The following is a 277561-nucleotide window of genomic DNA, read 5'->3' as shown; positions in this document are numbered from 1 at the left end:
TAACTCCAAAATACAGTACCAGCGGTGAGAGAAGCGGACGGGTGATGGTGCTCGGGAAGGCAGTGTGGTTGCAGACTCAAATGTGCACTTTGAAGTCAGACTCAGGTTCGCCTCCAGGTTTTCCCCACCAGGACCGGCCCTCTGGTCCTGCAGCTCTGGAGCAGCGAGCATATAGTAATCCCCGTCTTACAGATGGGAGAACCCGAGGTTCGCATGGGCACAGCCCCGTGGTCCAGCTGAGAACCGGCTCGCAGGTGTGCCTGGGCGTCAGCCTGAGCCACGGTGGTCACACACAAGCGAGGTTCTCCCTCCTTCCCCCACTTGCCCTCCACAGCTCCCGCTGCCTCTTTCCCGCTCCTCCCTCTGGTTTCCTGGGCCCAACAGCCCTCATCCCCCCCGTCCAGCGATCCACTCATTATCTGTCCACTCGTGTCCCTGTCTGCCTCCTTCCAGGCTAAGCCCATGGCCCGTCACACCAGGATCCAGCCCCCAGTCTCTGTGTCAAACCTACCTGGTCGGCCTCCAGCCCTGGCCCCCTGCATGTGGCTATCTGAGCCTGGCTGGTGAGAAACAGCTGTTGTCTGCTTCCTACTAAGGCTTGCTCCTGTGACCTAGGCCGCCGCAAGGCCTTCCTCGCTGCCTTCCACCCCATGCTTTCCTCGGCGACTCTGCTTTCTGCGCTTCATCGTCCTCTCCAGCCTCCACACCTCCTTGCCCCCTCGTCCTGCTCCTGACCTGGCTCCCTTTTTGTCTGAGAAAGTAGAAGCAAATAGTGAGGAACCTCGCCTGCACCTACCAGCCTCTCTGGTCCACGTCTGTAGATTGCACCCCCATGTAAAGCTGCAACCCTCCACACACACACCCCATTCCCAACTTGCCAGCTTTGTTTTTCTCATCAGGACTTAACCACTGCCTGACCTATAGATTTTTGTTATCGTGTCTGGATGTGAACTCCCTGGATTTTTGTCTCTTGTTCACTCCTTTATCCCCTGAGCCCAGCACAGGGCCTGGCACTTGCTGATGCTCAGCAGATACTTGTCAAAAGAAAGTTCGTGGGCAGCCCGGTGGCTCAGCAGCTTAGCCCCGCCTTCAGCCCAGGGCGTGATCCTGGAGACCCGGGATCAAGTCCCACGTCAGGCTCCCTGCATGGAGCCTGCTTCTCCCTCTGCCTGTGTCTCTGCCTTTCTCTCTCTCTCTCCTCTCTGTGTATTCTCATGAATAAATAAATAAAATCTTCAAAAAAAAAGTTCTTGAAATATCACTAAATATCATTTAGTCAAATATTGGACCTCCTGGATTGATCCTCTGATTTTCTTTTCTCTCTAGAACCCTGTTCCATCAGACAACCCTTGTTCCCAGTACTCCAAGGCAAGTGGTGTCCAGGTCCCCATTGCTAACCCAGGGGTCCCCATCTCGGTTGACTCCTGGGCAGTACTGACAGTCCAGCAGTGAATTGATGCCTCCTTCCTCTGTGAGACAAGAATCAGGACATGTCCCAGAGAGTCGATCCCTCTAGATTCCCATCAACTCACTGGCTGCTCCATCTCAGACCCCTTCTCCCCTCTCATCAGTCCACACTTGGAAATTGGGGTGGCTTGGAGCACAGGCCCAACCCCTCCCTGTCCTTGCTGCCTCCCTAGGGCCCCTCCTCAGGTCCGAGTTGTGGTTCGGTGCTATTTGTTCATGACTCCCAAACTCCTGTCCTCCAGAGCCTCCCCAGGACTGCCCATCATCCTCGTCTGAATATCCAACAGACCACTCAGACTGAAAACTTTCCAAACTCAGCTCTGCATTCTTGCCCCTACTCTTACTGACTTTATTAAATGACAGGCTCATTCCCATTGCTCAGACTAAAAACCCTAAGAGTTTCCCCATGTCCATCGAGAAACATTAATGGAGCACCTCCTGTATGCTAGGTACTGGGTTTGCTTGTCTGAGGCTCAGAATAAGACCTGGTGAGGCTGAGGGGGCTCCCTTTGCATAAATCTGCTGGACAAAGACAGGAATTTGTTCTTGTAGAATAAAACTCCAGGGAAAAATTAATTCCAAGGCTCTTTTAATCCATAGTTCCTGTCTCTTCCGTTTCTCCCCTTATCACTCTGCCCCAAAGCCTGAACCGAAATAAAGAAAAACGTGTAAGGGGTGAAAAGGCTTGGAAGTGTGTGAATGTGTGCTTGGACAGCAAATTATCTGACAGGGACAGGCCTTGATGTTGTGGGGTGCACCTAGCCTGGGCCACCCACAGCAAGAATAAGCGTCCTCCCCTCTCTGGACATCAGTGTCCTGACTACTACAGCATGAGTAGCTCCAGCTTTAGTGCTTTACGATTCTCTGAAAACAGCCTGCCCGGGGTGAGGACTGCCTTTCGTATTACAAAATTGGGGAGCAGAGGTCAAGATATTGGGCTGGTCTCCAGAGGAACCCAGCATCTTAGAATGTGTGAGCTGGAAGGGACCTTAGAAATTATGGGTCTCAACTTCCTGTGAGCTCAGCTTGGAAGGTTTCCCCTGTGACATCTACTGACGGTGCAGATTTGGAACTTTTAGGCAAGGCCTAGGAATCTGCCTTTCAGCAAGTTTCCCAGATGGCTCTGAGGCAGGTGCTGGAAGGACAAGACTCACAGAAACCCTGATCTTGTCCAGATCCCTCGCTGGATTGATGCACTGAGATGGGAGGTGGTTCGCCCGGGTATGGCAGCGAAGATGCACTGTGCTTACCACGCGCCAGGCAGGACAGTACGTGCTTTACAGGAGTCGGCTTGTGCAAACTCCATAACAAAACCTGTGAGGTCAGTCCTGTGATCCCTCCGTTTACGGATGAGGAAAGTAGCCCCCTGAGGCGTCGGGTCCCAGGGTCCCAGGGTGACTTGGCGGCAGGGCCCAAAGCCAAGATCAGACCCAGCCTGGCATGCAGGGCTCACCTGCCAGGTGATTGATGGGCTTGGAGAGAACACAGCTTGCTGCCATGATATTCATGAAAGTCAGAGCTCATCTCTCCGTGGGAGCTTATGCACCCTTCCTCTGTTTTAATTTCTTCTTTTTTTTCTGAGTAGCATGGGCAGCAGAGAAAACTCAGAAAATACGTACAAGTAAAAGGGAAAAATAATTCCATCAGCCAGGGATGATGAGGATGAGGATGAGGATGAAGAACCTGATCCTGCCCTGACAACAGCAGCTAACACCTGCTGAGATCTCTCTCAGGCGCGGCCTGGCTCAGTACCCCTTCAACGTTCTGTGTTGACACCTTGGCTTGTTCCCTCCAGCCGTCTCCCTTGGCGCTCAGATACAAATAAATCTAGCTACTTACGCATTCTCTTAAGTGGCTCATACCATGTGCACTCCTTTGCCTTTTCACATCGCAAATGGTCACAAACCTCTTCCCTTGTCACAAAAATGTGCGTTGCCGTCAGCGCCCTGAACCCGTGCCCTGTATTCCCATCACACTTGCCCTGAGCTTGAGGACGTTTGCGAAGGTCCAAGCACGGCCCTAGGGGCCTAGGCAAGCCCGGTCCCCTTGAATGTAGGTACAAGCAAGTGGGTGGGCCCTCCTGGGCTGCTGCTGTCGGGTTCCCTTCCAGCCACCAGATGGCGCTATAGCCCCTCACAAAGCGGAGACCCGGGTGGGGTGACCTCAGCCCTCCAGGGGCCTGGGCTGCTGGGCATTCCTGCAGCACCCGGCAGGTGGCAAAGTGCATTCACCCTCCTGAGCCCCCTGGAGCCCCCCAAGCGGCTGCTGGCAAGGCAGCGTCCTCTCTCCCCAGTCTGGAGGGATGCGTCCTATGAAGGGAAGTCACCGGCTCATGGGTCTCTTGTCCTTGCTGAGTGCCCTTCCGTGTCCCAGACTCCAGTATTCACGCAGATGCCCCCCGGGGTCGGGGGGGAAGGGGGCACCCTCACAGCTCTAAGAGGAGACCCCACTCAGCAGCCTCGTGAACTCGGTTCCCTGGGTTCTCCGTGTCTCTGTACAATTGAGCTTTAAAAATAGCTTTACCTGGTGGGTAACCCTTGCGAACATGGTGCTAAGTGAAGGAAGCCAGACCCAAAGGGCATGTGTGGGGTGATTCCATTTACATGGAATGTCTAGAATAAATAGGCAAATCCATGGAGAAAGAAAGAAGGAAAGAAGGAAGGAAGGAAGGAAGGAAGGAAGGAAGGAAGGAAGGAAGGAAGGAAGAAAGAAAGAAAGAAAGAAAGAAAGAAAGAAAGAAAGAAAGAAAGAAAGAAGAAAGAAGAAAGAGAAGAAAGAAAGAAAGAAAGAAAGAAGGAAGAAAGAGAGAAAGAAAGAAAGAAAGAAGAAAGAAAGAAAAAGAAAGAAAGAAAGAAAGAAAGAAAGAAAGAAAGAAAGAAAGAAGGAAAGAAAGAAAGAAGAAAAGAAAAGAAAGAAAAGAAAAGAAAAAAAAAAAGAAAAGAGCAGATGTCCGCAGCTGGGGGACGGGGTTATGGGAAGTGGCTGCTCACAAGTTTGAGATTTCCACTTGAGATGATGAAGTTCTGGAATGAAAAGAAAGTGCTTGCTGTGGACTGAATTGTGCGTCCCCCCTCCCCACTAAAATGAGATCTTAAGGCTGGGGTCCCATCCCCAAACTGGCATCCTTTTGAAAAGAAGAGACCCTGGGGCAAATCGGGGAGTAGGGGCCAGGCTTCCCCTCCGCTCCCACGCAGTGGCACCTGCAGGGTGCATGGATGTCCAATCTCCCCATATCTCTGGGACAAAAACCTCCTGCTTGCCTCGCCACCTCCTGAGGACCCTCCAAACCAGCGGGGCCAGGCCTGCAACAGGCTGACAAGTGGGAGAAAGGAGTTTTGAAAACCCTGTCTCTCTAACAAAACCCTGGCTCTTAGAACGGATCATCTTAAGTCCCTTGGCCTTTGTCTTTGCTCCTTCCCTAATATTCCTAACCTCACTCCTATCCCCACCCAAGGCAGTTGGAGGCTTCAGATCATCTTGGAGGATGGTCGTGTTCTCAGGAGCGAAAGAATAAAATTAGTAATTTTCAAAAGAGCACCCTTACGGTTAAACATAAGTAGTGTAAAAGCATAAACCCAACTCAGCCTGGGGCCACTGGGAGTACAAAATAATTCTTGTTGGGCCACCGGTGGCTCAGTGATTGAGCATCTGCCTTTGACTCGGGTCATGATCCCGGGGTCCTGGGATCGAGTCCCACATTGGGCTCCCCGCGGGGAGCCTGCTCCTCCCTCTGCCTATGTCTCTGCCTCTCTCTCTCTCTGTGTGTGTCTCATGAATAAATAAATAACATCTTTTAAAAATAATAATAATTCTCTTCTGAGGACATGCAGACCCTGTCCTCGCCCGCGGGCCTCAGTGGGCTGCTCTCTCTGCCGCGACGAGCCAGCCCTCCCTCCACGTCATTCCCTCCAGTGTTCCTGATCTGACAAATGCATCTGTTCTTTGGATTCTCTTTTGAACCAGTGAGAACATCTGCCTGGTTCGCTCCCTGATTCATGAGTTAAATAAAATCTTTAATGCATATGCATAGTCCCATCTGTATGAGAAGCAGGATTTTACCTTTCTTTGAAAATTATTTTTAACGGTCTTCTGAAAGGGTCTAGATGTAGACAAAAATGTTCCTGTTTACTATCGATGCCTGTGTTTGGTAGATTCCCAGGCACAGGCTGTATTAGCTTGCTAGGGCTGCCGTGACGAAACACCACAGACGAGGAGGTCTAAACAGCAGATGTTTATCCTCCCAACATTCTGGAGGCCGGTGGTCAGAGATCAGGGTGTGGGCAGGGTTGATGCCTCCTCGCCTCACCTCGCCTCGCCCTGTAGACAGCCAGCTTCTCCCTGTGCCCTCGTATGGTCGTCCCTCTGTGTCTGTGTCCTGGTCTCCTCTTTTGTAAGGACGCCAGTTATACTGGATCAGGGCCCCCCGAGGTGACCTCATTTTCCCTGAATCACCTCTTTCAAGGCCCTGTCTCCAAGTACAGTCATATTCGGAGGTGCTGGGGATTAGGACTCACACCTGAATTTGGCGGGGACACAGGTCAGCCCGTGACATAGAGCAAGAGACAGGGTGGGCCGGGGGCCGGGGCACGGAGAGGTGGCCGGGAGCCCTGCTGGCTGAGCAGCCGAGGCAGCCGCCCTCACACCCCCAGGGCCTGGCACCAATACTGCGCTGGGTGACCCAGTTCATCAGTCTGCCTGTGATTCCCAAACCGGAGACGGAATGAGTGCAAGACTGGGGACACACAAGTCCAACTGCTAAAGGGACCATTACACTCTTGGTCTCCCCAGTTCTCAAATGGCCAAGAGATTTTCTCAGGGCCCTCGGCTGTCAACTGCCCGACCCTTCGACTGTAGGAAGGAAGGCAGAGAGAATGGACTCTGGGCTCTGAGGACAGACGCCTCCTCCTGCTGCTGGCTGACCTCCTGGTGCTGCTTTGGCCGCAGGGTTTTCCAAACAATCGTGGCCACGGAACCGTTAATCCATAACAGGCCACGTGGAAGCCCAACCCACAGAGCAGAAGGATCTAGACGCTCCAGCTCAGGGAGCCTGGGGGCCAGAGCCCTGAGTGCAAGGCCCCTCGCCACTGTCCCCACAGCTGTGGGCCCCCCGAGGGGGCTCGTTGAGACCCTGGGGGACTCCAAGGACAATAGTGGGGAACCCACCGGTCTGAGCGACAGAAGAGACTGTCTGGCACTGCGTTTCCTGCCTTTTGGGCTCCTCTACGTGAACACAGGACAGTTCCATCATTTCGTTGTTCGTTATCAAGACCTGCCTTGCTCCCCAAAAACTAGAAGTACAAATAAATTTTTGTACTTCTGAAATATATACAAGGAGAAATAGAGGCAGGGGATAAGGTGAAACCAGGGGTGTGGTGGTTCTATAGAAACGTAGGACTTTATGTTTGTGTCTGCCCCAAAGTCATATGGTAAAGCCCTGACCCCAGTGAGGCTGTGTTTGAAGATGGGGCCTCTACCGACGTGACTGAGCTTTATTTTTTTTTTAATTTTTTTATTGGAGTTCAATTTGCCAACACATAGCATAACACCCAGTGCTCATCCCATCAAGTGCCCCCCTCAGTGCCCGTCACCCAGTCACCCCCACCCCCCCGCCCACCTCCCTTTCCACCACCCCTTGTTCGTTTCCCAGAGTTAGGAGTCTCTCATGTTCTGCATGACTGAGCTTTAAAGGGTCATAAGGGAGGGCCCCTGATCTGCTAGGACTAGTGTCCTTGTAAGAAGACACACCAGAGAGCCCCGCTCCCCGCCCCGACGCGCACCAAGGAAGGGCTGCGCACATAGCAGGCAGGAAGGCAGCTCGTCCCACGAAAAATTACGTAGAAGTCCTAACCCTCAGCACCTCAGTCTCTGATTTATTTTTTTAGATTTTTATGTATTATTTGAGAGAGAGAGAGAGAGAGCACAAGCAGGGGGAGGGACAGAGGGAGAAGCAGACTCCCTGCTGAGCAGGGAGCCCGATGCGGGACTCGATCCCAGGACCCCGAGATCATGACGTGAGCCGAAGGCAGATGCTTCACCGGCTGAGCCACCCAGGCGCCTCTCTCTGATCTTATTTGGAAATAGGGCTGTTCAGATACAAGAAGTCAAGTCAGGATAAGGCCATAGTGGAGTCGGGTAGGCCCGACCCACAGCCAGCATGCCCCGCATCGCCGTGAAACGGAGAAGTTTGGACACAGACACACACAGGGAGGACACCGTGTGAAGACTGGGGTTGTGCTGCCACAAACCAGGACGGGGCCAGAGGCTGGGAGGGAAGCGTGGAACACATGCTTCTCCGCACCTTCAGAGAGGGCACAGCCCTGCGCCGCCCGGATCTAGCGCTTCTGGCTCCTGGCCTCCAGGACTGCGGAGACGGTCCATTTCTGCTGTTTAAGCCCGTCCATTTCTGGTACTTTGTTCTGGCGGGCTGAGGAGTACCCGCATGGTCCTGCCACTTAACCACGAGCCTCACCTTCAGCCATGAGATTCCTGGCGGCCAAAGCAAAGAAGGAATCTGTTACTGGAATCTGAGTGTTTCTTGTGCGCAAAGCGGGCCGCCTCAGTGGAAGTGCTAGGTCCGGGGCGCTCAGAGCAGTGCCTGGCACCCAGGAGGTGCCTAAAAATAAATGCTCCCTGACATCTTTCGTATTTTTCATTTCTCTTATTTTTCATTTTTTTTCCCTCAAATATCATCACTTTGGAAAATGGTAGACCAGAAGCTGACGAAGTTCCCCTCCAGCCCTGTGGTTTTAGATTTTATAACTGTCTTCCAGCGGCTAATGTCGTTTTCACTCCAGAGAAATAGCTGATAGGGGATCCATACGGGCTGTGGGCCCAGGCCAAGTCACAGGGCCGGGCATAGCCAGGCTTCCCAGGCACGTGTGACGTGACGGTCCCTGGGGTTTGAGGTTGTGGCCGGCCAGGTCAGCCACAGGGAGAGGGTCGGGAGGCACCCACGTCTTCTCACTTGGCTGACGGAAGGGTCCTCAAGTAATTTGTGTTCCCTCCGCTTCCTGCTGTGCCACCTCGGGAAAAGTGCACGCTCTCTCTGGGCCGTGTTTCTTCCTTTTTTTAAAAAAAATTTTTTTATTTATTTTATGATAGTCACACAGAGAGAGAGAGAGAGAAAGAGGCAGAGACACAGGCAGAGGGAGAAGCAGGCTCCATGCACCGGGAGCCCGACGTGGGATTCGATCCCGGGTCTCCAGGATCGCGCCCTGGGCCAAAGGCAGGCGCCAAACCGCTGCGCCACCCAGGGATCCCCCGTGTTTCTTCCTTTATGAAGTGATGGGGTTGGAGCATCAGAGGTGTCCAGGGTATCCCGTGCTCGCCCAGCCCCACCTGCCCATTGATCGACCCCTGGGTTCACGCTGGCTCCAGGATCCTTCTCAACACCCGGCTCCAAACAACGCCAACCAGTCCAGCCACAAGAGGAAGGTCTTTGATAACCCAGAGGAAATAATCCCCCAAAGCCCCTTCAGGGCGTGCATGCTCTCAAATTTCCTCATTTCTGTTGGGGCCCCCCCAGGCCCTGGCTCTTCTTAGCCTCTGTGCTTTTGTTCTCACAGTCTGGAGGGTCTCGGAGGTGGTCCCTGGGGTCGGGTGTCCATCTCTCGCTGGGTTGTGCCTCCGCCGAGCAGACGTGTGTGGGGGCGCCTCTCTGCAGGGCACAGACCCAGATGGGCCGTCTTGATGAGGAAACAGAACCACGCTCACCCTCTGGTCCCTCCACCCACGCCACGTACGCGCACTGGCGCTGGCAGCATAGTAAGAGCCCAGAAATAGTTGCCGATACTGTCACACGAACGGACCCGGGCTCGTAGCCATTAGGATGGCTACTCTCAGAAAAAATGAAATGACCAACAGTGCTGAGGTTGCAAAGGAATCAGAGCCCCGTGCACTGTGGGGGGGTCCCCACCGGGGACCACGGCATGGCGGCTCTTCAACAAACTTAAAAATCAAAATTATCACCTAATGTCTGAAAAAACTACAAATGTATCTGGTGAACCCACTCCCAGGGATGCGTCCGAAAGAGCTGAAGTTTGGGTCTCGAGAGAGTTGCACGCCCGTGTTCAAAGCAGCGCTATTCAGGATGGGCCACCAGGTGGAAACAACCCAAGTGTCTGTCCACGGATGGGAGACGCGACGCCTGGCACGTCCACTCGGGGGGATGTTGTTTGGCCTGAAACTAAGGAAGGAAATCTTGTGGACGCCACCACGTGGGTGAGCCCTGCGTATGACTCCACTTAGCTGAGGTGCCTGGAGGAGGGCCGGAAAGCAGAGTGGTGGGCCCCAGGGCTGGGGGGCGCGGTGAGGTGGGGACAGTCGTTGTAATGGGGACGGAGTTGCAGTTTTGCAAGAGGAAAAAGTTCTGGAGGTGCAAAGTGATGACGGTGGCACCACCACACCTAGCAGTGGTTAAAGACAATAAAGTGTACGTTATGTATTTTTACCATAGTTCTAAAAAAAAAGAGAGAGAGAAGCACACAAAAAAACGGGGCACCTGAGTGGCTCAGTCAGTGGCTCAATCTGACTCCTGACTTCGGCTCAGGTCATGATCTCAGGATTGAGGCGACATGGAGCCCCAGCTCGGGCTGCGCGCTCAGTACCGAGTCGGCTGAGATACTCTCTGTCTCTCTCTCTCTGTCTCGCTCTCTCTCTCCCCTTCCACCCCCTAAAAAACTAAAGAGAAAAGCACTTATGAAAAATGAATAGTTCTGGACTTTAGACAAGGTCTTTGTGGGAACGGGGTGATTGGCCTGGGGAAAGGGCTCGGCCCCCGAGCCTGGCAAGCACCCCGAGGCCGGGCAGAGAAGGGCTTTCTTCTACAGGCTGGAAAGGAGCAGTGTGGGGTGTGATGGTCGTGGCGGTGGAGGAAGGGCCCGTAGGTCGGAGGCCGTGGTTCCGGGCACCTACCGTCCGCCAGGCTTTCTCAGGAGGCCGCCGCCCGGCCCCGCACACCGGGCCAGGCTGAGAGCGAGCCTGCCGAGAGGAGAGAGGCTTTGTCCCCGTCTGGTCCGGTCAGATTAGGGGACACGCTTGGACCTTAAGGGACAGACTGGCCGGTGGGGACAAACCGTTCCGCTAACCTTTCATGCACAAAGAGTGGGAATTGGTTGGTTTGTCACTGGCCTTGTCACAGTAAACAAGGGGACGTCTGTGAGTCAGACCTGAGTCACACGGGAAGGCTGGTGCTTTGCAGCAAGCTGTTTTTCCAGAACACAAAACGGTGGGAGGATTTCTAAATCCTTGCTATTTTCTGGGAGCACAGGGCTCAGGTGAAATGCAACAGCGCAGATTGGAATAGGATGGAACCGGGACGTGCTGTGGAGACGTGCTGCCCTAGGTGTCTGTCCGCGGCGCGGAGCGGACCCTCGGTAACAGTCGCCGCGTGGCAGGATGCAGGCGTGGGCTGGTGGCAGGCGATGAGAGCGTCGGAGGGGCCTGAGGAGGTGGGGTCCGAGGTGCTGCGCTGGGGGCCCGAGGCGCGGGTGGCCCTCGTACGCCTCACAACAGCAAAACAGTTACGAGGGGAGGGAGGGCCGGAGAGCCGGGGTTCGTTGGGTGCACATGATGTGCGGGGTGCTCTGGACAGTCCCACGGGGAAGGCAGAAAGCTCTAGTTATCCCGAGCAGAGGAGGCTCGGGACAAGGACAGAACTGCTCCCAAAACTGCTGAAAGGTGGCAAAGACGGGATGCCGGGCCCTGCTCTGGCACCGCCTCTCCTGGGACCCCCTCCACTCTGTGCTGCCCTCCCCCCTGCTGGTGCCCGCGCTGATGCCAGGCTCCGGCAGCCGCAGGCTAGCACCCCCGGGGCGGCCTCGTGTGCCCTGCAACGGCCCCGGCAAGCCGCCTGGCATCTCCTGGAAACACCCCAGAGGATGCGAGTGCGGCATCCGAGCTCTCCAAACAGACCTCCCACCCGTACAGACAAAATGCTGGCAGGCCGGGCTCCCACCCAGCTGCACCCCGATCAGAGACGGGCTCCACGCATCAGCCTGGCTCCCCGCGGGCTCAGGCCGAGAAGCAGGACGAGGCCTGGGGTGGTGGCTGAGACGCTGACCCTTCCCGGAGCCCTGGCCTGTCACCCGGCGGAGAGGGACAGTTCTTCCAGGCCCATCTGGGACCTGCTTTAGGATACCTGCCCCGGTGCCGTCATCACTCACCGCTCCCTGCACCTCCTTGCTCCCTGGTTCGGGGGGACACCGGAGAGCGGGGTCTGCACGCTGCCCACTGTGACCCCCACCTCCCTGGCTCCTGCCCGGCGCCCTGGGGTCCTGTTCACGGTGATAGATACGAATGTGCTAGAACAAAGGGCTCCGGAACCAGTCAGGCGAAGGTGCAGGCAGAGGTTCCCGAGGGAGCCAGTCTCTGCCCCACAGGCATGTGGGTGTCATGCAGCCACACTGAACACACGAGCGAGTGTTCAAGCCGCGTGAAAAGGACGGTGGGCTGGGAAGACCCCCCGCGGAGGCCCACGGCCCAGGCCCTCGTCCACAATGCCCAGAGCAGTTCCAAAAACAGACACGATGGCCCGTGAGCTCCTGCTGCTTGGGAAGCAGGTTCATACAGGGAGACCCTCTTGTATAAGGGGTCATCGCCATACACTTGCCTCACCGCTGTTGCTCATTAAACTCGATTTTTGAGATACGGCTTCCTCGTGGTGGGAGCCCAAGGACAACCCCCCGCGGCAAGGAAGGCTCCTCAGACAGCTTCCTCTCCCACGGGCGGGCCAGTGGGGCTACCGGGTTTTTGTTTTTGTTTTTGTTTTAAGATTTTCTTTATTTATTCATGAGAGACACAGAGACACAGAGAGAGGCAGAGACACAGGCAGAGGGAGAAGCAGGCTCCCCGCAGGGAGCCCGATGTGGGACTCAATCCCAGGACCTGGGATCATGCCCTGAGCCCAAGGCAGATGCTCAGCTGCTGAGCCACCCAGGTGCACCAAGAATCAGAGTTTTATTTATTTATTTTTAAAGATTTCTTATTTATTTATTCATAAGACACAGAGAAAGAGAGGCAGAGACACAGGCAGAGGGAGAAAGCAGGCTCCCTGCAGGGAGCCTGATGTGGGACTCGATCCCAGGACCAAGGATCACGCCCTGGGCCAAAGGGCTCAACCACTGAGCCACCCAGCGGTCCCTCTACCAGGTGTTCTTAAAGTGAGCCCTGCCCCAGGCCCCCAGGAGGGGGTGCGGGCACCGCAGGCGTGTTGCACGAGCAGCCACGGCCAGGGCCAGTACAAGCAAGTTTCTGCCCCGTCCAAGCTCAAGTTCACCCTCAGCCATGAAATGCCCCCCGCATGGCTGACACCCATGTCCTCTGTGGGCACTTGTGTGGGTTCCTGGGGGGACCCGCCTCATCCCCACCACCCTAGTCCCCGGAGCCCATGGCTGCGGGCAACACCGGTTCGGGCCCTAGCCCCCAACAGGCCACCCTGCACAGATGCTGTCTGCGAGAGCCCCATGGCCAGCTGCACGGGGTCCCCGACAAGTCCAGGCCCTCACCCCCAGAGACTGTAAATACCACCGTGTAGAGCAGAAGGGACTTTGCAGATGTGATGAAATTAAGGATCTTGAGGTGCAGAGGCTGTCGGGGATTACATGGCTGGGCCCTATCTGTCATCACAGGGATCTTTACAAGAGGGGGGCAGAGGCTGCTGCAGGCCCGGTTCTGGGGTCGTGAGGCTGCTCTTGGGGAAGTTCCGGATTTGTGGGAAGAGCCAAGTGGCAAACAAGGAGCAAGGTATTTTCAGAGAAGGACAGGGTGGCACAGTCAGCTCAGAGACAGCTGGTGTGGGGATGAGGTAGGAGGTCAGGGTGCCAGGTCCTGAGCCCCGTGCGTGTGCGTGAGGACACGTGTGCACACATGCATAAGGTACTCACCTACGCATTAGCTCAAATCAAGTATGACAGGCAGGCGGGATCACACGCAGGCTTTGGCTGCACAGATACCCTTCCCACAAGGGACTGGAACACTCTTGCAAGAATCCGGGGTGTTTCTCTGCCTTCCCCAGGGGGCTGTTGCCATTTGTTCATTTATTGTCAGTCAATAAATAGCTCTAAACACTCTCTACTCTGATTTTGCCGTCAGTCACCTCATTTGAGCTCTGTAACCCTCCCCCTCCCAGGCCACGATGCCCACCAACTGGCAGGACTCCCCCGCAGGACAGCCTCGCCTGCTCAGGAGGGAGCCACCCCATTGCAAGGGAGGTCTCCTTGCTAGGCATCCCCTGACGCCCCAGGGGAGAAGGATCACCTGGCAGTTGGCAGGTGCCACCCCCAAGAGTCAGAATCACCTGGTCCAGGAGGGGGCCCTGGGAGTGTGTGGCCACAGCCTGTTTCCTGGTGATTCTCAGAGTTTCGGAGACGCTGCATTCCCGTCGAGCTCCTGCGCACGCAGCTACCTGGGGTGGGTTAGACGCAGAGTGGAATCCAGCAGCTCAGGGTGGGCCGCAGTCGGCATTCCCAGCCAGCTCCCGGGTGGCACTGCCGGTGCAGAGAGCGTGCCCGAGCAGCGAGGCGCCACAGGACTGGCCTCCCTCGCCACCTCGGATGCCCCCTGCGCCCAGTGACAACTGCTTCCCGCTGCGCCCTTCCTGGGAGCAGGGAACATCCGAAGGGCTTCACGCACAATGTCTTGTTCAATGAATAGTAGCCTCCTTTTACAAATGGGGAAACTGAGGCATGGAACGTTAGGGACTTGCCAAGGGGTAGTTGGGGCTCAGACCGTGCAGAGTGGGAGTGTGAACCCTGGCAGTCTGACGCTGGAGCCCACGCTCAGAACAGCAACGCGGGAAAGGACTAACATTTTCTGGGTGACTACCGTGTGTCGGAGGGGTGTCCTGTCCTGTAATCCGCATCGCAGCGCCACGGTGCACCTGTTAGTGACCTCAGTTGACAGAAGAGGGCACTGAGGCACGGGAACTTACCAACTGGCCCCAAGTCGTCAGTCAGCTCCAGGAGGCAGGGCTGGGCTCAACGTCTTCGTGACGTCTCTGCAGCCCCCTGCACGTGGTGCCCCATGGAGGCCGGAGGTCTGAGATCAGTCAAGGCGCGCGGGGCTGCGCGCTGGCTCACGGCTCCAGGGGGGGAGCCTTCCTGGCCTCGTCCAGCGTCTGGTGGCTCTGGCTGCACCACTCCGATCCCTCCATTGGCACATGGTCTTCTGCCCTGTGTCTGTCTTTTCTCCTCTTCTTACAAGGTCCATATTGGGTTAGGGCCACGTCCCTGCGTGACCTCATCTTAACCGATGATGTCTGCAAAGACCCTGTTTCCAAATGGCGCCAGGTTCTGAGGATCCCGGTGGATGGAAGTTTCGGGGGGGACGCTATTCCGCCCAGTGCAAGCCGTCCATCTGGTCTTGACCCCAGGCTCTAGCACAACAGGAGAAGACAGGAGAGGCTGCGGGAGCCACCAGCAGTCCCCGCAGCGCCCAGAGTGCAGTCATGTGTGGGGCCAGCTGGGCAATTCTGTCCCGACAAAACAGGGACACTGCCTCTCGGTGACTTCACTGACCTTTCTCCAATCCCCTCCACGCTTTTCTCCCTCATCTCTGGTCGGAGACTCCTAGGCTGTTGCTCATAAGAAGTCAGAAGCAGGGCAGCCCAGGTGGCTCAGCGGTTTAGCGTTGCCTTTAGTCCAGGGCGTGATCCTGGAGTCCCGGGATCGAGTCCCACGTTGGGCTCCCTGCATGGAGCCTGCTTCTCCCTCTGCCTGTGTCTCTGCCTCTCTCTATATATGTGTCTCTCATGAATAAATAAATAAAATCTTAAAAAAAAAAAAAAAGGAAGTCAGAAGCAAAGGGTAGCCAGTGGCTCCAAGGCAGGAAATGTTGCTAGTTAACAAGCCTGGAAGTGTGTCCATCGCCCTGGTGGCCAAACAAATATGATGATACTGGATGTCATTTCTTGCCTTTCAAATTACTTAAAGTTTTGCCTTTCTTTCTTTCTTTCTTTTCTTTCTTTCTTTCTTTCTTTCTTTCTTTCTTTCTTTCCTTTCTTTCTTCTTTCTTTCTTTTCTTCTTTCTTTCTCTTCTCTCTCTTTCTTTCTTTCTTCTCTTCTCTCTTTCTTTCTTTCTTTCTTTCTTCTCTCTCTCTCTCTCTCTCTCTCTCTCTTTTTCTTTCTATGGTAATCGCCAGTCCTGGCAAGGATATGTTGAAACAGTGACTTTCATGGGATGCTCATGGCCCCCTTTAGGAAGTAACTTGATAACATTTCCCAAGAACTGCCAGGAGAGTTGTTCCATTTCAATTCAGTGACTCCGCTTCTAAAATTCTCTCCTAAGGACATAATCAGAGATGTGGTCAAATTTTCCATACGAAGATGTTATTACAGCATTTAGAAAACCGTGGTAAAGAATAAATTGGGACTAGCTTCAATGACTAACCAGAAGAGACTGATCAAGTAAACAACAGCCTGTCAGCCTGGTAGAAAATGTTTACAGAGAGTCTGTACTAACGTAGAAGAGCGCCGAGGTGGGTGAAACGAGATATGTGAGTGCTGTCCGGCAGGACCACGACTGTGTACAAAGATGCCCACAAGGCAAGGACTTGGGAGGCTAGTGACAGTGAACATCCACATCTCTCTAGAAGAGGAAAAACCCTAGTATGACAGGGGGACTGTCTCTGGGACCAAGGGGTCCCCAGCAGGGCGGGAGGTAGCAGCCTAGAAATTATCCCCAAGGACCAGGAACACTCGAGGGCCACCCCGGTCCCCACACCTCCCCTCTGAGGTTCTGACCCCCTCCCTCCTTCCATCCTCCACGCTGCAGGCAGAGCCATCTTTCCAAAATGCAATCCAGTCATCCCTCCCATCTGTCATGCCACAAACCCTTCCGTACATAGCTCCTCACAGGATAAATCCAAACCTAGATGGGAAGGCCAGGTTCTTTGCAGTCCGCTAACCTGTGTTCGCAGCCTCCTCCTTCCCCGCCAGCCACAGGCCATGCGCTTGCATTGCTCTGCACCTTTGCCGATGCCCTTCCCTCGGCCCCCAATCCACTGCTTGCTTATTTACTCCTAGGAAACTCCTACACATCTGCCAAAACCCAGATCCGTTCCCATCACCTTTCTCTGACTCTCCCCAGGTGAGTTGGATTTCCCCCCCTTGCTTCTGCAACCTTCTGTACCACCCCCATCCCAGCCATCACCGGCTTCCACCGTAAGGATTCATTTGGCGTCCTTTCTCCTCCAGGCTGAGCACCTGAAGCACAGGGACCCTCACTTCTTCACCAGGGCCCAGCATGGAGCCAGCCCGTACTAAAGACCCACTAAACGTTTGTTGAATGGCGATTACATAGCTTGGCTGACCAAGTTCCAGATCAATTTACTCATTGGAATGACTATCACAAGTAGGAAGACGGACCCTCATTTAATCCCCTGGGAAGCCAAGACTGGCAGGGTTTAAGAATCTGGGGAAGACAGCGGAATCCGAGGAGGGCAGAGCTGTGTCATCTGAACCCAAGGAGCTCGAGCTATTTATCCAATACCTGTATCTGCTTCCCGGGGCCACCAAAACGAAGTGCCACAAACCAGGGGGCTGGAAACAACAGAAAGTTGTCCTCCCACAGTTCTGGAGGCCACAGGTCCGAAATCCAGGGGTTTTCCAGGGCTGAGCTTTCTCCAAAGGCCCTTGACGAGAATCCTTTTGTCTCTTCCAGCTCCTGGTGGCTCCCGGTGGCTCCCGGTGATCCTTGGCTCGTGGCCACATCTCTCCCGTCTCTGCCTCCACTTTGCGTGCCTCATCTGTCCTTCCTCTGAGCGTCTCAGATAAGGACGCCGACCGTGGATTGAGAGCCATCCCAGGTCATTCCACCTGCAAAGCCTCTTTTTTCCAAATAAGATCTCATTTCCAGGTTCTGAGAGGTTAGGATGTGGGCGGCTTTTGGGGAGCCACCTTGCAATTGGTGACATATACCCACAGCCACTGTGTTTATGATTTGTTTTAATTCATTTCTTTTCTGTGCAATAGATTTCATTTTAACCCAATCCAGTTTTATCAGCATTGACATACCTGCGGCGGACCAGGCCTGATAGAGCCCCAGAGAGGAGCCATGTGGGCCCCTCCCTATGAAGGGTCCCCCCTCCTACAAAAGGGGCTGCAGGCAGGGGCAGCTGACCCTCCCCGTGGGCCTGGGATTGGGGTGGGGTTGCCAGAAGAGGTGACCCTTGAGCCCAGTCGGGTAGATGAGAAGAAGCAGCCAGGGGACCAGCTTGTCCGGGCACTGTGCTGTGAAGAACCCAGGTGGCGCGCCCTAGCAGAGTCCCCACCAGACTCCTGGAGGAAGTGCAGGCGCCCCGGTCACGGAGGGCCCCCCGGAGGCTGGGAGCTGGGCTCCATGAAGTGGACCGAGTAGCCCCAGGGGCTCGAGGGGCCCTCCTCCCTTCCCACCCGCGCCCACCACGGGCTCCCCAGGACGCAGCACAGGCTCAGCTCCCTTCCTCTGGTCCTAACGGAAGCCCTCGGGCTGTGGCTGCTTGGTGGTGCCCTTGGGGCCTCCCCAGGACGGGGACGCTGGCGCTCCTTACAATGAAGAAAAGTGGACCCCCAGCACGCAGCGGTGCCCACCGCCTGCTCCCACTGGCCGTCCTGCATATGTGAGCTATTTTAAAGGTCTTCTCATTTCTTCCCTCCTTCCCTATGCTCCCCCCGGGGCCTCTGTGATCTAGAAAAGACCATCCAATGAGACGAAGGGTGAACACGTAACTGTGTCCCTGCCTTTGGGTGAATCCCATCCCTGAGATCCTATTCCCTCAGCATTAATGTGGCTCTTCCCAAGAGCGCCAAGTTCACGGGGACCCCCTGCACCCCCTCCACCCTGAGCTCCTGGGCTCCAGATCCCGGAGGGTCCTCTGTGAGTTGCTGGAAGGTAGAACCACGTCCCCACGCACACTGGATTCACTGTCCCTCCACACTGGCCCCAGCCTCCAGCCTGCCCTGCTTCGGGCTCCCACATCAGGCGCCCCCTCATTCCCGGACCTGCGGAGATCTTTCTCACCCCGACAGGTGTGCTCCTCGGGGCTCTGTGCTCGGCTCTCCTGCTTCCTTCTGTGCCTCCCCTGGCTCACCTGTGAAATGGGGATAATGATCACCTTTACTTCATTGGGCTTTTTAAAAAAAATTTAAAATAACATCAAATTTACCATTCCAACCATTTTTAAGTGTGCAATTCAGTGGCATGAAGCACATTCACACTGGTGTGCAACCATCACCACCATCTCCAGAACTTTCTCATCTTCCGACACTGAAACTCTGTCCTCATTAAATTGTTCACTCCACGAGCCCCTGCACCCACCGCCTCCCCTCCGTGTCTATGAATTCGACTGCTCTGGGGCCCTCACGTAAGTGGAACCGTCCGGTATTTATCCTTAAGTGATCGGCTCATTTCGTTTAGCATCATCGATGTTGTAGCAAGTGTTAGAACTTCCTTTTTGAGGCTGAGCCACACTCATTGTCCAGAGAGACCACAATTCATATTATCTGTTCACCTGTCGATGAACACTTGGGCCTTTTCCCCCTCTTGGCTCGCGGAAAGAGGGCTGCTATGAACGTTCATGTGCAAATATCTACTTGATCCTTTTCTTTTTTTCTTTATCAATTCTTTTGAGTAGAGAGACCCAGAAGTAGAATGAATGTATATCCAGGGGTAGGATTGCTGGGTCAAATGATAACTCTAACTTTTTGAGGAACCACCAGACTTTCCCACAGCGCCTGCCCCATTTTTCCTTATGCTCCGAGGGTTTTAGGTGAGAAGTGAAGTGGCAGGCAGAGCAGCCCTTAGCAAGGATGCAAGATCAACCAGTGTTGGCTCATTTCAGTGTCACCTGCCTGTTGCCTCCTGGGGCTCCCCACCCCCCCGGTGGAGCCGAGCTCCTTCACCTGCATCCAAGGCGCCCTCAGCCTGGCATCTCCAGCCGCCCCAGCACCTCCATCTGCCCTGGCTCCCCCTGAACTCTGGCTCTGTTGGGTGCCCCTGACTGGCACTTCTTCGAGGCACCTTGAGTCTTGATTTGTGCCCACTCCGCTGGCCAACCCACCTGCTTTGCTCATCAATATTGTTATGTGCCTTCTCCTATAGGGAGGTTGTCCAGACTCACTAAGTGTCCTCCTGGCCTTTTAGTGAATCCCTGAGGGTCTGAGAAGAATAGGAAGGAGGAAAAGGCCTCAGACCCTGAGGCTGGGAGCCTGGATATTTTATCCATCTCTTGACTCTGCCAAAGCCTCCCTCAGGATATGCTGCACCTGGTCCTTCTGTCCCAAAGCCCTCCATCAGGTGTGAAGTCAGGTATGAGTTCAGTGAATGAGTGAGTGAGCAAATACCTGTGTAGCCATCGGCATGCACTCTAGTCAAAGGCCCCCTCCCCTGTGTGTAGGGGTGCAGGGTGCTGGGGAGGCTCATAGCATGAAGCTGCCCTGTGGCCTCAGAAAGCTGAACTGCATTCTCCAGGGCTCACCTGGTGCCTGCTGAGATCTTGTGAGCATCAGAGGTCATGGGTGTGACCTTCTCTCTGGATGGCCCCCCTCGGATGGGCTAGTGAGGGGGACTCTTCCCCATCCTGGGATTGTCCCCCCGGAGCTTACAAAGGGGCACACAGCCCCAGCAGGCCCGCTGTCTACAGGCCCCAGGAGGGTAAGGCCAGGTGTCCCTTGAGCACACGCACCTACACACAGATGCAGAGGAGCACCTCACTCACCCAGAGAACTCCCCCTACATGGGACAGGCTACAAACCAGACTTGCCAAAAAAGAAAGAATGAGAAAGATTCTGGGTTTGAGCTTCCCAGACGGATACTGCAGTCTGGTTGACATTGCTTGTGGCCTCCCAGCTCCTCATAAAAAACCCTTACACTCTTGATATATAAGGGTTCACATCCCATGAACGTGGCCCAGTCTGGGCTCCCAGTCTTCAGCAGCTGCAGAGGGGTGATGGTGACCACGTCTGGAGTTTTCATTACCCGCAGGCGGGACCCTGAGCCATCAGTTCATTCCCATTCGTCCCTCCCACGGCCTCAGGAAGTGCAGAATTTGAGAGATGAGGAAACTGAAGCTCAGAGAGGTTAATTAACTTGCTCAAGATCACATAGCTAATAAATAGCAGCACTGAGATTTAAGCCCAGGCAGCTGGCTCCAGAGCCTACACTTTGACCTCCAGGCAACGGTGCCATCGAGGCTGAGGGGGCTGGTCTGAGAGCAGCAAGACCTGCTAGGGAAACTGAGGAACGGAAAAGCTATAAAGAGGAGATGAGGGCTGAAAAGGCTGGCGGTGTGGGGCTGTTTAGTGGAAGGACTATAGGCATGGGGGGTGCCTTCCTTCTTCTCTGCCCCCTCCCGCCCGGGTGTCCTGAGCCTCCCGTCCCGCCTAGGTCCCTGCAGCAGAGGGGAGCATCTTCCCTTCAGCCAAGCAGCCAGGGACAGTCTCTGGTGCTCCTGTGGTCCAGGCGTGCTGTGGCCTGGAGGGTGGGCTCCCCGCAGCGGCAGGTCAGCTGGCATCCTGGCCTCATCAGCAGGCCAGGCTCCGGGGCCTCCATGTCCCGTTAGAGACGCCAGGGGAGGCGCACCTAGCAGGGCAGCGGGTTGGTGCTTGCTGGGTGGATATGGCCTAGTTGCTGGACTCCTCGGTAGGAGTGTCTCAACTGAGAGGCCTGCTGTTGTGCAGCTGACGGCTCTCCAGCCCTGCAGCCTGTGGGCCTGGAGGCTTTGCCAAATACGGTCGGCCTCCCTGGTTTGCGGCGAGGTGGACCATTGGCCTCTTCTTCCTCGTGTAGGGTCGCCGTGAAACCTGCCTACTAGGCATCTGCAAAACGCCTTACCAACGTCTAGGGCAATAATCATTCTGAGCCAGAGTGCTGCCTGTCTGTGTCCCAAAGCCACCCTGAAGTTGACAGACACACTGAGAGACTGCCAGGGTGCCTGTAGGGTTTGGAAGCTCCCTGGAAGGTGGGCCATGGGGCCTATCAGACACGCCGCTATCCTGCGAGGGGTCGTGCGGGAGCCTCCCTGGTCTCACAGGGTAGGATCCGAGCTCTGGAAGAGAGCTGGGGCAGCCTCTGGAGCTGTGCCCTCTCTGATCTCAATATCCCCACATCCCTGAACGCCCAGGGGCTCCGGCCCCACACCACCCCTGAGGCCGCTCCAGAGGGTCATCCCTCCACCTCCCTCAGCTTCAGGCCACTCTTCCTCCTCCCCCTGGATGCCCTCCAGTCCTCCACCCTGAGGTGCCTGCCAAATCTGCAAGGCCCACCACATACCCTTGCTCTCTGAAATCTCCCCTGACTCAGGCATTCACGGTTCATGGTCCCCTCTGATGACACGCCCCTGAAATGTGCTCCCCCAGACACTGAGGGCCTGGAACACAGGGCTCATCTCTAGCCACACGACCCAGAAACTACGCCTGGAGCACAGCAGGCCCTCACGAAGTGCTGGACAAGTGTGTGCGTGAAGACGTGGGGTCATAAGCAACCAGGAGACTTTGCAGCCCCCTGGGGCCAGCGGGGTAATCCCAGCTCTGCCCTTCACTAGCGAAGGGGACACAGTCCCGGGACTTCACCTCTGCAAGCCTCTGTCTCTCCGGCTGAGAAGGGGGCACAGAGACTCTCTCCTGGGGTTGGTGGAGGGTGAAATGAAGGAGGCCTAAAGCATGCTGCGCAGAGCAGAGCCCAGGGCGGGCTCCCCTTCCAGGCAGGGTTGAGGCGTTTTGTCACCTGAGGTGGAAAAGTCACCTAATGAAGAGGTTTAGCCAAGGTTAAGAGCAGGGACTCTGCAGCCAGGCTGCCTGGGTCCCTGTGCTGCCACTTGCTCGCCGGCCAGTCACAGGTAGATAACTTCTGGGAGCCTCGGTGCTTCTCAGTAAAAGAGAGTTGACGACGGGTCCTTCCTGTTGGGTGTCAGAGAATCACACGGGCTCGTCTTAAATTAGGGGTTGAATGAAAGATTGAATCAGGGGTGCCTGGGGGCTCAGTCGGTGAAGCGTCTGCCTCTGGCTCAGGTCATGATCCTGGGGTCCTGGGATCGAGTCCTGCGTCCTCGTCCTCTCGTAGGGCTCCCTGCTCAGTGGGGAGCCTGCTGCTCCCTCTGCCTCTTCCCCCGCCCCACGTGTGCTCTCTCTCTCTCTCAAATAAATAAAATCTTAAAAAAAAAAGTTTAAATCATCTAGATTTTGTGAAGCACACAGAACAGCACCCAGTTGGAAGGCATGCCACCCGAGCGCTGCTGAACACATCCCCTGCAGGAGGGCTGTCCCCCGGGATGACCCCCATGCCATCTTTGTCGTCCTGGGGTGGGACTCCTCCACCGGCTCTGCCGGCCCCCCGGGGAGGGAAGACCTGCATCTCTGTATGGGGGACTTTGCTGCGCAGCTCACAGAAGTGGGCTGAGCCCCTTGCTCAGGCTGGAGTCCAAACGCCAGGTTTATGGTTTATGGGCCCTATTTTTTTAAAAAACTTTTATTTATTTATTCATGAGAGACACACAGAGAGAGAGAGCACTCGAGAGGCAGAGACACAGGCAGAGGGAGAAGCAGGCTCCATGCAGGGAGCCCGATGCGGGACTCGATCCTGGGACACCAGGATCATGCCCTGGGCTGAAGGCAGGCACTAAACCGCCGAGCCACCCAGGGATCCCTTATGGGCCCTATTTATCGTCCGTGAGGGAACAGCTCAGGGATGCCACCCAGGGCAGAGGCAGGGTGAGTGGGAGCCACGGGACCTCAGCCTTGGCCCGCAGATGCGTGTGCAGGAAGGAGGATGCTGAACGGCGAAGGGGGAGATTTTGACAGGGGCTGCTCCCCCACCCACACACCCCGCGCGCCGCGAACCTTCCAGCTCTCTTCTCCTGTCCCATTTCCATGACAGTTTTCCCAGATCCTGCCCACTCCCCGGAGCATAAAGCAAAACGTCAAAGGGATGTGAATTCAAAACCCACTTTCACTTGCATGCTGCTGTGTGACCTTGGCCAAGTCACTTACCCTCTCTGGACAGCTTCCTCTTCAGAGCAGGGGGGGATGATGACACTTCCCAAAAAGGAGCACTGAGGGGATTCGGTGGGTCGGGGGGACACGGTGATGGTGCCCTCTCAGAAGCGGTTTGCCTCCTCAGACCTCCCGGCCTCTTCACCCACGTGGGCCACCTCCGCCTCAGACCAGGCTGACATGCGCAGGCCAGGTCCTCATGTCAGGATCCCGCCCACCTTGTTGCATTCCCCGCAGCACCCTGCTGTGCCCAGCAAGTGCTTGGGATCGTCGCACCTGTCAGCGTGGGCTCCCCACAACGGGGCTTTTGGAATTCTTTGACCAGAAGCAGTGAATGTCTGTAGACATGCTGAGGGGCCCCCGGCGGGAGGTGTGGGGGAGGCTGGGATCATGGGGGCCGGGCCGGGGGTGCAGCCAGCCCCCCAGTGGTGGGGCAGCTGTCAGGTTAACACAGGTGGGGGAGAGCAGGTGCTCACCAGGCACCGGCGACACAGCTGTGCGCAGGGCCAGCGCCCCGCCCACTTAGGCCATTGGGCTGAACCCCTGCATCCTCGGGATGCTGCCTTATTTGGCAGAAAGGTCTTTGCAGATGGGATTAAGGTAAGGGTTTCCAGGCGAGATAATCTCGGATAATCCAGGTGGATTCTAAATCCAGGAACCACTGTCCTCACCGCAAGGAGATGACAGGGAGAGGGAGGCAGAGCCTGAGTGCCCCTGCCCTGGAGCTTTCGGAGGAAGCACAGCCCCACTGACACCCCGACTCGGGGCCCTGGGCCCTCAGACTGGGAGAGAGCAGGTCCCTGTCCTTGTAAGCATCCCCACCTTGCGGCATTTGTCATCACAGCCTCAGGAAGCCAATGCCCGCGCTTTGTGATGCTGCACGAACCCCTAACTCTTACGTGTTTCAGCTTCCTCCCTTACACAATCATCTCAAGGATTAACCAAAGTATTTAGGCTGAATCATATTAAATTGCCATTTTTACAAGTCAGAAATAATTGGATGTTGGTGGCTTCATTTCAGTCAACCTACTGATCCGTGCAAAGCACCTAGAACAGCATCTGGCAAGAAGCGAGTGCTCAGCAAACATGGGGACACACCCTCAGGGCAAGAAGAGATTACGTGTCAACTGAGGCTGGCAGGGCCCATGTCTTGGGGTGGAGCGGCATTCATGCTGGGCTCCGAGGGACAGCTAGGAGCTAAGATGAAAATGGGGCTGCTTGGGGAACCCACCCCCCTCCCGGGAGGTGGGGCAGGGAGAGAGACTGGCTCTGGCAGGTGCCAGTAGAGGACACAGGCAGCTCACCTGGGCAGAGGGGTGCAGGGGTGATGTGGCTTAAAATCACAGAAATTAATTTTCTTACAATTCTGGAGGTCAGAAATCCAAACCCAGTGTCAATGGGCCAAACTCGAGGTGTCAGCAGGGCTGTGCTCCATCTGGAGGCTCCAGGGGAGTCAGCTGCCAGAGCCACATGCCTCACAGTCCTTGGCTGGTGGCCCCTTCCTCCTTTTGCAAAAGTGGAAACTCACCGCCTTCTGTGTCAGATCGCCTGCAGCCTCCCTCTTCAAAGGACACCTGTGGTTATATGTGGAGTCTGCTCACATAACCCGGATAATCTTCCCATCTCGAGAGCCCCGGTGTAATCAGAACCACGTATGGTGACATGCACCAGTTCCAGGGATCAGGACCTGATGGGGGGAGCCATTATTAAACTGACCACAGCTCCCATTCTAGGTTCCTCCTGCCCACCTCTGCAGCTTGAGCTCCTCAACTTCCCACATGCTCCACCATGCCCTGCCAGTGGCCTTTTTCTTCTGGAATGCTCTTCTGCCTTCTACAGGGTTCCTCCTTCTGGAGACCCCAGGGGTAACCTCCCCAGTGGCATTTCCCTGGCTGTGCCTCCCTGGTGCCCCCAGAACAGTGCATCTGCACCCCTCACTCATAGCATCCAAACTCCCCCAAGTCTTTCCAGACCATCATGAGAAGGACACATCATAAACAAGCATGTGACCTTGAAGGTAGAAGGTTAGAAAGAAAAGGACAGGTCAGGTGAGAACAGTTGGAGGTGCTGAGAATGTCCAGGACAGACACAGGTCGGGGCAGAAGAAATGCACTTTCTGATGGTTGATATGGAAATTTGGAGCTAGCAGCAACTGAGGTCTCAGTATGTCCCAGCCACATGATGGCTCAAGTGTAGCCCTTGCAAGTTCCCTAAGAGGGAGAAACTGTCATCAGGTCCACTCTGTAGATGAGGACACTGAAACACAGAGAGTTCCAGTAATTTCCACAAGGTCATACAGCTAGCGACCTAGGGCAGTCTGGCTCCGGCAACAAGCATTGTCTGGCACGATGTCATAGAAAAGAGGACATGTGGGTGAGCCTGGAGCTCCAGAGCACAGACCCAGGCAGAAGCCAGAGCTCTGCAGAGGGGAGTGCCCAGGGAAATGGCTGCTAGAGTGACAGATGTGGGATCTCCCCAGGCTAGCCACGTGATCACTGTTGGTACACAGTAGCTATTATTGCCCATGACAAGCACAGTTGCCAACAGTAGGAAAATATGACATGATGGGTGAGCTGGGTGCCCAGTAAGATCCATACTCAAGAAACTGGGGTCATCTCCTAGGAAGGAGCACAACCAGAGGTCATCCTTCCAACTTGAGGATCCCCAACTTTATAGGACATACACAGACACCAGCAAGCACTGATCTCAGGGGAGCATTACTGTGCTTTAAGAGGGGAAGGAAGGTCTGGCAGCTGGAGCATTATTGGTTGGGGGAGAGAGAAAGAAGGTTCTAGCCAGACTGACCAAGAAAAAGGAGAGAAGACATATTATCAATGTGCAGAATGAAAGACAGCATGTCATACAATCTGACAGACATTAATAGGTAAAACAAATAACTCTGATCTCATAAATTCACCAATGTTTGATAAATTCTCATCCATTCACAGATGAAATGGACCAACATTTGAGATCTACAAACTACCAATTCATTCACAAAGAACCAAATCACCTGAAAGTCTTATATTTATCATAGATTTTCAATGTTTAAAATGTGGAACAAAGAAAATCCCAGGCCCAGATGGCTTCATTGGCTTATTTTACTAAACACATAAGGATGAAACAATTGTTCTTCAAGAAAACTGAAAAAGGAAAATACTTACCAACTCACTTTATAGGATCAGCATTACCTAATACAAATACTAGACAACATTACAAGTTAAAAACAGAAAACAAAAAGGTACAGACCAAGATCATTCATAGACATAGATGTGAATGTCAGCAAAACATTAGTAAGTCAGTTCCAGCAATATATAAAATGAATAATACTATATCATGACCAAGTCGGGTTTATCTGGGGAGTTCAAGGCTGGCTCAGCATTTGATAACCAATCACTATAACTCACCATGTTAAAGACTAAAAAGAAAAGCTACAAGATCACATCAACAGATGGTGAAAAATTTTTTTTACAAAAATCAATATCCATTCATGATTTTTTTAAAAAAAAACCCCAAACTGAAAACTGTTAGCAAACTAGGATAGAATAGAACTTCCTTAATTGGGAAAAGTGGTATCTCTAAAAATTCTATAGCTAACTCACACCTAATGGTAGAAAAATGAATGTTTTCCATGCTCAGAATGTGAAAAAGGCAAAGATATATACACTCACCATTTCTATTCAGCATCATAATGGAAGTCCTAGATAGTGCAATAAGATGAGAGAAAGAAACAAAAGGGCATATAGATTGGGAAGGAAGAAATAAAACTATCACTATTTACAGATGACATGTTTGTAGAAAAAGCCTCTAGAAAAAACAAGTAAACTTAGCAAGGCCACAGGATACAAGGTCAGTAATGAAAACTCAATCGTATTTCTGTGTTCTAAAAATAAACTATTTGAAACTAAAATGTAAAAAAAAAAGTACTATTTATAATTACTGTTCCCCAAAATAAATAATTAGGTAGTAACCAAGCAAAATATGTGCATGATCTGTATGTTAAAACTGTAAAAATACTAGTGAAAGAAGCCAAAGACTAAATAAATGGAAAGATATACTATACTCATGGATTAAAAGGGTCAATACTGCTCAGATGCCAATTTCCTCCAAATTGATACATAATTCATCCCAATCATAAACTGGGCAGGAGTTTTTGGTAGTTATTAACAAGCTGATTTAAAAGTCATACGGAAAAAGTTTATATGGAAAAGCAAAGTAACTAAAAACAGCCCAAACAACTTTGAAATAGAAGAATAAAGAATAAAGCTGGAGGCTGATGCTACCTGATTTAAGGACTGAAAACAATCAAAATATTGTAGTATTGGCTAAAGGACAGGCACATAGATCAGTGGAACAGAATAGAGTTCAGAAGTAGGTCCACAAATATATGGTCCCGTGATTTTTGTTTCTGGTAAATGCCTTATTGAGATATAATTCCTATACCATACAATTTACCCATTTAATTTTTTGAAAAGATTTATTTTTTTAAGATTTTATTTATTTATTCATGAGAGCCACACAGAGAGTGGCAGAGGCATAGGCAGAGGGAGAAGCAGGCTCCCCATAGGGAGCCCAATGCAGGACTCGATCCCAGGACCCTGGGATCATGACCTGAGTGAAAGGCAGATGCTCAACCACTGAGCAACCCAGGTGCCCCAAAAAGATTTCTTTATTTATTTTAGAGAGAGAGAACATAGACAGGAGGGGCAGAGGGGGAAGGAGAGAGAATCTCAAGCAGACTCCACTAAGCACGGAGAGTACAGAGGGCTTGATCCAAGGACTGTGAGATCACAACCCAGGCCAAAACCAAGAGTCAGACACTCAACCCACTGCACCTTCCAGGCACCCCCAATTTACCCATCTTGAAGCATGGTACAATTCAATGTTTTTCAGTATATTCTCAGAGTTGTGCAACCATTACCATAATCAGTTTTAAAACATTTTCATCACCCTCAAAAGAAACTCTGTACTCTCTGGCCAAGATCGTATCTCCCCGCTAACCCACACCTCAGGCAACCACTAATCTACAAATCTCTATAGATTTGCCTACTCTGGAAATTTCATGTAAATGGAATCATACAACAGGTGGTCTTCCAAGAACAGCCGCCTTCACTTAGCATAATGGTTTCAAGGTTCCTCCATATTGTAGCATGTAACCTTTGTTCCTTTTTATTGGTGAAGAATATTCTGTTGTGTGGATATACTGTATTTTATTTATCGATTCATCAGTTGATGAGCATTTGAGATGTTTATGCTTTTTATCTATTAAGAACAGTGCTGCTGCGTGCATTCATGTGCAAGTTTTTGTGTGGCCATGTGCTGCTATCCTCTTGGGTCTATACCAACGAGTACAATTGTTGGGTTGTATGGTAACTCAGTTCAACGTTTTAAGGAACCGCCAGACTGTTTTCCATGGAGGTGGTACCATTTCCCATTCCTACCAGCAGAGTGTGAGAGTCCAACTTCCCCACATTTGGGCCAACACTAGTCATTGTCTTTTTAATTATAACCATCCTCGTGGGTATACAGTGGTACCTCACTGTGGTTTTAATTTGCATTTCCCTGATGACTAGTGATGTTGAGCATCTTTTCATGTGCTTTTTGGCCATTTGTATATCTTCTTTGGAGAAATATCAATTCAGATCTTTTCTTCGCTTTTAATTGGGTTGTCTTTTATAATTGAGTTGTGAGAGTTCTTTATATATTCTAAATACAAGTCCCTTATCAGATATATAATTGATTTTGACAAAAGTACAAAGGCAATTCAATAGAGAAAAAATAATCTTTTCAGCATATTGTTGGAATAATTGGGCATCCTTATGCAAAAAAAACAAACCTCAACCTACACCTCACATCTTATACAAAAAAATTAACTCAAAATGGATTGTAGGCCCAAATGTAAAATGTAAAAAACCATCAAATGTTTAGAGAAATGCATAGGAGAAAATCTCTGTGGTGTCAGTTCAACAATGAATTATTAGGTAGCAACTCACAATAAGAAAAAAACATTGATAATTTATCTGTATCACAATTAGAAACTTTTGCTCTTTGAAAGACATGTCTAAGAAAATGAAAAGAAAAGCCACAGACTGGGAGAAAATATTTGCGAATCACACATCTAACAAAGGATTTTGTATCCAGAATACTAAAGAATTCTCAAAAGTTAACAATGAAAAAATAAGCAACCTAACTTTTAAAATGAGCAAAAATTTGAATGGACACTCCACCAAGGAAAATATATGAATAGCAAACACATGAGAAGATCCTCGACATAATTAGTCATTAAAGAAAGGCAAATTAAAACCATGATGAGATACCAATAAAAACCCATTTGAATGGCTGAAACACACGCCACACACACACACACACACACACACACACACACACACACACACACGGCAGTACCAGTGCTGGTGAGGATGCAGAGCAAACGGAACCCGGGTATGTTGCTGGTGAGAATGGCACACCTTGGAAAATAGCTTGTTTCTTACGAAGTTAAACACATTTATCACGTATCACAGAAATCCCACTCTTGGACATGAATCCCAGAAAACTATGAAAACTAATGTTCCCACAGAAACCTGTACGGCAAGGTTTGTAGCAGCTCTATTCACAATAGCCAGAAACTCGAAACCACCTGAATGTCCCTCAGCGGGTGAGTGGGTAACACTGAGGTGTCCACACGATGAAATGCTACTCAGCAAAACCGCTGGGCTTCAGGGACGCACAACAACACGAGCATGTCTAAAATCGACCGTGCTAAGGGAAAGGAGCCAGACCCCAAGCTACATACTCCCTGTTGTGGACTGAGTTCTGTCCTCCCCAAACTTGTATGTTGAAGCCCTCACCCCAATGTGACTGCATTTGAAGGTAGGGTCTTTAGGGGGTGACCAAGGTGAGATGAAGTCATGTGGGTGGGGCCCGGACCCAGTGGATTAGTGTCCTTACAAGAAGAGACACCAGGAAGCTTGTTCTCTGCCTCCATTATGTGAGGGCACAGAAAGTGGCCACCTGATGGCCAGGAAGAGGGCTCTCACTGGAAACTCAAGAAGCCATGTCTTACAGTTTGAGCTGCTCTAACCAAATGCCATCGACTGGGTGGCTTATAAACTACAGACATGGATTTCTCCCATTTCTGGAGGCCAGAAAGTCCAAGATGAGGGTGCTGCTGGAAGATTGTGTCTGGTGAAGGCCTGCTTCCTGCTTGACAGATGGCACCTTCTGGCTGTAGCCTCACAGGGTGGGAGGACACGGAGCTTTCCTGGGTCACATTTATAAGGGCACTGAACCCTCATGACTAACCGCCTTCTCCCAAAGTCCCCACCCCCTGATGCCATCGCACTGGGGATTAGGTTTCAACCCATGAATCTTAAGGAGACACAAATATCCAGTCCATAGCAGGCTGGCACCCGGATCCTGGGCACCGGCCTTCAGGACTGTGAGAAGATTCACTTAGGATGCCTAAGCTCCCCAGTGTGTGGTATTTTTGTTAGGGCTGTGTCTGTTCTCTATGATTTCATTTATACGGCCTTCTGAAAAAGATAAAGCTGCGGGGATGGAGAACAGACCAGTGGTTGCCAGGGGGCTAGAGACAAAAGGATTGAGCTACAAAGGGAATGTTGTAAAAGGAATTTGGGGGCGGGTGCGTGGAACTGTTCTCTGTATTCTGATAGTGATGGTGGTTGCACAGCTCAGAACTGGACCCCTTCAAAAAGTGAATTTTGCTGTATGTAAATTTTAGAAAGAAACAAAAATGTGCTACCTATCACAGGAAAAAAAGACCCCCTCTGGCTGTTGTCTGGAGAGAGGACTACACAGGGAAGGGTAGAAGCAGGGAGTGCACCACACATCCAGGAGGCGAAGATGATGAAGGTGAGGCCAGATGCCATGGAGAGGCGGGGGTCAGACTGGGACTGTGTTTGGAGGTGGAAGTGACAAGATTCGCTGATGGGCCAAATGGGGATGCGGTGAGACAAGGAGAGGAATTGGCAGTGACATCTGGGTGTTGGTTGAGCATCTCCCAGTTGGAGAAGACCAGGAATGTGGGGGGACACGATGTTCAGTCCATACGAGTGTGGACTCCAAATAATTCTCTGTCTTCATCCCTGGAAGCTGTGAATGTCGCCTTCTAGGAGAAAAAGGACAATGCAGATGAGATCAGGCTGAGGTTGGCATGGGCCTCATCCTGGATTGTCCAGATGGCCTCACGTAATCACCAGGGTCCTGTGCAAGGGGCAGGAGGAGTCGGGGGCACAGGAGAGGTCGGGGTGACAGTAGCAGAGATCAGAGGCTGCTCTTTGAGGGTGGAAGGAGGGCCCCTCGACTGAGGAATGCAGGAGGCCCCTGGAAGGTAGAAAGGCAAAGAGACAGGTTCTCCCCCAGGAGGAACCAGCTGTGCAGACACCTCGACTTTAGCCCAGTGAAGCTGACCTTGGGCTTCTGACCTCCAGAACTGTCGGAGAATAAATGTGTATTGGTGTAAAGCAGTGAGTTTGTGGCAATTTGTTGCAGCAACTGCTGGAAACTAATACAAAATCCTCACCCCCTGATGCCATCGCACTGGGGATTTTGCTTGACTATGACGGATGATTGCACAGAACAGCGACTCAACAATGAGAGCTGGAGGCAAAGTCTGGAGGTTAACGGGCCGGGGCTGTGGGAGCCTCTGCTCCATGAGGTCCTTGGGGCCCCAGCCATTTCTAGCCCCCAGCTGCACCACCCAGCTGGGGCCCTTGCCTTCATGGTCCAGGGTCAGAGAGGACAGAGGTGAGGAGTGGGCACCCAGTGTCCCTCACAGATGGCAACCAGGAGCCGCCGTGCAACACTTCTCTTTCCAGAATGCATGGGTGGGGCACACCTCGTTGCAAGGGAGGTAAAACCATGGCACTTTAAAAATCTGAGCAGATGTGTTCTTTTATAAAAGGAAAAAAAAAAGAAGAAGAAGGGGAGAAAGGGTGTTAGGGAATAATGCACATTTCTGGTATACCTAATGAACCTGTGTGAGCCTGTGTCAGTTAGAAATTGCTCAGCCTCAAGGAAGAGAAATCCTACTCAACAGGGCCTGAGGAAATAGGGCTTTTGTTTTCTCCGAGAACAAGAAGTGTTTGCTTGCTGATGCCATGTGGCCACTTGGGAGGTGACTGCACTTTGAGGGGTGGTTTCCATCCTCACACTTGAACCTTCATGGACAGTAAAAGGCTGCTGTGGCTCCAAACATCATTTTTGCACTCAAGCCAGTAAGAAGGATGAAGAGTCCCACCAGCCTGTATGTCCCTTGTCAACAGGAAAACAAAAACTTTCCTATTGAAGCTCCCAGAAGACACGCGGGTCATGCTTGTTGGCCAGAACCGAGTGTCACAGCCTCTTCAGCTGGAAGTCTGGAAAACCAAGTATTTCGCTTTCTGGCCTTCTATTAGGTAGTAGATCAAAAATATCAATGGCCTTTGACCACTAATTTCACTTCTGGGAATTTCAACAGAGTCGTGCGCAGAGAATGGCACAGGCCTGGAGACGCCTATTACGGGGAGGCTTCTGACTGTGGAAAGTCGGAACCATCCTGCGTGTTCAACGTGTGTTGTTTGGGGCCCAACCAACGCGCCAGTCGTTCAGTGTCCAGCCCAGCACCTCTGCTACTTCACCTGGAAAATAGAAGAAAGTACGATTTACCTTTTAGGGTCACGATGAAGACCAGAGATAAGACGCAGAGCGGTCCGGCCCACGGCTGGCGCTTTGTCAACGGTGATGCATCGGAACCTACAGCCCTCCCACCAGTCGTCCCATCTTTTGCCAACCAAGGCAACGTAGAACTAACCTCTGTCAATGTTGCCAGGAGTTTGTCTTTTAGGTCTCAGGAGAGCGAAACTCTCTGTTCCAGTTCTCTAAACTCAGGAGGGGGACGCCTGGGTGGCTCAGTAGTTGAGCATCTGCCTTTGGCTCAGGTCGTGATCACAGGGTCCCAGGATCGAGGCCCGCATTGGTCTCCCCGCAGGGGGCCTGCTTCTCCTTCTGCCTGTGTCTCTGTCTCTCTGTGTGTGTCTCTCATGAGTAAATAAATACAATCTTTAAAATCAATCAATCAACTCAGGAGGGAGGGTTGCCCTGGGACCAGTGCGGGCAGCACCAGCTTTGGGGCAGGCTGTCCCTGGGTCACATGGGTGTTAGATGACTTCCCACTCTCCCGTCCTGTGGGGGCGACCCTCGGCCCCTCTCCCATACAAGGGGCTGTCGTATCTGTGCCCCGGCCCGGTATCTGTGACCCAGCAAACCCCAAACAGATGCGGGTTCCCTTGCTCCTGACAACAGATGTTAGAGGAAGCGCACTCCCCTGACCTGGGGGGACCCGACATCAGCCGCGAGAACACCAACACCGTAACATGCTAAGGGGTTCTGTTCTGGCTGGAAGATTCCCTGGCCTGAGCCAGCCAGTGCTCCTGGCTCAAAGGTGACCCAATTATTAATGAACGCTGCAGAGATGAAGCTAAGACATAATCCACCCCTGAATGGATTCGGAAGGAGCAGATAATGGGACGATAAAATTAATCTTGTAGAAAAACACAATTAGCTGTATCATTTATAAATCTCCTCTCCTTCCCCGCGGGGTGAAGCGGGGAGCAGCTTAGCCTGAGCCGTCGGCATCCTGGCCTCCATTGCACACGGATGGATGTGTCTTTTGCTGGGAAAATATTTTCATTGCGTCTTCAAGGGGCATTGTCAGAGGCTTGAACACAAGCTCCGGCAGCTCAGATGACCCAGAGACCAGAAGGACCGCCGTGGCCATCGGCCGGCCTAGCCAGATTCCTGGCCTAGCTCAAGTCACTTCCGTGCACCATGTCCCATGGTGGGCCTGGAGGGCCCTGGGCAGGTCCCCGACTGTGCCCTCCCGGGGTCACCGGCCAGAGGGGAAGCTGGGCCCAACCCCAGCTGTGCGACCCTGAGCAAGCACTTCACCTTGGTAAGCCTCAGTTTCCCCCTGTGGAGCCTGTAAGGGTACCTCCCTCATTCCCGGGGCTGGAGGTGGGGTAGATGAAAGTCTGCAGAGCACCCCTGTCCCCAGCCCGGGGTAGGAAGCAGAAGCTGGGGTGACTCCACGGCGGGGGCGCATGCTGCGCACCGGGTCCCGTTAGCTGCAGAAGACAGGAGGGCTTCCCCGGGGCTCCGCGGTGACCCTCACTCCTCAGGCGGGCACTGGGGCTCGCAGAAGGCAGGTGACTCCCCGTCGGGGCTGGAAGGTGACGGGATCCAGGTCTGACCCCGGCCTGGCCCGTGTGGCTTGGAAGCCTGCCACGCAGGGGCCAGAAGGTGTCAGCAGCCGGTCCTCTCGTGCCTCGGAGTCACGCTGCCCCGTCCCCAGCTGCTCATGCTCCAGCCATTTTATGACCTGACCGGGTTTTTGTGGGTTTTTTTTTTTTTTTTGAGACCAAATTCACATGCCGTGAAATTTACCATTCACTGGTTTTTAGTATATTCATGGAGCAACACAGCCTGCACCCCTGTCTCATTCTAGAACATCATCATCCCTGCGGAAAGAAGCCCCAGGCCTGCTGGGGGGCACCCCCACCTCCCATCCCCCCACAACCAACATGTCCTTTATTGTCTGCAGGCCCTTGCCTCCCCGGCCGCCGCACACTGGGGGGGGGGGGTGCGTACAGCGCGGGGTCTTCCGGGGCCCATCCACGCTGCCACGCGGCCGGCTCCCACTCCTGTCCGAGGCTGAGCCACGCTCCGTGGGACGGCGGCCCATGTGTCCCGTGTCCCTCGTCGGTTGGTGGGCATCGGGTGGTTCTGCCCTCTGGCTTTTGCGATCGATGCTGTTATAAGTGCTGTGCGCCCCTGTCTGTGTGAACGTGTGCGGGGTGCGTGCCTAGGGGTGCAACTGCTGGATCCAGCGATGAATCTGTGTTGAATCTTTCCGGGGAGACGCCACGCTGCTTTCCACGGTGGCTGCACTGTGCGACGCTCCCATCGGCCACGTGTGAGCCTTCCGAGTTCCTCACATCCCCGCCAACACCTGTCACCGCTGCCCTGGGCCCGTGTCCTGTGTCACCCTCTCCCTCTCCGCCACCTCGGCCCTCCACCCCACCCCACCCCTTCTTCAAGGCCCGTGGTGCCACCAAGGGTTGCTGATGGCAGGGCTCACTCCTCGGGACTGCACCGGCCCCCATGAGCTCGTGTGTTTGCCTCAAGTACGGCAAAGGCTTCACAGCGTGGCATGGGCCAGGCACCTGTTCATCCCCTCTGTCTGTCCCTTGGACTCCCCTCCTGTAAAACGAGGTATCGGATCAGATTAGGGTCTCAAACTCAAGTGCCTGCAGGTGCCAAGCAGGTTAGGTGACCCAGGGGAGTGAAGAACAAGCTCATCGAAGGCAGAGGTGAGGCAGATACGGTGGGGGGGGAGGCAGCCAGGATCATTTTGCAGCTGGTTTTTGCCATATGGGAATGCTTGTGTTATTAGATCACTCAGTTTTTCAAAAGAAAGTAGGAAATCTGGCTGTTCTGTGAAATCTCCCTGCTTTCCAATATTTCCAATAAAAGTGATTTTTTAAAAAAGATTTTATTTTTAAGAGAGCACAAGCAGAGGGAGGGGCAGAGGGAGAGGGAGAAGCAGGCTTCCCCCTGAATACGGAGCCCAACTCGGGGCTCGATCGCAGGACCCTGAGATCATGACATGAGCTGAAGCCAGATGCTTCACAGACTGAGCCACCCAGGCGCCCCCCAAAAGCAGCAGTTTTTAAAAATGCAAACAAGCAAGACACATCTGTGTGTCTAGTATACCCCACCCTGCAGGACTCCGGATTGCAAGCCTGGGACCAATGAGCCTGAGACCTGAGTGTGCCAGGACCACCTGGAAGCTTGCTAAGCCAGCGCTTCTGATCCAGCAGGCCCGAGACGGGGCTGAGAGTTTGCACGGCTAACAAGTCCTCAGGGGAGGCGGGTACCGCTGGTCTGGGGACCCCACTATGGAAACCGCAGCCCTGGACCAGTGCTCCGTGTATTCCTATCCAGCTCGGAGATGCAGGTTGGGGATTCTAAAACCCAAATGCAGGTGCTCGACTCAAGGGGAAGAGGTGTCCTGGACAGGGTGTGGACGAGGAGTTAGCAAGCTCCCGTGACGACCACCCAGCAGAGACCAGCAGCATCGGGTGGGTACCACGTACCCTCACTCTACAGAGCTTTAATCATGGAGATCCACACCCGGGAAGGGCTCTGAAACTCTAAGGGGTTATTTTAAAAATTGCATCTGATGTCAACATAGTAGATTAAGACATAAAGCCTAAAAGCCTTAGGTCAGCTCTTCGGGCTGTGGAGTTTCTGCGTTCGTTTCCTAGGGCTGTGGTAATAATTGAGCGCTGCGGGGAAGGAGGACTTCCCCTCCTACCCTTCGAGGCCCACCAGCCGGGCTAAGCGTGAAGCTGAAAAGCAACATTTAATTACATGTGCGCAGAGGCCCAAGAGTAAAATGGAGACCCAAAGAAATGACCGAGCAGGAAGTTTTTTATCCTTTTTAGGCAAAGAGACAATACATCTGTGAGGATTTGACCGGACACAGAAAACTCATGTTCCAGAGCTTCAGTTAGTGAGGAATTCTAAACGGAATTTGGGCCGGGGTAGTAAGTTTATAAAAAATGATCAGGTTTGTTTCTACAGCTTTCCCGGCTCTAAATGCCCCATCTCCGGTGGTTAGGATGTCTCTTCACCTCTTGGGGCAGAGAGGGTACCTTTCATGGGGAGATTTATTCCTGCTTTCAGAGGACAGAGGGGGTCTGAGTGTCCTTGCGCTCACTGTCTCTTAAGTAACTTTCATGTAAAATAACCAATGCCGGGACATTTGGCTGGTTTGCATGTTGAGTGGCCAACTCTTGATCTCAGCTCAGGTCTTGATCTTAGGGTTGTGAGTTCAAATCCTGCATTGGGCTCTATGCTAGGCATGGAGCCTACTTAAAAATAATAATAATAATAATCCATGTCGATGTGGTATATTTTGGGGTGGCCTGACTTTGGCCCTTGTACCACATATGGGGGGGAGGTGGCATAAAACAATGGAAACCTATTCTCTCCCAGCTCTGGAGGCCAGAGGTCCAAAATCAAGGTTTTCAGTTAGGGCTGTGTTTCCCCGATAGCTCTAGGGCAGGATATGTGGCTTGACTGTCTCCCAGTTTCCAGGGGCTGGTGGCACTGCTCGGTGTTCCGTGGCTTGTAACACATCACCTGGCCTTCTCCTCTGCGTCTCCCCGCGTCCTCTCCTCGCCTTAGAAGGATGCCAGGCATTGGATCTCGGGCCCACCCTCAACCAGGGGCAATGTCATCCCAAGATCCTCAACTAATTTTATCTGCAAAGACCCTATTTCCAAAGGAGGTCACATTCTGAGATGCCAGGTGGACACGAAGTTTTAGGTGACACTATCAACCCACAGTGGCCTCCTTGCTCTTTTTTCTTTCTCTTTTTTTAAAGTCATTCTAGTAAATGTGGCAATTTGGGTTTTCTGCTCATAGCAAATACTGAGGAAGGGGTGAGCATGGGGACGGACACAGGCAGTCCCCTGGCAGGGCTGGAGGTTGCAGAGCTCCCAACTGCGGAATCGGTGCTGAGCAAGCCCAGGAGCCTGGGGACACGGTGCGCGACGCATGAGGGCTCCCAGCTCCTGGCAGAAAGCTGACCCGGTTCTTCAAGAAGAGATACGATTCTTTACAAGGTCCTCTGCTTCAGAAGGCAGGGCCACGTGCCTTGCATTTTTAGAATAACTGGTCCAAGATGAGGGAAATTGGACCTCGTGAGGTACAATGTCAATCTTTTGGAAAATCCACTTACAAGGAACCCCCGCCCAGCTCTCCATCTGGACGGGAGAAACCGGGAACCTGCCCGACAGAGAAAGGGTTATAAATTATAGATGTTAAAAAAAAAAAAGCATGCCACAGCCGGAGGCCCTGGGTCGCTCAGAGTGCGTGGCCGGGCCAGGAGCTGATCCCAGCGGCGGGCGGCGGGCGGGGACAGCGCAGCCGGAAAAGCCCCATGAGGTCACCGCCAAGCGCCCGCAATGCAGCTCAGCCTGGCTGAGCGTCTCCAGGTCTCCAGCGCACTCCACTCCGGGGAGCCTGTGAATTCTAGACACTCTCTCAGGGACCCTGGCTCCACAGAGCGTGGGATGAATTGCACTCATCCATCTGTGGGCTTTTAAAAAATTCAATAATTAATTCAAGCGTACGCTGGTGGTGTTATTAGAATTTGGCCTTTCTGTGGTTCTTTACTTTGGCAGAGTGCTGTTATAATCCTTCACTGGCTAAATAATTTAATCCGAGTTATTGCTACTCGCTGGAAACCTGATGCAGAAGCTGGTGCTGGTGATCGTGGAATGCTCCGGAACCCGGCAAGGGCCAGATGAAGTGACGGGGCCTGTCATTCCCCAGGTCACGCACGTGCAAGGCCTTGACCTCCACCTGTCCTCGATAATCCTGACTCTGATTTGTCCCCGGGACATCCTTTTCATGGTGACTGTGACCCATGAGAGAGGGACTTCTAAACTGGAGGAGGAGTAGGTTATCATTCTAGCCCAATCCCCTTATTTTGTAGAAAGGGAAACTGAGGCCCAGGAGGGGCACCCCCGACCCCTGCTCTGCCCAAGGCCACACCACTAGCATGACTTGCTTGCCAATGATTAAGGGAGTGACAGCAGCATGAATGCAGGCCCCTGGGGGTAATATTCAGACTCAGGGAATTCCACCCCCATCCCTCCACCCCCTACTATCACTATCACTATCCCTCCATCCCCTTATCACCTACCCATCCCCATCACTCATCCCCATCACCCCATCCCTCCACCCCATCCCTCCACCCCCTACCATCCCCATCCCTCCACCTCCCTGCCACCCTCATCCCTCCACCCCCCTATCACCCCATCCCTCCACTCCCCTACTACCCCATCCCTCCACCTCCCTACCACCCTCATCCCTCCACCTCCCTACCATCCCCCATCCTCCATCCTCCCTACCATCCCCTATCCCTCTACCACCTCATTCCCCTGTTTTGGGGCCTCAGTGGAACGTGGACCTGAGAAGAGGGAACCAGATACATAGCCGGGTCTTCCAGGCCTGCGGCGCCAGCGTGGGGCAGGGCTGGGCTTGGGCAGAGTCCACTGTCTGGACTGTCGGGCTGTCCGGAGTCACACCTGAGTTCTTGAAGCTTGTGGTTTTCTCCTGCCAAAGAGTCTTCCAAGCATCTCCTTGACAATCATGTCACCTAAGCCTCTGTGGCCTGGTCTGAGAGACAGATGAAGAGCAGAACCTGCCCCCAAGGTGGTTTGAGGGCATCGAGAAAGCACCTGTCAGGACTCCCTGAATCTGTGATTGCTAATACAGTCATTTCCACCAATAACGGTGGTTCGTTGAGCTGGAAGATGGGAAGGACCACACCTGCCCCTTCTACCTCAGAGTTTTTGTGAAGCTCAGAAGAGAAAGAAGATGGCAGAGCCAAGTCCTTCCTGCTCATCACGTAATTGTCACCCCAGAGGAGGCTCAGGGTGAGCTGGCTTCTTCACGGTGATACCTGTCAAGGCCCCAGGGGTCACTGGCGGGGGCTAAGGGGATCAGCTGAGGGGGATTTAGGTTAGAGGGACTGTTTGCCGAGGGGTGGCCAGGCATGGGGAACGGCCGAGTGATATACACGAAACAACAAACAAAACTCAAAGACTCCCAAATCCAACACACACGCACACACACACAGTTCTCTTTACACACATAGTGAGTCACCAGATGACTATGAGCCCCATGATGCTACTTACTCAGTTTCTCTAAGGACAAAGACACAAAATGTTGTCCATTCACTTCTTAACACATACTAAGTACTCAGGACATGGGTAAGTGCCAGGGATGGAGCACAAAGGTAAATCAAACCCTAAAGCCACTCGGAACTGGATTTATGATTTTGTCTATATCTTATGTATCTTTAAATAAGGTTTAGAGTTTTCCAGAAATGATCGTTTGCAGCAAGGTTAAATCTAAGAGGGAGAATGTTGTGGCAATGTCATGGGCACCCCTGCCTTTGACTTGAATCAGACCACGAATGTTCTTACTACACACTCGAGCTTGGCTTTACAAACCTGACATTTAAATGTCTGAATCTACTGTGTGTGTAAAATGAACAGATGCCTATTCAGTTTAGTGCACGGCGCCTGCGTCCTCGGTGTACGCCAGGCTCTGTTCTAGTCTCAGGGGACGGCGATATGAAAGATTACATTGCCCTGTCAGGATTTGCTCAGGTTCAGGAAAAGGTATAAATACCTGAGCCCAGCAGGAGAGAAGCATAGAGAAGGGCCCGGTGGGGCTCAAAGACGAGGTGACTCGGGATCTGGGCTTAAAGGAGGAGGTGAGTTTGCGAAACAGACCGGGGATGGGGGACACGTTCCAGGCCAAGGAGACAGCCTTGGCCCAGGCCGGAGGCGAGTGGTCTGGGATCGGGGTGGCAGGGTCTGGAGTGTAGGGGTCAAGGAAAGACTAGGGGTCAAGGAAAGACAGGGAGGACTGCCCAAGTGAGCCGATGCTCCCCATCCGTGGAAAGATCCAGAAGCCTCATTTCTCTCCCTTGTCCACACCAGTGTCCCGACCCGCTCAGAATGAAGGATGGGCCAGACAAACGTGAAACCGTCAGAACGGAGATGTGTGCAGAATAGGCAAGTCCAGAGAAAGTGATTAGGCAAGTCTTCAATTTCTCACAACCATAAAAAAAAAAAGGTGGTAGACGTGTTAGCTAACTCTGTGGTAGAAATAACTTCACGATCTATGTGTGCACGGAATCATCAGGTTGTGCACCTTAAACGGACACACGGCTGTGTCGGTAGGTAAAGCTGGGGAGAGTTTTAAATAGAAAGGGTGGGGGACAGGGGGAGGGGCAGGGAGACGGGGGTGGCCGACCACGGGGACAGGGCTTCGTTTTGGGGTGATGCACATGTTCTGGAATTAACGGTGATGTAGCACAGCCCTGTGAATGTGCTGAAACCCAAACAAAGCATGCACTTTATTTTTTTTATTTTTTTATTATTATTTTTATTTATGATAGGCACACAGTGAGAGAGAGAGGCGGAGACATAGGCAGAGGGAGAAGCAAGCTCCATGCACTGGGAGCCCAACATGGGATTCGATCCCGGGTCCCCAGGATCGCGCCCTGGGCCAAAGGCAGGCGTCAAACCGCTGCGCCACCCAGGGATCCCAAAGCATGCACTTTAAAAGGGTGACATTGTGGTGTGCAAATTCTCAGTTCAAAAAAATTAAAACAAGACGTGGGTGAAGCAGGCCTGGAATCCACACGGTCAGGCCTTGGAACGACACGCAGGACCCTCCTCCGTCCTCCCTGCAGCCACTGCAGCGGTTGGGGCAGCTGCGGGGCGAGCCTCCCCCCTGCGCCGGCTCCGCTGTGCCGGGAGCTCCACGGCCTGGGCCCCGCATTTCCTTCTCCGAGCTGCGGGGAGGCTCGCCAGGCTCTGGGCGCTAGTCTGATGCCCACAACACGCGCCTGGCCCCTCACCCTGGTCCCACAAAAACCACCAGGGGTGGAGATGAAGGGGGGCCGAGGCAACAGCCAAAGTAGGCGCCGCTGCTTCAAAACATGCAAGGGCTCACTTAATGCCCACAGCACCACTGAGGCACGGAGAAGTTAAGCAACTTGTCGGAAGGCACACAGCAAGGGGGTGGGAGAGGCAGGACTGGCGATCAGACTGTCACACGGCCCCGACCCCTCACCCCCTGCAGTCTGGACTTCAACCTGTGGGCAAGGGCATCACTGAGAGGCCTGACCTTGGAAGTGGCAGGGAGGGGACAGCAGCCGGCTGCCTACCTGCAGGGGAGGAAGGTGGACGGGGCAGGGACGGCTGCCCTTGTCCAAGAGGGGTAGTCTGTGTCCCAAGTCAGTAACCCTGAAGTGTCCTTCAGAGTCATTTACAAAGACTTGTCAGAAGTCCTGCAAGGGGGCCTCCGGGGAGAGCAGGCCCTGCTGGTCTCACCGTGTGTGTGCCTGAGGACCTTAAATCTGTCCCCGAGCCCGCCCCACTGCTGTGGCTCCGGCCCCTCCAAGCTAATCTCTTGCCCGGACCCTGCCCCCTGCATCCCCATAGCCTCTGGGGGGTTCTGAGTGCCCTGAACCGCTGCCACATGCAGGCTCTGTGCCCAGGGTGGACCCGATGGTGGCCCCTAGAGTCCATGCGCCACCCCGGGACCTGTGAATGTGTCCTTGGGGAATGAGATGAAGGACTTGGAGAGGAGAACCTCCTGCTGGGTCGAGCGGGGTGGGGGTGGGGTGGGGGGGTGGGGGTGGGAACCCAAATCCATTACCCAGTGCCCTCATGGGAGACACAGAAGGGAGGCAGCATGACCACGGGGGCAGAGAGCCTAGATGGGCCACAAGCCCAGGAACGTTGTCCCCCCAGACCCAGCAGGGAGTGTGGCCCTGCTGACACCTGGGCTTCGGGCCTCTGGCCTCCAGAGCCCTGAGACTCCACATCTCTGTTGTTTTCCGCTCCCAGTGTGTGGGTCAGTTAGGGCAGCGACAGAAATGACATGATCCTGTGCCTGGCACGTCACTCCCTCCCCACTGCCTGGTGCTTCATCCACAGCCTCCTGCCCCGTCTGTCCATCCGTCCGTCCTGGCAGTGAAGGGGCCACTCTGGTGGGTCCTCTGCTCCACCTAAACACTTGCCATGTCATCTCCCTGGTCCCTAAGCTCTGGTGGGCGGGCCGTGGGTTTGCACATCTGCATTCTCCGCGTCCTTCACGGGCCAGGCGTGATTTGGACACCCCCGCACCCCAACCGAATCCACAAAGTCCCGGTGAAAACCCAGGACAGCACAGGCAAACAAGCAAGCAGCACCGATTGTCCCCTGCTGTCTCTGTCGAACCATGGGTCCTTCTCGTCCTTGTCCTCAGTTGACAGTCTTTCAAGGAAGGAGGGGTACACATGGAGTCCAGGACTGCCAGGCCTGCAGCTCCCTGGAATTCCAAGCACAGCGTGCGTGTGGCCTGGGTTGGGGTCTGTAAAATGCTGGCACCCGAGATGGGGACAAAGCCACTTCCTCCCCGAAGCACACATGGTTTCTCCTGCCCGGTGAGCTCAGACCAGGTACTGACCTAGGCTGGCACCTGAGCGGATTCTAACTACTGTTCCTCACCTGCTGCAGGAAGCGTCCAAGCGTCAGCAGGGAAGCTCCACACAAGGCGTTGGGGTTCCACACAAGAAACCCCACACACAGACACGCAGTGGCACCGCATCAGTGCTGTGGTATAAAGGCCTTTGCCAGGAAGATGCCGCAGCCGCACTGGCCGAGGGGGCCAGGCTGGGGCACCTGCCTCCCCCAGGCTGCCAGGGGTACTGTCAGCAGCCCTGCTGCGGAGCTAGGGCGCGGGTGGGAATCCAATGACCTCTTGAATGGAAGAGGTGGGGCCCTCCTGGGGACTCGGAATTCAGGGTGCCCAGGGCCAGGTTCCTGGCCTGGGCTGCGAGGCTGGCTCAGAGCATTCCCTGCGGTCCTGGAGAGGAGAGGCAGGCGGCTGAGGGAAAAGGCTGGGGTGTGGAAGTGGGACTTTGGGGACACCTACTCTGGGCCCCAGCACGGCCGAGACAGACAGGAGCCTGCAAAGGCCCAATTCCCCGGCCGCGGCCGCCTCCAGCTCCTGCCTGGCCCCCGCGCCCCGCTTTCCTCATCTGGGGGTCCTGCAGCCAGGGCTGGCCCCGCGTCCGCAAAGTGACGCCCTGACCGGGGCCGCTCCTCTGCGACCGACCCGGACGCTCCAGGCAGCGGCTGCAGGGAGGGGACCCGCTTCCTCGGGCGAACAGAAAGGAACCGCGGCCCCCTCCCTCCAGCGCCGCGCAGCGCGCCCCGAGCCCCCTCCGCCCTGACCCCTCCCCTCCCCCTGCGGCTGCCCCGGGGCCCCCACGCCCCGGAGCCTCCCGCTGCGCTCCCGTCCGCGCCCCCTTCCCGCAGGGCCGCGCTCACGCGGGGGCCCCTCCCCAGCCCCGCCGCCCCCACCCCGGGGGTCGCTCCATCCCCGCCCCCGCCGCCCCGCCCCCACCCCCGGGTCCCCGCCTCCCCCGCCGCCCCCACCCCGGGGGTCGCTCCATCCCTGCCCCCGCCGCCCCGCCCCCGCCCCCCGGGTCCCCGCCTCCCCCGCCGCCCCCACCCCGGGGGTCGCTCCATCCCCGCCCCCGCCGCCCCGCCCCCACCCCCGGGTCCCCGCCTCCTCCGCCGCCCCCACCCCGGGGGTCGCTCCATCCCCGCCCCCCCCCCAGCCCGGCGCCCCGGCGCGCCCCCCGCAGTCCGGGCGGGCGCGGGTCCCCGGGGGCGCCCCTTTGTGCGGCCCCGCGCGCTGCGTCAGGGCGGAGTTGCAGCGGCCGCCGCCACAGGCGCGCACTCAGCGCACGGGCGGCCCCGGGGGCGGCGGGAAGGGAGGCGGCGAGCGGGAGGAGGGAGCGGCCGCGAGCCCAATCGCTCGGCTCCCCCGCCCGGCCCCGCGCGGCGCCGCCTCCGCCATTGCTGCGCGCGGGAGCGGCCGACGCGGACCTCGCTGCGCGCTCCGAGCCAGACGTGCGAGCCGGCGGGGGTGAGTAGCCCGGGCGGGGTCCGCGGCCGCCCCGAGCCCCGCGCCCCCCGCGCGTCCGGGGGGCGGGCCGGGGCCTCCGCCGGGCCCCTCCGCCGCCGCGGGGCGCCCCTGAGCGCGGGTCCGCGGGTCCCCGGGGGGTGGGGGGTGGGGGGTAGGGGCTGGGACCCCTGGGACCCCTCCCCTCCCCTCCCCTCCACTCCCTCCCCTCCTCCCGCCGCGTCCCCCGACCCCTCCTGCCCCGAGGCCAGGCGGGGGCCGGGAGCCCGGAGCCCGCGGTGACCCCCCCCCCCCGCAGGCGGCAGCCTCGGCTCTCCCGGAACCATGGTGAAGTTGGGGAACAATTTCGCCGAGAAGGGCACCAAGCAGCCGCTGCTGGAGGACGGCTTCGACACCATCCCCCTGATGACGCCCCTCGATGTCAATCAGCTGCAGTTCCCGCCCCCGGACAAGGTGAGAGCCCCCCACGCCGGCACCCCGCGCTGCCGGGGCGCACCCCGAGGCCCGGGCGGCGGCCGTGCGCTGGGGCCGTGCGCTGGGGCCGTGCGCTGGGGCCGTGCGCTGGGGCGGGCGGGCCCCGGACGGAGACCTGGGCCCCCTGCCGCGGGCCACAGCCCTGTCCCGGCAGGGGAGCGCGGTCCGCGACGGTCGCTTCCCGATTTTCTTGGGAGTCCCGTCAGAGAGGGTGCCCCTGCCCCGGGCAGCAGGGGCTGAGGGTCTGGGGCGGGCCTGGGGGCGGCCGCCCGGCTTGCCCCCTCGCGGAGGGGAGCCCCCCAGGCCGGACCCCGCGCGGCTGGCTGCGATCCTCAGCCCCCGCCCCCCCAGGCCGGCCCTAGGTGCTGCAGGGTGTCTGCTCTTCCCCGGGCTTCCTTCCTCTCTTTGTTCCTTTGTGAAATCTTCAAGTAAGCGCCCTGCGCGCTGGGTGTGAGTGGCGCGGGGGCCAACCATTCAGCATCCTTTCCCCAAAGTGGGGTTTTCTCTTCTGGTTTAAAGAGTCCCTTCTTTTCTCGAGTACAGCATCCGATCAAGTGGTTTTTGCCCATTAAGGATATTTTCAAGAGTTAGCGTTTACAAAGGTAAATGCAATGATTGAAAGTCTGGAAAATGGTATTGTAGAACTCAAACCTAAAATAATAAACGCGGTGGCCGCTCTGACCACCTCGCTGCTGCTGCTGAAAAACCACCCTGGCCACGATTGAGCTCCTTCTATTCCCTGAAGCGCATTTACATTTATTGCCTCGTTTAGCCCTGGTGAGGAGGTTCTGACTCAGGTCTTTGTCTTTTATTCCGGCATGCTGGCGGGCTGACCACCGGAGGGGGATAGGGGAATATCTCCACCACGGTGCGGCCTTTCCTTCTGGAAGATTCCTTTATTCCCATGTGCACCCTTTGACTTAGTCCTCTGGAGTGGTTCCCATCCCTCCAACTCTATTGTCTCCGTTTTGGGTAGGGGGCGCGGGGGCAGCAGGTGTTCCAGTTCAGCAAGAGGCCCCGAGGAGCACACTTGTGCACCCGGCCACGTGGGGCCACTCTGGGGCCACTCTGGGGCACTGATGGTCCAAAGGAGGCTGGGGGAGGCTGGGGGAAGGGCTGGGGCAGGGCTGCCTCCCCCTGTGCAGCCCCTTTCCCTGCTGAGCCGGCTCAGCCAGCTCCACTGCCCCCACCTTCCCCTCCCACCTCAGCCCCAGCCCCAGAGTGGTGGCGGCCTGTGCCAGGAACGCTGTGTCCAGAGGCAGCACCTCTATCAGGTGACTCCCTCCGCTCAGCCTGAGCCTCCTCTTTTGCTCTCAGTCTGTTCCATTCCTGAATTGTCTGGCTTATACCAGGGAGGGGGCTTTCAGGCAGGTGTGAAATCCTGGCCAACCAATCGGATCACTGAGAAGTAGCCTAGGTAGGTCTGAAAGGTAATGAGTCTCCCGTCCCTGGGAGTGTTCAAACCAAAGGAGGGAACTGGCGGGGATGCTCCAGACACAGGAACCAGTGGTTGGGCTAGAAGATTTCTGAGGTCACAGATGAGGAGACAGAGTCTCAGAGAGTTCACAGGATGTGCCCAAGGTCACACGGCTGAAGGCCACAATCCTTACAAACACAGAAGCTTCTGGCAGGGCCTCATGGTCCCTCCTCTTTGGGACAAGACCTCTCTCTCACACAAGACCTCACTTAACCCGAACAACAGTACTGTGTTGCTCACCCAGGGTCAGGGAGGCGATGTCACCTGTCCCAGGTGATGGGGCTTGTGGGATCAGGTCACACAGTCAGGGTCATAAGTGGAGTCTGTCCTGAGAATGTGCACTGAGGGCTGAGGTGCTGCAGTGACAGGGGTCAGGAGCTGGCAGCAGCGTCAGGGCCAGTCTCACCTGACGTTTGTTGAATGCTTGCAACGTGCCAGGCATTTTGTTCATGTGCTTAAATTTCTTTACCGTTATTGCCTCCGATTTACGGATGTGGAAATTGAGGGTCTTGTCCAAGGTCACCTGGCGTGTTAGTGGCAGATGCAGACCAACGCAGGCGGCTGGAATATTGAGCGGGTTCCCACGGTGCCGAGGGTCGTGTGGATTCCCGTCTGCTCTCTGCAGCCGGGCGAGATCAGCCTTGCTCCCATTTCACAAGCCAGGAGTCTGAGGCTCTGAGTGGCAGGGTGTGTGCTCCATGTCACACAGCTAGTAGGGGACAGTAGGGACTAGAGGACAACAGGGTGATGCACAGAGGCTGCTCCAGAGCCCGGCCGGTACCCAGACTGTCACGCTAGGCGTGCCCCCCCTCGGCGTCGGGAGAGCTGCACACACATCAGGGAATGAAGACGGCAGGTGTGTGATTATGGGTTTTGTGGCCCTTGGACCACTTTTTGGTGGCAGCCAGCATGGGCTGCTTTCTCTCCTGACTCCGACCTCCTCCGGCTGGCTCCAGGGTCACAGCTCCGTCTGAGAGCCCCTCCCGTGGCCAGCGTGGGGCCGACCATCCTGACTTGCCGGGTGCTGCTAGGTCTGCTCTGGGTGCCCCCGTCACGGAGAGCGGCTGTCTCCCCTGCACCGCGTCCCACCCTCTCTCTCCAGGAGGAGGAGGAGGAGCGTGGTGGCGGCTGGCCTCTGCAGTCCGGCAGCCGCTCGTGGCTCCTGGCACTGCAGTGGAGAGTGGGGACTAGAGAGGTGTGACCCCTTGATGCCTCCCGTGCCGTGGAGACAGAAGAGTAAACCACCCCTGGCCACAGGCGTGAGCCTGTGAGCCTCTGAAGCGGGAGGCTGGAGGGTGGGCCAGGGTTCATCGGGAGCCGGTGGGGGGTGCAGGGAAGAGTTAGCCCTGCCGCCTATTAGCTGGGTGGCCTCCGGCCTATGAGCTTCACTTCTCTGGCCCCGAGTTAACCTCATTTTCCTCTGGGGGCTGCTGTCACGGTTACGCATGTGCAGTTTCTCAAAATCCTGGCAGGGAGATGTCCACACGACAGCTGTCCTCATCCTTTTTTGTGAAATGCGTGCTGGCGAAACGGTGCCTCGGCCACGGGGGTTCGTCCAGCCGTCCTCTCTGGGCAGGTGTGTGTGCATGCACCTGGCCGCACCCCTGATGCCTCTGCTTCTCTGTTTCCCGTACAAGGTGGTTGTGAAAACAAAGACCGAGTACGAGCCTGACCGCAAGAAGGGCAAAGCACGTCCTCCCAAGATCGCTGAATTCACCGTCAGCATCACGGAGGGGGTCACCGAGAGGTTTAAGGTGAGTGATCCCGGAGGGGGGCAGCGTTGCTTTCATGTCCAGGATGGGAAGGCCAGGCTGGCCCCTCGGGTGATGGGAGCGGGATAAGACACCGTTTATCTGGCCCAAGAGCCAACCCTGTGGCTTTTAAAATGTCTTCTTTATTTCCTTTGTCTTCCAACATGACCACGTATAACCTTGTGGAGAGTTTTTTTTTTTTTAACTTTTTTTTTTTTTTAAATTGTGGCACGATTAACATATAGTGTTACATTAGTTTCCGGTGTACAGTGTAGCAGTTGAACGATTCTGTCCCTGACCCAGCGCTTGTCGGGGTAAGTGTGCTCTTCACCCCATTCAAGACTTCACCACCCTCCGCCCCTCCCCTCTAGCAGCCACCAGTTTGTTCTCCAGGGTTAAGAGTCTCACCTGGTTGTAGAAACAGAGAAAACCCACTCCTAAACTATTTTTTAGACCATGGTTACAGACACATGAAAAATCGCTTCCCAAACTCGGCGATCCCTACCTCACGGGTCCAGGAGGGAAGCAGGCTAACACAGAGGTAAGGCGGCCTACTTACGACCTGCAAGACCCGGGGCCGGGCCCCTGCCTCCTGCCCGCTGAGCTAAGCGAGCCTCCCCACAGGTCAGGACCATCAGGATAACCCATCGTGCAGATGGGAAAGTTGAGGTGCAGAGCGGTCACCGCTACCCATGGCAGTGCCAGGGGAGGAGACCCAGCTCCAGAGCCCTGTGCTCCGCCTCCGTCCTCACCACTCCTGGCACGATGGGGAGGTGTGGGGCTCGACTGGCCCGTGTGGGCTGTACACTCACTTGTGTAGGAGGATGCTTTGCTCTGGACAGTTTTCTAGGGAGGAACAGCCGCTGGAAGGGGCAGGGTTCCAGCCAGGCGGCGGTAGGGCTTGGGGGGAGCCTTCCCCAACTGTCCCTGTGGTCTCTGAGGATAGAAATAGCTGCACTGGTTGAGGAGCGAGTTACAGTGTTGATCTTCTGGAAGCTTGTTCTTTGAGAGACATGAGAGACTAAAACCGTGGCCCTCATCCAGATTCAAAGGGGTGATTTCAGAGACACCAGTGGGTCGTCCAGACCTTGCAGAGTGGCCGTGTGAGCAGTCTGCTGGTGTCTGGGTGCACGGATGCTTGCACACCCACACGCCCTGCAATTCCTGTTCTGTCTCACGAAAACCCTGTGCACTGGTTCTGCATGTGAAGCCTGCAGAGCTGAGGTGGCTCCGCGGGGTGAGCAGGGAAGCCAGGGTGTGATGTGACTTCAAACCCCTCCTTCCCGTGCTCCAGGCTGCCTCATGGGCTGGAGAAACGCTGTGTAGAGCCTGCCTGGCCAGCAGACCTGTCCGAGTCGCAATCTTTTGTGTTTGTGGGGTGTTCACCTGTGTCACTTATCTGCCCTGAGAGCTGGGTCCTACTAGCAGAACCGACTTTCCAGCGGCAGCATTGAGGTGCAGAGCCCCGCATCTGTGGTTCCTGCTGGGGGTTTATAGGAATGATGTGTGGGCTGAGATGCTCTTCGGGTGGCTCCTGGCTTGGTGGTTTATATGTGTCACAGAGTTCATGGCCGGGGCTGGGTTGGATTGACCCAAGGTCAACATCTTTTCTTCCGCTCTGACCAGCCGGCTTAGCGTGTCCTCATCTGCAGCTAGTCGAACGACCTGCACCATCCAGGCTTTGGTGATCACCTCTTGGCTGAGGCAGAGGTGACCTCAATTTCAAGGTCATCAAATCTCATTCTGATGGCTGATACCATCTGGATATCTGAGCGTGTCTGGGTTTCTCATCCCTGATTTGACCTTCGCCCTTCTCAGCCCTGGCAGCAAGGCACTTGAACAGCTATCCTTCATCTGTTGAGGCTGTCGTGTACCAGCCCCCCCCCCCCCGCCCCCAGTATGAGTTCTTCTCTCTGAGGGCCTGATATTCTAGGCTCCAGGGACACCTTATTTTTGTGGCAGGTATTCCTCATGGGCCCTTTAGAAAAGGCATCCCTCTCCACAGTCTGTCCCCAACCAACAGCCTCCCCCAGCTCCGGTGTTTGTGTGTCTCCCCCACACACTCACCTGATACAGGTCCCCAGGGCCCCTGTTCCAGGCATGGGTGACGCATATTGGCCACCAGGGTGCTCGGCAGCCACAGCTGAGCACCTGTGTGGTTACCTGGCTCCAGGTGCTCAGAAGATCTGAGCCTGTCCCTGTGGACCGGGCTCTGGTGGCAGCATCCTGCCGTATCTCTGCTCCCACCTCCCAGGGGAGGGCCAAGAAGATGATGCATACAGTAGGTGCTCAGTAGGGCGTTGCGTTGCAGTGCGCTCATTCTCCAGGCTTACACAGAAACCGTCCAGGCATGTTCACAAGCTTAGCATCTGTGGCCTCCTTAGGGTTCACCACCACGCTGAAGGGGGCGGTGCTCCCGCTTTTACAGATGAGACTTTGGAGTCTTAGGTAGTCCCTAGGGCTGGGGTCCTTCAGCCTAGTCCGTGCCTCCTCCGAGGCCAGTGCCTTTTCACCACACAGCCTGCCATACACCTTCCAGCTCCTTCAGTGTGGTGCCAGCTCTGCCATGAAGCCTCCGGGGATTACCCTCACCCTCCTGGGGTTCCCACTGTCCTTTGTTAGGAGCAGTAACAGGATGTAAACAGGGAGTGCTCCCTTGAGCCAGACTCGGGGTCAGGCTTGTCAGGTTTCTCATCTCACTTGATCTCGGTAAAAACCTCAGGAAGTGTGCCCCATTGTCTCCATTTCACAGTGGAGGGGAAACCGAGGCAGAGAGCGTGACCCTGGGCAGCCTGCACTTGGCAAGGACACTCGAGGCGATGTGGCTGCCCCTGGAGCACATGTTTATATGGGGAGCTCTCCGCTCCGGGCAGCCCATTGTGCTGTTGCCCTCTTGTGTTGCTTTTTCCATTAAAAAAAAGTATTTTATTTATTTTAGAGAGGAGAGTGAGTGCAGAGGGAGAGAGAGAATCCCAAGCAGACTCTGAAGTGAATGCAGAGCCCAGCATGGGGCTCGATCTTACCACCCTGAGATCATGACCTGAGCCAAAATCAAGAGTCGGCCGCCCAACCGACTGAGCCACCCAGGTGCCCCTTGTGCTTCTAAGAATCCTTTGCCTTTGTTGATTTGAAACCTCTCCTGGTGACCACTTCCTAGGATCCTGCATCTGCCCCTTGAGCCACACAGAACACAAGTCACCCTCCTTCCCAGCAGCCTTGGGATAGGTGGCAGGCCACACACTTGAGTCTTTTGCAGTGTGAGCCTCATATTCTGGTGTCTTCCTTCCATGTCACGGAGTCCAGGCTCCCCTCTGAGGGGCTGTTCTTGGCTGTGCTTCTCTTCAGGTGTGACCAGGTGTCCTGGTGAGGTCCAGCGGGGTGGCATAGGTCACCGGGTGACTAGCCATGCTGCTGGCCCAGAGTGCGCGGGGACCTGGTGAGATTTCCAGGGTCGGCCTGTGGGACCCTCACTTCTTGAGTAAGGCAGCTCCCTATGGAGCCCTCGCTCTAGGCCATATGTGGATGTAAGCCCTTTCCAGGTGTTAACTCACCACTTCCTACCCGGTTGGGCAGACGACCCCCAGGGTCACAGTCAGTAGCAGAGTGTGACCTGAACCGGGTGGCCAGGCCAACCTGACCAGGAGGCCTGCAGGCGTTATGCAGCTGAACACCCTGTGTTCTGTAGACACATCAGGTTTTTGCTCCAACACCCTTCTGAACAGGGAAGATTTACCTGGTTCCCCATGCACCTGCCGTGGGGCCTGGCCGTGAGAGGTGGCCTCCAGGGCACTGTTGCTCTAAGTGTGCTCTGGGACCACCTGCATTGGAATCACCTGAAGTTTGATTGTTAACGGAGGGACCTTGGGAATGTGCACTGTGATGAGCCCTCCAGGTCATACACTAAGTATGTGGCCCTTTGTGGATGGAGACACATTCTAGCCCAGGGGCAGGGCAGGCTCACGAGGGCTGGCACCTTTTGGAAATGCTAAGGGCGTTCACCCTTCTGGAATGTTCTCCCAGCCTTTCATTGCCCAATTATGTGTCTGGCATCTTTGAACGGAGCACACAATAGGGCACGCTTCTCCTGTGAGGCGGCCGCTGGCCGAGGGTTGGGGAGCGTGTGGGGAAAGGTGGTGTCTGAGATGAACCTGTGACAAGAGGTGGGGAGAAAGGATCTGCCTCCACCCGGCGCCACGCTCGGGGCTCCGTCACAGCTTTGGTCTGGTCAGAGCCTCTTCCTCACCCTGCCAGTGACCGGGCCGCTTCCGCTTCCGCGCCCAGCCCAGCCGTTCCTCTGTCCTTTTCATTTCCATGTGTGAATTGCAAGGGTAAAATCACGTCTTTTCGGCTGTTGAAGCAACAAGTAAATAACGTGTCCCTCTTTGTCTCTAATTTGTGCACTTCAGGAGCAAGAAGCCGGCTGCTCTGCGCCTCCTCTTTATATACCTTTGGATGGCATCCTTGAGACGAGATGTCTTTTTGGATGTTACTTTATGGTTATCACTGGGGATGAATCTCTTGGCTCCGAGGTTGCTAGGCTGGTTGCTAGGTAACCAGTGATGGGGAGAGGGTTCTGTAAGACGCTGCTGCACTGGGATTGCTGGATGAATCACCCAGCAGCGGCCAAAAGCCTAGGCTTCTGAAGAGGTTAGTGTCAACGAGGCAGAGTGCTCGTTTAATTAATTGGAGGTGTATTTATGCTGAGAATAAACACAGGCTGAGATGTTTCTCAAATTAAGTAAACCTAAACATTTTGCCAGTTGCATGTTCCCACTCTCCAGTGCAGAGCCGTGTGTCGGGGTGTGGCTGGGGTTGCTGCTGAACGCTCTCCCCCTATCTCAGAAGCTGGAGGGGCCATAGTTAGGCAGATTCAGAGAAGGTTCCAGCCCGGCTCTCCCGAGCCCTTTGTGCTTTGTGGCTGCCCTGATGGAGAGCTGCTGAAGTTTCCGAGATTCACACACCTCCTCTTTGTGAGTTAAGGGTTTGGGTGAGCAAACTGCACCCCCTCCACCGGGTAGCAGGTTGCCCTCAGGGCCCTGGGAGGGTCTGGGGTGGGCCTGGCACGTGAACAAGTCTTTCGTGGCCCCCGCAGAACAGGGAGGATATCCCTGAAGGAGAGACCAAGTTTGTCTGAATGGCCCCCAGCGTCGGCAGTCGCTGCTGCAGCGGGGGTGTCCCTCTGCATCCTGTCACAAGTGATTCTGTGGGTGGCTTGTATCTTTTTCTCACATCCTTAATGACCTTGAGCTTCCTCTGCGCCCGTCTGTTTTCCACACTCTCCAGTAATCCCCCGGTGTGTTTCAAGATGCGTCCCTTAAATATTTATGAACGGCAACACCACTTCCTTGGCATCGGCAGCGGGGGCGGTCTTCATGCGGTGGCGGTGGCGCTGGGGATCTGAGAATTGCGGGCGGAATGCAGACCCCCCTGTCACCGTCAGTGGGGCACCCTGCAGGCTTCAGCCCCACGGTTGGCTGGCCCAGCTGTGGAGTGGGGGCTTCATCCAGAATCCAATAATAAGAGGGTTGAGTCATCTTGGAGTGTCTGTGCATTGACTTTGTGGGTTACCTAAAATATTTAGTGTTGCACACACTGGAAGATGTCAGAATTTATACTGTTTTTCCAAGATTTTTTTTTTTTTTTTTTTTTTACTGCATTACTCAGCAGAAAACACATTTCCTTTCCCCTCCCCCTGACGGGGGGGAAGGCCGAGGGAGTTGGAGGAGGAATAACCTAGCTGCCATCGACCCAGGGCCTGCTCAGGCTCTGAGCTTCGTGAGCATTATTCCTTTTCGGTTAGTGACAATCTTGAAGGCTGGTCTTGCTGGCTTGACTCTGTAGGTGGAGAATTAAGGTCAGAGAGGTTAAGGTCAGCCAGCTAACCGGGGGTGAAAGTACAGTTCAGACCCACATCCACTTGACACCCCAGAGCCCACACCAGCAGCTCTTCCACACCAGCAGCTGCGCAGGACCCATGGGATGGCCCTTTCCTGCTTCAGACATCCTGGATCCATCCCAGCTGGGCAGTGACACCGCCCCAACCCCCACAGAGGCCCCCAGCAGGAGAAGCCCCAGGGCCAGGAAGAGTGGATGGCCCCAAGCAGACTCAAATGCCGCTGGAGCCCCTCATCTATAAAATGGGGTGTGTGTGTGTAGAGAACTAGTGTGTGGACCAGGGCCTTGGAAGTTGAGTGACTTTGTCATTTATGGCCCAGACTAGGACACTCTGGAGAGGGACAGTGGACACTGTGCATTGGGGATGCAGGGCAGTAACCATCAGCCAGGACTGTCCTAATAAGCACCGAGGAGATACAGCCCCCTCCTTGTAACCTCCTTCTGTAGCTCACCCCGAGGCCCCTGTCCTACTTGGTATCCATCCATTCCTGGCTGTTCTTTCCAGAAAACGTCCCTCTTGCCTCTGGGGCAGGACTGCTGGCGCTTGGACTCTCCCCATCTCGCCAGGGCCCCTGCCAAAGCCTGTGCCTGCTGTGCCTCACCTGTCCGCTCTCCCTTCACCCATTTGTCCTTAGTGTGCTCAAATATGCATTATATAAATTTCCTTATTTTAAAGCATTTAACTCAGTGCCATTTAGTAGTTTTGCGGTGTTGTCCACCCATCACCGCTTTCTGGAGCAGTTCATTGCCCCAGGAGGAGACCCCTCACCCATTAGCAGTCGCTCCCTGTTTCCTCTTCCCATCGACCCCAGGCAACCACTGAGGTACTTTGTCTCTGGATGTCCCAGGTGACTGCTGCTTTCACTGAGTGTGTTTCCAGGGGTCATCTGTGCTGTAGCATGGGTCAGTGCTTGTTCCTTTCTCTGGCGGAGTCGTACGCAGTTGAATGGCTAGACCCTCTTTTGTTTATCCCTTCATCCATCCATGGACACTTGGGCTGTTTCTGCCTCTGGACTAGTGTGAATAGCACCACCATGAACATTCATGTGCAACTTTTTGTTGGAACCCGTTTTCAGTTCTTCTGGGTAGGTACCCCGGAGTGGAATCGCTGGTTCATGTGGTCATTTTATGTCAGATATAGCGAGGAGCTGCTGTTTCCCGCAGCAGCTGTACCTTCACCCATGCCCACCAGCAATGTCTGAGGCTTCCAGCATCTGCACACACCACCACCACTTGTCACTCTCTGTCTCTCTAATGATGGCCATCCTAGTGGGTGCAAAGCGGTGTCTCATTGTGGTTTTGACGTGCATTTCCCTAATGGCTATTGACGTTGAGCATCTGTCCCTATGCCCTGTTGCCCGTTTGTGTATCTTTGGAGAGAGATGTATCCAAGTCCTTTCCCATTTTTAATTGGGTTGTTTTTGTGTTGTTTGGTTGTATTCTGGATACTTCATCCTTGTCTGATATATCATTTGTAGATATTTGCTGCCATTCTATAGGGTGCCTTTTCAGTTGTCTGCTCATGTTCTTTGCACAAAATTTTTAAAATTTGAGGTAGAATTTATTTTTTCTTTTGCTGCTTGTATGTTTGGTGTCCTATCTAAGACACCATCGTCAAGTCTGAGGTCATGAAGATTCACCTCTTTGTTTTGTCCTAAGAATTTAATGGCTTTTGCTTTTATATTTAGGTCTTTATTCCATTTTGAGTTAATTTTCATCTACGGTGTGAGGGAAGTGTCAAGCTTCTTTTGTGCGTAGATAGCCAGTTGTCTCAACACCATTTGTTGAAGAGACTTCTTGGCCCATTGAATAGTCTTGGCGACTTGATTAAAAAAACCAGTTGATCATGAACATCAGGCTCTATTTCTGGACTCTGTTCTATTCCATATATATGGTGATTCATATGCCAGTACCATACTGTTTTAATTATCGTAGCTTTGTAATAAGTGTTGAAATTGGGAAAGATGAGTCCTTTGACTTATTCTTTGTTGTCAAGATTGCTTTGACTATTCGGGATCCCTTGCAATTTCCACTTCTGCAAAAAAGGCTTTTGGGATTCTGATGGGGATTGCACTGAATCTGCAGATCAGTCTGGAAGTATTCTTGTCTTCACAGTATCAGGTCTTGCAGTCTGTGAACACAGGATGCCTTTCCACTTATTTGGGTCTTCTCTAATTTCCTTTAGCAATCTTTTCTGGTTTGCTGTGTTCAAGTCCCTTCCCTTTTTTACCGGAGGCAGTAAAATATAGCAGTATCAGCACTACCTGTGACTGTCACCAGTGTGGATCACACTCGTGTTTTTTTTTTTTAATTTTTTTTTTTTATTTATGATAGTCACACAGAGAGAGAGAGACAGAGGCAGAGACACAGGCAGAGGGAGAAGCAGGCTCCATGCACTGGGAGCCCGACGTGGGATTCGATCCCGGGTCTCCAGGATCGCGCCCTGGGCCAAAGGCAGGCGCTAAACTGCTGCGCCACCCAGGGATCCCACACTGGTGTTTTTGTATCATGCTGCAGCTGGTGCCAGGATCTTGGGAAATGTGTATTCTCCTCCTTCCTTTGAAATCACAACATTTCTAAGGTCCCGTTGTTTGATGTGTTAATAAAGAAATATTACATATTTTATACATATGTAGACAGAGAAGCAATATGTGTATAATACCACAAGTGTGATATATACATCATATCACAAATTTATGTTTTTGCAATATTTTGATAACAGTATTTCAGAATAATTGGTTTCCTGGGCAATCCTATGTATACATAGTGTCCTGTGCACATCAGGTGCAATTCTGAGAGGGCTTTATAGGCTTTTCTGGCTTCCAGAGAGTCAGTGGCACCGACATGGTGGAAACCCTGCTCTGGTCTCTCCCCTGACCCCTGCTGTTCTGGACCCACACTATCCCTTAAAGGTCACTGCCCACAGCAGTGGGGTCTGGGCCCCAAGGGCCGTCGTGAAGCCCATGCCGGAGGACAGGGCAGTGTGTACAACTCCTGCATAGCAGCTGTAATTTCTTCCCACTGTCCCCTGCTTCAAAGCTTTTATTGACAGCTGCACAAAAGTGATACAAATTTTTGGATTATGTAGAATCTGCTTTCTCTCCTCTCTCTCTCACACATACACACAGATCGATGGCAAACATGTGTCCTTCAGCCAACTGGCAACACCTCCCTGTGTGGCGAGAAATGGGAATTTGTCACCAAGGGGCAGCTGCCTCCTGGAATCCTGCAGTGCCCAGGAACTGTCTGGGTTCCTATTTCTTGATGTGGCAGACAGGGACCTGTGGCACCTGGCTTGTGTCACCTCCTGCAGGACGTGTGATGCCCCAGCCACGCTGGCTGAAGGCATGCTTAGGGGCTTTGGCGCAGCCTTCTTCCTCTGAGAACACCCCTTCTGCCCTTACTGCTCTGATGAGCTCCTCCTTCTCTAAGACCCAGACATCCCGCCTCCAAGTCTTGCTAGCACAGGAGGGGGTCTTCAACTCCCCACCAACCACCACGGAGGAGTTGTGAGGAGTTAACACCTTGCAGCACAGACCAGGGCTGATGCTGTGGGGCCAAGGACACGCCAAGGTGGCCACTGTCTTGTCTTGAGAATGTCCATGGGCCACTGGGGATTCCATTGATGGAAGAAGGCAGGGCCCTGGGCTCTGGGACATTTTTTGCTTTTTGCCCTTATGGGCCCCTTCCTCCTAAAAAGAAAAAAAAAATTAAAAAGTGAAAGAAAAAAAGACGTTATCTCAGGATTGCCTTGGCCTAAAGAAGAATATAATCCAGACTGGATTCATTATTATATAATTATTTCTGGCTTTCCAACAAAATTAAAAACCATTTTTGTGGGTTGCTGAAAGCATGATAGGCCCCACCTCTGGGCCTCATGTGCCCAGTAGGGACAGTGGCTCTGAAAGAATGGCTCTGCTTCTAAGGAGGTGCCCTTCTCCAACCCAGGGGGCTCCCTGGCCTCGGGGCTCACAGCCCCCCTGAGAGCACAGATGGGGGCAGGCACCCGCTGTCAACCCAGGCGCTCCAGGCCCCCGGGAGCCCATGGGGGAGCAGCAGGCCCGGGTCCCGCCTCCTTCCTGTGTCTGATCCTTTGCTTAATAAAACCCAGACAGACTGGCACCTCTGCAAACTGAATTTATGTTCCATTTGAGGAGGAGACGCTCTGAGTTGGCTTCAGGTACCCGAGGGCTGCTCTGTAAGTGCTCACTGAGAAGATGGAGATGGGCTGCCTGCCAACTGGATCCATTCACTTCCTCACTCCTGCAGTGGGCCCTGGGGAGGTGGGCTCAAGAGGAGGCCAGTTAGCTCCCCAGGGCATCTGTAACTAAGTATCCCCGCCTGAGTGGCTCAGAACAACACACATTTATTCTGTGTCAGTTCTGGGGGTTCAGAAGCCCTGAATCAGTGTCACTGGGCTACACTGAGGTGTTGGCAGGTGCTCCTCTGAGGGCTCCAGGGAAGGATCAGTTTCCTGGCCTCCTTGAGCTTCTCATGGTCTCCACATTCCTTGGCTCGTGGCCCCTTCCTCCATCTGTAGCCCAGTGTCCTCCAGTCTCTGCTCCATCTCCTCTGTCTTCCTCTTTTTTTTTTTTTTTTAAAGATTTTATTTTATAGAGTAGGGGGAGAAGCAGAGGGAGAGGGACAAGCAGACTCCACCCTGAATGCAGAGCCCAATGTAGGGCTTGATCCCACGACCCTGAGATGATGACCTGAGCCGAAGTCAGGAGTCAGACACTTAACTGGGCCTGAGTACCCCAGGCACCCCTTCGGCCTCCCTCTTGTAAGGCCCCCTGGGAAATCACTTGGGCCCACTTGGATAATCTAGGAGGCCTTCCCATCTCTAGACTTTGATTTTATTCCATCTGCAGAGTCACTTTTTGCACATTAGGCAAAGGACTTGGATGTCAGGACCTGGATGTCTTTAGGAGACACTACTCAGCTAATCCAGCCTCAGGTTGGTCACCTACGTGGCTGAGCCTCAGTGTCCCCAAGTGTAAAATGCAGTCAGTAGTATTGCCTTTGGATGCTGTCGTGAGTACACAATTGTATTTAAACTGCCAGTCACAGCAAAGAGCATGGTGGAAGTCTCCGGAGCTACTCATAATAGGGTATTTTGGCATAAGGTTGCCAAGGTTGGGGTGGGAGCTCAGTAGCTCCCAGCCTCCAGGAGTTCCATGCAGAAAGGGATCCTCCTTTTACCCCATGGTCCTCAGCTTAGGTTGTATAAGGAAGTATCTGGAAAGTTTTAAATAATAGCAAGGCCTGGATGTTGCTCCCAGTCTTCTGCTGCCAGTGCTGCAGGTGGGGCCCCCTTGTTGGGATCCCAGGACCTCCTGGGTTTCTAACACACAGCCCCTTGTTGGTGGAGCCCCTTAATTGTGCCGAGGCTGCGTCACCGCACATGACTGCTGCTTCTCTTCTTGCGCGTGCCCTGGGGCTCCTAGCACCACTGCGTGTCTTGTTGGCTCAGCTTGAAGGTGTGGTCTTCTCAGTGCCAGGGCCTCCGTCATATAAAGGTGCCAGATGTGGTGCCCTCCGAGGACCCTCCATGCCCCAGGGTTACAACATTGTTTGGGAATGGGCTTCACATTGTGTAGCAAAGGCTTACCCTGCACCCCTGGGTGCAGCATGCATCTCCTGGGCTCCTCACTGTACACCTGGGTGCTGGGCTGGTGTGCCCATTTCCTGGTAGAGAGAGAACCAGAGGTCAGGGAGTGGATGCCCTTCCCAGGGTCACTGTTGTATGTGGGCCAAGCAGGCCTGGAACCTAGGGCTCTTGACACTCACTTGGGCAGTGAGTGGCTGATTTGTCTTCTAGTCAGCATATTCTGGGATTGGTTGAGAGATGGGGCCGTGGGTGGTTGGGGCTGTCCAGGATGCTTCTAGTCAGGGTCTATCAACATAGAGAAAGTCTGAAGAATGCTCCCAGTAAAGAGGTATGTTTGGCTAGGTAATTTCACACTTTTTTCTGGAATATTCCTAGTTGTCTCATGGGAGATGGGAAGGCTGTGAAACTCTTCAAGATGGGACACGCTTTTATTTCACTTCAATTGAACTGGGAAATAATAAATGCTGGGCTATGTGGTAATTGCATGTACTCTTGGCATTGGAGAGGCTGGGATGTTCCAGAGCCTTCCTGGAGGCAGTGGGCCTGGCCAGGGCTCTGAACGGCAGGGCAGAAAGGTGGTGCAGTCTGGCCTTCTGGGAAAGGACAAGGATGACAGTAGATGGAGAACACCTGTAGGGGAGGCAAGCCAGCCCTGAGCCCTCCTGAAAGAGCTCTGGCATTTGGGGCTGTGGGAGCTCACTCAGGGCTGCTGTAACACTGTCAGGGCCTTGACCAGGAGAAAGTGATGTTCTCACAGTTCCAAAGATCAGAAGCCCAGTTTCAGGCCAGCAGGCTGTGCTCCCTTTAAAGCCTGGAGGGAAGTCCTTCCTCACCTCTTCCTGGTTTCTGGTGGCAGCTGGTGACTCTGGCATTCCTTGCCTTGCAGATGCATCCCTCAACCCTCCATCTTCACAAGGTTCTCCATGTGTGGGCCTCTGTGTCCAAATTTCTCCTTTGTATGAGGACACAGTCAGATTAGGACCCACCCTAATTACCTCAATTTAAACACATCTGCAAAGACCCTATTTCCAAATATGGTCACATTCAAAGGTATAGGGCTTCCATATTTTGGGGAGGGGGAGAAACAGTATAACCCATAACGGGCCTAGTGCATGAGGCTGACATCTCTTCAAACCTTCTAACCCTAGTCATTCTCCTGATGAACATGTAAGAGCATGAGGCTTTATGTTCCTCTCTAGAGAGGAGATATGCAGGTGATCTGCTTAGGTACACAGTTGGCAGATGGCAGAGATGGGGCCCAATTCTGAGCCAGCTGGGGATCTTTCTGGAAAGGCCCACAGCTATCTCCTCAGGCCATGATAACCACAGGGGTGCACTATGCCACACGGTGAATAGGAGACCCACATTTCTCTTCCCACCACAGGGCATTTTCCAGGTCTGAGCAGACTCTGGGGCTCAGGAGAGGCTTAGGGTTTGCAGAGGTGTGTGTGGGGGAAGAGTGGGGCCAGCCTGCAGGGGAAGGGCTTTGCCACACCAGATACCCTCTCCTAACTGTCCGTGGATTTCTTTCTTTGCTTCCCTCCCCTGACTGACTATTCCAGGAACTGTCATGTTCTCTTTTCTTGGTTCTGTGAGCTCCTCTGTCATCAGGCCCGGGAATCCTGGATGAAAGGCCCAGGCCAGGTTCCAGGAGGAGAGCCCCAGAGGAAGTGGTTCCCACAACCCTGCCGAGAGACGGGGCTTATTTTTAAACCTAAACAGATGGGATGCGGTGAACCAAACAGGCGTGGTTTCCGTATTCAAGGGAGAGTTTTAAGAATGCCCTAGGATATGAGATGGGGGTGTGTGTGTGTGCATGTGTGTGTATTGAGAATTGTTTGACATCTACCATTATGGTAATTTCAGCTTTGTAACACTAAGACTCAATATAAAAATTGGATTGTTTGGGTTTTTGCTATTGAGTTGTAGGACTTCTTCATGTATTTTGGGTTTTAAGCCCTTTTCAGATCCTCAGGGGTTGTAAATACTTTCTCCCACTCAGGAGGTAGGCTTTTCCCTTCGTTGATGGTTTCCTTTGTGGTCTCCTTTTTAGTTTGATGTCCCACATGTCAATTTTTGCTTGTGTTCCTTTGCTTTTGGTGTCAGATTAAAGAAATCATTGCTAAGACCGATGTCAGGGGGCTTAACTACCTGTTTTCTTCTAGGAGTTTTATGATTTCAGGTCCTTTGTTTAAGTCTTTCTTTAATTGCATTTGAGTTAGTTTTTGTACATTGTGTGAGAAAGTGGTCCAGTTTCACTCTTGGGCGTGTGGCTGTCCACTTTTCCCAGTACCAGTTATTGAAGAGACTGTCCTTTCCCCATTCTTGGCTCCTTTGTCATAAATTAATTGACCATATATGTGTGGGTTTATTTCTGGATTCTCTAATCTCATTTTATGTCAGTAATGTACTGTTTTGATTGTTATAGCTTTGTAACACAGTTTGAAATCAGGGAGCACTAGGCCTCCAGATTTGTTGTTCTTTCTCAGGATTGCTCTGGCTGTTTGGGGTCTTTTTATGGTTCCATACAAATTTGAAGGCTGTTCTAGTTCTGGGAAAAATGCCATTGGAATTCTGATAGGGTTTGCACTGAATCTGTAGATTGCTTTGGGCAGAATGGATATGTGAACGGTGTTCTTCTAATCTATGAACACAGAATATCTTTCCATTATTTGTGTCTTCTTCAAGTTCTCTCATCAATGTCTTTTTTTTTAAAGATTTTATTTATTTATTTATTTATGAGAGAGAGAGAGAGAGAGAGAGAGAGACACGCAGGCAGAGACACAGGCAGAGGGAGAAGCAGGCTCCATGCAGGGAGCCCGACGTGGGACTCGATCCTGGGTTTCCAGGATCACACACTGGGCTGCAGGCAGTGCTAAACCACTGTGCCACCGGGGCCGCCCCTCTCGTCAATGCCTTAACAGTTTTCAGCATGCAGGTCTTCCAGCTTCCCTGGTTAAATCTATTTATAGAATTTCTTTTAGATGCAATTATAGATGGGATTGTTTTCTCTTTTTGATAGTTTGCTGTTCTTGTATAGAAACCCTGCACATTTTTGCCTACTGATTTTTGTGTCCTACAACGATCAAATTTGTTGAATAGTTCTGAGAGTCATTTGGCGCAGTCTTTAGGGTTTTCTATACGTAATACCGTCCCATAATGCAAATAGGGACAGTTTTACTTCTTCCTTTCCAATGTGGATGCCTTTTATTTTTTGTAATGCTCTGGCTCAGACTTCCAGTCCGATGGTGAACAGAAGTGGCTAGTGGGCATCCTTGTCTTATTCCCGAACTTAGAAAGCTTTCAGCTTTTCACCATTATGCTGTTAAGCTGTGGGCTTGTCCTAAATGGCCTTTATTATATTGACACATTTCCTCTGTACCCATTTTGTTTTTATCATAAATGGATGTTGAATTTTGTCAAATGCTTTTTCAGCATCTCTTGAAGTTGATCACCTGTTTTTATCCTTCGTTTTATTCATGTAACATATCATTGATTTGCCAGTGTTGAACCAACCTTGCATCCCTGGAATGAATCTCATTTTATTATGGTGTATGATCCTTTTAATGTATGACTGAATTCAGTTTGCTAATATTTTCTTGAGATACTCTAATAGGGCTTCTTAACCTGTTGTGTGCCATGGGCCTCTTTTTGGAATAACGTTTTCAAATGTCTAAAATAAAATACAAAGGGTTATGGGGCACCTTGCTGGCTGAGTCAGTTAAGCATCCTACTCTTGGTATCAGCATGGGGAGATCAAGCCCCATGTTGGGCTTCATGCTGGGCATGGAGCCTACTTAAAAAACATACAAAGGGTTATGAAGGAAACCAGTTAAGTTAAAGATAGCTCTTCCCAAAGACCACTCTGGGAAAGACAGCCCTGCTGCTCCGGACTGTTCAGAGAGCCCCTGAAGTTGCCCTTGCTGCCCCAGGGCCTGCTAGCAGTAGCTGGGTCCTAGGCAGGGCAGATTTGGGTAAGCAGTAGCCCGGGTGAGTGTGGGGAGGTGGCTTGGGTAGGACAGGGCAGTAGGTGTGAGGGAGGCTGCATGGCCTGGGCTGGGAGCCCAGCTCTGCATTTGCTAGCTGTGTGACCTGAGTGAGGGTAGGAGTGACAGTGTAACAGTTACAGCAACAAGAGCAAATACTTCCTTCCTCAGTGTGTACTGCGCCCAGGTGCTGTCCTCAGGAGGATCCCATTGAGTCTTTGGCCCTTCTACTCACCCTGGGAGCTGAGTCCTTCTGTTGCCACTGGCAGGCAGGAGCCTGACCCAGAGGAGCTGAGCGACTTGCCCAGAGCCTGCCTGCCCATCCCCAGTATCGGCACCAGCAAGGCTGCCACTCTTGTTGAAAGCCTGAGGGTTCCAGCTGCTGCCTCTGCTGCCATATGGCCCTGGGGCTGCGGCCCCCTCTCCTTCCTCATAGATTTGACCTCTGCAGTCTCCCTGGGCCGTCTGGGGTTGTGTTCTTGCCGTGTACCATAGCTGCCACCAGAATCCAGTGGTGCCTTTCCTCTGGGCACTTGGGGCCCCAAAGCATCTGTGACTTCATCTGTGTCCCTGTGTCAGGCGTGGGCTCCATATGCAGTATAGGCTGTCCAGGCAGACTGGAGTCTCTCTGGCCCTTAGCGTGACAGCCCTGACAGTCCAGGTTGTGTCACAAGGTCACAGAATATAGGGACGGGGAGGAAGAGCCTCATGGGACGTGATTCAGAGACTTCTTGCCTGCCTGGGGCCTCAAGGGGCATCCCTGGGCAAGGGGAACAGGGGATATGTCACCTGGCTGCAGTGAGCATTAGCTGGGGAGTAATGGGGAGGCAGGTGGCCAGGGTGGGCGTGAGAGATAGGGGAGAGTCTTGGTGTTCGTGGGCCCCAGGGTGCACGGGTCACCGGGAGTGTGTCAAGTGCCAGCATGGTGTCAGGAAAGGAGGGTGCTCCAGGTGGGGCCAGCCCCAGCATGGCAGGCTGTGTGCTTCACTTCTAAGGCCCCACAGTGCCCTGGGCCAGTGCTCCCAGCTGCCACGATGCAGGCCTGGCCTCTGGGGAGGGGACACAACTGAGCATGCAGGAGACGTGAGGGCAGACAGAGGTGATGGGGACCCAGGAGACATCTGGGCTGATGCATCACCTCTGTGATCCCACACCTGTGACTCCATCATGTTTCCAAGTGTCCATGATACCCAATTGTGTCTGTAGCCCCAGGTCCCCACGCAGGGCCCGGAACACTAAAAATAGGCCATTTACCACAAAGGTAGCAAGTGCCTGTGGTGAGAAAGAAAAGCAATACAAAAAGTTGCCCAGTGACAAGTGATCTGCTCTGCCGTCCCTGGCAGCCGCCTGGGGCTCTTGTGCAGGTCTCTCTCCAGAGACAGCCTCTGTGTGCACCAGTGCACGTCCATGTGTCCGTCTGGCTGCCCCCACACGGGGTCTCAGCAGCCACCCTGATGGGCCCCGCCTCTGCCCACAGGTCTCCGTGCTGGTGCTCTTTGCCCTGGCCTTCCTCACCTGTGTCGTCTTCCTGGTCGTCTACAAGGTGTACAAGTATGACCGTGCCTGCCCGGATGGGTTCGTCCTCAAGGTAAGTAAAGCTCTGCCTCCCTCAGGTCGCCAGATGCCCCCACAGAGGGACAGGCACTAGAGCAGCAGGGACTCTGTGCAAGGGTGCAGGGAAGGGAGGCAAGGAATTGAACTGACCTCAACCCAGGGGGGTGGGGGGGTGGAGCACCAAGGAGGAGGGCTTGTGGGGGGTTGGGGGGAACTGACCGCAGGGCTGGGCACACACCCCACACTCCTGCCTGCGTGTCCCTTGGCCCTCGGCCCCCGCTCTGTCCGGCACCCACTTGGCTGGGCTCTCCATGCACGTGGAAATGCTTGCTTTGCTGTGATGCTTCGCCTTCCAGAAAGCCTGCAAGTGGCACATAAGCATACACAGGGAACAAGAGGACTGAGTGACAACAAAGGGCGAGAAGAAGGGAGAAGAGGTGAAGCAGGAGCTAGTAAAACGGATTTGCACCCATTTCCCACACACTCAGCACCTGGGCCCCACATCGGGTTCTGAGCTCTCCAGAGCCAGTGTGAAGAGGGAAAGGGATCGTTTCCAGGATCTGGTGTTGCCGAAGTGAACGCAGGAGAAGCCCACGCCGAGAACACGCAAGGACGGGCGCGGCTTGTCAGCTGTCACCGGGTGGCTTTGCTTTGGTTTTTGCTGATGGGCGGGATGCAGAGCCCTGGCTTGAGTGGGCAGGCAGAGCCAGAAGTCACGTTTCCTGGCACACTGCACTGTACGTAACGCTTCTGAGCCTCCAGCCCTCCTCTGCTTGGCAAGCACGGTGCCTGCCGAGTGCCAGTCGCGGCCGCTGCTCCTCCAGGTGCTGGAAGCCAGCCAGGACCCAGTCAGGTGAAGATCCCCACCTTTGGGAAGCTCCCTGCTGGTCTCCAAAGAAACGTGAAGTTGGTCGTATACTGCGTTTGGTTACAAGCAGTGGAAAACAGAAGAGGAAAGCAGGGCTGGGGACTGCAGCTGCTAACAGGGTGGTCAAGTTTGAGCAAAGCTCATAGGAGGCCAGTGAGGACCTGTGTGTGTGTGGGGGGGGGGGACCTGGGGAACCTCCCCCTTTTCCACAAATCCATTCAATCCCCCCTGGACAGGCTTGCAGAGGATATGCTCTGCGAGCTCAGGAGGCACCACAGTTTAAAGGCCAACCCCAAGGGCTTGGGGGCTTTGAGGCCAGGGTGAGGCTGGGGAGGGAAGAGTTGGCCTTGACGGAGCAAGCCCAATAGCAGACACTGGAGACTGGCAGGTTCAAACCAGGCCGGCTGGGGGAGTGGCAGTGCACACAAGTGATAGCAGGACAGTGCCTGTATGGTCGGCCTGGAGGACTGGGAGCTGTGGGAAGTGAGCCAGCTATGGCCGAATGGTGCCACACTTCATGTGCCAGGCAAAGGGACATGATGGGACGGCCGCTCAGTGGCCTGGGGAGGCTGGAAGTTTGGTGACATGGCCCAGGAGGCTGCTGCAGGGAGCCTGAGGAGAGACCAGGGTCCAGTCTGGTCAGGGTGCTGGGGATGGAGACTGGGTGGGGGACACAGGAGGGGAGGACCTGGTCCAGAACCTGGTGACACAGAGGGGCTGACGTCATAGAGAGGAAGCAAAGCAGACGCAGGAGCGGTGCCCTGATGGGAACCGGGTGTGCAGAGGACAGCTTCCTGGGGACTGGACAGACTGCTCACAAACAACTGGGGCCAGCAGCTCCTGGTCATCAGGGGGGCAGGGTTTGCGTCTGGGCTTTCTCTCTGGGCCAGGACAAGCTGGCTGCATGGAGGGGAGAGGGGTAGGCCAAAACCACCTGGCCTGGCCTGCAAGACCTATTGTGCTAGAAAACCAGGTCCAGGCAAGTGGAGTCCGATAGAGGAAGCCCTGGTTCTCGGAGTCCTTGCAGGGAAGGGGGCAGGTATCTGCGTGTGCAGAAGGCTCTGTGGGTGAGCCTGCTGCCCAGGCAGCCTTGGGAATGGAGTCCAGTGATTGTTCTGTAGCTGTGTCTCCTGGGACTTTGGCATTTTCCACTGGCCTTTCCGTGAAATCGGGGGCAGGTGTCCTTCCTGGAAAACATAGCTGGAACGACTAGGGAGCTGCCAGCCTGTACCTAAGTGCGCTCGGCTAAAGCTGGGGGGGAGGAGGTGTGTGTGCCAGAGTCCCCCCTCCCCCACGTTTGTGCACGTGCAGGTCACACCAGACCCCGACAGTTTACGGTTTACACACGCTCCCAGAAACCTCACAGGCATATACCATTAGCCCCCCACTGTACCAGTGGGAGGGACGCAGTACAGACTCGATGGTCATTGTGTCCAAGGTCACACCCTGTGGCTCATTCATATATATTTAGCACGTGTTTATGAAGTGCCTCCTGTGTGTGCCCAGCCGGACAGGAGTCCAGGCCCTACCCCTGCCTGTATTCTAGTGGAGGAGACAAGGGGCAAGCAGACACCAGGGTGATGTGTGCTGGGGGTCACCTCTTTTGGGTCACTTCGGGTGCAAACTGAATGAGGAGTCCGTTTAGCCACTGGTTGGTCTGGGCCAGGCTTGGACTGAGGACACAGGCTGGGCTGGGTTCTGCTGACCCCAAAGCCAGAAGGGGCCCCGTGGGCAGGGAGGATGGGCACAGGGACCACAGAGGTCCTGGCATGAAGCTGAGGACAGGCACCCGTGCCCACGCTCTGGGTGTGAGGAGGCGTGTGACAAGGGGATTTAGGAAGGCAGATCCGGGCTGGGGAGGATGCTAGGTTTCCGTCTTTTCCCTGAAACCATGGATTTATTATAGGAGTATTAGGGAAAGGTTTTAAAAGTGTTGGAAACCGCTGAAACCCCACATGTTGACATCTGGGTATCCCTGGTAGACTGTTAGCAGACACACGTACTCACGGTGGAACTCATGCGCGAGGAACACTTACTGCGCTGGCCAAGTGCCACGGCTGTTCGGAACATGCTTTCGAGCATGACCTCACTGGTCCGATTATCATTTTGTCCTGCTCTGAGGGATAAGGCTCCTCACACTCATCCACAGAGGGACAGAGGGGCACATGGCCGGGACTTCTGGCCTGATTGGGGCCGGGTCAGAGCTTCCAGGGAGGCCCTGGCCCCATGCTCCCTCTGGAACTGGGGTTCTCGCCTACCACCAGCCCCCAGGGCACCTCCCCGGCATGTTCTTCCTGCCGCGGTGTGGGCAGCGGCAGAACTGTGCGTCCTCCCCCGTTCTCTTACGTCTGGAGGCCCGGCTCTGGCCTGGGGTAGAGTCTCGCGGCTGCCCAGCCTGTACCGGCTGCCTCAGGACGTCTAGCAGGACCCTGTGCTGGCGGGTGGCAGGAGGAGAGGAGAGCAAAGGGCAGGTGGCAGTGCCGGCTGGGGCGGGGGTGGCCGCCTGCCTTGCTGCACGGGGGCTGCTGCTTCCTGACACCCAGACGTGGCTGGAGTCAAGCTGCTGCTGAGACACAGGTGTCCCCTTGGTGGTGGCCCTGCGGCTTTCCATCTTTCCTGTCCACTGTGTGAGCGTGGACATGTGGCTTCTCACTGAGTGGCCCATCACTGCAGTCCTCACGGCCACGCAGGAGGTGGGACTCCCCAGCCCCATGGTGTAGCTGGGGGAGCCGAGGTTGAGAGGAAGGAACTGCCGTGGCCGTGGCCGTGGTGTGGGCTGGCCTCCGAGGCCAAGCTCCTTCTGCAGCACGGCTGCTGCTGCCTCACCCACTGACGTGCTGGACGGGCACTCCTTTGTCCTCTCCTGGTGCTCTGTGCTCCGGGGGGTCGGCAGGGGGTTCTGATCCTGGTATCTCGGGCATCAGGGAGCGAGGAGGATGGGGACCATTCTCTACGGGTGGACAGTACTGGGCTGAGGGGGAAGCCCACGTTGAACACATTGCCTTTCTGTTGCCACTCGGCCAGTGGCAGTGAGCCCCTCAGAGCCACCCGTGGCACTCACCCGGGTCATGGGTTCTGGCCTGGGGAATAGAGGCGTGTGGATGCGCTGTAAACCCCCCAAGAACACAGGGTTTTCTACACGTCCCTTTACCCCAGACTGTCCTGTCCTTCACCTCCTCGCTGTCCTCCAGACCCGTCAGTGACGGAATGGTAGTTTGGGGGCCAGGTGCCAGACCAGGTGTGACACCACTCCATCTGTCAACAGCCATGCCAAGTAGGCACTGACCTCGTTCTGCTGAGGCCAGGCGGGCCACTTCCTGGTGTTTGAGTCACGGAGCTGGGGATTCCTGGGTGAGGGCCATGGGGTGGGACAAGGCCAGCAGGGTTGGCTTCAGAGGGCCCATGGCCTGGGCAATGCCATGTTGTTTTTGGTACAGGCCTGGCACGAGTGGCTTCTGAACATGGTGGGCAGCCCCCCTGTGGGAGAGCCAGTCCCCAGGCACACCTCCTCACTTCACGATGACCCTCCTGTGGCCCATATCCCAGGAGAACCATCTGGGGGGAGAGGGACCTCGACTGATCATGAGAGGCCTCCAAGTCTGAGCACACGGGGGCTTTTCTGTGACTGGGGAGTCCTCCCTTCTGTGTCTCCACAATCACGTGCTCAGCCCTGTCGGCATCCCTGCTTCTGACAATGACGGCGGCCAGGCTCCGTGGGCCCGTGTGCTGGGGAGTTCTCTGGGGTTGGAGGACGTTACAGGCTGTTGTCCGAGAGGATGTCACGTAGGCCGTGGTGCTCACCTGGCTCGGGTCACGGCAGCCATCCTGGCAGGCCTCTCAGCCTCCCTGAGCGCTGCCAGGGGAGCCCCAGCCCGGCCTGCAAGGGTGCTGGAGGCTGAGCTGGTAACGCAGGCCCGGCGCGGAACCCGGCGAGTGCTGGGGCCGAACCACCAGATGTAGATGTAAGACTGCCGCTGCTCTGGAAAAAGTGGTTCTGCCCCTGCGCCAGGGCTTACTGCTGCTGCCCCTCACAGTGCCTGTGTCGGAGCTGAGTGGGTCGTCTGTTGGCAGCTTCGCACGGGGACACTGTGTGGGGTTCTGGGCACTCTGACTGGGAGGCCAGGCTGGAGAGTGACTTCCCCTCTGTGGGCCTCCTTCGCCCCATCTGTCACAGCGGACTAAATGGAATTCACCTCACAGCGAGAGAGGGTGCGTGGAAAGCACTTGTCAAGCTGTCAGGTGCAAAGACAAGGTCAGGAGGAGGAGAACATCAGCGTGGGAGGCAAAACCCCAGTCCCATTTTCTTTGCTGCCAAGGAAGTGGCAGGTGGGCCGCAAATCTACGGGAAGACCTCAAGGTCAAGGAGCAGCTTTCAGACATTAAGGACAACCTGGGCCCAGGCTGGGGCGAGACTCCTGGAGGAGGTTCCCCCACTGCGTGCTGGGCTGGCCCTGTGTTCCCCCGGCGCTGTCTGTGGTGCAGCAGCTGTGGCCAGCCATCCTAGCAATGGCCTGAGGTGCCCAGAGATGTGGTCATCAAGGTCCCGTCACATTCTCCACACACAGCTTGCTCGGGGGAGGTGGAGGGACACCTTGGCTAAGCTTAGCACTTCTTGCTAAGCCACGGGAGTCAGTCAGAGTGCTGTAGGTGGTGCTTGGCTTCGGACCCTGGCTGTGCACTTGCCAGCAGGGTGGCCGTGGCCAAGATAGACGGCACTCGGTGTGCCAAGCCTCAGAATCATCTGGGATGTTTAAAAATACAGATGGCTCCAGAACAGATGTGCTGAGTCAGACCCTTTGGGGTGGGTGGAGAATCTGGGTTGTGAAACTCTTCCTGGTGGCTGTGCAGGTGGCCGAGGCCAGGGACCTGTCTTAGCCGCAGTCTCCCTTCACTGTCTGGTAAGGAGGCTGTGGCATTTGTGTTTTGCTTTGGTTGCTTAGACACACAGGTGACGTGGCTTCCACAAGATGGAAGGCTCCTGCTGGAAGGCAGTGGGGCTCTGGGAGGCCATCCTGAAGCCCCGATTCTGTCCCATGCTGCCCTGCCAGCCCCCAGAGTATTATCCTTCTCTGGGCGAAGCCAGCGGAGAAAGGGCCACTGGAGAGCAAGTGGACAGATACCCACTCCTGTCCCACTGGCCAGAGTTAGTCCTGTGGCCTCCCCTGGCTGCCAGGAGAGCTGTGGGATGTGTAGTTGCTAGCTGGGTGCCAAGTGCCTGCTTCACTGTGGGAGAACAGGTGGTGGGAGACGACCCACAGCCCCACACACCGCTCTTACGGGCTTGCCGAGCTCATCTATGGTGTGGGCTGGCCACAGCAGCAGCGGTGGGGCAGTGGCTCAGGCTGGTTCTGGGACTGGTAAGGAAAGGCAGCTTGTGGTATGGGATCTTAACTTTTTGGGGTTCTAGACCTTTTACCAGATCCTGACCTCTCAGGGTTCCATGCCTGTAGAGACAGAGCCTCTTCCTTCATGGACAGCTGTGGGGCCAGTCTCCTCTGCCTCCCTCCCCCTCCCCGGATGAGGCCTACAAAAAACCTGGCTCCCAGAAGGCCTTGCTGACTTCCCTTCCTTCCCTATTTGAGTATATTTTCGGGAGATGTAAAATAAATGACAAGTTTAAGATCTCTAGTGAAGCAGGCAGGCTCACTGTCCTGGTACATGCCCCTGGAACCCAAGCACTGTGGTATCATGGCCTACCTTAGAGAGGTAGAGAGGCCTACCCTGTCACGATGTACATCTGTCGGGTGGTCACTGAGCTGTGCCAATGGTAGGACCCGTGCCTGCTTTTGCTTATCATTGTATTTCTCCCCTCAGCCCAGAGAAGGTGCTCCGTAAACATCCGTGGGGTGTCCCTCCAGCCTCGATGCATGTGTCTCAGTAGTGGCCTCTTCTCTTTCAGAACACCCAGTGCATTCCAGAAGGCTTGGAGAGCTACTACGCAGAGCAAGACTCCAGTGCCCGGGAGAAATTTTACACAGTTATCAACCACTACAACCTGGCCAAGCAGAGTATCACTCGTTCTGTCTCACCCTGGATGTCCGTTCTGTCAGAAGAGAAGCTGTCCGAGCAGGAGACTGAAGCCGCCGAGAAGTCAGCTCAGTGAGGTGGGCAGGTTCCTCACAATGAGTCACTTGAAGGTAAAAAGGGACTTGGAGGGACGTTTCATTAAATATAATTACCAATAATTTAGAGGTTACTCATTTATGGTGCAACTGCTTCTGTTTGCTGATGCTGCTTTGCAAATAAAACTTGCTGCCGGCCACTCATGGGCATAAAACCAAGTGCATATCAGCGTTGCTTAAAGAGCTCTGACACCACTTTTCACGTTAAGGAGTCTTAATTTAGCTACTTTACTGGGACTTATTGGATGCTATCAAAAAATAAATTTACACTGGATATGCAAGGGGTTTGGATTCAGATAAATAATGCATTTTGTGGAATTTTTTTTACGCCCCCTCCCCTTGCTGTTTGAGATCCTACTCCACAGCTGTATTGAGAGTGACCCCCACTTTGCTAAGAGCAAGCTGTACTTAAGATTTCTTCCAACCTTCAGTCAGGCGGCAACAGAGCCACCACCAAGCCGCATGGTGGTGAGGTGCGCAGAGAAGGAAGGAAATAGGCCTTCTGAGAGCAAACAGACCCTCTTTCCTTCCCTGTGCTCATTCCTAAGTGCGCAGGTGTCCTGTGGCCAGACACACTCGGGTGGCTGTAACCCCCCCACCCCCCCCAACCACCGGAGTTGGCATCTTGGTGCAGAGCGCACCATGTTTTGCTCCAGTGCATGCAGACCGTGTCCCAGCATGTGAGGTGAGGGGCTGGAGGAAGAGCGGCCCCCGGGCCGCAGGACTCTGTCCCCCTGTAGGTAGTCCGTCTGCTCTGTGATGTGTTAAATAGGAACGAAACCCCTTTGGCCTTTTTGTTCTCTTCTGTTATGAATAATATTCACATCAACAGCCCTGTTAGCAAGTTAGTTTTTAAAAACTTATTTGTGTTGGAAAAGTGAAAATGTAATTGCTGGGAAGCCAAGATCAATTTTTATTTTGTGAACTAGAACTCCTTTGATGTATGAAGCAGGCAGGAAAGGCTGGGAGGGGCTCATGTGGCAACTTGCAAATCCAATGATGACATTTCAATTCACAATCTTTGTAAGAAAATTACGTCTCAACCTGAATCTTGACATTAAAGTATATGTTTACAAAATTGCCAGTTAGATAAGCTAAGTGTGTAAGACGATTAAATAGAAAAAAAAAAAAAAAGACATTCGCAGACATTTTCTTCCATGTTATTTGAATGTGTTGTTTCTGGTGGACATGTCAAAAGTTTCACTGTTTTTTAGTAGATCAAAAATAAATGACAACTAGTGCAAGATCTGTTGCAAACAAGCATGGTGGTCATGGCCGACTCCATTACTGCTTCCTGAAATGTGCTTCCCAAACCATATTTTATCATCAAGGGTGTTCTGACCATGACCGTGGCCTCGGAGCCAGGGATGAGTGGGACAAGGCCGCATGCATCCAGAGAGAGCAAGAACCACACTACGCACCTTTCCTGCACAGACACACCAGGAAACACACTAAGGCAACACACCCTTGTACTTTCTAGTAGACATTTTATTGACTGTAAATTCACATGTTAACTTTTGACATTTTCACTCTGTGCCAATAAGGAACACAGGACCCCTCCCTGTGGCTGCGTGACAGACTGTACCACACACAGTTCTGCAGGGAGCAACGCAGAGCTGTCCGCACCCACACCGGGGGGTGGGGGTGGGCATGAACACCAGCTTGTTTCCTGCACAGACGTGGTTCCAGAAGACTTGTGCTTCCCACTGCCAACAGGTGGTCAGTCCTGTTCATGTTTCCTAGAGGGTCAGGTGCATAGGCCAGGTTCCTGCTCCGGCTAAAAGCTCCCAGGGGCGCAGTGGCCCCTTGCTGAATGCCCAGAGTCTATCCCTGCACTTCTTCTGCAGCCAGCAGGCCGGCGTCCACTGAACTACACTCGGACCCGCCGACAGGACATGAAGCAGCTATAGTTGCATTTATTAGGTCAACAGGGCACAGGTGTGTTTTCTATAACATAGTGATTCTGTCACATGGCCCAGGCAGACGAGAAGTCACAGGAAACAAAGAAATGATCATCTGTTGTGAGAAGTTATTAACCAGTGCTTCTCCCGAAGCCACCAGAAGGGCAGGGCTGGAGCCTCCCAGAGCCCGGCCTCTGGTCAGCCCTTCCACATTGGTCTCCAATTTAGGTGCAGGCAGTAACAATCCCCACCCCCCACCAACTCACCCACCTTGCATCAGGATTGCTACACAGGTCACTTTCAGTTTGTGTTCATTATTTTCTTTCTCAGCTACTAAATGGGCTTAAAACCACAGGTCTGGGTGTCCCTTTTGTGAGAGTATACATCTGTCACAGCCCCCTCCCCCCAAATGGCTCTGTGATAAATCGGCTCACAGCCCTGCTCTGATGCCGGAGCCCACAACAGCGCGCCGCCTGCCGGGAACAGCCAGAGTGGACTAGCTGTCATACCAGTCCAGGAAGAGCAAGGAGAAGGAGCACATCACCAGGAAGAAGAGGACCCACACTCGGAAGCCAGCGTTGTTTTTAATGGCCTGGGGGGGGGGGGGGAGGGCATTAGCACAGGAATTTGCATCACACAGGATTTTGGCTTCAAAAGCCCTCAAATGCTCCACCTGTCTGCGGGCACTCGCCCTGCACTGGGCTTTAACAGGGTATTGCTAGAGTCAGTGCTACGGGAATTATTAGACAAAACCACACGGTGGGTTTAGAATCCATCAGAAAACAAACAGGTATTTATTTCCCTTACTGGCTGGCCCTTAGTCATACTTCCTGCATATTTCTCCCAGGAAACACCCAGCAACTGCCCATGTGCATCCTGGGGTTAAAAACACACACGCCGACCTCGAGTACCATAGCTGGCCCAGCTGCGGGCTCCCCACAGTACGTGGCAGTAGTGGCCTCCCATCAACCCAAACCCGGGGACTGCACTCAGAAGACAGAGGACACTCAAGAGTCCGCTGTGGTGGCCCCAATAAACCAAGGCCCTGGCCCTTAGGGTTGGGGCAGGGGGTGTTCACAAGCTTCTCCAGTGGCGCCCATCCACGGATTTAGGGAGCTGGTGCAGCCCTTGCCAAGAGTAACCTCACATGTCTCAGATGGCTCCTTTGGAGGGCAGTGAGTCACATCTCTTGGTAACAGCGGGTGCCCAGGGTTTGGTGGGGACAGAACAGGACTGTCCAGCACAGTCAGGAGGTGAGCCCTGGGGATTGGGCCCCAGCATGGCTCTCCTGCAGCCCTGCCAGCAAGACCACCCCTACTGCCTGGACTCATTGCCACATAGCCACGGCCTGGGGGGCCCGAGAGTACTCACCTCTCTGATGTCTTCATTACCTTCCTTGATATTCTCAGTTGCCCCTACAACTAACTGGTGAATGCTGTCGATCTCGGCCTCCTGTGTAAGGAGAGTAACAGGTGGACCCAACCACTATCTCCTTTCCCCAAGCACACAGATCTCAGAAGCTAGCAGCTGCCCGTTACAAAGGGCCAGGACTTTATAAACATGAGCCCATGAGTCCTTACAGTGCCCTGAGGGGTAGGCCGCATCCTCATTTTGCAAAAGGGAAATAGGGCTCAGAGACTTCACCCCGAAGTTACACAGCAACCACGTGGCAGGACTAGGACTGGAACCCAGTACCTGTGCCGCTGCCACCCCAGGTGTCACCTTCTGTGCCACTTGCTGGACAGGAAGGGACGAGCACAAGAGCTGCCCATTGCATAGTAGCCGCCACAGGCCAGGGCCCTTCCCTCTGGTCTCTCCTGTATTAAGTTCGAGAGGTAAGCTTTTAAATGCGTGTGCTTTAAAACATACCCTAGCTTCAGAAAAGTGCTTTGTGTTTCACCATTTTATGTGTAACCTAAGAAAGTAAAGGGCTAAAATGTATAAACATGACCTCCCATGTACTGAGAGCCTGCCATGAGCCAGGAGTGTGTCCAGTACCTCTTCCACCAGCAATGACGGCAAGGCAGGGGACACCCGCCCCATTCTGTGAAGGGCGGCAGGGCTCAGGGCACCCCAGGTCACAGGACACACGTAGGAAGTCTGGATCAGAGCCATGAGCTCCCCTCCTGTGCCGTGCTGCCTCCAGAAACAAGTCTGCTTGCTCTAACAGACAGCTGACGTGGCTGTTTGAGGTGTCAGGAGGGGGATGTGAAGGCTCAGCACATACCTGCCTAGTTCCTTCAGTGCGCAATTAAAGAGGGACAATTCTTATGAACCTGAACTTCCACACTGTGAGGTTTCATGTACCTGACGTACGATTCAACCCTGGCTGTGAGCCTTAGGACAGGTTTTGTGAGGGGGGTATCTTAAGTCAACTAGCCCAGTTTAACACGATGGAGCAAAATGATTTTGTCTTTGAAACCCTTCCATGGTCTGTGGATTCTAAAAACAAAAGGACAAATTGATCGGTCTCTAAAAGTTTTGCCAGTAGCTGACTGGAAGAATTTTAGATGTGGAGGCAAGTATGAGTAACGTGAAAATCCACTTGTGAGAACAATCCTGTTTCCTGTGTGGACATGACACCCGAGGTGGGACGGACCTGGCTTTCAGAGAGAGGGCCAGCTGAGTCTGGGCTACTATCCTGCAGGCATTGTGTTGGGTGCTCCCTGTGGGTTATCTCTGAGCCTTAAAACAGCCCTGCAAGGGCCACTCCATTTTATAGACAGGCAAACCATAGCTCAGAGGCTACCCTGGTGACCTGAGGGCCTCCAGAACAGAGATCCACCTGACTCCCCGCCTCTGAGCGCTCCACTGCACACCTGGGGTGGCCACGCCATCCGGCTGCAGAGTGCTTGCCAACACAGAGGCAAGAGGCTCTCGCCTGAGGAGCCGTGTGAGTGTGCACTGGCCCAAAGCACACAGCTCTGCATGCACGGGCGCAGAGATAGGCAGCCTCAGAAGTATCTGGACTTCACAGTATATTTTTTTAAGCTAAAACTTTCAACAGTGATTTTTTTCTTTCTTACCTGCTGTAAAACCTTCTCTGTGAATATCTCTTGGAGCCTGGAAATTTCAACCACTCTCCCTTCGATTTGCCTTCATTAAAAAAAAAAAAAAAAAAAAAAAAAGGTTACATACAACCATTAGTACTCGGTAGTCCTAACAAGAACGTTAACATTTCTAAAGGGATCAACTAAGCGAGAAAGCCTCTGGAGGAGAGAGGGACATCATGTCATCCAAGAGAGAGGGAGGAGGCACCACGTCTGGCTCAGGGAAGGAGGAGACAAGCATTTTACTTTCCAGCTCTCCTTCAAAGTCTCTCAGATTACGGGGGTGTACGGCGGTGTAGAAGTCTGCTCTCCCCTGTAAGCTGACCTGAGTGCCCCTGCCTTGGGAGTCAGTGCCCTTGGTGACAAAAGAGAGTCTTCTAGAAGGCCTATACCAGCCTCGTAACCATAGTAACGAGGTGGGGATTCCAAAGAAAACACCAGAATGTGCTGACAACTCAACTTTGTTACTGCTCAGTAGGCTGAGGGAGAGCATAATTGCCATTCTAACCAACTTCCTGTGGAAAGGAAAAACTCCTCTGGCTAGATCCGTCTGCAAAATATATCTATCTGGGTTCAGCAACCAAGTGTCTGAGCTTCTCCCTGTTTCAGGGGCAGCCAGGGGCCCCCAGTGGTGGTCTGGGGGCTGGAGTAGGGCCCTAGAGATGGAGGCTGCAGGGGCTGAGCTCGAGGAGGTCCACAGTGTAAGGGCAGGAGGCTGCCATTTCCCCCAGGGCTTCTAGGCCTGAGGAGGGAAGAGTGAGGCAGTGGGGGCAAGGACTAGGAGGCCTCCAGAAGAGTACAGGTGCTGTCAGAGAGAAGTATCTGCACTCGGAGTCCTTGGGACTGTGTGGGTACAGCGCCAGGATGTGCTTGCTTTTGGGATGAGCCCACAATGCAGCAGTTTCAGTGCCCTGCAAAAGCCTGGGCCTTCTGTGCAGATGCCCCAGACGTTCTCAGGAAACAGGCCCCAAGTCCGTCCCCAATAGGACCAGCTGGTGATGGTTCAAATGGGTGAGCATAGCCACTAGCCTTTGGTGCTGCCAACCTTTTGCTGAGGGAGCAGGCTGACTCCGGCAGAGCCAAGTGCAGGAGGCTGCCCCTGGCTAGTCATTCTTCAAAAGGCCCCCCCCCCCCCATCTCACCTGGGAGTGATGAAGTGCAAGCAGCCCCCACCTGGTGATGCTCAGTACCTGGTGCAATTTGTAGTCACTGGGAGCCTGGCAGCAGTACATAGATGGGGACTACCCACAAGTTAAGGGGAGTCAGTAGGGCTTGCAGCTCCCTTGACCCCCAAATGGCTCCAGGGAGGCATGCATGTGGCCAGGGCCACAAGGGTATATTGGGGCACCAAAGTAAATTAATAAAGTTCTCAGTTTCTGGAAAAGCTATAACATAGGCCATCAAGCCTAGAGAAACCACATACCTACCTTACTTCATCAAACAGGCTGTTCATTTCGCCAATTAGGCGCTGGTTTTCTTGTTCAAACTGTGAGGAAACAAACATGTTCACAAACATAAGGGTGATGGCATACTCAAACCAACACAGCCAAAGGCAAGTGTCTAGGCAAGGCATCTGCACAGAAATCTTTGATCTGCCCTCTGAGAATCACTAGAGTCCCTCCTTCCAGCGTCAGCATGACATCCCCATGGCTGGATTTCTCCCTGTCTGCAAGTCAACATGATGCCTGCGAAGGTGAGCCGAGGAGGTGCAAGGTTACCTGTCATCCCCCCGCCCCCCCTGCTCTCCTCTGGCGCCCACAGGCCTGTGCTGTCTACCACTGGGACCATCTGTTTTAAGTGGAACTGTGAGGTCCAGCAGCTAAGGTGAGAGCAGGGCAGTGTGATTTCAGAGCCATGCTCTAGCCAATGCACTGTGAGAGAAACACAGGCCCAGAAGCCAGAGGAGCCCCATTCCCAGTGCTCAGGCTACGGGACTCCATGTGGGTAAGGATACCACCCTGACACCCGGGAGCTCATCAGAGCCAAGTTGACTGTGGAGCAGACAGCTGCTGTTCCCACCATTCCTGCCAATTTGACTCTGGCCAAAAAAAGGATGGTGTGTCTGAAGCTTTGCCTTGGTATGGGGCCAGAAGATCTCCTCCCCCTCACCTTAAGGACCAAGCACTCAGCCTTCACATGCCCACTCAACTCCCTGAATGCACAATCAGCCTCTGGGCAGGGTCCTCTAGCTCCTCAGCCACATCCCACAGACCTGGTTCAAATATCTTCTCCACAATGTATCCCGGGTCCCCAAGCTTGATGCTGTTTCTCATTTTTCTAACCTTGGCCTAGCGCCTTCTGAACATCACTTAGGCTGTGAGCCATTTTAGGCCTGGTAATAAGCTGTGCATGTCCCAAACTCTCTGGGTGACTATGAGCTGCCCAAGGGTGGGAACCAAGTCAAACTCGACTCTGAAAAGGCACCAACCACACTCTTCCTTTCTCATTTGTTAGAGCTGCAGCCATGGCCACAGATACATTCGAGGCACCGTCTGTGCCAGGTGCTGTGTGAGGAACAAATGGAAGCAAGCTTTGGCTCTCTGGAGGCTTTGCCATTCGACTGAAGCTCTGGCGACCACTTGCTTGGTAAAACAGAGGGAAGAGATAATGTTTATGGAAGTCACAAAGGTCACCGAGGCCGTGCTCAGCATGTCACACGCAGGGACCCTCAGTCTCCCTGCTGCCCTGTCTGGCTCCCACTTCGTGGGGAGTGAAAGAGCTGTGCTCACTCAGCTCTGCACCTGCCCAAGCTTCTCCCTGTGCTTCTCTGTCCTCCCCTTGTGCCTTGCTCACTTCCACTCACTGGAAACACAAGGAGGGTCACTTTCTCTGGGCAGGGCCTCTTAATGGTCCTCCGTTCATGTCCCTCCAGCCCCTCCATGTGGGTGCCCTCTGTCCTGTCCACCAGTTCCCCTGCACCCTTGCTGCACCCATTCCTTCCCTGGCACCTACGCTCTGCCCTCATAATCCTGCAGTCTTCTCCAGTCTGTCCTCCATGCCTCAGTCACAGTATCTAAGATGCCAGTCATGTCACATCGCACCACACCAGCCCTGCCCCATGGCCTGCAGATCAGCACAGAGGGGTGGCCCCTTCCTGTGGCCTGCCACCCTACCTCTGCAGAGGCTGAGAACTGAGGGAGTCCCCCAGCTGGTAACCTCAAAACCTGGCCTATGGACCTTCCTAGTGACCAGACATATCATGCAGATTTAATCACCTCCCATCATCTCCTCTCTTTAAAAAGCTCCTCTGTACTTGGGGTTTGCTACATTTCTTGCTCCTGTTTATGCATCTTCCCTCCTGGGGCGGGGCTTTTTTCTCTGGCCTCCCAGCATAGGGCAGGGCCTGACACACTACAGGGTACCAGTTCCCTGCCCTAATGCTTGTCCAAACACACAGATGCCTCCACTCCACCCCAGATACACTGGGCCAGAAAATGGGCGGGCTGGCACATCTTCCAGAAGGGCAGAAGTGCTGGGGAAGTGCTCTGCAGGGCCGCCTCAATCCCTGGCGGTGGGCTGCCTTGCTGGCTGCTGACAGTACTCTTCTAGAAGGTCCTTCTCATGCATGCAACAGGCTATTTAAGGAAATAAAAACTTCACTTTTAAGTTTGAAACTATCAGCTCTGTTAACTGTCAACAGTTACTTGAGTCCAGTATTTAAGGAGAAATACAATTACATCAGTGTGTAGGTGCTAATTTACTTTCACTAATTCTCCCAGGTACTATTCAGGATTAAAATTTTTTTTTTTGCAGGGGGCATTTTCTTATTTTTGTAATGACAAAATTTGGCCCTGTCCTTTTAAATCCTCAGCTCTTTTATGCTTTTTAAACTGTTCCTAAGCAAGATTAACTAGGGATTTGAGGTGGTTTATTACTGGAATGTCCCCTGGGAACAAAGCTCTCTTTGTTTCCTCCCCAACTCTGGGGCATGTGGCACCTGCCTTTTAGGCCTCTGTGTAACTGCTACTTCTGAAGGACTCCTGAGAGCAGTAGTCAGAAGTGTGATCAGATTCTGGCTCTGATTTCCTTTCAACCCCTGAGTTCTTAGGGCCACCTGAGAAGTACCCAGCCCCTGGAGGAAATGAGAAAAACAAATGCCTTGAGGGATCAAGCAGCAATAGGGTTGAGGAGGGAGGTTTGCCATGGCCAGGACCTTCGTGGAAAGCAGCCTCCATCTGGGGGTGGGAGTTCAACAAAACTTGTTTCCTACAGTCAAGTGTAAGGCAGTTATTTAATGAGACCTGGCAGGACTCAGGGTGATTAGGTAGTGTCCAGGCTGCTGACAACATTCACTTACACCAGATTTCAGGATGGTTTCCGATGCTGTCTTGGTGGCCAAACCTGTCTTGGTGGCCTCACCTCTCATCTGCTGAGTAAGACAGGGAGCAGCAAATGTTGGCGGGCAGGGGCAGGTGATGAACATGCCTGGGACTTCAGTGAGCCAGCCCCTGTGGCCTTGTGGCAACTCCTTGGGTGGCCCTGGACCAGAAACTGGCTTCTGTCTAGCCTGTTATGTGACAGGGCCTGTTTGTGAACAGAGGTGGTAATGCCGTCCTTTCCTGCCTGAAGCCCAGGGGAGGGATGGCTCCTTTACTTTCTAAGCTGTATGCCCTTGGGCAGATGACTGGTCTGTGCTTCTGTCTTCATTATTAAAATGGGATGATAATAATACTTAATTAGCAGTTGTTAAGAGGAAGATATGCTAATACATGTAAGTTGCCTTCAATGTGCATGGGAAACAGGAAGCCCTCTAATTATTATTATTTAGTCTCTCTGGAAGTGAGATTCCAGATATGTAAAATGAATTATGAAATGCTCTGGAGGCCCCTTCCACTTCTCTGTTTTCAAATTTTAGGGGGCTGCTGTGACTTGAGGTCCTTGCTCTCTCTCTCTCAAGAGAAACGCTCACATTCACTGAGGCTCACAGGCAGCTGCTGGCATCTATCCCCACAGGGACGGGGACTTCACATGGTGCAGCAGCCAACGAGGCCTGGTCAGCGCCGTTGGTCAGCACCAAGGACAGGGCCTGAGAAGGCAAATTCGGCTAGTCCAAGATACATATCACCCATATTCACAGAGATGGATGGAAAGGGGGATATGAGGACTGCATGATAGGTAAGGTGGGCAAGCAGGGCCCAAGAGGCATCGCAGCAGCCAGACTGTCTTTGTGGGCCTCCTGCCATGACCCCCTCCACTCCACACTGGTTGCTCTCAGCACAGACCTGATGTCCCCAGCAACCTCCCCCTGACCTCTCAACTACAGTGGCAGACACCACATTTAAAGGTCTAAGACTTGGGAATGCTCCATAAAATGGGGCCTGCAACAGCTCCTACCACATAGGTTGGCATATGTTAATAAATGCTGAAGTGCTCAGAGCAGTACTTGGCATGTGGTGTGTGTTACATGCGTGTTAGGCAATACTACTTACTGCTTTATTCCATTCAGAAGTCAGTTAGACTTCTAAATAGGGGGCCCCAAAAGGGTTTATAATCTGGTTTAAAGGATACAAATCCACACTGTGAGTACATTGTTACAGAAATCCCTTTCTAATCTAATCCTCTTTACTATAGTTTTAAAAAGAAAATCACTCGTACAAAGGCCTTTGAGTATAAAATGAGGCCAAAAGAAGTTATTTGCATTGCCAAGGGGCAAGAGCAGCTAACTGAACTAAAGCCCATGAACCCACAGGGGCTGGAACCCATAGGGGCTCAGCCAAAAAAGCAGGCCCAGGACCTCTCTGGGCATTTCCAGATGTGATTTATCTGTGTCAAACAAGCTTTATGCTCATGGCTCTGTGACCCTCATCTCCGTTCCTACCTCTAACTCTGTGAACCTGGAAACTTCAGCTCTCACCTGTGTGGTGCCCAGATTCTACCAATTCTTACCGTGAGCTTGGCCACAGATCACAAGCCCTGCCATCCAGCCACCTGTAGCTTCCAGGGGGCTACCACAAGAGACATTGGCTAGGGACACCCTTCATACACATTTAAGAACAGAAGTCATGTGCACTCAGGACAGGACAATTAAGGAATACATCAATACATGCAGGTGGTTTCACTTGAGGCAAGTAAAATGAATACAGGCTTAGAAATAGAGGTACTTTCTCCATGTAACATCAGAAAACAATTTTGTTTCACTCAGCCTGACCACAAAACATCTGCTTATATTAACTCCAACGTTAATATACCTGCATCATGGGTTATAAATGGAAATTTACTGTGCAAATCATATAACACTCTGCAACCATTTTGGAACATGTAACAACTGCTCCTATGGGCGAAATAATGAATTAAATTGATATTAAAGGGCTTAATTCATGATTTTACCCCGAGGAAAAATTCCAAAACAGTGATTATGAATTATGACCACAATTTGCTACAACACTTTCCAATTTAAAACCAATAGTGCTATACTTCTTTCATGTTCAGGGTTGAGCCTGTTAAGTAAGATTTAGGCTAGCCAGACTGTAAGATATGGAACTTAGCTATCATTCCCAATTAAGAGAGAGGTTACCTGAACATTACATAGGTGGCCATCAAAGTTCTGAACATCACATTCTGCCCAATCCACTTGCAGGAACAGGATACAAATCAGGGAGGTCTTGCTGGTTTTGATTATTTTAGTCCCTGACACTGGGACACTGAAATAACTAGCATTACTGGGAATGGTCAGTAGCATATTTTTCGACAGTGACTCAGGACAGGACAATGAAGTGGAAGCATGTCATTATGCACTAAAAAGCCTAATGATGTGAACCTCATGTTCTAGAGAGGTACATTGAGTGCAGATGTGCACGGTGACAGCAACAGCTCTTCGCATGGGTGCCAACACTGGCTGAGCAGCTACCATGTGCCCTGCACATGCATTGTGTTCCCAACAATTCCATAGGGTGGTGATTCCTGCCAATACTCAAGTTCAGTGAGGCTAATTTTCTTGCCCCAAATTACAGATAGTAAGTGGTGTAAAGAAAATCTGTAACTGACTCTGTCAAGTCCCCAGGCCCACACTCTGCCATCATCTCTCACTGGGACATAGCATCAGTTGATTACAGACATCCTTGCTGCCAACCTTCCTCTGGGCCTCTCCACTATGTGTCCAAAGGCTTCTACAGGTCATGCATCAGCAAGGGTTAACAAACTTCTGTGCTCACCACTACCTACAGGAGGAAGACAAACTTCTCTGGCAAACAACTGACTCTTATTCTAGCTACTTCATTTATGAAGTGTACGAAAGAAAAAGAAAAGCCTTAACCAGAAGGTAAATTGTGCATACATGTGAATTATCTAAGAGACAGCTACACATATTTTTTTCTTTAACAAAATGCAGTCCTGTTCCATTATTTGAGGGAACATGAAATCACTGTTCTAATAAAATTCTGTACAAATTGAAGAAAAACATGAGATTTTAAGAAACTCATCATCTGGCTCTAAGAAAAGCCTGATGATGTGAACCTCATGTTCCTCATGTTGCCATCACGAACTATCATTTGGCTCTAAGAAGGGAGCGTGACCTAACTGTCCTTCACTTTCACTGGTGGCTCCTCTGCCTCGGCCTGCCTCCCTGTGGAGCCTCTCCAGGGCGAGGTCCCTGGCTGCACCCCTCTCTCCTCAGTATGTACTGCATCGGCAGTGGAACGTCTCCCACATTCATGTCTCTAGCCTGAGCCTCAAATCCTACCGCCCACCAGACACTTCCCAGGGATGTCCCAGAGGTGCCTCACACTTGTCTCAAATGAAATTGAGCATCCCCTGCTCTGCCCAGCCCGCTCTCCCTCTGATTGCCAGCACTGTCTTCCCAAGTCACAAAGCTCCAGGATCCTCCTTCAAGCCCAGCCCCAGCCCATCCACTTCCCCACACCTCTCTCATCTTTGCCTCCACAGCCACACCCTGATCAAACCCTCATCACCTCCTGACTGGAATCCACACTGCAGTCTTTTCCTAGGCACCCTACACATTTGAGGCTTCCGGCTGCCGTGTCTGCTGGGCCTGAGGAGCAATGAGCTACTCAAAGTCAGAGAGTGCATTTTGGAACCAGGGAGAACCTGGAGGCAGGCAGGGACCTGGCAAACCACTTGAAATTGTTTGACTTAGTCACTTAACCTCAGAATTATTTTTGCCTGTAAAGAAGAAAGATAGCTCTGCTTACTCTTCCAAAGAGACTACCACAGGCTCCGAGGAAACACCCAAAGCAAGTCCTAGGAGAGTCATGGCTAACGGTACTATCTCTGCAATCAGTTTTGTGCTTCTAAGGTGATGATTTTCCAGAGGAAATCACTCGTCCGGGGGGGGGGGGGTAAATGCTTGTGAAACCATGTTGTTTATGAAAGATGCATGAAACTCCTTGAGCTCCAGCTGCCGCCTGCATGGCCCCTGATGCTGCTGAGTGTGGCACACACACCGGCGTCCTCTCTGCACACACATGTGGCTGTGACCTGGGAGCCTGAGCGCTGCCTAGTCTCTTCTACCCTGTGCAGTGGACCGCTGTCCTGCCTCTCTGCACTACCTGCCACTTTGAAGAGGAAAGGCTGAGGGAACTTGTGAGCTCTTGTTGTGTGCCTGGCACCATGATGCGTGACCCTCCTGGTCAGCTCACTCAGTCATTAGCCCCACCAGGGAGTGGCCACAGGTGGGTCAGTCCTTTATTCAGGCTTAGAGAAGAAATAGGAAGTCTGGAGAGCAAGAAGATTCTGAGTCAGTGCTCTGCCCCTGGCAGCCAATGTTCAAGAGAGCAGAAGCATGCATCTGGCCACCCTCGGGGCCCAGCCTGCAGACTTGCCCGTGTAACAATGCTCAGGGGGGTCCTGGGAGGATGCCTCCTCTCCCAGGCTGCTTGTGTTAATTTGCCACACAGGCTACACTCCCTTAGACCACAGATCCCACCAGGGATACCTGTGAACTGTGATACAGGAAGGAGTGCAGGGTTTGGAGCCAGGGTGCAAGGCATTGGACACAGCTTGGCTGCTCTACTGGCCCTGTGACCTTGGACAGCTTTAGAGGCTTTGTGCCTTATTTTTTCAAATATACAAAGGTATAGTCCTCCTTCACTGGACTGTTACAAAAATTATATAAGACAACATATGTAAAAGGTTTGGAATATAGGGAGTGCTCGTGAGTATACATAATAACAATAATTAACTTAAAGTTAGAATGTTCTAGTAGTGCTTACTGATGATCCTGTCCACAGTTTCTATACTACACTCATCAAAGGCACTCATCCATCTAAACACCATTCTAGGCTCCAGGAATATGGTAATAAAAGCAGACAAGTTCCTGCTCTCGTCACACTTGCATTCTAGTGGAGGGATGAAGGAATAAAGTGGGGTGTAGGGACAGAGTGGCTGGGGGCCACTGCAGGTTGGGTGGTCGGGAAGGACTCTCTGAGGACATAACATTTGAGACCTGCAAGGTATGAGAAGAAGAGTTAAGAGAAAGAACCTCGGGATCCCTGGGTGGCGCAGCGGTTTAGCGCCTGCCTTTGGCCCAGGGCGCGATCCTGGAGACCCGGGATCAAATCCCACATCGGGCTCCCGGTGCATGGAGCCTGCTTCTCCCTCTGCCTATGTCTCTGCCTCTCTCTCTCTCTCTCTCTCTCTCTCTGTGACTATCATAAATAAATAAAAAAATTTTAAAAAAAAGGAATAAAAAAAAAAAGAGAGAGAGAAAGAACCTCGTCCAAGAGGCTCAAGGCTGGGATGAGACTGAATCCCTTTCTTATTTGACAGAGCTCTGGCTCAAAACTCCCTACTTCTAGAAGAGGAGACTTAGGTGAGAAATCTGTGAACTGATGATTAATAAGCTCTATCACTTATTAACTTGAGGACCATGGGCCAGACACCTTACTGCTTTTTGCCAAAGTTAAAAGGAGATGGTGATGCCCCACCACCTCTGAGAGTGACCATCCAGAGTATCACAGAGAATATGAGTACCAGCAAAGTTCTGTCCACTAACTGCTGCACAAATTAAGGTGCTGTCATCTATCAGAGCCACTGAAAGTATATGCCACGTGGGAGCAGTTTCCCAGCTCCTTAGGCAGAGGACAGTGTCGCACCAGGGCAGTGCTAGGAGGCACCTGCTCCCCACCACAGGAAGACATATTCCATTTGGCTTGGTCACACCAACCTCCGAAAGAACTGTACACAGACACTGCTGTAAACGAGTTGGCAGGGGCTCTTGCCAGACCTATCAGTTTCCTTTTGAAACTCACCCAGGGAGGACAGCCTACAACTGGCAACTCAACCTTAGCAGTTAACGTGTTACTCTTCATTTTTCAGTCTTTACTTATGCTTTCTCCACATTAGCATAACACCAGCAATTCAAACAATTAAAAAGCACCACAGTAGTAATTATAAAAGCCCCATTTAGTCTGGAGGACTATTTTGCTGCAGCTGAAAAGAATCTAATATTAGTAAAATTATTCCAAGGCAATTTCTTCTTTAATTATGCTACTGCAAATTTAAAACTTATGAAAAGCATATTAAGAATTAGGAAATCAAGTGGAAAAGTTGTATCTAAAATATTATTTTGAGAACTCAGTATAATAATCAGGGCAAGGGAATTTAGGATGACCTCCTAACTAACACCAGTTAGCAACACCCGACTGGGCAGAGAACAGCCTTACCATTTGTATTTCTTCTGGGGATAATTCATCATCACCTTTGCCATCTCCCCAGGTACCTAATTCAGGTTGTGATTCTGCCGGAATCTTTTCTGTTAAAAAAAAAAAAAAAAAAGAAGAAGAAGAAGAAGAAAAGCAGAAGGCAAAAGAATTCATTTTAGAAGAGGATGGCTTCGGATGCAGGCATGTTACGAACATGAGACAGTGATAGTTTTGTCCACATCCGGTTAACTCAGGCACGCCTCCACAGTTCGCCTACCATGCTTAGATGTGTGCATGTGTGTGCATACGTATATGTGTGTGTGCAGGGGAAGAAGGCGCCTCACGCACAGCATTTCAGTGCTATGGTGATCTCAGCAATGGTTGCAAACCAAACCAAAGGGACAGTCTTCAGAACCAGTCTTCAAGTGTATTTTACTTCAAAACACAACCCACACACTCATGCACTCCCTCTACTTTTTAAATACTGCCAAATAGATCAGTATTTTTGTTTTAAAAAAAAATGCAGGAAGTGACATGCCACTCCCTAATCCTATTCCTGTCTCAGAAGTAACCACTGCCAGTACTTTGATGTAGCCTCACAGACCTGACACAGCCTATACACATACATGCAGATATCGAACTCCCTGCCTTCCCTACTTCCATCTAGAAATACGTAGTTTTGTGTGTAGTGCTTTCTTTTTAGCACACTATTCTAAAACTTCCCATATCTCAGAGATTATCTTTATATCAGTCACAAAGATCTGTATCATTCTCTTAAATTGATGCATAATATTCCATTGTAGGGAATGTTCCTTGTGTAGCTGTACCCCAACTGATAAACCTTTGGTTATCTGGATTTCTCACAGGTATACTGGTACCATGGGCCAGTCCATCCTTAGAGCACTCTTCGGTGTGCTCCAGGATGGATATCTGAGCACAAACTGCTAACTAGAGGTGTATGAGCCTTCTACAGAACTTTTGGACCGCAACCACACAAACAGGTGATGGTCACTTGATGAAGTAAACCAACAGCTCAGGCTCGTAGAAAGGGCTGTGCCACCCAGAAGGACCATGTTAGACAGGCCTGCCTGGCTCAAAGGGAGTGTGTGTAGGGAACAGGGGAGTGGATGGAAAGGATCTGTCCCTGGTGGACACTGTAACGGGGTTTTTAAAGGTGACTTAGGTTCTGGTGTCTCAGCGGGGCTCTAGGCTTGTCAGTAGGTTGCTAAATACTGCTGCTTTTTCTTCCTCACCCTCAGTAAATTTCCCATAGCTGATCTCAGCCCCACAAAATAGGCAAAAGTCCAGAGTTTTTGTTTTGAGACTGATCAGGGAAAAGAACATATCATAGCACCAATTTAGAGAAAACAGTTTAGGCAGACCCTGTACACAAGGTACTATTATTTCAGATGCATCATCGCAAAAAAACCTCCATGTCGTCCAGAACATTGTGGAAGTTTAAAATAAATGGCTATTTTTGCTAGAATATTTGTAAAAGACTTATATATATATGATTTATACATAATATACACATAAATATAATAAACATATAAATATTAATATATAATATACATATACATATAATAAACATATTTATTATAAATATTAATAATATAATATACATATAATAAACATATTTATTATAATAAATATAATAAACATATATAATTTATATATAAAAGAGAGGGAGAAAGCACCTTTAGAAACTGGTAAGGTGTTTTTCTGAGAGGACATCTTCGGGTAGGAACCTCTGCACTTTTACCTCACCACACGTCCACCCCTAGAGCCCTCTGTTTCCTACTTAACCTCATCATGGTCTCCATGTCAAGCTTTTACTTTGACGTTAAGGATAAGAATGTCAAAATTAAAAACACAGAAACACCATTAACATCAGCACCAAGAATAAATGCTCTAAGCTGGAATGTAAAATTTGCTAAGAGGATGCGTGCTCTACAACCTGCCCCCCCTTGGTCACTGCCGGGTGCCACTCTGATCTGCTACCCAAGAATCAGCCTGAAGCACAGCATTCTTCAAACTATCCTCTGCACAGACCTCCAGGGACCCCGGCGCCAGGAACCATGTGCAGGCTCCTTGGTGGCTTAACAGGCCCTCTGCGTGGCCGGGCCCCACCCACCTTGCCAGCCTGAGTCCCTGCACTCCTCCTCTTTCCATGTGCCGTACTGAATATGTCCCATACCACTCCATGCTTTCTGGCCTCTGTGCTCATGCTCTTCCTCTATATCTAAAAAAGTTTCCATTTTAGGTCTGGACTCATTTCTCAGGGCATTTCCTCCTGAAGTCCCCTCTGAGTGAATTCTGTTCTTCCCACCTGTGCTCTCTCCTAGGGCACTACTCACTTTCTCAGGGGCTGGAATCTTGTCCTTCCCATCAATTGTGAGCTCCCTGAGGGCAGGAACCATGGCTCATTCAAAAAGTGTAGAAGTATTCACAAATAACCATATCCATCTTAATGCTAGGGAAAACCAGGGTAACAATTATAGACAGGTACATGAAGGGGGGCATCTGGGTGGCTCAGTTGGTTGAGCGCATGACTCTTGATTTCAGCTCAGGTCATGATCTCAAGGTCTTGAGATCAAGCCCTGTGCTGGGCTCTGTGCTCAGCAGGGAGTCTGCTTCAGATTCTCTCTCCCTCTGCTCTTCCCCTACTCCCTGCTAGTTCGCTCCCTCAAACATACATATGTACCTAAAATCTTTAAAAACAACAGGTCCATGCAGACCTCTCGTGCTGGCCCAGTAAGAATATGGAAGAAGGCCAAAACATACGATGAAGACAAGGGCTGCATGACCACAGATCTGCTTGATACTGCTAAATGAAAAGTAACCAAACCAATGGCTTTAAAAAACAACAACAACAAAAACCAGGAGTGTGGCAACCAAGAAACCATCCTCTACCTAGAACTATGCCACTTAGTCCTATTCTGAAGTGTTTTTTTGTCTAAGTTACAGCTCGTGTTTCAACAGAGAAATGAAAAACTGAATAGTTAGGCCAAAGGATTCCACATAGCCCAGGCTGACAAAGTCCTTCTGCTCATTGTAGACATTCTAATTTATTAGCGCAATGTCCAGGAGCAGATGTGCAACCCCTCACAGGGAGCAGCTGGGGCTGGGGGAACACTGACCCGCTAGCATGGAGGCCGGTCGGGACAGATGAAATGTCAAAGGCCCCCAGAAAACAGGGCAGCAGCACAGAGGTGGGCGGCTGCCTCTGCCCTCCCACACTCGCTCACCTGCAGGCAGGCCTGGGGCTCCGCAGGGCCTCTCCCCACAGCTCCCAAGTGTCTCCAGTCCTGAGGCCCTCCCTGAGCTCTCTGCTCACTGCTACAACCAGCTCAGTTTCCAGCTGAAAATCCTCCAGGTGTCTTGGACCTAGCCTGCATAGACAAGAATTCTGGTGTTACCCCCATCCCCTCTCCCAGCTTTGCTGCCAGATTCCTCTTCCTCCTGCCTTCTCCTCACAGTCCAATGGGCCACTCACGCCCAAGCCTTGGTGCTCTGTCCCTCTGTCCCTCACATCTCCTATCCCACCTATGAGTTCATCTGCAGCTCCAAACTACTATGGCTGGAGATGGGGCGCTTCTCTGGACCACCATCTCCATCTCCACCACTGCCCTGACATGTAACGCTGGCACTTGGCATCCGGACTATGGTAGATCCTATCCTACGACCTTGATAAACTCATTTACTGAGATTTTTTAAATTTTGGATTCCTTAAAATGTTCTGTATACAACACCAGGTAGTTTATGCATAGAGAAAACTTCCTTTCTAAGCTAGATTTTAACTTCTTTTGCTAGCTATGCCAACCTACTGACTTCCAATACTACATTTGAAGGAGGATACTGCCCAGTTCTTGGTATCAAGCAATGGATCTCTCCACAGCCAGCTCTACAAACTATAGCATAAGACGGGATTTGTGGAATACCTCCTGCCCATGCCACATGCCAGATGCTGCTAGCTTCATATGCCCCCTCACGTGATGTTCACGATAAACCACGGCCATGTGATACCACAAGAAAGCACAGACTCAGAGTCTCAGGACAGAGGCCAGACTGTGAAACCAGGTTAGGCTGACCGAGTCCCTTCCATGACTCCGGGCTGCAGCCATATTTCTTCTATTCCCTTATAGACCCACAAGCAGGAAACAGATAAAGGTGAGACATGGCAATGGTAATTGCTTTCTTTGGGGTAAAAAACAACAAAATGAAGTATTTAACAATTTGTTACATATGCAGGAATTTGTACGTAGAGTAAGTCGTGTACATTTTTAGTAAGTGCTGATTCAGATTTTACTAGTCTTTGGGATTCCTGTAACTAAGGAAGAGAGGGCTACATAACAAGCGTCACCAAATGACCTTGAAAGGCAAGGGTGGTTTGTGGAGTTGAGGGGGACAGGGAGGCCGAGCCAGAAGAAGCAGGCAGGTGCCAGGGTGCAGGGGAAAAGACAGGAGAGGACAGGCCACAAGGCATCTCAGAGACATCTGAGGACCAAGACAGACCAAGGTGGGGCAGTGTCTCAAGATGCAAGGAGAGCAGGAAGTAAAGGCAACACTCATGACAACCCACACCCTCTGCCCCATACCCCTGGAAGGTAGGTCTCATCACCCTCATTTTAAAAATGAGGGAACTGGTGCTCACAGGTGCCAGGTGGTGCTAGAGTTGGGATCATGATGGCCTCAAAAGAGATTCTCTTCATACCGTCCTGTCTCCTACACAGGAATTAGGAGCTGAACTGGAGAGTTCGCTTTCAATATCTGGTGGGCTGGCTTCGTCAGGAGATAACCTCATGATTATAAAACAGCAAACACTGACTTTAAAATAAAAAATTTAAACTGTGAGGAAAAGGGTTCTTTCACTCTGGTGGCATATTTCCTATTGACACAGAGGCATTAGGTTCCTTTTATATCAGGAAACACTTCCACGGCAAGTGAAGGCAATGTTCCAGGTCACCTCCCTGCCTCCCTCCTCTCCTCCTTCCTTTCACTGTTTTCAGTGATTTACTGAGCACCTCCTATGTGTCAAGCATTGTCTGGGTGTCAGTGTTACAGTAGTGAACAAAACACAGAAATTCCTGTCCTCACGGGACCTCCATTTTAGTAGGGGAGACAGATTACAAAGGACAGACCCGAGTAAAACAAACAGAAGGATAGTGGCACATGCCAGGAAGAAGGAAAAAGCAGGGAAGACAGAAAGTAACTGGGAGCCTCAGGCCTTCATCCTCCCTTTATTCACCCTCATTCCTCACTCGGGGAAAGGGGAAGGGGGGAGGGACCCCAGCCTGTCTCAGGGGATCGATGCTGCCTACAGACCTGCCCCCTGACCTCCAGACTTGTAAACCCCATTCCCTGCTCAACATCTCTACGAGGCACCTCAAAATTAATATGCCTGGCACTGGGTCCCTGGTCAAACCAATCTCCTGCACCACAGTGAAGGACAGCAAACTTCTCCCTTGTCAAAAACACCACAGCCTTCCCTGGCCCTTCCCTCCTGCCTGTCCCGCATTCAGGAAGCAAATGCTGTGGCTCTACTTTAAAATGTAACCAGAATTCCAGCACTCTCCCTCCACTGCCCTGCTACCAGGCATGTCATGCTCCACCATTTTCTTGTTTCTGGGTGACTTGAGCAGCCTCTTGTCTCTACTTCTCTTCTCCAAGAGAGCAACCAAAGGGGCTCTGCTCAAACACAGCTGGCTGTGAAGTGCTCTGTGCAACCCCCCCCCCCCATGGCTTCCCACGTCCTTCAGAATAAAAGCCACAGTCCTCAAGCATCCTGGTACCTTGGTGTTTCCTTACTTGGTATCCCTCTGCCCTCTCCCCTTGCTCTCTAGCCTCCAGGCTGCTCATCCACCAGGCCAGGCAGGCTCTCTTCTTGGGGCTTCTGCACTTCTGATTTCCTCTGCCTCTGACTCTTCCCCCAGAGAGACATAGGGTTCACTCCTCACTGCCCTTGGGTCTCTACTGAAACACCAAGCTCTCCGACCTCTCTGACAGGCCAAATCTCTCCTACAACCAGGACCCTCTATTGTATGGCACATACAATGATTGTATACATCTGTGTGATTATTCTATTAGCATCTGCTGGACTATGAGCAGAGGGGTCTTATTTTCTACTCCCTACTGTCGCTAGCACCTAGCACAATGCCTAGCACAGCAACACTCAGTATGGGCTCAGGGCTCAGCAAGGGGAGAGTTCTTCACAGGGAATCTACCCTCAGCTGGGCCTTGAAAAATCTGTACTGGCTTCTCTCCATTCTCATCAGCCCTAACAGTATTTCTGGAATGAGTGAGTGGACGAATATGCTGTGTCTGCCATGAGTAAATTTGGGAGTAAATGAGGGAGATAGGATAGCCCTATGTGTTATCTTATGCAAAGCTGGGCTCCCTTAGGTCATGAGTGATGTCTGTGCCAGTCCTCTGGCCCATGGGGTCAAAGTAGCCAGCAGAAAGGATAGGCTCAGGCCCCAAAAAAGTACCCTAGGTACTGCCCCTTTCTTGGTTTTGATTTTGAACAGGTTATATAATCTCTTCCAAGCTCAATTTCCTCACATGTAAAATGACGATAGCACCACCTCAAAAGACCCAATGAGACCCAATCTGCTGCTGAAGCCCCTGCATGAGCCCAGCACACTGCAGGGCTTGCTCGAGCCTGGTCTCCCCACTGACACTGTTCCCAACCGTGGAGAGGGCCCCTGGCATCTTTCAGGTGCTCATTCCTACACTGTGTTCTGAATCAGATGGAGAGGCAGTACAGATCTGCATATAAATCCGAGTCTGAAATTCATGAGTTTTTAAGTTTCCCAGCCTCTCAAAGCCTTTCAGAAGGCTCATCAAAAACAGGACCACAATACCCATCCCAAAGGGCTGCTCTAAGGATGGTGGTGGTGGTGTCTGTAAAGATTCAAGGCAGTGCCTGGCATCTGGGAGATGCACAGTAAATGACAGCCATTGTGGTAACATGGACAAAGGGGACTGAGGAAGACACCAGCCCCTGAGGCCTCAGCATACTGTCATCCTGGGATGTACGCAAAGCAAAATCCTGTGCCTGTTACACCTGAGACACAGCAAAGTAGGCATGTGCAGGCCACACAGGGTGGAACACAGGTTGGTGCTAACAGGATGCTGAGATCACGGGATAGGGCACCACGTGGGGGCTGGGGAGGCAGTGCCCTACCTTTCCTGAGACCAGCAGGCAAGATTCCCTGAGCACAAAGCTCTTACACTGCTCCTGGTTCTGAGTCCCCAGCCCCCACCCTAGTGGTACACAGCAACTCAGGCCCTCTCCCTGGACTCTGCTGTTCTTGGGTGACTGGAGGAATCCTCTTGCTCTGTCCCAACAGTTATTAGCTCCAACTGGGGTAGAAAAAAGGTTTCCCCTTCTGTGTTTCCTTTGCTTTATGAAAGTGCAAACATAAGATGTCTAGGACTGTGTTCCTTTTTCTGCTTTGTATTTTTGCCAATACGTCATAAGCAAGAGATGGAAGGCAAGATTTTTATTTCAGTTCATACCTGGACATTCTTCAGTGACAGGTTTTTCTTCAGACTCTTGTGAAGGGTTCTGTGAAACTTTCTCAGAAGACGTGGATTCTCTTGTCTTTGTATGTGGTTCTGGTTCCAACTTAGATCTAGACAAATAATTAGCAATCATATACTTTGCTGACACAAGATTCTTTTCTGACAACAGAGGGAGTCACATGTGACCCCTGCACATGTGTCCTGTGCCCTCTGCCAAAGAGCAGAGTTGCTAACCAGCAGCCATCCCAACACACCTCCAGTGGGGCACTTATTAGAAGGAACCAGTGTCACCACCTGCAGGGAGTAGGGGAAGGGAGGAGAATGCAGCCAGTAGGTGCTGAAGGAAAGAATGCACACACCTGCCCCACATACTGATGCCGCACTTAACAGGTGTGAGACGAAGGCTGACTGTTGAACAAGTCCAGGAAGCTGGTTGTTTCACACCAGTGCAAAGTGTTGCTAAATACACACACACACACACACACACATATTATGTAGTATATATAAGTAATATCTTAAATAAGTTAACTACGAAAGTACAAGTCTTTAAATAGCCACCAGATGGAAGCAACTTGTCTCAGGAACCAAGGCCTCTGCCCTTGGCATCTGCCTCAGGGGTCCTCCTTTGGCTATACTAGTTTCTACTTTCAGGTCTACGCTCAATCTCACCTATTCAAAGAGGCCTACCCTGACTTTCCGATCTCAAACAGGCTCCCCTACATCACACTGTGCCGTAGCCCTTATCTTCTTCATAGCTATGAAGAGTCACCAGAGTCTCAGATGACTTGCTAGTTCACTTGTTTATTGCCTGCCTTGCTCTACTGGAGGGCACACTTGCAGAGCAGGGTCCTGGGCTATGGGCCATGGTCACTGCACAGCCCTGGGTCCTAGATGAGTGTCTGGCATTCAGTGTTTAATAAATACAGGTTGAATGAATGGATACCTTGTAACGGTCAGTAACTAGTAAGAGAAAGAACTTGTTGATAATGAAACAATAAACTTTATAATAATAGCTTTCCTGGAATCCATATAGCACTACAAAAATTATGGGCAGACTGCGAAAATGATCTATGATGCATTCCATATTACTAGTCAGGAAGCCTATAAATGAAAAAGAATAATGTAAATACTTATTAGGATGACCCTGTTGATGCCAACTAACATTTACTGTGGGCGTATCATGTATTGGGCATTTTTCTAAGCACACTATATGGATAAACTTATTTAATGCCATACATCCCTATAAAGTAGGTAATGGTATTAAAGACCTTCTTATAGAGGAGGAAACGGAGCTATATGGAAATTAGTATCCTGGGAGGAAACTCCCCCCAGGTTACACAGTCAGTACCTGGCTGGGCTGGCCGTGACTTAGGGAACCTACCTCAGAGGCATGCCCTTAACGGCTGCTCCATGGAAAGTAGATTCTACCCATCGTGTTCCATGAAAAGGGGCTTCTGGTCAAATGACTCTGAGAAAAGTGGAGTCCAAGCTAGGATGGGTATTTTACTCTACAACTTTTTAGAGCCTTTCAAGATGCTAATAATATATTTTTAATTCCCCAGATGGATGTCTTTCCCAAATAATCTGACTGCAGAAACAATTTTCATGGGGCTTTTGGGAGAAGACTAATGTATTATGAAAGGCTGTTTAGGAATGTTTTTCTACAACATTCATAAAAGAATTTTCAAAAGTAACTATAATATCAGCCTTCCTAAGTGTCCAGTGACTATGACTGGGAAACAAATCACTCTTAAGCTTAGTGCCTTGAAACGATAATCATTTTACCATCCACCAGTGTTTCTGGGGCCAGAAATTTGGGAGTGGCTTGGTGGGACAGTTCGGACTCCAGGTCCTTTGTAAGGGTGCAGTCGGGTGGCAGTTGGGATTGCATCACCCAAAGGCATGCCATAGGAGGATTCCCCTTCAAGGAGACTCATTCACATGGCTGCCAAGGAGGTGACAGATGGGAGCCTTGTTCCTTCTTCAGGGGCCCAAAGCAAGCAGTCTCTGAGGCAGAAGCATCACTGCCTTTTATAACTGCCCAGAAGTCACACACTGCCATTTCTGCCCTACACCATGACAAGGCAGTTATAATGGTCCATTGAGGCTCAAGGGAAGGGAATACAGATGTCACATTTTCCTCTCAATGGAGCAGTAACAAAATTGATTTTCAAAATTGATTTTAATAAGACCATGTGGGATGGGATATGTCTGGATGCAACCATTTTTGGAAAATACATCTGCTCTCCTAAGTATCACAAATACACCAAGATATTATTATAAGGATATTCATCACAGCACTGCTTATAATAACAAAACAATGACTTAAAGGTTCAGCAAAAGTGCCAGGTTTACAGTGAGAAGATTCAGGGAAAGAGAAGACCCCATTTATAACAGCCAAAACAAAAGATAAAAAACTAACAACCACAACAAATGTTGCAGCATAAACTTAACAAGGAAACCCCAAAACCCATGTATGAAAAACTAAAAGACACTCCTAAAAGATACAAAAATGTCCTATGACAAATAGAAACAGATATCATGTTCTTAGATGGGAAAAAGAGCTATCATAAGGATGTCAGTTCTCGTGGAATTAAAGAAACAAAACAGATAAACATGGGGGGGTGGGAAAGAGAGGTGAAGCATAGAATAGAGTCTTAGCCACAAGAAACAAACTGAGAGTTGCTGGAGGGGAAGTGGGCAGGGGATGGACTAAATGGGTGATGGGTGTTGAGGACACGTGTGATGAGCACCAGGTGCTGTATGTAAGTGATGAATCACTCAATTCTACTCCTTAAAGTCCAGGACAAACCTAGATACAAGCTTCTAGTTGTCTTGTCCCAATGAATACTACAGACAGTACCTAATTCTCCAGCAACGAGAACCTGTTCACATACAGAGTACTGTCAACCTGGGAAGCTCACTGGAACCTTGGCATCCAGGGTTTTCATCGGAAGTCAGTCATGTAGCATGGAGCACCCAAGTGGTTGACCTTAGCTCAGTCTCCAGTTACCCCACAGGTCAAATCAAATGGTTTGGTCTAGGGCCCCCATCATAATCACACTGTTGGCATAAACTTGCCAGTGTGGCCCAGGATTCCAGTTCTACAAAAAACACTCTTTGTCAAGCAGGATATTCCCAGAGCTTGGAAGTTATCTCCAGGAACTGGCCCAGAGCCAGTTTCTTTGTAATGTGCAGAGTTGGGACATCCCACACGTGCTGGGTGAACCTTCTCCTGCACACCTTCTGGTCCTAGTCTGCTGAAAGTTTTTACTATGAAGGCTTCACGATAATTTTTGGGCGCGCTCTTATAAAGAAGCAACATTCTGCCAAGCATGCAAGGGCAGGAAGGGCATGGCAGGCACTGGGAAGCTGGGTGTGCGACCGCTGGGTTATAGGATGGTCCCTGTATGCTGGAGAATTATTTGCCTATTTTAATAAAGAATTATTTTATATTTCCACAAGTTGTGGATGAGAGTTCCAGCGGTGGCACACCCCCTTGACCCCAAACATCTGTTAGTTATCTTAGCCATTCTAATAAATGTGAGATGGTACCCTGTGTTTTTATTCATTTTGTTGTGAAACAATCACATGCGAAAAAATCTTAAGTACAATACAAAGAGCCCTTTCTCCTGAACCATCAGAAAGTAAGTTGCCAACCCAATGCCCTTTCACCTCTTGAGTATTTTAGGATTTCCTGAAAACAAGAGCATTCTTTGACACAACCAGAACACAACCATCAAAATCATGTTGATATACTACTTCCGGACTTTCCCTGGATCCCATTCTAATTGGACTAGTTGTCTCAATGACACCCTTTATAACAAAAAAATCCAGTTCAGAATCACATGGCACCTAGTTGTCATCTGTCTTCAGGCTCCTTTGGCTTAAACAGGTCTACAGTCTTTCCCTGAGTTTCATGACCTTGATACAGAATTGATATGCCAGTTATCCTATAAGATAGCCCCCAATTTGAGTTTTTGGGTTTGTCTGACCTCCCTTGAGGCTGGATGCAGGTTATGTATCTTCAGTATAAAAAGGGGATATTCTACTTACAGTCTTCTCTGTGCATCCTGTCAGGTTGTCCCTAATTTCACTTTGATCACTTGACTAAGGTGGTAGCTGCCAGGCTTCCTGATTGCAAAGTTACTTTCCTCTTTGTAATTATTAAGTTACGGTGGAGGGAGTGCTTTGATCTATGGAATTATCAATTTCAAACCTTCAATGACTCACTTCTACATTCCTCCATAGATGGACTCATGATTCCTATTTAGTGGATCATCATCTGCCACTATCATTTATTTGATGCTCAAATTGTCTCTAACCTGGCCAGTAGAAGCCCCTTCAAAGTGGCTTGTGTCCTTTTCCTATCATCCTCTGAGTTCTTCCTTGCTGTCTGCTCTGACAAAATGTTCCAGGCTCATTTTATACTTTCTGTGTCCCAACCCCAGACTTAGCTGTTTCCACAAGGAGCTCTGGTTCCCAGAAGCTGAAACCGCTATGGAGAAGCCAAGATCTGAATGCAAAGTAGGCTTATTGCTACTGGGGTATCACCGCTTCCAGGTCCATTTGCACACCTATACATACTACTCATTTCCAACTGTATTTATTTCTCTACCTATGCAAACTGCAACCCATGAGTTCACACCAGTATCTCTCCTTTGCAATCCAACACCACAGGGTTCATTCTAGCTTTTTCCTTTTCACTTCCCTGACGACTGTGAATCTTGGTTTGCATCATCCTTATATGTTTACTTATTTGACCAGTACCCCTATATAACCAACCTATCAACTCCACTGTCACTCTGACCCCCACATGGGTGTGCCCCTCTCCTTACTCAGGCTCTGACCTGCTCAGGGAAACGTTGGCCCCCCACAGCACTCATCCACCCTACTCTGCCCTACTCCAGGGCTGCAATACTCAATTGTTCAGGAAGAAGGGCTTAATTGACTTTTAAATAAAGGGCTCCTGTAATGTCTGTAATCCTTTGTGTCGAGAGTATGCTAATGTGCCAGTTTTCAATTTAAAATGAATAAAAGACTGCAATGCAGTAGACAGACGAAGTTGAGTTTTTTTTTTTTTAAGCGATAAAAACAGATCTCATTATACACAGAATGTCTATTGCAATCCTCAGGGAAATTACAAATTAACTAGTTGAAGGCACTTTGGAAAAAAGTAATTTTTAAAAACTCATCAGAAAGATCAGTTTATGCCCCATGATTTATTTAAATTGATTTTTCTAACTGAAGGCTGAGCATTTCACAGTTGCAATCAACACAGTTTCCACCTGGCCAACATCTGTTTCCAGGTCCCTCATTTGGAAACCTTGGGATTCGATTTAAAATTTAAGAAGAGTAGAAAGAGACAGAAAGAGGGAGGGAATCAAACTTTTCAGTTCTGAAACAAAAAAATGTATGAAAGAAATTCTTAGCATTACACAAAAGTTAAGAGGAAAGTGATTAATATTCCAGAGTCAAGTATGGCTCTTTCACTTCTTTTGCCCCCAAAAAAGGCTCTTGGTAGAAAGAAGTATTTTTTCGGTATACATTATTATAGTAACATCATTTCAAAAGTGGCTTTCAGACTAAGGTATCCACTCTGGCACAGGTACTGTGCATTCCACAGAACAGGAAATGCCTTATACTATCGTGAGTAAGCCATCTTCACACCCACACAGATATCTACTGGGCATCGAGCCTCTGCTGCACAAAGTGAGGTCCATACATTGGTACGAGACTGAGCTGTTTGTTACTGGTCTGCTGTGAGAGAAGTATAAAACCCGAGAATAAGCAAACATGTAGAGCCATCTGATATTGCCACAGAATCAGAAACATGTCCTGCTGACCAGCGTATAGGGTTCAGTTCAGATAGAGCTCTGGTGGCGGGGTCACTAGTGGCAGGAGCTGTGAACCTGACTTGCACAGTGGAATACACATCTGTCACAATAGGTTGCAAACACCAAACACAAACAAGCTGTCCTTTGCCTCTCAGAAAGCCTGTTGTGAGCCTGGGGGTCACATCCAGAGGGCCAGATGGTAAGTATTTTAAGCTTTGTAGAACATATATGATCTCCATCTTGTATTCTTTTTTCATTCTTTTTGTTTTGCAAACCTTCAAAAATGTAACAACCATGTGCAGCTCGAGGGCTGTACAAAAACAAGCAAAGGCTAGACTTGGCCCACAGGCCACAGTGTGCTGATCCCCTGTTCTAGACAGTTGAGTACTACAAAATCATGGGTGGGGAAACAAGGAGAGGTTGGTAAAAGGGCACAAACTGTCAGCTCTAAATTAAAGAAGATCTGAGTATTTAATGAATAACATCTTGACTACAGTTGATGTCACTGTACTGTAAAACTGAAACTTGCTGAGAGAGTAGGAATGAAACAGTCTCACCAAAGGAGGAGGAGGAGGAGGAAGAGGAGGAGGAGGAGGAGATGACGACGACGACAGGTATAGGAGGTGATGGGTGTGTTACTGAACTAGATGAGCAGAAGCCCTTCCATAGTGATCCCATGTATCAAATTACCACAATGCACACTTTCAATATTTTCCAGTGCTACATCAATTATACGTACATAACTCTGAAATTTTTAAAAGGGACAAAATCACTGCTATGGACCTCGTATCATATCATAGGACTTTGTGTTTTCCTTCATTTTTGTTATCATCGTTATCCTCCCCCATCATCAGCAAAATTTCTTGAGCTCTTACTATATGCAGGGTACTGGGTTAGAGCCTGGATATATAAAGGCAAAAGGCACAATGCTGCCCTCATCAAGCTTCCAGTCTAGCTGGGATGAAGGAATCTAACTGTGAACAATATTATGAGTATACTCTGCAAGTACCAAGTAAGTATGCTGAGAGTATGTGTTGCAAGAGTACCAGTGCCTTTCTTTTTAAGCGGAGGAGGAAAAATGAAATGTAGTGAAATTTTGATCTTTTGTACCAATTTAAGGGAATAAATAATAAACTCAAGGCCATGTACCCAGCCATGGGATTAGGGAGTATTTTCAGAAGGGTATTGGCCTGTGTTTCAGGAGTGAATGGCTCCACAGTGAGCAGGGCTGAGGAAAATGTAATCGAGGCACAAGGCAACGCAGGGACCTGGAAAACTCTTTACCCTAAGTGTTCCTCAGGCTTGTTTGACCATGGAAACTGTTTTGAGAGGAACATTTACTTAGGTCACCAGGATCTCCTCAGATACCTTAGGGAATTCTCACTTATATTATTCTTCATTAGAATTTTAACAGCAGATGTGCTAATATTCTGGAAATTAACTTGGAGCTACACTGATAATGCAGAAAGTGCTATAGAGGTGCCTAGTCCTTTCTCCGTAATGTTTCATCTCCCCCAACGTGAGAAAAAACCACCATCTCTCAGATGTTTGAACCTTCTCAACTCTCCCTTGAGACAGGAGAAAATAGCCCAAAGTTCCCACTCTAAGAACATCCTCGTACTACTGAAAGTAATGTGTTCAAATATGGGCCCAAACCAGCAAACTTTAAAGTGAGGTCACAATGGGCAGACACAGGACCAGATGCCACCCCCCTGCCCCGGATAAGCAAGAAATAGTGCTTTAAAAAGACAGGTCTTATATTTTAAAGTTTGAATGTGTTCCAGGACTCCTATAGAGTTTATTGTGCCTCCACAGACAATCCTCTGAACTCACAGGAAAGAGTTATCAGAGGTTTGTACTGATTTCTAGACTGCCACCTTAAACCTCTTCCCCAAGAACAAGCCAGTAATACAGAACCTGATTACTTTCTGAAAAGGAGAGATGTTTCTGATTAATTCAGATGGTTTTAGAGGATATTCCTGGGAGGGCATGTGATAGTTCAATTATAACCAAAATATTAGTGCTTTAAGGTAGTTGGGAGGATAATGGGGATATTTCAAACTCTTCTGGGATGACAAGGCCACTTGTGCCAGTGTTGTGTCCAATGGTGGCCCACAACCTTTCCAACTTACAAACTCACTGTGTAGATCTGAGAAGCCAGGAATGAGTGACCATGTCTCATTTCTTCCTTCATTCAAGAACCATTAATTGAGCACCTGCCCTGCAACAGGCTCTGATCAAGGTGCTGGGACCACAGAGATGGAAGACACAGTGTTCCTGCCTCCAAAGGACTCACAGTTTTCTAGCAGGAGAAAGAAGAGATATGTGACCCCAATAAAAGTTATCACCCTCATGTCCAGTTTAAGACAACTAGCAGCAGGTGCCACTGTCAACTCAAGATAGTACAGTTACTAGGGGAAGGAGAGAAAAGTCATCTTTAACAACGGCACTACCCTTCTAAGTAAACACAGTCATAAAGAAAGGAGTAGCTGAGACTACTGCTGGCTTAATAAGCAAAACATTTCACCCGTTTTGGAATAAGCACCCTTTGCTATGAGAGATCAGTGTATTGTCACCATTGTAAGAAAATGAACACCAACAGAGAGAATCTTTTTTCCTACATTATGAAAAATTCAGAATAAACCATCAGTTCTTCACTAACACATATGCTTTACTTCAGTCAAGAACAAAAGAAACAGGACAGTAGCAACTCTGCCATAAAACATGAGCAGTTGGGTTTCTCAAATCTATTTTGTGAGAATGATTTTTATCAGTAACTATCACCAATCAAAACAGAATAATCCAAAAACAACCTACAAATCCAACTTGACAATAAAAACTCTGAGAGTCAACTTATCTTCAGGCAACCAGTCATTTATTTAACTCAACAGCCCTCAGTGATGGCTTCCCCAGCCCAGGACGTGTATCATCTGCGTGGCAGGCTCGGGTGGTACAATGGCAGCTCTCCAAGAGCACGTGTGTTACCCCAACACAGTTGGGCATGTGATAGTTCAATGAAAGCCACACAGATGGAGCAGTAACTAGCATGGCCTGCAGGAGCCAGGAAGTCTTTACAGAGCAAGCAACATCTTAATCGGGCCTGGGAGGACAAATAGGAGTTTGCTTGCCAAAGGAACAGTGGGAAAGGGGCAGAAAATATGGAGATACAGGAGGGGCATTCTGGGTAGAGACATCAGCAAGGATTAAGGCATGAGGGCTTCAGAGAATAAGGCCTCTTTCGAACACAAAGTCACATATAGTCAGAGCGGGGATCTGCAGGGACTGATCAAGAAGCAGAGGCTGCTGTCCGGTCATTGCAGGCCTTGGCTGCCATGCTGTGAAGTTCAGCCTCTGTGAGATGTGGGAAGCAAGGGAGTGGCAAAATTCTATGTGTGTTTTAGGCCAATGTCTTCTGGGACAGGTGAGGAAAGAACTAAGGGGAGGCTGGACTACATTGTGAGGGTCACATAGTTATTTCCCCCAAGGTCTCTTGCTCAAAGTAATTGGCACAGGGCAGCTATTCAGCAGGAGACGAGCCTGTACTTGACTGTCAAAATGAGAACAACTCCCATCTGACTGATTTTAATTTGTCAAAACCTCTGCTGAGAATGAGGAAATGAAGAGGCAGCAGCCAAAGCCTCTTCCCACTTTTACCTGGGGTACCTGCTAGGTCTCAAGTGTCAGGGTCTGTTTGGGTGAGGAAGCAGAAACGGGCACCTCTCCCACTGGTGGTGCAGGTGACCTCTACCCTGTGTGGATAGTAAGTTACTGGAAGCCAGAGCCTGCCTTTCTCCTTCAGGATGGACCCTGGGCACCCCTCTACCTGCACTCCTCCCGGAGAGGGGACAGCATTCTTCCCTGTCATCCCTGTCCCAGATTCTCCTCTTTCTGTGTCCAACACAAAGGCCACTGTTTGAGAAGTCTGCCATGTTACCCTGCCATTCAAACCTTGGTTCAGCTGTGTGAGGCTGGGCCAGTAACCCAGATTCTCTGGGCCTCGATGCCCTCTATCAAACCAGATACTAGTATGTATTATTAGCAGAGTAGCTGGGAGGATCAAATGAAACTACCACACTGGCAAACACAGGATGAATGCTTAACTGTAGATAACCATCCAAACTAACATGTTAACATTCACCACAAGCACTGTATCTATACCAGTGCATTTTTTTTTAAAGATTTTATTTATTCATGAAAGACACACAGAGAGAAAGAGACATAGGGAGAGGGAGAAGCAGGCTCCATGCAGGGAGCCCGATGTGGGACTCGATCCCAGGACTCTGGGATCATGCCCTAAGCCAAAGGCAGATGTTCAACCACTGAGCCACCCAGGCATCCCTATACCAGTGCATTTTGTTCTCAGGACCCAACAAGATAGGTATTTTAAATTTTTCCATTTTACAAGGGAGAAAACTAGAGTATAGAGAAACCGCCAAAAGTCACACAGCTTGTAAGTGGCAGAGGCAGGTCTCGAACACTGGCTTTCTAGCCACGGAGTGTGAGCTCTGAGGCATGATGAGATGCTTCTCCGTCGCACCATTTCCCCTCCCGAACTTGCTCATGGGCTAACTGTGACAAATCTTAAGTTGGCTTATTTCTCATGTTTCCACAGCAACCCAGATTGACTCTAAGCTCCTTGAGGGCAGCAACTTTATCTCTTTATCTATCTATCCTCATCGTCTTGTGTAATAAATAATTATTTGCTGACAGATGATGTGACTCATCTGCTTACTATCCCCCACAAATGCTTCTACTTGTTGGCATTACAGTTTCAAATCTGTCTCACTAGTGCACACAAGAGTTAATACAGCAGGCCTAAGACTGCCCTCCCGGGGAAGGGCCTGTGTGCAGGCTCAGCCCTGTGCTGGCGTCTGGGAACTGGGACTTCAGGAGGGTAATGTGGTTTATGCGGAACACCTGCCTTCCTTCTGTGAAGTCTGGAATTTGTGCATGTGCCAACTAGAAGATGACCCTGTGACCAGCCTCTGGCTGGTAAGTTTCCAAAGAGCTTTCCCAGTGGGCATTTCACACAAGTTGTCACAAGTAACCATCCTGTGTGACTCCACTGGAGGAGACTCTTGGAAGCCCACTCCTGGTTTCCTTTGTACATCCCCATTCCCCTTTGTTGTTTGCTCTGCACCTTTTCACTGTAACAAATCTCAGCCGTGAATCCCGCAAGTCCTCCAAGCACACCATCTGCCCCTAGGGTGGTGCTGGGGATCTCAATAGTAAGAATTAAGAAAATTGGTCCCCAGGTAGTATGTTCTGTTACCTACTGAAAGGATGCCCTAAAATCTTTCCAAGGCCAGTTTAAAAGCGGTCAAGAGTTGAAGCCTGGACCCAGCATTCCCCGCTCATTTAAGAATCCTATCTCAGGCTGGCTGACCAGCCGCAAGGGAAGTAGTTTTGAGTCCCTGTGTTCTAGAAGCTGGCATGCACCCCCCCAAGGGGAGGATGGGTCAGGAACAGACACATGCACCGGCAGATCCTGAAGTCTCGCTCTGTTGCTTTTTGATTATGGGGGCCTTGTGCAAGTCACTTAACCTCCTGGGATTTTAATGTCCTCACCTGCAAAAGGGGATTGACAACAGCACGTGGCATCGAGTGAATGCTCTGTTAGAAAGGAGGCACATGACGAAGATGACCCAAGGAATGCCTCCCAGGGGAGCACTGGCTGCTGTGCCCCAGCTTTTGCCTCAGGAAAACACTTGAAGAGGGAACAAGGAGAGGCAGCAGGGGCAAAGAGAAAGACATAAGATGGCTAAAACTGCCAGCCACCCAGCATTATTAACAGGAGATGGGCTGGAGCACAGATTCTGAAATAACAAGCAACCTGGGCCCCAAGTGCAGCTCCGTCACCTCCAGACTATGGGACCTTGAGTGAGTTACCCAGCTTCCCAAGTGGCAGCCTCCTCATCTGGAAAATTAGGATAAGAATGGTACCTGCCCCACAGGGTGGTTGGGAGCTAATGACAAATCTAGTACAAATCTTTGTGCCTGGCACAAAGGCAGTGCTCCGTAAGTCCTAGCTACAGCATTTTGTGAAAAAATCCAAGTACCATATGTTGTAAAGCATAAGGACTCTATAAACATTAGTTGCTATCATTACTATTATTAGTTAAGGAACACCAGCAGAGACGATACTTACAGTCTTTTCTTATCCACCACTCGTTTAACTCGGATGGCTCTTTGTTCTGAGTAAAGTTTACATACTCCTGTTGTAGGGGAAAACACCAGAACAGAGACCATTTAAAACCGCTTCTCAGGCAATGGTGTCATTAAGTATAAGGAGACACTACCGTCTTCAGCTAGCAAAGCTAAATGTTCTATCATCTATCATGAAATACCACATTTGACCTTTAAGATAAAACGAAATACTTTTTAAGTAATCCTCGATGAAATCCAGAACTGCACTCCTGTGCTCCTTCACTTGCTGGGAGTGTATCTCCTTGTGGGCTGAAACAGAAAAGGACAGCAGTCAGACGTTTGTGTTCAATTACACAAAGGAACAATTCATCAGCTTCCTCAGAAGTTTCTTTATGGAAAGTATTTGTAAAAATACAGCAATAAAACAAGTCTGTGTCAAATGACATTACATTTTTAAAAGAGGAAGATTTATTGGGCTTCACAAGAGTAAAAGATTAAACCTGCAGAAAACTAGTCAAAGAATTTATGGTTTATTCCAGCACGCAGGGATCATAGTGGATGCTGCTGCTTCTTGAGAGCTGACCCCTTTTGTATTAACAGCATCCAATGCTTAAGCTGACCTTCAAGTAACACGTTTAAATCAGACTCAAGCCCCACGCTCCTCCTGCCTGTCTGGGCTGTTTTTCAGCTTGGAATGACTTGTCTTCCCCGCTCAGCCACCCCCATTCTAAGGGCCCTTTACACACCAAGTCAAACCTTTCTTCTCAAAGAAACCTTCCTCGACTCTTTAGCCACAAGGATGCCTTGCTTCTGAAAACTATCATATCTGCTTAAGGTCTGTGCCATTTATTTTGGGAGGACAGCTCCCATTTACTGAGAGGCCAAGCATCTACTACACGCAGGCACTCTACAGTACTTTACATATATTACTGCTAATACAAAAGGCAATCTGGATGCCAGTTTACACAAAGAGAAACTAATAAGGTTCAGATTCAATAAGAAGCCCAAGGTCACATGGTTTGGTGACTTAAATGCTGATTTTAGTCATAAACACGTATTTTTAGGTTATTTCAATGAATGTATAGGCCCTTAAGGGTAGGGGACATGAATCATGGTTTTACTATTGGGCAGCTTAACCCATGATCATGTGATCATTCTGCATTCTGCAGATCCACGAGACTGTACACAAAATTCTGTGAGTGTGTGTATTTCTCTGGCAAGAAGGTCTATAGCTTTCATCAGACTCTAAGTGGCCCATCAGGGCTGTGACAGAAGCTTCCCAAATACAAGTTGGAGTCAAGAACACAGCAGCATCTGGCCACTTTGAGCTCTGTGCTATTTAATGTAACAGCTATCTGCCTAAGCACATTACGAAAGGGTCAAGGAAGATATGCAACTTGGGAAGCTATCTCACTGCCCCAGTAACAATGAGACAGCAGTGAAGGAGACGTGATACTAACAACCCTAGTGCCAGCTATGGCCCTAAGCATGCACTGAACACAACTGCATTCTCCTAACTCTAAGAGATACACCCTATAATTGTGTCCACTCTTCAGATGGAGAAACTGAGGTCCAAGGTGACTGAGTGACTTGCCCAAAGCCATATGGGTAGAATGTGGTGGAGCTTGGGTAGAGCACCCAAGGATCCAGAGCCCAACTTTTTTCAGCGTGCGGGTCTGCTCCTCAAGTTTCATACTCCAGGTAGAGAGCTGAGAGAGCCCTCTTCTGTTCCTGTCCACACCTCCTAACTGCCACACAGAACACAGGGGTGTGCACAATCTGTCTGCTCTGGCCTTGTATCCTTAGGAAATGTCTCGTTGTGTATGGAGAACTCCTCCCCACCTCCCGCATCCCACCCATAGCCTGAATCATGGCCTTTTCATTAGTTTTTATAGCTGATCTTGAGAAAAGAGGAATTTTAAAGTTTTGAGACCTAAATCTGAATAGAAACACACAAGAGACCTCCAGCTGGGCATGCCCTCTGAACCTTGTCTGAGGCTTCACAAAGTCATGGTGGGCCGGCCATGTCCCTCAGAGCACCTCACCTTGTGTTCTCAGTTGCTGAATTGCTTCAGAGCAGGTCCTCATGAACGTCTGAGCATCCTGGTCTATCTGGTCTCGCTCTGTGTCTGTCATCCTTCCATATTCAGACATGATATGGCTTAAAAAAAAAACAAAAACAAGTGGGGAGGGGCACAAAATTTTAACGCAGCAGGAAATGACCACAAATGTTGTCTATGTGGAGCCTGAAGGGAAGAGAAAGCTTTGCTATCGACATGACATTTACGCTGAGACTGGATGAAGAGGAACTGGGCAGGTTAAGAGGTGGGAGAAAATTCTAAATAGCAGAACCAACGGATATGAAGGCCATGAGGCAGAAGAAGCTTTCTGTGCAGACCGACCTGCAGCAGCCAGTCCAGCAGCAGTGAGGTGAGCAGGGAGTGGGGTCAGGCACCGGGGCATACCGGCCTGAGTGGGAATATGGCCCCTGACTTTGAGAACAACAAGGCAGCTACTGAAAGCTCTTAGCGTCACCCAATGACAGACCTGGATTAATATTAGAAAGACGCTCTGGGTGCCACATGCAGAATCATGGGAGATTCTATCTGGAGGCTCTTGAGATATATGTGAGAAACTGTTTCACGCTCATTTTTTCCATGTTGACAAGCGGTCTTCAAGACTCACAATAAAAGAGCTTTTAGAAACATTTCATTTCTCCTGATGTTAAGTTAGAAAACTTTAATGTTACTGAGCTAGTGAGGGTGCTCACCCACACAAACGCACCATCCTGAAGCTCAAGATACGACAGTTAGAATGCCTTGCTTATCATCCTACAAGCTGGGCACATGTGCCAACATTACTATTAACAGGGATGCTGGCCGAGTATAATTAAACACTCTGGACATTATAACCGAAATTTAGAATCACAAAATATCAAGTTAAAAAGGACCTCTAATAACGTACAGACTCAACTCATTCCATTCCCATATACTAGCCCTGCCAGCTACTCACCCTCACTGAGAATAAAATACAAAGTCCTGGGGTGCCTGGGTGCCTCGGTGGTTGAGTGCCTGCCTTTGGCTCAGGTCGTGATCCCGGGCCCTTGGGACAGAGTCCTGGCAATAGGCTCCCCACAGGGTGTCTGCTTCTCCCTCTGCCTGTGTCTCTGCCTCTCCGTGTGTGTCTCTCATGAGTAAGTAAATAAAATCTTAAAAAAAAAAAAAAACAACAAACCAACTACAAATTCGGGATTGCCCCAACCTGACATATGACCTACTTCCTGACATGCACCCTCCTGCCTGGCATTCTAACAACATTGGCTGCTTTGCTACCCACGATTAGCCAAACACACTCCTGACCCTGCCACAGCCTGGAACATCTTCTAGCAGATGCTCTTCCAAGAGATGTCTACATGCTTCCTCCTCATTCAGATCTCTGATCACAACCAGCTTCCCTGAGCACCCCCTGCGCTCGCCCCCAGCACTGCCACTGTCGCTGATTCTTAAGTGCCTGTTCCGGATGTTACAGTACTGCCTCTGAGATCCAAAGTCACCTTCTACTCTGGTGTGTGATACAAGGACTGGGGCACTCCAACATACTGCTACTCTACTACCATCTGTTCCTCACTCTGCTTCATATTCCTTACAGCACTTACCATTCCCTGAAATATTGATGTCTGTCTCCCAGGAGCACATAAGCTTCATGAAAGCAGGGATTTTATCCTCTTTCCTTTCTGTTTTCCCAAAACATAAAGTGGTGTCCAGCACATAGTAGGTGGGCTAACATTAGCTGAGCATCTAGCTTGCACCAGACATGACTCAATGCCTTACATGTATTTCATTCACTTATTTAATCCTTGCAATTCATCCATTTGTTCAATTTTTTTAATACAGAACCCCCATACATCAGGCACTGCAGTAGGGGTTGGGATTCCAAAGTTGGAACAAGACTTATTTCTAATCCCCACAGAGGGCGGGTACCAAACCACAGGGGAAACTGATACAGAAACGAGAAGCACAAGGAACTGCTTTGGACAGTGTTGGTCTGCAGGTGGACAGGGGAACCCGTGGGGAGAGAGGTCAGTTCATGCAGGGGAGGTGCCAGGCAGGCACTGAGGGAGACATTCCCCACAGAGGACAGTGGGAAAAGACCTTCCACAAATGTCCAACCTGCAGGTCACTGTTGGAATGACCACACAATATTTGGTCCATACAAGGTTAATCCTGAGCATGAAGGGGAAAACAGGAATGCACCAGGTGGTCCCTGCACACTGAGCATCCACACTGTGGCGCTCTCAGGGCTTCAAATCACTGCAAGGGGGAGCATACCACCAGCACACAGTCAGTGTCTCCACACTGAATGTCTAGCATATGTCTATTTTTCAAGGGAATGTAAATGCTATTGTGATAAATATACAAGTATTTAAAATTGTACTGAATCTGTAACTGTAACAGCTATTTCTCCAATCTCAATAGGTTTCCCAAAAATACAATGATCGCACAAATATTGCACTGTCAATTGGAGAGGCGCCCTTGAGGTACAGAAGCTGGGGACTGCTGGTATAGCCACTGGAGGATGTTAAACAGAGGAGTCTGCATTTTGCATGGGGTCTCCTGTGGTGGCTGGCCTGGGGGCAGAGGAAAGCAGGAGCTGGGTGGTCTCAGTCTCAGCTAAGGGAAGAGACTCTGGGCTGAGGCCAAGTCAGTGAGGAGGAGGCTCAGCAGCAGATCCGGGGAAGATGTACTAGGTAACGAGGACTGGCTGGCTAAGAAGGGAAATGAGGGCCCCGGGTCCAGAGCATGGAGGGCAGAGGTGTGGAAGGACAGATGTTCAGGTGTCAGGTCAGAGATGACACATGAAGCTTAGGACATGACAGAGGAGGAGATGGAGCAACTGGAAAGAGAGTTCAAACTCTTATTTTTCTGCGATAATTTAAAAACAGCACCAGCTATATAATGGGCATTTGAAATACAGTCATCAAAAGTAATAAAGGCTTGCTGGTGACATAGCCCCTTAAAATTAAGTATCACAATAACAAATTTATTACTGTTTGGAAAAGGTTACCTATCTGGCAAATAAATTCCAAAAAAAATATATCCTCACAGGACATGCATGTAGAAATTCATCAAACTTTAATTTTATTTCCTTTATGAGGTACAGAGGGGTAATTTTATTACAGACCTCAATTTACCAAAATATTATTCAATTAAAGGAGACCAAGTTAGGTATAGGTCTAGATTAGTCAATTTACTTCAGCGAGAAAAGAGGAAAAGAACTGGGTAGTAAGTTTATTCACTGGTTAAGAAATACAAAGGATTTTTTTTTTTTTTTTTTTTAGTTATTTGATTGACCAGTATAAAGGGGCAAGTTCAGATTTGCAAAATGCCATTGACACTGTGCTTATTACTTTAATATGCAGTTAGATGCTTCCTGAGGATACAGAAGAGAAGGGATAGTATACATGATTTTTCTTTAAGAGTTATTTATCTATTTTAAAGAGAGAGAGAATCTCAAGCTGACTCACTGTTCGTTGAGTGCAGAGCCTGACACAGGGCTCAATCTCATGACCCTGAGATCATAACCTACCCGGGCTGAAATCAAGAGTTGGACACTGAACCGACTGAGCCACCCAGGTGCCCCAGTGTAAATGATTTTGTACTCTGTTTCAAAAGTTACTGAAAAGATACGGACAAAAGTTAAAGGCTACAATCTTATTTTTGCTATAAATATTACGTAGGGGCAAGTAGAGTACCTGTCCATAGTATAAGCCCAATAGCACGGAATTATCCTGTTAATGTCTGGGCTACAGATACAAACAAATACAGACCCTGTTCTCAATAAACTGCATCACAATAGAGATCATTCACAGGCTTATATAGATACTTTTACACCACAAAGGCTAAATGTTAATAAAGCCTTCTGTGCATTAACACTTCCCATTGTGCTAAGTGCTTCACAGACATTTACCCATTTAATTATCATGACTCTACAAAGTGGGTGCTATTACAATTCTCATTTTATATATGAAGCAACTGAGGCACAGAGAGGTTAAGTAACTTGCCAAGGTCACACAGCTAGTAATTAGCAGTTGTAATTCAAACCAAAGCATCCAGTCTCTGGAGTCTATGCTCTTAAACCACCACCCAGGGGATCTCTCATGTCAAAAAGGAAACAGAGTACAGAAGAAGAGAGGATGATTTCCCCGCCCCCTAGTTAATTGAGAGGAAGGTGATCTATGAACCAAATCTTGAAAGGCAGGATAAGGCCATGGGGAAACAAGAGTAGACACTCTTAGTAAGTAACAGATTGGAATCAGGAGAGAGAAGCCTATCTGGAGAACAGTCCGTGGTTCTACCTGGCTGGAGCACAGGACAGGCAGGGCAATGGTGGGCCTCTGGAGCTCATGGAAGGAATTTCATTCTGTAGCTTACAGAAGGGCTGAGCCTGATGAAGATGAATATGGCAGAATCTCGTTAGATGGAGTAGAGGGGAAAGATCAGGCAATGGAGGACAAAACTAGGCAACTGTCTCCCAACTGTTGTGTAAAGGGTTGGGGCTGGTGCATTTCTGTTAGACTGAAGTTTAAGAAAGGAGCAAGGGCAGAGCCTGGGTGGTGATCAGCTGGGACTGGAAAGAGGAGATGGATCTGAGACATAAAACTTTCAGAAACGGTACAGCATCATCAGATCCTGGAGACCAGCAGTCATCGATAGAAACAAGGGACACATAAGAAAGAGAAAATGAACTGGAAATATGAAAGAAAGAAACCATTATTAACGCTTATCCTTACAATGCAGTTTAGAAGGAGAGAAGTTATGCTCTGGAGACCAAATGTTCCATGACTGACACTTCGTTCTGAAAAAAGAAACCAGGGCAAATGGACTTTTCAAACCATTTGGTGATAAAATCTGGAGAAATGAAATTTTAAGTAACAAAGGCTGGCTCTCTAAATTCTATGATCTACTAAGGAAAAAGGGGAGTCCCTGTGACACGTGGTACAGCCCAACAGAGAGTGAGACACCAGTGCCATCTACCAACCCCACGTACTGACTGCTTTCACATGATGGGTACTCAGAAAATACTTGCTTGCATGGATCTTTGTTGACTTGATCTGACCACTTTAATCCCAATCTCCAGAGGGCCACTCGGCAAAGTCTGGTTCCAGGAGGGAGGCCAGGAGGGGGAAGTCACAAGAGCAGAACTGTGTGGAGTCAAAGCCAGAGGCCATGGGCATGGAGGACCACCAGTCAACCACTCACTGTTTAGCTGACTTCAGGAACAAGTAGGGATCGGACTGACAGAGATCAAAATATAGGCTTGATCATAAGACTCAACTCAGGTGGCCCCCAATGGCATTTGGCGAGTGTGCTGCATGTCCCGGCCACACATGCCCTTTCACGCTTCTGGCTGGCTGTTCCTCGTCTTTTCTGTGCTCTTCAAACTGCCAGCTCCTTATGCTCCATCTTCAGGGTGAATAGTTACCATTTCCTGCTCTCTGAGCACAGCCCCAGTCTCTCTCTCATCTTCCTCTGGGCCTGCGGACATTGCCTTCTCTCTGCTGCCCATGGCTAAATGCCCACCTCCTGGCTCTGCTATCCACCTGGCCCAGGTCGGCCCCGCAATGCTACTCCCCTCCCCTGTGCCATCCACCTTTAAAGGAGGGTGGTATGTACGCGGTGCCCAGAGTGCCGGCACATAGTGAGCACTGCTTGTACTCGTTACTAATAGCATTTTTTTTCCCTGTCTACTGGATCTTTCCCAACAAACATGGTGTCATTTCTCTCAACTCAAAACAAAATCAAACCTCTCAACTCCATGTCTCCTACCAGCTACTGCTAATCTTTCCCTTCATTTGGGTAAGACTCTTGTCAAGTTTGCATCCCACTCTCCATTTTCCTGACCCAATCCAAACAGGCTTCACTCTCCTCACTCCACCACCATCCTCACTCCCAGGGACATCCGGGGCCCCCACACTGGCTCAGCCCTTACCCAGTCACTCTAAACACACTAGACGGAGTGGATGGCTTCCACTCCCGGCCTTGTGTTCCTCCTCTGCCCTCAATGACTCCACTCTCCTGATTTCCTCCAACTTCATTCACTGCTCGTGTTCAGGCTTTTTGTTGACACCTCTTAGCTCCCTGAATACTTAAAGATGGTCAGTTCATAGCTTGGTTCCTGAATTTCTGCTCGCTGGGTGAGGCAGTCTGGTCTCCTAGCTTCAGCAGCACAGATACCAGCTTTATGCTTATAAGTCTCAAACTTCTATCTCAGCCTGAACCTCTCCTGGAATTTGAGACCTGAATATCCAACTGTCTACCCAACACTTCCAGCTAGACGTCAGACTCACCTTGAGGAATACACCCCCACACTGAGCCCTGGGCCTGCTCTCCTCAAACCTGCACCTGCTACAGGCCTCTCCATCCATGAGGACAGCACTCCCGTTCCTCCCAGCTGCTAAGGCCTCACACCTCACATCCTCCCCTTCCCTGCTTTTCTCTCCCAGCTCCCGTCTAATCCATTAACAAATCTCTTTGGCTCTACCTTCAGCATATTTCCTCACTGTTATGTCTCTGGTCATGGCACTGACATCCCTCACCTGGACTTAACGATAGCTTCCCAGAGTGTCTGCTGCTGCAGCCTATCCTAACATATCAGCTGTACTGACCCTGTCAGACTCAGTCATGTCCTATCACTCTTCCTCCTCTGTACAAGACCTACCTAGCAATAAAAGCCAAGGTTCTTGCAAAATTGACAAGATCTTTAAGATGACCTACAAGATCTGGCTCCTGCTGTCTCTCTGAGCTCATCATCACTTATACCCCAATCCCTCTGTCGTCTTGCCTGCTCCTGTAATGTTCCAGACACACTCCTACATCAGGATCTTTATACTTGCTGGCTGCCCTCTTCTGGACTGTTCTTCCCCCAGATATCTACATAAACTGATCCCTTACTTGCTTTAGGTGATTACCAAATGTCCCCTTAAGGAGGCCTTCCCTAACCTACCTTTATAAGACTCTCTTCTGACATGTTCTAGCCACTTTCCCCTCCTCCTTGCCCTTACCTAACTCTAACATTCCACATAGTTTACTTTTTCTTTGTCTGTCTTCCCCCACAGAAATGTATGTTCCACAAAGGCAAGGACTTTTGTCTGTTCACTGCTGTGTCCCCATCAAGAGCAATGCTTAGGATCTGCAAGGCTGATAAATCAGTACATCATAATCAAATACTTTTTGAATAGTCTGACTCAATCCATGAGGCTGACTGCAGAGCAGGCTTGATACATGGCTGCAACTATGCTCCTTATGAGGCCCCTCCCCTCTCAATTTCTGCCCACTCCCCAGACCTGTAGGCACCCTTGCAAAGCTCTTCCAGAGCCTTCCCTGGAAAAGCCACTGCATCCATCCTGATGGCAGGCCCCTCCCAAGAGAAAGGGAGGAGTTAGCTGGGAGTTCTCCATCCCAGCTACCAGGTAGGTCCCCTCTTCTCCCTGGCACCTCCCGACTCCCCAGATCCAGCTGCTCATTTTCTGGGGGAGAGCTGGGAAGGACAGAAGGAAGCCCCTGGGGTTCTCAGAAATAGATGGCCCCACCCTCAGGAGAACTTGGAAGGGAGACGAGTGGTTTGCTATCCCAACACTCCCCAGCATATTGTTTGCTGAACTAGTTTGGCCTAACATGGTAATGCTGGTAATGCTAACAGAATGTGCCCTCCGAAAGGTGCGTGCTCCATCCCTCCTCCCATCAGAGCATGGGCGGGAGAGCAGGGAGGAGGGGGACTCCAGCCTTGTACTCCTTCCTCATAGAACCAGTCTCATCAGAAAGGGAGGCCAGAGGGGTCAGGGACACATAAACAAGAAGGGTACTCACTTCCGAGTGAACATACACCCTATGGGCAGAATGGACCTACAAATGACCAATTCCAAGAACATTAGATTAACATCCTCCTACTCTAGATTTTGATTTAATGGAAACTCAGCTCAGTGAAACTGAAAAGGTCTAAAGGTTAATTTGATAAAACTGATCACTCAATTAAAAGGTGATGTTCCTTTAGGAACATTATACATTAACCTTTTAAGCTGGAAATTGACAGTATAGTTATTCTATTAGTAAAAACAGAAACCAAAGAAGTTTTCCTCCCAAGTAGTATTGTTTTGTTGCCAAGACATTGCAGAAAAGGTACATCTACCAGAAGTGGAGACATTATTTTTAATTAAAATCATTCAAGACATCCAGCCAGAGGCTACCTCCATTGCATGCTGTTCTGCTCTAGTAAAATGTCATTACTTAAAAAAAAAAAAAAAAAATGAAATGGGTCAATAAGGTCTGAGCTCTACATTATGAAAAAATTACAGCTTCCTAATTATGTCAAACTAACAAAGCTTTATGAGTCTGAAGGCAATTTTTCTTTCAATTCCACGTTCATACTCCACCCAAAATGTTCTGGCCATGGCCAGCATAGCACACTGGGGGCAGGGGTGGTGTAAAGGCAGGCTGCAGACCGTCCACCACCATCTAGGAAGGGATTGGGGGGACTTGATGAGGGCCAGTAAGGGCAGCCATCCTCCATCCAGAGAGAATGCCAGTCACTTAGGGTGTTTCTGTGTCAATCAGCTTCCCTAGTGTCACCCTAAGTGCCTGCCCCAGCCCCCTCCCATGGGAGAAGGGCGCCTTTTCCAATCAGAAAGCTGACAGAGGAACCAGGCTCAGACATGGACATGCACATGCACCCAGCCATGGCTACTTGCTCTCTCTCCTCTCTGGAATCTGCTTGCTTACAGAAAGCAGAAGCCCTGGGATCTTCTTCTCTCTCATATGCTGTATAGGGGCCTGCCCCTGGCTCTCCATGCTCCAGGGACTGCAACCATTCAGTGGGTATAATGGCTGAGTGAGTCTGTCTAATTCAGGAGCCTTCAATAAGGCGGCTCACTCTCAGACCTAAGCTCTGCCACCCTAGATTTTATCAGTGAGCAAGCTGATAACTCGTTCATCTCCATCATGTTGACCTAACCCTGCATCATCCCATCTCTCTCTCTCTCTCTCTCTCTCTCTCTCGTTCTCTCTCTCTCTCTCTTTCTCCCCCACCTCCCTCCCACCTCTCTCTGGCAGGAAGGAGAGGTGAGTTTTTAACTGCCCACCCCTATAACTTCATCACAGATCACATGGGGTTCCAGTCCAGTTACTCTTCATACCAAGGGACTTCTCTGTGTCAGGAACTTGAACACATCTCATCTAATCCTCATAAGAGCATCATCCACATTGTATAAAAAAGAAAACAAGCATGAGATGTGAAGTGAGCTCTAGACACTGGCATGACTAATACCTGGCAGAAGTAGGGCTGAACTTAGGTGTGACTGCCCCCCGCAAGCTCACGCTCTGTCAAAGGGACCATTAACAGGGGCAGGAGTGGAACTCAGAATGCGTGAGTTGGCAATGAATAGCTTTAAAGAATAGGACACTGAGTTTCCATAACAAGGTAATAGAGCTGTCAAGACTAAGAAAGCCTCAGGAGCTAGAGCTCTATCTGATGCTCAAGACACATGACCAGTTAAATGGTAGAACAGCACCAGTCCTCGGAGACCCCAAATGTCAGTCTGAATGTCTGCTGCAGGTACCTGGGAAAGAGGAAGCCCTGGGCCAGCAGCCAGCTATACTGGGTGACATCAGGAAGAGGACTCAGAGTGGTCTGGGAACACAGACACACAGTGTATGGGAGCCGAGAAGTAAATGCCTTCATATCACTATTATAATCAAAAGTTTAAAACTACTGCAAAGTTACAGAACAGCACCCTTATAAAATAATCTTAGAAATGCATGGAAATTCACTGTCTTATGTGAATCTCTCAACTAGCTGGTGAGTTCTGTTTAGAGCAGAACTCTATAAGCTTTTTTTGAAAAGGGCCAAATAGTAAATACATTAGACTTTGCAGGCCATGTAGTCTGTCACAATCATTTAATTCTGCTGTTGTAGTACAAAAGCAGCCAGAGATAATATGTCAATGAAAGGGTTTGGTGGTATTCCAATAAAATTTATTTATGGACACTCAAATGTGAAGTTCATGTAATTTTCAAATGTAGTAAAATCTTACCCTTTCCCCCCAGCCATTTCAAAATGTAAAAACTATTCTTAGTTCACAGGCTGTACAGAAACAGGCAGCCAAGGTGGACATTGTTAAACCCCTGGTTTGGAAAAGACATCGGTTTTACAGATTAAGGACTTTCTCAGGCTTACAAGTGGCTAACGAGGGAGTGGGGTGGCTTGAATGAAACCGACCTTTAACACACTTGCCTTGTTGGATGCCTTTTCAAGGCAAAGGGAAGTTAACCATGGATTTCCAGGAAAGGCCTCTACAGCCACTGGTGTAACCTAAGTTGTCAGTTACTCAAGGAAGGAACTGGACAGAGAGGTTTATGCCAATTTTGTTTAAGTTTTCCAAAATGACTATAGCTTCCATTTTCATGAACCATAAAATTAGTCCTTGATACATACACACCTCTGGAAATGAAATTTACACTGCCATCTAGTGTTGAGCTATTATTTTAACTGAGAACTTAAAAATAAGGTCATCTTGGCAGTATGCACAAAGAGTAATAATTTTACTACATTCCAAAATTATACAAATGAAATACACTTAGAAGTATAAAGTTGCCTATGATGACATTTCATATATCCCACCCAACCTTCTCATTAATTCACACAGTACCCTTGAGGCTGAGTCCTATGGTAGACGGGCTGCACCATCACCAGGTGCAAATGAAGGTCCAGGAAGCCCAGGCGACAAGAGATTTCCCTGTAATGCTCCTGCATCTGTTGAGAGCTGGAGTCTTATTCTGGAAACTATTCTAGAAGTCTCAATCAAAATGCTTTCTGTCTTTTGAAAAAGCATCCAAACCAACTCTCCCTAGATTAAGAGTTCTTGTCATGCACATTTATATGACCTGCATCATCCTATCACTTGTTCAATAAGCACATACTGAGAAACTGTGTCTTATTCATGTCTATGTGTTTCACAACGTATACAGTACATGTAGAGATACAAACGTGGGGGCATCAGCATAGAAGATTATGCTGTGGGGATATCATGACCTTAAGGGTGTGCAGGATAGCAGAGCCTACCCAGGATACATGAGCTCCTTTCTGCTCTGCAGAAACCACCACTAAACTGACCCTCCCCTCTACAACTCTGGGTGGGCAAGTAAAAAGTAAGGACAAAAGGCTCAAAAGGAATATAGGTATGGGAAAGAACTCAGTTACCAAAGCCATGGTAAAAAGTATGCACTTACCTATAAGCATTAATATAATCTTTCCTGTGTTCCAGAAGAAAATCTCTCAGTTTGCCAATGTGTGAAATCTAGAATTAAAAGAAAGCAAATAATTTATATAGATAGGCATGTTACACTTACCTGCAATAAATTTTAAATTAATAGAGGATAGAATACAGGTTGTAGACAAATTTTGAAGCTACAAACTGGGCAACTTTGGTTTGGGCTTCTCATATATAGTTGAGCCTTCAACAATGTGGGAGTGATGGGCACCAACTCCCCCTACCAGTAGAAAATTCCTTATATAACTTTTGACTCCCCAAAAACTTTACTAGTACCCTATTGACTGGAAGCCTTACCAATAACCTAAGCAGTCAGTTAACACGTATTTTGTATGTTATATGTATCATATACTGTATTCTCATAATAAAGCAAGCTAGAGAAAAAAATGTTACTAAGAAAATCATAAGGAAGAGAAAATCCATTTACAGGACTGTACTGCATTTAACATAATAAAATCGACGTGTAAGTAGACCCATGCAATTCAAACCCATGTTGTTCAAGGGTCATCTGTCATCATTAACTAGTTGGTTAACTCCCAAATTCCTGGGCTTTGGTCTCTCATTGACAGTTCCTTCTTCCCGTAAGTGTTGTGATAGGATCTAAGACGTTAGGAAGAGATGATCTCTATGGAACTTCAAGATTATATGAGATAATGCATGTCTAGTAACTATATAGCATGCGCTCAGTAAAGACAAATTCCTTTCCTTAGTGTCATAACTAAAATTTTATAGACAGATACTCCTCCTTGAGAGTGTTCTGAAGATGGATTCTAAGGCTGAAGATGTCAAGTTTATAGACAGGGCTCCACAGAGCAGCAGTTAAAAGCTTCAGGGGCAATGACAGATCCCTACACAGCAAACCTCCATCTTCCCAATGGCCAACTTCCACAGATGAACAAACACAAAAGTACAAAGGACTGTATTTGTGACCGCTGGTATCTAGTATAATAAAACCCCACTCAATAGCACCTCCCATGTGTCAGGTACTACATGTGGAGATAGGGATTACAAAATTAGTAAAATAAGGGATGATCCCTGGGTGGCGCAGCAGTTTGGCGCCTGCCTTTGACCCGGGATCGAATCCCATGTCAGGCTCCTGCATGGAGCCTGCTTCTCCCTCTGCCTGTGTCCCTGTCTCTCTCTGTGTGACTATCATGAATAAATAAATAAAATCTTTAAAAAAATTAATAAAATTAATAAAATAAAATAAAAAGAGGTAGGAATAAAACTACAACCATGGTTGACAAAGACAAATGTGTTTCCAGAAGGAAAGAATGATTGATTAAGCCAGTGGCCAGCTCTGTCCTTTGACCACTGCTCACACTAGCTTCTGCCTAATGTTCTTTGTACTTATTCCAAACATATATAACCCCAGCCTCGAAGGGTCCACTGAACTTTCATCTTTTCCATGAAAGTTTTTCTGTCCACTGCTCACACTAGCTTCTGCCTAATGTTCTTTGTACTTATTCCAAACATATATAACCCCAGCCTCGAAGGGTCCACTGAACTTTCATCTTTTCCATGAAAGTTTTTCTGTCAAGGCCAGGTCAGGCTAAGTTTCACTTTGCTCTCAACTTGAAAGCACTTCTGTATACCACTCACATGGCACTAAATTACACATGGCCACGTCTTCTGGCTTTTCTGTCAGTGGGACGATGAACCATGTGGGCACAGGCGGGGCTGCTTCCCCAAAGTTCTAAGCACAACATAGGATCCAGGGGTGGTCACTAAGTATCTGTGGAACCAGTCTAAGTACAAAGACAGTATTTATCACAAGGGAAACATTCAGCATTTGTCTGGAGATAAGTCAATAAGGGTTCCGTTAAATTTTCCACATATTCTAGATAAATAATAAATATGGTTCAGAAAAGTACCTTCAGGCATCTGAAGAGCAGGAATCAAACTAAAAATGAAGTATGGCCTTAACATTCACTTATTTACCAGGTAACAAACAAGGGTTTAGAGTCTGCCTGACATCCCTGGCCCCATGAGGTACACTCACTCACACAACCTCGTTCTCTACCCAGGGCCCTGTTGTGAGCACGGGCGGCACTGCTCTCCAATGTTAACCAGTTTGGGAAAGTGAACCTCACAGAAGCTAAGTGATTCATCCAAAGTGAGACACAGAGCACGCGGCAGAGCTTAAAGGTAAACTCAGGACAGTCCGAGTTCAAATTCAGCATGTTTTCCTGGACAACATAGCTGCCTTCCTCACACCCTTATTCCTATTTTCCACTTAAACTGCATCATACAATCTGATTTCTAAGACAGTGAGGAAAATATTTAAGGGAAGTACAAACAAGGTGTTTACTGTACCACATATAAGATTTGATTTGTTATTCTCCTGTTTTAAACTTTCAGCGTTTCTATCTTCTTCCCTAAGCCGTACTGACAAGGGGCCAGGTAAACAGTACACAGGAGTCAAGTGGATGGCTTTAGTACATTTGGCAGTGGTGGATTCTGGATTTAAAATATGCTGCAGCCAAAGGAAGTAGCTCTGTCAGCAGTCACCTCCAGGCCTAAACAATGGAGTCAAGTCCAAGCTCCCATAAAGCCCTCAAGGCCCTTCACAGTCTGGCTCTAAAGATCCCATGTGGCCACATTCCCCACCAGGCTCCAGGTCCCAGGGCTCCCCTGCACACACACCCAGATGGCTCTCCCCTTCCCTGGAGACCCACCTCCCTCCTTCGCAAACGTCTCCTCTTTCAAGATGCTCTTTTCCTCCCAACTCTGCATCCCCAGGCACAGCCAGACCTCATCACCTACAGAATGTGGCACATGTACCTATTTCAGCACCCCTTCCTCAGGGGACCACAATGACTAGCTTTATTTATTTATTTTTTAAGATTTTATTTGTTCATGACAGACACAGAAAAAGAGAGGCAGAGACACAGGCAGAGAGAGAAGCAGGCTCCATGCAGGGAGCCTGACGCGGGACTTGATCCCGGGTCTCCAGGATCATACCCCAGGCTGAAGGAGGCGCCAAACAGCTGGCCATCAGGGCTGCCCCCAATGACTAGCTTTAGACTGATTTCCCTATACCAGATGGCCAGCTCCTGGAAGGTGAGAGGCTGTTTCTCTTACCCATAACTCGTCAGTTTCTAGAGCAAAGAACAGATTCTAGAGCAAAGCAGAGCCTCAAAAACTTTCATTGTATGTTGAATAAACAATGGGTACCAAATAACCCTCAAAGGATTACATTTACTGTCGTAGGCAGTGTAATGCCACTCTCTCCCCCAAAGACGTCCAAGGTGTAATCCCTGGAACCTGTGGATGTACTATGTGACAGACTAAAGGAGAATTAATGTAGCAGATGGAATTACAGTTGCTTGTCAGTTGATCATAAAATTTTAAGGGAGATTATCCTGAATTTTCCAGGTCTGAAGGCCCTGTAATTTCACAAGCATCCTTAAACGTGGAAGAGGGAGGCAGGTGACAGAGGGAGTGTCATGAAATGGGAGAAGGACTCAATCTAATGCTGCCTGCTTTGAAGATAGAGGGGAAGAGCCAAGGAACATGGTCAGCCGCTAAAAATTAGGAAAGGGAAGGAAATAGATTCTCTTCTACAGTCTCCCCAGAAAAGAACACAGTCCTGCCAATACCTGGATTTCAGCCTAGGAAGAAAAGACCTCTGTCTACAAAAATCATAAGATAATAAATGTTTGTTGTTTTAAGCCACTGGGCTTATGGTAATTTGTTACAGCAGCAAGAAGAAACTCATACACCTTGTCTTAGTTTAAGCTGCTGTTAACAAAATCCCACAGGCTGGGTGGCTTACAGGACAATACAGTATCACAGTTCTGGAGACTGGAAAGTCCTAGATCAAGGGCCAGGAGATTTCCCGGGGTGTGGTTGAGAGCCCTCTTCCTGGTCTGCAAATAGCTGCCTTCTTGCTGCAATCCCACAAGGTGGAGAGGTGTCACCTCTCCCATGTCTCTTCTTACAAGGGCACTAATCTCATTCACAACCTAATCAACTCCCACAGGCCTCACCTCCTACCACTATCACACTGGGATGTAGGGCTTCAACATATGCATTCGGGGCGGGGGAGGGGGTAGTAGGGAGACACAAACATTTAAAGTAGGTTAACAGGCTTTTTGTTAGGAGTCATAAAGCTTTCCACAAAAAGTTTTTAACAAGTCCAAAGGAATCTAACACATAGGCTGGATCCCTCATTGCCCTCTACCCCCACCTTTAGCTAGCTATAGTCTACCTCCTGGTATGGTGCAAGGGGATGAGTGCCAGGAGCAAGAAGGCCCCACAGACATCTCAAAAAACATAATTAGAAGAGGTTTCTCTTAAAGTATAATAAATATGATCCCAATTTCTCGTGTTCTGTGATGGCAAATTTCTATGAAATGAGTTTATTAAAACAAACTAAAGCTTGTTCAGTATTAAATGGAATTCTTGATAAATTAAGAGATACTAATTACTGACTTAATATCAGTATAACTCAATACTTAACATGAGTATAATGAACAAAATATTTCAAGTGTATAAATGAAAAGAAGTACATGAGCATTAAAATTTCTGTAGGTATTCGGCAGCCATGAAATTCTATTAGACTCCTAAAATAGATACACACAAAAAAGTCACAACAAATCAATAAGAAAAAAAATTTCAATAGGTCTTTGATTTATCTAAATAGATACCCTTAAGCTCCAAATAGCATTATATGATAGGGCTATCTTCATAATGAACAATTTGGCAATTTAATCACATGACTACCACCATCATCTTTGTAAAGATTCCTGGCCAAACTGATCTGTTTACTGTTGTGCTTGGTCCTATTTTTTGAATAAACTGCTAAAAATAGTATATTATATTTCATACAATTCTGATATGGCCCTTAAGTTTTCAAAGTTCTAGAGGCTGAGTATTTGTATGCTTTAAATTTTGAATGCTTCCACACACAGTGCTAACTTGAAAAGAACCACCTGTATGTGTGTATCCAAAGAGAATGCCTCTAACTCTTAAAAGGAGAAAGGCCATTCACTGGAATGTCAAGTCTGACATGGAATCAGAGAAAAATGAAAGATTTATTGCCCCATAAAGATCTACAACTAGTGTCAATTTCTTTTTGGTATCACTGAATGACGCGGGAGGAGGTTAGGGAGAGGTCCTGCGAAGAAGCAAGAGGTCATTGGAAAAGTCTCTGTGGGACCAAATGGATGACAAAATGCAAGGGCTAAAAACAGGGAATTTTCTAGGGGCCGAACCATGTTGTGGGACACATCACAGCCTCGAGTAGATGAGGGACCCATAATTTTCATAGCTCTGTGCCTTCGTGATTGCTCTTCCTCTGCCTGGAACAGCTTTATTTCAACCCCATGCCACCAGAAGAATCCCTGTTCATCCTTCCAGGTTCCACTTAAATGTCACTTCCTCCACGAAGCCTTCCCTAACATCTTCCTTAGTATTTTCTAGATACCCATCAGCACTTTCCATAGAACATTAGAAGCATTTATCTGTAGATGTCAGTTGAGTTCCTTGAGGTCAAGATCTATGCCCTATTTGTTTTTGTATCTCCGGTAGTGAATAAATGTTGGATGAGGAAAGGAGGGGAAAATAAAGTTTGTGGGGGTTGAAAATAGAACAGAAACGGCTTCAAGATCTGATAACTCCTGACATGCGAGTTGGATCAAAAAGGTATCAAAGGTATCACAAAATTAAACATCAACAACTGTGAACAAAGGAAGAGGAACACACTAGCTGTGCAAATAATTTTCCTGGAAAGTCAGTGGCGTGTGTTCAGAAGGTGAAATCTACTGAAGATGTGCGATCCAACACACTTCACGAGGGATGACCTGCTCTCACAAAGCTGATCACTGTCCATCTGACTGACGGTCAGCTCACCATGGGAGAGTCTTTATGGCTGTGAGCTGTGGTTTTATTACACTGCTGTACTCTACAAAATGTGTCCTTCATTTCCAACCTAAACTGTAGTATAAAATAAGGATTGAACTGTAGCTAAAAGAGAAAAGAAGAAAGGAAGGCAAGATTTATTTATTATCTGCACTGTACCAGTCACTATAAGCGGGTTATTTTGTTTAATTCTGACAACAACCCTGTTGAAATAGGTTATTTTTCTTGAGAGGTGGTATTGCCGGCAGAGCTAGGGCTGGAATCCCTGACTACGCTGAACCTGCACGGGCTCCCTCGGAACCATTCAATTAATGGACACGCTGGTGTTTTCTATTTTCACTCAAGTTCTCTAATGCCTACTGTGTACTGTTATTTCACCAGTTAGAAAAAAAACGACTCCACTTAATACTTAATAAGAAACTACAATGAATTTTTGCTCAGATGTGATAATAATATGCATTATGATTACTTTTACATTTTTGTTTTTAAAATTCTTACCTTTTAGAGATATATCCTGAAAAATTTACAAGTCAAATATGATACCTGGGATTTGCTTCAGAACAATATGGCAGAGAAGGAGTATCAGATAAAGAAGGATGGGTCATGAGTTGGGAAATGTAGCATGTGTGTACATGGGGGTTCCTTATACCATTCCGTCTACTTTAGTGTATATTTGAAATATCCCTTAATAAAAACATTATTTTTAAAAATCTCCCACCTAGCACTTTCTTCCCCAAATACTTTTAGTCACTTGGAAGTATAGATTTTCTGCTCTCAAACTAGTAATGATCCATACTTGAACCAAAAACTAAATTGCAAAATCTCTACCTACTTTATTTCTAAGTACTTGCAATCTTTGCTTAAAGTTCCATTTACCAGGTTTGATGCCCCTTCAAAAAAGAAAAAACCACAAAATCTTCACTGAGAGGAGATGGTGTGCCAGGCAGTATTCCCAGAGCTCACCTAATTCTCCCAGGCATGATCATAGGTAACACCATCATGCCTTATCCTATGGGTGAGAAAATGGAGTCAGAGACAAGAAAAATAATGTGCTTAGGGACACATGGAGTGAAGTCTGGATGGAGCCCAGGCATTCTAAGGATCAGGCCTGAGGTCTCGACCTCCAAGCTGAAGCACAGATTGTGGGCAGGTCACAACTGTGGTCATCCAATATAATATCCGTAAAGGGAACAACTGGGAACCAAGAGACGCATCTGTCCTAGTGAGCAATGTCAAGCTCATCCTTTATTCTTATATCCTACCCAGCAATGCAAGAGGCAGAACTGGAACTGATCACTCAAAAGTGAAGTTACTTATCCTGTATTATGCTGTCAAAAGACTAGTAAGACTACAAATATTTAGCTTAAGTTTGAGGTTTTTCTTCACAATATAAGCTGGGTTTTATGTGAGAGTATTTGTGTACAATGTTGATTTTAGAAGTGTTTTTGGGGGCACCTGAGTGGCTCAGTTGGTTGAGCGTATGCCTTTGGCTCAGGTCATGATCCTGGAGTCCTGGGATGGAGCCCTGCATTGGGCTCCCTGCTTAACAGAGAGCCTGCCTCCCTCTCCCTCTCCCTCTGCTGCTTCGCCTGCTTGCTCTCTCTGTCAAATAAATAAATAAAATCTTAAAAAAAAAAGTTTTTGACTACAGTGGATACAGGAAGATCTGCAAGAAAGGTTTCCACACATAGTATTCATTTTAAAAGTCATCTATATGCTAAAGTAGGAATATTCATTTATCTAAAGAGAATGTTTCCACTGGCTCACGTTGTCTCCTCCCAGGCCAACTGCCATGCCTTGTGTTTCGCAGCATGGCAGGCTTGGTGCCGGCAAAGCTACCCAGATGTGGAGGAGAAGGCCCACAAACATGAGCAAGGAGACAGGCTGGTCAGGAAGACCAGCAGTACAATGGTGCTCAGTTCATTCTGATTATCAAATAATCAAACTATCTCAAAAACATGGCTTAAATGAACAACGAAGACAACCTCCCAGAGTGCTTGCCTTCCCCACATCTGAGTTCTCCTACAGCCATCTTCAGCTCAGGCAGGGTATGGGCAAAGGAACAGACTCTGGGCAAAAGACTGTGCAGGGCTGGGTAAGAAAGAGGTGGGTAAGAAATCCAGGGAGTTGGCAGAGATTCTTGGGTTCTGACCTCTGCTTTACCACCCACTGCTGAAGGAGACTCTGATTCCCCACTCCTCAGGCTTCAAGTGCAGGGACTACAGCGGGACCAATATTCCTGGCCTCAGAGAGAAGAGGAGCAAGTTAACTGGTTTATGATTTGGAGAATCGTAAGGAATGAGCATGTTCAGCTCCACCTTGCTCTCTCCTCTGTTCACATCAGCCAGGCAACAGACAGGATATATTCTGACCCAAGCTACCCTGTATTTGGCTATAAATCTAAAGCCAGGTTCCCCATGTGGCTTTTTCATGTTCTGACTTCTATATTTCTCTTTCAGGTGGTTCCAAAATTGGGCTGAGAAGAAAGAGGTGCTTTTATAAGCTCCCCTAAACTCTTAACCTTTGCCAACTGAAATTCTGAGCAAGTTGCTTAATCTCCCTGGGCTTCACTACAAAGAGAGGGTGGTAAACATTATTTCTAAAAAACAGTAGTAGCATGAGCTAACTGCCAGCTTTTATTGAGTGCATACTATGTGGCAGGCACCAATGTAAATGCCATGCACCCATTATCCCATTTACTTCTAGCGACCCTATAGGATAGGTTCCATTATAATCCCAACTCGCAAATGAGAAGATATGGAGGTATACCTTCCACGTAAATGGTTCAAAAGAAATGGGAGATTGTAACTCCCAAACCAAGAGCCTGTGTGCTTGTAGTCTCTGCAAATCCACCCACACAGATGACCCTGCCAGCCCATCTGAGCATGGCAGGTCTGTGAGATTTGCTTTTACCATGAGTGTAGATGGGACATTTTGAAATAAAAAATTCCCAATGCTGAACTGAGTTATTTGGGTTAAAGGCACGGGCTACAGCTATGGGACAGCACAGAGCTAACGGCCATACTCCAGGATCAGTCAGGATCTGGCTTCTTCAGGAAGTGATTTGAACTGCATTCTAAACTACAGATATTCATCTGATTCCTTCACTCCTTTTTTTTTTTTTTTGAACATAAATTGAGTACAATTGCTTCTTGGCCTTTTGGCTAAGATCAAGTGAACATAAATTGAGTTCACTTTTAAGTGGCTACATTTTAAATAAGACTAATTACCCAACTCATCAAGACACTGAAATTCTCCAAACCCAACTACCATAAAAGCAGTATGGTTTCTAAATCAGATGCATTTGACAGGGGAAAAAAAGATGTTCACGTCACCTGTCCTTACACATACAGGTTTTTTTAGGAGGGACCAAACAAAACCAAAAACATCCCAACCTGCACACCTATAAGATCATGTGAGGTACTCTGGGTGAGTATGAGCTGCTGACATGGCTTGTTTTCCCACAAGCATACTGTTGGGGGGTGACGGGGAGGGAAATAAGCTTGCCTGAAGCACACGCTGCCTGATCCATTTACAGAAAGATGGGAAACAGCACCTAAAGCTCTATACACACAGACAGGAACCTAACAGATTGCTCATCAAAATACTGATGGTTGTCTGGCTGGTGAGATTTGGAGATTTCGCTTTCTTAACATCTTTTTATACTTCAACATTTTTCTACAATTAGTATGTTTTAACCTTTGCAATCAAAAATGTTTTTAAACTAAAAAGCAAATCTCCCTACCAACTTCCTGACTAAAAGTATACACGGACTCCTCATTACCGACAAAGCAGGCCCAATTTAAGCCTGAGGCCTGGGGTCCCTCTCCCTGTGGACATCTCCAGATTCGAAGCCGACCCCCACCCCCCACTCAATTCCAGTCTTCTGCCTCAACTCCTCTGCTCAAGTGAGACACATCCTGAAAGTCTTCTCTGCCACTTCCAGGCCTGGTTAAGGCCCCCTCCTGCAAGCAGATCTCTTTTGGAGACCTTACCATCTTGTGAAGCATTTTCATGTCTATCTGATGTAAGGTGCTCAGGCATACGCCCAGCCCAAAGCCATTCCTCAATAATGATTCAGTTTCTGAACTGTATTGATTCTCCCTTTCAAAACCTAAGAGCAGGGTAAAATTCCAGTTAGCTCATACTTCACATTGTCCACTAGATGGCAACACGAGCACCGCAGCTGTAGTAATAACAGGAACTCTGTAACACATCATCCTTTTCTCCCCCAAGGGCTTTTAAGATTTCTCTAGTTCTTTGTTTTTTGATCTAGAATCAAAGGATTATTAAAGATTAATTATTCTTCGCAGAGCGTAGCTGAAACGACATTGTTTGAAAATATACACATGCACTTGGAAGAGTCCAAGAAGACTTGAAAGTCCTGCACTTGAGGCAGGTTGGACGCAAAGGGAGCTCCAGAAGCACGGCTGCCATCTGCCACCCCAGGCGGCAGGCCCAGCTTTGTTTACGTGTGTCACCCACAGAACAGTCCTGTGAGTGGCTCCTTCCCGGGTGTTTTGTAAATTACCCAGAGCAAGATAAACTGTAAAACAAAACCCTGGTACAAAATGGTGGAATTCTTCTCAAAGGATGACTGCCTTTTAACTGTAGGGAGAGTTCAAAGTGGTCACAAGTGTCCTTTGCTGGTCACAGCAGTGGTCTGACTTGCAAGCCCTCCCTCCACCCCCGCCCCGTGATAGGAATTCTGTTCTGCTGGCACTCACAACACTTCCAACAAAGACCTGATTGATTATGAAACACTAAGTACCGATTTGCATAATTTGCCTCTGCAAGAAACAACCATTGTTCAAGATTAAAGAGACTCCAGTAGGTCCCTCTGGCATATTGTAAAAAGTTCCCTGTAACACAAAATCATTATTTTTTTTTTCATTCAATCAGTGGACACAGCTTGCTGTTGAGTTTAGTATGCAGCCAAAGGCACAGCCAGAACAACCACTGCTGTATAAATGTTTGCCAACTACCGATAAGCTAAAATGATTTTTCACAAGGATTGTGTTCCCAAGTCTCATTTGGAGGCCCGCTAACTAAATTCTGAATCCACGCCCTTCAGTCATAATTGAAAATACATCAATACCAATTACAGCTGAAAGTTCAGCTCCAAGGCGCCTCTGGAGCACCGTGACTCTGCAGCAGTCACAGCAGGGGCTGTCTGAGCCTGGTCGGTCCCTAGGAGAGAAGCTCCCCACTGACTAGTCACCCACAAAAGAGCCCGGCAAAGCCACAGACATTCCATTGGCGCCCCTGGGTCACAGCAGCTGGTCTGTTGGTCTAAGGGACCGCCTCTATGAACCGTTCCTTTCTTGCTTTCTTTCTTTCTTTTAGCAACTGTTTAGGAAGCAAGCGCCATGGGCTGGGCCCCTCCCAGCACTCCCCCAACACCCTCCCCCCCATTTCTACTGTAGGATTCCACCCTTCAATGACTGTGGGGCACTGGGGGGTCGGGGATGACAGTCGTGGCAGGAGCTCTGGCCACTCCCTGCCCATCCTCACATATTGATGCGCCCCCCCCCCCCCCCGCCCCTCCTGAAACATCATCCTCCCTCTGCTTCCTGGACTCCACTCCTGCCAGGTTCTCTTCTTAACTTTACTCTGGCAAATTTTCTTTAGCTTTATTCACTGCCTCCTCTGACTTTGCTAACCCAGGAAAGGTACTTAGGTTCAGCCCTCAAACACCTCACACACCGCAGCTAGACTCACTCATGCCCATCCACAGTTCTAGTTACCCTCCACAGAACACGTCCCCCCAGCCTCTGCCTTGCCCCTATGTTCCAGGAGAGTATGTCCAGCCTCCACTATGAGTCATGCTGGCGCTTCCCTGAGTGTCAACTAGCCAACCACTCACACTCAACCCTCCAGACTTACTCAGTCCTTCCTGCTCCTGTTCCCCCAAAAAGAAAGAGTTGCTCTCGAGTCCTCAAGTTTGAAAGTCCCAGGTCATGTCAGATTCTTCCCTCTTTTCTACCCCACAAATTAAACCAGTCAGCCAGGCCTATCCCTTCAGCTTGTTCAACATCTGCCAAAGGAACTGAACCACCGACCGCCCTCTCCTCTGGCCCTTCCTGCAGCCACCCCACATTCTGGACCCACAGAGCCTTTCCCTGATGTAGCCTCCCCTTTGCTGCCTCGGCACTTTGGCACCTACTGCTCTCTCTGCCTGCAGCGTCTTCTTTCTCCTCCACCAATCTTCTACTCCAGTGTGCTGTGCCTAAGGAGGTAGTAACACATGGCATTCTCGGTTCACTCCCACTTTCTCTGCATGGAACCTTCCTTGGGGTGTGCTGTGTCTATTAACTAAATGTCATAAATGTTAGTTGGATGGATATATGTTATATACATTATATATGTAGATACAAATATATGAATATGTAAACATTAGTTCAATATATAAAGTACTATATTCCATCAGTCTGGAAACTTCGTTAGAAAGAAGACACAGGCGACCATGACCTACAGAAAACTGTAACCAGTAGCTAAATAATGTGTTCTGGATTCTTGTTGAGAACCAATGTCAACCTTACTGGACTGCAGTTTCCAGAATTTAGCAATGTGTTGAAAGACAGACAAACAGACACATGGAAGATGGAGAATGAGAAATATGTGCACAAAAGTGCAGATAGATTGATGTTTCTATTTCCACCCTTCTGGCTTCAGTCTTGAGTAGCAGACAGTGGGGATAGTTAAACTAGGAGACAAAGATGATTGACATTTGTTGGGATGAATTTGGTGGACTAATTTCTCATATTAGCAACCTGAAAAAGCATTTCTTCTAATATTAAGCTTCTATTCCTTTAAAAAATTTAGAAATTAAAAAAATAAAATCTTACATTCTTATTGTTAATGAGACAATCAAAGAACTCAGGACCTAATCTCAAACCTGAAGAGCACCATACAGAGCTTAATGACCCATGGAGCTCAGTATACCTCTCATTTTAAAACAGGTCTAGGTTCCTTCAACCTCTAGAAACAGCAGAAGCCTATCACTTTCTTCTCATTTCTCTGGCCCCAACTTCCCTTTTACATTTCCTTGTCTTCGTGATCACACTTCAACCTAATTAAACATTTTAATGCCCATTCTTCTGGCTCCCCAAACTCATATGGAACTGCTGGCACATTCCCATTTCCGAACTCTATTCATTCCTGGTCATCTGGCTTTTCTCTGGGCCACACACATGCTACATGATACACAGGGTACAAAAAAGCAAGTAAATCTCTCCCTTTCTGAATTCTCAAGACCAGAAAGGGCCTGGACGACACTTACCTGCTTTGTCTGACAGCGGGGAGCCCACCGTCTCCTGTGGGAACGGTGCAAAGTTCTTTTTCACGGTGAACCATGTTCGGCTATCATGTCCCCCCACCCCCACCCCTCTGTGAGTCTTCTCTATGCTAAACATTCCCAATCCCTCAAGCCTTCTTTAATCTCTCTGAATGTTGCAATTTATGGGCCTCAGAAGTCAAATGTGGTTCCCAGAACATACTCAATATTCTATTCGTCAGCAGGAAATGCAGAAGACAGCAGAAGTATCACCTCCTTCTTCTGGCTTCTGGGCTTCTATTAATGCCACCCGAGGGCATGTTCACTTTCACATCACTGAGTTAGGCTGACTTCATACCAACTAAAATTATTTCTTCCATGACTGCTGCCGATAATCTATGCCTTCCCTATATTCTTATTTTCCCCTGGCTTCCTGTTATTCGCCATTCTGATCATTCTGCCATTAAAGACATCTATAACAATAAATAAATAAATAAATAAAATAAATAATAAATAAATAAATAAATTTATTATTTATTTATTATTATTTATTTATTTATTTTTATTTTTAAAGCCAGGGCTGAAAGAGAAGCACAGAGTTCCTCATCCTGTGGAAAACCTGCTCAACCAGCCACAGATGCCCCAACAGTCCAAATCTTTAGTCCATTTAAAACAATGTTTCCTCCACAAAAATATCACACAGACTTTGCTAACTGCCTTTCGAAAGCAGGTCCTCCCCTCACCTATCTGCCTAGCAACCCGACACAAATGAGGCTGCAGGGTGGGTATGGCTCCTGCTTTGGGAGCCTATGCTAGTTAATCATCACTTTCTTTTCTGTGTGCCTGGAAACCTTTCATTCGTTCCCCTGACAAATGTGTAAGACTCAGAATGGACGAGGCACAATAAGAGGTAATAAAGAAGAGAGGGAGGAGGGTGAGCAGAACAGGAAGTTCCAACCCAAGGATCTTACATGGCTTCACACTGCTTTTCAGATCCCATCCAAACCCCGTCTGGGCCACAGACTGTGCACAGAATGTGTGCAGGGATTGTGTGTTTAGAGCATGTGCAGAGAGATTGTGTATGCAAAGACTGTGTACAGCATATGCAGAGAGACTGCGTGTGTGTAGAGTGTGTGCATAGTGTGTGTAGATTCCTGTGTACAGAGACCATGTGCACAGTGTGTGCATGGAGAATGTGCATGGATGCTGCATTCCCCCAGTCCTGGTCATCCAAGTATGGACAATATAGATGTGAGTTCAGATCCCAGCTCTGCCACAGCTCTGTTTGTTACTGCTGATATGGTCTCGTGCTAGTGACGTAACTTCTTAAAGCCTTAACCTCTGGCTGTATAAATGAAATAACGACTCTAGAGGCGACCACAAGCAGTTGATGCAAGCAGCATCTGTAAAGGGTCTGATGCCGTAAAGGTCAGGCATTTGGTCCTGCCTAAACATTGCAAGTTTTCTTCTTTTGCTTCCCTCTCGTCCCTGTTTGGGTCTCAGCCATGATGCCTGGTCAGTGTGGACTGTGGACCGCCATGCGGCAGCGAAGGGAAGGGTTGCTATAGAGACCCAAGTCATGCTGGAGGACTAGAACATCTCACAAAGTTGCAGAACTGAGACATGAGGAAAACTAAAGGATCAGAAGAAGGAAAAATAAAATGGATCTGGCACAAATCCAGCATAACTGAAGGACAAGTGGCAGTCACACTAGGAACCACCATTTACTGGAGTGCTTACTGCATGCCAGGCGTGACTAGGAGTTCGACATATGCGTTAACTTACTTAACCCTCACATCACCACCCTGATGTAGGTACCAGTACTGCCCCCAGGGAAGGAGAAGGAAACAGGCCGGGAGAGAGGGTCCAGAGGGTCCACAACAGGTCACTGACATAGCACAACGTGGTCCCAGAGAGTCTGGCTACAGAGCCCACTGTGACCTGCCTCCAAGGTAATGGGGGACCCCACATGTTCCAGGGTCAGGAGCAAAGGCAGGCAAGAGCAAAGAGCAGAGTGTAGTGGCAGAGGCGACCTGATGTGGGCTCTAGGCCAGTACTGCGGGGCATCTGGAAAAGCCTTTCTGAGAAGTGGCTGAGGGACAACCCACCTGGATACAAGCAGCTTCTGAAAAGGGCTGAACTTGGCCTCATGTCGCTGTCCCGCAACCACCTTCACAGCAGACTGCACCTTACCTTACGCTTAGCTTCAGTGCATATGGTGAGAGGCACACACCCTCCATACGACAGGAGAGACCACAGTGGGTTCCAACACACATTTTCCCAATAAGTTCAAAACAGCTCGTTTCCCCCCAGAGTTGGAATAGATGGCTGTTTCTTCAGCTGTGCATCAGAGGAAGCGGCTGGTTTGAGTTTAGGGGCCATGAAGAGAACTCAAATGCTCACGCTTAGATACCAGAATCCAGGTGCTAGAATCCAGGCAGTGAACAAGGTGATCTTCTTAGAAGAGGCCCTGGGGAAACAAACCAGCTCAGGGACAGTGGGTGCCAGGCCCCATCTACCCTCCTCACCCAGGGCACCCACATAGAGAGAGGACAACAGGCATGGCTGACATCAGCGTTTCCTTCTTGCCAAGCACACGGTTACCCTCCTGTCAGTTCCGTCTACATGGGATGCACCCTCAGCGCACAGCCTGCCCCTCGCCTGCATCCCAGTATGCTCCTCCACACAGGTACTATCCTCCAAGAGCCATCTCTTGATTGGCCACACGCTTTTTCTGGGAACCTCTGTGCACACCTGCACTCCACAGACAGCCCATATCTGTTCTGCTCTTTTGGAAAACCCAGTGTGCTTGTGAGCGGTTGTGCTGGACTCTTTTTATGCTTTCTCAGATTCTCAGCTCTAAGGATTTATGTCCTTGGGATCCTCATTTATTCAGGTTTTCTGACGCAGGGCAATTCAGCTATAGAACCTTGGAAAGTCTGATTATAAGAAACTAGAAATATTTATAATTGTTCAGTAAGGTGTAGGTAAAATAGGGACTAGAAGAGGCAACTCATGTGTACATATTATAAATGTTGTTGGGTAAATGTGCAACAAAATGGTAAGAGCAAACATGTCGTACTTACTATGACTCCAAGAAGAGCTACCAGGGTTTTGTTCAGATGATTCCACTTAATCCTCACTACAACGCTCTGAGGTGGAATCCTTGTTATTCCCTCCTTCTAGATGGGAGAGGCCACTGATGGGCTCAAGGCCTCACTAGTATGTGGCACAGCTGTACTCCTAACTTTTGGCTCCTACTGTTCTCTTTGGAACTTTGACAAGAGGCCTAAGAGGAAAAGACACTCCATTTATATTTGAGTTCCTCAAATTAAAACCTCAACTCTATCTTTAAAATTATTTATGTAACTTACAAAACAAATGGTGTAAAATTCAAATTTGTGTTTCATGGGGGGTGGGGTGGGTGGCATTATAGTCTTAACTTCTTGAGTTGCCTTCCCAGAAAGAATCATGAATATTTATAGTTCTTTATCTTTTTACAGGGTGCAGATGCCTTTGAGCCTCTGACAAAAGCTATGCATCTGGTCTCTTTCCTACAGAAAATAAATATAGATATAAAAAGATTTTCTGCTTACCATTTTGAGTTCCAGAGGGTCTTGGCTTACAGGAACTCAGGTTAAAAACCTCTGATGATAAAACACGGCACAACAGACTCAAACACAGAAGGGTGCAAACTTTCTGCAGACGTCATGCACATAAGCAGCACTTCCAGCTCGGCACCAGGCACAGTAGCTGGGTGCTCTGCAGAATCTGTTAGCACGGTAATGTTAACCAGTCACGCCAATGGATGGGTGGAGGCAGCATGGGCCTTGAGACCTGCAGGTGTGAGGGACGAAACACAGGACAGCTACCCACTTGTCTGCCTTACAACAGGTAGAAAAGTGGCGATGGGACTAATGGATTGTTGTCACCAGCGTCATAAAGATTTAGTGTTTATTATGTGTTAGGCGCTGTGTTAAGCCCTTACATTTAATAGATGAAAAACAGTTGAGGAAACTGAGGCACAGAACCATCAAGGAACCTGCTGTATGTCAGACTTCTAGCAAGTTGAAAAGCCAAGGTTCGTACTCCAGACCAAAGAAGAGCTGCCGTGCAGCCCTCTACCAGTGGCCACACACCACGGTTGAAGCAACAGAGCTGCCAATTTGTCAGTTTCCTTTACCAGCTCCTTCAAAGGCAGGTGCTAAACGTCTTCTAAATTCTTCCAGTCCCTGGCAGAAAATACTCAGCACATAAAACACATTTATACTCTGCTGCAGTGCATTCCCCATCCCAGGTATATGGTCACTCCTTTTTGTGGTGAAAATTAAAAGATTTTTTAAAAGTGTGTAACCAAAAAGAACTGTGTCTTGTTCATTTTGGGTTCCCGAAGCCTAGCAAGGCTCCTAGCTCCACAAATGTCTGCAGAATGAGTGATACATTCTATCAAGAATGTGTGATTCTAAAATAAACATTAAAGAACAGCTACACCTACAACTGATGGTTATGATGTATTAGAAGTTTTTTAAAAGACTTAGTGAATTTTCTCACAATTTTTACAAATGTTTTGGTATACAACAGAAGCACACCCCAGCCAGCAACTGCACACAGTTGGCAATCAAAAGCAACCTGCTCCACAAAAGCTGAACTGATTAGCAAGGGCATAGAGTTTGTGGCCAAAGGCAGATTTTTATTATTCAGGTTAAACATATGCACTCAAAAGCATGAAATGCTGCCCTACTGACATTTTTTAAAAAAAATAATCTTATTTGAATTATAATATTAATTATAAGGAAAAAATATTTGTGAACATGACCAGGACCAGCACATACACCTACAGAAGGTGGGAAACCACAAATAAAACTGACATATCACAGCCTGATCTCAATCTTATTTTCCTGGGATCCTAGCTCTGGGTAGAAATTATGCTCTGGGAACAATATAAAACCGCTTATTTGCAAGCCAAGGGCAAGAGTTGTATCAACATAGAACAGGTCTCCAAATCCTCCACCCATCACAGCAAGTACTGTTCCCGTCCACCAGGTGGTGCCCTGCACCACACTGTTGCTCCACAAACAGTACAGTACATCAAAATGACAACAGCCTGGCTTTAAGATGATTTGTCTCTTGAGGATATACATTTGGTTTAAGTTTCCACTGCAAAGTTGAAGTTCTTAAGATAGGTCATGCAGATCAATTGCTCCTGTAATCTGAAACTCAAAAGAGCAAGTAATATCTAAACAAGAGGAAGGGGTGGCCCTGAGCTTATAAGGTTCTCTAAAAGCCAGGAGACAGTCAGCCTGGCTACCTCTAATCTCATCATCAAAACTGTTACCTTGTCCAGTTTCTGCTTCACATCAGCAAAGAGAAGTGAAATCAATGATGGGCAGTACAAAGGGAGAACATACACTCTACTTCCATACCACTTGATAGATGTCAATAATTTACATTCAACAGAAAATACTGCTTGATAATATTCAAACCCCAAATGTGTAAGTGCTTTACTAAAACATTTTCCCCCTGTTGGTAAAAACAAAAGCAAAGGACTCAATGTGTATTTTATCATGAAGCTCTGAGAAAGAGGGTTTGGTAACAAGATACCCCGCCTTTCCTCCAAAGTCATCTTTCAACTGAGTGAATAGGAATAAAATGCAGAGCGTGCTGGCCTCAACCAGGAATATAAATGTTCAAATTCCATGCAAAATCCAGGGCCTGTTTCATCATTCCCTGTCCTCCAAAAAGCATAGATTCCTTTCCTTCATTATGGTCTTCTTCAGAGTAAATAAGGCATGAAACTTAAAGCACTTCTGTACACATGCAAAAAACAAAACAAAAAAGGCAGAAAATATTATTTCAAGTAGTTACAAAACATTAAAATATTCTTTGCTTGAAAAAAATGAAAATACGATAGACTTGTTTCTAGGATTTAGAAAAAAACTAACAAATTGCTAACTGCAAAGTTTTATAAAATGGGGGCTAGCCTGATAAAATTCTTAAATGTGCAATATAGCATAAAATAATTTAGTTCCTAAGAAATCATTTGCTAGAGAAAAAGCTATGTATAAAAACCTAGAAAAGTAATGTTAGATACTAACCTGTGTATTACTGATTTTTATTTCAAAAATCAAATTGTATCTCTTCATCCTACTTTTAAGATTTACTGCTTTACTTATACACAAAAATTTTTAAGTCTTATATCTGAATGTTATATTCAGAACTCAGTTTGAAAGCTTTAAAAGTAAAACCGGTATATACAATTTAAATACCTTTTAACAGTCTTTGAGATCATTAGGTAAAGCATCTGAAACACCACATACATACAAATTTCCTTTCTTACCAAAGACACAAATTTCAGTTAAAATCACGTAACAATTTGTAAGCGATAAAATTGTCATCAAAATGTAACACAAACTGTCCCCCAAAGACATGGATACACACTCTAACGGGACACATGTAGCAGTGTACCCAAAAAAGGAAAGTAAAACTTCACAGTGTTCAAGAAACCCTTCGAAAACTCTATACTACGCGTTAGTATCTGATGAGTACGATTTCAAAAGTGTCTATACGGAATGATTAATGATCGGTAAAGTGTTATCTTTCTACACTTAAAGTTTCATTACAATAAAAAAATGGACAAATTTCCCCGAGAACTGGGGCATAAGCAACTGAAAATAAAATGCCCAATTTGCAGTTGTGAGGTCAATGTCCTAATAATTAGATTTAAAACAAATTTTAGATTACGATTTTTAATTTTTTTTATTTATGCACTATGATTGTGGTCTATTTCAATAATTAAACCAACTAAAAAAATTTTCCTCCTTGCAAAATTAAGAATCTCCATATATACTAATAAATAATGTAATGCTTATTTTGTAAAAATCCAAAAACCTGTTTAAATTTTCCTGGCAACTAAGTATGTATTTTGTTTTTTAGTTGGAATCTATAAATACAGATGTAATTTCTGTGCCTGTGCTTATCGTTGAAAACGAGCACTTCGGGGATTCCTGTAACAATCACTAAGGCTCTTAAAAAAATGCAAAATGTCATCCATATTGAAGAATTCCTCTTTAACCCTTATTTTCAATTATAGCCAAAGGTTTGTTTCAGAGCCACAGAAACCGACATCCCTCTCTCGGCAACTGCGTCTGGGGAGAAAACATTATTAAATGTCACATCTGTCAGTTTCCCCAATTCACTTCCTGCGTGTTTATTATCAGACTCTAATCATGCCTTTCGCAAACTTATACTTTTACACAAACTTCCAAAGTTTTCCCAATTTAAATAAAAACCCACAAAAACTGCGGGAAATGTTTCGCTTGAAAGATAAAAGTAAACTGGTCCAAATGTACATATGCAATAATCAGTGTTTACTTTTGTTGCTCACTCAGCTTACAGCACTTTCAATATCTGCACTCAACTTAATTTTCTTGTTGCTTAAAAAAAAAAAGGGAGGGAACATTTTCTATCTCCCCCGTTTTGCTCTCAAAATATAAACTCATTTAATGCAAAGCATTCCTGAATCAGGCATGTTTTAAACTACAAGCATATCTAGTCTCAACAGCATTCATATTACATATGAAATGCCATTTCTTTGAAAACTTCAGTCTGAATATTTTGTAAATCTAATTTTACTTTCCCTAATAAACAGAACACATTTTGCTATGCAAGACCCAATTACAATTTTAGTAAATGAAAATAGAAAAAAAGAAAATCTGATGCTACAATACTAAAGGAGGAAAGAGGGAAAAGTATGAATTCATTTACTTAAAATTTTGGGGTTCTCTAACCGGTAAGCACCTCTACTATAGATTTTACACTACATTTATCAAAATATGACATACCTTTAGCCTGGGAACACTTTATCAGTTAACAGTATCTATGAGAGAGGAAGTATACTTTAGGTAAGTAAAATACTAGAAACTATTTGTGCTGCCCTTGTTGAAAGCTGTTTAGAAAACTGGGCTGTGTGCTTTTTAAATCATCATTAAAAACGGTCTAAAGGCTGTGATATAGTTAATCCACAAGCTAAGTGATGTCATTTAATCCCAGAGACAGAAATTTGTCTCTCCAAGGGGATCTAAGGCATTCATAGATGTAATACAGTAATACATGTTAAAGGTAATAAAACTATAAAGAAATATTTCCTAATAGAATGAACACATTTTAAAGTTTGTATGACTGGCAACAGAAAAGACTTTTTTACTATTAAAAAAAAAAAAAAGTCTCCTGACAAGAGATTCTGGGTTTGAAGTATGTCACACCCCAGTTCCCCAGCCATGAATCCCAGTTCATTTTTTAAAATGAGGTCTATTTCCTGTAATTTTAGATATTTTAGAGTACAATTATTTTACATTTTTATGATGCCTTTGGGGTATCATTACAAATATTTTTATGTGTTTAAACTTAGGAAAGTAAAATTAAGTAATAGCTTCTCTTAAAGGGAGCTGTCAATTCTCTCCTGAACAAAAATCTTTGTTTTAAAGCAATCTAGAGATTTATATCCCTAGTAACCATAGAAATTAATCTTAAGCTTTAGAAAAAATTACATAAAATACTCCTTATTTAATTAAAATCAGAGCTCTGCTCTTTAGAAATAAGGACCCTCTTTTGAACAGAAAGACCTCTCTCCATAGAGTAGAATTGTTTTAACTCAAGGTAGCATTCTTTGTGATAAATTAATCAAAGACCTGTTTAATTGGCTCTCGAATTCATGTGCATACAAAGTTAAATACTTTGTTGGAAAGGATTTGCTCAGGGAATATAGCCACTGAAAACTTCTGGTAAGAAGAGAAAGTGAAACACATAGAATCCAAACCCTATTTGTATATTATCTAACTGTGGGTATAAAAAGAGCAAGCAAAGAATTTAACAGGAAAAATTAGGAGAACCACTCCCAGCAGAACTCACTCTGTTTTCATCAGGAAACTGGAAATATTACTCGCTGTGCCTTCATATGAAGACTCATCAACACCTCATAACTCAAACTTCACCCTGTGATGACTATCACTCTATTTCACACGCACTGAAATAGAGACAAGTTCTGAATTCTTTCACCATCTGACTACGAAGTTTAGCTCAGATTTAGAAGCCAGTCAGGGACGTCTGGGGAGACGGCAGTGTCAGTGTTCTCCCCGGCAGGATGCTTTCTTCCCCAGTCCCCTGAGAGAACGTGTGCCTTTGAGGGACGGTCAAGACAAGCTCCACAAACTTTGTAAAATGTCAAACATTTCAAAGTTTATGAAACTCAGGTTTTGAAGAAATCTGGTGAACTTTCAACGAGATTTAAATTTTATAGCTTCAAAGTTTTTGCTGCATAATGAATATTTTTAAAATGTAAGCCACATTCTGTTTCCACTGTATTTTCTAAAACCCATTCATTTGGGATCCCTGGGTGGCGCAGTGGTTTAGCGCCTGCCTTTGGCCCAGGGCGCGATCCTGGCGACCCGGGATCAAATCCCATGTCGGGCTCCCGGTGCATGGAGCCTGCTTCTCCCTCTGCCTGTGTCTCTGCCTCTCTCTCTCTCTCTCTGTGTGTGTGTGTGACTATCATAAATAAATGAAAAAAAAATTAAAAAAAAATAAAAGATTCTAAAACCCATTCATTTGGACTTTTTATTTTAGAAAACTAAGATAAATACAGAAAAGATTAAGAGCTTAGTGTAGAATCAGGAAACAGATATCAATGATCATGTCAAAAAACAGATTTGTAAAGTTCTCATACAGTATGTTGTAAACACCAAGTAAAGTGCAAGCTATAAACGCTTCTGCTGACAATCAAAGTCTCTGAATAGATCTGGAATAGGTGTCTCTCCAAGTGAGTTTAGGCACTGCTAAGGATGCTAAACATGTATCATTTTCTCTAAGCAATCCACTTTTTGCAAAAGACACCGGCATTTACAACCCCAAGCTGTTCATAGCTAATTTCACAGTCCTACAAGGGAAAAATCCCCCAAGCGTTTAAGAGAGTTAAGATGTCTTGTATAGGTAATAGGTTGCAAAATGGCATAGAAAATGATAAGGAATTATAAATGATATGGATAGGTGGTTTCCACTGCACTGGACACCAGAGTGCGTTCATCTTGGGGATTCTAAATACTCTTTCCAGGACAGGGGGGTGTGCGTCAACGGCAGGGGAGGGAGACAGGGCACAGCAATGGGCACAGGGGTCAGGAATTTTGATTGCGTATTAGAAAATGACACATTTTACCATCTTCATTGAAGGCGGCACATCCCCTCTAGCAACCAGGCCCCAAATTAAATAATATATAGTACATGTCAATGAACTGATTTCACTTTTAATTCAAATTACAGTCATCGACAAGGACTAAACATCTATTCTAAAGTATCAGTAGAAAATGATGTTCAGTTTAAAAATATTCTCAAAGCATAATGCCATTTTGAAGCTTTAACAGTATTAGTAAAGACAAAATCTCAATGTCTACTTGAGGTAGAATTGTAATACCTTCCTTTCCCCTCTGCTTTTAACCTTACACGTGCAATAACTTATGAAAGAAACAAGAACCCCATTTTCACAGAATACACAAGAACTGGAAAGAGGTTCGTGGGCTTAACCACTGTTTTGTTGGTATGTTCTTGGCTCTTCTCTCTCTCATGTAAGAAAAATCAACAAGGTAATATATGCTCTTTCTCCTACCTCCTTAACTCCATGTCCCATGGCGGCTTCCTTTAGGACTTTACCTAACAGCCAAAAACTCTGCCTCTGGATCAAATATTCTAGGCCCGCAAAATGGTTTTGAAAGGTTACAGAGGACAAACAAGAATGGATGGAGGCAATAATGCAAATGTTATTAAGTAAAAAGGAGCAATAATCCCAGCAGTCAGAAAGTCTTTGTTAAACACCTGTTTGTATACCGGGATACAGGAGTGTTCCATGCAAAGCATGGATCTGGGCTCACTCCATGCCCCTGGTCAAGTCACTTGTTTATGCTTCAGTTCCCTTTCTTGAAAAAGCACAAGATTGCATTCCCTAATCCTTAAGGTCTATTTGAGCTCCAGAAATTCCATGATTTTTTGAATTTGACTAGAAACTGAATAGTGTATTTTCAAGCAAGTGTTCACATCCCAGTTTTATGGTTAACTAGAATTTAATATACAAGGAAAATAATTTTGCATTTATTTCTTTAATATATTTTGGGAGAGGAAGGACAAAGGGAGAGGTAGAGAATCTCAAGCAGGCTCCACACTGAGCACGGAGCCCAACTCGGGGCTCGATCCCACAACCCTGAGATCATGACCTGAGCCAAAATCAAGAGTGGGCCGCTTAACTGACAGAGCCACCCAGGTACCCCCGGCATTTATTTCTAGTAACCTACTGTACACATTCTATATTTTCACATACTTAATCTTCACAACAATACTCTAATATTATCACCTTTCTCATTTTATCGGTAAGAAAACTGAGGCTCAGATAAGCTAGAGATGTAAAATTAGATCAGTCCAATTAACTACTCATGCTCTTTCCATACATCATGGGCTCTCCTCTGCCACGAAACAACAATATACTGAATCTCCCACTGAGAAACTGTAATCCAGTGCTTTGTGTGTACAAAACACTGTGCCGGGTGGGATGCACACAGGCGAGAAGCATGTCCCTCTCCCCTGGTCCCACTTAGGGGCTAAACCATAAAGGGGTTAATTATAACAAGCCATTGAAATCCCTACCCCTGCCATGAAATCATAAACTGGATGGGAAAAACAGGGAGGGGGTGACGTGGAAACAGGGAGAAGAGGAAAAGACTTCACTGGCCTTAGATACAACCTGGTAAAATTTATGTCTCTCTCCACAAGCTATCCAGATGATTCTAAAGTACGAGCAAGGCCAAGAACCACTAATGGTAGGAGCATAGGAAAGAGGACTTCGGAGTCAGTCATGAGCTCTGCGGCTGTTCCCCAATGACTTAAACTATCTTTGCCTCAGTTTCTCCATTTGTAAAATGAGGAAAAATAATAGTACATACCACATAGAGTGCATGAGGATGAAATGGGTTATTTTCTGCAAAGGGCTCAGAAAAATGCCTGGCATATTAACAAATACTATGCAAATGCTGGAAGGCCTTAAATGCCCAGCAAAGGATTTGCTGCAAGCCAACAGTGTTAAATGTTCTCTTACACAGAAGTGACAGAAGATGACAGCTTTTCTTCTTTCTTCCTTTCTTATTTATTTACTTAAGATTTTATTTATTCATGAGAGACACAGAGAAAGAGAGAGGCAGAGACACAGACAGAAGGAGAAGCAGGCTCCACACAGGGAGCCAGCCCAATGTGGGACTCGATCCTGGGTCTCCAGGATCACCCCCCCAGGCTGAATGTAGTGCTAAACCGCTGAGCCACACGGGCTGCCCATCTTCCTTTCATATTTAAATTGTATATTTAAATGCAAAATAAAATGGTAACCTTTTACAAATAGGAAAACAATAATAATAAAATTCATTTTTTGGGAAAATAATCTGTTGAATAAACTGTAACAAGTAAATTTTTTTTTTTTAAAAAAAGGAGATTCTCATAGTACCCTAGTGGAAAGAAATAGAACAAGTCAAAACAGGTACAATAGTTCAAAATAAAATGACAGAGCACAGGGGCGCCTGAGTGGCTCCATCGGTTGGGCGTCCAACTCTTGATTTCAGTTTAGATCATGGTCTCAGGGTCGTGAGATGGAGCTCTGCTACGGATTTCTTGCTTGGCAGGAAGTCTGCTTGAGGTTCTACTTTCTCCCTCTGCACACCCCCCCCCCATCCCTGCCCTGCGCATGCGCTCTCTTTCAAATAAATACATCTTTAAAAAAAATGACAAAGCATAGTGGTGCTGTCAATAGACACACTACAGGCTTGAAAACTACACATCTAAAACACTGGGATGGTGAAGGAGGACATCTGTGATAATCAGATTATGTGGTTTTAAAAATTCCTATAATTGAATTACATTTCTTTAAATAAGTGCACCTTCATCAACATCTTTGTAATACTTTCAAAAACAAGATTTCTCCCCTTTTTTTCCCATTTATTCTTTACATTCTCAAAATTAAGAAACTGAGAGCCAGAGGGCCTGCCCGAAGCCACCGCTGACCTGAAATGAACCCTGATTTCTTCAACACCAGCCCTGGCAGTGAGGTCTGGGGGAAAACAGAGACCTAGGCAAAAAGGTGAAGCAGCATCTAAAACCCGCCGAGGCCACTCACATCCCACTCACATCCCGGTCATCCCTGTCTCAGAACACAGCCTGGGGATATCCTGTGGTGGCCGCCCGTTCCTGCATGAGCTGAGGAGTGGTTAGGAAAGCCCATCGCTGATCCATCATTGCTTCCTCCTAAACTACTCCAGCCAATCCAGCAGCAAGCCCTGCAGTTTCTTCAGCTTGAGTGTCTCCTAAATGCAGCCCTTGCCAGTCATCCCATCAGCTTCACCCATGGCAACTCCTCACTGCCATCCTTTTGCAGGCTTGCTGGGTCGCAATCCAATGTCCATGCTCCCACACCTCCCACGGAGCGAGCCCAAGCCTCACGCTGGGGAGGAGAAGCTGGGCCTGGGGTAAGTGTGCTATTTTAAAGTCAGCTTGGGGGATCCCTGGGTGGCGCAGCAGTTTGGCGCCTGCCTTTGGCCCAGGGCGCGATCCTGGAGACCCGGGATCGAATCCCACGTTGGGCACCCGGTGCATGGAGCCTGCTTCTCCCTCTGCCTGTGTCTCTGCCTCTCTCTTTCATTCTATGTGACTATCATAAATAAATAAAAATTTTTAAAAAAAAATTTAAAAAAAATCAGCTTGGGGGATCCCTGGGTGGCGCAGCGGTTTAGCGGCTGCCTTTGGCCCAGGGCGCTATCCTGGAGACCTGGGATCGAGTCCCACGTCGGGCTCCCGGTGCATGGAGCCTGCTTCTCCCTCTGCCTGTGTCTCTGCCTCTCTCTCTCTCTCTCTCTCTCTCTCTCTCTGTGACTATCATAAATAAATTTAAAAAAAAAAATTAAAATCAGCTTGGAGTGTCATTCTAAGCATAACATGATGCTGCCCTACACAACAGTGGGCAGAAATGCTGACGTTTTATCTCTAACCCTTTCCATGCTAAATAACTGTAGCACCACCATGGGTTTGGAATTTTAAAAACTTGACCACCAGCCACATTAAACCATGGTGTTGTGTGAAGACTCCAATTCTATAAGCCTTGAGCACTTACGGTATGCAAAGAACAGATGCTCAAAGAGCTAGATGAAGGGTGTGTGAAGCGGGGACTTACATGCCTTTTGCAGGAGGTAGAGAGAAGGTCCCCTCCCACGCCAAGGCAAGTCAGTCTATATCCGAGAGGGCTTCACAGAGTGCTTGGCCAACGTGAGAACTGGCTTCTTTATGTTTTACACATAAATGAAATGCATAAAACCAGCGTATCGAGCAGCACAATGTCTGAGGATTGTGGTTGGGCCTGCCACCCCGGATCCGCTATGACCCAGACTGGCTGTATGAATGCATGATCATAGACATGCAAGAGAACAATCACCCAGACTCCCTCTCAGGCCCCACAGAGCCAGGGGAGCTGTGAAGAAGCCATGACACCCCCACCCAAGCCCCCCAGGATCTATACAAGAAGGCCTCTTTCATTAAGGTTTATGATAGTGTGACCTCTGATTTAGCTCTGAGGCTCTGGCTGAATTGCCAGGATTATCAAACAATATGCCAATAAACAGCACAGATTTCCAATTTCTAATTTGTTTATAACACATTATCAGTGGAGCAATATGTTAAGGAGGAGTGGAGAGGAGGGGAAGTGCTAAAGAAAACTAGAAAAAATGAAGTCACTGTTCAACGTGTTCAGCACTGACTCATAAGGCCCCAGAACCAGAAATGTTCTTTGTTATTCTGTTATTAATGCCAAAAGCATCAACAGACAACTGAACACTCATTCAAGGGCGCTCATAGAACACTATGCACCAGGTGGTGTTTACTGTCCTACGAATATTAACTCACTGAATTCTAACAACTTTATGAGGTAAATAGCACTATTACCCATTTACACATGATCAAACTGAGGCACAAAGACTTCAATACTGTTCCCAATGTCACTTAGCTAACATGCAGCATAACTGGATTAAAACCCAGTTAGTTAATCTGGCTCCAGAATCTTTGTTCTTAAGTACTGTCTATATTGCCTATCATACTAGAACTTACAAAATCTGCCAATAAAAGAGGTGTCCACTGATCATCAGAATCACCTTGTCATACCATCCTGAGATAAATCTCCTATGCCTAGAATGAAATTTGTATTGTCCCTGCTGAGTTAAACTAAGATTCACTTTCTCTTCTAGACACAAGAATATAGGAAGTCAATATACCATCACAGCCAAGAGCATATTTCTAGGTGTTTACATGTGAAGGTATAGGATATGTGTCAAAGAGAGGTATGATTACTAATTCCTGGAACTGGACAGATGCTGTGGGTTCTTTCTACTTACTAAAAAAAGTCACCCTCGAGTTTAAAAACAATATTAACAAGGAAATTCAAACTTAACTCTGGTTCCACAGAACCTCAGTGCATACTGTTTGTCACCATAAAGTTACACTCATTTATATACATCTTCTCTAAATTTGGAAGCTTTTTTTTTTTTTTTAAGAATAAAAAGTGGAGAGAACCACTTGCAGAAAGTAAAGAAAAGCAAAAAGGGTCAAAGCGACTCTTCCTTCCTTGCAAAGAGTGGATAACAAGACCAATAAAGATAATAAACTCCACACAATGATGACACTACTGCCAATATATCAGCAAGGTTTCCCTCCTAGACTTGCTGTACTTTGAAACACTTCATCTCACCCACGTGTTTGGTATCTTCAATCCTCAGCACAATGACTGGCACACAGTCTCAGATGTCCATCAATATTTACTGAATTGCTAAATAGAAGAACATGTGTTTGGGCCACTTGTGTCACTGGTCCAATCCAAAATCAAAGACCTCATAATCTTTCCAAGGAATATAGTTCTGTGATGTTAATTCACTGATATATAATACCATTGTTAAGACAACACAATTAACTAATAAAACAAAGGCAGTCAGGACATTTAGCAAAGATAATAAGAATAATCAGCTTATATTCAAATAGGTATAAATTAGTATCCTAAAACATTAAGCATGTTAGCAAAGCAGCTTAAGAAAAAGATCGGTTTCATATTAGATGAAAAGAAAAGAGGGAGAAAAAGATGTGCATGACAAGAGACTAAATGCTGGAGAGACTGGTACTTCTCTGAAAGCCTCTAAGAGTTCAGACATCATATATTTCCTAGGACTTAGGGCTATTTCTGCAAGAAGACAGCAAGCTCACCTAGATAGCATATTCCAGCTCCAGAATCCCTTGGTTATAGCATATGAAACAAAATATACAACTAGGCCAAACTGGGAAATGAAGAAAAATGGTGCCACTTTCTTAGCCAGGGGACAATTTGAGTCTATCCTACCTAAATTTACATAAAACAAACATTTCAAAAATTTACCCCAGTGCCTAACAAACTTTCCTTAAAAGATCTTTTCTTTTAAATTAAAAACAGTAGCTTTATTAATGCACAACCCATTTCAAATCTGAAACACAACTCTAAGCCATACCTTGTGGAATGGAAAGCCATAATTGTAATGTGGAATGAGACCAACTGAAATCAATGTAAGATATTTGAAGTAAATACTTTTTTTTCCTAGAGGGTAGTATAAAACGTATGAAATTACAGTAGTAAGAAGTCATTAATTTGAAATTATAAAGTGGAATTGAGGACTTCAAAATATTTATAGATTTTTTTTTCAAAGAATTTTGAAAGCAAAGAAAACCATATCATGCTCTGGAAAAGCTTACCTTTTAGAAAAACAACATTCAGTGTGCACAGCTGCTTGACCATGTACTGCAAAGCAACAGCAACATGGGTCCCACCAAGCCCAACACTGATTGAAGCTGTGTTTTCAGGTTCACACATCTTACACTGACTGGTTTCTACACAAACATTCATTATTTAATAGCTAATCCAATTTAATTATTAAACCTGAACCAGGTGAGAACAGGAACTGTGTCAAGTTACCTGTAAAATGGAATACTGTGGCAAGCAGATTTATGAAAATTCCGGCAAAGAATCACAGCAGCACGTTACCTCCAAGTCAGAAAAACTAACTACCAGGCACTCAAAAATGTTTGCTAAATAAAAGACTAAAGGAATGTTCGTTCAATGGGGGAAATGGCTTTTCAAATTTATTTTTTCCCAATAAAATGACTTCATTAAAACTGCAGTTACTCGTGGATCTCACCCGACTGCCCATACTCAAAATGGGTCCCTGTCCCCCCACCATTAGGACTCTGATGGGTGGGGGTGGGCGGCGGGGGTGAGAGGGTGACAGCAGCCGTGTGCATCTTATCTGAGCACAAGCATCAGAGATTGAGTAGGTATGATCCTAACCTCAAAGGGATTTTAAAGTGGGCTTTTCATCACTTGGTATTACAAAAATATTTGCCTCTTCAACTATATTTAAATTTCTTTTTTAATAACTTTATTTTCTGCTTTTTGTGAAAAATGCAAATATAAAGAAGAAAATGAATCAATCCATCATAATATCATCACCCAGAAATAAGCTTTTACCATTCTGATGTATTAGGACCCATTTTATGCACCTATCCTTTATATAACTGAAACCATCGTATGTATACAATTCTATACTCTTACTTTAATTGATACCGTGATGAACACTTCCCCATGTAATTAAAAATTCTTCTAAAAATTACTGTCATGGCTATGTAACATTTCACTGTTTAAATTCACCATAATTTGACTGTTTCTCTATTGTTGAATGACTGAATTGTTTCCTCGAATTTTTCCTCAAAGGATAAATTATGCTGTAATGAACATCTTTTTGCTAAACCATAACAGAATATTTTTATATAATGAATCTTTATCTGACTCGGTAATTCTTTAAGATAGAGTTTTAAGAAAGGAATGACAAGGCAAAAGTTACTAACAGCTTTAAATATATCAACATACACCACCAAACTGCTTCCTAGACAGAAGAGGGCCTCTGCCTTCTGGGGCATCCCAGTCCCAGGCATGCAGCAGTGAACAGTGCTGCCCGAAGAGACTGGGGTCCCTCTGGGCACTGGTGCAGAATGACAGCATTTGAAAGCAGTACACAACATGATTATCCTAGTATCACTAAGCCCAATGTCATTTGCTTCAGGTTAATGATAATTTTCTATACTACAAGGCAGAGTAAGACTTCAGTTTCCTCATCTGGAAAATGAAGAGAGTCAGGCTGCATGGACTCTAAGGCTGCGATGAGTTCCCACAGGCTAAGATCTTATCTGTCATCATGCAGACACCATGTGTGCTGGAGCTGCCAGGACACTGACACAAGAATAAAATGTAACTTAGTCACATGAAGTTGTTCAGCTGTTACTCATCTTATTTCTCCTGGAGCAAATCACGAACAATAACTCTGCAAATTGGAAATACTTAAATACAATTGCCATCCTGTTTTATAAAAAGAAAGATAACATTTACTTCTGGTATTTAAATACCTAACTTAGTTTTGATCCTCAATTCAGGCTCTATAAAACTAGATGCAACAGCTGGAAATTCTGATTCAAAATTATGACTTCACAGAAAACCAGATGCTCTATTGAAGATAAGGTTTCCTGGAGAAGTACAGCATTTTAAGAGGCGATCGAAAATCTGTATTAGATTTTCTGCAGAAAAGCAGAAATCTCCAGGATACTCCTAAGCATTAAGAATCTGTACATTACAGAAAGACGAAGCTGCCAATCTGCAGTTCACATTTCTTAACAGCAACACAGCACATTTATTTGATGCACGCACACAGGACTCTGTTACCCTATAGGTGTAACACGCTTACAAGTATCTGCCAGATCCTCAAAATCACTGCAGGAGAAAAGGAAACAAATGACAACTATTTTTTTAATCCCATGAAAATTACATTAGGATAAAAAGTACCAAAAACACCCTAAACATTATTTTAGCAGCAAATTCAAGCAGCTCCCTGTTACTTGAAAAACAGTAAAATTTACCTAAAACAACATAATTAGGAAGACAGAAAAACAAGTTAGGGAAAGTGATATTATTATCAAGTCAGCAAGCTAGCTACTAAGTCAAAAACTTGTAAAAAAAAAAATTCTTATTCTTGAAATTTAAAAATTAATTTCGTAGCAATATAATACTATTGAGGAACAAAAACATTTTCCTTTTTATATCTTTTCAAAGGAAACTGAAAAAGTTAATAGATTTGGAGTCAAGTTTTACATACACCTTTAAGGGGACTGATGTCCAGCCCCCTCCTGAAGCGGCTCTGCCTGGGAGTCAGCTGAAACCCACATCCCCCAGGTTCTACTTTCCCACATGTCCCTCACAAGCACCTCTCCCACTTCTTAAGAGGCAGGGACCACGCAGCCCTCACCACACCTGGATCTTACCACGGGACACTGTGCTGGAAGTACAAACCTCTAACAAAGGAACACTTGGAAATCCTGGGTCGGATGACAGAGGGAACGGCTCCTGAGGGGACAACAAACCCTCCCAAGTCTATGGGGCATCCAGTTTTTTTCACTCAACAAAATGAAGGAAGGAGGCCTAACTGGGATGTCAACTGACAAATTATTTTTAAAGTTTTAATGGCAGTTTTGGCTTGTAACTCAGAGAAAGTTCAAGACTGAGAGGAGTGGCTGCGCCTAACAAACTCCTTCCGTTCTTGTCCACTTCTTTATGCAAACAAAGTTTCTTAGCTCTTACATTATAGGAAATGGAAACTAAGAATGTAGTTGATATTGAACATGGTCATAGCCCACAAAAAAGTAATATTCACCCACTTGCACATGATCTGATTAGGAAAAAAAAAATCCGTTGCCTTAAGAGGTTTCCTAAATGAAGTGACTTATTTTAATCCATAAACACTAATAGCAATTGCAAAGGTAACTCAACAGAGAACAATTACAGCATCTTGGTCACTGCTGGAGATTTTTTAAAAAACTAAGTTTCAAAACAAAAATTAAATTTCAATTTGCATACACATTTTCATTGCATAGAGGTATGAGAATGATCAATAAAAGATTTTCCCAATAAAAAATATACAAAAAAAGGACTTTCATGCATAAACAGAGGTAAGATAATATGTGGGGGAAGTGAAATGAAAATACAAATTCAAGGAGAAAAAGGTTGTAAAATTTATGACTATAAGAAAGTTTTTTTCAAGGATTCTTTTCAACAAATGATGGGTTAATCTCAAATACAGTATTTAGATTCTATGGGATACATTTAAATGAGTGATCGAAAGTTTCACTTTAAAATGTCAAGTTTTATAGTGTACTGCAAGTTATATCCTTTGCCACTATTTAAATTTACAGTGAAAAATTACAGATGTCACTATATATATGTATATACATACATAAATATATTTATGTGTGAAAAGTTACCTAGTTTTTTCAAAATTCTATTTTTAAAACATTTTATTTATTTATTTGAGAGAGAGAGACAGTGAGAGAGAGCAGGAGCAGTGAGGAGAGGCAGAAGCAGGCTCCCGGCTGAGCAGGTAGCCTGACAGTCTCCTCCATTCTAGGACCCTGGGATCTTGACCAGAGCTGAAGGTAGATCCTTAACTGACTGAGCCACCCAGGTGTCCCTCAAAATTCTTTTAAAGGATAAATGAACAAAAATGTTTAAAGATCCCTGGTTTACGGTCTGATGGGGTGAAAGATTGAACATATATAAATAATTATAGATAATTAAAGTTCTGTGAAGCAAGAACATAGGGAAACTATGGTCATAAAATAGAGGACAGCCCCGGTGGCACAGCGGTTTAGCGCCGCCTGCAGCCCAGGGCGTGATCCTGGAGACCCCGGATCAAGTCCCATATCGGGCTCCCTGCATGGAGCCTGCTTCTCCCTTTACCTGTGTGTCTGCCTCTCTCTCTCTCTCATGAATAAATAAAATAAAATCTTAAAAAAATAATAAAATAGAGGTGCCCAGACTAGTCTGGGGGAAGGCCACAAAAAGTATGCCTCAATAGGATAAGTATTGTGCTGGTCTTAATAACTCTTATATGCCCAGGGTCTAGAATAAATGACTGAAGATGATGTTCGAACTAAGAAATAAATAAAAACAAGGAGTTGGCCTGGCAAAAAGAGTTTCAGATAGAGGAACAGCATACGTAAAGGCTATGAGGCAGAGAACAAGAAATGTTCAATGAATCAAGCTGGATCCTGCCATGCTTTACAATCTATACTAGAGATTTTCTTTTTCCTGAAGAGGTAACTGGAAGGAAATATTTTAATCAGGGAAGTGACCTAATCAGGTTTACTTTTTATATATTTATCATCACTCAGGAAAAAAAAATCATTGCTAGTCAGGAACAAGAAGCAATTCATTCATTCATCCATCCATCGAGTATTAGCTGAGCATCTATTTTGTGCCAGATACTCTATTGGGCACTTAGGATACAGGAGTAAACAGACAATGAAGCTCTGATAGAACCTGCAACCCATCAATAAGGATTTATGCTAGGAGAGTGGAAAGAGAAGCCACCTAAGAGACTAAGAGAAAACGCTAGTTGCACATTACACAGTTGACAAAGGACTCATCTCCACGACATATAAAGAACTCTCAAAGCTAACACTAAGAAAACAATACTCAAGTTTAGAATGGGCAAAGACTTGTACAGATACCTCACTAAAGATGGCAAATAGGCACGTGAAAGATATTCTACGTCATTAGCCATTAAGGAGATGCAAATTAACATGACGTATCACTACATACCTACTAAAATTGCTAAAATAAAAAACGCCCAAAATACCAAGTACCAAGTGCTTATGAGGAGATGGAGCATCTACAACTCCCACAATTGCTGATAATACACAATGGTATGACCACTGGAGAAAACAAGTTAGCAGTTAATTTTTTTTAAATAGTAGCCTATTGAGATAGAATTCACACAGCACATAACCCACCCATTTAAAGTATGCTATTCAGTGGTTTCTAGTATATTTACAAGTTGTACAACCATCACTCCAATAAACTTTAGAACGTTTTCATCACTCCCAAAACCCCATACCCACTAAGAGTCACACTCCCCAATCCCTCTCAGCCCTAGGCAACCTAATCGACCTTCTCTACATCTACCCATCTATTTTGCTATGGATCTGCCTATTTTGGACATATCATATAAACGGAATCATAGAACACGTGGCCCTTAGTGATCAGCTTCTTTCACCTGGCATGTTTTCAAGGTTCATCCATGTTGTAGTAAGTACCAATACTTCATTTCTTCTCCTTGCCAAATAATAAATTGAATGGATATATCACATTTTATTTATCCATTCATCAGTTGATAGACATTTGGATTATTTTCACTTTTTGACCATTATGAATAATGTGGCTAAGAACATTTGTGCATAGGTAGTTTTTTTTATGACATTAAATATATACTTACTATATGACCTAGCTATCCCACTCTTGGATATTTGCCCTAGAAAAATTAAAATTTATGCTGATCCAAAAACGTGTACACAAATATTTGTAGCAGCTCTATTCACAATTGCCAAAAACAAGAAACAATCCAAATGTCCTTGAACAGATGATGAATGGCCATAGTACCTCCATATCAAATACTACTCAGTAATAAAAAAGGAACTATTGATAACACACCATCCAGAATGAATCTCAAAAGCACTATGTTAGCTAAAAGTTGTCCATTTCAAAGGAGTTTGATATTGTATGATTCCATTTACAAAACATTCTTGCAAATACATAACTATAGCAAGGAAGACCAGGTGGGGGAGGGGCAGGGAGACCTATGGCTACAAAGGGATCAATTACATCAGGCAGATTTTGGGAGTGATGAATCTCTTCTGGATCCTGATTATGAAATGGTTAGAGAGAGAGAGAAGTCAAAATCCAAAGAACACAGCAGAAAGGTCACTTTTACTGTGTGTTAATTTTAAAATAAAACTATGAAAAAAAAATAAATAAATAAAATAAAATAAAACTATGGTTAAGAAAAAAAAGCAGCTAAGTGGAAAGACAGACATGGACTCTCCAAGCACCTTATGCTCCAGCCTTTAAAGGTACATGCTTATCACCCCACCAGAGAGCTGATCTCAGAAAAAATGACTCTGGCCATCCTAACCCAGATGTACAAGGTATTCTGAGCCCAAAGACAGAGTGTTTGTTCATTTAAGTACTAGCATGTCCCCCTGATCATAGCTGCTTGGGAGAATTATGAATCATCATTATATAAATCAATCCTGGTTAACACCCCTCCTACAGCACAGGACATAGAGATGCCTAGGTGAAAAACACCCGCTTTAGAACTTTCAAATTGGGGCTCATATCCCAAACTACTGTTGTTGTGCTTCTGTTTTCTGGGCATTCACAATGTCTCCGCAGTTTGTCATGGAGGCCTCGTCATACTTTCCCATTTTTCAGTTGCTCTAGAAGAAACCAGCCTCTCTTTGGACTGCCCCTCCTTGCCTCTGGTTTGTGCCACATGACCTATATTTAACTTCAGATGATACCAAACACAACCTCCAAATCTGAAAATCCAGGGTTTCATTTGGGTTGCTGTCAGAAACACAAGGAAACATTTTAATTTTCTTGATTTTATAGATGAAGTTTATTACTCTGAAGCAAAGACTTGAGTCCAGGAGGTGGGGGCGGGGTTAGTACCTCCCAAAATGTCAGAATCATCATTCTAAAGTCAACAAGAAGGAGCTGGTTTGCTCCTTAAAAAACTAAATTGAACTTGGGAGTCCAAAGACCCCAATTTGAGTGATCATGGCTTTGCTTACAATCAAACCAGATTCCAGATAGTAAACCATAACCATAATATGTTAAAAACATACAATGAACAGTTAAGTGTTAATAAGGCGTGTTAAATGGTAGTGAGTGTTATGGGGGAGGGGGAAGAAAGTAAAGGAAGTGAAGAGAAATTCAAGTAGAGTGCAGGGAAAGTCTAGGTAGAGTGTGGAGAAAGAGGGGACTTATAATTTTAGATGGGGTGGTCAGGACGGCCTCATTGAGAAGATGCCATGTAAGGACATGTTTGAAGGAGACGAGGCAAGAGCCAGAGATCTGGGGGAAAGTATTCCAAGTAGAGACAGCAAGTCCCCTAAGGTCCCATAAAAGCCAAAGACAGAATTTCCAGTATGTGTCCACTGGACACCTCCAAGCAGAAATGCCAAGCAAGGTGTCAAACAGAGCTGTAGAGAAAAGTCTAAGTTAGGAATAAAAACTGGGGAATTAAAAAAAAAAACAAAACTGGGGAATTACTGGGATTCAGATAATAAAGCGACAAGGCTGGGGATGAGATCATCATTCAATCACTATTTGAACAAATATTTAATGAGTGCTTGTGTGTCAACTCCATGCCAAGGAGAGGGGAAAGAGAGAGAAAGAGAAACTCAGGCTCACAAAACACTCTACGGTTCAACTCTAGTTTAACCAGAGTAATGGGGAAGGCTAGGGGTAAAGAAACCAAGAAATACCAAAGAAAGTTTAAAAAAAGATTTCACGCTAAGTAAAAAGCAGGTAGTATTAAATTGGATTCTTAGGCTAGGTGATAAACTGTAGGACTATGCTCAATGTCTCAGATCATCACTGACACTCTGTTCATCAATCTGCCCGTTGAGAAATCCATGAACAGGAGTCAGAAGATGAATCAAAGGTGCCTTCTTTCTGGTCAATTTCAAAGAGGAATTTTGTCTGCCCAGCCCATCCATGTTCATGCAGATGTTGGCTGTTCCTTGTACCAGCAATGCGAGATCAAGGCTGTTATAAGACACTGTTAAGTTTTGTTCCACATAGCTGAACATTTGATTTTTATCATAGCTATTCATAAAAATGAATATTTCATCCCCCATATGTGAGCTGAATGTAGACCTCAAAAGATATCTTAGGGAGGGCAGCATAATTTTGATGCGATACTAACAGCAACTCATGAATAGGCTCTGCTTCAAAAGTTCTAGAGTTTGGAATATATGTTGTTTAGATATCCAAGAGAGGTGACATATGTCCATTTGAACCTATGTGGCAGGTGAATTAACAGTCCCTCTAAACCTGAGGTTTAGAGAACTTAGAGGTTCTCTTGAACAGAAATTAATTCTAGCTAGGTTTCAAAAAGTAGGAAAGGAGAGAGGTAGTGAATGGATACTAAGGTTATTCAACGTATCTGAAAGATGGATTAAATTTCAGGGTTTATCAACTTCGGCCTCACTGACATTTTGAGTCAAGTAATTCTGTGTTCTAGAGGAGCTGTCCCAGACATTGTAGGATGGTTCAGAAGAATGCCTGCCCTCTACCTACTAGACGACAGCCGCATCCCCTGAGCTGTGACAACCAAAAATGTCTCCAGACAAGGCCAAATAACCTCTGGAGGAGATGAAACTGTCCTCAGTTGAGAAGCACTGGTTTAATGAATAAAACACCAGGAGAGCAGCAATGGAGCTGGGGGCAGCCTGGGTGGCTCAGTGGTTTAGCACCACCTTCGGCCCAGGGCATGATCCTGGGGTCCCAGGATTGAGATCGAGTCCCACGTCGGGCTCCCTGCATGGAGCCTGCTTCTCCCTCTGCCTGTGTCTCTGCCTCTCTCTCTGTGTCTCTCATGAATAAATAAAATCTTAAAAAAACAACAACAACAACAATGGAGCTGGGCTTCTCAAACCACTGGAGGCTGAGAACAGAAACTCCTTTTTCTCTACATTTTAGCTGTTCAGTCTTGGCAATGAAAACATGGCCACCAACAGCTCCTGAGTTTTGTTCTTTAAAACTAGGCCTCGGGATCCCTGGGTGGCGCAGCGGTTTGGCGCCTGCCTTTGGCCCAGGGCGCGATCCTGGAGACCCAGGATCGAATCCCACATCAGGCTCCCAGTGCATGGAGCCTGCTTCTCCCTCTGCCTGTGTCTCTGCGCCTCTCTCTCTCTCTCTCTCTCTCTCTCTCTCTCTCTGTGACTATCATAAATAAATAAATAAATAAAAATTTAAAAAATAAATAAAAAATAAAATCTAGGCCTCTAGGGACACCTGGGTGGCTCAGTGGTTAAGCGTCTGCCTTCGGCTCAGGGCATAATCCTGGAGTTCCTGAATGGAGTCCCACATCAGGCTCCCTACATGAAGCCTGCTTCTCTCTCTGCCTATGTCTATGCCTCTCTCTTTCTGTGTCTCTCATGAATAATTAAACAAATAAAATCTTTTAAAAAAGCAATCTAGGCCTCTGAGCAAAGAAGGAGTCTTTTTCCTAATCCCCATTTTTAAATACTCCTAGGAAAGGATTCCGATTATTCTGATTTGAATCTGGTACCCACTCCTGGTCTAGGACCTGGAAGGAGAAGATGTTATCTGGGAACACAGCGCTTCTGCTGAAACCACCAACTTGAAGTCAGGAGTGAGATCAGTTCCCAAGAGGAAGAAGGCGCTATTGCTGAAAAAAGGTTGGTTTGGGGACGAAGAAAAAATAATAGGTATGTACCACAACCATTATGCAAATATTGAATAATAAGCATATCCATTGCAAATAGCCAGGACATTAAATGGTTCTTCATAATACTGAACTGGATTTTGGATTTGCTTTACTATATTTGGGGCATATTTTTGAGTAAGGTGCTCTGGGAAGCATTTTAGCCTATTGGGAAACCATTATTAATTTTTGGATAAGTGGGCAAGCAGGGTACATTAATACCTATTCTATGCTTGGCTATTTTGTCATTGATGTATTTTAAGGTGAATTTCTGGATAGTAAATTTAAGTACTCCACAGATGAAATTTGGGAATATTACTATTACTATAATATTACTGCCCACAGTCAGAAATGACAAAGGACTGAGAGTTGGTATGCTTTGTGGGCTACTAACAAAATACACTCTTAACATGTGACTCTGCCTAAGTCAACGGAAGACCATAATTGAACAACCATTGCCCAATTTGTGGGCTAACAGAAAACCAAATGTTTGCCTTGAAACTTTCCAATTGGGTTCAAGAATAAAATCCAGGAATATGATAATATACACATCAAAAGGATATGAAGCATTCAATTCAGAATTTAATGAAGAAAACAGTCTAAGCTAAAAAATTTTAAGACCTTCCCAAAGATGAAGAGGAGATAGGGCAGAGGAAATCCTTCCTGCTTCTCTCATTAGCAAATCCCAGAAATTATGTTTCACATTCATTCATGAAGCATTCACATTCATTCAAGATCTGACAGTGGAGATCAGAAAGCAGGTGAGCTCTGGCCTAGATCACAAATCTCAGCATTGCCTGAGGCAAGCCAGAACTCTTAAGGGGTTTCCCATGCACCTGGGCTCTCTACAGCAGGCTCAAACACCTGATTACAACCTTCTCTCAGAAGAAGCACCCTGTTATTGGGCCAGGAGTCCATCATAATCAAAGGAAGGACATAGAAAAAAGTCTGAAGCAGTAGAGAAGTATTTTCGGTCAGCTTTGTGAGATTGGGTCTAATGGTCACAGTTCTCTCTGTTCTCAGATCTGTGTTATAGTTGATTTTAGGGGCTACAAACGTCAGTGAGCAACACAAAGAAACAGTAATATTTTTAAAGTCCATCACTTGATTACTTAAATATGGCACCTTGGAAATCTCCAAAATCCCAATGTTACTAAAAAATCACATTCCTCCGTTTTAAACAGATACCCAGCAAAAAGGAATAACCAAGATTCTTCATCCTCTGATGGAGAAAAAGTGCCCCCTACTCCCAGCTTCACTGCAAAGCCAGAGGTTGGGATGTCTCCTTGCTAAAACAGTAATAACATGCTAGCTGGCTGTGATTAAACAACCACAAACTTTTATTTATTTTTTTTATAAAAGATTGATGTTCAATCATTGCTTTTACAAATGACATGATTTCTGGGCTCAGCGATTAATCATCTGCCTTCAGCTCGGCGTGATCATGGAGCCCCCGGATCGAGTCCCACATCAGGCTCCCTGCGTGGAGCCTTCTTCTCCCTCTGCCTGTGTCTCTGCCTCTCTCTCTCTCTGTGTCTCTCACAAATAAGTAAATAAAATCTTTAAAAAAATAAAACAAAACAAAAAACAAATGACATGATTTCTTTCGACTTAGGAGAAAACCCTCAAAAACCATGAGGCCAGGACCTGTACGCTAGGACTTCATGCATCAAGCAGCACCCTGAAAGTGTTCAATAACTACATACCAACTAATTATTTCTGCAAGGCTTCTCTATGAGTGAGAAAGACCTGGAGATACACAAATCAGAGAAATGTTACTCAATCTTCTCCTTGCAAATGGGGAAAGCAGTTGCATAAATCATAAGCAATCAATTTGTCAAGCACAGCAATAAATAGCATGACTTCAATGGAAAATAGATTTCATGAGTAAAATTTATTTTATCATTGTTCTCATTTTTGAAAATTAGAGTAAAAAATAAAAATGTTCTCTCAGCTTAGTTATGTAAAGAGAGAGAACAAATTTAAATGTAATTTAGATATGATTTCTATTAACTTTTAAGGATCCTTCACTCCCAAACTTTCAATGTTAAGAACCCTGAATGGATGATCCACTTTGTCTCCATTTTTCAACACATCCATTTATTTAATCTTATTCTCTTAGGACATGGCTTCTCAACTCTTCACTGAAACTATTCTCTTCATGGGGAAACTATATCTCTACATGATAACCAGTTAACCTGGTCAAAACTCCTGATCTTTTCTCCACTGTATGATTCTTAACCAATTATTTAATCAAAATTCTCTCTTCCCAGGGATCCATGGTATTCCAATCCATACCCTTTACTCTTTGAAGGTACACCCCAGGAATAGTACTGGATCTCAGGCTAAAGGAGCTCTTCTTAGCACCTTTCTCCCTAAACTTGACCTGTGGAATTCATATGAAAGCCACAAAGCAGCATATGCAGGAAACAGTGCATAAGTTTTGTTGAGTGAATGCACTGTTGCCTTGGGAATGTTCTCCTCCCCTACTTAATCTTCAGCATTTTCACACTGACCTTACTCAGCTTCAGCCACCCAAATTACTCCAGCAACTCCTTAGTGTTTTGTACTATTTTTATTGTTATCGTTACATACAATCAGGTATGTTGACATTTGTTTATGTGTGAATGCCTAGCTTTATGGGCCAGCGGCCTTCTGTGGTCTCTGTTAATAAAAGCTGGTATTTACTAAACATTTACTATGAGCAGACACTACATACACACACATACACACACACACACAACCCTAAGAGTCAAGTACTATTATAATCCCCCATTTCACCGATGAGAAAACTGATGCACAGAAAGGTAAAATAACTTGCCTGAGTTGTACAGCTATAGGGTACCAAAACTGGGGCTTGAAATGTAGGCAGGCTGGAACCCAGCACCTCCATTCTTCATCACCACACTCACAGCAGGCCTTTACACTGGCCCAAGTGTCTTCTTTTAGGTTATGTACTTGTCAAAGTCAAGCACTGTTTTCCTCCCAACTATTCTTTCTGTGCCAGTAGGGTAGTGCTCTGACAAAAATAAGGTATGTTAACTATATCACTTAGGGATTTATACTTTGACTGCAGTTCTTTTATTTCTCTCACTTGATTCACTATATTCATTCAACGAATGCTTTTTGCATTTCTATTGCGACCATGCACTGTAGGCTGAAAACCAGACAGGATATGGCCAGTGCCCTGAAGTAGGGAAAACTAACAGTCAGTGGTTGCAGTTTTAACAGATACAATTACAGGCTATGTCATTTCAACCAATGAACAAACTAGTACAATTTTCTATGTGCCCAGAATGTATATAAAAATGAAACTAATAAAATATTTACAAAGAATCTTGATGTACCAGAAAGAACACAGGGGTTAGAGTTGACAAAACCCTGATAAGAATTCTTGTCCTGCCACTCTGGGGTTAATGGCTCCAGTCAAGTCAACTTGGGTTCTCTGAAGCTCAGGTCTGTTACTTATCTATAAAACACAGAGGCCTTCCTAAAAGGACTGTTAGAACCAAGTGAAAATGGCAAACTGGAACATTCTGAAAAAATACTGGCTACTATTCACATGCTGAGACCTCACATGAGCCCCATAACAGCATGACTTAAAAGACTACACTGGTCTTTATCAGCAGAGCAGAAGGCAATGTCCTCAACTATAAAAACAATTTTTCCAAGACTATGCTCAATTAATTACAAATAATCACTCAAGTACATTAAAAAGAAAGTGTAATATGGAGCAGTAAGGTCTCAAAAGGCTGGATCCTTTTTTAAAAGGAAGAGTAACTGGCTGGCTGAAAGGAAAAGGGAGAGTGTTCAGGGCAGGGTATCACTATGCTAGAATCCTCTGGTGAGGGAAATAAGATCTGTATGGTGAAATGGGATAAAAGGAAAGGGAGAGAAGGACCAGCATTGGGTTAAGAAAGGCTTGGGTAATCTTGAAAAAAATATGGATATAGTGACCATGCCAGGGAGAGAGGGCAAAAGGTAGACAGTGCGCCTATCACGCAGCCAACAAGGAGCAAGTGCTTGCCCCCAATCAGGCATTGTGTTTGATGCTGGAATACAATAGGAGAACATAACACACAATCAGCCTTTGATCTAAAGAAACTTATGGTCCAGTGGGAAGGGCATAAACAGGTTAAAAAAAAAATACAAAATTCCAAATCACCCTAAGCACCATGAAGAAAGTAGCATCAGTAGCCCACATGTTTGTGATGAAGGACCTAGGAGGAGTGTTGGCCTAGGAGCTGGGTGGAGAAAGAGCAAGAATGTTTTTAATGAATTAGGTAAGGGAGTAAATGAGAGCATCCAAAGGGCCTCTCAATTTCGTACTTAGGAAGACTAATCTTTCACCTTCTCTGTGAGGATCCTTAAGAAGCATGGGGATAAGAAGGAGGTAGTTATCATATTATCCTAACATCCTGAGCAAATAATCTCATAAATATATTAAGGATATCTGTAATCTTTGAATTTCACTTTCTCTGTGTAATCCTCAGAAAGTACATTCACGCAACCAGGTAGAACCACTTCTCTCTCCCATGACAGAATCCTTAAAAACCTCACAAAGGGGATCCCTGGGTGGCTCAGCGGTTTAGCACCTGTCTTTGGCCAAGGGCGCAATCCTGGGGCCCCAGGATCGAGTCCCACGTCGGGCTCCCGGCACGGAGCCTGTGTCTCCCTCTGCCTGTGTCTTTGCCTCTCTCTATCATAAATAAATAAAATATTAAAAAAAAAAAAACCTCCCAAAGACAGTGAAACCTCAACAAACACAACTTTAAAAAAATAATACGGATACTGGGAATGGCCACAAGGTTTCTAGAAAACTTCATGGTCTAATATGCAATGATTATAATCCAATAAATACCTCAAAACATTTGTTGCCAATGCGAAGTGGAATGTGTATGACCTGAATACTAACTAATGGGGGGGGGGCTCTGACTGCTGCATAAGCATTCTCATTTTATGTGTTTTAAGAAAAACTTGAAATGCCAAGGTTCCTAGATAAAATTTAAATATTTTGAACTGGCCATGGCAGTTTACGGTCATTCTCACCCAAAGATTCATCAAATCATAAGTGGACTTAAGAGAAATGGTTTGAAGGAGATTTTTTTAATATGACACACTGAATCTCACAAGGGATACCAGCCTGATGAGCAAATGCAACAAAAATGTGTAAAGAAAAAAAAAAAAACATAAGATATGTTTCATAAAAGAGAGATGTTATAGCAGTTTACTGCAATTTTAAAAACATCTTATTAAGTGTACAAAGCAACTGAAAATTACCTTAGCTGTAGTTTTCTCAGTGTAAGAGGAAAATAAATTATTTTTCCTAGCACATAAAAAGAGTTCCTGTCAGCAACAATATTTTAAGGGCTATTTCAAAAAATACTACTCAGGGTATGATCCCTTCCCCCGCCCTATGCAGTCTTTTCTCCAGTGCAAATTATTGATTTGCACATAAAAGTATTCAGAAAACAAACACCTGATTATAGCATAAGCTACTGCTGATACAAAAGCTTTTGTGACAAGAAAAAGCAGTATCTCAAATCTAAGAAGGTAAAACACCAAGTAGCAAAAATGAATCCTTTAAGAACTATCAAACCAAACAAAAAATAAAATTAGATATAAATTCAAGTTTTAGACTGTGGTCAATTGAGGTCTAGACAAAACCCTATGTTTGTTCACTGCCTAGTCTCCAGTCTGCTCCAAGTTTGAAAAGGTAATTGAACACAGTCTATAATTACTGGATTAGACACAGATGGGCTCTGTACATTTCAGGGGGAAAAAAGCACTGTTTTGATTCATTTTATGATTGCCTGTAAGGTCAGACTTTTCAAAATGTACTTTCATCTGTTAAATGGTTTCTCAAATTCCCTGGGGTATATCTTCAATAACTGTGATGTTTTAAGCAATTTGGGCCTATCAGATCCTGTCTTTGAATGTAACTAGCTGCCCATTTTCTAGTATTATAAATGTGCATGTAGGTTAATTGCTACATCTCTTACATATTTTCTGAAGTTGCAGTTTTGGGGGAAAAACTGAAAAATTGTGCCTCTTTTCCGACAGGAATTGGTCATGTTGATGGAGACTTCCAAGAGAAGGAAAAAAAACCCAGCTATTTGAAAATAAATGGTTTAGTGTCATCTAAAGACCATGAAAAATATTCTTTCTACCTGACTCAAGTGAAAAACAGAGACAAAGAAACACTAACATTCTGGATAAAAGTTGTAAGAAAAAAAAGATTAGATTTCTTGCAACTAGATAATATGTAAAACATTATTAACACATACTTGACTCAAATCCTATGCATTTTTATATAGTACCTATAAATGACTAGGACTTAGGTTATCTGTGCTAACGCAAAAAAGAAAAACATTTCCTAATCTACAAGGAGAAAACCCCTACACATGGCATTCTATATCACAATTAATGACATCATTATATAGCAATGTATTATAAATTCACAGTGTAAAATAATATCTAACTTGGAGAACTGGGAATTTGGGTCCCTTTAGGGTAGTGTCTACCCTATTTCCAAACATCTCATATTAAAACAATTTATTCAATAGAGCTGGATATAAAATTTTTAGTTATGAAAATCTGTGGCATATCCAACAGCTTGGGTTAAAATGCTATAAAAAGTCTTCTTTGCTTAGTATACTTAGCCACAGCAGGTTCTCAGGCTACAGGATGGGTCAAAGGAGCCCCCAACCCCACTACACAACCCCCAGGAAGGGTTATAGAATTCCAAAAACTGTTCTGTGCCGACAGTAACAAGGCTGCCAGAACATTCTTCACTTCATTCCCACCTTTCTTACCATCCTAGGATGATATTAGATTGTCCTACCTTTTTAAAAATCTCTTTTCCAATCATAGCTTCATTTTCTAGTCCCTAAATACACTTCGGTAATCCCGTTGGAATAGAAATGTACCAATACACCCCCCCCCCAAAAAAAAAGAAAGAAAAGAAAGAAAGAAATGTACCAATACAGGAAAATTAAATGGACCATGTAGAATAAGGAATAATTCCAAACAGTTTTTTATATGTTTTAGAAAGTTAGTTTTGTGTTCTTTACAAATAAGGAGGAACTTTATAAGAAAAATATTTAAAAACTCTAAATTGAAATCCATGAAATCACACATGCAAGCAGGAAGCATTTACACTTAGACAAAGATTTACAGCCATGTAGTAAACTCACTGATCCTCTGTGAGATCCATGAATGTGATCTACTTTTAACCTCCTCTTATCACAAAGCCAAGGAGTTTCTAAATCACACAGATAAGCTTGTGTTTTTAAAATCACACTGACTTGAAAAAAGAAAGTTGTGCAGAGACGAATGTTTATATCACTATTTACATGAACAGAGCTGTCATTTCATTTATAAGTACTTCTATAATATGTTGTTGCAGATATAATGATCTGACATGTACTAAGGAAGTGTTTTATAAAAAAATTAAATCTATTACATATTTGTTACATCTGTATGTCAAACAGCTGCCTCTATTTTATATTTCACATGTATTTGGATTTTGCTTAAACGTAAGATATATCTGTATTTGAATGACTAAAGCTCAGAGTAACATAAATGCTGTAGAAAATTATTAACAATTTCCATCCGTGTTCTCCATAGAGCTCAGACACAAAACCAAGATAACATCAGAATAAGGCATTTGAGCCATGAGAGAATTCTAGCATTGTTACTGGGTATTTCATACTTTCTTCCTAAGGGTGTAAACAGAGCAACAAGCCAACCGAAATGGTAGAACTGCCAAGGAGGGAAGCTCCTTTAGGTAAATCTATTTGTGAACTTAAACGGGAGTTTCACAAAACCAGTTACCAAAAAACTGTGCTTTCATGTCAATTACAAACACGCAACAAGCTCCTAAGAGATTTTTCTGAGAAAAGATATACATGCTTTAAATTAATTCCGTTCTTCCTTCCTTCCTCCCTCTCTTCCTTTCTTCCGTAATTTCGTTTCCAAAGCCACAGAAAACATATTTTGAAAAGATTACAACATGCTGAATTTGATGTGTATTATTCTGCACTGAGGCCCGAGTTTAGCCTTGCTCTCGCTCACAACCATTTTGCTCAGATACATGTGCACTTCACTTTTTGACATTAATGTTTCAAATAAACTGCAAGCTTAAAATCATGAGACTATAAGAACAAAAGCCTGGAAAGATTTCTTCCTAGCCTTTCTCAAAAAAGGCCTTTCCCTTTTTAAACAATTTACATGATGTTTTATGGTCCTTTTAGAAGAGAATTATAGTAAATGGCACTCCAAGTGGGTTGTGTGAACCCACAAACCACTCCTCATAAAAACTGCTATAATTTTCCAGGACAGGGACAATAAAATATCATACATAAGCCAATGTTAAATCACGGTGTGACCACAGTAACAAACACATTATTTGCATGAAAATTAAGCATGATAAAGCTAACAAAGAGATGACAAAGAAACAACTTCTGACAGATTTTTCTCATTCTACTTAGCACTTACACAGCCTTTACAGAATTTTCCTCCATTTCCTCAATGACTTGGAACACAGGTGCTAATCTACTACTCAAGTTTTTATGTGTAATTCATCTGTTTTCAATGAGATTAAGAAAAATAAGTAACTTCAACTGTAGCTCAAAGAACACTTTAAATAAGCCAACCAACCGACCTAAATTCTTAACATTTTTATTTTTAATCAAATGTTAAACTTTATGCAGAGTTCTTTTTTTTTTAATTTTTATTTTTATTTTTGATAGTCACAGAGAGAGAGAGAGAGAGGCAGACACACAGGCAGAGGGAGAAGCAGGCTCCATGCACTGGGAGCCCGATGTGGGATTCGATCCCGGGTCTCCAGGATCGCGCCCTGGGCCAAAGGCAGGCACTAAACCGCTGCGCCACCCAGGGATCCCTTTATGCAGAGTTCTAATGAAATTTTCAGGAGATGCATTTCCAATTTCAGACCACTAGGGACCCGAAGTGTCTTCCACTCCCAAATCAGTAACTTCAGTTAATCTAACCATCAGGCTGCCAACAGGAACAGCAGAACCCTCCTCCCTACCAGAACCACACTAATTATCTGTAGAACAGATGAGAAGACCTGAACACCACACAGAAAAAAGGGCATGAGCACGAAATTTTTAAAATATGAAAGTTACTCAAATGGTGTCATTCTTCAATCAGCATCTACCCTAAAAAATTTCCCACTTTACCTTTTCCATGGTAGAATTATCAAACATTAAAACTGAAAAAGAATATAAATGCTTTTCTGATCTGGAGGTGGGAGAAACGGCAGTACCACACTGAAATAGAAAATAAAGCCTGCCTAATACGATTCACTGTAGCTGATCACAGCAGCTTATTGCTAAATCAGGCATAATACTGAAATTAGGATCGGTAAGCCAAGCCAAAATATCTATAAAAGAATATCATTTACAGAGAGTTATCTTAGGATGCAATAATCATGGTAAAAATGAAACATTTTCTACTGAAATCTGTTATTATTAATTCTGGTTAGAGAGAACTATTTAAAATATTTACAACACTCCTTTAGAGCAAAACACTGGGAGAGAATTGGAATGAAATAGTATAAAGCCCTACATATATTTTACTACTTGTTAGATTCTTAGCTAAAATGGATGGCTCTTTCTAGAGTAACAAATTATGCTAAACTTATACAGTATTTTTGCACACAGTTCAAAGTTCCCAACTCTTTCCAAAAGGTCACTGTTAATTTGCATTCCATATTTCTAGGAGAACACGGCAATGATTCCATGAACTACTGAAACACTGTACACAGAAAACTCTTCCTCCACAGCCACACAAAACATAAAACAATAAAACAATGAGCTAGAGAACAAAACAATACACCCAGAAATGAATATTTGTCGAATCCTTTCATATAAAAATGGACATTTTTATACAAATATTTTTGCTCCTAAATCAAACTTCAGTAGGACACTTAAAAACTATTTATACTATTAGATATAAAGAATAAATAGTCACATTTAAATAACATGCTATTAAAAATGAATTCATTATTCTTGAGTTTAAATAAAATTGTTAATGATAAAATGTCATCATATTTGTTCGGACAGTCCAGTGGGCCTTTGTTTGTGTTTATTGGAAATGCCTTCCATATACTGAGCCTCCAAATCAGAGCTTCCCAAATGCAATCTGCAGAGGAAAAAACACTCATTCCAAAAAAGAAGACTGCACAAACAATACATAGTTCCAAGATAAATAAATCTATCCAAACCAACTAAACTGTTCTTCCAGGTTAATCAAAGACTCCTGCCTAGCAAAATCTATCCTTCTGAGAACACGAGACGTCCTCATGTCAAAAACTTACAATTCAAATGATCTTCAGAATTTAAAAATTTTTCATCAGCCCAAACACAATGAACAATTTATCTAGTCTTACAAATCGATTTGAAGAATCTGAGAAGATGTGAAATATATTCAACTCATCCTATAAAATCCAACCTGACTCCTTCATTTACCAAAGTCTACCCACCCCACCCCATTCCCCTGTCTTTACTGGACTCTATGTTATTTGCCTAATACAGCAAAATTCTTATAAGCAAAAAGAATTTACTCTTTTTGCTCCATGGCCTGGTTTCCTTTAGGTCCCTCACTGACACTTCTGTGGCCGCACAGCATGGGGGTAGAGCCGATCTGCATGGCTGGCTATACAGACGGTTCATGAAGCCTTTACAATTGACCACACAAACACAATACCACAATGTAGGTCAGCTTGTGCACTCAAATACCAACGTGAAATTTATATGGAAGTATAGACATAAATCTGAAAGGGTAGAATTCCACCCAATGATCCTAAAATTATTTCAAGGAATCAATCTCCAAGAATGCATCATGAAATCAGAAGAGCCCAGTTAAGCTGTGTGTGTGTGTGTGGGGGGGGGGGGGGGGTCAAGAAAGAAAATGAAAGACTCTAGAAGCGGCAGCAAAGGTTTCACCAATCATTATATCATTGAGAGGGCTCAAACTACAGATGAAGTTAGAATACAGAAGATTGTAGAAAGGGCATTTAAAATTATTAACTGATCAAAAATTTGTAGTTGTCATTAAAAAAAAATACAACTTAGCAATTCAGTTCAGAAAGAAGAATATCCCCAGGAACATACACATCTGTTTAATATTACAAGCCAACTGTCAACATCCTAAGTGAAGTTTTAATTTAATATTTTTTCTTTCTTGATGTTTTACCTTTAATCAATGCCTCATGAGAGTATCAGCTTTCTATAAGAAACTGTTAAATATAAAGAAATGTTATTGTAGCATGTTTATAAAATCATAGTTCGAGAACTTTTTATTTTTCCAAAGCCTGACCACAACTTAATTATCTGCAGGACATTCCAGGCTCACAATTGCAAGCTCCAGTTCCCAAGCAATTTTAAACAATATCTACTGTACAGGACAGAGGGTACACAACAGACCGCAACATAGTTATATTTCCAAAAGTCAGCATTAGGCCCTTTAGACATGGTTTTTATTTTCATTAAACAATATTTGTTTCCTCACTAATCATTAAATGGTTTTCATCACTATCGCCTGTTTTCCTTTCACATGCTGGTTGTTAGCATCAGTGTTTGTGTTCATAATAAATAAAAAAAGAGTGACCCACCCAGTTATTTAAAAATGAACACACACGACGTCTGGTTCAACAAGTGTTAAAATTCAGCAACTTACTCACACCCTGGATACTGTTCTATTTTCATCTAGACTCTAAAAAACTTTCATAGAGTAACAGAGTCTGTACATACTCCTTTAAATCAGATTTAAGCTTCGTGCCTGCTTATGTTATTGTGGGCACACAGATCTAATCAGTGGTTCAAGACATTTACGTGGGAAAATGGAAGAGGAAGAAGAAAAGACAGCAAATTCATATTCCTGACCATAATGGAGAGGAGCTGAAAATATTGCCAATTCCTACAGATGGATGAGAAAAGCAGCCTGATTAAAAGTAACATGCCAGTAACTGACCAAAATGCGGGGGAGCAACTAACAGAGCATTCCAGAACTTTAGGAATGACTCTGAGGAAGGAAAGCTAAAAAGGCCTTGGGGGTGGGGGGCAGGAGTTGTATGCTACAAGGTATTAGGAACAACTTAAAAATATGTCATTTGTGGAAGAAACAAAGCTGCATCAAAGTTGGAAGTAAAATTAATAGCCAATAGAAAAAATAATCTGATAAATAATCCAGAAAACCTTTAAGAAGTCTGATACTTGCATTATTGCATTGGAACTACCAGAGTTTCAGACAAATAAATTTGAGTCCAAATTAACTAGTTTTGGGTTTTGGATTAACTGGTCAGTGTGATATGTGAAAGACAGAGATACACAATGCAGGGCATGCACATGTGTTTCTAAGTTTCTGTGTTTATTTATCAAATACTTTATCACACTTCCTATGTGCCAAGCACTTTCAAAGTGCTTCACTCTTTCAATATTCCAAATTAGGTACCACTTTATTCCCATTACATAGATTAGGAAATGAGGTTAAATAATTTATCTCCTAGTCACCCACCAGTAGGTAGTAGAGCCCAGAGTCCATGCTCAAAACCACCATGCCACAAGCCATCCAGGGGACATAAACTTTATCAAGGTAAGAGCTCCATTACTGGATGGACCCACTTGTCTTAACTTCTCTGACTCCTTCCTCTGCTGGCCTCTCAAATGTTGCCAAGTGAGGCTCTCTTCTCTGAAATTCCCCTCTAGCAATCTTGCTCCTTCCTTAAGGCTTCAACCTCCACCTATATTCTGATGTCTGCCCATCTACATCTCTGACTCAGAAATCTTTCCTGAGGTCCACTTCTGTATTTACAAGTGCCAAATATGTGTCCCTTGGCTGTTCAGCAGGCACCTCAAATAACTATAAAATGACTCATTTTGACTACCCACTCGATCACTCACAATTAAAACCTCGAAGCAATCTAGAACCTCTGATTTTCATCTCCTACATCTAACAAGTCCCAAATCCTGTCAAACAGATCTTGAATGTGTCCTCTGTTCTGATGGTCACCAGCTTGGCTCAGGCCTTTACCGCCTCTTGCATAAACATGAAGGCTGCTCAACAGATCTCCCTCCTTGCTGCCATTCCTTCTCACCTCTGCTAGGTCTGTCAACAGCCAGCAATAGGATCTAAAATCCATACCTGATCACGTCAGTCCCCTGCCAAAACTTGTTATGGTTCACCATGGCCTGCAGAATGATGCCCCTTCTTTCCCATTCTAGGGAATATCTTTTATTCTTCAAGATTCTGCTTAAGACCCACCTCTTCTGTGAAGCCCTTTGCCTTTCAGCTCCCCCCAAGTGAAGAAGTCTTCACTTCCATCTCTGTAGCCGCACGTACTTTGATAACATCTTTTACAACATGCTTTAATTATTTGCCTCTAGGTCTGTCCCTTCACTAGACTATGAGTTTCTCCAAGTCAGGGATTGTCTCACTCATGTTTGTATGCCCAATGCCTATTTACATGCATGACATAGGCTGCATGCTCAGTAAATAGTGAGTGAATAATTCATTCTTAGAGACACCCTCCATTCAAAGTGACATCAGTAATCCAAGGCAGAGCAAAAGGGCAAAACTTTGAATGCTAAGTACATTTATTCTTGGCCACCCACATCCACCGCTCTCCTTCTGGAAACAGCCCTCCAAATTTCCTTTGGAAATCATTCTTCCCCTCCTCTCAGCTACGTGTACTGGGTGAAAGTGACCCTGGTCTGGCTATAGGGCTGGGTCCTAAGTAGATCAAACTAAGCATAGGTCCTTTCCTTTTCAAGACAGGGATGGATTTAAGGATAGGCATATGTATCAACTCCAAGATTCTGATGGATACTACAAGGAGAGGCCTCTCTCTCTTCCTCTGAAAGTAAAGTCTGCAAGTAGTATAGCTTTTTGGCTACCATGAAGCAAAAGCTGGAGGTCCCCTAAGGGAGACGTGAACATCATGAATGGCAGAAGAGTGAAAGCGAGAAAAACCAGGCCTTTGGTAACATTGCTACATCCCCTGGGTCCAGCCATGCTGGAGGTTAAATCATACCACTAGACTTTTCAGTGATATAAATCAATACATTCCCATTATCATTTCAGTTAATCTGAATTGGGTTCTAACTGGTAGCTGTAGTGGGGCTGCTGCAGTAAGTTCGTGGGAGTTTTTTGTTTTTTTTAAATATTTTATTTATTTATTCATGAGAGACACAGAGAGAGAGGCAGAGACACAGGCAGAGGGAGAAGCAGGCTCCATGCAGGGAGCCTGACGTGGGACTTAATCCCAGGGCTCCAGGATCAGGCCCTGGGCCGAAGGCGGCGCTAAACTGCTAAGCCACCCGGGCTGCCCAGTAAGTTCGTGTTTATGGGAAGAAATCAGACTACACATTGGAAGAAATGTGCAGAAAAAGGAGGCAGAACAAAGACAGGGTGACAGCAGCAAGTTAAACCTGACAGGCGATAAAAACAGTCAACAGGGTGCTCCCGACACAAGGAAGAGAGCGATTCAAGATGCCCGCCATCCCAGGCAGCACTAACCAGGCTCTCATAGGGGTAGCCTGTGGGCCACTTATGAAAAGAATAAAGTTTTATAAAGAGCTAGAAAAAGAAATAAAAAAATAAAAAAACAAATGCTTCTTTTTAAAAGGCCTTTATGAGAAAAAGAAAAGGCTTTGGGATAATTTAATCTGGAGAAAGCAAGTCCTCGAGGCGATTTAACTTGGTGAAGGGTTATTTATAAGGAGGTGACTAAACAGCTGTTCTCCAATTTCACAGGGAAAAGAATTAGAGGAAATTGATTTACATTTCAGCACGAAGCTGAGGCAGGCAAAAGGAAGAAGTGCTGGAGGGAGAACTGTTAATGATAAAAAAAAAAGGCAAAATGAAAAACTGGATTTTTATGGCTTTTAAAAGATGGAAAATCACCTATGTTGATTAATTTAGTTTTGAGTCAAACTAGTAAACACGTATTTGAGAATGCCTTCTATTCATTTACTCACATACCATGTACTGAATCCCGACTGTGGGCCAGGCATGGTGCTAGGCCTGGGAACACAAAACTGAGAAGTGACTGCCCTGTCCAAAGGCCACAGTGCTGGTAGCTACGAGAGCCACAGCCAGGAAATGGAAAACAGCACCAAATCAGAGTCCTGCCTCTCCTTTTCCACTCCCGACACCCAAAAGTAAGCAATACGGTTTGTAAGACAGCACAAAACTGCCTGCAAAGTTAAGCTACAATGCAATCATTAAATGAGAACACAAAACCATCACATGAAGGCTGTCCCAGCCAGAGTTCCTTGCTTAGCAAGTAATATGTAGCAAATGCTCTGAATTCAGAAGAAAAGAGACTAGTGTAGGAGACACTGTGCCTTTAAAGATGGGCAGACTTTGAGTAAGTGAAGGGGAGTGAGCCATCCACGCAAGAGAAACTGGAGGAGCCAAACAAGGAGGAGGCTGTAAGTGGACTGGGCTGGTTAAAGCTGGTGGGATGATGGAGGAAGCATAGGGCGTAAAAATGGAAAAGTGGGCAGTACTAACTTTATAAGGGCCTCTGAATGCTGGCCAAATCACCGAGAATTTGTTGTGTGAGTGAGCAGTACTGAATGCTTCTGAGCAAAATAACATGATGAAAGCAGCATTTTCAGCCCAGTAGCTTGACTCCAAAGGAGATGGGAGAGCTCAGTACAGTCGCATCACAGCTCAGGCTCATGATGGTTGAGGGTCTGAACCCACATGGTCACAGAGGAATGGGTGAGTAAAATGAACCATCAGGCATTTACTCACTTAATTCATTTCACAAATAAGTGTGAACTCTTCACAGTGCTCTGTGCTGTGACAGGGAGTGCAACACAGTGCCTGTCCTCTCGGGCCTGAGGTTAACTGGCCAGGAAGGCCAGGGAAAAGGAGACTGACAGACACCCCTGCAAAGATGGTGCTCTGTGTGGCAGGCTCTCATTCCGAGAATTTTATTTACACAAGCTGGAACAACAACAAAATACCAAAATATAAACAGAAAAACCAATCCTCCCAAAATATCACTTCATGTGCATCATGGGAGATACTGATTTTTATTACCAGTTTGAGTCATGGAAAAGTATAAGAGCAAATATGCTTGTACTGACTGAGCGGTACCAAGTAATGAATATAAAAAAGGCTTTTAAAAAAGAGAGGTCTCTTTTAGGACTGAAATGTTTCCAGATTTCATCTTTTGACATAACTGAGATATACCCATAGATTTCCCACTTACCCACAGATAGGTATTTAGAAGCTTTCAGAAAATTCATCACCTCTCCTTGATATCTATTTTTTTTTCTTCCTTCCCTTAATTTAATTTTGATTTAACTTCCTCTTGTCACTGCTTGCTTACAAATCACAGCCTCTATGTCTGGAGTCAATTAGGGCTATAAAGTACCCCACCACGCCTTCATCTGGGGACCCATTTATATATATTTTCTTATTTCAAGAGGTGGAGCTAAGAGCCTGTAACTCCAAAAGTTTCCAATCAACCATCACATTCTATTCTTTGGAAAAGTATGCTTCTTTCCACAGTGAAGAAGGTGACATCAAACTATATATTTTGCAAGAATATTTCCTTTCCACCTGTATAAAGATGAATTGTGCTTTGGGAATTCATTTGCAAAAAATGGGTTGAGTGTGTGTAATACATGCTTAATAGCAATAACATTAAAAAATCTTTCTACCATTTAAAATTAAATGTAATTTCCTTATTACTTTAATGGAATCCCTTGGAGTTAAAGTATTTAACTAGTCCTTTTCACATCAACTATTCATTATATAATTCCCTTTAAATATCAGGTATATTAGGTATGTAAACTGTCCACTGACAGAGTAAAAACACACATTTCCACTGAAACAGAAACAGGAGAAGGACAAGGCAGCTTGATTCAGAATCTGATAATGGGTTACAGATTCTCTTCCAGTTCAGATTTATAGTCAAAATGCCATAAGAGCCATTTACCACCTCTAACCTTTCAGGTCATATTTGGAAGAGAAGTATGAACTGCCACATCACTAAGAGAAAATCTGTCTGAGGCTAAAATTCTTGGCTTTTCCCTATTGCGTTGTTGAGCTACACAGGGGGAGACAGAAAAATCTATCTCCTCTGAAAACCTCCTCAAATAATAAGGTAGAGATGAATTGTATAAGGTTCTGTCCATGGGAAGGAATTCCCTTGACACTGCCTTTCAGGGTCAGCCCTGAATGGGGCTCCAATGCAATCCTGTGTACTGCTGGCTGGTACCAGCCTACTGACTAACCCATCCTATCCTGCAGGACGCCTGATAGACACAAGGGAAAGAAATCCTAGGGCTGGTGTGCAGACATTCCAAGCCATGGATTGTGGATGCAAAGCCTTGACCATACTCTAAAAACAACCCCTCTCTCTTCTAACTGCCTTCCAATCTCCTGTTGGACCTCCCACTGGCTGAACCCAATCAGAAGCCAGAGAACAAGGAAACCCAGCCAAGCACTCCATAAAACTCAGCCTCCAGGGGCAAGAACAGAGTGCAAAGGGTAGAGAATGGATCTGGAGAGGCCAAAGGATAATTCAAGGTACATTCCATTACCTATTGCCCACATTCCTTCCATTAAACTGAGCTTTTCTCTGTGGATTTTACCATCCTGTGATTTCCCACCATTGGAGCCTTTGCCATGTGTTCCTGTCCTACTTCTTTCCACATCTCCACATGTGGAAAATCTATGAGGCCCACCTAACTATCACCTCTTCTACCAAGTCTCCCCTCAACCTTATCCAGAAGTAGTAATCTCTCTGTCCTCTTATTTCTTGAAGTTCCCCTATCAAAGATATCTATAGTTATCAATAGGTCTTATACTTATGAATTTACTTATCACTACCCAAGTATTTTAAATATCTGTTCACCTATTTACTATAAATTGCTCATTAAAATACTGGGGCACTTGGGTGGCATCTGATTCTTGGTTTCAGCTCAGGTCATGATCTAAGAGAGCCCTGCATCGGACTCTGCACCTAGCATGGAGTCTGCTTTGGATTCTCTTTCTCCCTCTGCCCCCCTCCCCTTGTGCTTGCTCTAACAAATAAATAAATAAATAAATAAATAAATAAATAAATAAATAAAGAAAGAAAGAAAGAAAGAAAGAGAGAAAGAAAGAAAGAAAGAAAGAAAAAAGAATGTAACCTCCACAAAACAGAGATCCGGTATTATCTCTGTTCCATTCCCAGGGCCAAAAACAGTGCACAGCCTATACTAGATGCTCAATAAATATGTATTAAATGAACGAATGAATGCCCCCTTCTAGAGTGTAAGCATTTGATGACCAAATGAAAGTCTCTCTCATTTTCCTATCCTAAATAGCAACCTAACGCCCTACTTGCAGATACTCAACCAATGAAAGCTGGTAATAAAGTAGCTGCCATTGAATGAGTAGCTACAACATACCAGATCCACTGATCCAGGGCTTCACATACAGTAGCTCATTCAATCCTCACGACCACCTTAAAAGATACTGTGGTAGAACTGTGCCTTCAGGATCAAGGGCCTCATTTTCCCAACTTCCAGAACTGCCTGCCGACTGCCTCCAGCTGTCTCTCTTAGGAACTGCCCTCAGCAGAGGGAAGCTGCTTCACCCAAATTATGGTGCTTCCTTGGGGGAAGCCCAAATCCAGTGGCTGACCACCACAGTGGTTTCAAAGGCCTGACCCCTTGCCTCACCTGGGTAATTCTGAAAAGTCATCTTGGCTCTGCAGTTCTCCACAGGGCTATTGAGCAAATAAACAAAATAACAAACTGGTGCCCCAGACAAAAAAACAAAATTAGCACTTTTTCCAGTATTTATAATATAAAAATTGGGTCTCCTTCCCTCTCAGTGATTTTCCTAACTAAAACCATAAGCCTCTTCCCCTTTTCCTCAAAAATAGACAACACTGCCTATAAGAAATGTATGGTCACTAGGTAATTGTCAACAAAAGGAAACAAAATGTTTGGTTAGGGGCTTTGAAATATACATGATTTATGTACCAAAATATGTTCCCAAATATAGCAGATGATATGACAACACACCATGGAGAAAATCACCAGTGATCTGATCTGGGGAATGGCACGACCTAGGACAGCACTCACCATGTGCACAGCCAGCCATGCATTCAGAGAACCTGGAGAGGCAGCAGGCAGTCTTTGGAACCCAGTGCATACTCATCATCCTTAACATCATCCTGGGCAGGTCACTTAAACTTCTGAACCTTGGTTTCTTCACGAGGAAAGGAAGCTAACTTGTAAGGATAGTCGACTAAATTAGAATGTTTTTAGCACAGTGCCAGAGAGAATAGGTGTTCAACAAGTGGTAGCTATTACTATTGCTTATGAGTTTTTAGAATGACAACCAGAAAGGTAAAACCTCCATGCAACATTTGTGGATGATTTTCTTGTACAGGTTAAAAAAAGTCTGAATTGAAACTCGGGCTGACTTACAGGAAAATTACTCCCTTTACAAAAGGTTTTAAGGCAGACTTCCTTTAAATAGGGCCCCCTCCGTTGTGCATTTAATATATAATCAGATCCTACTTACTCATGACACTTGCTAATCAAAAGCTATTAATTCTTTTCCATTTCCTACCAAAGCAAATAAAAACTTATCTGCTGGGAGCTTTACTTTTTCTGTTTTGCTTTTCATTTCAAAAGTAATAACATACTCATTAAAGAAATTCAGGATGATAGAAGCAGAAAAAGAAAGTACCCAGAGTCCCATCTCCCAGAAAGAGCCATGGTTAACTATTGATGGATTCCCTTCTGATCACTATTTCCATGCCTAGAGGTTTTTTTGTTTTGTATACATAGTTCTAAGATGTATTCATTTACTGGGGGTGGAGGGGTGAGGCAGAGGGAGACCCCCTGCTGGCAAGGAGCTGGATATGGGCCTTGCTCTCAGGACCCTGAGATCATAACCAGAGCCAAAATCAAGAGTGGGAATGCTAAAGGTAGTCACCCCTTATATACATAGTTTTAATTATATTTGGTTTTAGTAGTAGCTTTTTTAACCTAACATGATAATATAAGCTATTTTTCTCATGCCATGAGTTACTCTTCAGTGTGCCATGTTTCCCTAATAATTTCTCTGTACTTGGAAATATTGCTTTCTGTCTCTCTGTGAAGTAACTGTGATAGTTGCCATCACAATCGTCCTCTAAATCATCACCGTTATTATTAAAACTATTGCTAATATTTAAATTCAAAGACCTCCCACTTCTAGAAGACAGAATATTCATATTCATTTTTATTTTCTTCAGTTTTGCTTTGATAATGAAATCTTCAGTTCATCAGAAATATATTTTAATGTGTGTACAGTAACATAGGTACAAAAAAAAAAACCCAGAACTCTTTTTCAAAGTGCTAACCAACTACCCCCTAAAACATCACTGAATAAATTTTTTCTTACTGATTTACAATGCCTCTTTTATCAAAAGCTACACACACACACACACACACACACACACACACACACACACACTGGTCTTACATGCTTCACTGATCAATCCATATACACATATATTACTTTTTGTCTTTAAAATGTTTTAAATCTGGCAAAACTAGTATCCCTACCCCAATACACACACCCTTCCACTCCTCAAAAATTAGTCTCACACGTCTTTTTTTCGAGATGAATTTCAGAACCACTTGCAGGTTCCTCTCAGAAGAGTTCTGTTAGAATTTTGATGAAAGCTATAATAAACCCACAATTTAACTTAAGAATCACTGGTGCTGGGCAGCCCGGGTGGCTCAGTGATTTAGCGCCCCCAGGGCGTGATCCTGAAGACCAGGGATCGAGTCCCACATCGGGCTCCCTGCATGGAGCCTGCTTCTCCCTCTGCCTGTGTCTGTACCCCTCTCTGTGTATCTCTCATGAATAAATAAATAAAATATTAAAAAAAAAGAATCATTGATATCTTTACAATACTTTTTCTTCCCTTCCAGTACCCAATATTCTATTTATTCACGTCTTCTGTATCTCTCCACAAAATTCTGAAGTTTTCTTCAAATGGGACATCTCCATTTCTCATTAAGGTTATTTCTAGAAATGCTTTTTGTTACTACCATAAATGTTTTCATGGGATTTTAAGTGGTCATTAATTAGATTTAGGATGGCCACTGATTTCTATGTATTTATGCTGAATAAGAACTCCAGAGGCCTCTATGATAGGGCCATAAGGCACCTCCCCCAGTTTCATTCATGCTGCCCACAAAGAAGCACCCTGGCTCAATCAAGCTGGTTTCCTGTCAAGGAAATACACCATGTTCATACCCACCATCCACCCACTTTCACTTGCTCTTCAAGGTTTTGCTCCAACTTAAAAGCTTTTCTGACTACTCTACCCCTAACATCATGTATCCCTTTTCTACACTCCTCCTGCGCTAATAAGTTCTGATATATATAACCCTTTAAGAAAATTAGGAATAATTTTCCTTTTATCAATATTAGAATGTGAATTTTTTTGTACTTCAGAAAAGAGTTAAGAAAAACAAGTGAAATTATATATAACTTTTTACCTTTTTAAGAGATTATAAACTTGAAACAAAGTTGGTTAAAATGTATTATTTGTTTAAAATAGTGATAAACTGAAAGTAGCTCAAATATCTTTCAGTAGGGGTTCAAATAAATAAGTTATATGAAACTATTTTCTCTTCTTTCTTTTCTTTCTTTCCTTCCTTCCTTCCTTCCTTCCTTCCTTCCTTCCTTCCTTCCTTCCTTTCTTTCTCTTTTTCTTTTGAGAGAAGGGGCAAGGGGCAGTGGGAGAGAGAATCCTGAGCAGGCTCTATTCCCAGTGAAGCCCAATATGGGGCTCAATCTCACGACCCTGAGATCATGACTGAGCCAAAACCAAGGGTCGGATGCTTAACTGAGCCATCCAAGCACCCCATGTGAAACTATTTTCAATGACTATACAGCCAAATAAATTGGTGACACAGAAAAATATATATTTATATAAAAAAATGTTCACAATACACTGTTAAGGAAAAAAAAAAGAGGGTCTACGTAACAGCAGTATAGAAAAATTCCCTTTGTTTAATAGGAAAAATGTCTGGAAACTATGTACCAAGATTGTGGTAGGGGTATCTCTGACCAATGGTACTATCTATGAACTTTATTTTCTTCTTTATTCTGTTTAGTGAGCACTTAACTACTTTTATAGTCAGATTTTAAATTAATTAGTGAACTTCAAAAACATATCCTGCTGATAGCAGTCCATTCTAAAAGTACAGAACCACTATTAAATCAAATGCACTTGTAGAGAGAAACATACCAATTGCCAGCTTTGAAGAACAAACTCATTTCCTCATCTAGGTGAAAAATTATGAGTATACAGGAACTCAAGGGGAATAACACAAGACATTGAGCAGTCGTCACTGCAAAAAGCATTTTAAGATATATCCTAGGACTTTTAGAAAGAAGAGTACTGAATCCTGGAACCATCTTGTTGAAAGATCCTTAAGGATTATCTAGCCAAAGCTGGAGAATAAGGGGAAAAAAAAAAAAGAAAGTAGAAAAGAGGTTAGGTGAGTTCTCAAAGATCACATAGGTAATAAATGACAAAGTCCAAAAATATTTAGAATTCAAAAACTATGCTTTGTATTCCTTTCTCAATTCTGGAGTCAAGGTACTCTGAAATGGTCACTTTTTTTTTTTAAAAAGACTATATTTATATATTTGAGAAAGTATAGAGTGAGTGTGAGAGAAAGAGAGAGAGAGAGAGAGAGAGAGCGCGCGCGTGCGCGCAAGCATGAAGAGGGGAGGAGAACAGGGAGAGGTATAGGAAGAAGCAGACTCCCTGCTGAGCAGGGAGCCTGATGTGGGGCTTGATCCCAGGAACCTGGGATCATGACCTGAGCTGAAGGCAGATGCTTAACCCATTGAGCTACTCAGGCACCCTGGCAGTCTGTCACTTCTATTTAGACTGTAAAAGGCAAATGCTCATTTACCAGGCTTTTCTTAACATCTAAAAAGTGAACAGGAATGTGTACAACGGTATGAAATGAAAAGATATGCTCTCTTAAGTATAGCTTATGTGCTGTAACAGAGAGCTTTGACAAATAGCCATACAGTAGATTGTGACAAGGAGGAGCCAGCAAACTCTAATATTTACACACTTTGAGAACCTGAAAGTCAGGAAGAAAAAAAGTACTACTGAATTTAAAAGTACAACTGTGGGCAGCCCAGGTGGCTCAGCAGTTTAGCGCCTGCCTTTAGCCCAAGGTGTGATCCTGGAAACCCGGGATCGAGTCCCACATCGGGCTCCCTGCGTGGTGCCTGCTTCTCCCTCTGCCTGTGTCTCTGCCTCTCTCTCACTCTCTCTCTCTGTGTCTCTCATGAATAAATAAAATCTTTTTTAAAAAATAAATAAAAGTACAACTGTGCTGCAAGCTTTTCATATCTGAGTTATAGAAGGTCATTCAACACATCATTCTTTCATTCCTCTGGTTTATTCGCTTTCTTTTAGGTGGGTTCTAAAGGGGCATCTTATTTATTTTCTTTATTCATGAAAGACACAAAGAGAGAGAGGCAGACACAAGCAGAGGGAGAAGCAGGCTCCACGCAGGGAGCCCGATGTGGGACTCGATCCCGGGACTCCAGGATTACGCCCTGGGCTGAAGGCAGGCGCTAAACCACTGAGCCACCCAGGCATCCCAAGGGGCCTCTTGTTAAGTTAATTTTAAACTTAGTGTGTCGTAAACAGAATAAGTTGTCTAGGGATCCCTGGGTGGCGCAGCGGTTTAGCACCTGTCTTTGGCCCAGGGCGTGATCCTGGAGACCCGGGATCGAATCCCACGTCGGGCTCCCGGTGCATGGAGCCTGCTTCTTCCTCTGCCTATGTCTCTGCCTCTCTCTCTCTCTCTCATTCTGTGTGACTATCATAAATAAATTAAAAAATTAAAAAAAAAAGAATAAGTTGTCTATATACAAGCCATAATTAACCACTGTAGACATCACTGATACTTTGCCCACCAGAGGGAGCCCATATGGATTTCCATGTAACAAGAAACTTCAAACATCAAGTTTGTATGAATTCTATTATTCGAATCATATTATTCATAGTATCAATATTGTAAAAATCACTTAATAATATTGTATTTCTATCCTCCCCAAAAGATAAAAGTTACATGAGATCAGGTATGTAAAGTCATTTAATAGCATTCCTAACCTGTAGCAGAAGCCCCAAAGTGATTGATTTTCCAAAATTTATATTCTCTTGAGTACTAATTACACTGCTCGAAATAAATGAACAAACTTACTTCTATACAAGTTGATGTGAGTTTGGTTGATATCTGTCCCAATAGATGGTTCTACCCTCAATATGTTGACAAATCTGGTTCTCAAGCCTGTAAGACAGCCAGATCCTGGAGAGGAAATACTCATTAAAAATGTTATCCTCGGGGGACTCATTTCAGCAGCCTTGTCCTAGTAGGTGATACACTGAACTGTTGGTGACCCGCCAACTAGAAACTGAGGAAAGAGAGAACTGTTTGACCCATTCTAGATGTTTCTTGGCATGAAGGAGAAAACCACCTATCCCTGAGAACCATGCCTCTGTAGTATGTGATACAATCATCACCACCAAGATGAGTCTCGAAATGAAGAAAGCACAACTGAGGGGAACTCTGCACAAGAACCTGGCATCGAAAGGAGCCCCACTGAGTCTCTATCCTCATCTGCAATCTGGTAAGTCTGACACTTTCTTCCACCTCTCACCATCACAAGCCCCAGGCTAGTGTTTGCCAGATATAAGTCCCATTGCACATCTCCATGCAGTTGGCTGGGCATATGTCCCAGGTGCCTATTTTGTAGACTCAATGTGGTGTCCAAGATAGAAATATGACAAAGTGGGAGGACCCCACTGGGTTCCAGCTATAGTCTCCAATTCAGGTTTACCAGAAAGCATTGCCATTGGGGACTTATCCAACACTTGCTGTCTTAATAAAACACCGATGTCCGTCAGGTTCCTTGGATATATTCTCTACTGCTTAGAATAGAAGGCGGCATGAGTAACTGGCATTCTAACTTTGAAAAAATTTATTGTAATGTGTTACCATTTAACTTCTCAACCAAAAAGCTGGGAATTATTCTACTTCTTCCTCTAGCCCCACTCATTACTGCCTCCTACACAACTACTTTATCTATCCACGTCTATCCGACTCTACTACCACCAGCTCACCGCCTTCTCCTGACTACAACAGCCTCCTCGTTAGCTCTTTTGGGCAGCCCTGGTATGCTCCAAACCCATCCTCAATATTGCTGATTATTTTAAAACACAGATATGATCCTTTCAAGCTTCTGCTTACATAGACCAGAGCCCAAAATCCAAGCTCTGTAGCATTGCTGACAGTGCTCTCACTCAAAGGGGTGGCAAATCTTCCCTCTAAAGGACCAAAAAGAAAATATTTTAGGCTTTGCAGGCCTCTAAACACTACAACTCTGCCAGGATAACACAAAAGCATCCGCAGCCTATACCTACACAAATGAGGGCAGTCACATTTCAATAAAACCTCATTTACAAAAACAGGCAGCAGGTCAGGTCAGACTTGACCTCTGGGCCAAACTGGCCCACCTGCTCTAACCAGTCATGCAAAGGCCTCTCTCCTGGCATCTGACCCTCACCAAGTTCTGGTCCAGAAAAGGGCTCATCCGCCACAGTCCTACCTTGACTCCATCACCCTGCTGTCATGCATCAGGGCCTCTGTTCACAATCTTCCCTCTGCTAGGAATGTCATTTATCACCTTTCCTTTGTCTGGTGACACAGTTCTTGTCCTTCAAGGTCCAGGATGACCTTCCACTGACTCCCTCAAGGAAATTTATGCTTTATTTGTATTTCCAAGAGCTGAGACATATGTCTTATAGCTTCTTGTGTCCTCACAATGCCAGGCACATATTGGTTGTTCAATGCTCTTAGGATGATGGAATCAATGAATTCTTAAATAAACAGAATTTCAAAAGCTGGAGTCCTCATAAGTTCTGGAAAAAAACCTCAGAAGTGCAAACTATATAGAGGGCTGTTAATACCACAGAAGTCTCTAGCACTGAGTTCTGCCTACAGTACACAGTAAGATCCATAAAAACATAGTATTGTGTAGCTAAAAAGAGGCCTTGGAGAACATTAATGTAGTGGTTTTTAACATGTGTGTCACTGAGGTCTATGTTTGATGTCCAAGGAACTTCTCAAAGAGAAAGGGGGAAGGGTGACGGAGGGACAGACTGGCTAATGAACATCTCTCTTTCCAGCCCCCGCACTCCAGCCTTAGCCAAAGCTGCTTATTTTATTTGCAATAAGGTCTCTGTACTGAATAAGAAAAAATCTAAATGATTCAACAAACTCATGCTGTTTGCAGACTGCATCCTAAACCTACACTGTTTCCTGATCTATTCCTGTCCCATGTGGGTCAATCTCCAGCTTCTCACTGACACCTGGCCCCTGATGCCTAATACTGCTTCTTAGAAGCATGCTCCCTCAACTGAAATCCCCAGTTTAGGAAGTATTATACTCAATCCTTGGAATTAAGATTTATTTCCAGCTACTCTGGATAATAATCCAGGTGGTCCCTCCCAGTTCAACTTCTGGATCCCTACACTGGCACATAATGTCAATTATGTGATTTCAAAGGAATCAAGGAGGACCTGGGGAATCAATGCTAAGAAGATTATTAATGCCACTCATAGTTGTCAATTCAAAAGTTGTTACCATCTATGTGTCTGCTTCTCCTCTAGACTAAACTTCTTGAGGTAGGAACTGAATCTTAATAATATAATAAAACATACTATTTAATGTTTACCCCAGATACTGGATTAAGTATAAACATATATTGTGTAGTATTAAGGAATCATATTAGGATCACACATTTCTAGAACTGGAAGGAGCCTTGCACAGAGATCAACTAGCTCCAAAACTGAAAGCAAAGTACCATAGCTGATTAACACTTATTCATTAGTTCAAGAAATATTTATCAACTATCTAGGTCCCTTGCACTGTCTAAAACCTATGGATTCAGGGGTAGACAACACAAAGTCTTTGTCTTCACAAAGCACATATTCCAGTGGATACACAACAAATAAATGGATACACAATATGCCAGATAATGAAAAGAATAAAGCAGGATGAGGGACAGGAAAAGGATGCTACTTTATACAGGGCAGCCACGGAAGGTCTCACTGAGGGAACATTTGAGCAGAGACCTGAAGATCAAACCACAAGGAATCTGGAAGAGAAGTGTCTCACATAGAGGGAATGACAAAGGAGCTAAGGTAGGAACCCATCCGTTCACGTGAGAAAAGCAAAGGGGCAGGGCAGCTGGAACAGAGTAAGCAAAAGGAAGGTGACAGGAGGTGAGGTCAGACAGGGAGCAAAGACCAGAGCATGTGGTTTTGGGCCACTATAAGAACTCTGAATTGGGGACACTTGGGTGGCTCAGCGGTTTGGCGCCTGCCTTCGGCCCAGGGCGTGATCCTGGAGTCCCAGGATCAAGTCCCGCGTCAGGCTCCTTGCATGGAGCTTGCTTCTCCCTCTGCCTGTGTCTCTGCCTCTCTCTCGCGTGCGTTCTCTCTCTCTCTCTGTCTTTCATGAATAAATGAATAAAAATCTTTAAAAAAAAGAAAAAAGAACTTTGAACTTTAGCCAGAAACTCAAAATAGACATTCAGCTTTCATAAAAGCACTCTGTAATAAGCAAAGAAAACTTCATCTGTGTGCCTTATCTGAAAATAGGATTTCCAGAGCCCAGGGTCACTATCACCGGATAGGGAATAAGCATCTTTGTTTTATAAGAAATCACTCTAGTTCCATAGTCTAAGCTCTCAGTGTGACCAGAGTGGAAACTGAGGCCCAGAGAGATTCTGTGGCCTGTGGCTTCGTGACAGGCTGTGCACTACAGCACAAGTTTCCTGATAGTCTGTTCAGAGCTCCTGCCGCTCTGGGCCCAGCCTGGCTGCTCACAGTGTCTTGGTTTCCCACATGGTGCTCTCCCTGGCCCCGGCAACCTCTATAAAGCAATAAGAAAACAAAGAACTAACACCATAAGGCACCTCCACGCAGACTCCCACACCGAAAGCCTGTCACTACAAATTTTCAGAATTCTAGTTTTCCCTTCCCCACAGAGCTGAAGACAACCAGGCAGCCAAGGAGAAGGCAGGCTAGGCCCTGTGCCAGGCTCTGTGAGGAACATTTCAGTTGGCATTGCCTGCCTGCCTTTACTGCCTACTCCTCCACAGAGCATTCCCTCCTCCAAGGTCCTAGGGAGGTGACAATCATCGTATCCAACCCACATCTGGAAACATGTTGGGGTGGACACAGGACTTGGCCCTATGAGGAACCTTATCCTCCTAAGGCCATCATGCAGGGGCAGGATCCAAGTAGAGCCAACTAGAGTCCTCTTCTGGGTTTTATGGATAAGAGCTAGAGAAGGAAGCTCTATCCCCCCATTTCCCAGTTTCATGAGCCAACACAGTCCCATTTTGCTCAGGTTAGTTTACATTAGGTTACTGTTACTTGCAACCCAAAGAACTCATACTCCTGTAGGCACATTCATACTTTTGTCATTTCATCTGTATAGCCTTTTAAGACTGTTATTATTCTATGTTAGAAGTGAGGAAACAGTTCAATAACTTGCCCAAGTCCAATATGGTAAGTACAGGGCATTCAAATTCATACAGTAAAAAGCATTCAAACTCAGGTCCTTCTGTTCTAAACCCATTCAGTATCCATATTCACTCAAGAGGAAACTCACTGCCATTCAAAAGCCAAAGAATTTCTGGTTTAAAATTATAGTGGAAATTTAAGGTAGGAGGATGTAGTATGAGAAATAAACAGCCCTAACTAGGGTCAAAGGACCTGGCTTCTCCCTCTGGCTCTGTCCTGTGACTCAGCTATTAAGACTCTGAGCAAGTCATTTCACCTACCTGAATGTTTTCCTATCTACAAAATGAGAAGCCTGAACAACATGAGCTTGAGATCCTTTTAAGTACTTAACAAAAAAAGTCCATGGTTCTGCTTTAAGCATGCAGATCTGTTTTTACTCTATGGCAGGCAGGATGTCAAGCAGATTTCAACTTGACAGGCCCAATAAATGGCTGCCTAGACCACAAATGCTGCAAAGGACTCTGAGGAAATTAGATCTAGGAAAATTAGCACTGACTTCCATTGTCATGGGAAGAAAAGAGAGGAACAGCTGCATGCCTGCCACATATCTATCATTGCTGATTAAGAGCTTCACCTTCGCAGAGGAATGCTGTGCTCTGTACTGCACGGGATTTTCACCAGTTCCTTTGTGCACTTCCTTGGTTCCCCTTTGCAAGAAAGGATGGAAAATACAGGAAAGCTAAATGGTTTGGGGAATACGGCTGAGAGCCACTGATGAAAATGTCTGAATGGCCTACATGGGGTGAAGGGAACAATAACAATCAGTGTGGTTCTCTAACATACATAGTCTCCGAAGATGCTGATAATTAGCCTACGAGTTCAGTAGGATATGATCACGCCCATGTGACAGAAGTGGAAAATGAGACTCAGGTAAGAGGACCTGCCCAAGTTACCCACTTCTAGGTAGCAGAGCCCAGATCTGAATCCATGTCTTTTTTTTTTTTTTTTTTTTAAGATTTCATGTATTCATTCATGAGAGACACACAGAGAGGCAGAGACAGAGGCAGAGGGAGAAGCAGGCTCCGTGCAGGGAGTCCGACCTGGGACTGGATACTGGGTCTCCAGTATCAGGCCCTGGGCTGAAAGCGGTGCTAAACCACTGAGCCACCCGGGCTGCCCTGAGTCCATGTCTTTTATATTCGAGTCCCCAGGCTCTGCCTACTCCCAAGGTCCCCATTCACCTCACAGTCTAAATGAGTTAACTAATCAAGTTCCCATTGCAAAAAGGCATATTTTTCAGATACAGTAAGCTCCTCATCCCAAGAGAGGAACCATTGTTACTGTTTGTAATGTAACGGGTACACCTGCACTGAATACACATGAATTCAGCAAAATTGAGCATAAAAGTTAAAATATTTAAAGAAATGACACCAAAGAAACCAACCTATGAGGGAAAATTAAAAATCTAGTTTCAACACAGTTTTATTAATCTTAATAAAACCTCTACAACAATTCAGTGAGATGAAACACTGACATCAGGAATATGCTTTGTCCAAACTAAGGAATGAGAAGAACTAGAATTGAATTAGGTAATGTGTGTCCTAGAAATGACAGAGCCTCAGGGAATATATCCAAGCAAAGGCCTATAACCTGCTACATTTCCTTAGGTCTAATGACCAGAACTAACCCCGAACCAGACTCTGTGCTCCTAGTACTGGCCAGACTTTTATGAAAAGAAATCCAGGCCAATAACAGATTCAGCCAGCATTCTGACACATGTGATCATGGCAAGAGTACAGGCCACCCCTCGCCAGCTCTATACTAAATTTTCGGGGGAGAGGGGTATGTGGAGAGAATGGTTGCAAGAACAGGAAGTAATACACAAAGTAATTACAACATTAAATCAAAATTTCTCAAAAGGCGGCATGTTTTCCCTATGTCAGGAGGGGCAGTGGTCCTAAACAATGCAGCCTATGTCCCTACTCAACAGACTCTCCAAGCCTTAGCATGTACCCACATCATCAAATATCAGAATTGGAATCTTCAATGGCCTGCCATCTAACCCTCTGGCTAAAGCGCAAAGTTCTCAAACATCTCTGCCAAGCAGTCATCCCTGTTTAATTACCTCCAATGATAGGAAACTCAGCACCCCAAGGTTCAGTTAGTGCCCCTGAAGCTCACTGATTCAAAAGCCTAAAGCACATTCTTAACACTCAGGGAAAAGCCTAAGGCTTAAACTTCCACACAGCTTGCCATCCCAGTTACGCTTCTTGTCTCTACCACTTGCATATCCCCCACTCCAGAACAGGACCCAAAATGAGCACAGTGCTAATAAATCAGTGATTTCAGAGTTAGAAAGGGACCTCCCAAAACCAAAACTGTAACCTTCACATCCCACAATTCCACAGGAGGAACCTCAGGAAAAGCCTGGGCCAAACTAGCGGCAGGTGGAGGGGGAATGTCCTAGTTTCCTTTCCTCTCATTTCATCCTGAGAAGCTCCTCCTTTGATCTGCTATAAATAGGGTCTCAATGCAGTTTAAGAGTCTTCTGCTGTTTGAAGGGGAAAAAAAGAGAACACTTAAATAAAGTAAGGCCATAAAACTTGCCTAATAACATCATACAGCTAATAGTTGCAGGGTGAAGACAACAACCTGGTCTCTTGACCACATAACATCCATCTGCTTGCAGACAGCAAAGCTCTCCCACATTCCAGCCACACTCCCATGCTTATCGAAACACTTCAGTAACACTGCAAAGTGGCATATTTATCATTACTTGAAATGGTTCAGAAAACATAAGTTCCTCCAAAAAAAATCTTAAACACCATTACTAATTTGTTTGCAATTTAACTGGCAGACATGCACGGAGTATACATAAATTGAGCATAAAAGTGATCCATTTCATGCACACCCTTCTCTAAGGCCAAGATGCCTTGCTCCACCCTCTCTGCACTGGAATCAACTACTTCTCTTTTTTTAAAAAAAAAAAAAAGATTTTATTTATTTATTCATGAGAGACACAGAGAGAGAGAGAGAGAGAGAGGGGGGGGGGGGCAGAGACACAGGCAGAGGCAGGAGCAGGCTCCACGCAGGGAGCCTGATGTGGGACTTGGTCCTGGGACCCCAGGATCATGCCCTGGGCCAAAGGCACTAAACCACTGAGCCACCCAGGCATCTCTCAACTACTCCTCTTTTAAGATTTGTCTCAGGCATCATTGCCTCTGAAAGGCTTTTCTTGGCCCTCAGAACTGACCACATTCACCTGTGTACCCGAAACGCTGTATAGGAGACTGTATGGTAACTTTTGATAGTAACTTTTGTTACTATCTCTCTCACCATTCCTTTTCTTTCTTTTTTTTTTTCTTAAGATGTTATTTATTTATTTATGAGAGACACAGAAAGAGGCAGAGACACAGGCAGAGGGAGAAGCCCGCTCCCTGCAGGACCCTCGGGAGGGCTTGCTTCGGCAGTGCATATACTAAAACCAGGACCCCAGGGATCACCACCTGAGCCAAAGGCAGATGTTCAACCACTGAGCCACCCAGGTGCCCCTCCACCAATCCTTTTAAATCCTGTGTTATTCTGGGGCAGCCCGGGTGGCTCAGTGGTTTAGCGCCGCCTTCGGCCCAGGGTGTGATCCTGGAGATCCGGGATTGAGTCCCACGTCAAGCTCCCTGCATGGAGCCTGCTTCTCCCTCTGCCTGTGTCTCTGCCTCTCTGTGTGTGTGTGTGTGTGTGTGTGTGTGTGTCTATCATGAATAAATAAATAAAATATTTAAAAAAAAAAAAAGTTCAAAACATCCTGTGTTATTCTAACAAGGTGCTAGACAATGTTCATTGATGGACTGAATGTCTTCAGCTGGCCCAGTCCCCAGGATAGAGGGTAGGGTACCGTGGCACACCCTCTGCAAACTGCCACACCTTACTTCACGCATACAAACAGTCATTTAAAACTACCTGAATGCCTACAAAGTACCAGGCACTGGCCTGCATGCCAAAGAGAAGTGGATCTGCCACAAAATTAACAAGAGTCTAAGTTTCAGGGCCGCCCCTCACTTGTCCCTTCCAAAGCTCTGAACCTCTTCTTGTGATTCTAGGTTTCCTCTTCTTAAAAAGCACAGAGAGAACCGGATAAAGCTTCAAGCTTTATCAAATACTAGATCCACCCTGGGGCCGAGGATACAAAGGTGAACAAGACAAACATTCTCTCCCTTCAGTGGGGAAGACGGCCCGGCCGACCTGCGCGTTCGCTCATTCATTCAAAACACAGCCCGTGGCAGAGCTAGGGGTCGGGCACCGGCGCCGCTCGCTGCTCTCCTGAACCAAAGCCTCCTGTGTTCAGGGAATGGAAAAGCAGGTTGGAGGCCTGTAACACGCGGCGACCGAGGAAGACGGTCCGAAACCGGCCTCGGCACCTGCGGATCCCGGCAGGAGCCCCGAAACCGCGGCAGGAGGCGGGCGAGCGGAAGGGAGGGGTCAGTGAACGTCACCTTTGCTCCCGTGGAGCCAGGACCGGGGGAAGGCGGAGGGAGACCAGCCCAGGGGCCCCGCCGTCTCGGCCGTGACAGAGAAAGCAAAGGCCTGCGGGGGGAGTTTCTAGTCTGCGGTGACGGCGACCTCACTACCGCGCCAAGCAGCCCAAGGACGTGGCGGACGAGTTCCCGTTCCCCGAAACAAGGCTGTTCCTTTCCCAAGACAGCGGGCGACTCCCCGGGACCACCCCGGGCCACTGCGCCCTCCGAGCTCTGCCGCCCCGCGCTGGTGACGGGGTCCGCCGTTTCCATAGCAACCAGCTCCGCTCACCACTTCCCGCGCCCGGCTGGAGAAGTCGCCCTTGGGCCGGGGGCTCCGGCGGAACAGCTCGTCGCGGCTGCCATCGACCCCGCCGCCGCCGCCCACCGCCACTCCTAGCGCTTTGTTGCGCGTCTTCACCGTCTTGACGCTGGCCCGGAACAGCAGCGTGATATCCACCGCCATGGCGACCCACACCCCCCTCCCGGCCCCCTTCCCGGCCGGCCCACGTCAGCAGCTTGCGACCGCGGCGGCGTGCGTCCGACCGCGGGAGGACCGTTCCGGCTTCCGCACGCCCCCCCCACCCCACCCCCCCACGCCAACGCGACGCGAGAAGAAAGGTTCCGGCCTCCGCGGGGCGACCCGGGCGACAGGAGAAAGGTTCCGGCCTCAGCCTCTTTCTCCTTCCGGCAAGCCTCGGAGGGCCCGGCCTCGGGGAGGGGTCGTCCTTGCCGGGGGGGGGGGGCGTGCGGACCCGCGGAGCGGGAGGATCCGGAAGCCAGCAGGCGGCCTCCCCCCGGGGCTCCCCCCGTGACCCGGCGCCGGGAGCGGCAGTGCGGGGCGCTGGAGGTGACCCCTGACCTCAAGGACTCCCGCCGGCTGGACTGAGGCACGTGGGCGGCGCCCCCCTGGCTGCACCCAGCGCTGGGGCGCACAGGTGTGCAAGGCGGCCTGCCGCCCCCTGGGCTGCACCACCGAGGCAGCACCTTCCGCGGTGCTGTTGTGACAGGTGAAGGTAACACGTGCGGTTTTGGCGTTGCTTGGCTCCCAGGGGCCAGCGGCAGTTACAGCCGGGAATGGGAGCGCTCCTTCCGGAGGCTATTTGCGGTGGGGACGAGCGCTACCGGGGAGGTGTCCCCCCAGACGGCGGATCTGAAAGGTGAGGATGCACACCGGCGCACAAGAGTGTCCCCAGGCCCATCCTGGATGTTGGGTTCTCCTTTTTTTTTTTTTTTTTTTTAAGATTTTATTTATTTATTCATGAGAGAGACAGAAGCAGGCTCCCTGCTAGTTGCCCAGTGGGGGACTCGATCCCAGGACCCCGGGATCACAACCTGAGCCAAAGGCAGCCCCGCGACCAATGGGGCACCCAGGTGCTCCTGATGTTGGGTTCTTAGAGACCGACCCCCCCCCCCCCAAATTGTAGTAATTTAACTGCAGGTCAGCCAATGAATTCTTTTTACATTTCAACCCAAGGCTCCAATTTATAATCCACCTACTCCTTGCTTTGTTTTCCTTTTCAAAGAGGATGCGCGACGACAATGCATTAAAACAGTGCTGGTGGAAGCCGGGTAAGCAAGACAGAAATTAACTTCCAGACACCAAGATGCTCTCTGCCTTCCACTGTCCTTTTCCCACAAGTTGTACACGGTCGAGTTTTCTGGGAGCCTGAGTCTTCCGGGAGCCGAGCGACTTGTGACATTGCAAATACGCCGAATGCAGAACAGCTGTCTTCCATTAAGCCAGACTTTAAAGAGGTTTGCAAAAAAATGTAAAACGTGCCATTCGCACTAGGTTTGTTTCTGAGATTTTTTTTTCCCCCCGCCACGAGAGGATCTCATTTATGTTAATAAGTAATGGAATTCTTTTTGTTTTTTAAACGAATATTTTAGGTTTGGGTTTTAATTTCTGATATGGCGAATATCAATAGAGGAAACCCATATATACAAAGTTTGCTTAGGGTTCTCAACTATTTTTAAGAGTGTAAAGGAGTTCGGAGGCCAGTAGTATGATAAATAGATGTCATATGTACCTGAAAGGAGGAGGGAAAATGTTATTTAAAACCCAAACCGTAGTCACTTCAGCCTTCCTGTACAAGGAAAATAAGCTTTCTTACACCCACGTAGTAAGAGAAAATGAGAAAGAAATTACTACTCTCTGCCAGTGATTCTGTATTGCATAAATGGCCCTTTGTTTTATGGAGACATTAATGAATCTTTGGCTATGCAAAGGCAAGCCTGGGGCAGAGTGGAAGGAAAGAGAATTAAATCTCTCTGCATAATAAAGTGAACGGGATTGAATTAGGGGAAAGCTGGGGAAACCAGAATCCTAGAGGGAGGCCAGGAAAGGAAAAAGTAGCTGCTTGGGAAAGGTTTTCCAGTGGGAGGGGGCTGAGCTATACTAGACCTTCAGAGACCAGTAGTGCCTTGTATGAGTCTTGTGTTGGGGGCAGTTGATTTTGGGGGGTAAAAAGGTGGGGACAAAGGTCTAAGTTTTCTGTCTGCATCTGCAAGAGCAAAGAAGACTAGAGATGACACCCAAGTGAGCTCAAAACATCAGGCACTAAAACCACAAGTGACTACAAGTGCATAAAATTAGTAGAAAAGTCACAGAGATCTTGAGGAGGCTTTCAGGCTTCCCACAGACCCCGGACTATGATATTTCACTGGGGTTTTTTGGTTTTGGTGTTTGGGGGTTTTTTGCTCTTTTAACCTCAAAGAGCAAAATGACTTCAGGTTGATAATAGCTATTTAAAACCCCATAAACCTGAGAGGCACTGTGGCGAAGAAGGAGGAACAGAATGTCATGGGAATGAGCTACAAACTGTCCAGTTTGATGTAATGCATACATTATGTTTCATAGGCAATAATGTTTCATTCATTAGGCCAGGTGTTTTTCTCTTTAAAAAGCAAAAAAAAAAAAAAAAAAAAAAAAATCAAATAAGACATATTAGAGTCCCTGAATGTAGCTCCCTAGAACAGCACAGTCCATGCAATCAGGATAGATGTAGACATTTTAGAATCATTTGGGGACTCATAGAAGTCATTAAATGCAGCCTCCATCAAATAGAGGATATATTGCACATCCAAATGCTCAGCCCATGACAGACATGCTGTGTGTGAGAAAAAAAAAATCTGGTTGTTAGCCACTGAGATTTTTGTCATTGTTACATCCTCTAGAGAGGTTGGTTTTATAGCCCCACTAAGTGAGGAAAGATGGTAAGTAGGCATTTGTTGTATGGAGCATGAATTCTTGCAGGACAGTGTAGGGAGACCAGAGTTTTTGGGTCCATGGGATCATGGACCTGCCACAATAATATAGTAACTGAAGACCCTCTGTGGAAGTTTGTTTTATTATTTGTCTCATATTCATGGCCCCTCTCTAGGAAAGGATAATAGTTCCTTGACCTATTGATGACTATTTTGGCCAGGTAATTCTTCCCCATGAAAAGTGACATGTTACAAATTTAGGAGATAACGTGTGGTTCACTGTGCTCCCTTCCCTGTGCCATGACAATCCATAGTGTTCCAGTGTTTCATGAGGCTAGGTCCCTGAGTAAAGATGACGTGGAGCACAGCCAATCAAGGATGTATGCTGGCATTAAGTCAGCCTTTGTTCTTACTGTCTATGGAGATTTGTGGCTTGTTGTTACTGTAGCAAATTAGCCTATTCTGATTGATACAACCCATCTCCAGATATCTGCCCAAACAAGTCTACTGAATGCATTTTCTTCACTTACCTTCATTACAATGTTGTCTCCCAGTGGGTAAAGTGTGGAGAGGAAGGACTATTAGTTCACATCTAGGTCTAATCAAAAGGGTTAGAGTAACAGAGGCCCTGGAGGATAGACCCAGCCATGGTTCTCCTGAAAGAGGAGAGGACTTGGAGAACATATATTCAAATTAGGAAGTGAACTTTAAAAGAAATTTTTTTTCTTTATTTATTTATGATAGTCACACAGAGAGAGAGAGAGAGGCAGAGACACAGGCAGAGAGAGAAGCAGGCTCCCTGCACCGGGAGCCCGACGTGGGATTCGATCCCGGGTCTCCAGGATCGCGCCTTGGGCCAAAGGCAGGCACCAAACTGCTGCGCCACCCAGGGATCCCTAAAAGAAATTTCTTGAAAAAAAATTTTTCTCATAGGCTTTAGAAAGGACCATGACTGTAAGGATGGGAAGCTCAAAGAATAAACTTTTGTTCTTAAGAAGGAATGTATCTAAAAAAAAAAAAAATCAGGGTGATGGAGAAGATGGAACCCTTGTATGGTGCTGTTGGGAATGTAAATTGGTGGAACCACTATGGAAAACAGTATGGAGGTTCCTCAAAAAATTAAAAATAGAACTACCAAAAATAAAAAAAATAAAATAATAATAATAATAAAAATAGAACTACCATAAAGGAGCTTGGGTGGCTCAGTCGCTTAACATCCAACTCTTGGTTTTGGCTCAGGTCATGATCTCAGGGTCTTGGGATCAAGTCCAGCGTCAGGCTCTGCTCTCAGCATGGAGTCTCTTGAAGATTATCTCCCTTACCCTCTCTCTCTGCTCCATCTCCTGCTCACTCACTCTCTTTCTAAAATAAATAAAATCTCAGAAAGGGGGAGGCCAGCACCTGGATGGCACAGTCTGTTACGTGTCGGGTACCCTGCTCAGCGGGGAGTCTGCTTCTCCCTCTTCCTCTGCGCAACCCACTGCCCCACGCATGATCTCATTATCTCTTTCTCTCAAATAATTAAATAAAATCTTAAAAAAAAAACAAAAAGAACTACCATATAATCCAGCAGTCCCATTTCTGGGTATATATCCAAAAGAATTGAAATCAGGAGCTCAAAGAGAGAGCTGTACTTCCATATTCATAGCAGCATTATTTACAAGTAGCCCAGACTTGGAAGCAACCTAAATGGCCATTGACAAATGAATGGATTAAAAATTGTAGTATATATGTATAGTGGAATATTATTCATCCTTAAACAAGAAGGACAACCTGCAATATGCAAGAACGTGGATGAATCTGGAGGACATCATACTGTGTGAAATGAGCCATTTGCAGGACAAATACTGCATGATTCGACTTATATGAAGTATCTAAAATAGTCAAAAAGGAGAGAGTAGAATAATGGTTGCCAAGGGCAAGGAAGTTGGGAGTGAGGAGTTGCTGGCTGATGGATATAAAGTTTCAGTTAAGCAAAATGAATGTACAAAATTGTGCCTAAGGCTAACAATACTGTGTTTACACTTAAGAATCTGTTAAGAGGATAAATCTCATGCTAAGTCTTCTTACCACAATAAAATGAACATTTTTTTCTTCCAGAAGTTCTCTGTCATGAGCATGCTATTAAGGCACACACACGAGTTATGTCTTTCTACAATGCCAGCTTTATTTCATCATAAAGCAGTTCAGGATTCCAAACTCAGTGGCATTTCACCATGTGTTTCGCTTGGCTTCTTAAACGTCACACAACATACAAGATAGAACAGGGGTAGGAAGTTAGACCGTAAGCGTGCCGTAGAATGAGGCCTCCGTCTGGTCCAGGTCAGCTGGCCTCAGTTACTGTATTATGTCCCAGCAGTGAAGGATCTCTGTTATTTTCAGAGATCAGTAGGGCAGAGCCTTCTGGGGCAGTTGCCTTTTTGAAGTGGTCAGACATAGAGGGGTCAGTGTCTGAGGAGTCTGACAGTTTGCTGCAAAAATCCTCTCTTTTAAAAGGGATTTAATCAGTCTTGGGCCTTTGCAGACCTCCTCTGTGTCTCCTGGTTATCAATTCTGAGTGTGTCAACAGCTGGTGCTGTTCTCGGCCATATCTGGTACTGGCAATGCCCTAGGCTGCTTGCATCATTGCTTGACACAGGCCCCTGCTTGACACAAGTGACTCCATCTTGCTCTCTACACTCTTCCAGGAGAAAAAAAGGGGGAGGGGGCAGGAGGAAAACAGAGCTGTTGTGGCCCAGCGGTTCCAGGGGCTACCTTGGTCCCTCCACTCCCCCACCAGAGTATATAAAAGAGGAGTGGCCACATTCTTCATTCCTACCCAATTACTGACTTGGGTTCTGAGCCCCTTGTCCTGACCTACTGGCCTATTTCCTCCTACTTTCTATCAATCCTCACCCTGTGATGAGCTAAATGTTGGCCTCCAAGAGATAGGTCCACATCCTAATTTTTAGAACCCCTGAATTTTACATTATCTGGAAAAAAGATCTTTGCAGGTGTCATTGAGGATTTGAGATGAGGATATCATCCTAAATTATTCAGGCCAGCCCCAAACCTAACAACAAGTGTCCTTATAAGAGACACACACACAAAAATGGAGGCAGAGATATGAGGCAGCCACAAGCCCTGGAATGCTGACTGCCATCAGAAGCTGGAAGGCTCAAAGAAGGACTCTCCCCCTACAGCTTCTTGGGGAGCTTGGCCCTGCTGACACCTTGATTTTGGACTTCTACCCTCCAGAACTGTGAGAAATAAACTTCTATTGCTATAAACCGCAAAGTTTATGGTAATTTGTTATTGCAGCCACAGGATATACCCTGACTACTTCCTCCTGTCCTTTATTACCCGTTCTCTGAGCCTTTCCCCTTCGATTTGATCCTCTTGGTTCTAAGTCACTGTTTGGATGCTTCAGATACTGTGCATCCATGTCTTTCCTGATGTTAATTGTCTTGCAACTACTTACTTTTGTGCTGTTGCCTCTTCTTTCAACTACCACCGTCCTCCACTCTTGGACAGTAACATCTGCGTGCATGCGCGCGCACACACACACCCACGGAGGGCTGGAGGCCAAAACGAACTGAATTTGACCAAAACAACACCCACAAGTTTCCTCATGCTAAATTTGCAGTGAAATGGGTGCCCAACGGGTCCTCGGGTTGGGGCAGATGCTTCACCTTCAATATATGGCACAGAGAAGAAGGTAGATACACTCAACTCATACTTCCAACTTCATACCAGGGAGCTATTTGAATGCAGAATGTGAGAGAGGGCTGGTTTGGAGGATCTAGCAGCAAGCAGCTCAGAACATCTGGAATGTTCATGTTCGGTTCTCAATCTGTGAAAGCATTCAACTTCGAGCAGTTCAAATTAGCGCAGAAAGAGAAAGGGACACTTTCCCACACAGCCATATCAGCTGGCCAGGCTGGGGGTGGGGGGGCGTGGTCAACAAATGACAAGATGCCACCAGAACCCAGTGGTTTGGAAGGACGTCAATCCTAAGAAAGGAGCATATGGCAAAAGAACAAGAACCACTTGATAAGAACAAGAACTGCGCCTGGCACAGAGAGAAGGCAGATAAGGCAGGCTCCCAAAATCCTCTCCCACCACATCCGTGTGACTACATTTCAAGAGACAAGGTTGCAAAGAGTAAAAGGATGGTAGAGCATTTTCTGTCGTTTGAACTTCTGACCAACTTCTCAGATGGTCACCAAGAGGAGCTTGCCTTCTTCAGAAAATTATCTCAGACTAAGTCCTTCTGTTGATTTTTATATAGGAAGATAAGGTGTGTGTGTGTGTGTGTGCCCATATGTGTGTGTAAGGGGGTAGTGAAATACAAGGGTTAACTAAGTGGTTTTCAGTTCATAGTCTTTCTCATCAGCAGCAATGGTCTTGGGAAAGACCCTCTTACCTTCTGAACTCCCAGGAGATTCTCATGGTTTCCTGGTACAAAAAAATCTTCAGGAGTACCAAGCCCTGGGGCACCCAGGTGGCTCAGTGGTTGAGCGTCTGCCTTTGGCTCAGGGCGTGATCTCAGGGTCCTGGGATCGAGTCCCACATCTGGCTCCCTGTAGGGAGCCTGCTTCTCCCTCTGCCTGTGTCTCTGCCTCTGTCTCTGTGTCTCTCATGAATAAATAAATAAAATCTTCAATAAAAAAAAAAGGGAGTACTAAGTCCAGCTGGCAGGGAGGCTGAGCATGACAAACACAACCTGAGAGTCTTTGAAGGCAGTGAGCTCCCTGAGTTAAGACTACTCCATCTGTTTCTTCAGGATGGTCCTGAAGGATCATTGAAGCTGAGAGTCAGTCTGGTTCGGGTTCGCAAGCCTGGACATCAGGCAGAGACAGAGGCCCATGGCCTGCCGAGTATCTAGTGGCTGCTGGTGTGCACTCTCCAGGAAGCACACGGATGTGGACCCCAGTGAGAAAAAGCTTCAGAAGAAAGACTGGGAAGTTGCTGCTCTCTTAACCCTCATTGGTATCTGACCTGTGGCCCCTGGACACTGTAAGGCCTGGACCAGCCTCAGCTATATCACATACTCATTGTTCTCCTCTCTGGACAGTGGTAACTGTGAGTGTTTTAATACCCAAGGAATTTTTATAGGGTACATAAGGGACATTTATCAGACCTCTGAGTTATTTCTAGTTTAAAAAAGGAAGAAGAAGAAGAAATCCAGGGACTAGTTATCAGAGGACAAGTAATAGTTGAAAAGCAAATGTACAAAAAAAAAAGTATATGAGATTTGGAAACTAAAAGACTAGAGTTGTTTGAATTGCAGCTACCCTACTCACGAGCTGTGTGATTTGGGGGCAAGTTACTTCACCTCTCTGAGCCTCGTCTGAAAAATGGAGGAACACCACACCTACTAACCACTGCTGATTCTGTGAGCAGGGATTTCCCCTTAAGCCCCTTTTCCACCTCCCCATGGAGCCAGTATTAGTCATCTGGCTGATGGCAACAGCCACCAGTGTACATTTTTTTATTTGGTTGGAGCTAATCTATCAATGTTTCTGAACTGAGGACATTGGCTCTTTTACAAATGTCTGTGGGGTGCAGTAACTGGGTGATAGGTCTCTTCTGCCAACTTGTACCTCACCTCATATGGGAGCTAGAAATTAGAGTGCTATCAGACCTCTCCATCCTTTCCTGCCTCTTTCTCTTGCAGTATAATTATCTCTGCAAACCAGCTTTCTCTACTTCTTTATTTATGTGACTGAACATGAGTCTCCCCTGCCCTCAGCTGATTTTATATGTCATGCTGCTATATAGTCATAGCTGTACCAAGGTCAAATTCTGAACATGCAGACAAAAATTAGTCCAGCTTGGGACACACATCTACTTCCGGCCCAATCATCTAAGGCTCAACATCCAGAATCACATGGTTCACACATGGCAATCAGGACACACTCTGCTGGTTGGAGGTTTTGGGGGGTATAACAGTTTCCTGTAGCTGCTGTAACAAATTACCTACAAACACAATCACTTGAAAAAAATGCAAATTTGCTGGGTTACAGTTCTGGAGGTCAAATTCCAAAACAGGTCTCACTGGGCCAAAATTAGACATCTTTGGGGGGCCATTATCTTACCCTCCCCAGAGGGGTAGGATGGTGACAGAAAGGTAGGATGATGATGAACTGGGCAGGTGCCCCTTGCTGTCTTCCTAGATGAACAGAGAGACCAACCTGTTCTTTTCCATTTCTCAAACAATGTTTCTAGGTCTGCTCCTTGCAACCCTCCCATGCTCTACAGAAATAAGGAAAAGAGAACTGCCACTCTTAAGGGATAGACTCTAGCAGGAGGCTTTCAGATATCCTAAGTCAAGGTAAAGTTCCTCTGAAATCCCTAGCCCTTTCTGCTAAACCTATTGCCAGGATTCGACTTGCAGCAATGTAACCAACATTCACTGGTGTTCAAGTCCACTTTGCCCTCACCCCACAGGTTTGGAAGTTGGTGCCACTTCTTCCCCACCCTCACTTTATGCACCCCAGGAGTTTCATAAATCACCTCATAAAAACTCATTTACTGGCTTCCCCAACATAATGGCAAAAATAAACTGCTTGATGCGCACTTGGAAACTCCCTCCAGAAAATGTATGCATCATTTTGTTGGCATGGCATCTTGGTTTCCAACCTGAATTTCTACCATCTTTGCTTTTCTGACAGTATCTTCTGTAATTAAGAAGGGCAATCCTCTACTTTTTATTGAGTTGGACAGCAAATCACAGAATAAATGCTTTCCCTTGCACTTTAAAAGGATTTAATAGGAAAATATTTTTCCTACATCCTGTTTCAAGGGGAAAATGTGATTTTAGGGGGACATTTTATAGTTCACAACAGGATATTGAAGGGCATTTGGTTTTGCTTAGTTTATTATGACTGTGTTTCTCCAGCATGAAGTGCTGTTTTTGTGATTATTTAGATAAGCCTGATTAAGGTAGGTAGATAGCTATAGAATTATGGAAATGTAGGACTGGAATGGGCCTCAAATATTATCCAGGCCAACTCTCCTCATATTTCAGATGAGAAAACTAGTGACTTGTCCAAGATCACACATTGACTTACTGGGAAAAATGAGACTAGATTCTTTATCTTCCAACTATCTCATGACCCCAAGCCAATTCTGTTGTGAAAGTAGGTGTAGAGATAGGAGAATGGCATTTATACAAAGAGATACATATGAATCTATAAGTACTTTTGCATTTGAGAATTGGGGTACTCAATAAGTGTGGATTCATATGTGTTTATTTTATCCATCCATCCATCATCCATCCATCCACCCATTCTTTCAGCCAAACAAACAAACAAACAAATTTTGAGTGTCTACTCAATTAATGGCACTGTGTTTAGTGCTGAAAATATGCAAACAAAGCTGAGGTCCCCACCCTGGAACAGGTCAAAGCCTAATGGGGCTGACATATCTTTATATTGATAATTACAATTAAACATAATAAATGTAATAATGAAGTTTTTTGTTTTTAAATGATATCACTGAAGAATGAAAATTTTAAAACCTTATGTATTACTAGCCTACTCCCTGGGGACAAGACAAGATCAACATGAATTAGGCTCTGAGTCAGGCAGCTGTCTGTCAGGTTCAAGTCCCAGGCACTTATTAGTAGTGAGGTTTTTAGAAGATATTTCCACATCTAGGAATCAAAGATTAAATTTTCCATCCAACAGCATTATAAGCATTAAATGAGATGACTTATATAAAATGTGTAACACAGCATCTGATGTAGAACTAGTAATGAAAATAAAGCTATTGTAGAAATGAGGATGTTGAGGTTGATGATAGATTAAACTTCACAGCTGGTGGCGCTGGGATAGCAGTAGGTGGTAAAGAGTCTTCAAATATTGGCAGGAGCCTTGCTTCACTTTTGGGTCTCTGCATCACCCACTAAATGTGTGCTGTTCAAGACTGAAAGCTGAGACAGTACCTTGGATCAATGTTGGAATTAAAGGAAGCACTTAGAAAATAATTGGCTACCATGGTTTGGGTCAGTCTCAGAGAATGTTTCTGGGAGCTGGAGTATTTATTCTGGAGAAGAGAAGGAGATTTAGGGGGATGGTTGAAATAAAGTCCTCAAGTGTATGAACCAGTGGATGGAGAACAGCTGTTCCCTATTTCTGTTTTGGACAGAATGAGAGGAAATGAGCTTACGTTGAAGCATGAGGGATTTAGGCTAAACTTTAAGAAGAATTTCCTGGATGTGGGTGTTACTGGATTTGGAATGAGTTACTAAGGTGTTTAATAGCAAGTGTCTCTTCTGGCCACAAATCTTTGAGCGTGGGAGCATTGGCTGCATGGAGGGGTGGCTACACGCTCAAGCTACTTCCAAACTGGAGAGTCCATGACACCAACACAATCCTCCAACACAAGGACATGAGTCTCAGCCAACCCCAAACCATGGTCCTAGACTCTGGTCTATCATAAGAAACGATGGTGATACTAGCAGGATGATTACCTCTGGCAATCTGCAGTTTGACATTCCACAAATACCACAATTGCTTATGTAGGCTACTCCAGTGACCAAGCACCTCCCCTCTTTGAAAATTTATTAAGAAATTCTCTGTAGGGCTTCTTTCACCAAAAGTGCATTTAATAAAGCTTGGAATTTCCCCACAACACATTTATTCTTGTTGATATATTTTTAGGTCGCCATTATTACTTGTCTTCACCTTTCTTTGCTGTGCAGACATAAGGCAGGCCAACGTAGCAGGATTCCAAAAGTTATCAATAACCAGGAATTGGCTGCACTGCTGGAGTTCTACCCAACTCTCCCGAGAAAGCCAAGTTTCTCGTGGTTAATTTAGGAATCCTTTAAGCCAGTCACTGGTTTTAATAATTGTTCATTAAAAGGGCAGGCAAATTATAACTCTAAGTTCAAACTTGAACATGCAAGTCTCGTGTGAGCATCAGTGGGAATAGTTTTGAGTTTCCCCCCCTGAAAAGTAGCCTGTCGTAGGTTAGGTTTGTTTTTTAAAATAGATTTAAAGTTGAGTGGCTAGAACTTAAACCAGGTTTTTAACAAAGAATCTGTACATCAATCATTCAGCAGCTACCAAATATGCCCCCAAAGACCCCAAAGTGTGTCGTTGGAAATGTCAAATACATTATAACAATCCATTAATTTAACTTATGAGATCCCTAATTGTAACCAAAGGGCTTTCATATGTCAGATGCCTCTTGTGGACCCACAAACACCATTGATGATTACGAATAAGCCCAGTCCAGCACTCCATCCCTTGTTATAGATGAGTCATGATTTCCATAACTGAACATATTTTTATCCAGTCAATCCCCCACAGAGTTCAGAAAAACATGCAAGTACAGAGTTCAGAAAAACGTGCAAGTAGTCTTTTCTTCCGGTTCTTACCCACACAGGGCTGACAAAAGGAGGAGAGGCAGAGGCAGCCACTTCACCCAACATCGTTGGATGAAGCAGGACCTTAGCCCTCCCCTTCCCTGGCTCCCATGGTGGCTGCCCTTCTGGTCTGCAGAGAGGCCTCTTCCCTTAGACTTTCCTTCTCTCCTTCCCTCCCCACTCCTTGGTGTAGTGAAGCCAGCCCTGGAGGTCCCCAGGGGCCCTACCCTTTCTTGGATTGTCATTCATATTGCCTCCTACTCCTCTTACTAGGTCCAAGGGGAGGATTGTTGATTGTGTAAATGAGTCAGTTGCCTCTCTTTTTAAAAAGATTTATTTATTTTTTAGAGAGGGAGAGAGAGTGCATAGGGGGCAAGGGGTGGGGGCAGAGGAAAAGGGAGAAAGAGTCTCCTGGAGCTCAATGCAGGGCTCCATCCCAGGACCCTGAGATTAAGACCTGAACTGAAACCAAGAGTTGGACACCAACCGACTACCCCACCTGGGTACCGCTCTGCTACCTCTTCTGCATCATGTCTCCCTCCTGCTTTGCATGAAGCTGTAGTCCCTTTAATTATCTTAACTTTGGGGAGTACAGGTTCCAGGAAATGGAGGGTGGGAGTGGAGGAGAACATTCATTCCTCACAAGTAGATTAGCTGAAGTTTCTGGCTTGACTAATTGTCATTATTAGAGACAGAGGATGATGATGACAAGAATAGCAAGTCCTTACACAGTAATTACCGGCTTCCTTACTTACAAAAGCTATTTTAAGTGCTCTAGGGACAATAAGTCACACAATCCTATGAGGTATGTAATTTTATCATTCCCATTTTATAGATATGAAAAATCAAGATACAGAATAGTTAAGACACTTGCCTAAGGTCACACAGCTAACAAATAGTAGAGCAAGAGCGGAATCCAGGCAGCCCAACCCCATTGTCTGAAATGCCTCCCACGGAAAGAACATCTTTTCGGAAGCATCTGTAGGCCAGCCAGCTGGAAATGTATAGCAGCAGTAGGAAGTCTGGTTTTGAGACCAGCGGTGGACCCAGAGGCAAATTTAGGGGCCATCTCCCCCCTTGGGTTCCTGGCCTGGCTAGACCTCTCCACTGGGCTGCTTTGCCAGCTCTGCCTTGCAGGCTAGATCAACATCCACTCCTTTTCTCCATTTCACTCACTCTCTCCCACGCACTCTTCTTTTTAGCCACCCAATCCCACCCTAGCATCTCTAGGCTCAGTTTACACTTTCCGCCATTGGAGTTACTCCAGCGCCAAGAGTCCTGCCTCACCATTGTTCTATTGCCTGCCCATGAAACTCCTGGCTTCTTTTCACATCAGCATCCTAAAGCTCACATTTATATACAGCATCCTTAAGAGGGATTTGGTGTAGAGTAAAAAAGCAGACGTAGTTATAATAGAAGGAGCATCTTCACCAGGTGATTGTTTTCCTCTGTTCTGTTCAGCCTTATTCCTGCTCCTGCTCATGGAGCAGGAAAATGCGATAGCTCCACTTAAATTATGTATAATTTACATAAAATAGTTTCCAAATTTATTAAGGGAGCAAACAGCAAAAGGAAACCCGCAATTAAGGAGTTTTTGCACACATTCGATATCTTTCCACTGACTTGAAGTATCATCTTCCTGAATTAATGAGGTCTGGGCAAAAACTGTAGTGCAAAAGCATACTCCACTTTCAAGACTTCAGGGCATTTATCATCCCAGATAGGGCAGGCAGCGGGGGTGGAATTGGCAGTTAGAGGCCAATCTGCTTTGTTAAGAAGTGTCGCCAGCCTGAAACTGTCAGGCTGATAACTGTAGGTACAGACAGGAGGAGGACCTGATGTTTGTACATCACTAGCTATCCACCCGCTAATTTTACTGCCCACCATCCATGTATTATTTAGCTCTCTATCCACCCATCTACTTAATACTCATAGTGTACCTTGTATTTGCAAAAGCATTTGAAAAAGGTATCCAGAGATCTGGAGGCAAGAACAACTAAGGGAAGAACGGGTTGGGCAGGCAGTAGGAAATACCCAAGACGAGCTTCCCTCGGACCAGAGGCCACTGTCCCCTGAGTAGCCTGTGACAAAGACTGAGCACTGGCGTTGGAGTTAGGCACCGCTGGTTTGGCATCCTGACACCATTACCCCCACGGACGAGTGCCTTCATCTTATTTCTTTGTCTTTAAGATCAGAATCACGCTTTAACTACTGGGCTTTTAGTAGATGAAGTAGTCCTGTAAAAAAATATGCTCATTACGTGATGTCTGTCATCGAGGCAGGCAGCAACTGTTTTATTCACTCTCTATGTGTTTACTGAGCATTTACTACAGGGCAGGTGCTGCTCTAGCTGGAGGAGCTGTGATGGAGAATAGGACAGCCCTGCCCTCACTGAAGTTTCTCTAAGTACTTAAGGGCTTTTCCTCAATAAAAATAAAAAAAAATAAAAATTTAAAATTTAAAAAATTTTAAAAAAAGCTTACATCAAGTACAACATCAATATACAGTTTTTTAAGTCTTGGAAACCAAAGCAAGTAAAAGAAAAGGTATCAAAACCCAGAATCTCAGACACATGCTCATGTGACTTCATCACACACAAAAATAACAAGAGGTTTTGGTGTTTGTTGTTCATTTTTTAAAGAAATCTATGGCTGTTTATAGAAAAGAAAAAAAAGTAAATAGGACCTGATGTTTCAGCTTCAGGCATAATATCCCAGACATTTCTGAAACCCACAAGGATAGTTTTTACTTCTCCAGATTGTCCCTCCTCCCACCCTCGTCTGCCTTCCTTTTAACTCCAATGGAATAATATACACAAACCCTACCTATGAATATGGAATGAAATATGTGCCAGCATAGAAAATGCAGCCCCACCCAAGCCTAAAGACACAGGATTCTTTCATTCATTCGTGCTACAAATGTGTATTGATAGGTACCATTCAACAAGTACTCTAAATATTATGGACAAAATGGTACAAAAGAATGGGCACAAGTGTCAGGGAAGAGACACATGGAGACAGTAAACATGTCTGTTATAGAAGTATGACCACTGTGAAGACGTGATGAGCAGAGGCAGGCAGTGGGGCTTCTCCTTAGGTGGGAGGAGAAGGAAATAAGGCTTTAGGAGCTAATGAGCCTTGCATTGGCTATTCTGTTTTTTTTTTTTTTCCATATCTCCTTCTTTCTTCTTTCTGCCCATTCTCTCTCCTTTCTCCTTGGAAGTCAGTAATAAAAGAGAATAAATGTCTAAAAGGTAGATATGGTGAGGGCTTTAGTATGTAGAGTGATGGAATAAAATTCTCAGGACTTACAATTTAGCATCTGTCCCTAAGCCTTTGTTGAGTTCTTGGGTATCTCCCAGATAGATAGAAAATCTCCAGCAAGAGACTGTATTGGACAAAAATACTCCCGTGAGTGAGGAGCCCTCTCTTTTCTGGGAAAGCCCTTTGGATTTGGGGATGCTCCAATGTGTTCCTTCAGCGAATGTTTACAGAGCCTCCCAGGTGGCCCTGGTTCTGTACCAGGCACCAAGAATACTGAGATAAATCAGATGGGATCACTGCTCTCTGCTGCCAGCCTTCTTCTTCTTCTTCTTTTTTTTTTTTTTTTAAGATTTTATTTATTTATTTATTTATTTATTTATTTATTTATTTATTTATTTATTTGAGAGAGAAAGAAAGAGCAGGAGCAGGGTGGGAGTTGGGGAGAGTCAGAGGGAGAAGCAAACTCCCCCACTTAACAGGGAGCCCGACACGGGCTTGACGCGGGGCTCGATCCCAGGACCCTGAAGGCAGACTCTTCAGTGACTGAACCACCCAGGAGCCCTGCCTTCTTGCTTCCTTGAGGCCACTGCCTCTGCCGTACTTTTCCCCTGTCCCCTTTCCTATTGCGTGGCTTTTTGTTTGGTCACCATACACCCATGTTTCTTCACAGAACTGAGCCCCAGACTTCAGGTGTGGTCTGGCTCATGCGCCTCTCAGGTCTCCCATGCTAAAGACTGTTCTTGTATTAAAGTGACTCCGAAGCTCGTTAATGTTTTTGGCAGCCAGACCCTACTTCTGACTCACAGGAGCTGGCAGCCACAGGTGCTCTGTCTTTGTCTCGTGTGCTGCTATTAGGCCATGCCTCCCCCTTCACCTCCCTGTGTGGGGCAGTTTTGGACAGATGTTCAGTGTCCAATACCTGCCCTTATTAAACTTGGTCTTATTACATTAGTCCCCTTGGTCTAGCCCCTTGAACTTTTAAATCTTGTTTCTGGTACCCAAGAAGACTTCAAAAGCTCTGCATCTCCTATTAAAGTGTGTGTGTGTTTGCATGCACACACCTGTATACAGCTCTGAGAAGCCCACCCATAGGATTCAGAACACTCCTCCATGAATACAGCTCATTCATACCCAGATTTATTCACTCTACAACGTATGTTCAACATCCCCTAATTAAACTATCGTTCTTTGAGAATTTTTTGCCTAGGTGTTACAAAGAAAATGGAAGCAAATTAATCTATACTAGGGAGTGAATGATTGAGAGTGTTTACCCTCCTAACTACCCCTGAAGTGTCTGCTTATTAACACAGGTGAAAACCTTATTGGTGAAATAGCACATGGTAATAGCAGGAACAAGTGGAGTTTTTTTTTTTTAATTATGTCATTTAGCTATCATTTAGCTAACTGTGACAAAGATACCTTTCAATGCAACACCTAACCCTCTCTGTCAGAGCTTCTAGAGAAGGAGGCTGGCTACCCTCAGGTTCTAGAAATGTTCAGAGAATCATCAATGTGCCTTCTGCTCATCCCAGTTACCCACCTGTAAACTGCATTGAACTCAGAAATGCAGTGGTGAAATTGGGTGATGGGCATCAAGGAGGGCACTTGACATCATGAGCACTGGATGTTATATATGACCGATGAATCACTAGATTCTACTCCTGAAACTAACACCACATTATATGTGAACTAACTTGAATTTATTTATTTTTTTAAAAGATTTTATTTATTTATTCATGAGAGACACAGAGAGATAGGCAGAGACATGGGCAGAAGGAGAAGCAGACTCCCTGCGGGGAGCCTGATGCAGGACTCGATCCCAGGACCCTGGGATCACAGCCTGAGCCAAAGGTAGACACTCAACCACTGAGCCACCCAGGCACCACTGAACTAACTTGAATTTAAATAAAATCTTGAAAGAAAGGAAAAAAAGTAATGTAATGGCAACTTCAGAACCCCAACATCCTCAGATCTTTCTCCAGCTTCAACTCACAACTTTCTTCCTTGTTATTGGAGGAAGATGGTGGACTTGGTTTCAAAGTAGTTTTGCAAAGGACTTTCTTGAGTCCAGACCATACACAGATAGAGTAAAACTCCTGTTTTTCGGTGTTAGGGTAAAAGCAAATGGATAGGTTTTGTGCCTCAGGAGTCTCAGTAGAATTGGATAGTAGAGCTTTAGCAGATCCAGACTTTGGGAAAATTCTAATGTGGTAATAATACCACTTTCTCATGGGATTATTACAAAGATTAAGGTGCCTAAAGGCTGTAAAATGCTTAGTACAGTGCCAGGCTTATGGTAAGCCTCTATAGCTATTTACTAGCTAAGAAACCTAATTCAGAATACAATGCTTAACACAAAACCTCCTTATGGTAGCTTAAACAGAGAGGGGACTTATACTCCCCATACAGTAGCATGTCTAGAGTAGTCACAGACAATGGTTCAGCAACTCAAAGATGATGGGGCCAAAGTCCCTGAAATGTTTGGGCCATTCCTTCATGGATACAAGAGGGCTGCTGTAACTCCAGCAGTTGTATCCTTGTTCAAGCCAGGAAAAAAGAGAAACACTATGCTAACCACATCTGATCTCTTGTTGAGGAATAGAAAGCTGCTGTCAGAAACCCACGAGAAGGCTTCTATTTAGGTTACCCGTGCCAGGACTGGATCACATGGCAACACCCTAGCTACTGTAAATCTAAGGAAAAGGATAATCATGACTGACATACCAGCAATAAGCCATTGCCAGGAGGAAGTAGGGGGTTAGATACTAAAAGTGATTACCCCCAGTGATCATTACTAGTTTGAGTCTGCCTCTCCATCCAAGTACTCTTCATTGGTAGTGAATTATTGGATGGCCTTGTGCCAATTATGAATATTTTCCAATATAGTTGCAGCTCTTTGCTCTGAACCAGGTTTTCTCCTAACCTCCTTACTTACTCCTTCTTCTTTCAATTGGATATTGCTTCCTGACATCCTCATTCCCTAGGAAGTTTTCTGTATCAGTCACAGTGGCTGATTATGCTGTGTAACAAACACCCTGGATGGCTAATTTTATGCATCAATTTGGCTGGGCTCAGGATGCCAGATAGCTGGTAAAACATTATTTCTGATGTGTCTGTGAAGATGTCTCTAGAAGAAATTACCAATTGATTGGTTAAGGATCTGTCCTCATCAATGTGGGGAGGCACCATCCAATCCATTGAAGGTCTGAATAGAACAAAAAGGCAAAGGAAGAATGAATTCTCACCCTCTCTTCTTGAGTTGGGATGTCCATCTTTCCTGCTGTTAAAAATTGGAGCTCCTAATTCTTGAGTTTTTAAACTCTGGAACTTATACCAGTAGCTCCCAAGTTCTCAGTCCTTTGGACCTGGACTGGATGACATGACCAGCTTTCTTGGTTCTCTCGCTTGCAGATAGCAAATCGTGGGACTTCTTAGTCTCTTTTCACATGAGCCAATTCCTATAATAAAATAAATCTCCTCTTATGTGTGTGTCTCTCTCTCTCTATATATATATATATATCCTATTAATTCTGGTCTCTGGATAACCCTGAGTAATACAAACCCCTAAATATCAATAACATTTATAGCCTGCAAATCAGCTGAAGTGGCTCTGGTCTAGGATGTGAGTTCAGGTCTGCTTATGTTTCTCAATCCAGGCCCCTGCATGAAGGAGCAGCAGCTACCTGAAGGATGTTCTCCTCATAGCAGAGCAGGAGAATGCAAGACCAAACTGCATGAGCATATTTAAAGCTTCTGCTTGCATTACAACTGCTCATACCCCATTGTCAGTCAGAAGGCCAAGTCTGACAGGGAAGATTATTCCTTCCACAGAGAGTGAAGGAAAAGTCAATATTTGCTGATTAAGGATCTAATCTATTATGTCTTCCCCATTCAAAAGTGGGTTAGAAAAAAAAAAAGAAAAAAATTAAAAAAAAAGTGGGTTAGAAGTCTTCCTCAGACACCTGTGGTCCTCAGTATACCTTTCTGTTCCAGCTTATTTGTCTTTGCTGAACTTATCTGTTCAGTTGTCTATCTAGACAGAACTATCAGAGGACTGGGGGTTTGTCTTGCTCATCTCTGTGTCCCCACATTCCTGGGGATAAGGGTGGGAGGAAGCAACATGGACCAAGTTCCTGGCAGAGGGTGTTGCTGAGTGTCACCTTCAGAGACTTGAAAGAAGTCAGACTATGGTAGGGCCTTTTGTGACACTGGTTTGGACTTGATTGGGGAGGCAGCAAGGGAACCCTGGCATGGGGGTATAACAGGAGCAGATTTGGGTTGCAAAAGGATTCCTTGTACCATAATGTGTTGGAAAACTGTTGTGGTCTTGTCCAGGTGAGGTGGTAATCGTGATTGTCATGGTCATGGTGGTCAATTATTTAATATCTTATCAGTAAAATAATAATGACCTAAAATTCAGAAAGAAAAAAAAAAGAACATGAAGAATAAGTTACTTGAACACTATGATCAGACTCTAGTTCTCAACATTACAACTTAAATTTAATTTTAGGGGTGCCTGGGTGGCTCAGTCGGTTGGGTGTCTGCCTTTGGCTCAGGCCATGATCCTGGGGTCTGAGATCGAGCCCCTCATCAGGCTTCATGCTCGGTGAGGAGTCTGTTCCTCCTTCTCTCTCTGCCTACCTTCCCCCACTTGTGCACTCTCTCTCTCTCAAATAAACAAACAAAATCTTTTTTAAAAAAAACTGAATTTTAGCATGCTATAGATAATAACATACCAACAGAATATAGAACACAGACTGCGTCTTCTGTGTGCTACAACGTCATGTCTTTAAGTCCCCTCCCTGCTGCCAAAGTAGCATCTAGGGCTCTGTGCTCTTATTTTGAGGAATTGCTCTGTAATTAAATAGTTCTAAGCTTAACCAATAATTCGTTTAATGAACATTCCAGTGCCAAGCACTGGAGGACACGGACAAAGATGATCACTAAGCTCAGGTAGCTCCTGGTCTCAGGGGAAGAGTGGTGGGGAACAAAAGAGTTAACAGATGAAATAAAAGGAGCAAAATGAAATTCTTGTTTAGCATTGGTGGGAATATAAAATGGTACAGCCATTTAAGCCCTCAGTTTGGCAGTTTCTCACAAACCTACACATAATCTTACCATATGATTCAGCAATCTTACTTCTTGGTATTTATCCAAAGGCATTGAAAACTTATGTCCACACAAAAGCCTGCAGATATTTATAGCAGCTTTTTTCATAAATGCTAAATGTGGAAGCAACCAAGATGTCTTTCAGGAGGTGAGTAAAAAAAGAAATGGTCCATTCCAGACAATGGAATATTATTCAGGACTAAAAAGAAATGAACCAGCAAGGCATGAAAAGACATAGAGGAACCTTACATGCATATTCCTAAGTGAAAGAAATCAATCTGAAAAGGGTACACCATTAGGATTTCAGCTATAGGAGATTCTGGGAATGATAAAACTACGAAGACAGTAAAATGATTAGTGGTGGACAGGGGTTAGTAGGAGGGAGGAGTGAATAGATGGAGCACAGTGGGTGTTTAGGGCAGTGAAACTACTATGTGTGATTTTGTAATGGTAGACACATGTCATGATACATTTGTCCAAGCCCATTAAATGTATTAACTATGGGTTTAGTTAATAATAATGCATCTTCAGGAAAACCATTTAACAAAATACAGTATCCATTCTTGATAAAAACCCTCAATAAAGTAGGGACAGAGGGAACACACCTCAACATCATAAAAGCCATATATGGAAGACCCACAGCTAACATCATCCTCGATGGGGAAAAACTGAGAGCTTTTCCCTCTATGGTCAGGAACAAGACAGGGATGTCCACTCTCACCATTACTTTTCAACATAGTACTGGAAGCCCTTACCTCAGCAATCACACAACAAAAAGAAATAAAAGGCATCCAAATTGGCAAGGAAGAAGTCAAACTTTCACTATTTGCAGATGACGTGATACTCTATGTAGAAAACCTGTGGGCAGCCCCGGTGGTTCAGTAGTTTAGTGCTGCCTTCAGCCCAGGACCTGATCCTGGAGACCAGGGATTGAGTCCCAAGTCAGGCTCCCTGCATGGAGCCTGCTTCTCCCTCTGCCTCTGCAGAGGTGTCTCTGCCTCTCTCTCTCTGTGTGTCTCTCATGAATAAATAAATAAAATCTTAAAAAAGAAGAAGAAAAAAAGAAAACCTGAAAGCCACCACCAAAAAATTGCTAGAACTAATATATGAATTCAGTAAAGTCACAGGATACAAAATCAACATATAGAAATCTGTTGTATTTCTATACACCAATAATGAAGCAGCAGAAAAAGAATTCAAGGCATTGATCCCATTTGCAATTGTACCAAAAACAATAACATACCTTGGAATAAGCCAACCAAATAGGTAAAAGATCTGTAAAATATGGAACACTTATGAAAGAAATTGAAGAGGACCCAAAGAAATGGAAAAATATTCCATGCTCATGGATTGGAAGAACAAAATTGTTAAAATGTCTATACTACCTAAAGAAATCTACACATTTTGGGCAGCCCCAGTGGCTTAGCGGTTTAGCGCCATCGTCAGCCCAGGGCGTGATCCTGGAGACCCGGGATCAAGTCCCATGTCGGGCTCCCCGCACGGAGCCTGCTTCTCCCTCTGCCTGTGTCTCTTCCTCTCTCTCTCTCTCTCTCTAATAAATAAATAACATTTTTAAAAAGAAATCTACGCATTTCATGCGACCTCTGTCAAAATACAACCAGCATTTTTCACAGAGCTGGAACAAACCATCCTAAAAATTTGTATGGAACCACAAATACAAATAGCTTTGGCTATTTGTATGGAATAGCCAAAGTAATCCTAGAAAAGCAAAGCAAAGCTGGTGGCATCATGTCCAGATTTCAAGCTATATTACAAAGCTGTAGTCATCAAGACAGTATGGTACTGGCACAAAAACAGACACAGAAATAGATGGAATGGAATAGAGAACCCAGAAATGAGCCCACAACTATATGGTCAACTAATCTTTGATAAAACAGGAAAGAATACCCAATGGAGAAAGGCAGTCTCTTTAATAAATGGTGTTGGGGAAACTGGACAGCCACATGTAGGAGAATGAAATTGGACCACTTTCTCAGATCATACACAAACATAAATCCAAAATGGAAGAAAGATCTAAAGGTGAGATAGGAAACCATCAAAATCCTAGAGGAGAACGCAAGCAGAAACCTTTTGACGTTGGCTGTAGCAACTTCTTACTAGACATGTCACCAAAAGCAAGGAAAACAAAAGCAAAAGTGAACTACGGGGACTTCATCAAGATAAAAAGCTTCTGCACAGCAAAGGAAACAATCAACAAAACTAAAAAGGCAGCCTATGGGATGGGAGAAGATATTTGTGAATGACATATCTGATAAAGGGTTAGTATCAAAAATCTATAAAGAATTTATCAAACTCTGGGCATCCCGGGTGGCTCAGTGGTTTAGCACTGCCTTCAGCCCAGGGCCTGATCCTGGAGACCTGGGATCAAGTCATGTGTCAGGCTCCCTGCATGGAGCCTGCTTCTCCCTCTGCCTGTGTCTCTGACTCTCTCTCTCTCTCTCTCTCTCTCTCTCTCTCTCATGAATAAATAAATAAAATCTTTAAAAAGAAAAATAATTTATCAAACTCAAAAACCAGATAATCCAGTTTAGAAATGGACAAAAGATGCCACCTCACACCTGTCAGAATGGCTAAAATTAACAACACAAGAAACAATAGGTATTGGTAAGGATGTGGAGAAAGGAAAACCCTCTTACACTATTGGTGGGAATCCAAACTGGTACAGCCACTCTGGAAAACAGTATGAAGGGTCCTCAAAAAGTTAAAAATAGAGCTACCCTATGAGAAAGCTGGTCTCTAGGAAGTCATATGAAGCCATGGCTGAGCCTGAGCAGGAGGGAGACACACCAACCCTGTGAGACTTGGCACCGTCCCCAGGGGCTGGGGGGGAATCCTAGATATAAAACACCACAGGGACTGGCACTAAAAGCAAAGAGGAAGCACTTGGAAATCCAAGCCTCCATCATCAGGGGCTTCTCTCTCTGGGCTTTAAGGCAGAGGCTGTTTTTTTTCTTCCCGATCTTTCACCACTTGGAATCTTTGGCTCCTAAATGTGAGCGAACAATTGCATAACCTGGTCAATGATATGGTTTGTGTTTATTTATTTATTTTTATTTATTTATTTGGGGGAGAGAGAGAGAGAGAGAGCAAACAGGGAGAGGGGAAGAGAGGGAAGGAAAGGATCCCATGCAGACTCTGCACTGAGCATGGAGCCTAACAGGGTGCTCAGTCTCAAGACCCTGAGATCATGACGTGAGCCGAAATCAAGAGTTGGATGATTAACTAGCAGAGCCACCCAGGCGCCCCTCGATGATCAATTTTCTTTAAAGATTTTATTTATTTATTCATGAGAGACACAGACAGAGAGGCAGAGACACAGGCAGAGGGAGAAGCAGGCTCCATGCAGGGAGCCCGACTTGGAACTGGATCCCAGGTCTCCAGGATCACACCCTGGGCTGAAGGAGGCGCTAAACCGCTGAGCCACCCGTGCTGCCCCTCGATGATCAATTTTTAAAAATCTTTCCACTTATTGACCACACACTGTGCTGGGGAGTTTACAAAACTCTCCATACTGACCAACCACTAGAACACTTCCAGGCCCTAGGGTGGAAGGAAAAACAAAACAGAGTTCCTGTACACAGAAAACTTTACATTCTAGTGAGAAAATGGACAATAAACAGGGAAACCTATATTAAAATTTCACCTAGTGAAAGACAGAAAAAAAGAAACAGGTAAAGGACACAGGTGACTGGCCTGGACCAGGAGCTATTTTCAAAGGCCTCTCCTGGGACACATGTGAGCAGAGATCCTGGATATAGTGAGGAGAGAACCATATGGATTTGGGAGAAACACATTCCCCAATGTGGCTGAAGCACAATGAAGCATGAGGACATGGGTGGGAGGTGGGCCAGGACATGTAGGGCTCACTGACCAGGGTCAGGACTCTATTTTTATTCCAAATATGAGAGGGAAGCAATAAAGGGTCTCAGCAGGGGATGCCTGGGTGGCTCAGGGGTTGAGTATCTGCCTTTGGCTCAGAGCGTGATCCAGGAGTTCCGGGATCGAGTCCCACATTGGGCTTTCTGCGTGGAGCCTGCTTCTCCTCCCTCTGCCTGTGTCTCTGCCTCTCTTTCTGTGTCTCTCATGAATAAATAAATAAAATCTTTAAAAAGGGGGGGGGGTCTGGGCAGTAGTGTGATGTGATCTGATTCATATGCGCATATGTGTAATCTAAATATTCTCAAATTTACAGAAACTTGAAATATAGTGCAAGTAATTTATTCCTGAACCATCTAAAAGTAAATGGCTAGTACGATCCCCAGGCACCCATGAATACTTCAGTGTATATTTCTAACAAGCAGAGAGAACAATCATCAGAATTAGGAAGTTCATACCATGCATCCCCGCATCCAGTCCTCAGGCCACACTCAAGTGTTTTCACCCTTTGTCCCAATAATGTCTTTTGTAGAAAAGGATCCAGTTTAGACATAACATGTTGTCTTTAGATATCAAGTCCTTTTGTCTCCTTCAGTGTGGAATGGTTTTTCAGTCTTCATTTTTATGACCTTGACCCTTTTGAAGATTGTAAGCCAATTGTTTTATAGAAAGTCTGGATTTGTCTGATGTTTTATCCTGTTAAATTGAGGACATGCATCTTTGGTAGATATATCACAGAAGTGACGTTGCTTTCTTGTTGTTGCTTCCCATGAGATAGCACAAGAATTCAGTGTATCCCGCAACTGACAATGTTCATTCACTTGGATCACCTGGTTCAGATGGTGTCCACTGGGCCTCTCCATTGTACTATTGTTACCTTTTCCTTCTGTAATTGATCAGTTTTGTATGTAAATGTCCTGTTTCTCACCAAACTTTCAATTTACTTCAGTTATTTATAGCAGTAGGGCCTCCTGGTTTCCTATTTATTCTATGGGCTATAATTCCTTACCATTATTTTTTTAATGTTTAAATTGTTTTAGATATAGCCTGATATGACTTCTGTGTTCTGATGTGTCCCCATCATTGTTTGAGCTCTTAACTTCTGAGTACCAAGATAATCCAGACTTAAACCTTCCACAGCCCTGAAATTAGCCATTTCTCTGTGAGTCCCTGCTTCCTTTTTGTTGAAAATGGTATTTAGAAGCCAAAATCTGAGTGCTTTGAGTGCCTATTGCTTTTGAAATATCATTACTCTCATGTTCTTAGTGATGTCGAATATATATGTGGAACAGACACACATATATGCACACATATGTTTACTATTGACCCTTGAGCAACATGGGTTTGAACTGTCAGGGTCCACTTATGGCAGATTTTTTTTGTTAAATATAGTACAATACTCATAAATGAATTTTTCTTATGATTTTCTTTTCTCTAGCTTATTTTATTTTAAGAATGAAATATATAATACATCCAACATACAGCATATGTGTTAATTGACTGCTTACATTGTTGGTAAGGCTTCCAGTCAACACTAGGCTATTAGTAATTAAGTTTGGGAGGAGTCAAAAGTTACATACAGATCTTCAACCAGGCAAGGTGGGGGGAGGTTAGTGCCCCTAACCCCTGTGTTGTTCAAAAGTCAACTGTAATTATTTCTGTATCTACGTAGTTAATGAAAACCGTAACTTCATATCAACACTTCTAATTACAATCTAACCTACAGGAATCTTCCCATATTTATAACTTGATTCTCCAACAGTGAGAAATCTTTCTCCCTTTAATATGTTTGCTTATCTGATCAATCCCCTGGTGTGTATCTAATCCTCCTCTCCATGGCCACCTTCTCCTTGCAAGGATGTTTCTTACTACACCAAGGCTCTGCTACCTGGTGCCAGGCATTCTCCTTGCATGGATGGTCTCCTTATCCTGCTTGGATTCTGACATCTCTCTAGGGTTACCTGCCACACCTGGATCCAACACTTAGCTCTAAGCTGCCCCTTTTGGTGGAGGCTTTTCCCATCTAGCCAGAGCTCTAACTACTCACACTGGGCAACCTTCATACATGGTGCTGTTCTTGGGTCCCCATACCCCACACTGGGCCACCCCTTACTGCATTCTAAGGAATGTGTGGCAGCCTTGAAAACGAGCCTTACGACCCTCAAGTACACCCGTGTAAGAGACAACAACCTGGCAGCGGTGCTGTGAAATCTATCACTACCGTAGCATTAAGTGAACAACATTCACATTGTTGTGCAACCATCACCACCATTCATCTCTTCATCTTGCCAAATCTATTAAACACTAATTGCCCATTCCCCTCTCCCTCAGCCCCTGGCAATCATCATTCTACTTTCTGTCTCTATATGTTTGATTACTCTAGGTACCTCACATAAGTGGAATCATGCAGAATTTGTCCTCTTATGACTGACTTATCTCACTCAGCACATTGTCTTCAAGGTTCACCATGTTGTAACATGTGTCAGAATGTCCTTTTTTATGCCTGAATAATATTCCATTATATGGATGGTCCAGGTCTTGTTTATCCATTCATATGTTTATGGACATTTGGTTTCCACCATCTTGTGGGCATTATGAGTAATAATGCTGTGAACATGGTTGTGCAAATATGTTTGAATCCCTTCTTTGGATTATTTTAGGTATTCATGCCAAAATGAAATTGCTAGACCAGGTGGTAAGTCTATGTTTATCTTTTTGAGGAGCCACCAGACTGTTTTGCCCAGCACCACTTTATGTTCCTACCAACAGTGCATGAGGGTTCCAATTACCCTACACCCTCTCTAACACTTCTTATTTTTGGTTTCTTTTTTCCACCTTTTTTGTAGTAGTCATCCTAATGTATTGCTTTTTTGCTTGCTATATACTTTACTTATTTATAATATTTATTTTTTTTCTCAGGTTCTTGAGGACAAGGATCTTTGTTCCATTCACTACGATATCCCAAGTGCCTAGAAATGAAAGGTCAGCATGCAGGCAATGCTCAGTAAATATTGTTAGGATGCTGAGGCTCAGAGTCAGGTGCCTATCCAAGGGCACACCGCCAGTAAGAGCTGGAGCCTGGACTCTAGCACATGTTCCTTCCGCTGAGGTCTCCAGAGTGCAGGGGCTGGACCCAACATTTAGGCTCATTCTGACCTCGGCAGCAATGTGTGCTATACTAACCAACTGAAAACCAGGAATGTGGCTCAGAGTTGTCCAGGGGCAGTGCAGGCCCCTCCCTTTGGAAAGTTGTACCTATTTTCATAGTCTATAGCTCTGCCTTTTTCAAGAGCTACAGTGAAATCTGAGCAGAAAACAAAAAGCACCCATTTCTCTAGTCCTCCTTGAAATCATTATATCATTATTAATTTTCCTCAAGTTATTATTTGACATTGAAGCCTGAAGCCCGAAGGACCCCATTCCCAGAACCTGCCTGGTTCTTTCACACCACTTTGTTTTTGCATATGCTGATCTTTCTTGGAATGCTTTCCCAAGGCTGATAAATCCCTCCATTTCAAAGGGGTTTGACTATGTAAAACTTTCTTTGATCCCTAAACATGACCCCAAATTTAATTAATCATTTTTTCTCTGCTACTATTTTCATACTTAGCTGTTTTTAAAAATTATTTAATATATTGTCCACTTCTCCTATTAAGTTGTGAACTCCACCTTCCTGAGATAAGTCATTCTTCATCCACTCATCAAATATCTATTGAGGCTCTGTGCTAGGTACTAGGAACGAAACAGGAGAACAGAATCAGCTCTTTCCCTCAAAGAGCTTGTAGTCTAACAGGAGACCTCAGTGAGTAATCAAGCAATCATAGTCCATAATGGCACAGAGCCTGATGCATGGTAGATGTTCAATGAATGTGTACTGAAATTTCTTAAGACTGGCATGCTGAAGAGTATAGAATATGGTCCTCTAGCAGCTTTTCTTTCCAATGATAGAGTCTTTTTCCCCCCAATGATAATACTATTACCAGCAACATCTAATCATATCTATCCAAGAGTTGTTGTATATTGAGCCTCAGGCTAAAATGCTTGCCACGGACTTTCTCAAATAATCTTTATAACCCCACTCTCGGGGATCCCTGGGTGGCGCAGCGGTTTGGCACCTGCCTTTGGCCCAGGGCGCGATCCTGGAGACCCGGGATCGAGTCCCACATCAGGCTCCCGGTGCATGGAGCCTGCTTCTCCCTCTGCCTATGTCTCTGCCTCTCTCTCTCTATCATAAAAAAAAAAAAATAACCCCACTCTCAATTAAGCCTTTAATACCCTACTACAAATCTCAAATCCAAAATGCTTTGAAGGGGTGCCTGGGTCATCAGTAGGACCAATTCCCATGGGGGCAGTCTAACCCCAGAACCGAGCCCTCAAACACGACTCTGCCTTCCAATCTTTCTCATTGCCGTCTAGTATCATTCACGTAGCACTCAACAGTCTTTCCTGAGTACCTACTATGTGCAGGTGCCTGGGATGCTATGAGGACTAAGGTACTGCCCTTGCCCTCACCGAGCTGTTTGTTCACTGGATGAAGGAGACACATATCCAAAGAGAACAGAGTGTTTTCCAGCCATGATGTAGCTCACCTGCTATGAGCTGCTGCGGTGCATGCGGCGGGTACTCTGTTGGCTCTGAGTGCCCACCAACCAAGTTTCTGCATGCTGTGCTCGTAAAGACTCACACCTGCAGAGGACTATCCTGAGCTGTCGAAGCCACTCCTACACCAGCAGTGACAGCCAGCAAATGGTTCCAAGAGGATATGTCTCTCCCCACCCTGTCCCTCCCGCCCCCAGAAGCTTGAGATTGACAGGTGGGAGAGTAGAAGGGTTCATCTTTCTCCCCTCCTGGCAGGATCAGACTGAGGCTGGGCCTTCACCTGCCATGGTGTCCTGCACGCCCTCCTCCCCTGCTCTGCTCTGCTTCCTCTATTCCCCTGCTGCTTTCTCCTGGGACCACTTTCTTCTTAAATCCCTAGCCGGCGAACACTCTCCCTAGGGTGGGTGTTGGAAGCTGATCCGGCGCACTGCTTCCCTAGGCCCTGTGCTTCTTCCTTGGGCCTTGCGCACAGGGCCAGGGCCAGGGGCCAGCTGGGACTCCAGGCAGCCAAGGGTGGCTCAGTACTGCTGTGCTGAACCGGGAGAGGGCCGAAGGCAGCAGACCTCGGGTGAGTCCAGCAGGGCCTCTGGGGAGACTAGGATTCACAAGGTGGACAATGCAAGAAGAGCCTTTCCAGAGGAGGGAATAGTACTGGGGCTGATGTAAGAGATCCAGGAACATAGAGACAGTGGGCATGTCAGGAAAAGGCTGGAAAAGGTGAAGTGTGAGGGTGCTGACTTAGGCCTCCCATCTTCCTCCATCATGCCTCTGCTGAGAGAGACCCCCTCCTCCATGCCCACATACACATGCTACACACACGCTACACACATCATACTATACACACGCATCTCCCCCCCACATACCACACACAACACACATCCCACACACCACACACATAACATACACACTTGCTACACCCCACACACCCCCACATCACACACACACCTCACACACATACCATACACAACAAACATCCCACACCCCACACATCTTATACACTATGCACATCCCACACATATAACATCCATACAACATACACACATATCACACACATCTCCATATATATACCACACACACCACACACCACACACACCACACGCACCATACTATACACATACCCCACACAACACACACGCACAGACCACACCCACACACACACCATACACACACCATACACACACAGCACACATGCCACACATACACCACACCCACAGCCCCACAGGCATACACACATCGCTGTGCTGAAGCTGCGAGTCCCTGCCCATCCAGCCAGGCCCACAAGCGTCTGTGCAGTGATTTACTCCCATTATGTCACTTCTCCCAGGGCGCCCGGGGATTCCTCTGGTCTCGCAAGCAGCCAGGACGCCCGTGGTCTATTTTGATTTCCGAAAAGAGGAGACCGAGGCCAATCCCGTACCCAGCTTGACCGCAGTGGCCGGGGAGCGCTTCGGTGCTGGCGGCTCCGGGGAAGGCGTCCCCCCATCTCCCACCACCGCCGCGCTGTCAACCGTGGCCCCTCGGCGTCGGGCGCGGCCGCGCGGGGACGGACTTTGAAGTGCGGCGGGGGGCCGGGGATCAAGGGGCAGCGCCGCCCCGAGACGCTGGGGCAGCAAAGGGCGCTCGGCCACCTCCCGGCCACCTCCCCGCGCGGGCCGCGACAAAGGCGGCGACGGCGCGCGGCGGGGTCTCGGGCAGCCGCTGCAGCCTCGCGCCCGGAGCCCGCCCGGTCTCCTCCTGGCCTCCCGAGCCCGCCTGGGCCCCCGCACCCTGGCCCCCGTGCCCCGCCTGGTCCTCCCGCGGCCCTGCTCCCCACCCGTACCCCGGCTTCTCGTGCCCCTCCTGCCCCGTGCCCTGCACCCCCTGTGCCCCTGCGCCCCCAACCCTGTGCCCTGGCTTCCCGAGCCCAGCCTGGTCCCCTGCGCCCTGGCCCCCAGCGTCCCGCCTGGTCCCCTGCGCCCAGCCTGGCCCCCCCGCGCCCCTGCCCACCCCCAAGCCCCGGCTTCCCGAGCCCAGCCTGGTCCCCTGCGTCCCGCCTGGCCCCCCGTGCCCCCTGCCCACCCCCAAGCCCCGGCTTCCCGCCCCCAGCCTGGTCCCCAGTGTCCCGGCGCTCCGCGCCGCCGCCAGCCCCCAGTCCCCCGAGCCCTTCCGCTGCCCGGCAGACTGCAGCGCAGGCCACACCCGGACGCGCCCTTGCGCAGCCCTAGCCCCAGAGAAATTTTGTTTATGACAGCGCGACCTTGGTTTTTTCCTACAACGTGCGAAGTTCCCAGTCTCCTTGCACTGTAATGATGACTTAAAGCTCCAGTGGCTGGGCGCTCTTCTAAATCCTTTAGCTCCTATTAACCGGTTTCTGGCTCCTGTAACCCTGCAGGGTGGGTGGGATGGTCAGCCTCATGGCCCAGATCCAGGAACCAGGCTGGGACTGAGGTTCCAGATTACACAGGTAGAAGAAGTGCCCCAGGCTGGCTGGCTCCAGCGTCCCTGACAGATCATCCTTTTAATTTGGTGTTTTGCTCATCTATCTTTTCTTTTTAACTTAAAAAAATTGCGTTAAAATATTATTTATCTTGGATACTGAAGGGTTTTTTGCACCCTTGTAAATTTTGTGTGCCAGCCTAGTAAGATCCTGCCCAGCCAATGCCCACTCCTCTCTGCCTGGCATTGGAGGTGTTTGCATTCTCTCAGCTCCCAGCAATTGGGATTACTGACTCCCCAGGATATTTCAGAAGGGGAAAAGCTGAAGCTCAAAGCTGCTAAGTGACTTGTCCAAGGATTTTTGGCAGGCAAGTCTGACACCAGCCCTGAGCTGGTTAAGGTACCAGGTTATGGTAAGTTGTGGGCGGTTGGGTTAGCTGCCTCTGTTTTGGTGGGCTCAGCCCTCGTCATAGCAAATTCTTAAGAAAAGCAACATCACATACATTACATATAGCCTTTTTATTACATTATTTTGGAAGGATTTTTTATATAATTTTAATTTTGCTTTTATTTGGCTGCCTCTAATTTACAATGGTTGCTCTTTCTTAGGGCTGACTGGGCACACCGGGAAATTCTTGCAAAGTGAGAAAATCTAAATCATTTTCACATGTAATGAAAATTTTAGGAATAATTAATTTAGCAATTTAATGATGTTGACATGGTGCTACCTTCTGTAGACATTTAATTATACATTTATTAGCTTTGACTTTGCAGTTTGCGTTTCTCATGGTGAAGCCAAAAATTACTTTTCCAAGTCTCCAGCATTTTTGTTGGAAAGCCTTCCTAGCAGCTCATGATTCCTTGTACTTCCCCTAGGGTAGCTAGCTCCTAGAATGGTTCCCACCCCCCTCTACCAGCCCCTGTGCTAGGGGGTTTACCTAGGGGCTTACCTGGGAGTTTACCTCCCATCATTCTAGTGTTGTGACTTTTAAGGAAGCAGAACCTCCTTAGGTCAAGCTCCTGCTAAGCTGTGAGCTGCTCCAGAGCAGATTCTAACTGTAACCATGTTTCAATTACCCTCCTATGAGATGGAGGGAGGGCACCTGTCAATATTGGTTGAATTGTGGCTTTATTATAGAAATTGGGGAAGGTTGTGCAGAAAGTATACCAGGAAAGGGCTGGAGAGCCCTGTTTGCTACTAGTAATGCTGTGTGTCCCCAAGGAGGTCTCTGCCCCTCTCTGGTTCTATGTTCTGGGAAATGAAGATGGACTAAGAGATTTCTATTTTGTTGCCCCTTTCGGAACTATCATATCTCCAAGCAGATATGGGTTCATGGAAGACGCATTTTGATTTCATCTGAATGAGCATTATGAGAAGGTAAGGCTCTACAGGTTGGCTTTGGCAAATGGGTTCCATAGATGTTCCAACAGTGGTGGCTTGTTATTATCTGCATTGTTTTCTGGGTGCAGAAATCACTCTATTGCCCCCTCCTTTCCTCAAATCTGTAGCAAACATTGGCCAGCCTTCCTGTGTCTTATGGCACGTGCGACCACCAGGCTGTAAGCACATGTGAGTTTTTACTGAGATCCTGGTGCCAAGCCTGATGCATGGCAGGTACTCAATGTGTAGTTGTCAGGGAAGACTGTCTTCTCCAGATGAGAGAAGCTGAGGCACAAAGAGGTGGACAGGAAGCAGCTATCTTGAAAACAAGCAGCTGTTGCTATATTTCTTTCTTTCCTTTTTTTTTTTAAAGATTTATTAATTCTAGAGAGAGAGTGAGGTGGAAAAGGGTAGATGGAAAGAGAGAACCTCAAGCAGACTCCATGCTGAGTGTGCAGCTAGACACAGGGCTTGATCCCATGATCCCGAGATCATGACCTGAGCTGAAACAAAGAGTCGGATGCTCAAATGACTGTGCCACCCAAGCACCCCTGCTGTGATGTGTCTACACAACTTTCCCTGCAAGAAGAAGGGTCTTATATGTTTGCAAATTTGAAGACTTTCTTCTTAACTGTACCCAAACCACAAACTGAAGAGGTCAGCGAGGGGCACTGCTTTCTCATCAGGACAGCTTTCAGGAGAAAAGACAGAGAACTTTCCGCCTTACTTAGGAAGACCATCCCCCATTTCACATCAACCCATCTTCACTGAAGCTTTTGGGCCAAAGCAGTAGTCTGGGAGCGCTGGAGCCTACGTTCCGGTTCCAGCTCTGGTGCAAACATGGTTTGCAGCTCCGAGTAGTCCCGCTCCTCTCTGCACCTTTGTTTCCTTGGCAGTCAAGTAGAAGGCTGGATTAAAGGAGGGCTTTTTGAACACATCCACTGAGGATCCTGCTAAAATGCCATCTGATTCAGGATGTCTGGGGCACAGAGAATCTGCATTTCTAACCAGCTCTCAGGTGATGTGTGACTCCTGCCAGACATTAGACCCCCTTTGAGTAGCAAGGACCTAGAGGATTTCTGGGATCACTCCTTGCTCTGATGGGCCAGACCTTGAGCTCAGGCAGCAGGCACAAGAAGAATGTAAAGAAAGTGTTGCCCAGATCTGGGCCAGCGAGGGCGATACAGAATATGAAATGATTCCAAGGCGTCATTTCAACCAGTGGTTACAAAAATCATGGTCTTCATCATCATCATCATCATCAACAACAACAACAACAACAACAAACATTTGTGCCATGCTTTTTTGCTGTCCAGAGCAGCTGTCACATCCTTGAACTCAGTTGACCCCTGCGTGCACCCTGGTGCGAGAGGAGGACATGGCTGGGGAATCTATTCAGTCTTAGCCAGAGGATTTGGGCAAGAGAACAATAGACCCTAAGCTATTGTTTCCCAGTGGCCCTTTGATTTTCTTAGCAATTTTTTGGTGCCTGCTCTCTGACCCCTTCCTCTTTTGTCTCCTGCTGCACCTCCTCCCTGTCCTAATTCTCTACTCCCCCAACACACGCACACAGTGTCAGGGGGAGAAAACCAGTGTGTCCACCCCCAGATTTCCCACTTTTGATCCTCTCCCCTCTGACCAAATAGAGCTCAGCTTCAGGGGTGGAATCCTGGCCCATTTTTGGGGTGACCCAGGGCACATCACCTCATCAGTCCTACTCATCTCGTTTATAACAATGATCATCTTCCTGAAGGTGGTATTCATTGAGGATTCATATTGTTTGGAACACTGTGCTCATGACTCCATCCTTGCCATAAAGTGAGAGAGTAGCAGATGGGAAAACTGAGACTTTATGGAGCTTACCTGCCCAAAGCCACCCAGCCGGTCGGTGATAAAGTCAGGACATCAAATCTTGGCTGGTGAACATCAGAAATCATTGTAGATTCATATACAGTTGTAAAAAATGATACAGAGAGATCTTGTGCCCCTTTTATCCAGTCTTCCCCAGTGGTAACATCTTGCAAAGGTATTGTATGGTGTTGCAACCAGGATATTGATGTTGATACAATCCGCCAATTTTATTTAGATTTCCTCAGTTTTACTCGTACTTGTGTGTGTGTGTGTGTAGTTCTATACAATTTTAGCATATGTGCAGGTGTGTGCATTTACCACCAGTCAAGATAAAAAAGAGCTCCATCACCAGAATGACCACTGTGTTGTCCAAATATAACCACACCTTCTCTCCCCTCCCACCCTACAGCTCTCATCCCTGTAACCACTAATCCTGTTCTCCATCTCTCTGGTTTTGTCATTTCAAGAATGTTCTGTAAATAGAAGCATACATTTATACACTTTGGGGGTTGGCTTTTTTCACTCAGCTCGGTTTCCTTGAGATTCACCCATGTTGTTGTGTGTATCCATCATTTTTTCCTGTTCACTGCGGAGTGGCATTCTGTGGTATGGAGGTACCACGACTCCACAATTCATCCACTGTGAGGTAGATGTGCTTTCCTCTGGTTTCTAGATTCTATCAGGAATAAAGCTGCTATGAACATTTGTGTACAGGTGATCATGTAAACTGAAGTTTTCATTTTTCTGGGACAAATGCCCTAGGGTATAAAGTCCTTGCTCTTACCTCCAACTTGTGTGGCCCTCCAGATTAGATGCAAAGACAAAAACACCACCTCCAACAAAAAAGCAACATTTATTGAGATCTTGCTTTATATTTGGCACTACCATAAATATTTTGCATGGATCAACTCATGAGTCCTCGGAACAACCTTAGGCTTACTAGTATTGTTCCCATTTTACAGATAAGGAAACTGAGGTGCAGAGAGGCTACATAGTCTAAGGACTCACAAGTTAGTAATGTCCAAGCCAGAATTTTAACACGGGTGGTGTCACTCCAGGTCTGTCTCTTTAAGCACTACTCTGCCTTTCTAGGAATTAAGTTTCTTTTTTCTTTTTTTGGAAGAAAAACATATATCCAGCAACTTTCACATACTTTAAGTGTATGGCTCTATGAATTCTTACAAAATGATGACTACCCTTTTGGGACCACCACTCTTACTGAGACACAGAGCATGATTGATCCTGAAGTCTCCCTTATGCCTACGCCCAATCATTATCTCCCACTAAAGGGAATCACTCTTTGGACTTCTGTCACCATAGATTTAGTTCTGCTAGCTTTTCAATGAAAACACACAGTGTGTTCCCTTTTTGCACCTGGCTTCCTTTACTACTGTATAGAGCAGGAGTTGGTTCTTTCTTCCTAATGTGCTGTTTTCCATTGTTTGGATATACTACCACTTGTCTATCTCTTCTCCACTTGAAAGATGTGTGTGTTTTTTTTTTCCATTTGGGGCTGTTATGGTTAATGCTTCCATAAATACTCTGACAGTGTCTATTGGTGCACTTATGTACACATTCCTGTTGGGTAGACCCTCAGGAGTAGAACAGCTGGGTATTAGGGTGTGCTTTCATAGATTCTATTAAACAGTTTCCCAAACTGTTTTTTAAGGGTTTTATTTACTTATTTGGGAGAGAGAACAAGAGAGAGAGCACAAACATATGCAAGCAGGGGGAGGGGGAGAGGAGAGGGAGAGGGAGAGGGAGAGGGAGAGGGAGAGGGAGAGGGAGAGGAGAGGGAGAGGGAGAGAAGGAATCCCAAGCAGGCTCCAAGCTCAGTGCAGAGCTCAATATGATGCTCAATCTCACAACCCTGAGATCACAACCCGAGCTGAAATCAAGGGTTGGATGCTCAACTAACTGGCCATTTGGATGTCTTCCTAAATGTCTATTTAAGTTTTTCTCCATTTAAAAGAAGTGGAGCTATATTTTTCTTAATAATTTATGTTATCTATATATTTTGAAGATGAACATTTTACAGATTATCTGTATTTCTTACCATGCTGCAGCTTGCCTTATACTCTCATAGTGGTAACTTGTTATCTCTTTGATATTAGAAATGTGTCTTCTTTTTTCTCATCAACATATATCAGTTATTAATCTTAAAAAAATCAACTTTAGGATTTGTGATTTCTCCTTTAAGTTTGCTTTCCATTTAATTGGTTTCTACTTCTGTCTTTGTTGTTTTCTTCTTTTAATTTCTTTGGGTTTATTTTTCTGTTTATTTTCCAGGTTTGGATCTGAAAATTCAGATTAAGGGTCAGCAAATTTTTTTTGGTAAAATGCCAATAGTATTTTAGACTTTGAAGGCTATACTGTCTCCATTATAATCATTCAATTCTAGCATTACGGTAAAAAGCAGCCATAGATAACACAGAAACAAATGATATTGCTCTATTCCAATAAAATTTTATTTACAAAGCGCAACTGGGGAGGCAGATAGATTTGGCTGATGGACTGAAGCTTGCTAATTGTTTCCTGGATCAGATCATTGATTTTTAGTGCTTTTTTTCTTTTCTAATATTTGTACTTAAGTTTATAAATTTCCCTGTAAGTTCTCTGTAAATTCTGCGTTTGTTGTATCCTGTAAGTTTTTAATGTGTCATTTTTATTATCATTCACCTCAATATACTTTAAAATTTCCATTGTGTTTTGACTCACGAATTGTTTAGAAGAGTGTATCTTAATTTCCAAACATTTAAGGATTTCCCAGTTATGCTATTATTGATTTCTACCTTAATTTCACTGTGGTCAGAGAATATATCTGCATGATGATAATCCTTTCAAATTCATTGAGACTTGCTTTATTGCACAGTATGTGGTTTATTTCTATAAACATGCTATGTATTCTTTTTTTTTTTCATGCTATGTATTCTTGAAAAGAATATGTACCAGGAAGTTGTTGGTTGAAGTGTTTTGTATATTTTTGTTGGTTCATATTCATCAATCATGTTGTCCAAATTTTCTCTAGCTTTATTGAATTTTTGTCTGATTTATCTTTCTTCTTTTTAAAGATTTGTTTGAGAGAGAGAGAGAGAAAGAGAGAGAGAGAGTGCATGCGTGTGTGTGTGTGTGTGTGTGTGTGTGTGTGTGTGTATGAGCAGGGGGAGGGGCAAAAGGAGAGGGCAGAGAGAACCCTCAAGCAGACTCCCCACTGAGCATGGAGCTTGGTGCATGCAGAGTAACAAATCCTAGCCTGGGGTTGTTACAGGGATTAGGTGCTGTGACTCAGGTGGGCCAGAGGGCTGGCCATGCAGGATAGTAAATGTCACTAATTCATTTTAATCCTGATCTGCCATGCCCTGTTAAAATTTACATTGCCTTTGTATATCTGCCCTGCCCTACATTAAACCTTTCATCTAGTATTTTCCAGAGAAAACTAAGTATTATTCTATGAAGCACTAAGGGTTTGTTATGGGAATATTCAAATAATTCGAAGAAAAGATAAAAATACCTTAACCCTAAACACAGCAGGGTGGGGGGCACCATTATTGTAATGAAGAAGTAACTGTATCGAACATTTTTGTGTTTTGATTTCAGATCATTTTCCTTGAATATTTCTTGTAGTGATGGTCTTCTGGCCACAAATTTTCTGAGTTTTTGTTTGGATAGAATGTATTTCTTCCAACTTTATTTTGTTTTATTTTATTATAGAGAGTATGAGCAAGGGACAGAGGGAGAGGGAGAATCTTAGCAGGCTCCACACTCAGCATGGAGCCCTATGTGGGGCTTGGTCTCATGACCCTGAGATCATGACCTGAGCTGAAATCGAGAATCAAATGCTTAACTGACTGAGCCATCCAGATGCCCCTCTTCTACTTTCATTTTAAAAGTGCTATTTTTGGGGTGCCTGGGTGACTCAGACATTTGGGTGGCTGACTTGATTTTGGCTTTAGTCTTGGTCTCAGGATCATGAGATCAAGCCCCTCAATGGGCTTGCACTCAGTGCAGAGTCTGCTTGTCCCTCTCCTAATCCCTCCCCCTGCTTGTGCTCTCTCTCTTTCTCCAAAATAAATATATAAATAAAGTCTTTAAGGAAGAAAAGTGGGGCACTTGCATGTCTCAGTTGCTTAAGCATCTGCCTTCAGCTTGGTTCATGAACTCAGAGTCCTGGAATCGAGCCCCACATTGGGTTCCCTGCTCAGTGAGGAGTCTGCTTCTCCCTCTCCCTCTGTCCTTCCTCCCACTCAAGCTTGTGCTCTCTCTCTCGTTCTATCTCAAGTAAATAAAAATTAAAAAAAGGAAAGAAAGTGAAAAAAAGTGGTATTTTCACTGAGTGTGGAATTCTAGTTGGCTACTTAAATGTCATTCCACTATCTGGCTTCCATCATTTCTCTTGAGAAATCTGGTGTGGGTCTTACTCTTTTTCCTTTGAAGATAAAGTTTCTTTTCTTGTCCCTTAGTTTTCAGAAGTTTATTTTATTTATTTGGTTTATGCTCTTTGGCTTTAGTTTTCAGTTTGACTGTAATTTGCTGTACTGGAGTCTGCCTCCTTATTTTGATGTTTGATGGTGACAGCCTTCAAGCCCTGCCCCCCTCCTGCCCCTGTTGCCCCACCTCTGGGCAACCTAAGAAAGTCTGGCTGCTCCCTGCATTGGTGCCAGTGGGAAATTCAAACCACACAAGCCTGAGTCATGTGTGGGAATCCTCATCCCAGCTCTGCCCCCTAATAGCCATAAAAATGCAAACCAGTCTTTTTTCCTGGCTCTCTCCATCTCTCTTTGGACCTGCTAGGGGGAGCTCGCCCTGCTATCCCCAGAAAGCCTCATTATGTGAGCAATAAATACTTTCCTATCCTATTGGTGCATGTGTAACATCATTAGTCTCGGCATCAGAACCAAATCTTAAGTACATGGGTAGTCATGGGGGGTCCATTCACATCTGTAGGGTGAACACAACATACCTAGTTATGTACAGGTCTCCCCAAATTCGGAAAGTAGAGTGTTTCTACAAAAGCTTTTATAAGCCAAAATGGCATAAAGTGAATTGTATGTTTTTTGAAAGTTCGTATTACATCACTCACTTTTAGGAAAGACCTAAAGACCTGTATGATAATATCTTTTTCATAAAAATGAAAATCCTCTTTGGATTTTTTTTTATTAGGGAAAATGTGTTAGTCTTTCAAATATATGTTTGTTATCTCAGATAGATAGATAGATAGATAGATAGATAGATAGATAGATGATAGATAGAGTTTTATTTAGAGGGATTTGTTTTAAGAAATTAGTTTACATGGTTGTGAGGGCTGACAAGTCCAAAATTTGTAGAGCAAACCAGCAGACTAGAGATTCAGGTAAGAGTTGATGTTGCAGTCTTGAGTCCAAAGGCTGAAAACTCAGGTGGAATTTCTTTGTTGCAATCTTGAGGCAGAATTCCTTCTTATTCAGGATATGCCACTCTCTGCTCTTAAGGCCTTCTACTGATTGGATGAGGCCCACCCACACTACATAGGGCAATCAGCTTTCCTCAAAGTCAACGGACTACAAATGTTAAAATACCTGGACAGTGGCCAAATAGTGAGTTGCTGTAGTCTACTCAAATTGACACACAAATTTACCATCGGATACCCTTTTATTTCTCTTCTCTATTCTTGGGACTCCAATTACAAGTTGTTCAATATTTTCTGCTTGGTCTCCTACACAGCTAATTTTCTACATTATTTATTCTCTTTTTTTCTCAACTTTAGTTTGAATATTTTTATACTCCTATTTTTCAGTTCACCACTTCTGTCTTCTGATAGATTTATTAACCTATTGGAATTTTATTTTCTGTTATATATATATATTTTTTTCAATTTTAATATATCCAATAGATTCTTTTTAAGATAGATGCCACCTTCTAGCATTTTTTCTCCATCATTTCCTCTATTTTGGGGGCATATTAATTATAGTTACTTTAGAATCTATGTCTGAAAACTCCAATATCTGGTTTCTCTGTGGTCTGGTTTTACTCTTTATTTTTCTCCTGATTTTCAGTATTTCTTCTGGTTGCCTGACCTCCCTAGTAACTTTTATTGCTGCTGAAAATTACAAATAAAAAATTGTAGAGCTTCTGATGACATCATAGTCTTTTAGAAAGTTTGATTTTCTTCTAATTGGCAGATAAAGAACAGCTGCTCATCTTTAATGGAGCCCATTTCCCATTTACACATATTCTTAGAACATTGTTCTTTTAGGGTCTCACCTAAAAGCCTGAGGTGTTTATTAGGAACCTTCATCCTTGATTTTCCCTGAACTCCAATTTTTGCTTCCCAAGTTCCATGGGACTGCTCAGTTATACGCTTCACCTCCTAGCAGTTGCGTTCTAGTTGGGATCTCTGTACCTCTCCTTAGGACTGCATATTCTCTCTGGATCCCCATTCCTTGGCATCTTGTCTTTCTCAGTCATAGGTGCTTATTACCCCTGATCTCTAGCTTTTTTCTTTATCCTTCTAATTTCAGGAATATGCTGCTTGATGCTTTAGATCACTACTTTCCATTTGGGCTCTGTGACCCACACTGTGAAAAATATACCAACAGCTAAAATCAGCAGACGATGCAACACACACTTCAGTGCATTTCTCTGGGGTTTTGATCCCTCAAGCCTGGACTGCTTTGGGTATTTTTTTTTCATACCTTCAAACAGCATTAAAGAGATTTTTTTTTTTTTTTTGGCTTTCGTAGTTGTTCTCAGTGAAACGCTTAATATAATACCAGCTACTTTTGTACAGCCAGCAGCAGATGTCTGAGTTAAGTTTTGTATAGGACTTGCATATAGGAAATTTCTAACTCAGTGTGGGCTCTCTTCCCAGATGAAAAAGGGTTAATGGTTTGTCTGGACAGTAAGGAGTAGACTCCAGTATTCTTTGATTTTTTTTTTTTTAAGACATGCAATCGTTCTAATTGCCCTGAAAGGATACTGACATTTGAGAATGAAGAGGGGAGAGTCTCTGTCCCATGTCAGCGCAGAAGCCCAGGCAATGCAAGCATTAAGATGGGCAGGAAGTATGGAGAGCAGCTGGGGTTCAGGAACCCTCTCATGGATGCTCCTTAGTCAGTAGGGGAAATTGCAAGCAATGATCGTGTCTACCAGCAAGTGTGCTTTCATTCAGTTCCTCAAGGGTCCTGGAGACAAAAGGGAAAATATCTAATAATCTAATCTGAGGAACCGAGGCAGCTCCAGAGAGGAAGATGTATTAGTCTGCTCAGCTGCCATAACAAAGGGCCACATACTGGGAGTGTAAACAACAGAAATCTATTTTCTCACAGCTCTGGAAGCTGGAAGTCTGAGATCAAGGTGCCATCAAGGTTGGCTTCAGGTGAGACCTCTCCTCCAGGCTTCCAGGTAGTTGTCTCATTGCTACATCATCACATGGCCTTTCCTGTCTGTGCATGGAGAGAGTGAGTCCTCTGGCATCCCTTTCTTTTCTTATAGGGAGACACCAGTGCTACCGGATTAGGGCCCCACCCGTATAACCTCATTTAACCTTGATTACATTCTGAAAGGCCCTATCTCCAAGTACAATCCCATTCTGAGGCACTGGGAATGAGGTTTTCAACATAGGAATTTAGGGGAGTCATACATATCAGCCCTAACAGGGCTCCCCAAGATTACAGTCTTTGATAAAACTGAGACTGAAGTTGAGACATCCCCTGGTGCCTCCCTGGACCCGCCAGTGATGAGTCCTCATTGTAAGAACATGTCCTGTCCTGTCTCAGGCCTCTGGATCTCACATGGTGATACTCAATGAATATCTTATGAAGCAAATTTAGCAGTTCTAAGTGCGATATCCTATCAGTACAGTATAGTTTTCCCTTCCTTCATGTAAAAACTGAGGCCCAGAGAGGGTTAATGGTTTGCCCATGATCATACAGCAAGTTGGTGGCTACAGCCCAGGTCTCCTACCTCCATGCCCAGTGTTTCTCCCCATACCCAGGCAGGCCTCTTCCACTCCCTCACTCCCTGCTAGAATCAGAGAAAAGGGAGCAAATCTGTGAGTCGGGGAGTAGGCACCAACTCATTTCCTCTTACAGGATATTTGTGTTTAAATCTCTGTGCCAAGCAGAGGAAGAGAAATCTAAGCCATGTGTGTGTAGTGGGCTCACAGCGCTCTGAAAGGGCTGGGTAGGTAGTGGGGCTGAGGCCAGGAGACAGGGTCACCCTGGGGAAGCCTGATCTGCTCATCCTCCTGATTTTCTACCACCAACCACAACCTCATCTTGTGACATTGGTGTGTGGGTGTGTGGGTGTGTGCCCGCGCGTGCACGTGCACATGTGTGTGTGTGTGTGTGTGAGTGTAAACTTGGAAAATTGGACTGTGTCTCTGCATCTAATGCTACAGTTTTCCGGCCCTCATCCCAAATGAAAGGAAAGCCAAATTAGTTCATGTCTTCATATCCAAATTATAATTTAAAATAAAAAAAGTGAAATGTTTCTTAAAATGTTAAAAAAAAAAAAAGTATTTTGGTTTCCAGGATAGAAGAACAATAGTGCCACAAAGCTAATGACTTTCCATGGAAAAAGAGATCTCCAACTGGTGATTAAACTTGCCAGGAAAGCTTCCTGAACCTTCTCAGGGAGGCTGAGAGTGCTGATTCTGACTTTGCTGCTCTTCTGACTTTGCTGTTCTCTCAGCGGCAGGCCTGGGGAGGGGCCTTGGAATCTGCATTTCTTACGAATTCTAAGGTGATGTGGATGCTGCTGGCCTCAGAATCATACTTTGAGAGCCACTGGGCTAAGAGAAGGCCAGATTTATTGACCTTCCTCACACGGTCTCTGTCTGATGGGAAGAGTAAGTTCCTGAAAGATCATTGGGATCCAGGAGCTGGGGGAGGTGGCTGCCTGGTAGCAGGGGCACACGTGTCCAGGTTGTTAGTCAGGGCCTCCTGCTCTGGAGAAAGTGTGTGATGCAGTCCATGAGAATGGTATGTTCAGAAGTACCTGAGGATAAAGGGGAGCGGCAGAGATCACGCTGGTCACGGAGCCCCACAGGTGCTGGGTCCTAAGTCCTGGCTGAGTGTCCGTGGCTGGCCACAGGCACTCCCAGGGAGATGCAGGCTCAGTGGGCCCCTGTGGACAGGGTCCCAGCGATGCCCTTGTTGAGACGAGCTTACCTGGATTTTGGAGCAAGAGAACAAGCTGGAGGGAGTATCTGCTTTTAATTCTCAGGAACAAGGAGACTGGATCAAATGACCTGTGGGACCAGTGGACCGGCCCAGCCTGCGATCCTGTGCGCTCACATCCCAAAGCTAATGATGTCATCGCCCTGGGCTGTGTCCGATCTGTGTAGTTAAGTTGATGGGATTAATCAGCTCATGTTAACATGCTGATGATCATGAAATAAAGACCGACCCTTTCAATAGGATACTCGGGACTGAGGGACGAACGTGGAATCATTTGGACTTTTTACAGAGGTCATGGTTGAATTATCACAAAACTTCCTTTACTCAAAGCAGATGCTTATTGAGATTAATTTAGTGTGAAAAGTGAACCAGACTGAGTATAAAAGACATTGTCTCCTCAATTATGTAACAGGACACCTCCTCATTGTCCTCTACTCACTGACGATGATTGTGTATTGCCTCCGGGGACATTTCAGCACACAGTGCTGAGTCGCTCTGCAATCCCTCTTTTGGGGATGTTCAATGAGATTTCAGCGTTCACACAAAGACGGAGTGGGCAGAAACAAAAGGGAACATCAATTGGGAAAATGGTGGCCACAGACAGAACCCATCTTTCTGCTGGAACCATGTACGTAGCAATTTTGAGGGATGCGCCTTGTCTGAAGACGAGAAACACACACGGGGAAATTACTACCTTGTTTCAGGTGCTCACAGAATGCATGGTGGCGCTGGTCCCAGTCACTTGGGTCCAGAGGAGATGCTCTGTGGAGGGTCTCACTGGGACCCTGGACATGTCTGTCATCTTCTACACACTTTCCTTATCATCTTTTTTTTTTTAACTTTTATTTATTTATGAGAGAGAGAGAGAGAGAGAGAGAGAGAGAGAGAGAGAGGCAGAGACACAGGAGGAGGGAGAAGCAGGCTCCATGCACCGGGAGCCCGACGTGGGACTCGATCCCGGGTCTCCAGGATCGCGCCCTGGGCCAAAGACAGGCGCCAAACCGCTGTGCCACCCAGGGATCCCCCTTATCATCTTTTTAAAAGAAAATATGTTCTCTTCCTCATTGGTCTGTTTGTTACACAGAGTGTTCCTTCTTAAAACTTTCCCCTTTGTTTCCCAGAGCCTCTGGAGCCCTGGCTCTGCTCCTACCTCCTGGCCTGTCCTATCTCCTTCCCCGGATCCTCTTCCAAAGTTAAATCCTTGATCGCCACCCTTCTCCAGGGCTCAGCTCTCTGCTTCTGCTCACTGGAAACCCTGTCTTCCTGTAGTCGCTTTATCTAGTCCTGCAACTGCTATAGTATTAAGCCCAAAGATACAGGGGAAGCGACGCTATCACCCACTTGATCAAATAAAACCAAGAGTTTCCCAGGTTGGCAGTGACAGGAGAACTTCCTAGTAGAATATGGAGCAACATCCATCTTTAGTTCAATAACAATAGCTGCCACATGGCCCCTGTCTGGGTTTTCTTTTCTGTGGCATTCTCACTCCCTCTCCTTTGGGGCATATCAGAAGGGCCTGTTTCTCTTGCAAATCTCTGACCTAACTGCAAACAAATCCTTTTTCCTTGGTTTTCCTAAGCTGAGATGAGAAATTTTCGCAGTATGTGGCTCCCTGCAAGGAAGAACACAAGTGATCTAAGTGCAATGAGACCAGAGAAAGTAAACAACTTGCAAGGGCTGAACTGGGGAGAGCTGTATGAATTATTGTTGTGTGACAGATGACCTCCAGACGTGGTGGCATAACTCCAACATTTATTATACTCAGGAGACCCTTCGATGGGAAGCTCTCACTTGAGATCTCATGTGGCTGCACTTATGCCTGGGGAGGGGGTGGGGGACAGCTGCATCATTTGAAGGCTTGACTGGGGCTGGAGGGTCCACTTCCAAGGGTCCACACACATGCCTGGCAAGTTGTTTCTGGGTATTGGCTGGGGGTCTCAGCTTCTCTGCCAGAGGGCCTCTCCACAGGACTCCTTGAGCATCCTCAGAGCATGGCAGCTGGCTTTCTGTAGAGCAAGCGATCATTGCAGAAGCTAGAGTGCCTTCTCTCTAACATCAGGAGCCATACATTTCTATGTCATTGATAGCTTATTGGTCACAAAGGGCCATCTGTGATTTAGTATGGGGAATGACAACACAGGGGCATGGATATGGGGAGGCATATCACTGGGGGCCATTTGGGAAGTAGGACCCCTCAAGAGCCAACTTGTTCTCCAGGATCTGTGGGATTGTCCCATTCCATGAGGATCTCTACACGAAGATGCTTTTAGGGACCTTTACTTTTTGGCTTCATCCATAGCCAGAGGTCAAGCACCAACTTGCCAAAAGCATGCAAGGGCACACCTCTTCTAGTTTTATCTTTAGACTTCAGAAGTAGAGGGACGTCTGAGTGGCTTAGTGGTTGAGCCTGTGCCTTTGGCTCAGGGCGTGATCCTGGAGTCCCAGGATTGAGTCCCACATTGGGCTTCCAACATGGAGCCTGCTTTTCCCTCTGCCTATGTCTCTGCCTCTCTCTGTGTGTCTCTCATAAATAAATAAAATCTTAAAAGAAAAAAGACTTCAGAAGTAGAGAATTTAATTAATCCCATTCCTCAATCCATGTTTACTTTCATCATTGTTCCATGCAAGGTTCCTTTCTTGCTTTATTTACTTATTCTTTTTATCTTCCTTCCACACATATGCTATTTCCTTTACACATCCTTCCCCATAACTACCATAGGCCATCACTTTAAAATGTATGATGGATTGTGTTCTTGGTGAAGACCCTCTTCCTGGATTGCAGGTGGCTACCTTCTCACTGTGACCTCACAGGGCAGAGTGAGAGAGACAGAGCTCTGGGTCTTCTTCCTCTTCTTATAAGGATACTAATCCCATCGTGGGACCCCATCCTCATGACCTCATCCAAACCTAATCACCTCTCAAAGGTCCCACCTCCAAATTCTATCACATTGAGGGTTAGGGCTTCAACATACTGACTTTGGGGGGACACAGACATTCAGTCCAAAACAACAGATCCTTGTACTTTTATGCATATTTGGAAAATATGTAGTGTTGTTTTGTGCATTTATACATTTCTTATTTTCGTGGAAGTTATTGAACTAAATAGGGATGTTGCTCTATATCTCATTTGGTTCATCTAGCACCCATCTACTCCAAGGTGTGTTCCTGCCACATTTCACTCATCCATCCTCCAGCGATGGGTGTATACTCAGATCCCCTCCAATTCCCCTACCACAAGTGATGCTTCAAAGAATCCCTTGTCCCTTTAGTTTCGAATGAGAATTTCTCTGGGGTCTCCAGAGGGTTCCTAAGGGTCAGATATATACATACTTCATCTCCCTTCCTCAGGGATCTTCTTAGGGATGATTAAAACATTCTAAAGTTGTGTTGTGATACTCTGCGAATGCACTAAAAACCACTGGATTGTACGCTTGAAAATAGGTGAATTGTATGGTTCTGTGTAGTGTATCTCAATAAAATTGTTACCCCAAAATTAGTATGTTGGGATTCAAGCTCTGGCTTGGGTAGTAATTGGAAGCCTGGTGGAGCTATTTATTTAATTAATCAAGAACACTTTGTGTGCCCATGATGCCAAGTTGTAAAATCCTGTAACTCTGTATGCTCACCCCTGCCAGGGAATTAAAAGACCCTGATGAAAATAAATAAATAAATAAATAAATAAATAAATAAATAAATAAATAAATAAAAGACCCTGATGAATTCTTTACCATCCCACTGCCCCCAGCACTAAGCACTGGCTCAGGCATGCAATAGCTGCTCAATAAATGTTTGACAAATGAATGTCACAGAGTAGACCATCAAAAAGTGCTGACAGTATTGAAGCAACTCCCCTAACGTCACGTACTTTAGACGTTGAAGGGACCTCACCGGTCGTGCGTGCATGCCCTCGGAATTCAGGTGCCACACACACAGCCAGCAAAGGCAAAAGAAGAACCACACGGTAGCCACAGAGGCCTGGGAGGAACAAGACAGTGATCAAATCCCACTCTGGCCAAGGAGCCCCCAAAGTAAAAAGAAAAAGCAAAAGCAACCTCCGTGTTAGTCTTTTGCTCCTCCTGTCCAGACCCCGCTGGTCCCTCAATCCACTTTTATTTTATTTATTTATTTTAGTTATTTATTTTATTTATTTAAGATTTTATTTGTTTATTTCAGAGACAAAGAGAGAGAGCATGAGTAGGAGGAGTGACTGAGGCAGAAGGGGAAGCAGACCCCCTGCTGAGAGGAGAGCCCAACGTGGGGCTCCATGCCAGGACCCTGAGACCATGACCTGAGGTGAAGGCAGGTGCCCTACCAACTGAGGCACCCAGGTGCCCCCTCCCAACCCACTTTTAAACCATGGACTCAAACACACTTTGCCTTTGTCAGGATGGACTAAAGTTTGCATTAAAGCAGCAGTGGGCTTCCTGCCCGTGTTGCATGAGGAGCTGGCGGAGAGCTGGGCTGGGTCCCGACGAGGTGCCACCCCTGAGGAGCAGGTGGCTGGCAAAGGCTGAGAGGCAGGTGTGGAAGGTAAGCGTGGAGGTGAGCCGGGGGCCTTGTTGAGGAGAGTGAGACCATTTGTCAGATCTAAAAGGCCAGGGGAAGGCACAGAACAGCTGGTTGGATAAATAAAGAGTGGGAGGTGGAAGAGGCCAAAGGGCTCAGAACACAGGCTATTCACTTTGGAGGTCACCAGGGGTCTTTCTGTTGGGCTGGTAGGGGAGGCAGAGAAGGTCTGGTTAGCTTTGAGAAGGGCTGCCACAGATGGGAGGGTGGTTCTGTGAGAATTAGAAAAGGAGATTGCTCTGGGCCAATGTAGCCTTACCCCAGGGCATATGGCTTGGGGATGGTGTGTAGGCTGGATTGCGGTCTCCTGAGGGGTTCCTATTGTGCAGTGCACAGCCTGGACAACCATGATGGGCTCTGGCTGAGAGGCTTTGTGTTAGCCAGATGCTTTTCTCTTCGCAGTTTAATTCCTGGCTTCCCAATGGTCCCCTCTAATTCACCTGTAGCCCCATGGGGTGGGAGTGGGGACACCCAGGGTCACAGCTGGAGTTGGTGTCTGCTGCCTGACTTTTATTTTTTCATTAAGATCAAATTCCCTTAACTTAAAGTTAACTATTTAAAAATGTATAGTTCGGGGGCATTCGGTGTGGTGCAACCACGACCCCGAGCTTGTTCCAACACATTTCATCGCACCCCCAGGAAACCTTGTACCCATCAGGCAGCCTTGCCCCATTCCCTGTCCTCTAGCACCTGGAAACTGCTAATCTGTTTCCTATCTCCATGGATTTACCTATTCTGGACATTTTATATAAGCAGAATCAAACAGTACGTGCTCTTCTGTGTATGAGTACAGTGTTCTTTTCAGTGGCTCAAAATCCCATGTCTGGGCAGGGAGCATTTTGTTTATCCATTCGCCTGTTGAAAGAAACATGGGTTTTTCCATCTTTTGACTATTGTGAATAGTGCTGCTGTAAATGCGCATGTGCAAGATTTTGTCGGAACAATTCTTGTTTGTGTTCAGTTCTTTGGGGTATACCTGGGAGTGGAATGCAACGCTTAGCTTTCAAGGAACTGCTAGACTATTTTTGCCAGCCACATTTCACAGCCATTTTGCATTCCCATCAGCAGTGTATGAGGGTTCGGATTTCCCCACGTCCCCGCCAATGCTTGCTATTTCCTCTTTTTTAAAACTTAAAGCCATCCTCGGTGGATGTGAAGTAGTATCTCATTGTGGTTTTGATTTGCATGTCCTTGATAACTAATGACACTGCATATTTTCATGTTTCTGTTGGCCTTTTGTAGATCTTCTTCGGAGAAATGTCTACTCAAGTTCTTTGCTCATTTTTATTTTATTATTTTAACGTTTACTTACTTATTTTAGAGAGAGAGAGAAGGAAGAAGAGAGAGAGCATGCATGTGTAAGTGGGGAGAGGGGGAGAGGGAGATGGAGAGAGAATCTCAAGCAGACTCTCCAACGAGCTCAGAGCCTGATGCAGGCTTGATCCCAGGACCTGATCCAAAATCAAGATACTTAACCAACTGAGCTACCCAGGGGCCCCTCTTTGCTCATTTTTAAATTAGATTGCGTGTCTTTTTATTATTGAGTTGTTAAGGGCTCTTTACATATTCTGGATGCTGTGTGACTTTTTTTTTTAAAGATTGTATTTATTTATTCATGAGAGACACAGAGAGAGGCAGAGACATAGGCAGAGGGAGAAGCAGGCTCCTCACAGGGAGCCCGATGTGGGACTCGATCCTGGGACCCTGGGATCATGCCCTGAGCTGAAGGCAGATGCTTAACCGCTGAGCCACCCAGGTGTCCCTGCTGTCTGACTTTTACTCTTTTAAGTCGGGTGCTTTGACCTAGGTTCTGTCACTTGAAATAAAGGGAAACCTTTAAAGTAAATTAGAAGATGCCCCTGGGGGTCATGTGAGGGCATGATGGGCCCGCATGGCTGTTCAGCTTCCCATCCTGCCCAGTCCTGATTCTGTCCCCTTCCCCCGCAGCAAGCACCACGCACAGCTGCGCTGACAGCTTTCCCGGGACACGAGACTTTCGGTGCTAAAACCGGAACGTCCAGCCGGGATGAGTTGAGCACCTCCGTGTGCTTACCTCATCTCGGGCCGCTTCTCAGGGAACCTTCCCACAACTGCAGGTGCCAGAGCCAGCTCAGTCTGGTGCCAAAGGCCAGACACTCTGCTTCTACCTCACACGTCAAAGGATGTGCAGGAGGAGAGGATGCCAGGGGTGACTCAGCAGGCGACCTGGTCTCCTAAGGCTGTTAACTTGGGACAAGAATCTATTCTTTAGGTGACTGAGTGTGTGTCATCCAGACACGAGAAGGTAGGTGCCCGAGGCTGGCTGTGCTGTGCTGCGTGCCATGGCGTTCCAAGCACCTGGCCTGTCGTAGACTAGAAACTAGTCCGGAAAAGAACGGGCTCACCCAACTCAGGCAGAAGGACGGAGCAGGAGGCCACATACAGGACAGCCCAACACATGTGCTACCCAGCCAAACCTCTGGATCCCCACTGATGTGGTGGTTTGCTGGGCACCCCTAGTCTGTCTACTTAGGCCCAGATTGCTGGGATTGGCTTCCTTTTTGGGAGTGGGGAGCAGAGGCAGAGGGAGAGGGAGAGAATCTTAAGCAGGTTCCATGCCCAGCACAGACCCCAACACAGGGCTTGATCTCACAACCCTGAGACCATGACCTAAACCAAAACCGAATCAGTCACTTAACCAACTCAGCCACCAAGGTGCCCCAGGACTGTCTTCTTTGTTAGAAGCCAGCCAATCCGTTTACCCCAAAAATGTGCAAACAAGAATCACTATGCCCAAGTTTTCTATAGGTTTTATCTCTCTTCTTCTCTATTTTAAGTCTTATTTTTGCCTTTGTTCTTTGACAGTGGCCTCTGTCTCTCCCCTGTTGGAGTTTATTAACCAGGGTTCTTCAGAGAAACAGAACTAATATGATCTATTATCTATCTATCTATCTATCTATCTACTGATATCTACATACATATAGAGATATAGATATGGATTAGCTCACCCAGTTATGGAGGTTGAGAAGTCCAGACCTAGGAGAGCCCATGGTGGAGTTCCAGTCCAATCTGAAGACCTGAAAACCAGGAGAATTGATGGTATAACTTCCCATAGGAGTCTAAATCCAAAGGCAGAAGACCCATGTCCTAGCTTGAAGATATAATTCTTTCTTTTTTTTAAAGATTGTATTTATTTATTCATGAAAGACACACAGAGAAAGAGGCAGAGACACAGGCAGAGGGAGAAGTAGGCTCCATGCAGGGAGCCTGACGTGGGACTCGATCCCAGGTTTCCAGGATCACAGCCTGGGCTGAAGGCAGCGCTAAACCGCTGAGCCACCCAGGCTGCCCTGAAATCGCTTTCCTTTGAGACTTCATTTTCCTAGATGTTAAACGCATGAAAGGATATTGTTGCCTGAATCAGATCTCACGATGGTGTTGCAGAAAAAAATAAGAGGTATTTTTTAGGTCGTTGGATAAAACTCTGGATTATGAGCTAAATGTCCTGAAATGCACCATGTAGGGAGGGTGGGTGCTCGTTCCCCCATTTTTTCCTGCAGGAGCCTGGGGAAGCGTTCAGTCATAGGTAAGCCTGTTGCTTACTGTCAAGCAGGCTCCAAACACTGCTTGTGCCTGATGCGCTGATGAGCAGGCAGGGCGGTGGGCAGGCCCCTGACCCTGGAGCCCACGGCCTAGACTGAACTCTCAGCTCTGCCCACTTGGATGAATACACTAGGCAAGTTTCCCCATCTCTGTCCGTCTTGGGTTTCCAGGGCTGCTGTGACAAATTACCAAAAACCTGGCTTTCTTGAAACAACAGACATTTCTTCCCTCACGGTTCTGGAGGAGAGAAGTCCCAAATCAAAGTGTCCACAGGGCTGTGCTCCCTCTTGCATTTCTAGGGAAGAATCCTTCCCTGCCTCTCCCAGCTCCCCGGGGGTGGCCGGGAATCCTCAGCGTCCCTGGGCTTCCGCTGTGTCCCTCCAGCCTCTGCCTCCACCATCACGTGGCTTTCTTCCCTCCGTGTCTTCCTGACACCGCCCCCCCGCCCCGCCCCCAATCTAATACAGCCTCATCTGACCTTGATTACATCTACCAAGACCCCATTTCCTAATAAGGTCTTGATCTGAGGTTCTGATTGGACATACATTTTGGGGGACACTTACTCAACCCAATACACTCCTCCTTCAGGTGGAGAGGTAATTTGGGGACTTAGTTAGTAAAGTAAAATACTTAGGAAAGCAGCCGGCCCAATTAAGTCCCCCTAGTTGTGGTCATTTTTTTTTATTTTAATTTTTTTACATATTTTTTAAATTGGAATTCAATTTGCCAACATATAGCATAACACCCTGTGCTCATCCCATCAAGTGCCCCCTCAGTGCCTGTCACCCAGTCACCCTCCCACCCCCCCACCTCCCTTTCCACCACCCCTTGTTCATTGTTGCAGTCATTATAATGCAAGGGGCATTTGAAAAGACTCAGAGGAAAGATCATATGTAATTTTTTTTTATTTATGATAGTCACAGAGAGAGAGAGAGAGAGAGGCAGAGACACAGGCAGAGGGAGAAGCAGGCTCCATGCACCGGGAGCCCGACGTGGGATTCGATCCTGTGTATCCAGGATCGCGCCCTGGGCCAAAGGCAGGCGCCAAACCGCTGTGCCACCCAGGGATCCCGAAAGATCATATGTAAATGCCCAACGAAGCACAAGTCCTGGCCAAGCAAGGCGTGCCCCCAAACCCCCGCCCTGCCAGTCTTTTTGAATCTTTGTCTTTTATTTGCCAGAATATCAAGTTTTCCTCTTGCAATCCTTCCCTTAAAGAATGGTTTATCTGGCCATTTGTTTATGTGTGGAAAATGCATAAAAATTTATAAAATAAACCCATTTACTTCCAGACGAAAGTTAGCATTTTGCCTGGGGTGAATTTTTGTGGCTGAGTTATAAAATTCTGAAAGTAAGAGTTTCTTTTCTTTCTTTCTTTCTTTTTTTTTTTTTTGAAAGTAAGGGTTTCTAATGAAACCGTGCTACCCTTTAATGAACATCACCACCCTCACTATAATAAAGAATGTACAATATTTGGCATAATGCACTCTGGAAAAATCGCCTAATATGTAATATGAGTGATTGCCTCCTTCGTGAGCCAAGCTCTGTTTCCATTTTGTGGGGTAATTCAGCTCAACAAGTATTTATTGAGTGCCTACTAGGTCTCAGTCACTGTGCTGGGCAGTGGGGATCTAAGGATAACATTGGTGGGGGTACCGTGTCATAAGTAATAGCGATCTCTCAGCCAGGTGCATGTGGAGTGCCAATCTAAGCACTTTGCATACTCACATGACCTAACAGGGTCCCCCACTTACAGATGGGACATCAGAGGTATGGTGAGGTCCAAATCATTTGCCCACCATCCTGTAGCCAGCAGGGAGAAAGTCAGGGGTCACATCCCCTGTCCTGGGAGGTAGGTAGAGTGCAGTGGCTAAGTTCAGTACGATGGGTCAGCAGAGGAGTGCCACCTCTGCATGGTCTGGGAAGGCCAGGGAGGGCTTCTTGAAAGAGCATACTTACAGGGAACTGGAGCAAAGGCTGGTGAAAGAGAAAGAGCACCAGAGAGCATCATCCCTGAGCTTAGAAATGGCTCAGTGTGTGCACCCATGTGCACCCATGTGCCTGTGTTGGGTGTTGCTGGACCTGCATCGTGGGTAAGAGCATCCAGAGACTCATCCAGAGAAGTGGGCAGGGTTCAGCATGAGGAACAATGTGGATGCTTCTTTTTTTTTTTTTAAGATTTTATTTATTTATTCATGAGACACAGAGACAGAGACAGAGAGAGAGGGGCAGAGACACAGGCAGGGGGAGAAGCAGGCTCTCTGTGGGGAGCCCGATGTGGGACTCGATCCCAGGACCCCAGGATCATGCCTTGAGCCAAAGGCAGATGCTCAACCACTGAGCCACCCAGGCATCCCAAATAAAGTCCTTTTGTAAAAAAAGATATATTTGTATCTATTTCAGGTGTCAACCCCAAAAGTTTGAATCTTACCAGTGTTTTGGTGAAAGCAGGGTGTTCGTGCTGCCATAACAGGAACAGCCTGCGCACCTGAATGCTTCTTGTGCACCAAACATCACCGCTAAGATCTTACATGTTTTGATTCTTCTAGTCCTTACCAGGACTCAACGAAGTAGACACTATTGGTGTCCCATTGTCAGATAGGCCAGTCTGAGGCACAGGGAGTTTCCTCTGCATGTTGGCCCTGGAAGGGGTCAAGCCGGGATTTGAACCAGGCAAATGGCTCTATAATCCAAGCCCACCATTCTTTAATGAATGGATTATTGCCACGGGAAAGCCCCACCGTCACTGGCCTCAGGTGGGCTCTGGACAGAACTGCGTGCCCCCTCCCCCATATTCATATGTTGAAGCCCTTACCACAATGTGATGGTATTTGGGGATAGGGCCTTTGGAAGTAACTAGGGTCAGATGAGTATCTTTATTAAAGGAGCCCCAGACAGCTCACTCCCCCTCTTTCTCTGTCACGGGAGGAATGAGGGAGAAGGAGGCTGTCTATGCAAGCCAAGAAGAGTCCTTACCAAAAATCTGACCGTGATGGCACCTTAATCTCAGACTTCTAGCTTCCAGAACTGTGAGAAATAAGAGTTTGTTGTTTAAGGGCTACAGACTATGGATAATCTTTCATGGCGGCCAGAGCAAACTAAGACAGGGTCAGCCGAGATATTGAATCTAATAGCCATCAGGGTGGGTAGAGATGCACACCTGCTGGCTGCTTCTGGCTTTTTTTTTTTTTAAAGATTTAATTAATTAATTAATTAATTTTAAAGAATTTTATTTATTTATTCATGAGAGACACACACACACACACAGAGGCAGAGACACAGGCAGAGGGAGAAGCAGGCTCCACACAAGTAGCCTGATGTGGGACTCATCCCGGGTCTCCAGGATCATGCCCTGGGCTGAAGTCAACGCTAAACCACTGAGCCACCAGGGCTGCCCTGTTTATTTATTTTTAAGTTTACTTATTTATTTGAGAGTGAGAGCATAGGCAGGGGTGGGGGGCGGTGAGTAGTAGAGAGAAAAGGAGAAGCAGACTCCCTGCTCAGCAATGCGGGGCTCAATCCTGGGACCCTGAGATCATGACCCAAGCTGAAGGCAAATGCTTAACCCACTGAGCCACCCAGATACCCCTAAGACTTTATTCATTTATTTGAGAGAAAGTGAGAGAGCATGCACAAGCCAGGGAAGAAGCAGAGGAAGCTGAGCAGGGACCCCAACGTGGGGCTCAATCCCAGGATCCTGGGATCATGAGCTGAGCCGAAGACAGATGCTTAACCACCTGAGCCACCCAGGCACCGCTGCTTCTGGCTTACTTGCGGTCCCCAGGAGCCATCTGATGTGATCTGTGTGCATGTAAGCCACAGCAAGACAGGGGCAGTACTGCACCGTGTCCTGCTTTGGAATGAAGGGTTAATACCCCATGACACATAGTCCTGTCAAAAGTGTGCACCGTGTCACAGATGCTCAGGGACCAGACCCAGCTCTGCCTCTTACAGACTCTATAGTCTCAGGCATATCGGAAGTCCCTGGGCCTTGATCTTCTCACTGTACAAGGGGGGGGGGGTAAGAATACTTACCTGTCACCACTGATGTGACATTTCCATGGGATATCCTAGGCCCAGAGCCTGTGAATACTTAATATATGGTGGGTATCATGTTAATAAAAATTCCCTTTTCGATACTTAGTTCAGGCCTCCCCTCATCTTGGAAGCTCTTCCCCTCAATCCCCTCTGTCTGTCACCTGTGTTGATGGGGGCTCCTTGTCCAGTTAGGTTCAAACTACTTGCTGACTTGTCCACCTGCCTCCAGATTCACAGATGGATCCTTTGGGTACATACTGCTTCTAGTTGAAGCTGAGAGATGGGGCAAGGGCTGTAGGTACATGTCAGGTGACAGAAGGAAGGAAAGTCATTTCAGAAAGAGGCTGACAGGTTGCACAACGGTGCCCGGGGTGTCTGGGAGGAGAGGAAGAGGGTGGGCAGGGGTGCCGTTTGTGCTGGAAGATGCAGGGGGTGCAGAGAGCTGGGCACTGTCCCAGGCACACGTGTGTCCCCCTGCAAGGTTTTGAGCAGAGAGGCTGGTTCAGATTTGCTAAAGTCTAGGCAGGAGCCCTGAATGCAGCAGGGACATTTCCCAGCGTGGGGGAGCCTGCAGAGAAACGGGGAGCCTGGCTGGTGAACGCTGGCCGAGACCTTGCATATTGGGGTCCGAGCACAGTGGTCTGGATGACTGCAAAGTTTCAGCTAAGAATCAGGGTCTCGGAGTCATTAATACCCTCACAGGCAGGCGACGTCGTGGTTCCCAGGCCCTCTCCTGGGACCTGACCCTTCACCCCTTCCCAAAGGTGCCGTGGGGAAGCTGGGGCTGGAGCTGGGAGGCTTTCTTCCATTTTTTGTCCCGTGATCATTAGGTTTGCTGATAAGTGGGGATTATTAATTAAAGGGATAAAGCGTGTGCTTCCAAGGGTGATTACCGTTACTGTAAATCAGACTTAATGGCTGCAGAAATTCATTAGGGATTCATTTCCTAATGATAATGAATTGGCTTGAGCAGATGTCAGATGCAGCCGTGACCGTAATTCTAATTCGAGGCTCCGGGAGTGGGAAGTGTCGGGGACCGAGGAATCACGACGACCTCCTCAGAATGTGGGGCTTCCTGGTGTGTGCTGGGCAGCCGCGTGGACGGGCGCCTCTCCCGAGGACCTCCGGGCCTTTGCTCTTGCCACCTTCTTCCGGGAACAACGTTCCTGCTACCTTGTCTCTTGAGCCTCACTTTCCTTGGAAGTTGTCCCCCGACTGCTCCTGGGCGAGGCCAGGGCCCCTCTGAGCTCCTGAAGCGCTGATCTCTGGACTCCCTTGGAGGCAGGCACTGGCTTAACTCCGCCTCTGCCTCCCCTGCACCCAGCATATCGTTGGCGTTCCTGGGGGTGGCCAAATCGATGCACAGACGAGTGGGCACATGGATGTTTCGCTGGAGGCATCTGATGTGGCCAAACTTGCAGCTGACTGATTCTGTTTGGAACTTGGGGGCCAGAGAGGAACCACCTGGGACCGAAGGAGCAAGCCCCCTGGTCACCAGGAACATCAGGCCTCACCATGTGAACCAAGGTGAGTCCCCAGGCACATGGATACCTGAATTTAGCAGGTCCCGAGTCTGGAGAAATCCACAGGACGTTAACCAAGGCAGCAGGAGACAAAGGACCCCAAGCCTGTTGCTAAGGCCCAGTTTCTCCACCTATAAAAGAGGATACCAACGGTTATCGTGGGGAACATAAGAAATACACACCAACTCGAGTGCCTAGCACAGCGCCTGGCACCTGGTAAGCATTGAACAAATATGAGCCATTATTATCATTATTTTGCTGAACAAATAAGGAGGAATCTCTAATTTTTAATAAGGTTTTATTTATTTATTCATGAGACACACAGAGAGAGGCAGAGACACAGGCAGAGGGAGAAGCAGGCTCCCTGTGGGAAGCTGGATGCAGGACTCGATCCCAGGACCCCAGGATCACAACCTGAGCCGAAGGCAGATGCTCAACCGCTGAGCCACCCAGGTGCCCCCAGAATCTCTAACTTTGTATCCAGGAGGAAAGCTGTTTTACTTGTAAATATAGACCCATGCCCAGCATGGCAGTCCAGGCTTCAGGAGGATTCCACAAGGGGTGGATGGGGAGGGAGCAGGGGAAGGGAAGGACCAGGAGGACTCAGAAGGGCTTGGCCTTGCAGGAAGAGCAGGGTGTGCCTGGTGAGTGGGGAGGGTAGAAGGGCAGATGAGGGGGGAAGGAGGGGCCTACAGAGCCTGGCCCTCAGGTGGCCCAAGGCACGGCTTCTGTAGCCTTCTAGAGCAGTCTGGCCAGGCAGACCTACTCAGTGGGTGGGACGATTGTTCCTGACACAGGACATGGCCCTTCCGTCCTGGGCCTCCCCAGCCAAGTGCTCACAGAATGAGTTGGGAAGGATTTGGTCCTTTATAGACGAGGAACCAGGCTCAGGTTAGGTGACCTGCTGGTGGCTCTCAGCCGAGAATCGGGCCCTGTCAGCCTCCTCTCGAACTGTCTGGAAACCTGACCAGCTGGCCTCTGAGGAGGAGGGTTCCTCTCCAGACTCTCCAGACGGCAGGCTACCTCCCTAAGTAGGGAAAGGGAGGAGGAAAGTCTTTTCCGATACTGTATTTTGTTTTTTGGGCCAGAAGTTTACATTTGGGTCCCTGTGAATTGCCAAAGCCTCTTGGGAATGTAATCTGTAAGTATCTATTAACATGTGGAAACACACATTCCCTTTGATCCTGCAATCCCACTTCTGGGAAGCTATCCCACAGAAATGAAAACCCTAGAATGTAAGGCCATAGGAACAGGATGTTTATTGTCGCATGTTTGTGGTGGCAAAAACCTGGAAGCAATCTGAAAGTCCATCAGGACTGGAATAAGGTTGAGTACGTTATGATGCATGCCTTTTGGGAACATCAGCCTTCTAAAAATTAGATGTCTACATAATTATCTGGAGGGCTGTCCTCGATACATTCATTGCTAAGTAAGAAAACAAAAACCAAATACGCAAAAAACCGCCTCCAAGTTGGCCAGTAACGTGAATTATGCAATGCCATAAAAAATAATTAAAAAGTTCTATATGTGGATTTTTGTTAATTTGTCTGGGCTGCCATAACAAAGTACCACAGTCCGGGAGGCTTAAGGAACAGAAATGTACTTTCTCACAGTTTTGGAGGCTCGAAGTGTGAGACCAAGTGAGACCAAGGCGTTGGTAGAGTTGGAACCCGGGACTAGCTCGGTGTTGCTAGACTTGGGGTAACTACATGGTGAGGAAATATTGGGAAGCGAGGCAGGGGCCAGGTTCTGTAGACCCCAGCCCTCCCCCCGCCCCCCTGTCCCCTGCAACTAAGAAGTAAGATCCCGAGAAAGGACACATAGATACCTGTTCAAAGAGCCTTCCACATTTTATTCCACTGAGTTCTTACCGTCGGATGGTGGTAAGCACTTTTCTCATGGATGCCCTAGCCTCGTTTGTAAGCCCCATGACGGGAGCCACTGCGTCTGTTGGCCTTAGTGGCACTCCTGCGAGCTAGCGCTGAGCCTCATACCTGGCAGGGACCGGCTCCATTCTTCAGACTTGGAAGGAATGAACAGATTCTGTGAGGCAGGGATCACTATGCCCATTTACCAGGAGAGACGCTGGAGGCTTTGGACGATGATCCGCCAAGGTCATCTGGGCGACTCCACGCCAGGATTTCTCCTCTTCCTCTTGCCGCCTGATAGGCTTTGTGGCAACCCTGTCACATGGTGGTGGGGGGTGGGGGGTGTTTATTCCCCTCCCAGGAGAAGAACCTGCCTGACTTCTCACGGAAAGTGGAAGGAGACAGAGGTGATGTTGGGTCTCGCCTAACCCCGCAGGGCACGTTCTCATGACACATCTGGATATGGTTGGCCATGGCCCCACGTGTGGAGGGTTCTCGTTTAGAGCGCCTTTTTATAGGCTTGTGATGAAATTCTCTTGTGCTTTGTAGATACCAGCCTGCCCTTTCAGAGATGACCCCTCTCCCCCCTCCAACTGGAGGTCGGCGGCTTTTTGCTTGTTTTCCTAACAGGAGTAGAGACAGGTGTACCTCTTTTTGCCATGTTCACTGCTGTTTGAAAGAGGGTCCTCATGTCATGGGGGAAAATAGTGGTCGTGGCAGGGGACACATCATGCCAGGTACGCTAGCTGTGATCTCATTCAATGCTCCTGACAGCTCCGCTGCATAGGACTACTACCCTCATTGGACAGAAGAAGAGACAGGTTCAGAGAGGGTACGGTTCCTGCCCCAGGGCAGGCGTATGTAAGTGACAGAGGCAGGACTTGTGTCTGACTGCACCTTGCCCTCCTTCACTGCTCTCTGGGGGCCACTGCCTGAGGCCTCATCTTGGTCATCACTCTTCTGGACCATTTTACATCCTGTACTCTGGGCTTCAGTTCTTCTTCCTTCACCTGGACACCTCTAGGTTTTCCTAAATCACAAATCCCCACAGCCATTCCCCTGCTTAAAACACCAATGAGTCTCCACTGGTCTCAGAAGAAAATTCAGCTTGTCAGCTATCCTCCTTTCCTCCATTTAAGAATGACTTTTCTGGGGGGAGCCTGCCTGACTCAGTCCCTAAAGCACGCAACTCTTGATCTGGGGGTTGTAAGTTCCAGCCCTATGCTGGGTGTAGAGATTACTTAAAAATAAAATCTTTTAAAAACTAAAATAAAAAATAAAAATAAGTTTTCTGGGGCACCTGGATGGCTCAGTCAGTTAAGTGTCTGACTCTCAATCTCTGCTCAGATCATAATTTCACAGTTGTGAGTTCAAGCCCCACACTGGGCTCCATGCTAGGTGTGGAGCCTACTTAAAAATAAATAAGTAACTAAATGAATTTAAATAATGAGTTTTCTTAGGAGTCCTCCTTTTGGAGAAAGGACTTTTTTAACAGAACAGAGATAAGAAAATGGAACAATAAGAAGCAGAGTAGGATTGCATATTTATGCCCTACCCCTCAACCAGGTAACAGAATGTAGCTTCTGCATTTTCTGTGAATGACCTAACCTGTGTGGTTGGGCACCAACCCAAAGGAGAAAGGAACCTACAGCTTGATGGTCATGACAAATCAACCTCTCCCATAATTAAAAGTCTTCTTGGGGGGGCATCTTGGTGGCTCAGTGGGTTAAGCATCTGACTCTTGATTTCACCTCAGGTCATGATCTCAGGGTCATGGGATCGAGCCCCACACTGGGCTCTGTGCTCAATGGGGAGTCTGAGACTCCCTCTCCCTCTGCCCTCCCTCCACTACTCCCTCAAATAAATAAATCTGTTTTTAAAAAGTCTCCTTAGGGGTCACAGAGTCTTTTTCAAGTAAGTGTTCAAATTTTCAGGGTTCCTCCTTCTCTCTTGGCATCCATGAGGGCTAGGTAAGGCTTCCATAACCCCATGCTTGGCTCTGGTGGCATGTTCACTTGGGTCTGATCTGGTCCCTGGTCCCTGGTCCCTGGCCCCTGTGTGAGATCTAATGAGGGGCAGCTGGGCCATGCTGGCCTTCTGGCACTGTCTGGGCAGTCATGGCAAATGACCTTGACTATTTCATTCTGTTCTCAAAGATCCTGCATTGTGTGTCTCCTTCCTTCTGACTTGGGCTTCCAGTCATTCCCTTGGTCTCTTTCCTCTTGCTGGGAATGTTCCCCCAGGTGGGAACGTTTGAACACTCTGCTGGTTGTGGAGAACGAGCAGTGTGCCTCCTTAGCATCGCATATCTAGACATTTCCTCTGTCTATGCTTCACTGTTGCCCTTGGCCGCTATGTTGGATGCGGCACCACATGCAATGTGTAGTTTCGTCTAGAAGCTTGCAGCCTCCTCTGGCTCTGGCTCTGCCTGGTAAGCAGGGCAGGAGCCTGATGGAGTTATACAAGCTAAGCTGACTTTTCTTCGTAAGCTCCCTGCCTCATTATGTGCTATCTTCATGGCTTGACTTTTCCTCGTGCCTGCAGGGCTAGCCTTTTATTGGTATGGAACATTCCAGCAGGGCAAGTTAGTGGCAAGTCAAGACTTTTCTGAGGCAAAATCTGCCATTGTTCCTTCATGCCTGTCTATTTCCTTGTAGCTGTTTTCGGGTGTTAGAAAATTGGATTAAGCTTCAATCGCATTTTCCCCTAAACACAAAAGTCCAAAATTAGTAGCACATTTCTAACAGAGCTCACTTAAAGCCACATCAAATTAGATAGAGTCATTTTAAAGCGGTCCTGTATATATTGTGCAGTGTGTATTGGAAAGGTTTATGAAGTGAGGTATGTTTGTAAATACTGGAAAGCTCAAAATTGTTTTGACCTTGTGATATTTGAACCATATTCTTGTAAATTGTATTCAACTTGGAACTGACATCCTGTGGATTTATAGCCCTTGCCCCCGACATATTCCTTTGCAATTTTATTACAAGCTCATTTGATGATGTTTTGTTTTTATAAACCTTGATGTTATCCAAAGTTATGTAAGATCAAAGGATACTGAAGATGGAAGTCTCCTTTGAGAGCTCCTCTTCATCCCTCAGCACCTCTCATCTTAAGGATGCATTAACTGAGGCCCGGGGAAGTGAAATAAATTCTTTAAGCGACCTAGAGTGTGGGCATCTGGCTTGGGAGTTGAATTCAAGGCCCCTGGATGCAGATTGGGGGACTGGACTGACCATATGTTTTGAAGGGACATAGGCAGGGCTGAACTCCATGCCAAGCTACCAGCCTTGCAAGCTGGTAACCTACCCCCAGCCCTGTGAAATGGGGAGATGTGTCCTTATCTCAGAGCCCAGTTATCTCAGAGTTAACAAGCATGAAACACAGAGCCCAAGGCCTGGTTCCTAGAAGATGCCTAGTTCCTATTCTTTCCCTTATGCTAGTGCCTCCTTGTCCAGTACAAATTCCATTCAAATAGCCTGGGTGTGAGGAGAAGTAGGTGAGGAGGCCAAGGAGTAAAGGTGATGATGCTTCATTTTGTCAGTGGGCATGCAGGCTCTTGGTCTCAGGGGTCTGAGATGTGAGGGGTCCAGGTTGAGTGGCCATCACACCACCCTCAGGTGTGGAAACTCTGACTGTGGAGATTCTCACTCTGGAAATCGCTGCCACTCCTGCCACCTCCCTAGACTCGCACATCCCTTCCCTTTCTGCACCTCTCGAGCCCTGAGTACTGATTTAGGAACTGGGTCTGGCCGTCTGTAACAGAATGGCACTAGAGGGGCCTCACCAAGGAGTGGTTTATGTTTCTTCAAATCACAAAGAGTCTAGAAACGGAGGTCTCAGCCGGTACAGTGGCTCAGTGATGCTCCCAGGCACTCCGGCTCCTTTTGTCTTCCTGCTCCACATCTATAGCGTGTGGCCACCTGTCATTCACAAGGTCACTTCCTGGTTACAGGCTGGCCACTTCCTGGTACAGGCCAGTCTCCCACCTGAGGTGCAGGTAAGGAAGAAGAAGAAGGAAGAAGCATCAGTAGAGAAGGATGTAGAAGCGTTCCCAGCAATCCCTAGCCAGCTCTCTTCACACATGATGGCAGATAACAGATGGCCAGGAATTCTTTGGCACTCGCTGTCATCGAGGGGCAGGGTCTGTGTCCTCTCACCTTGACTCTGAGTGGGCTCAGGGCTGCTTGAGCAACATCATGCAGCAGAAGTGGTGCTGGGCTAGTTTCCAGATTGAGGTGTTAAGGAAGTGAAGTCTTGTATTCCCTTTCTCTTGCAAAAACCCTTGCTCTTAGAACCTAGCCGCCATGCTATGAGGAGGCAAGTCACCTTGCAGAGAAGGCTCGAGCCAACAGCTGCCGGCCACAGTCAGCACCAGCTTGCCAGCCATGGGAGTGCGCCCTCCTGGAAATGGATCCCCCAGCTCCACTGAGCTGCCCCAGTGATACCATCGTAGAACAAGATGAGCCCGGCCTGCATTCAGATCATAGAGGAGATAGATAATGAATGTATAAGTCACTAAGTTTGAATTGGCTTTTTCTCTGTAATAGATGGCCAGAACACATGCCACTGGCCAGGAGGGTGTCACATGGTCATCTCTAACTGCAAAATAGGCCATGTGTGTCTTTAGCAGGCACATTGTCACCTGGAAAGAGAAAACGGATTCTTTTAGTAAAGAAGAAAAGAACAGGTAGAGAGTAGGCAACCGTAAGGTTCTATCAACTTCATGATTGACAAGTCTTTAATCTCCTATCACTGTTGTATCTTTTTTTTTTTTTTTTACTGTTTATCCCCTAAAGATTGTACCCCACTGGCATACAGCATGTGCTCCATATATGTACTTATAAGTTATATGTGTATAAAAATCGTAAGTATATTGAGAATGCTATAAACCTGATACAAAATAGAAACTCCAAAATGGGTTTTTAAAAATATCAAACAAGATTATTTTATTCATTCACAGTACCGAGACAAAAATTATTAATAATCTTTTAAGGGTTTAAAAAATGTATATTACTTCATATGATCTGTAACTAATATCTCCAGGCACAATATATAATCCTTCAGGGAAGTTTGTTGTTAATGGTAGTGGGTGTGAATCCATACTTAGCTCATTTTCTTGATGAATTCTCTCTCTGTCTCTCTCTCCTATTGCCATTGCAATTCTGATGGATGTCAGGGTTCTTACCTAACAGATGACAAAGAGCTCATAATTGGAGGAGGAGATGTGTCAAATTTGCTGGGTTTTTTGCTCCTTTGGGTTTATGCCTTTGGTATTATCTTCAATCCATAGTTTCTTTGCAGGAATTTTGTTCAGCTGTGTGTCTGCAAGAGTTTGCATAACTAGGGAGGTAACATAAAGTTGTAAACCCACTTTATGGAGGAGAGATAAGTACTTGGCAGGGGAGAAATAAATGCACGACAGTGAACAGGCTAAGGGAGGAGTGGGCACCCCTGCTGCTCCCACCATGTGAGGACTCTCCTCCAGCCAGATGCTCACATGGACTTACCAGACTCAGTGAGCTCCTGGGCACCAGAATTAACCCACGCATTAGACACAGGCTAGCCTGATTTCCCAACTCCTGCCAACTGTGAGGTAAGAACAAATAGAAATTTTTATGCATTTTCTTTTTTTTTAAGATTTTATTTATTTATTTGACAGAGAGAGAGCATAAGTGGTGGGGGGTGGGGAGAGCAACAGAGGGAGAGGGAGAGACAGACTGCTCACTCAGCAGGGAGCTTATGCAGGGCTGGATCCCAGGACCCTGGGATCATAACCTGAGCCAAAGGTAGACACTTAACCAACTGAGCCACCCAGGTGCACCTCTTTATGCATTTTCTTACACCCAGTGCATCATCTTGCATATCTCCTGACATGCATCTTTGCCACTTTGGAGATCAGCAGGCTCTGAGCTGTGAGCTTCTTGTGGACAAAACTTAAGTCCTGTTCATCTCTGAATCCCTAGTGTTGTGGACTGTTCTGACACCAAAAAGTTGCTCACTCAGAGTTTGCTGGATGAATGAATGAATGAACGAATGAATGAGTCAGATCCATGAATAACAGGACCTGAGGTCTAGGGTTAGGCTCAGGGGTGGAATTCAGTAGCTGGGCCTCGGCCAGCTGAGCAAAGTGAAGTGGGCAGACTGTCTAATTCAGCCACATAAGGCTCTGAGACTCACTTGGATGGCTCCTGCCTCATTTCTCCATCTGTAAATGGAGAATCGTGACAATAAGACGTTCCCCACCTGTTGTCCAGAGAAGCTTATAAGCAAGTGAGGGCTCTCCCAGGGCCTGACACTGTACATGCTAGTAAACATTTGTCCCTTCTCCTAGAAACAGAAAATAAAATATGGTGGCCAGTGCCTGGAGGCAGCCGGGTAACTGTTGGCTTCCTATTACTACTGAAACAGGTGACCACAAGCTTATTCTTTCATAGTTCTGGATGTCAGAAGTCTGCTGTGAGTCTCAGTGGGTTAAAGTCAAGGTGATGGCAGGCCTGGTTCCTTTCTGGAGGTTCTAGGGGAGAATCCATTCATTGCTGTTTCCAGTTTCTGGAGCTCACCCCCATTCCTTGACTTGGGCCCTCCTCCATCAAAGTCAGCGATGACACTCTGCTTCTCCTGACACTCTGCTTCTGTTGCTACATCTCCTTGTTCTGACCAACCCTCTTGCCTCCCAATGATAAAGACACTTGTGATGCCATTGTGTCCACCCTGAAAATCTGGGGCAATCTCCCCAACTCAAGGTCCTTAACTTAATCACACCTGCAAAATCCGTTTGGCCATTCATAGGTTCCGGGGATTAGGACGCTGACACCTTTGGGTGGAGGGAATTCACCTGCCATCCAGTTTGCCTGGAACAACCATTTTTAGCACTGAAGGTCCCCCCTGGAAATCCCCCCGGGCCCAGGCAGACTGGCTTGTTGGCCATGCAAGCAGGTGGCATCATGTCAATTGTTAGTAGAGGGGCTATGGGGGTTAGACAGTTCGGGGCTGGAATCTCTTTGCAGCCACTTACGAGTACCTTGGAGGGTTGGTAAGAGGATTAAATACAAAAATGTGTGGAATAGTGGTACTGTTGACGTGCGAAACAAAGTAAAACTAAATTTCCTTACTACCTATAACCCACTGACAAGTCCTTGAAACAGGCAGAGTGATCTTCCTCTAGGGACTCAACTGCCTCCATGTTAATACTGTGTTGAGGGCAAAAGACAATCCTAGCCTGACCCCCCCCCCGGATCCTGTGACTCTACTAGAATATATAAAAATTCCTTTGAGGGCAGCCCGGGTGGTTTAGCGCCGCCTTCAGCCCAGGACGTGATCCTGGAGACCCGGGATGGGTCCCACATCAGGCTCCCTGCATGGAGCCTGCTTCTCCCTCTGCCTGTGTCTCTGCCTCTCTCTCTCTCTCTCTCTCTCTCTCTCTCTCTCTGTCTCTGTCTCTCTCTGTGGGTCTCTCACAAATGAATAAATAGAATCTTAAAAAAAAATATTCCTTTGGGAACTTCCTTCATCTCTACCCCCCCAAGATATATATTGGCAATCACCCCCCAAGCGAATGACCCACTGACATGCATCTGAAGGGTCTCGTGACTAGGGTTTTACTAAGATGGTCATAAATGACCTTTTCCTAACTGCAGCTAGCCCTCTCAAGGTTCTGAAAACCTTGCTTCCAAATTCCTTATAGACTTGTGCTACCCCTAACCCCCTCCCAACTTGAAAATATATAATGGGCCCCTCCTCACCACCCCAGTACTGCTCTTCTGCCCATGGGTTCTGTCCCCATGCTTGAATAAAACCACCTTTTTTGCACCAAAGATGTCTCAAGAATTCCTTCTTGACCATCAGCTTGGAACCCTAACATCCTTCCTGCATCACTGTTACTCTCATTATGTGAAGAAGTCTCTGTGGGGTGCCGGGGGCCCCTGAGGAGACACCCCTAGTCCCTTCCACCTCATTCCTGAGATGCTTCTGTTTATAAACCCCACCTCAGTGCAGCGTGGACCTGGCTCCCCTGTGGGTACTCTCCCCTGGACCACACTCGGGACCTGCCCCCAACAAGGACTGAAAGCTACCGGAGCAGGACCAGATCCTGGGGAGCTTGGATGGCCGAACCACTGGGCAGCTCGAAGACACCTGAGCAGGAGGGGGAGGGCCGAAGCAGGTGAAAGTGCTCCATTTCCCTGAGCCGAGCCCCGTGCTTTGGGCTGCCCCAGTGCTCCTGGCTGCCCCAGGAGGTGGGGGCCTCCTGAGTTGTCAGCCCACCAGGCCTCTCAGCCAGAAGTTCAGGGTGTGGACGGTGACCTTGGCAAAGCATCCATCAAGGCAGGACCTTCTGGGGCCCTCTCTTCTTCCTCCAGAAAGAAATAGCTTGGGGAGTGCCCCCCACCCATGCGCGCAAACATAACAATTTATTTAAGTTTATTGTGAGGTCAGTCTACTTGACTTTGGGCTGTTCTGCTGATTGGTATTTGTTTAGGAGGCAGATCTGTTCTGCATGAACAAGTCTGGGGTATTTGAACACCCCCTTCCACTCTGGCTCAACAGGAGGTGGCTGCAGAGTCTGGGGACAGTGGAATCTTGACCTTGGAGAGGCAGTCGGCTTGAATTAGAGAATTCTGCATCTGCATTGTGATTGCATCTCATTTGAATTTCACTTCCTGCCTCTAGGTTTGGAAGCCCTGGGCATCTGTGGCTGGATTCCTGCATTTGAATGAGCGTCCTTTAATGATGCTCCGTCTGGCACATCCAGACCCGCTGTGCTGGGTGCCCTGGGCTGCAGGGCCACTGGCCGAGCCGAAATGACGTTTACGCAGACAGTGAATGTGAGCTCCAGAGGCCTCCTCCCGGCGCGGCACGTACTGGCCTGGCTCCTGGGCCATGGGCGCTGAGCAAGGCAGCCCCATCCACTGCCCTCCTGGAGCGGACGGTCAAGCAGGAAGCCCCCCCCCCCCCGATTGCAGAGTTACCCAAATAATTAAATGCAAGTCACAAGTAAGAGGCTAGGCCAGTGGCTGCATGATACATTTCTGGTCTCAGAAATGCAGGACAGTCCTTGCTGGCTTCATTGTGGCTCCCCTGGTGTACACTCCCCATTTTGATCACACTAAACAGCTGGCCACATCTTGGCTTGGGCTGCTCTCACTGCAGGACAACTGCCTGCGCAGCCGTCAGCCTTCACCCCAGGTATCTCCGGCTCAGGACGTGCATCCTGCCCTCTTGCTGCTACACTTTGCTGTCCCTTCCCCCATGTGACCTGCCATTGCGCTGATTACACTGTATCATAACTGACCTGTTTATCCTCTGTCTCTCTCATTAGCTTCTCATGTTTGTTTTTAGAATAAGTTTTATTGAGATAGAATTCATAAAACAGGAACTTCACCATTTTAAAGTGTACCGTTGTTGGGGGTGCCTGGGTGACTTAGGTCATGATCCCAGAATTCTGGGTTCGAGCCCCGTGTTGGGCTCCGTGCTCAGCAGAGTCAGCTTCTCCCTCTCCCTCCACCCCTCCCCCTGCTTGTGCTCACTCCCTCTCACTCAAATAAAGAAAATCCTAAAAAAAAAAAAAAGTGTACAGTTGTTACTGGACCACAGTGGATCTGCTCCCTGGTGAGTTATAGACAAGAGACTACACTGGGGCAGTTGCCTCGCAAATAAGATTAAGAGGAATGATCTCCAGAGCCCTGACACCCTATTAAGGCCTGGGATGAATATTCAGACGGGGATTTAACATTATAACGAGGCCCAGGTAATTGTCAGGCACTTCTGACACTCTCTGATTCATCTGAGCAGTCTTCCTCACATGTGTCTTTTCCTGTCCCAGCAGTCCATTAGCTTGTTTCTAAAAGGTAAGATTGACAGGTAGGCAGAAGCTTCTGCTAGAAGTTTCCTGAGTTTGAGGGTCAGGCTGACCCATGACTCAATCTGTACTTACTAGTTTATTTACCACGTTGTATACCCGCGTTAGCACTAATTTGGAACATTTCCATCACCCCAGAGAGAACCCCTGTACCTGTAGTCCCTCTCAATTTCTCCCCCTTCTAACCCCCAAGAATGACTTTCTGCGTCTGCCGATCTGCCTATTTTGGACATTTCCTATAATTCCTATTGTACTACATGTGACTTTTTTTTTAAAGATTTTATTGATTTATTCATGAGACACACACACACACAGAGAGAGAGAGAGAGAGAGAGAGAGAGAGAGGCAGAGACACAGGCAGAGGGAGAAGCAGGCTTTCTGCGGGGATCCTGATGCGGGACTTGATCCCAGGACCCTAGGATCACGACCTGAGCTGAAGGTAGATCCTCAAGCGCTGAGCCACCCAGGGGTCCCAATATGTGACTTTCTGTGACTGGTTTCTTTCGCTTAGTATGGCTTCAAGGTTCATCCACACTGTAGAATCAGATTTTCATCCCTTTTTTATGGCTGAGTAATATTCCATTGTGTGGATCTATATATGTATATATATATATATATGATGTAGATGATATTTTGTTTATCCATTGTATCCGTTATCCATACATGTGGTATTTGGTGAATCCATTCATCCGCTGGTGGACACTTGGGCTATTTCACCTTGGGGCTGTTGTGAATAATGCTGCAATGGATATTCAAATAGAAGTTTCTCTACAGACATACGTTTTCAGTTCTCTCGGGTATAGACTTAGGAGTGGTATTCTCGAATCACATGGCTACCCTGTGTTTCACCTGTGGAAGAACTGCTGCTGTGCCTTCAGCCTTCAGCGCTCCCCATGCTGGGTGAGGAGGCTGCTGATTTACCACATCCTCACCCACACCATGACTGTCTTTTTGAGCATAGCCATCCTGGTGGGTGTGAAGTGGATGTGAAACCTCATTGAGGTTTGATTCGCATTTTCTAGTAATGAGTGATGTTGAGCATCTTTTCTTGAACTTAGTGGCCATTGTATATCTTCTTTGAAAAACTCCCTGCTCGGATGCTTGGCCCATTTTTAAATTGTTTTTCATTGTTGAGTTGAAAGAGCTCTTTATGTCTTCTGGACACAGGATTAATTGATTGATTGATTGATTGATTGACTGATTTATATTTTTTGAGAGAGAGAGAGAGAGAACACCTGCAAGCTGAGGGTGGAGAGAGAGGCAGATGGACAGAGAGAGAGATAGAAAGTCCCAAGCAGATTCGCTGCTGAGTGCAGAGCCCTACAATGCCAGGCTTGATCTCATGACCCTGAGATCATGACCTGAGCTGAAACCAAGAGTGGGATGCTCAACCGACTGAGCCACAAGGCACCTCTGTGATGGTTACTTGCAGTATCAACTTGAGAGGACCACCAGGTGCCTAGATTAAGCCTTGTTTCTGGGTGAGTCTATGAGGGAATTCCAGATGAGGTTAGCATGTGCATTGGTGGGCTCTCTAGAAGCAGATTGCTCTCCCCGCTGTGAGTGGGCATCGTCTAATCCCCTGAGGGCTTGAATAGACCGAAAGGCAGAGGGAAAAGGAATTCACCCCCTTCTTTTTCTCCTGGCTCATTGAGCTTAGGACATCTCATCTCATGTTCTTCAACCTTTGGATTAGGATTCATGCCATTGATCGCCTGCTTCTCATGCCTTTGGACAAAAACTGAATTACACCACTAGCTTTCCAGGGTCTCCAGCTCACAGATGGGAGATGGTAGGACTTCTCAGCCTCCTATGGCAATTTCTCAAAATAAATCTTCTTTCTCTCCCTCTATGGTGTGTATGACTACTAGAGCTTGGGTAGTGACTTTAAGTGGCTTCACTAAGTCTCTTTCCCAGGCTGCCAGATGGGGATGGTCCTAATAGAGCCCAGCTTTCAAATCTGTCATGAGGATTAAATGAGATAACATGTGTATGGCACTTGGAACAGTGCCTGCACAGACAAGTGCTTGGCAAATACCAGCTTGGCACCACATCACTATTATTTGTTCTAAACCATGAGTGAATCACTTTAGGCAGAGACCTAGCATGTAGTAGGTGCACAGTCAATATGAATTGGCTTGAATTAATAATTGCAAAATGGGCAGAACCACCTCTTGCCTGGCTTCCCTTGTAGTTAGTGTACAGGGATTGCATGCAGTATTGCAGGAGAGAGCTCTGTGCCGCTGGTCAAGTTGTCTGAGAATTATGATGCCTGGGACTATCACAAAGGCTTTGTAACCATGTGCTGTTGCTAAGGGAGCCTGTCCCTTGGGCTCGGTTAAGGATTGACTTTGTACTCTGCAGCACACGTGACAATGATCTTCTCAAAGGCAGAAATTGAAATTAGGAACACTTTGATTCAGCTTAGGTTAAAACGAAATGGAACTATGTCATAATTTAATTGAACAAATCTGGGACAGAAGAATTCGATGTTGATGAGCGCTTTACAATTTCACAGTGTCTTGCTTTGAAAGGTGAGGCTGTTTACATTCCAACAGCCAAAGGAAGCCAGAAAATAGAGTTTTCCCAGACAGGAAGGGAAAAGGCCAGTGGAGCCCTCCTGTCCATGTGTTTTGAGATGCAGCAAAAACTTCCTAGTGAGACAATGAACTACAAGTTCTTTCTGGATTTTCATCATCCTTAAATTTAGAATTCCTACTGAATCTCTCCACGATGTCACTGTCAGTCTGGAAGCATGCCCACCACTACACATTAAGTTATTAAGTATTTTATTAGCACATGAGGCTACTATTTTATTGTAGGAGATGTAGCTTGTTTACTTACATTGTAAAGAGACTCCCCAGCCTCGAATCAACTTCTGTACCCATGTGCACGTTCTTCTCAGAAAGTATTGGATTCTTGCATCTCATTCTTTTCCTTTTAGGTAGCAGATAGTGTAAAATAATGCCTCTAAGCAATATTCCTGTCCAAATACAACACCCACCTAGTTTGCTTGCCACGAGACAACTCAGCACTTTGGGGACGTTATTTTCATGCCGTAAAAGATGAGCCTTAAGTAGGTCCTTTGGGGATGAGCCGTCCGATGGACCTAGGACCCAAGCTCACCAGCCACAGGAAGTGGGGTAGAGTGTGCTGGGAGATCCAATGTGCTCACCACACCCAGAGGATGGATTTCTAGTGTTCTTTTGAACAGAGACAGACTCCACTGAGTCAATCCATAGCTTTTCTGTGTCATTGCTTACCTGTGAAGCCAGCTCAGGACCTGCCCGATGACAAGAGTCTTTCTCTAATGGTTCATTCATCTTTATTTCATCTATTCATCATTCATAAAATATTTACTGCATGTCTACCGCATGTCGTGAGCTGTTCTGAATATTAGGGAAACAGTGACTATAACGCACCAGAATTCTCAACAGTGCTTATATTGAAATGGCAGGAAACGAAAGCAGAAACCAAAACCACCACAACGTGCTGTATATGAGGTAGGTGAGGGGTGGAGAGCCCCCTCTTCTGCCACATGAGGACACAGGGAAAAACCAGGGAAAGGGTCTCACCACACACTCAATCTGCTGGGGCCTTGATCTTGTCCTTACCAGCCTCCAGCACTGTGAGAAATAGATGTTTATTATTTATAAGCCGACCAGTGGACGGTATTTCGTTGTAGCAGCTTATATGAACTAAGATGATTACATACAGAACTTCAGATTTTGCAAAGCCTTTTTATAATAATAGCGGTAATATTAAGAGCCATGTGCTCTGCATCCATGATCGTGGGTGTGTGATGTTTCATTCTGTTATTCCCAGCAAGTTGGTTCATTCACTCATTTTTGGTAGTTATTAGTTTCCTGCTTTTACAAGTGAAGAAACTAAAGCCCAGAGAAGTGAAGTGACTTGTTCGGATGGCCAAGGGAGAAATCGAACACAGATTTGTCTGACTCCAGAAACCAAGTTATTTTCAGCGTTTTCTCCTGCCGGTTCGGCACTTATGAGTTACCTGCCTCATAAAGAGAGTGGGTCCTGCTAACTCCCCTCGCATTCCAACACATGTCACTAACTTGGACCTTTTACCCATGTCCCCTGCTGGAAATTGCTTTGCTTGTCACTTTCCTGAATTGCACACTATGAAGCCCTCAGGGACCGGGCAAGGGGTCACTCATCCCTGCCTCCCATTTAAGTATATTGGATAAACTGGGAGAAGTCATGTGCTTGTGAAGAGCACTGGATTGGGAGTCTGAAACTTCCCAGCATGTGAGGCACTTTCCTAGCCAGACACACTCAGTGATGGGGCATCGCATTAGTCAGGAGAGGCTGAGCGGTGCCACGGTGACAAATTAACCAGAAATCTTAGGGGTTTGACCCAGTGCAGACATGTCCTAGTTGGTGTCACATGCTAGTGCTCTCCTGCTACTGGTGACTTGGCGACCCTGGAGAAGGTGGCACCTGAATTGAGACACGACAGTCAGGTGGAATGAGCCCAGCTAAGAGATGACAGAAATGCATGCTAGGTGGACGAAACTACCTTTTTACCTAAGACTTAGAGGCAAGAATGAGTAAGGAACACAGCAGGAGAAAAACATAGATAAATTGGACTGCATAAAAATGGGAAACTTCTGTGCATCAAAGGACACGATCAATAGAGTGAAAAGGTAACCCATGAACAGAAGAAAGTATTTGCAAGCACGTATGTGATCGTATCCAAATATATAGAGTGTGTATGGCTCAACAACAACACAAACAAGTCGATTAAAAAGTGGGCAAAGAACTTGTGTAGACACTTCTCCAAAGATAAAGAGTCAATAAGCACAAGAAAAGATGCTCAATGTCACCAATCATCAGAGAAATGCAAATCAAAACCACACTGAAGATCACTTTGCTCCTGTTAGGATGACTGCTGCCAAAAACACAGGGAACACGTGTCGGCAAGAATGTGGAGGATTTGGATCCCCATGCATGTCTGGTGGGAATGCAAAATGGTGCCACCACCGTGTTATACGGTATGGTGACTGCTCAAAAAATTATAAACAGAATTACTAGATGATCCAGGAACTCTACTTCTGGGTACACACCCCAGGGAACTGAAAGTGGGGACTTGAATGGGTATTTGGACACCATGTCTCTAGCAGCATGATTAGCAACAACCAACGGGTGGAAGTGACCCGAGTGTCCATGGATGGATGACCGGATAAACACAATGTGGTCCGTCCATACAGTGGACGGTTGTTCAGCCTCAGGAAGGAAGTAAATCCTGTCACATGCTGTAACGTAGATGACCCCTGAGGATGTCACGCTAAGTGCAATGAGCCAGTCACAAGAAGACAAACACTGTATGATTCTGTGTATATAAGGTCTCGAGCGTTGTCAAATTCGTAGAGACAGGAAATTGAATGGAGATCACCAAGGCTGGGGGGAGCAGGGGCCAGGAGCTATTTCATGGGGACAGGGTTCCAGCTTTGCCAAGGCCATGAGTTCTGGCGATGGATGATGGTGATGGTACTTAATGACACTTGATCATAGTTTATTTTTTCAAAAAAATGTTTTATTTATTTATTCATGGGAAACAGAGAGAGAGAGGCAGAGACACAGGCAGAGGGAGAAGCAGGCTCCATGCAGGAAGCCCGATATGGGACTCAATCCTCCGTCTCTAGGATCACACCCTGGGCTGAAGGCAGCGCTAAACTGCTGAGCCACCCAGGCTGCCCTTGATCATAGTTTCAAATGGTAAATTTTATTTTATGTATAATTGGCCGTCATAAAGAAGGGAGTGGAGAATGATGAAGGAAGAGCCTTTGGAAAGGCCGCGCTGCCCTTTGCAGCACGGAGTTTGTGAGGCCGTGGAGGGTGGGGTCTGACAAGCAGGAGGGACACCGCGGCGGCCCTGGGATGTCTTCTCCTGTCTCTCTCCCGCTGGGAGCCCACGGAGGCCCAGCGCCGGCTGGCCTGTTGTCTCAAAGGCATTTCTGAAATGCCTTGCTCGGGAGGGCACCACTTCCTGCCGCAGGGACAAGGCGGGATCGTCCAGGGAACTTGTCCCAGAGAATTGACCTCTCTGGCTGGCTCCCTTCTGTCCGGTGCCAGGCGTCATCTGGAACCTCTAAAAAGTTCATTTAGCACAAAGGCAGAGGCTGTGGCATTCGGGGTCTGCCCCTTATTGGGAGACCAAACTGCCCTTTAAAAAAGGAATTAATTCAAAATAAGTCCTCAGGATCACAAATCATTAACAGACATGTTCCAAAAATGTCCACATAATTGCAACTCCAGGGGTTCTGAAGCCCTCTGCAAAGTACGGGAGGACGGTTCGGGATGAAAGCAGGGAGAGCCCCACCAGGATTCTAACTTCAAATGTGAACCGGCTCCCCGCCCCCCCCTCACCCCCCCTCCCGCCTTTTTTTGTTTTGTTTTGTTTTGTTTTAAGGCAGAAGAGGGATCAATTGGAGGTACTTTGTTTCATTTTCCTTTTTGTATCTTCTGGCTTCCGAGTCAGGGGCAAGGGGTTATGATCCAGGGGGAGCGGCCGCCCTGTGGTTTTTCGGCCCGTTGGACACAGAAGGAAGGATACCAGGGCCCTACGGACGGACGTGGGGCGGATACCGGCCTTGATCACGATGCTCTTGGGATCAGAGACTCACGCCAGGCCTCCAGGCTGCCAGGCGGGAGAGCAGGGCAGCATTTCCCAGGGGCGCTCCTCCTCCTGCCTTGCGGAGGAAAGGAGCTCCGGGAGGTCCAGGGGCCTACCCTGCGCTGCCCTGCTGCTGAGAGCCAGGCCTCCACAGGATTTGTGACCTAATGTTGTATTTCCTGGCAAGAGAGAGGGGTGGTGACTGAGGAGACATGGCCCCCCCCTGAGCTGGAAGGGGGCTGGATTCCAATCCTGGGGGCTTCCAGGAGGAGGAGGCCATTTGATTCCCAAACTCCTGCTGTGGTGGCAAGAGTTCTGGGTTCACACATAAGCCTCCAGTGACAGGTTCCCATTCTCCGGGGAGGTTTTCTCTTCCTCCAGGCCCATCCAACCCTTCCTCCCTAGGGCTTCCAGTTCACCCCTTTTTTTTCTTTTTTTAAGATTTTATTTATTTATTCATGAGAGACTCAGAGAGAGAGGCAGAGACACAGTCAGAGGGAGAAGCAGGCTCCCTGCCGGGACTCCACCGCAGGACCCTGGGATCATGCCCTGAGCCGAAGTCAGATGCTCAATCACGGAGCCACCCAGGCACCCTGCCCGGTTCACCTTTAACCAGGTTCTTTAAGGGACTCAGATGCTATTTCAACTTCAGAGGGGGCAGCAGAGTGGGGAAGCCTTTCTGAATCTGCCCCCTGGGGCTCTGAGTTGCACAGACCAGCATTCCTCCCGTCCAGCCTCTGCCCGCCACCCTCCGGAGGCCGGCTGGGTGCCACGCAGCAATTTCCGCCCCCTACTCTGACGGTGACCGTTTGTGGGGCCTTCCCTCTGCTCCCCTCCGAGGGCCTCTGCAACTCTAAGGCTGATAGGGTCTTGTCATGAAGGCTGGCTGGAGTAGGCTGAAGGAAGACAGAAACTGATAAATTTCCTTTTGATCTTGGATCTGCAAAGCCAATAAGAAAAAAATAAATCTCAACCCGGGGCCCACCGGGGTGGGTCAGAGCCGATGGAAGCCAGGAAACGTTCCTCTGGAGCTCAGGGTTCCTTGATCCCCCGGCACATTACAGATCCCAAGGAGGGGGGATAGGCTGGGGAGGGGTCCTCCAGTCTCAGAACAAGGCAGGGAAACTAATTAGGTGAAAATCATTTAAATGGTTTTCAAGGCATCACTTGATTTAAAGCATTTATCACCACCTAACGCATAATTAACAGCAGGACAAACGATTGAACGCAAGCTCTCCTCTATTCAGAGGGATTATGTTAATTTTCATTAATCTCGCATATTACCATCTCTCTTTGGATGAATGTTATCTTAAAGGCCCAAATGCCTTCTTTGATCTTGGGGAGAAGAAAGAAAGAGAGAGAGAGAGAGAGAGAGAGAGAGAGAGAGAAGAAAAGATGGTAACCTGTGTTTGTTTGGAAATGACATATTCACAACAGGCTCAGAGCACAGGATCAGAAGTTTCTGGTATTGAGCAGCTAATCCAGCCACAAAAAAGGACATTCTGCTTTCTGCTGGGAGGAATGAGATGTGAGCCTCCCTGTGAACGGCTAGAGAGGATCAGCCTGTTCCCTTGGGTAAGGTCTTCAGTTTCAAGTGTTAACTGAGGTTTTAAGGGATCCCTGGGGGGCTCAACGGTAAGCATCTGCCTTCGGCTCCAGGGTGTCATCCTGGGGTCCTGGGTTCGAGTCCCACATCAGGCTCCCTGCATGGAGCCTGCTTCTCCTTCTGCCTGTGTCTCTGCCTCTCTGTGTGTCTCATGAATAAATAAATAAATTAAAAAAAAAAATAACCGAGGTTCTAAGACAAGATACTCGGGTTCTGCAGTCCTGTTCCTCGACTCCCTTATCTGATTTTGTGATTCGACACGTTTCTGCTACCATCCTAGCCCTGTGCGATCATTCTGATTTTAAACCTTAGTTAACACAATGCTGCTACCTAGGAAAGCCACTGGCTGAACATTCACAGCCTGACACTTCCTGGCTCTGAGTCTGTTAACCTCTTCATCTCTGAAGGCCTCTGCAGGCCGGGCTGCCAGTCCCACTCTGCAGATGAGGCTCAAGTGAATCTGGGGAGACTGAGGCCGCTTGTCACAGGCAGATGCCCTAGCTGGGATCCCTGGCCTGGCATGCCATCTCCAATGCCCGCTGCTTGGCCTCTGGGCTCGGCGGCGGCCTGGCTGCATGGTCAACCCTGGAAGGAAGGCTCTGGTATGCCTGCGGACCATGCAAGCTTGCCCTCTTGTTCACCTGGTCCAGTGGAAGGATACGGCTGTAACTGCTGTAATCTGGATGCCCAGGTCCCCCTCTCAGCTATGCCTCCAGCTTGGTGTGTGATCTTGGGCAAGTAGCTCTGCTTCTGGGGACTCTGTCACCAGCCAAGCTGTTAGTACAGCTTGCAGTCACAGAATGTTTTGTTGCATGCTGCGAGGTGTGATTTTCCCATTTTGCAGACGAGGAAACTGAGGGAGAAGTGCACCACTCCCCCTCCCCTTCTCCTCCTTTTCCCTCCCCTGCCCAGGGTCACACAGCCATTCAGAAGGCTGGGATTTGAACCCAGGTGGGCAGATCACTGGGCCCCCAAATCTACATGCTATGTTAACTCATAAATTCAAACTAGGGGCTTTCCTAGCTTTAAAATAAGAGGATTCCTACACAAGTGGGGTTTGTGGTGTTTATCTTGGCTGTGGTGGTGGACACACAAAGCTACAAGGTAAATAAAATTTTATAAAGCTTGACACACACACTCACTCACTCAAATGAGTACAAGTAAAACTGGAAAACCGGAATAAGATTGGTGGATGGCGTCAGTGACAACGTCCTGGTTGTGATACTGTACTACAGTTTTGTAAAATGGGGAGCAGAAGCGTACGAGAGATCTGTGTTATTCTGCACAACTGCATGTGAGCCTACTATGATCACATTCAAAATTTCAAATAAAAAATTTAAATGAACAGAAACAATGATAGGCTTTCATCTACAGACCCTTTGAGGAGCTTCATTGGGTATATATGAAATGTTGGGAATCTATGAGTTAAAAGACTTTGTCTTTGCCTAGAAATGTGATTTATTTATTATTTTATTTACTAATAAAAACAAATAACCACTATTAATTGTAAGTGCGCATCAGGCCCGATGCTCAGTTCTGTGTGAGTCTCCATGGCAACTTCATTATCACAAGATCATTTATAAGCTAAAGAGGCTGTGCCTCAGAGAGGTTGATGAACTTGCCCAAGGTCACCCAGCATGTACTTGGCTACGGTGGTGGTCATGGGTTTTGAACCAAACTTGACTCTGGATCCCACTCCACCCTATTCTCTTCAGACTGAAGCAGGGCTCCCTGAGCACCTAGCATGCCTGCACTTTCTTTTCAAATAAATTTTTTTTTAATTTACCACATTTATTTATTTATTTTTATTTTATGATAGTCACACACACACACACACACAGAGAGAGAGAGAGAGAGAGAGAGAGAGAGAGGCAGAGACACAGGCAGAGGGAGAAGCAGGCTCCATGCACCGGGAGCCCGACGTGGGATTCGATCCGGGGTCTCCAGAATCGCGCCCTGGGCCAAAGGCAGGCGCCAAACCGCTGCGCCACCCAGGGATCCCTGCACTTTCTTTTCAAATAATCTCATTTGACCCTGGCACAGTGAGGTGAGGCCAGCAATGGCATCCCCACTTTGCAGACAAGAAGACTGAACCTCGGGGGAGGAAGAGACTTGAATCTGTTCCTCTTTTCCTCCAATAAGGAGGAAATGGAGCAGAATGCAGGTCCCCCAGCCCCTGGGGTTGTTCTGGGGCTCCCGGCAGGCCCAGGGTAGAAGGCAGGGCCTAGATAAGCCGAGTGGGTTTTGAGATGAGAGCAGGGTGTGAGCAGAGCCCAGGGCTGTTTATTCAGCTTTAGGGGGAAAGATTTCATCCAGGGTCCTGGTTGGTGATAAAGCTGCTGTGTTTTCAAACCAAACATGGCCTTTCCTTCGAGGACTGGGAAGTTAGGGAAGAAAGATACTACATGACTCTCCTGCGGATCTTTCCAGCCCTATCACCAACCAAAACCTCATTGTGGTGAGTCGAAATGGTCTCCCAGAGAGACTCAAACCGGCGTGGGCAGCTTCAAAGGAAAGTCATCCAGGAAGCTGCAATTTAAAAGGCCCATGACAAGTCCATTTAAAAAGGTGACCCAGAGGGGCACCTGGGTGGCTCAGCGGTTGAGCATCTGCCTCTGGCTCAGGGCGTGATCCTGGGTCCTGGGATGGAGCCTCACATGGGGCTCCCCACAGGGAGCCTGCTTCTCCCTCTGCCTGTGTCTCTGCCTCTCCCTCTCTTGTCTCTCATGAATAAATAAATAAAATCTTTTAAAAAAGAAAAGAAAAAGGTGATCCAGACAGATTACTGCTCTGGCCTCCATGGTCTCGGACCCTGATCGAGTGCCTCCTGGGGCCGCAGAAGTGTCCGCAGCATGGAAGGCGGCCCCTGTCCAGCCCTGAGATGCAGGATTGAACAGAAAATCTGTACCTCCCCGTGGGGCGAGCCAGCCAGCCCAGGCCCGGGGAGCTCCGTGTGCTCTCTCACTTGGGCACATGGCAGTCTTGGGAGGGATGAACTGTCACCACTACTTACAACTGTCATGGTTGTGGTGGTTGGTGGTGGTTGTTATAGTCATTGTTGTATTGTGGCTGTTGTGATGATGCCTAGTATTAGGGAACAATCTTGGCTATGTGACTGATGCTCCTCCCACTGAGTGGTAGGGTCTCTGTTTCCTTGCTTTGACCCTGGGTGGGCTGGTGACCAGGATGCAAGTGACACCATGTACCTTCCCAGGCTAGATCATTAGATCATGAGAATACCGTGGGCATCTGCTGCGCTGTCTTGGGTCACTGTCTCTTGGAACCAGCTGCCATGCTGTCAGGAAGCTCAACCCAGCCCCACAGGTAGAGGCCACTTGTGTCCCACAGATCAGCGGCAGGCAGGCAGCATCGCTGCCAAACATGGAGTGAAGACTCTGAAAGATAATTCCAGCTTTCAAGCCCTCATTGTTTGAGCCTCCTCCTTCAGACCCAGATGGGGGGAACAGACAAACCGTGCCCAAATTCCCCACCCACAGAACCGTGGGTCTAGAAAGATGGTTGGTTGATGCCGCTACATTTTAGAGTTCATCTGTGACTCCATCAACAGTAGCTAGAGCAACAACAACCATGGGAATATAAGCTAGCATTTATGCAGCCCTTGCTGTATGCTTAACACTGGGTGAAGAGCTTATAGTCTGGTGTGGAAGGGGCTTTATTTCTGGACCAGTCATTCTCTACCCAGGGGAGATGAAAAATCCCACTCCCAAACCAGCTGAGTTAGCCTCACACCCAGAACCCTGATGGTCATGAGTTGACCAGCCAAGGCAGGGTAAGACTGAACCCCAGAGAAGGGACAGCCCAGGTGGACTCAGCTGAATGCAGCAAATATTAATAATAGCCCTTTGCATAGGCCAGGTTTTGGGCTTGGAAGCCCTCATCATCTCGCAGAAGAGAGAATGCACGGATGTAGGTGACCCTGTAAACCAGAAGGGCCAGGAATTCAGGACGATTAATCGGCTCTTACTTTTCTACAACCTTCTTAGGAGGGTTTTCTCTCTCCTCCCTCCCTCCCTTCCTTCCTCTCTTTCCAAGGCACAGAAATTGAGAACGTTTAAGCGACTGTCCTAAATCATCCAGCTAGAGAGCACTAGCCAGGATCTAAATCCAGGTCTGTTTGACTCCAAACCCTGTGTCTTTCATCTTTCGTTATCACCTGCTGCCTCCTGGACTAAGTACTGGGTGTTCTGGGGGCCTCTCGTGGGACACAGGGGGAGCTTGGGGGTAGGGGGAGGGCTGTCTGTTCTGGGTGTAGGAGGCTGGGTTGTCTGTGACCATTCCCCCTTCTTCGGAGCAGTCATGTTACTACATTCTACAGCCTCTTTTGCTGTAGGCGACCAAGCGAACACGTTCTGGCCACAGAGATGCAGGACGTCTTGTGTGGTACTTCTAGAAAAGCCCTCCTGAAAGAGAGTGGGCACTCTTCCCCCATCTGCTACAGAGGCCTTCTGTTGGGAACATGCACAGAATGCCCGGGACTCCAGTCACCACTTCAGAGCCTGAGGATGGAGCATACACCCCAAGATTGGGACCACCCAGAAGACTGAAGAGCTCTGGGCCACCCCTGGATCATCCAGCTCAGCTCATCTTCTGTGCCACAGAGACTGAGCTTCTATCTTGGTCAGGTCACTGTTATTTACACTGAGTCTTGTTCCCTCCCAGCTGGATGTGATCCTGAGTGACACTGCGGGAACAGCAGGCAACACTTTGAGGAAGGGAACCAGCTTGGGTTGGGTTTGGAAAGAGGCAGACCTGAGGCACGGGGGGCCGGGACAGCACGGGTGAGGATGAGGCAGCGTGTGACATATGACAAGGAGATGTAGGAGCTAAGCAGAGTTGTGGTGACATGTTGTTAAGAGCTTTGAATGCCAGGGAGAGAAGAAGATACAATTTCAATTGTGAATGGCTGTGAGTGCAAAAGTGATGTGATGTTCTCACGACTGTATTTTACTCTCTTGGAGATCTGTACAGAGAACAGGAGAGGGGGAGCTGGGGCCAGAGTTACCGGGGGGAAGGGGCTGGCTGGAGAGGAACCCTGGAATAGCTCACCGATGGACAGTGGTATGATGACACCAGGGGCAACGGTAGCTGATGAAAGGATGGTGGACGAGAAGGCGTGGTAGTATGTAAAGCTGCTCCTGGCATACTGTTATCTGACAATCGGTCCCCCAAACAGTGTGCACAATACAAGCAGTTCCTAAAAATTAAAAAAAATATGTATTTTTTATATTTTATAAATATATGTATTTTTTAGAAGGATTATTCTCCAATTGTTAACAATAGTTATTGCTAGGTGAGAGTATGTAGGGGTGTTTTTTTTCTTCTTTTTGCTTGTTCTTTTCTTTTTTTTAAGATTTAATTAGGGGCACCTAGGTGGCTCATTCAGTTGAGCATCCATCTGACTCTTGATTTCGGCTCAGGTCATGATCTCAGGGTCCTGGGAGGGAGCCCCAGATCAGGCTTTGTGCTCGGCAGGGAGTCTGCTTGGGATTCTCTCTCTCTGTCTCTCTCCCTCCGCCCACCCCCTGTTCTGTTCTCTTTCTGTGTCTCTCAAATAAATAAATAAATAAATAAATAAATAAATAAATAAATAAATAAATCTTTTTATGTTTGTTCTATTTAGAAATAAATCTTTTTAAAAGATTTCTTTTAGAAATAAATATTTTTTATATTTATTTATGATTCTTTTTAGATTTTATTTATAAATATATTTTTTAAAGATTTATTTGCTGATTTGAGAGAGAGGGAACCGGGTGGGGGG

General features: G+C 46.9%; 2 protein-coding genes across 3 annotated transcripts; one reads left to right on the top strand and one right to left on the bottom strand.

Moving 5' to 3' along the window:
- The first annotated feature begins 44830 nt into the window (after positions 1–44830).
- On the top strand, positions 44831–73997 carry NSG1 (neuronal vesicle trafficking associated 1). Its single transcript, XM_055325945.1, has 5 exons — positions 44831–45002; positions 45298–45452; positions 48588–48704; positions 65671–65781; positions 72515–73997. The coding sequence occupies exons 2-5, from the start codon at positions 45324–45326 to the stop codon at positions 72716–72718; spliced, it is 561 nt and encodes a 186-aa protein (XP_055181920.1). The 5' UTR covers positions 44831–45002; positions 45298–45323; the 3' UTR covers positions 72719–73997.
- A 207-nt stretch (positions 73998–74204) lies between these two features.
- Positions 74205–194387, bottom strand: STX18 (syntaxin 18). 2 transcript variants are annotated; one of them, XM_055326145.1, is made up of 11 exons: positions 194155–194387; positions 121078–121145; positions 109843–109958; positions 108029–108106; positions 107799–107865; positions 95808–95923; positions 88308–88396; positions 79116–79174; positions 77665–77734; positions 76010–76090; positions 74205–75230 (listed from the first exon to the last, which is right to left on the bottom strand). In XM_055326145.1, exons 1-11 carry the CDS (start codon positions 194326–194328, stop codon positions 75135–75137), a joined length of 1014 nt encoding a protein of 337 aa, XP_055182120.1. In that variant the 5' UTR covers positions 194329–194387; the 3' UTR covers positions 74205–75134. The 2 variants fall into 2 exon arrangements, with proteins under 2 accessions (XP_055182120.1, XP_055182121.1); XM_055326146.1 differs by lacking the exon at positions 194155–194387 and adding an exon at positions 185021–185124.
- Between the last annotated feature and the right edge of the window lie 83174 nt (positions 194388–277561).

Source organism: Nyctereutes procyonoides, unplaced genomic scaffold (assembly GCF_905146905.1).
Source record: "Nyctereutes procyonoides isolate TBG_1078 unplaced genomic scaffold, NYPRO_anot_genome, whole genome shotgun sequence".
Taxonomy (NCBI): Eukaryota; Metazoa; Chordata; class Mammalia; order Carnivora; family Canidae; genus Nyctereutes; species Nyctereutes procyonoides.
Note: the sequence above shows the minus strand (reverse complement) of the source record. Positions and strands in the feature narration are given on the sequence as shown.

What these genes read in the sequence shown, in the direction of transcription:
- NSG1 (XM_055325945.1), top strand. Translation starts at nt 45,324, where the DNA reads ATGGTGAAGTTGGGGAACAATTTCGCCGAGAAGGGCACCAAGCAGCCG. An exon ending in AGTTCCCGCCCCCGGACAAG is followed by an intron (nt 45,453 to 48,587) that starts GTGAGAGCCCCC and finishes TTCCCGTACAAG; the next exon opens with GTGGTTGTGAAAACAAAGAC. An exon ending in CGGATGGGTTCGTCCTCAAG is followed by an intron (nt 65,782 to 72,514) that starts GTAAGTAAAGCT and finishes CTTCTCTTTCAG; the next exon opens with AACACCCAGTGCATTCCAGA.
- STX18 (XM_055326145.1), bottom strand. Translation starts at nt 194,328, where the DNA reads ATGGCGGTGGATATCACGCTGCTGTTCCGGGCCAGCGTCAAGACGGTG. An exon ending in GATTATATTAATGCTTATAG is followed by an intron (nt 109,959 to 121,077) that starts GTAAGTGCATAC and finishes TTTTTTTTTAAG; the next exon opens with CCATATCATGTCTGAATATG. An exon ending in TCAGCAACTGAGAACACAAG is followed by an intron (nt 108,107 to 109,842) that starts GTGAGGTGCTCT and finishes TTTCTGTTTCAG; the next exon opens with CCCACAAGGAGATACACTCC.